The sequence below is a fragment of the Kogia breviceps genome, chromosome 13 (genome assembly GCF_026419965.1).
Source record: "Kogia breviceps isolate mKogBre1 chromosome 13, mKogBre1 haplotype 1, whole genome shotgun sequence".
Classification (NCBI taxonomy): domain Eukaryota; kingdom Metazoa; phylum Chordata; class Mammalia; order Artiodactyla; family Physeteridae; genus Kogia; species Kogia breviceps.
This window is the reverse complement of record NC_081322.1, coordinates 90242667-90531024: the sequence shown is the minus strand read 5'-3', so window position 1 is coordinate 90531024 and position 288358 is coordinate 90242667. Positions and strand designations below refer to the sequence as shown.

The window sequence follows — 288358 nt, the reverse complement described above, 5'->3', positions numbered from 1 at the left end:
TTCTGATTAGTTCTTGTGTCTGTTGACTGACAAAAAAATGCACAAGATAAGTTGAGAGTTATGTTTTATTTGGCAGACTTTCTTAGGACTTCAAGCCCAGAAGACAGCATCTTAAATAGCTCTGAGGGATGGCTGAGAAGAGGCAACGGGGTGGGGGTGGGGGAGCCAGGATATAGAGGAGATTTTACAACAAAGACCAGGGAGTCGGAACATCAAAGGATTACTGTTAATTAGAGATAAACCAGATATCTCAAGTAAAGGAATTTAGCGCTTTTCTATATATGGTCAGATGCAAGAGTTTGGGCTCATTGAAACCGTTCCTTTGATGTGCACCTCAGCTACCTGGGGCCAATATCCTGTGCTTTCTCATCCCGAGTTTCCTCAGGGGCACTGTCTGGGTGCTATAATGTGATGGCTTGATGGCTGCGACGTCCTTTGTTTACTGATATGGCAGGTGACATTTTAGTCCTCAGGTCCATCCCCAAACGGTTTCTGCTTACTGTCTTCTGTGTATGTCTCCCCTGTGCTGCTGACTCTTGATAGGTTCTTTCACTCAAAAGTCCTGAAAAAGGAGGATGGGTGAACCTCCCCACCGTGCAGATTGAACACCGCTGCGTGTACAGTTCTGTCATCAGGACGTTGCACGGACCACTGGTCAAACCCGACCCCAGGCGAAGCAGCTGTGGTCAGGTGAGGGATCAGGGGAGAGGCATGTGGATAGATTGATCAGGATCGCCTAGAGAAGTGTTTTAGTCCCAGTGGCTGTTCTGAGGCAGAAATCTTGCCTGTACGTGGCAGAAATCCTGATAATACATCTAGGACGGAAACGGGTTGGGTGTGGGATAGGTCGCACACACTACTGGGAAACACCACGGTCTCACCAAGTCTCATGTTCTCCATCTACCAGCACAGTAAAATCTATTGGTCTGGGTGAAGCGCCTTGTGAGGTTCCAAACGCATTTGATTAGCTTGTGTTTCCTTTCCTTCCTGCCCTTCTGGACGCCATCAGTGAGTGAACTAGAAGCAGAGGATGTCAACAGCTCAGCCTCTTGCCATTCACATCTTATCTAGAAACAGAAACTACTAGAAGTCTTATAAAATATCCTCCAGATTTCTAATTTTCTGCATTTTCATAGGAGATTTGGACAACAGCCAATATTTAGAATGCTTACATGGCCAAATATCTGTTAATGTTCATCCCAGATTTGACATGAAGAGGATGTCCAAGCTAGCGTAATAGCTGAGGTCAAATATCAGTGCTTTAAAAATATAGCCAGATATTCATATAAACCATGTCTTCAGTGTATTATTTAGATTTGATTTATAATAATATATCCTCTAATTTATATATGCTTAATCATATTAATTTGTTAAGAACTATTTTGATGTGTCATGTTGTATTTCTTTCACTTTCACACTTATTCTAACAAAAGACCTGAAGTCTAAAGTCAGTGGCCAACCGTTACGATTGATGCTTACAGAAGAAACTTCAAGAAGTAGATTCAAAGAAAATATCGTATGAACATTTTCTCAAGTCTTTTCTCTACATGTGAATGTTGAATATCAGTTTGCCTTCTTCCTCTGGGAGTAGGATCCAAGCATCTTTCAAAATAAAACACCACAGTGGGACATCCTCACACAGTATCATAGCTGCATCGTATGCGAAGCAGCATCAGGAAGAAGACCAGTGCTTCTCAAATGTTAACGTGTGACGAGTTTTGAAACCCAGAGTTTCATGAAGTAGTCTGGAGTGGGTGCTCAGATTCTGTATCTAACAAGCTCCCAGGAGCCACCGGTCCCCCTGTCGTACTTCGAGTAGCAAGATGTTAGATGACAAGTTGGTTTCTGGTCTGCGGTTGGTACTGATTCTGCAGCAGGACACCCACTGGCGCTGGTGGCCCAAGTTCTGCCATCTTAGGGAATACTATTTTAGGGCTTTATCTCATGGAGAAAAACACACCTACGTGTAGCAAAGCTTGTTTGGATTATGGACACCATACTCACCGTTGGCCAGACAACTGGAACATTCAAGATCGTCCAGTCATTAGGGCTTTGTGCCCCTAGAAAACTCTAAACCATTCCCATAAAGACTGGTTCTTAAAGTGATTCTCTACAAGCCATGGTGACAATGATCAGTTCCTGAGAGGTGGGGAAGGAAACCATCACACACACAGGGAAGCATCTAGCCAGTAAGAACGAATAAAAATCAATTATTGGAAAAACAGAGAGCTGAGAGCCAGCTTTCTGCTCATGATGTGAACTGTGGTGTGCCCTGCCTTCTTGCTCTCCTGGTGGCATCTCTCCACTTCAGCCGTCAAAAGCAGCGATGGTTCTGGCTTGTGTTCTGGGAACAACGCTGTGAAGGCAGACTCATGCCTTTGCTGCCAGATGTGAGACTGGTTGGCTTTAAAAAACTATTACAGTTCTGCAGAGTCTCATATCTATCTCACTAGACCCAACTGTTCACGCACGGAAATACATACAACACATTCTCAGAACCTCTGTTAACCACTTGTCTACCAGATAATCCCATTAAAAGTGGAATTTTCTGGAGGCACACAGCTGGTAATATTAGGACCGTGATCTAAATCCTTTTTGAAATAGGTGAAAGTATACATACACTCATAAATTCGGGGGTAACTAGCTTTCACCATAAAATGCTTTTACTCTACCTATATTTTAAAGATTTCATCCCTTTAAAAAACTCAACAGGGCTTCCCTGGTGGCGCAGTGGTTGAGAATCTGTCTGCCAATGCAGGAAACACTGGTTTGAGCCCTGGTCTGGGAAGATCCCACATGCCGCGGGGCGGCTGGGCCCGTGAGCCACAACAACTGAGCCTGCGCGTCTGCAACCTGTGCTCCGCAACAAGAGAGGCCACGATAGTGAGAGGCCCGCGCACCGCGATGAGGAGCGGACCCCACTGGCCACAACTAGAGAAAGCCCTGGCACAGAAACAAAGACCCAACACAGCCATAAATAAAGAAATAAATAAAAATTTAAAAAACGTTGGTAGATACTAACCAAACTTTAAAAAAAAAAAAAAACTCAACAGGTACCAGTAATTGAGGGCAGAATCTGTCCATTTTTAACTATAGGATTATCTTTGTCTTCTTCTTTTACATAAAAGCGTAAGAGTCTAATGGGATAGCAGAGCACACACACACACACGTGAGCTGGGCTTTCACCACATAAATAAAAGTCATTATAATTATAAAAATGTGGTGAATGTATTTACTCCATCTGTCAAGGAACCTGTAAGTATTACTTTGTTCTCACTGAGTGGGCAGTCAGCTCCTTTCCTCAGAAATCACCAAAATGCAGCTCAAGGCTGGCGTTCCGCTAACACTAATCACTGAAACAAAGAATTGCATAGGTAAGAATTCTGTTTGCTCCAATAATTCATAGATACCTGCAATTACATAAATGTGCAGTCTCATCTCATCAAGCCTCTGACGAGAAAGAACAGGCTTTCAGGCCAACTACACCTGGGCTAAGACGGCCGAGAAGGAAAGCCCCTCGGTTACTTTCCACCATGCAGTACACCGATCTACTCCTTATTCTCTGACAGATCAGGTCCTACACTCGCTCACATTTTTCTTAGATGTACTGACTTTGCATCTTCATATAACTCGTCAGTTCCCGCGGATGTCGGATAAGTACCAGCAGAGAGGGGCGTTCGTATCTCAGCTCGGTGAACCTGGGCCCAATTGCATCTTATTAAGTCTCCCAGCCCTTCAAACATTTTGTACTCACTCAGACCCTGGCCGAGCATTCTCCCCTGACGAGTGAGCCCCTGTGTGTTCTACAGAAAATGCAATCCATGTGCTTCCCACGCATTTACACTGGGCTCATCAAATTGTTTTCTTAGGGCTCTTTGACATCTAAGAAGTCACTTCGGCCTTTCTTCTTAGCCCTCCGGTCCCCACCGACAGCAGTAACAAAAGGCTCTGAGTCTGATTTTCATCTCAGAAACCACATGGTCTTAAGGAGCTTCAAATCCAAAAGGGGAAAAGAAACCTCTCCCCTTAATATTGGAAATTCTTCTATCCAGTTTTAGGAAAGGGTGTGGAAACCATGTGAAAAAAAAATGCTGTATATTCAAGTATTTTGTTTGATCAAGTGCTCCTTCACACTGGATGGTTTATTCAGACTAAATATCAAATGGTATTAAGTAATGTTGTAAAGTGAAAAAACACAAAGTATTAAAAGTTTTCAGAAACAAAATGAACACGAGGAGTATCTTGGTGGATGTTAAGAGAGATGAAATTATAAAAACATACCCCAAAGAAAGTGGCCAACTCTGAGTCACATAAACAGAGCAAGTCCTGTTGCACCCTCTCCAGCTCAACCCTGCCCAGGGCTTTGTGTCCACCCATGGGTGTTAGGTGAGAAGCGCTTTCCAAACCTACAACGAAAGCACTGACATTCATCTAAGGCCAAGGCAAGCACTTGACAAATTCAGCCAAGTTCAACCTCATTTCTGCGCTGGGCGTTCGGGTAGTTTCATTGTCAAGTTCAAGATGTTTTAGCTGCTTCCAGCATCCTTCTGGAAATGGAACAGTAAGCTGGGCGATGGACACAGAGACGGCAGGATCCCTGAGGGACCCGACCCCGCCATTCCCCAGGCCCCTGCGTGAGCATGATGGCGGGACATGGGCCCTGAATCCCCTTCTCCTCCCAGGAACACTCCAGACACAGTGCAGCAGCAGAGGGATACTTCCAAATAAGCTTTGCAGTGTGGTCTCAGCTCCGCAAGGACCTGGTGTGGCCTCCCCAGGCCAGAGGCTTTTAACTTTTAAATGTCCTAGGAGAATGCATAACAGGTTCAAAAGACCACATTTCACTTTTTTCCTGAATAACCATCTTGTCGCTTGAAGGGATTTAAATTTAATTCATTGAAGAACTGTGGAGGCAAGAAGACAGATTATTGTCTTCTTTCATTGCTAATTATTCCCCTAAAATGTGTCTCTATAGCTGCTACATTTCTTCTGAGTTTTGATGGTCAAGAGAAATGACCTTTGTCTTGAAAAATGTTTTCTCGTTAGTGAATCATACTAAGTCATGCACCATCCTGTGAAACACTTCAAAACGCAGTCTGGAATAAATATTCTGACATCCCGGTGTTGCAGAGACGGGGAGCCTTTCAAAAGGGACGCTATAGCGGCATTCGGTTTAAACTCTGCATTTAAAAAGAGTCAGATTTTGCGCTTGTTGTTAAGAGCTTTTATAATCTGTCCCAAACGTGACCTGTGTGTAAACTGTGTTTCTAGTGCAGTCAGAGTCGTTGAGATCAGGACCATGTCCTCCGAGACTGAAGGGCAGGAGTGGATGCCGGCAATTCCCCTGCCAGAAAACACCTCCACCAGAAGCGTGTCCCCGCAGGCGGAACTGGCCCAGAGGGACCTTCCCCAGAGACCCTCCCTCCCCAGCAGTCCCCAGCCTGTCCCACCACCCTCCAGATGCCCTGGCATCTCGGGCCACCTGCACTAGGCCTCTGGCCGTTGGATCAGTGTCCCTGCACTTGCCACAAAGCCTCCTGCGTTTCCTCTGCAATGAGTCAGAGGCAAACCTGGTCTTGAGAATAGCCTGTGGCCGTTGCTCAGGTGGCCTACGTGCTCCGGGATACTTCTTCTAGGAGCATTTACAGCTCAACAGAGGAATTCTAGCATTTATTTTTTTTCTGATTATGAAATAGATACATATTTACCATACAAATTAGTCCATTAAGTTTGAGGAGAAAATTTCCTTCCATCTCAGCCCCCTGTGATCCCGGCTGTCAGTGCCATGTGTGTATTACATATGCATTTATAGAAAATGTACGTTTACATTTTACAGGCACACCGCTCTGCCTTCTTTCTGCGGCTCAAAGGGTGCTAGAGCGGAAGGAGCTCCCGGCCAGGGCCCTGGCTTGTCAGCTCGTCACTCCCCATCGCCCCGTCTGCCGTTGGCCTTGACGCGGAGGCTGGAATCAAGAAGGAGACCAGGGCGGGAAGTGAGGCCTGGGACTGTCCTTCCCACACCGAGTCCTCTCAGTACCCAGGATGAAGGGATCGAAGGGAAGGAAAAGCCCCCCTACCAACAGAGGCTGCGGGACAGAGAAGCGGCAGCCTGCCCTCCTTCAAGCTAGAGGAATCCTCATTAGACTTGGGGCACCGTGCTAGGCGGAAGGCCCGGATTCATTCATATGTTTTCTATTCTCTTGCGAGAATAGATATATATATATATACACCAAGGAGAGAAATTGTTGCGTCATATGGTAAACCTATGCTTAATTTCTGAGCAACTGTCCAACTATCTTAAATAGAGACCACATCACTTTGCATTCCCATCAGCAATGTATGAGTTCCAATTTCTCCACATCCTTGCCAACCCTTGTTATTTTTCTTCTTTAATTATAGCCATCCTAGTGGTGTAAGTAATATCTTAGAGTGCTTTTGATTTGCATTTAATGACTAATGATGCTGAGCTTCTTTTCATGAGCTTATTGGCCATTTGTATATGTTTTCTGAAGCAATATCTATTCAAGTCCTTTGAACTATTTTCATTGGATCTCTTTATTTTTATTGTTGAGTTGAAAGAGTTTTTCTCATATATTCTGGATACTAGACCCTCATCAGATAGTGAATAGCAAATATTTTCTCCCACTGTGTGGGTTATCTTTTCATTTTTCTTGATATTGTCCTTTGAAGCACAAAATTTTTAATTTTGATGGAGTCCAATTTATTTTTTTCTTTGTTGCTTGTGCTTTTGATATCATATCTAAGAAACTGTTGCCTAATCCAAGATTTTTAAAATATATCTCCAAGTTTTCTTCCAAGAGTTTTATAATTTTAGTTCTTACATTGAGGTCTTGGATCAATTTTGAGTTAACTTTATATATGGTGTGAAAAGCAGCACAACTTCATTTGTACATGGATATTCAATTATCTCAGCACAAGTTGTTGAAAAGACTATTTTCTGCCAATGAACAGTCTTGACATTGTTGTTGAAAATCAATTTGCCTTAGATATATGGGTTTATTTCTGGACTCTTGATCTATTCTATTGATCTATATGTCTAAGTTTATGCAGGTACCACACTGTCTTGATCATTGTAGCTTTATAATAAGTTTTGGAATTGGGAAGTATGAGTACTCTGAGTTTGTTCTTTTTTAATATTGTTTTGGCTATTCTGGGTCTCTTTAATTTCCACATTAAATTTATAATTGACTTGTACACTTCTGGAAAAAAAAAAGCAGTTAGAATTTTGATAGGTATTGCATTGAATCTGTAGATCAGTTTGGGGATTGTTATCTTCTTAAAAAGATTAAGCCTTCCAATCCATGAACATGGGATGTCTTTTCATTTAACTTTTAAACTTTTCTTTCAAAAATGTTTTGTAGAATTCAATATACAAGTCTTGCACTTCTTTGGTTAAATATTTTCCTAAGTATTTTATTCTTTTTAATGCTATTTTAAATATAACTGTTCTCTTAATTTCACAATTCTGGTTTATCATTTCTAGTGTATACAAATACAACCAACATATATATTTATCTTTTATCCTGTCACTTTGCTGAACTTATTTATTAGCTCTCATAGTTTGTGTATGTGTGTGTGTGTGTGTGTGTGTGTGTGTGCGTGTGTGGGGGGTTTTCCATATACAAACTGATGTCATCTGCAAGTAGAGACAGGTTTACGTCTTCCCTTCCAATCTGGATGCCTTTTTACCCTGCGTAATTATCCTGGCTACAACCTCGAGTATGATGTTTAACAGAGGTGACAAGGGTAGACAGCTTTGTCTTGTTTCTAATCTTAGGAAGAAAACATCCAGTTTTTCACCATTAACTATGATGAAAGCTGTGGGTGTTTCATAGATGCTCTTTATCAGGTTGAGGAAGTTTGTTTTATTCCTAGTTATTTGAGTTCTTTTATCATGAAAATGTGTAGCATTTTGTTAAATACGTTTTCTGCATGCATTGAGGTAATTATGTAGCTTTATTTCTTTATTCTATTAATATAATGTGTAATACTGATACATTTTTAGATGTCAAGCTCGCATTCCTGGGATGAGTCCCACTTGGTCATGGTGTTAAATCCTTTCTTGCGTATTGCTGGATTTGGTTTGCCAGTATTTTATTGAGGATTTCCTATTCATAATTGTTATTGGTCTGTAGATTTCTTTTCTTGTTATATCTTTGCCTCATTTGGGATCTAGGTAATACTGGGCTCATAGAATGAGACCTCTTCTATTTTTTTGAAGAATTTATAAAAGATTTCTGTTTATTCTTCTAAAACATTTTGTAACCCTCACCATTAGAGCCATTTGGCTCTAATGAGATCTAATATCTAATTGAGATTTTCTTTGTGGGAAATTTTCTGATTATAAAATTAATCTCTTACTTTTAAAAAATCTATTCAGATTTTCTATTTCTTCTTGAGTGACTTATGGTAGTTTGGAACTGCTCTAATCTTTATTATTTCCTTCATGAAGCTTGCTTTGGGTTTTTCTAGTTTCTTAAGGTAGGTGTTAGGTTATTTATTTGTGATCTTTCTGCTTTGTAACAAAATTAGTTTATCTTCTTGCATGTGTTAATGTTTTTAATCAAATTAATCAAGTTTAACTTAACAAATTAATGTTTTTCATCAAATTTGGGAGATTTTTAGCCATCATTTCTTCAAATATTGTTCCTGGTGAGAAATTTGTTTTCATCCTTGTCTCACTCCCCTGCACATATTCTTTCTCTGCTATTAAGACTTTCTCTTTTTAACTGGTCTTGAGAAATGTGATTATGATGTACCTCAGTGTAGTTTTCTTCATATATTTTGTGCTTGGGATTTGTTGAAATTCTTTGATCTGTGGGTGCATAGTTTCCATTAAATTTGGAAAATTTTCAGACATTATTTACTTAAATACTTTTTCTGCCCCCAAGCCATCTTCTTTTTTGATGACTCCAATTACATTTATGTTAGTGTGCTTACAGATGTCTCACAGTTCACTTATGTTCTTTCCATTTTTATTTATTATTATTTTTTTCTCTGTGTGTGTGTTTATTTTTTGGAGGGGGAAAGCAGTTTCTAACTCTTCGAGCTTACTAAATCGTTTACATTTCGATGTCTAATCTGCCATTAATCTGATCTAGTGCATTTTTCACTTCAGACATTGTATTTGCCAATTCTTAAAATTTGACTTTTGTCTTTTTTATATCTTTTATGTTTCTTATTAGATTCTTGAATATTTGAATTTTATTACAGTAATTGTTCCAATGTCCTTCTCTGATAATTCTACCATCTGTGTCCATTACTGGTTAGTTTTAATTGATTAATAATTTCATTCATCATAAATCTTGTCTTTCTGTTTCTCTGCAGGCTCGGTAATCTTTGACTCGATATCAAACAGTGTTTTTTACCTGATCGGGAGTTAGATTTATTTTAATTCTTGTAAATATTCTTGAGCTGTGTTCTGGGTTGCAGTTAATTTACTTGCAAGCAGTTTGAGCCTTTCTACCCTCACTTTCATGATTCATTAAGTGAGTCTGAGGCAGTGTTTATTCTAAGAATAATTATTACCCACTATTGAAACAAGACTTCCCTGACTATTTTAACAAATGTCCCATGAATTATGAGTTTTTCCAGTGTGGCTGGTGGGAATAGGCACAATTTCTAGCCATGTGTGTCTTTCAACCAACTGTTTCCTCTAATCCCTTTGGATGGTTCACTTTTAACCTTGTGCATATGTACTAACTAGTCCTCTGAGGAATGCTCAAGCAGAGCCTCTGCAGATGTCTGAATTCTCTCTGCATATGTTGACTGCATGTGTCTCCAACACTGAGTCTTGTGCACTCTGGTTGCCTTGGTCTCACCAAACTGTCAACCTTTTCTCCTCAACTCAGGGGTCTTTCGGGTTTGGCCTGGTTTTTTGTTCCTGTGACATAGCTTAGAAACTCTCCAAGGCAGAGTTGCCTTGTTTTCAAAACATTGCCCATTGTTTTGAAAATCATTTTTTATGTAGTTTTTCTGTCTGAATTTTTAATGGCTGTTTCAGGCAAAAGGGTAAATCCTGATCCTGTTACTCAATTTTGGCTGAAATCAGTCTAGTGATACCAATCTTAAAAAAAAAAAAAAAAAAAAAAAATTCAGGAAATAGAGTAGGAGAGAATACTTCTCAATTTGTTTTATGAGGTTAGCCTTATCCTGATAGCAAAACTAGGTGAAGATAATACAGAGAGAGAGATAGAGGAAATTACAGACCAATTGTATTCAGGAACATAAACATGAAAAATTTTAACAAAATATCAGACAGTTAAATCCCATAATATCTAAAATAGATAATACATCATGACCAAGTAGAGTTCATCCCAGTGAAATGTATACAAGTATACACACTCGTGTAATCATCGCCAAGATCAACGTATACATTTCTATTAAACCAGAACATTTCCTTGTGTCCATTTCCAGTCAAGTCCACCTCCAGTGTAAACAAGTTTTATGATTTCTGTACCACAGATAAGTTAAGTCTGCTCTTGAGCTTCATATTAGCTCAGTAGTTACCCTTTTATGTCTGGATTCTTTTTAATTAAATATATGGTTATCTCAATAGATTCAGAGAGTGCATTTGACAAAATTCAATCTATTCATGACAAAAATCCCTCAATGAAATAAAAATCATCTATGAGAAACCTACAATCTAACATTTTTTATTATGATTATTGTTAAAGAATAGCTTTTATACAGTAACATTTACTCTGTGTACCATTCTGTGTTTTGGCAAATGATTACTGTCATCCTGCCACTATCAGAATCAAAACATCTAACAACTCCAGCACCAATGATTTATTATTAAATTATAAGTTCAATAATATAAATGTATTGCTTATAAAAATCTCAGCACACACAAACTTGAAATACAGGAAAACAATGCCAATATTATATATAAAGTCAACAGGAAACCTACAACTCTCATTACGTATATTTTGTAATGGATACATTACACCATTGCATGTAATGATGAGATATTGAGTGTCTTCCTCTTAGGATCTGGGAGACAAGGATATCCTTTCTCGTCATTTTTATTCAACATTGTTCTGAAAACTCTTCCTATTGAAATAAGGCAGTGAAAAAAAGATAAAAGCACAAAAATTCAAAAGGAAGAAGAAAAATTTTTTATTTGAAGAAGATAACACTTTAATGTAGAAAATGCTAAGAATAAAATACTTAATAAAATAATAAAATACTAAGAAATCAGCAAAACAGTTACTAGAATGAAGCAACTTCTAGGGGGCAAAATACAATTATATTTTTTATATGTTAACAGTGAAACTTTTGAAATATAAAATGAAATTAATCCCATTTACAATATCATAAAACAAAAATAATTAGGTGTACTTGTAATAAAATACATGCAAATCATTTACATTGAGAATCTTTAAACATTGCTGAAAGAAATTAGAAGAGAACTAAATAAGTGGACAGACATACCACATTCATGGATGTTCAGACTCAATATTTTTAAGATCTCAACTGTCTACAAATTGATCCATAGATTTAACACAATCCCCAGAAAATTCTAATAGACTTTTTCAGAAATTTATAAGTTGATTCTCAATCTTATTTAGCAATTCAAAGGACATAAAATAGCCAAAGCAAACTTCAAAAAGAACAAAGTTGGGAGAATCACACTATGTGATTTCATGACTTACTACAAAGGTGCTATATTTGAGACAATGACCATTAAAGTAGCTCAAAGAAGAAGGGGATCCATTCAACAAATTGTGTTTCACCATCTGGATGAACATTAAAAAATTAACCACAATGCCATCTTTAGATCCCTACAAACATGAATTCAAGATGAGTCATAAAAGCTGAAACTAAAGTTTCCAGAAGAAAAGAGAGAAATATATTTTTATCCCTCAAACTAGTGAAGGTTCCTTAGAGCAAACTCAAAAAGCACTGCACATAAAAGTAAAAGTTGGTAGAATGGACTTCATCGAAACAAAAAACTCCTGTGCATTGAATGGCATAATTAAGAAAATGAAAAAGCAAATCAAAGACTGGGAGAAAATATTTGCAAGACATGTATCTGACAAATGTTTCCTATTTAGAACATATATTGAGCTTCCAAAATAAATAATAAAAAGACCATGAACCTTAAAAAAAACGGGAAAAGGACTTGGACACTTCTCAAAGGAAGATGCAGAATTTGCCAATAAACACTTGAAAAGGGGTTCAACATCACTCATCATCAGAGAAAAACCAATTAAAATTACCATGAGATACCATTCTACTAACCTCAGTATGGCTAAAATTTAAAAGACTGGCAATACCAAATGCTGACAAGGCTGTGGGGCACCTGGAATTCTTACACACTGCTGGTGGATGTCTATAATGGTTATACCACTTTGGAAAACTGGCAGAAATTTCACCCTTATCTTTTTTACCCAAATGAAATAAAAACATCCATCTGCAAATAAAACTTACACAAAATGAGATTCATAATATCCCCAAACTAGAAACAACCCTAACATCCATGAAATAGATAAGCAAGTTGTGGTATATTACACAATGGAACATGACTCAGCAATAAAAAAATGAACTGATTCCCATAACTTCTTCTTTGAACATTATATTGAGTGGAAAAAGGCAGACACAGAAGAGTTCATACTGGATGCTTCCATTTATATGAAGTTCAAGAGCAAGGAAACCTAATCTACAATGACAGCAGTCTGGATTGTGGATGACCATGGAGGATGGAGATGGATTTAAATTTAGGAATAAGGAATTTTCTGGGGTGATTGACAGGTTCTATATGTCGATGATTGGAGTAGAGTGGTTACACTGGTGTATTTGTTTATCAAGTCATCACTTCCCTGTATGCAAGTTTTATCTCAAAAGATAAGCTGAAGAATACAACTAAAATTGACAGAACATTACTACTTAAATTGAAGAAACACTCCTATAGTGATCTGAAGTTGAAAATGAAATGGAAAAACACCACACAAAGAAATATGACCTAGTAAAAGAGGAAGAAAAACGTTCAAGATTTTTCAGAACAACTTGGGAAACTTATTTTGTAGGAAAAAATCATACTGCAGTGATTCATGACTTCATTTTTAGAAATTTAGATGTTACTGCCACGTTGAGCATTACAGGAAGAATAACATCTTAATGGAGACAAAATGTCCACTGTATGCAGCTGACCCCACGGAATGGCCACAAACCATTGGGGTGGTTTGACTTTGGATGGTTTAGTTGACATGAAGTGCCCGTCAGGGTTTATGAACAAGCCCATAGGTATGAGGTTTTCCACTCCCTCAGTTCTGTAATTTAATTGTCCTATTCAATTGTATCTGCCTCTTTCCACACTCCAGAAAGGAGTTTATGGTGTCTGTCTGATGATATTTAAACCCCACTGGTTCCTGAGTGTTTTTTGCGCGAAACAAGGGGCTCATCAGTCACTAAATGGGATGATTTAAACTTATACATTTATTGTTAATTTGTGCCCTCATTGCAAAGCATTTTCTTAACATTGATTTCCACCCAGCATCGTGTTGGCTCAGTCCCTTTGGAGTCTGGAACCTAACGTTAAGACTTCGCCCAAATGATGCGGATTTTACCTGCTGCCCACCCGTCCAGACAGGGAGACAACTGAGTTCTGCTCCTTATATTCCCCAGTGATTGACCTCTAATCCTCAGCCTCAGGCCCCTGACCTGAACTATTACCTGAACCCTCCCACTTAGATCATGTTTGATGCCATGTCCTGATGTGTCTGGGCCTTGACTCTCTCCCTGCGGATGATATTCATAGCTACTCTTTTCCTCCCTTCTAACTCTTTCCATGCTTGGGCCACAGCGAGTTGAAATTTCCACTTCTGGTTTCTTCCCAGGTGTGGTTTTCCCTCTTCCGCATAAAACTGGGAAACTAAAGTCCATGACCTTATTAGGCCTGAGGCTGCCTGAACCATAAATGTGCCACCCACATCCCAGTAGGTGACTCAGAGGAGCCGTAGGAGAAGGGGAAGCAGAGAGAGGAGTCTGGTTTTTCCATCCACTGTCAAAAATATCCTCAGGTTCTCATCCATACCATCAACCCCAAAAGATCCTTAATATGGGAAAAAATGGATGCGACCGACCTTCCGCCACCTCACTGTCTGCCTTTTGTGATTCTTTTCAAGTCTGACTTGAATTTTCTTGAAGACAAGAGAAGAGGGACAACCAGACTACTTTGCAAATCTTCATGACAGAAGACGTTGGAGAATTCCTTAAACCTTTAAGATGCTGTGGCGGGTAACTGAGATTTTGTTTACCTACTTTTAAACACAATCCCATCTGTAGACACCATTCTGTGATCAACGGCACAATATTTATTTCCCTGATAAAGCGACATTTATAAGACATCTATTCCTGGGTAACTTTAAAAGTCCAGCTAGGGACTTCCCTGGTGGTCCAGTGGTAAAGAATCTGCCTGTAATGCAAGGGACACGGGTTCAATCCCTGGTCAGGGAACTAGGATCCCACATGCCCCAGGGCAACTAAGCTCGCACACCACAACTACTGAGCTCCTGCACCTCAGCTAAAGCCCGTGTGCTGCAAACTACAGAGCCCACACACCCTAGAACCCGTGCTCCACGACTACAAAGCCCACACGCCCTGGAGCCTCACGCCACAGCAGAGAGCCTGCACGCCGCAACGGAAGATCCTGCATGTCGCCACTAAGACCCGACACAGCCAAAAACAAATTAAATGAATGAATAAAAAATAAATCTTAAAAAAAAGTCCAGCTACTAACAAAAAAGCTTTCTTGACTTTTTTAGAAGTCAAGAAAAAATTGTAACTAATCAAGTGTACTTTTGGCTAACAAATGGATTTTAACTAATGATTTTATGAGTATGTGATGGCATAGACTTATCTTTTCATTTTCTATTGCATTAGTGACTAATGTACAATGAAGATGCATAGTGCAATTATGCCAGTCAAAATTTTGTGGTGTGATAGTTGTACAACTCATAATTTGTGTGTAACTGTAGCCACATCATGGTATTGTGCAAGATTTACTTGAGTTTCTGGTGAGGACAAGGTCCCAAATGCATCATTATTCTTATGGAGCAGAATAATTGTCTGTCCACCAGTTTCTGAATGGTACCGCGGTGAAAATCAGAACTGCCTATGATTCTTTTCAACCGTAGATGTTGGCTATGAAATAATACAAATGCACACTTTATTCGAACATGTGATATGTCACCGTCCCCAGAGCCTCATCTCCTAACCCTCTTCAGAACATTTCAGATATGCTTGGCAAAGGTCGCCAACAAGCTAATCCAGGAATCAGTTCTCCGTGGTCATCCTGCTCGGCTCCTCTGGATAAAGGTGGTCAAGCTCCTTCATTAAAAAGTCCACATCTCCTTTCTCTTTTCCTCTTTACTTTCCAGGCTTCTTTATGGATTTACCCTCTAAGTACTGAGCAGGGCAGTCTCCCTTCCTGGCACTCGGTTCTTCCCTGCACCTACTCCATCAGTGACTGAGGCAGCGTGGGCTTTGAACACCCCCTAGAGGCTCCTGTCTTCTGAATTATCTCCAGCCCGCCTGGTACAATTACCCCATAAGTGATGCCAATGCAAGGTTCCTACCAGAGGCTCTTGATTCCACCCAAACCCTGTCCCATCCCTAGTCTCCACGTCAATGGATGGTACCACCATTCTTTTAGTCACACAAGACCCCAGATTAGGTTTTATTCTTGAATGCTCTCTCCTCCTTATGGCCCCACATCTCATAATCAACTCAATGGTATGTCCTACTGGCTCCACCTCCAAGAGAGGGGCCAAATTCCACCCCTGCTCATCTCTGCTGCCCTCGTGGGCTGTCACCACCTCTGAGCAGCCGCCTGACCTTGGGCAGCCCCTCCCACCCCCACAGTCAGCTCTGTACAGTGGCCCCCGAAAAGCATAAACAATCGAAATCTACCTCAGATGCCTCACCTCAGCCACTGGCTGCTTCTGTGACTGTGTCTCCCAGGGGGGCACCTTGGCCCCCACCCCGTTCTCATCTCGCTCCCCCGGCTCGGATCCTGACCAAAGCAGGCACACCACTCTTACCATCCTCTCAACCTTGTTCTTGGGGTTCCCTCTGCTGGGAATACTGTTTCTCCTACTTGTGTACCCACTGCACATAAGATTAGGTCACGAGCTCTTCTGGAATGTACTGGCTCTGTATGGTCCTCTAAGCGCCTCATAACTCAACGTCGGGTACCTGATCAGTGCTGACTTCATCAATGCTTGTCAGAGATGAAGAGGAAAAGCCATTCTTTACGCGGGCGTGGCCCGAGCACAGAGACCTTCGGCTGGTCTCGGAAACATCTGGCGTTCCCTGTGAGAGATGACGCCCTGGTGAGGGGAAGGGTTGCGGAGCCGGTGTGCAAATGCTTCCTGTCCTTTCTAGCCGCAGCCCGGAAGCATTCCCAGGCCATTGCAAGCGTCCCGTGGGTGCTAATGGCGGCGTGTCCGTGTTTTACGGGTGATTGGAAATGAGCAGCAGCTGAGGTTGCAGTGGGACCCTCCCCACAGCAAATGGCCTTATCGGGGTTTGAAGAGGGGGAGACAAGACCTCCTGGGACGTGGGTGCAGGAGATAGGCTACCCCTGCATCCCCGACACCCACCAGCAGGAACGGAAACTGATTCAAAAGGCACAAGTGATGTGAAGGTAGATTTTAGGAGATTTTAACATGCAATTGTAGATATGTAGGGTTCTTGCTATCTTTATAGAAAAAGAAGAGGGAGGATATTTAACCTTTGACAAAAGAGGAGAACTTTCAAAAACAAATGTAGGATTCTTTTTAAAAAATGCAACTTACAAATGGAACAAAATTGAGATTATTTTATTTAGAAAAATGTCTGAGGTGGTGGTTACAAAAACAAATGAAGTGATAAGTTCTTATCTGCAGACACAGCCAGACAGGTAACTTCATAAACATGAAAAATCAAGTGCCAGATAGAGGGTTTTTTTAAATTTATATTACATAGAATCAATTTTCTATTGAATATTTCTAAATTGATTGAATTATTAAGATAAATCTTAACAAAGCTGCAATTCTCAGATTGCATGCAGAGTCCAAGACAACAAATATTGCTTAAATTAGTAGATTCCAACTTTGACATATGAGGAGTCAATGAATGAATTTTATATATTTGATTTAGAAAACACACATAACTTGGATATTCAAACTGTCTATCTGTAGAATTTTTAAAGATGCTTGATAATCTTCAGTAACAATCCTTATCTTTTTCATCTCAAGATATTAAATTTTGAATTTGGGTTTAAAATAGCTCTTACGAATTATCAAAAGAAATGTGTATGTTGACCTCTGAGAGACTAAAAGAAAGAATTACTTTCAGCTAAGAGTAGCTGAAAGATTCAACGGATAGTGGTATTTAAGCTGATTCTTTAAAATGGGTAATTGAGGCAATAGTTATAGAGTAGAAGGCAATTTGGGGAGGATGCAATAGCACAGCCATAAGAGGGTGTTTTAAGTGAGGATGTGTATGTCTAGGTGACAGAAATGTAGAGTGGATAAACAAGGGTAATCTGGCCAGATTGAAATATCTTTATCTTGGAAAACCTTGAATTTTAAGTTTATGAGTTTAAACTTTATATGGTAGATCAATATCTTAAGGAGCAGGTAAGTCATCTCCAGGCTCTTCTCACCTGTCTGCTGGCCATGTGCAAAGACCGCGGAGGCCCTGGGGCTGGAGAAACCACAGAGCAGAAGAAGTCAGGATGCCAAGCACCATATCAAGAAAAGCTCTCAGCAGAGTGAGAACAGCCTTCACTGAACTTCCAGTACACTGTTACTAACTTTTTTTAATACTGAAATTTTATTACCACAGCTGCCATTACCCCAACTAACTAATACAACACAGTGTTGCCTCATGCTCATAAGATGGCTGCCTCAGCTCCAGGCTTCTACATATGTTACCTGTACGGAGATGGAGAGTGGGACAAAAGGCTGAAATGGATCTGCCACCTGAGTCTCTCCTGCTTAAAGAGCTTCCTCGGAGGGACAAGATCACACATCCTTGACAAAACTGGGTTACATGGGTAACACAGGCTGCAAGAAATATTTTAACCTGGACACACTACCTCCCCAAATTCAAAGTTTTGTTGGACATAGACCAGAAAACTAACAGTGTCTGCAACCAGTCTCTTCCAACCGGAAAAAGCTCAGCAGGGTGTCTGATCAGACATGTTTAGCATTGTTCTCCTATCACCCCCTCTAGACCCATGAAGGAAATAATTTGAAGAAATCGCAAGGTTATGTTGAAGTCATTGGGCTGGTAGGTAATGAAAGACAGGTAATCAGAGAACATCTGTCTCGTCCAGCATAATACAGTGGCGATTTGGTGTATTTCTCTCTTTCCCTGATTAGATCAAGAGCAACAGGAGGTCAGGGGCCACGTTTGGTTTTGCTCATCACCTTTCCTCCTGGCCAACAGCTAGCAAGTTCATGACAAATCAAGAATGAACACGTAATGAGCAAATAACTGGTGAACGGAGAGGAAATACATAGATTCCAAAGACACTGCGCATCGCGGCTGCGTGAATAGGCTCCGGGAACAAGAGCAATGACCACGATGTAAGTACCCAGCCCGTGTCACTATCTTGACATTTTCAGCTACACAAGACCAAGCAGCTCAGAAGGAGAAGTAGGCCTCCAGGACGCCGCGGACAAGACATCACCACCCCGGTCACTGCAATTCTGTCTCGCGCTTGGCTTTCCCTCTGCAGCTCTGCTCAGCCTCATGTCTTGGAGCCCGGCCCAGCCCCAGAGATATCTACACCACAGCGCTCAGGCCTCGATCCGCACCCGCCCAGGTCTCCGGACTTCCTACTGGGATCAGCCCGGCAAGCCACTGACGTGCAGACGTGACGGATCCAGCAGGAAGACGGAGACAGTGACCTGACGTCCTTCACATCAACCTGACCGTGAAGATGAAGGAGAACTAGATTACCAAGGAAAGAAAGGGACGCAGTCACAAGCTCAGCCAGGTCCAGGATTGACGGATAAGAACCCAGTCCTGTGCCGAGCCGTCCAATACGGTGGGTATGCACCACATGTGTATTTCACTTACGTAAAATTAAATACAATTTAAAGCTCAGCTTCTCAGGTGCACCGGACCCGTTTCAGGTGCTCAGGGTGTCAGGAGAGGGGCACCGCTACCGTCCGCAAACGGCTGCCGTGCAACCCTGCCTCGGGGCTTCACAGAAACCAGAGGCGACCATTTCTGCCACACGTGGCTAACGTCCTAGCCAAGAAGGATGAACTCAGGATTTCTGGAGGGTTTCCTCGTTCCTGCAACAGGAGACGTGTTGAGAATGCTTCCTCTCTTTTCTGGTTGACCCTGCGTACAAAAAACAAGCCCCTGTCGAATGCTCCACGCGGGGAAGGCCACAGAACATGACGTGTATTCCCGTGAGCTACAACCTCAGGTTTGTTTTTGAAAAAGGAACTTTATTTTCTTTCAAATCTGAGTGTGATTTTCAACTGGGTCACAGAATCTCCTGTGGCAGAAAATCTAACCTACTCACTTCCAAGTAAAAACTACCAAGTCATTGAACCCCGAGTCATTTCCAATTTGAACTTAGCCGATTCAGAGACTGGCTCCCATTTTTCCTCCCAGGGTGTGGTCTGTATGTTCCAAAGGGGCTCGTATATCTTCTGCGTGTCTTCAGTGGGGAGAGATGTCTGCTTTGCTGCCATCCTGGGCACCACTGAGAGGAGTCCTCGGCGTCTCGTTTTGGTCATCAGTCTCCAGTTCTGCCAAAGCTGTGAACTGTCCTGGGGCCACCATCGTCACAGACACAAGGAGGGATTCTCCGTTGTCTCCCAGGCTCCTCTCTCCCTCTGAGGGCCTGAGGAGGTTTGGGACTCGGGGCCGCTGCAGTAGGACTATCTCAGCTCTCCTGCCTCGACCCCTGTGTGGCCACTTCTTTGCTGTGGCCACCACACCAAGGGGGCAGAGGCGTCTCTTCTAAGGCTCGCTCCCCGCTGCCCTGTGCTAGACGGTTTCCACACCCCCCCAAGCCAGGGCTCCTCTATCTAGAGTGCCATGGGGCTGGAGGTTAGACAGGGCAGGCAGGGCCACCGCTCAGGGACTCACCTGGCCCGAGCCCTCCTCCTGTCCCCAGGTCCCTCCTTCTCCGCTCTGGGAAGACATCTGTCCAGTGTGTGACAGCAGGATAGCCTGGCTTTGCAACCTTCACAACCTACGCTCTGTGCTGAGTTTTATTCCTGGATTCACTGATGGAGCCTCAGAATGTAAAGCTCTTGCAGATTCAAGCTTGGGAGTTCAGAGTCCTTGCCCCACCACAGTTTCCAGAAGCTTCTGTTGGCGCTCAGAAGGAAGAGTTTGAATTCACAACAGCCAAGACGTGGAAACGACCTAAATGTCCATCAACAGATGAATGGATAAAGAAAATGTGTTACATATGTGTGATGGAATGTTATTCAGCCATAAAACAAAATGAAATAATGCCATTGGCAGCAACAGGGACGGACCTGGAGATTATCATACTAAGTGAAGTAATTCAGACAGAGAAAGACAAATATCATATGATATTGCTTATGTGTGGACTCTAAAATATGACATAAATGAACCTATCTATGAGACAGAAATAGATACGCAGACATAGAGATCAGACTGGTGGTTGCTGAGGGGGAAGGTGGGTGAGGGAGGGATGGACCAGGAGTTTGGGATTAGCAGGTGCAAGCTATTACATATACGATGGATAAGCAACAAGGTCCTACTGTACAGCACAGGGAGCTCTATTCCATATCCTGTGATAAACCGTAACGGAAAAGAATATAGAAAAGAATGTATGTGTGTGTGTATATATATATATATATATATATATATATATATATATATATATATATATATATGAATCACCTTGCTGTACAGCAGAAATTAACAACATTGTAAATCAACTACACTTCAGAAAAAAAAAGTAAGAATTCGACTCTTAATTTTATAGTTGAGTTATACTGTGCCTTCAGTGGATGCTTCCTGAGACCCTCAGTGAAGCCCAGGGACCCATTAAGAGAAAAGGCAATAGATGGAGAAGAGAATTCTAGGGAGTGAATCGCAGTTGGAATGTGAACTTTACCAACCTTCGTGCTGCTCCCTCTTGGGCACAGATGCCAGCTTTTGTGATTGATCTCTTTGGAAGCAGATTTGTACAATAATCCTTTGCCTTGTGGCCTATGGAATAAGCTGCACATTTTGCAATTCTCCTAGATTAAGGGGTCTCTGATGGCCCTCTGTCCTGGCCTGGAAATTCTCCTAACAGCTGAGTGATCAACTCTGCTTTTCTTTGGGTAGTTCTGCAATTTAGGCTAGAAAAGAAATTTCAGTTGAGATTCAAGATATAAGGTAATTATGGGTTGAAGAGATTTAACAAGGTGACTTATCATTAACACCTTAATATGGGTTTCAAATTCATACGTAACAGCATTATTTTATACTCTACACATTCTCCTCGATTTCACCAGTCGTTTTCTCTACTGAAAGTCTAGTTTAGCAACTTTAAAAATGCTGACAGATCAATTTGAGTTCAAGAACTGAAAATATATAGATTCATATATATCCAGGTCTACAAAAATAGAAATATTCTGATTTCTTTCACGAGGAACTGTTACCAAAGTCATAATCAATGCCTATCAAATGTCAAGCTTGTTTTTGCTAATATATCTCTTTCCAACTTGACTTTATTCAATATAAACAAGAATTATTGCTCAGAGGACTTCTCAGAAATTTCAGACTTGGTAGAAATGACAACATGACTAAAATATTAGAAATGTATTTGCACAGAGTGAGAAAACTCTTTTTGAGTAAAGACTGTCACTTGTTCCTTGTGTGAGCAGCATAGAAAGGTGAATTATTGTACACATTTTGGTTCTGGGCTGTGGGAAAAGAGGGAAAAAAAGTAAAGTGAGCTTTCTTTAATAACTAACTGGCATAAACTTCACAGTTTCCAAAAGCAATATAACTGATGCATAAATATTTTCAAAATAGGGCTTTTTGTGTTTGTTTCCAGCAGCGTAATGCAAAACACTGGACAAGGACCATGCCATCCTCTCCTACACAGCCGAGTGAAGTGAAGACACCTTTAAGGCAGACTTACTACTCATTCTTGCTTTCCTCAAAATCAACATGGAGGACTTCCCTGGTGGCGCAGTGGTTGAGAGTCCGCCTGCCGATGCCGGGGACACGGGTTCGTGCCCCAGTCCGGGAGGATCCCACGTGCCGTGGAGCGGCTGGGCCCGTGAGCCGTGGCCGCTGAGCCTGCGCGTCCAGAGCCTGTGCTCCGCAATTGGTGAGGCCACAACAGTGAGAGGCCCGGGTACCGCAAAAAAAAAAAAAAAAAAAAAAAATCAACATGGAATTCTTGGTTTTATCTTCTCACTTCAGTGTTAATCACTATGTCCTTGCTCAGATGCTCTCCTTTATAAGAATTAAAACGGAAAAATATGATAAAAAACATGTAAAGATTCTTGAGTATACCCATTTACTATTTTTATTCTTAAAATACCACTAAAAGCAGGAAAAGTGGATATAAAATCATCAAATGCTCTTACCATCTCCAAAGCTATGAACAAATGCTTTTTCAAGTTGATGTAATTAGGACGTATATTAACTGTATTTTGATGACAGAGATAGTTTTCTTTCTCTTTTCAGCCTGTATTTAGTGGATCATAAATTACCTGTTCTTTCTTCTTTGAATGAGAGTAAACCATTGTTATAACTTGCTTCATTTCTTTTGGATTTACATATGTTAGAGGTCAAACCATGACCTTCTAAAACATGACCTAAGGTGCTAAGGGGGCCTGTGGAGATTTTAAATGGACTCCAGTATAAATGAAGATACAATTAAATTCCATTTTACCCACGTATCAACAAATAAAGGCTCTCATCTATGTTCTCTTTAAATTTCTATGCGCATTTCACCTTTATAGTACTTTAGTCTTTTGTGCTAAGTTTTAGGAATTTGGAAACTGGCATTTCAAAAAGACATAAAGAATATGTGCTAATAAAATGCCTTCAGTCAACAAGGGGAACCTCATTTCTTATAGTCAGTAGTTTTATTCTACACACCTAGCAGATTTGTTCTGATTTCAGGTACATAATGGACCATTCTGCTAAATCTCTGTGAATTTCACCATCACTATTTGTGATACATGAAGCAACAATGTCCTCTAGGACATGTAGGGCAGTTCGTACAATAGCAGAAGATTGCATTCGGGACCACACAAATCCTAAGTATTATAGACATCTTTTTCAGTCTAGTTCAATGTTAAGCCTTGATTTCATCCCAGGATGTTAATAGGTTTCAATTGAGAAACGCCATGATTATCACATAAGTTAGAGAATGAAGCATTTGGTGCCATGATCATTTTTGAATAAGCTTCCAAGTCCCCCTGGCTTTCAGAAGTATAACAGGCAATGTCTTCAGCCATCCCGATTATATTTCATCACTCACCTTACAATGTTTTCATTGGTTGGTCATCGCCACAGAGGATGAGCCAGAGGGGATAAAAAAAGAAGCAACCGAGTCGTTTATTTGCCTCGAAATCAAACCAAATATTTGTTTGAGGTTCCAAATATTTAAATAATTTACCCACTAATTTTTATTTTGCTTCATGTTTTGCACATCCTTTTCCCGAGCCAAAATGCCCTTTCTTCCACTTTATTTGTTGATTTAAATGTCTTATGCAAAAGTAGATAGTAACAGATGATTTTTTTTAAATGAGAACACTTTGGTTCATATGTGTCTAATGAAAAGCTTTATTTTTCCTACTTTTCAAATATTTTCCTGTATGTTTAATTTTCAGCATCCCAAGTAGGTTGCATCTGGGCATGGTTTTCTTTGAGTTTATTCTGTTTGTGGTTCACCGAATTTTTGAATATATAAATTTTTGTCTTGAACCATATTTGGGAAGGTTTTAGTCATTATTCTTTCAAATAATTTTTCTCCAAGCGTCACTCTTTCTGTCCCCACTCTGGCACTCCAGTGTTGTGAGTGTGAGACTTGATATTATTCCACAGCTTCCTAAAGCTGTGTTCATTTTTTCAATTGTTTTTTCCTTTGTGTCATTCAGATTGAATGATTTCTATTGATCGATATTTAAGTTCTCTGACTTTTCCATCTACCATCTACATTTTACTAGCAAGCCCATCCAGGCATTTTTCAATTTTATTATATTGCATTTCTTAGTTCTAAAATTTCCATTTGGTTCTTTTTCATAGTTTCTTGTTTTCTCCTGAGAACTTCACTTTTATTCATTTCAAGAGTGTTTACCTTGATCTCAAAGGGCATAGTTGTGGTAGCTGACCTGAAGTCTTTGTCTGATAATTCCAACATATGGGTCATATTGAGATGGGCATCTGTTGATTGTCTTTTCCTTTGAGTATTGGTCTTAATTTTCTGGTTTCTTGTATGTCAAATATTCTTGGATTGTTTCCTGGACATTTAAAAATATATGTTATGAAATTCTGGTTCCCATTAAAATCTTCTGGAAAATACTAAATTTTGTTGTTGTTGTCGTCACTTTTAACAAGCAATCAACTCGGTTATGTTGAAAGTGTCTTCCCTTAATGGGCAGTATTCCAGTTTCACTATCATGCCAACTTGCTACCCGGGACATGGGCTGTGGTTTACGTCATGATTCGAGGTCCAAAGTCTGGTGCTTTGTTAAGATGCTTTGGGTCTCTTCTGCACATGTGCAGAGTCTAGAGATAAGCCTAGGATTTGTGTCACTTCACACACAGAATTGGAGGGCTCCCTTCTCTGAGGTCCTTCCCAGTTCCCAGGGCCCCACTGTGTTTTCCCTCGGGGTTGGAGATGCCTTTGAAGGAACACTTGGTGTGCCAGAGGCAAGAGAAGGAAAAATAATAATGAGTACTTTTCGTACTCTTAAACTACTAAGTCCTTTTTATCAAGTTTATTTCCTTTGGCCAGAAAGACAAGTTTTCTCTTAAGTTTTTAGGTTCTCACGGAGCCCTGGGACTTCAACTACCAAAAGAACAGGGTCAGGAGAGAGAAGAGATAACCAAAAAAAAGAAAAGAAAAAGAAAACAGATTTTCTCCCACACTCTTAGTCTTGCAGGAGATCCTCTTCCTGGTCCTCGGACGGATAGATGGAGTTTGTCTAAAATTGCACTGTTTATGTCTGCTGGGCAGTTCCTAACCTGGGCAGCCTTCAGGTCAAAGCCAGGAGCTAAAAGAGGAAACTCAGTCAGCAGGGGGCTTCTTAAACTATGACTTCCCTCCTTAATGCAGCAGCTCCCGCTAAGTTCAGAGTCCTTTGTTTTAGCTGGTGTTTTTACGGTAATTGGTAGGAGAGGTTACTCCCTGGACAGCAGCAGAGGCAGTTTTCTCACATTTCAAATCTCTCATATAAAGACTGTGTCGTGATTATAAACTACAGTTAGGCTATGGGGTGCAGGGGGAGGGAGAGACACAGAGAGAGAGGAGGGGAAGGGAGGAAAGAAGAAGAAGGAGAAGAAGGAGAGGGAGAAGAAGAAGTGGAGGAAGAAAGGGAGAAGCAAGGGAAGGAGAGACAGAAAGGAAGGAAGAGAGAGAGGAAGGAAGGAAGGAAGGAACGGAGGGAGGGAGGGAGGGAAAGGAAAGAGGCCAGGAGGGAGGGAAGACGGCGTGTGCAGTTCCGGGGTAGAGGACATGTGCCCTGTCTATTCCTCTGGGCACAGGAAAGCGGGCACAGAGTCCTGTCACCCTGAAGGGAGAAGTAAAACCAAGCAAAATTGTAGTTTCTTATTCTCGTATAAAAATAAAGGGGGAAAAACCCATCCGTGTGTATGAGATGCCTTCTCTGACGCTCAGTCTGTGCTGGCCTGAATCCGGAGCCTGGCCGCGGGATTGGCCAGTTCCCACCAGAGGCCTGGGGCACCACCTGTCCCCTCAGCAGGTCCGTTTGCTCCTTGGTAGGATAATGATGATAGAACAACCCTCCTTCTGACAGCCTGGTGGTGAGATTCGCTCAAGATGCTCTTTGCCCTGCAACCTGGGATACAGAGAAGTGAGGTGAGGAGTCGTGAGGACGTGCCCCGCACAGCGGAGGGCGTGTAAATAGATGGGGTACCTCATCGCCAAGTCCACGGACAGCTTCGTGAAGAAGCCTTCGCCTGCGCAGGCTGGGCGACAAAGTTTCCTCCTGCTACAATTATTAAGGGGCCTCACAGCAACATTTCCAAGGACTGAGCCCCCCGCAGAGCCCTCAGCCGGTGCCAAGAAGGGTTATTTCCTGTCTTCCTTCCATTTACAGTTACAAGGAAGCTAACTGGAGAGTGCCTACAGAGCTGCACGGTTAGAGAGTGCAGCTTGCGTTCCAGAAACATGCACGCTCAGAGCGACCGCAGCGCCTTGCTGACGGGATCGTCCCCGCAAGTCTAAGCACCAGGAGAGACAGAGAAAGGCCAAGCTCAGTCACCTAATGACGATCCGAACAGGCAGTTCTTAAACGCCTTTCTGGGAAGATAATATTGCCCAGCACAAAACTAATAGTCACAACAGCTGCCTAGCCCGCTCGAGTGCGCTGATCCGGGCACCTCACCTGCTTCGTGTTTGCTGCGGCTTCTGTGTGTCCAGTGGGCGCATTGGGCAGCTCTCCTGGCACCGTGGAGCTGGGAGGTGATGAACCACAGACAGTCGAGTGGTAAAACGCGTTTTACTTCACTGGTCACGTTGGGAGGCCACACAGATGTGCCTCTGCTGCTTCTGATATGACACCATGACTTCTGTTTTCACAGACGATCTGCCTTTCTGAAAAACCAGAGTTAATGATATTTACCAGACGCGCCTCCCCTCGCCCCGCCATGTTCTTTGCATATAGTGAAACAGAACATCTGCCCCATGTCAATTTGGTTTCTGGAAAGAATACTGCTTTGTTTTATTTTTATTTTATTTTATTTGCTGGTGAATTTTAAATGTTCCTGTTCCCAGAAGATTAAAAGTGTTTGCATAATTAAGTAGAAAATCTAGAGACACTCTACTGCCCAAGTGAAACAGTATGTTTAATTCTGATATCAGGAAGCATATACCATCCTTCCTTTTCGATGGACTATTGACATTTATGATTAAATAATTTGTTTATTATTATACTGATTATCATTCTGTGAGTCTGCTTAAGATCGATACATGTCTTAGATGTGGCACATATATACGATGGAATATTACTCAGCCATAAAAAGGAATGAAACTGAGTTATTTGTAGTGAGGTGGATAGACCTGGAGTCTGTCATACAGAGTGAAGTAAGTCAGAGGAGAAAAACAAATACCGTATGCTAACACATATATATGGAATCTAAGAAAAAAAAATGTCATGAAGAGATTAGTGGTAGGACGGGAATAAAACACAGACCTACTAGAGCATGGCCTTGAGGACATGGGGAGGGGGAAGGGTAAGCTGGGACGAAGTGAGAGAGTGGCATGGACATATATACACCACCAAACGTAGGGTGGATAGCTAGTGGGAAGCAGTCGCATGGCACAGGGAGATCAGCTCCGTGCTTTGTGACCACCTAGAGGGGTGGGATAGGGAGGGTGGGAGGGAGGGAGACGCAAGAGGGAAGAGATATGGGAACACATGTATATGTATAACTGATTCACTTTGTTGTAAAGGAAACACTAACACACTGTTGTAAAACAGTTATACTCCAATAAAGATGTTTTAAAAAAAAGATTGATACATGTCTTAATTAAATAAATATCCATTCCATTTAACTAAAATTCAAACTCAAAGCAGCTATTCTACCTCATTTAAAGAGTATCTATGAAACCTGAATTCAATTCCCAGATGTAGATAACAGTACCTCTGTTTTTATGAAACAATCACTCAAAAATCTGAGGAAAGAAGCAGATCATTTGATTTAGGGTTGAATAAAAAGCCAGAGAAAAGTACAAGAGGCTTCAAAACTATGGGCCGATGAGAAAATTGCACTTCTCTTCAGATCATATAAAAATGAAAAGCTTCTAACAAATTTTGTAAACATTTGTTATAACAGAACAATACCAACAAGAATTTTTCTTTTTTCACAATGTAAAACGATTGCCTTTTATAATAGGAGAGAAAGATTAAACAGATCACTACTTAAAATTATACATTCTATTTTGATTCCTAACGCAGGAGGGGCACCTACCGTTCTGTCTCACAGCTGGTTTGGGGAAGAGCAGGTATTACGTAATCCTGCAGTGAACAGCGCCGCGGTGTTGGTTATGAGGGCCGTGCTCCATGGCACACAGCCCACCCTGAGAGACAAGAGCGAGAGAGGAGGGAAATGACATTTTCTGAAGACCTACCACGTGCTGATAACACACACATACATTTCTTCAATTCGTTTTCAAACCAAATCTGTGAGGCAAAATAAAACGCAGAGACATTCGTGTCACGTGGTAACGTGGCTTAGTTCATACTGGGTGCTAAACGGTGGAGCCAGGATATACAATCAACATCCCAAGTTCCAATTCACTGACTTGAAGAAATAGGTGCTATTTTACTTGGTCTGTGACAAAATGAAAGCAAGAAATGCTAAATCTATTCAATGTAAAAGATTACCATTAATGTTTAGAATCTATTCCTTTTGATTTTGCCTTTAAAAAAAAATGAGACAAAGATGATAGTAGATTGTAGTAAAAATTTCTTTATAAAGTCTACTTGGCAAATACATAACAACGTGGAATCAGCAACCGTATGTTGCCAATTTCAAATTTATTAGGAAATTCTGAGTCCGTGAAATCTCTGTATTCTAACGGTATAACCTATTTCAAACTAAGGTCTATCTCAGTTGACAATATATCTTTTTAGTTAGCAAAATGCAAATGTTATAATTATTATTTCCACTGCATTCTGTGAACTAAAAAAAAAAAAAAAATGACTATATGCATTCATGCTTTTATACTATGAGTCGGACATTTAAAATTGCAGCCCGATTCCTACATTCCGGGGGCGATCTTCAAACTCTCCAGAGGACGAGCTCCAAATCACTGCACTGGCTTTGAATCACGACCATGTTTTCCAGAAAAGTATTTTTAGCTTCCTCCAAAAGATAATCACAACTTTCTTGGTAGAAGTAACTTCTCCACTTACAAGAACACCACGTAACCACTAAAATTCCTAATCAGAAGACCAAAATCTTAAATCCATTTACCCATTTCTGACGGGATTACAGATTCATTAAAAAATCCTTACAATGACCTAGTTTGTTTCTAAAAGGCAATTTTGATAAGTCCCTGAGTCGGCATGTTATTGGATTTGTAATCTTGGCTTTTCCCCTATTTCCTTAAAGTATGAAGAAACTGCAGAGTCTTTCTTCACAGTGACAAAGCCTCATTTTACGGGGTCACCTGCGGCAGGACAGACTCCTGACCTGGCCTGGGCGCCGGTGCCATGGCCCCGAGCTGGGCCGTGCACGTGGCACCCAGACGTACCGGTGAGACCGGTCTGGGTCCCATGATTGCCTGGCTCCACGTAGACTTTGCGTTAGTCATGTTGTTACTTTTTAAATCCATAGAAAAACTAATAAAGGCACTGAGAAACTTTGGGGACTCTAAATGAAAGGGAAATTTTAGAATGACTCACAGTATATTTTGACTTCAGGTGGTGTCTGTAAACGCTGATCGCAAGCCTGCTGCTTGTGAGAACTGCACAGCTGACAAAGTGACCCCTGGCGGGGGGGGCGGGGGGCGCTGGTATTTCTGAGGGCCGTGGTGGTGGTTCTGGGAAGCCTGCTCACTCTGGAGGCTGTTTCTGGGACCACTAGGCTGGACTTCGATCTATGTAACTTGCCCAAAATTGTATCTCCCTCATATTTCGAGGCCTTCGAGTTTTCAAAGGATGCACTCATGGAACTTTCTGGTGTAAAACTGGAGAGATAAATATAAATTTTTTTGTTTTTTTCCAAAACTTGCTCATCTTCATTCAGCGACATCAGTTTTGTTTTTGGTCTTCCATGGAATGTAAGTTGAACTGGAAAATATTTGTGGTTAAGACAAATATGATTTTATTGGCATAATAAACAAGCAGTCCTTCAGGAATGCTTTGGAATCATAAATCTTTAAACTGTTCTTCACTTGGCTTTTACCTCCTTGAAGTTTTATCTTCCTCCTCACCCCCCTCCTCACCCCCGTTGTGCTGGAAGCCCTAGACTCCCTTCCATATGGTGCGATTGCTCTATTCTTTGCAATAGGTGTTTTTGCTCATTTTAGCTCAGCCAGCTGGATGGCGAGCTGGATGTACGTATCATCTTAAGGAACATATTAGCTGAATGACCTTCCTGTGCAGGGTGTCTTTCCACTGCAGTGCGAAGTGTGCAGAATCTTTGCCTCTTCTCACAGATGGCAGTGGACCCCCAGCACCCCTTCGTGGACGAGAGCCGTGTTCCGGTGCATATGCAGATCTGGATGGTGTTCTGGTGGAGAAGGTGGGTCTGGAAGGGGTTCTGAGTGTGTGTGGACATTCCCGTGGGAGAAGAAGGTGAGAATGCATTGCCCTCGGGGGCTGGGGGGTGAGGTGAGAATGAAGCCAAGGAAAGGAGGAATTTGCATAGTTCTTGATACAACTACTTCCTGCCCCCTGCTTGAACCTGACAACGATTCGTAACCTGCACCAGGTTTGACAGGAAGATTTATTAATCGGGTGCAAAGCAGGAGGACGGCCCAGCTTCACACCGGGGCTCGATAGACGGGGTGGCTGGAGAGAGAACGTGGGTGCCCAGGGCTCCGGGCCACCGCAGCCTGTGAAACTGGTGGTCGGAGGCAATTTCCCTCTGGTTCTGAGGGGCTGAAAGGGTGCGGTGCAGCTGCGGTTGTTGACCGACGGGACTCCCGCGAGGCCGGATCTTTCCGCCAAGGTGGTCCTCTCATCAGGAGGCTGCAGTCCTTCCTGCGTTTGGGCTGCTCTAGGGCCAACAGCCCCTCCAGGGCAGCCGATGGGCCCTCGGGGTCCAGGAGGCACTTTGCTTTTCTCATTCAGCCGACTCCCTGGGTTGGCGGTAGAAGCTGTTGGGGGTCAGTGAACTAGCGCACCAAGAGCTCTGACATGTTGGGGGTTGAATTATGCCCCCCAAAGACGTGTTCAGGCTCTCACCCCCAGGACCGGTGACTGCGGCCTTCCCTGCAAGTAGGCTCTTTGCACATGCAAGATGAAGTCACTGGGGTGAACAAGCAACTGGTCCAACCGGTGTCTTCGTAGGAAGAGGAGATTAGGACACAGGCAGGCAAAGAGGGACGACGGCCGTGTGAAGACGCAGCAGATGCTGGAGTGATGGGGCCCCTGGCCGAGGGTTGCCTGCGGCCACCAGAAGCTGGAAGAGGCAGGAAGTAGCTTTCCCTGGAGCCTTCGGAGGTAACGTGACACCTTAACTTCCCGCCTCTCACCTCCCCATCTGCAAGGAACAAATTTCTGTGGCTCTAAACCACCCAGTTTATGGTATTTTGTTATGGCAGCCGCAGCAAACTAGTACAGGATGTAAACATTATGTAGAAGATTTGTAGGGACCAGAACTGCTCTGTGTTTTCCTCTTCACTAACCCGCAGAACAGAACTTCCATGTTCCATACACAGACTCATCGTATTCATCCTGAATAATTTTCAAATACTGAAATTATTGGTAGTTTGCTCTACATATATTCACTTTTTATTCTAAATGTGCATTAAAAAGTAGGAGGAGGGCTTCCCTGGTGGCGCAGCGGTTGAGAGTCCGCCTGCCGATGCGGGGGACGCGGGTTCGTGCCCCGGTCCGGGAGGATCCCACGTGCCGCGGAGCGGCTGGGCCCGTGAGCCATGGCCGCTGAGCCTGCGCGTCCGGAGCCTGTGCTCCGCAACGGGAGAGGCCACAACAGTGAGAGGCCCGCGTACCACAAAAAAAAAAAAAAAAAAAAGAAAAAGTAGGTGGATTTTTTTCTCACTTGATTGAATAAAATATGTTGTTCTAAGAGCATTCCAGATGGCTGAAAGAAATTCTTCTTATCACTCTTTATGATGTGTCATGTAATGGTCAACCAAGGGATTTTTTTGAGAACAAATTACTAGAAATGTTTATTGAACTTGTAGAGGTTGGGGTTCTTTTCGTTCACACGTGGAGTACTTTTTAATAGGATTGGCAATTTAAACCCACCCTCCACCCTCCACCCTCCACCCCTGCCCCAGTGGAGTCAATGAAACTGAGGATTTCTTGACTGACAGCCTCTGGGCTCCAGTGTCCATGTGAGCTAAAGGATTAGGAAATTGTTTTCCCCTTAGTGTTAACACTGAAGCCTAAATAAGCGTTTCTCATTGATGAACATTTATTTTAGGTTATACAAGGCATATTTCTCTTCTGAGTACATGTATTTGATGGAGATTTTCAGAATACCGGGGTGTGTCGGTAGATCAGCAGGGGCTGAGTTAGGATGATGTCCGGTTTCCAGTTCTGACAGCGGGAAAAGGTTAACTTCTCCGCCTCTTCTTTAAATCAGTAAAATAGTTACCATGAAATCTCTCCGCTTTCCCATCTCAGGACATCTCTGTAAAATAAATATAGCAAGTTCCCATCTCCATTAAACTCCTAAAACGCCCAGAAATGATAGAGGAGTCCTGGGTTCCCACCACAGAGACAGATGAGAATTGAGCTGTCACGCAGGCCCAGCAAAGGCTGCACCAGTGCGGGCTCTGGGCCAGGCGCCCCGAGACCCACATGCGGACAAAGCTCAGCGAAGGTCCAGCCTGAGCCGCGGGCGGGCGAGGGATGGACGGAGCTGGCTCTGAGCCCAGCAGGCCCGGTGAGGACCAGTCGCCAAGGGGAAGTGGTGAGCTCAGGACTTCTTCTTGGCAACGGAGTGTGACTGAAACGCCCCTCCAGCTGGAGCTCCGGGTGGGGCAGCCGCTGTGCTCCTGCACCTGCAGCGCGGCCGCGCAGGGAGCTGGGTGGGAGCAGCCGACTCACAGCCAGACGCCGCGCCCCAGCCCTCCAGCTGGGAAACTCCTCGGCACCGTGAAGACACGTGGGTCCTGTCTCCCGAGAGACCTGTGCTGTGGCTTCTGTCTGAAGAGAGGCGTCTCTGCCCCAACCGAGAGTCTGGGTCTCCCTCCTCCTCCTCCCGCCAGATTCTCTTCTCTTTCCATTTCCTACCAGCGTGGAGGCACGCGATGGCCTTTCGCTTCTAAGAATTGGGGAAATTTTTATAACCTTTGAGATAATTGTCAAATTATCTTGTCAGACCTAGCCAATTCCAGAGGTTATTTCAAAATATTCTACCGTATTTCATCTCAGGTTTACCTAAGACTGACGAGAGACCAAAGTAGCTATGCTCATGCAGACACCCTGGGAAGTAGTTCATTTCCTTGAGTTTCTAGGCACCTAGTTTGCTCTCTGTGAGCGTTTTAAGCACCCCTCCCCCCTTTCTCTCCCTGCTTTTCAGCACATCTTTCTGATCATTGTCCGCTGCGTCACAACGGACAGAGTTAAGACCCGGTGTCACAACAGGTGTACTCATAAAGGATGGTCCAGGGCAGAGCTCCAAAGGGGCTCCTAATTTTTCAGGCAGAGATTCTCAAAGGATAAGGTGCCTAAATGCATCTGAAGGTTTGTAAAATGCCTCGCGATCTGAGGCAGGAGGAGGGACCTCACGGGTCCTGCCCCCAGATGGCCTCTCAGAGCGGCAGCCAGACCAGACTGGTTGCCCCATCACCTCACCTCGGGGGCCGACACGCCCCGCTGACTCGGAACAGACGGCGCGGGCGCGGTGACCACAGGTCATCCGTAGTTACTGCTTCCAGGAGTAGACAGGCCTCAATACAAGCACCTGGGTGCTGGGAGGGTGTGGTCAGCCCCTGCTGGGAGCTCAGCACCGTTTGATCCTTTCTGGAAATGCAGGATGACGGGAACTGCTACCTCTCTCCACCCCTCCTACAGTAACTCACCATTCTTCACACACGCCTGGGGGAAAGAAATGTCCTCGTGGCTGGAGAGAGAGACAGAGACAGAGAGACAGGTAGAGATAAAGGGCAAAGCAAATTACAGGAGCTAGAATTAGCCCCGCTTTTGTAAATTGATAAACATCACTACACAACGGTGTTTAGACCTGTGAGGCTCGATAGCCGCTTCTGGCCGAGCCTCATCAACTGTGTTTCCGAAGAACGGCCAGCGCATGCCCTTCTCTCCCCGCCTGGACGGGCGTGAGGACGTGCTGACCTGGCTCCCCGCCTGGCTCCCTTCCAGGCGGCGCCAGGGCCTCGGAGCGCCCAGCGGGCTCTTCCTGGCTCGGCAGGTGCGGTACCCCCAGGCGTCCTCAGGGGCGGCCCTGACCGCCCACCGCCCTTCCCCTTGGCGGCCACACCCCCTCCCCCCCCACCTCTTCTATTTCACACAAGCTCACCCTGTAGCCCCGGCTCCGGGTCAGCCCCTGGGAAGCCTTTGAGTGCACGCAGGGTGTGTGGGCTCCTGGACCCCATTTCAGGTGCCTGGCACACCTATTCTTGGGTGAAATGAGAAAATGCACTTTCTCGGCACACCCTGTGACTCTCTTCTCAGCGTGACTCTGCCCTAGAGATACCGCTTCCACCCCAGGCCTTCACTCTCTGAGAGGCGCGAGTGGCCATCCCTCAGAGACAAAGCTGGTGACCTTCGCAAGGTCCCCCAGCCTCACCAAGGCCAGGGTCTCCCTTGGTGAGCCGGGAAGGGGCCGGGCCATCCACCCAAGATGAGACCAGGCGCCGGAGTCTGTCTGATGTTTATTTTTTCACAAGTTGCAGTGACCCTATTTGATGGGCTAATTCTGTTTAGATGACAGATACTTGCTACTTGCAGTGTTGATTTAAAGGCAGTAGAGCCAGGAATCTGCTCCCCACGGAGCATCCATGTGGTGCACCCACTTCTCAGTTCAGAGCCGTTCCCTCCGGGAACGGACCCCCCAGGGCCCCCGCCCCCTGCCCACCCAGCCTCTCCCAGGACCCCAGGTGCACTGGACCTGAACTCCCACTCACAGGCCACAGCCGGCCTTCACGGACTGTCAACGAAAGAAGAAATATTAAAGGAGAGGAGAAAAAAAAGCGCTGACCACAATGGATGTGTTTGCTTTTTTCCCATTTAAATCACGTTGGGTTGAGAAAGGGCAATTATGGAAAAGAGCAGGGAAAGGAGCTGTTCCTGTAGCTGTTCCCGTGATTCTCTGAAAGCCCCTACAGGAAGCAGTGGTCCCCATGGAGGCACAGAAGCTGCTAAAATCCCGGGTGGTCTGAGCCCGGCCTCGTGGCCCCCAGCATTCTGAGAACGACTGCATGTGTGGCTGGTACCAGCACAATTTGGGGTTTCTGTAGAGTGTGGTTTAATTCACAAAAGGAAATTCCTTTAATCAGGCAACAGGAATGCTGCCCTGCGCTGGGCGCCCCCGGGACCCACTCCGATGAGCCTGGCCGCGTCTGGGAGGGGGCCTGGGGGCCCTGCCCAGGGCCGGACTGCGCGGGCAGGGGGGCCGCCGTGGCCACCACCCTGCCATGCCTCCGCCGCAGACCAGCCGCCGAGGGTGCACCCGAGCTTCCTGCGGGGAGCGCGCCTGTAAGGGGTCCCCCGGCAGGCCAAGGGGCCAGCCCCCTTCACGTGGGATTTCAGGTGGCGCCGCAGCATCCTCGCCCGAGGTGCCAGGATGCAAGGGGGGTCCGCCCCGGGCCAGCACAGCGTGGGGTTCCAGCCCTAACCCCCCGGGGTGCCCGGTGAGGGCAGACCCCGGGCCGCAGGGGCAGCGGTCACCGTCAGGTGTCCCCCGAGAACTGTGTCAGGTCGCTGGTGCCAGTTATAAACACGCCCAGGTGGAGAAAGACTGCCCTGGCATCTGGGCCCTGACACTACGATTTATCAGCATTTCCACCAGCCGGCTCTGAAACAGGACACCCGATTAATTTGGTCGCAGGCGATGGTGTCAAGTAGGCGCTGCGCCCTTGCGCGCTCTCAGAGGGGCCGACCTCGTGCCCTCCGGAGGGAAGGCTGCCCGCACGGTCCTGGAAAGTCACTCCGGTCCGCAGGGGGCGGGCAACGCATGGCTCCTGACAATTCTCTGTCCTTCTGACTTCTCCCAAACTCTTCATTGGCAGAATAGAGGCAATGACCTAGTCTCCTGGTAGGAAAATAATAGTGACAATAGTACAATAGCAGAAAAAGGAGGAAGAGCGGTTTCAGAACTGGAATTCACAGAGTTTATCTGAATGCAACGTTGGTGAACAGCGGGGTGCCGGGGAGAGCGTCTGGTCGCTTGGCGGCCGACAGGCCACGTCTGCTCTTCACATCCCACGTGGCTGAGGGCTCCGAGGCTTGTGGACAGCGGACTGCTGGCCCCGCGGTTCACGGGAGGCGTTCCCGGCTTGTCAACGCCGCGGCGATGTTGTTTAACCTCCCAAAGACGGGTTTAGGAAAAGACATTAGGAATCGGCACTGTTTTGTTTAAGAAGCTGAATTTGTAATCGAAAAAAAGAACAACCCAGCTTTTTAGACTCATTCCTTTCGGATCTCCCTGGGCGCTCACAGCAAGTGGCAGGAGGCTGCGGAGATGCTCAGAAAGCGGACCTGAGCCTGGGCGCCCGGCGTCCCGGCCCCAGGCGGCACCCGCCCCGCAGGGGGTGCTCGGCGCTCTCGACGGGCTCCCTGGTCGGAACCCTTTGGGCCAAAACAAGCATCCCGTGGACGCGGCACGTGGCCCTTTGGTTCCCACTCCCTGCGGCCCCAGCGCTCGCCGTGCCGAGCGTCCACCCAGAAGGGCATGAGCCCGTGCGCCGTCTCTGCTGTCAGTGCCCTTTGCCTGCCCAGCGGGGGCCGGGGACCGGGAGGTGTTTTTGTTTTCAGCTTGTCTCTCGGCCGTGGACCCTTGGAAACGGATCGCACACCCAGCAGGGTCTCGGATGGGTATTTGTGAAAGGAGGGTTTTCAAAGGTGTGCCGGTGGCGGGCAAGGCTGGTGTGTGCCTATGGGGGTGAGCCAGCAGCTGCGGACACCCCGGAGGGGTAAGGCCGAGACAGCAGAGCGGGCCGCGGCCAGGACCTGTCCCCCTCCCTCGGGTCTCGGCGCCCGACAGCCAGGCCGGCGCGGGGAGGGCCCGGGGCGCCCCGTGCCGCCCTCGGAGAGCTCAGGCGGTGCGGAGCCAGCTGGCGGGCAGCCCCGTCTCCAAACACACCCGCGTTCTGAGGTTCCGGGGGTGAGGGCTCTGCCGCGATGGGACACACAGCCCACGGAGCAGGCGCCGTTCCACGGCCCAGGCGAGGCCTCCGCGCTCAGGGCGTTCAGGTGGCGTCCCCGGCCGACGCAGCGTGAGTAACGAACACCCCGGTGCCAGCGTTGCTGCAGGACCTGCCGCTTCGGGAAGCTACGGGCTGAGTGGCGTTTCCCGTGTGCACGGAGCCAGCTCCATCCGACCCGAGCGCATCCAGCCCCGGGGTCTGCGTTGTGTTCTCTACGACAGGCAGCTGCCTCCCTCCCAGGCTGCCCCGGGGGAGGGATTTCGGTGCTCCAGCCAAGGAAGGGCGGATGGACGAGCGCAGGGGGCACTTGGACAGCCGGGCCTCTGCAGCGGAGGCGGCCGTCCGCGAGGGGCGGAGACCCTCCCCGGGGGCCCAGTTTCGTCGGGGGGCGCGCGGCGGGGCCTGAAGTCGCCTCTGCTTGTGCTGCCGGCGTGCCCTGACGACACCCTGCACGCCTGCAGACGCCCACGGCCGTGTGAGGCCGCGCCGGACCCGGGGCTGGGCCGGGCCGCACGCGCCCGTCCGTCTCAGGGCCGCCGGCTGGGGGGCTGCCAGCGATAACAGCGGCAACAGCAGCAATGATAGTAATTGCGGGTGGAGAGGTGCTTCCCCCTCCTTGAGAAAAAGTTGAAGAGGAAAGGAAGTGCCCGGTAAAGCCGCTTCTTCGGGGACCTCCCACCCAGCCTGGAGGGCCCGTGTCGCAGGCCAAGTGCGGGCCTGGGGGTCGAACCGGCGGCCGGAAGGGCAGCGGGAGAGTCCTCGGGCTGAGTTCTGGGCGCGGACTGGACGCCGGAGGCTGCGGGGTTGGGGGTGGCGGGGGGAGCCTTACCCCTGCTGCAGGGACGGGGCGTCGCGGCCCGAGCCGTGAGCCCGGTGAGCCCGGTGAGCCCGTGGCCCCGAGACAGCTGGCCTGTCCGCACCTTGAGCCCCGTGCCAGTCCGGCTGCAGGGCACGGGCCTCCGGGAGGGGCTCCACCCCAAGCCGCAGAGGGACCCCAGCAGGGCGGCAGTGGCTGACGACCGGACCGTGGAGCCGGTGGCCCCGGCAGGTGGACCTGTCAGCGTGAGCGGCTCAGCGACGGGGACAGACGGGTGCTGCATCGCCCTTCTCAGCAGAGGGCGTGAGATCAGCGGAGGCCTCGACCTTTGACTGGGGTGCAGACAGGCCGGTCTCCCGGTCCCCGAGGCGGGACAGGAGGACCCGGAACAAAATGGCAGGGAGATGAACACACGTGCCCGAGCGGCCCTCCCCGCCCGCCACCGCGGGATCCGCAGCGGGATGGACGGCCGCCGGGTCTGCGGGGCTGATGTTTGTTTCGCCGGGGGCCGTGGACCCTCACTTCTCTGTCTTCGCGGTGTTTGTCACTGAGCAGAACCGGATTTTATCGGAGTAAAGAACCGCGTGATTCTAGCCGAGGTGGCTCCCCTGGGTAACTACAGGAAGACGTTTCCATCTCTCTGGGTCACTCCTTTTTCAGCCGACAGCCCGGAGGTCTCCACAGCGCCCCGCACGTGGCGGGGACACTTCCTTCCCATGAGCCGAGGTGTGTGCGCTCCTGCCGGACACGCTCTGGTGGGGAGCACCCCCTGGGGACGCTCCGGTGCCCTCTCTCAGCCCGTGTAACCCTGGAGGGCCAGCGTCGAGCCTCGTCTGTCTGTGTCGAAGGGGTCTGAGGACTCTTCTGGAAACATAACTGGATGCATTTTCCCCTGAAGCTTCTGAGTGATGTTGCTGCCCAGAGAAGGACCAGGCCTCGCAGCTCAGCTGCTGCCTCGGAGCCTCCACAGTTCCAGGAAGGGATGCTGGAGCAGGTCGTGCTAAAGGTCGGAGGATAAATGCCCCCTCCCTCGGGGATTGGGGCCCAGGAGGTGACAGGGCTTTGCAGCACCAGGGTTTGGGGCGGTGAGCAGGGACCGTAAACCGGAGGCCCGAGGCCGAGGTGGCGACCCTGTAGTTTCCGCCCTCGCCTCCTCCGCTCGGGGTGTGCTGCCAGCAGCCCCGGTGCCCGCAGTGGATGCCTGACCCCAGTCGCCGCCTCTGTCTTCTTCACGTGGCTTCTCCCTGGGCCTGTGTCCAAATCTCCCCGGTTTCTAACGACACCAGTCATTTGGGATTAGGGCCGCTCTAACAGCCTCACCTGGACTTGATTCTCTCTGCAAAGGCCCCATTTCCAAACAAGGCCGGGTTCCCAGGCTCCGAGGTTCCCACCTCAACACACCTTTCTGGGGGACGCCCAGCAGATGCCCTAGTGGTCCTGCCTTCCAGCCACGATCTTAGCAAGCCTCCCGAGTCCTGGCCACGGCTCTCCCAGAGACGCCTGAACTTAAATTAAAAACAAGGAAAAAATAGCACAGAAGAAAGCAGATTTTTTTTCTGTAACGTTTTACCTCTAATAAACTACAAAATTGTGCAAAGTAGCTGAAATGTTCACTTTATCAGCAATTTGTTTGAGATGTTGCCATGAGTCCAAACTTTTGTGCAAGAGCCTCCTATTGGTGACCTTTGACCCCGTAACACTTTTAGGATTCAAAAAATTAACCATCAAGTCAGGCAGAGGCACACGAGACTTTGCCACAGCATTCCTCGTAGTATGAAAAAATTAGGAACTTACAAGTTCAGCAGAGGAGTGGGCCGCTTTATTATGGGGTGACCACAGATTGGACTATATTGCTACAGTGTAATACTGAGTGAAAAACAAGCGTCTCAAAGTGTATATACAGAATTATCTCCAGTGTATAAATATATACGTTTAAAGCCTGAAAGAAAATACATCAAGATGTTAACAGGAGTTCTCTCTGGGTGGCAGAAATATAAGTCATCTAAATTTCTTCTGTATACTCTCCTGTATTTTCTTAATTTTCTACAGTAAACAGAAATTATATTTATGTAGAACAAAAAGGCAGGAACATTATTTCAAAATAAATGCAGGATATTTTCTGACGGCCGCCAAAAAATGGGGAACCAGCCAGAAGAATTTTGGCTTTTGAGGGCTCTTCACGACACGCATATTCCGTGCCTGCACAGGGACTCTGCAGGGCTCCGAACCCACGCAACGTGAGAAAAACCCGTGGAAAAAAAAAAGGACTCTGGGGCCACCTTGAAACACTTCTATCTGTTACGTTTCAAATGTTGCTTGAGCGCTGTGAGGCTTGGGGACGTGAGTGACAACGATGCCTCCTACAGAAGACGTGACAGTGCCGGGCAAGGGGTCCTCTCCGCCTCTCCGTGCGTTTCGGGAACGCACATCCCGAGGCCAGCACTGCAGCCCAGCCTGCGGGTGCTACGACGCGTGAGAGCTTACCGCGTGCACACAGAGAAGGCAGGGCGACGTGGGGGTGTGGGGCCCGCGAAGGGTCACGGGAGGTGCCTGAGCGGCAGGTGTGGGCAGGCCGAGGGGACGTGCACACGCCTCTGTCACACTGGCTCTCCTCCCCCTGTGACCCTGTCCGACTCCCGGATGACACAGCTGCTTCACGCGAAGCCAGAACTGCCCCGGGAGCTCAGAGCCCGACGTCTGCCTCGGAGCATCCCCGGGGAGCATCGGTCCGCAAGGGACCCCATTTACTTCTCCAGCCTTGATGTCTGTGGGGTTTGGTCATATTCCCTTTGAAGGGCTCTCACCTCTGAACCTTTCCCTCCTATTAAAACCCTTTGGGGCTTCCCTGGTGGCGCAGTGGTTGAGAGTCCGCCTGCCGATGTGGGGGACGCGGGTTCGTGCCCCGGTCCGGGAAGATCCCACGTGCCGCGGAGCGGCTGGGCCCGTGAGCCTTGGCCGCTGCGCCTGCGCGTCCGGAGCCTGTGCTCCACGACGGGAGGGGCCACAGCAGTGAGAGGCCCGCGTACCGCAAAAAAAAAAAAAAAAAAAAACCTTTGTCACAGGAAAATGTTGCTGCTCCTGCTTTTATGAGCTCGTCACCCCTTTACCTCTGCGGGTATGAGACGTCTTCTCCTGTAAACGTGAACAATGAACAGGTTGGGGTTTTTTTAGAGACATTGTTCCATCTGTGCAAAGGGCCCGATGGTCATAACACACCCGTCAGCAGAGCCCCGGGTCGCTCCTTACAGCACGCGTGGGCCTCGGAAACCCAGGACGCCGAGGCCAGAGCCGGCTGCGTCTGGGGGAGCTGGAGGGGTACGTTGAAAAGGGAAGCTTTTGTCAGTGGCTCGACATCTACGTGATGGCGACACCCTCACCGCATCACTCCATAAAGAAGAAAAATCCAAACTCGGAGCCCCTTCGTGCTGGCCACTTACCGCTACAGAAAAGGATTATAGATACAGAGAGACAACTGAACTATTTTTAAAATGTGAACCAATAAATCTCAGTTGTTTCGAATTGTGGACTTGTTCTTAGGCTTCAGTAAGAGATTTCCTGAGATCTGAGGACCGGGAGTTGTGTGTCTAGGGCCAGGGGACAGGGGCTTTTTCTTCGGGAGAAACCTGTCTTTGGTCTTTTTCTACCAAAATGTATTCTCCGTTCACATTTTTTGTTCGTGTGTTTGCTCGGCCCATTACTATTTAGAAGCATTCTCGAACACCTCTACACCAACAGACTTAAACAATCAAAACCTCCAAGTGGAACCTAGGGTCCTCAGCTTTAAAAATAGAATTTTATGTGCCGTCTTCATTTTTCACATCTGATTTAAAATAGTGATCTCATACAAGGGCGTTACAAAGTCTGAAACCGCAGGCAGCTCGTGCTTAGCTTCTCCAGGCCCCGCTCTCGGGCGCAGCTCTCTGCGGCTCTTCGGCAGCTGGCGTCGGGGACGCCGTCCTGGGGCTCCCCCGAGCGTCCTGCGTTCGCGGCCTCCTCCTTGCCGTCCTCGTCCCCGGCATCACCAGCACCATCATCGCAGCACACGCGGCTGCCTAACAAGTGCCACCACTTCTTAACTAAGCCCCGCAAGGTTCTGTACAAGCACGGAAGCTTAAGAAATGTGCTGAGGTCCTGTGGCTACTAAGACCTGGCCCGGCCCCTCTGTAACCTAGAACCGAACCGCCCCATGCCCGGCCATCCTGCAGAACGTGGCCCACAGTTGCAGGAGGAAGCCCCCTCTTTCCTTCCCGCCCAGCTGTGTTTTGTGAGCACAAAGACGGGTCCACGGAAGCAAAGCCCTCCTCGCGGCGGTGATTCCGTGTGGTCACACGGTCACTGGGCAAGGCCGCAGATGTAGAGACGGCCTGGCGCTGGCTTGAACGTTAGACTGAGTGGTGCTCGCAAACCTTGCTCCTCCAAATCCCGGGGCCTCCCTGCGGCCACGGCGGGGCTGGGGCGCTCGGGTTGGGGGGCACCCAGACCCACTCCCCCCTTCGGGTAGTGCAGCCCCAGGGTGACAGGTGTCTTGGCTCTGGGCTTTCTCACTAAACTGACTTTGGAGAAGGGATAGCGTGGCTAGGGTGTTTGAAAAACACTGGGACTGATGGTTTTTAAGGTCGTTTTTTATTTGGGGATTTGATAATTTTGTAGTCTGTTTCTTAGCTATTCACGGCAAGAATTTATCATTTTGCCAACCACGAATATTTATGCCATTTTTCCGTTGGCTAAGTGGCTGTGAAGGGGCAGCCAGGGGCATGGCTCTGACCTTCGAGACACGGCGAGAGCACTCGGCGGCTCTCGTACGAGTGGACATACCTGGCGGGTGACCTCACAGGTGACCAGGTGAGGACAGTGGCTGAGGTTTTAGTCATCTGGAGTAAACCTAGAGGGAAGAAATAAACATTTGCCTCTAGAGAAACTGTGCAGAGAGAAAATGTAAAGCTGCAGACGGTCTTTGAAATAAAAAGGTGTACTTTGCGGTGAAATGAGAACGAGAAGTGCACATTTCAGAGGGAGACTAGAAACCGGCGGGAAACCACGACTCTGCAGACACGGGCTCTTCGCTGCGCCTGGGACGGGGGACCGCTCTCCTGCAGCAGCTTGGTCGGTGAGCTCAGAGCGTTCGTCTTCCTGCTTCAAAAGGAGAGCTATTCGCTAAGGGTTCCTGGGCTCTGCGGTCTCTTTCACCCCGAATCTCTCCCCTCCTGTCTGTACACCTCCCTCTACTGACGTGACCGCTTCTACAGCGAGCGGGGGTCTGTGTTCCTCGCCTCCCTGAATGCACCCGGTGGATGCTACGAGCTGAGCTTGGCAACAGCCGAACGTAAATGAGGAAGGAGGTCTGTCCTCCCTACCAGGCGCTGACTGGAAAGCCTTCAGGATGTCAAGTCCCCCGAAGGCCCTGAGGCCGTCTGTGACAGCTGCCTCTGGGGGTGGCTTTCCTCCCGAGGTCACACCTGTGTCTGTCTGCATATGCGTGTCCCACAGGAAAATGGCGTTTTGCTCTCAGACTCTTACCTGGAAAGACAGATGCACGGAGCAGGAGTCCAGGCGTCCACTCGGCCAGATCGGAATCCCACTCGGCCTCGACCTCGGTCGGGTCACCTTGCCTCTGCGACTCACTGGCCCCGGGTGTGCTGCCCCACCTCCCGTCCCCGTCCCCGCCGAGGCCGCCGGGAGCGCAGCTGCCCACGCGGGGAAGCAGCTGCCAGAGGGTGAGGCACGTACCCCCGGTCCCTTCGTAGCTCCGACCCCTCGGGGTGCTGCTGACAACATCACACGGCTCCACGAAGACTTGCTATTTGCAAACATTGGAGGGGCATTTGGAATGTAGATCTTTACCTCTACTGACACTTCAGAACACATTTGTCCAAAATCTGGTGTTTTCAGGATCTCATTTCCGCAAGAAGATGAAAGCGCAGTGGCCCTCACCCCCCGCTCTCTCCCAGCACACCGCATGCCCACGTGCTGCTCCGCACGGAGAGGCGGACGGGCACCGCAGGCCTGAGGTATCCAGGGGACCAGGCAGGTAGGAAGGGTGAGCAGCTCTGACCGATGTCCTGGGGGGACCAGTTCCTCCCCCGCAGAAAACCACCACTGTCCGGTCGCTAAGGCCAGAACCTTCCCGAGCTTCACCTTCGCCAGAGGCCCCAAGGCCCGGGTCCCGTTCTGGGTCAGCGCCTCCTTTCTGACCCCTGCTGCTGCCTCAGCCAGTCCTCCCGCAGGCAAGGCCCTGCTTGCAAACCCGTCCCTCTGCTTAAGCACTTCTCACCACCGCTCGCTGACAGAGACCCCGAGGTCCCCCCGAGGCACCACCTTGGGGCTCCGTCCCCTCCCTCACCGCTTGTCAGCCACGCGGGGCTGCTTGCTGCTTCCCGACGGAGCCAGGCTTGCCCTGCCCCAGGGCCTTTGCATGGGCGGTCCCTGTGCCTGGTGCATGTCTCCCCCAAGAGCTGCAGGAAGTCGGATGTCGCCGCCTGGGGCAGGGATGCCGCCCTGGGCTTGTATAAAATAGCACCCCGCCCCCCATTTCCCTGACTTCTCCCTGTGGTTCTTACCAGCACTGATGTATTTTGTATGCGTTGGTTGATTGTCCTTTATTACTAGCATCCAAGGTCCCGAGGGGAGGGGAGACGAGCTCTGTCCGCCCCCCACACACACACCGGGCAGGCATGGCAAGTGCAGGCGAGGAATAAGTCAACTCAGCGACTCAGCAGACCGCTCATGCCCTCATTTTGGTTTCCTGTCGAGCAGAAGCATTTCTTCCCACTGCATATTAACTTACAGAACAGGGGCAGGGAGAGAAGGAGTTCCTAGAACTTAAAGGCACTTGATATTTTTATTATCAATAACGAGGCTGAAGTTTTCACTGTAAGAGTAAAATGTTTAAAAATGAAAGAATCCGTGTTGCAGACGGAGGGACGGCCAGCAGCAGAGGCTCAAGGCAGGCGGGAGGTGCAGACACCGGTGTCCGAGCCTCACAGTCTTTGAGGAAAGGGGTGATTTATTTTTTTAATGTCAAATGATCCCATGGATCTTGGTCAAAGCTGTAATTCAACGTCTGACCTTTGGAGGGTCTGGAATATTCAGAAGGACACTGTTTTCTGTACCAGCCCTCTTTTCCAAGTTTATTTTTATTTCAAAATTTTAAACTATTAAAAACAATTTAATTGCTAGATTTAATGTCTCATCTAAGCAAGTTTACTAAATTGGAGACTAACCTTTTCCAGCCTCCCCAACCGTTTAGCTTTAAAGCACATTTGGCGCCTCTGGAGAGACATGAATTTTTCCTAGACAAGGTTTTTATGGTTTCATTTTGTAACATTTAACTACACGCTTGGTGAAGAAACCACAAAACCTCATGAACCGACGCGCAATATACTGTCAGATGAAATCGCTGATTTTGCTCCGGGCTGCAATATTGCCACATGACTTCAGTCAAAACCATGCAAATTAAGACAAAAACTAACCCGGGGACCAAATGAAGGGTTTGGAGACCCCACCAGCCGGTGGGTCATCCGGGTGCGGCCCGGGACCCCAGGGTGGCATGGCTGCTGCTGGCACTGCCCTCTCTAGAGAGGGGCCCATCCCCAGGCCGCCCTGTGGTCCATCAGGGTGGCAGGCTGTGCTGTGAGACTAACGAAAATCATGGTTTCGTAAATATTCCGAGAAGCAGGAAAACCCAGCAGGCAGCATTCCCAGGCCCAGCCAGAGTCTCCCACCCGACGCGTCCCCTCCGAGACTCGCCCAGATCCCCGGGGCTTGAGGGACGCCAGCCCCACGAGCTACAGCGGAGAAGACGCCGCGACATTGTCCTCAGATACTTGGTGGACACTTTCCAAACGCCGCAGCTTCCTTGGAGAGGTCACCTTTGATTCTTAAAGCTTAGTTTACCCATTCTTGTGAGGAAATGGAACTTGGATCAAAACGTGGTCTCCAAACATTTCAGCCAGACGGATTTCTGTGCGCAAAACCTCAGACACTCAGCTCAGGGGCTGTTATTAAAGCAGTAACCCTGAAAGGACTCCTGTCCCAGAGCAAGAAGGGTGAGTGCGGACACGTATCACCTGGTTGAACAGGGCGTGGACGGTCCCAGGCGGGGACGCGGTCGGGCTACGGGAGGAGGGGGCTCCCACCTGTGTGCTGGGGCTCTGGCCTCGATGCCCCCCATGCCCGCCCTCAGCTCCTCCCCACTCCGACCCCGCCGAAGCCCTCGGGAGATTTCCCGAGGCCTCACTTTCCCGCAAGATTCACCGTGAGAATCATCGTCTGTCAGCTTTGCTCTCTGTCCCTGAGCTCAAAACCAAGCTCCTTAATGCCTGGACCCTTCCCAGAGCTCCCCAAAGGCGCCCCCCACCCCGGCTGGCCGTCCTGCCTTCCCGTCTGTGATCTGGGGGTCTTCTCACACCCGGGAAGGAGGCGGGGGGGAGAGGCCAGGGGAGTGAGACAGCTGGACGGGGAGTCGCGCGCTGTGTCCTCCTTTGCATACGGGGTGCTCGGCTGTTTGTCCCTCAGCTTCGCGGGGCTTGGGGGGCACCGTCAACCCTCCGCCTGTGCTGGGACCTGGGCCTTCAACACACGAACAATCAGGACACGAGCGTCAGGCCAAATGCACAGTCTACGGCCAGCTGAGCCCCGGCTGGAGAAGAAGGCAGGCTGTGGGCGACATCACGTAGTGGGGACAGGGAAGCCGGAACTCGGGGGGACCCCAGAGGGCACCACAGGGGGAGAGCCCTCCTGGAGGTCGGGCCGGACGACGGTGAGCAGAGGTCGGCGCGTGAGGGAGGGACGGTGGCTTATCCGCCCGCTGACCGACGGCGGAGGCCTGAGTGCTGGTCACAACGCGGGGCTCCCCTCCCCCCCTGGAGGCCTCTTCGCCTCCGGTCAGCACTGTCGGCTTCCAGCTCATCCGTCACATCTTCTCAGCCCCCCGGAGCACCCGGGCGGTGTCCAGCCATCCTGACAGTTCCTTGCGGAGCCGTGGTGGCCGTGGCCTGAGCTCACACTCAGCGTCCCACGGGGTGAGGACCTCCTACTGTCCTTCCGGAAGCGCTGGGAGCCGCATTCAGTGATGGGAAAGCTGTCCGGCGTCGCGCGCACGCGCACGTGCACACGCACACGCACGCGCACGCAGACCCCGTGCTCCGCAGAGCAGCCCCGACGCCGCCCACGCCCGCCTCTCTGCGCAGTGCTGCGCGGCCCCTGCCTCAGCCTCTGTTTTCCAGGAAAACACCCGGTCCCAACAGTTCGCCGCGGGCCCACCAGCCCCTCCCCGCTCGCCTCCTGTCGCCGTCCGCTCGCCGCCAGAGCAGGATGCCACACGCTGGGGGGCTCGTCTGCAGCAGACACTGGTTTCTCACAGTCCTGCAGGCTGGACGGGAGATCAGGGTCTGGTGAGGAAGTGTGGGAGCCCACCTCCTGGTTCACAGACCCACATCATCCGTGTCCTCGGGTGGTGGAAGGGGCCGGGGCTGTGTGGGGTCCCCGTGAAAGGGCACTGATCTCATTCTCGGGGGCTTCACCCTCTTGACCTCATCACCTCCCGCATTATCCGTCACCTTGGGGTTAGGGCTTCAGCACAGAGGTCGTGGGGAGGGGCACAAACACCGAGAGCCCAGCACCTCCTTCCCTTATTCTGCACCTACGTGTTCCCCCTAGGATTTCAGCCTGCAGTTTAGTCATTACAGAGACTCATCGCTCTTGGCAGTGCCAACCTTTTTCTCCAAACTTTACATCGTCACAACATTTCAGCTTTTCTCCGTGGAGCCACGATTTGCTTTCTGATTTTGAATGGATTGTGCTTTGTTTTCTTGAAATAGCAGTTGTATTTATTTATGACACGAAATGATAAGCCTAGACTTTCAAAATAATGATGTCAAACGCGTGTCCACCGTCCTAATAAATGTGAAAAAAGAAAATGCAAAGAACAAAACACACAGTAATTTCATTTCATAATTGCGAAAGTGCTGCCGAGGTTCTGGTCCGAAAGTAATGTAACAGTCTGCCTCCCTGACCTGTGTTTATCATAAACACTGGTTTGTAGAGCTCCTCTCATGGCCCTCAAGTGACCAGCATGACTTCTTTCCCATAACAGAAATATCAAATCATAAACATAATTCCAGAGAGACTTGTGATAGACTTAAAAAAAGGTCATAGCAAGTGAAAGTAGAGGATGATTTAATGAACTGATATTATGATGAATTTTTAAATGATGGGTGTAGTTAAGGAATTGTTCTTGCTAAATTTATAACTAGATTATGTTATTATTCTAGACATTGTCAATAAAAAATTGAAAAAATATTGAATGTGTACTTTAATTTTTTTCCAATTCAGATTTCCTTATTTTTTATATTGAAGTATAGTTGACATACAATATTATATAACTTACAGGTGTACAATATAGTGATTCACATTTTTTCAAGGTTATGCTCCATTTATACCTACCATAAAATATTGGCTGTATTCCCTGTGTTGTACAATATATCTTTGTAGCTTATTTTACACATAATAGTTTGTACCTCTTAATCCCCAAACCCTCTGTTGACCCTCCTCCCTTGCCTCTCCCCACTGGTGACCATTAGTTTGTTCTCTATATGCAAGAGTCTGTTTCTTTTTTGTTATATTCACTAGTTTGTTGTATTTTTTAGATTCCACATGTAAGTGATATCATACAGTATTTGTCTTTCTCTCTGACTTATTTCACTTAGCATAATACCCTTCACATCCAGCCATGTTGTTGAAAATGGCATTATTTCACTCTTTTTTATGCCTGAGTGATATTCCATTATATATATATATATATATATATATATATACCACATCTTCATCCATTCATCTGTTGATGGACACTTAGGTTGCTTCCATATCTTGGCTATTGTAAATAGTGCTGCTATGAATATTGGGGTGCGTGTGTCTTTCTGAATTAGTGTTTTTGTTTCTTTCAGGTATGTATCCAAGAGTGGAATTCCTGGATCATATGGTAGTTCTATTTTTAGTTTTTTGAGAGACCTCCATACTCTTTTCCACAGTGGCTGCACCAATTTACATTCCCACCAGCAGTGCACGAGGGTTCCCTTTTCTCCACATCCAGGCCGACATTTGTTACTTATTGTCTTTTTGATAATAGTCATTCTCACAGGTGTGAGGTGATATCTCAGTGTGATTTTGATCTGCGTTTCCCTGATGATTAGCGATGTGGAGCATCTTTTCACGTGCCCGTTGGCCATTTGTAAGTCTTCTTTGGAAAAATGCCTATTCAGGTCTTCTGTCCATTTTTTTTTTTTTTTTTTTAATGTTGAGTTGTACGTGCTGTTTATCCATTTTGGATATTAGCCCCTTATTTGTCATATCATTTGCAAATATTTTCTATGTATACTCTAATTTTTATAAATCGATATTTTAAACTACAACCATAATAACTAACATTGACTGATACACTTAAACTGTGTCAGATATTCTTCTGAGTTTTACGAACGATTCAGTCTTTATTAAAATTTTAATATTACATTCTTAATTTTTAGTTGTATTTATTAACAATTTAATCTTTACGTAAGTTTATGAAGCAGTCTCTGTTCTGTGAAATGAACTCAGTTTCACTGGAGATATAAATTTGCCAGTGAGTTTTTTTTGGCGGAATCACTGTTGTGTCCTTGTACTCCGTACCTAACAGCAAATAGTCTCCAATTCCCACTTTTTCCTCACAGTCCCCCGAGACCATTCCAGCATTTAGTTACTGAGTCACAATGTGACAAACAAAAAGGAAATTTCCAGAAAAGCTCATAGCATAAAATGTGTTTATTTTAATTATTTCCTTAATTTTGTTTAAATCATGACGCCACTGTAGTCATTTTACTACAGAAAAGTACCCTCCCCCAAATTCATTCCCGACAGAGAAGCTCTACATATACTTTATTATCCAGCAAGCTTCATCATGAAAGGAACCTTGTCCTGGAAACAGGCAGGGCCTTTGAAACCACTCTCATGGTTCTGTGCCTCGGTTCCTTTTGATCTCCTCCCATCATATTTTGCAATGACTTGAGGGTGAGCTTAGAAACAAATTTCCTGCAACAAAGGACGGTGTTTAAATGTCTTCTTGCACCTGTCTGCCTTACTTCTAGTTAAGTCATCTTCTGAGAATCAAGATGGGATCCTATCCAGAGAGATGTCGAAGCAACAGCTTCCTGTAGGCACGTGTGCTCAGACACACAGGCCGGCGGGGAAATCTCACTTCTCCCCCAGAGCACAAGCATATTTTTGTTTCTAAAACGGTTGCCTTGGAGGGTAAGAAAGGGTTAAAATCTGCATCCTACTTCCAGGAATTCAAGGTGGAGGAGGTTTTATTTCATCTGAGTAAAGACAAATGAGAAGGCTCTAAACACAATCTTGCAAGTCCCTGACCCTCTGAGGGACACTCGCATTCCACGGTAATCTCACATCGCCCCCACTCACCTGTTTGAAGATCATGGATAAGCTTGCGAGATCATCAAAACCAGTTACATCACGACTAAGGAACACGGACTCTTCCCATGGAAACTTTAACAAACACCTTTGCGACAAGATGCACATATATAAAAACAATGTTATCCATCTCAATTCTGCAATTTTGGATCTTTTTCTAAATGACAAATACAGAATTCCCTTTATATTTATAAAGTTCCGTATGCAAATGAAACTGGAGAAAATTTGCAAGTTACCAAGATCTAATAAAAGCCCTTAATGAAATTACCACTTCATGTCTCAGAAAGTAAAACAGCAGCTTCTAATATAAACTCTGTTCATAATAAGCCATCAGAAAATTCTTGCCCACAGCAAGCAGCGAAACATAGGAATGTAAGTTCAAACAGACGCATAAATCACTCTAGACATATTCACTTTCACTGTGTCTGCAAAGAGTTATTCCAGATTTGGGCTTGAAGGTCCCAGGATGCAAGGACAGACTTGGCAGGAGAAGGGCCCTCTTGAAGGAAAAGCTGCCCGAGCTGTTTCCATCGAGGGTAATTGGGGGCCCTGACATCCAGGGGACAGAGGTGGGGTGTGCACAGGACTGGGGCCCCCATCCTGGCCTGGAGAGATGATTCCAGACCCTGAACATTGGTGACAAGCCAACTCTGTGCCGTGATCTGAAGAACGTGGATCCTTGGACCTGCTGATGCTCAGGAAGGAGAACACTCTTGGCCTCATGGAAGTGCCCAGAACATGCAGACAGGGAACTTTTCTGAACTATCGTCCTGGGTGTCTTTGTTCTCAACACGCTGGTCAGGATGGAAGGAGGGTACAGGCCATTCAACGGGACTGAGAGCATATTTTGGGAGGAATAAGACCAAGAGTTTGATAAATTTCTCCCTGCAGGACACACCCCTCCATGTCTCCAGGAGCGTCCCTGCTGGGTCACCTTGGCTGAGATCTCAAGACCCACCCTGACCTTTGCATCCAAAGCGACTGAGAATTTACAAAACAACAAGACTGAGCTTTAGCTCTTAACTCGTTGTTTACTGCTAGGGTCAGTCTTTGCCGAGGCTCTAGGACAGATTAGATGAGTCATTATCCTCCACACAATAATCAGAGGCATAGAGAGCGTTTTATGAAATCCCAAATACCCACGAGCCCCAGAACACTGACTGTTCATCACGCAGGGAAAGCCTCCCCAGAACAAGCACCTAAAAATACAAACCCTGGTTCTCATTCCCCAGCCCCTGTGCTATAGGCTCCATGCCCTTTTGTCCTGTCATCCTCCTAACAGCTCTGTGATGTTCACACTTTATGGATCCGGAACTCCAGGTCTAGAAATGCTGAGTAACCGTCCCAGGGCTCAGGTTCTTGGCGACGGCACAGAGCTAGCTGCCTGCTCTGGTGACACGTCTTCAACGGGCCGTGAGAATCCCCGCGACCATTTGGTGATGCTATTTTTTGTTTGTTAAGCTGCACCTTTTCAAAACTAACCATGGTCAGAGTAAATCAGTCCTTTTCTCAGTGGCATTATGCTGGTAGCATTTTGTGTCACTTACCATAATATAGGAGCAGCCCGATTACGCTTAAAATGTCAAGTTCGCAATGAGGGCAAGGGCCTGAAGCAGGTCCTCCGGAGGCAAAGGGGTGCAAAGGAGAAGTGGCTTTGAGGTGGGGCCACTTGCATTTGGTTATTGGGACCATTTACCTGCCTTGGGGCGTGATATACATCTGCATTTCTTATAGATTCTTACAGTTTTCTCATCCGCGAAACACAGACGATCATATTCTCTTCTGCCCCCTCTTCACAGTCCTCAGAGGCCCTCCCCGAGCTGGGGTTCCAGTGGCTGTCCTCAGCTGCCCTCGGGGATTTCTGCAGCAGTAAAGAATCTGTCATCCTTGCTTTTTTCTTTGTTCTTACCCCGGGTGATGGCTATTTGTAGACGTTCTGAAATGGAGTTGAGTGGGGAGACAGGAGGTCATAATGCCGGGGTGCAGTTCGACAGTTTGGACAAGTTCGTGTTACTTTGGACCAAGAAATCCCAGGGGACAATGGGCGGAGCGGGGCCTGGAGTCCAGATTTCTGAGGACGGACGCCGGCCCTACTTCTCCTCCAGACACAAGAACAAAGTGCGCTTCCTCTTTCCTGCCCAACCTCGCCGCCACCCCCAGGGTCACCACCAGGGTGAGGAGTGGGCTGGGTCCCCAGCTTGGCGTCCACCTGGCTGTCCCTCCAGTGGCCACGGGGTCCCCAGCTACCCCTCCCCCTAAACAGAAAAGAGTGCGTGTCCGTCGTGGGTCTCGGAGAGCGCTGGGCGAAGTGCTCTGCGGGCCGCGTGCTGCGTGGGGGGCGGGGGGAGGGGCAGGCGCCTTAACAGAGGAGCCCAGCAGGGGGTCTGGAGGGGGGCCCTGAGGGGCCTTCAGCAAAAGAATGACCGACTGAGGGAGTACGTGACACCTCTTTCCTCCCTTCTAAATATCACTGCTGTGCTCAAGGGCATCATGGTATGTCGGCCACAGGGCAGCTTTGCGGGCTCTTGCGCTGAGACCTACAAAGAGCTGTGGCCCAGCACAGAGGCCCCCTAACGCCGCTCTCTGGAGGTGCGTCCTCCCTGCCGCCTCCCCAGCACCCGGGGGCCCAGCTCCTGACACCGCGGACCGCGGGGTCTCCGGAGGGCCTGGCCAGAGGGTGCCAGGTGGTCCCTCGCAGTGCAAAGCATCCTGTCCCTGGGGCCAAGCCAGCTGCCCGGCCCGAGAGCAGGGCCCAGGCACGCACACGCCCAGGTGCTCCGGATCCGGCCACACCTGAACGGACAGCTGGGCGGGGATGCCCTTACCTGCAGACGTGCCTAGTGATGGCTCTAAAAATATACTGACAGTGAGGAAGACCCAGAGGGCCCGGTCCCCGACCGGCTCAGACCAGCCAACAGGGAGCGCTTCAGAAATGCGAGACTCAGCTGGAGCCCTGCTGGTGCCTGGGTGCCGACCGCGGAGGGACGATTTACAGACTTCGGTAGATGCTGAAACCTGTTGTGCGGTGGGTGCCCCAGTGCTCCTGGCCCAGGTCGCGGCCGCCTGGAAGTCACGACCGCCGTTGCGCGCCGTCGCGGACGGCCCCGTGCCCGCCCTGGGCTCCGGCACCTTCGGGGCTCAGAGGGGGTGTTGAGCTACAGGTTTGCAGGCTGGAGCCTACTGCCTCGTGCTTTATCACCCAAGTACTTTAGAAATAAAACGGTATCCCAAATCACTCTACCCTAGAGCCAGACATCCAGGCTCACCGTGGACGGACGGGGGCGCGGGGAGCGGGCCTGTTGGCGGGTCCGGCCCCAGCGCACGCGCTCAGCAGCGTGGGTCCCGGTCGGTGGGCTGAGTCCCCCCCGCGGTGCTCCTCCTTCGCCACGCACCTTGCGGGTGCCCCGCCTCGGGAGCGAAGACGTCCTCCGTGGCTGGCGCCGGGCTCCACAGCCGCCTCTGCAGCCAAGGCCGTGTTAGCAGATGCAACACAGCGGAGGTTTGAGGTGCACCTGCTGGCGCGTCTGTCCTCCTCCTGTCCGGATGGGGACACGACCCGTGGCGCCCGCTCCCCTGCCGGAGCCGCGAGCCCACGCTCTGCTCGTCCTGGCAGGGGACGCCCTCCTTCATCGCATAGCCCGACACCCCGATGGTGAGCACGTCCCGCCGGCTACCCCACGGGCCTGGGCGCTCATTCCCGTGGTCCAGTGTCACCGAGTCGTGGTTGGTATTTCTATGGGCCGGGGACGGCTTACACTGTGGGCCTTTGCACAGCCCTTCAGTGCTGATTAAAGCCCACCCAGTGCTTTGACCATTTTTAAAGATGATGCTGACATTTTAAAAATAGCTGCGTAAATTGCGTTATCTCATGCTCATTCCCACGATGCCTTGGCTTCCCATACTGGAGCCATCCTAAAAATAACCGCTTCACTTCCCATCTGCTTCTCTCCTCCCTGCATTACAATGTGTCTCTTTCTTACTCTCTTTGCTCTCATTCCGTTGACTTTCGAGTTATTTTTGCTTCTTTGTTTTACCTTTCCCCCAGGGTGGACCGGGTAGCCCCGTAACCTGCTTCTCGGTCCCTCGCCCACATCCCAGGAACACCCACTCTCCGTCTCCTCCGTGTCTGGCCCCTGCGAAGGCCGCAGGCCCCCTCTCTGCACGGAGCCCCAGAGCCAGCATCTGTCCCCTCTGATTTCTATTCTCAGGAAGCAAAACCTCCATAAATCTCATCCCATGCCCGAGCCCGCCTCTTCGGTGAGAAAAATAACACTCGCGCTAAAATGCCGTTTGCAGCCGACACCAATCACACCGGGGAACCTGCAGGAGGGACCCAGGGTCTCATCCGATCACTCAATCCACAGTCACTTCAGATCGGAGCCAAAGGGATGAGAGATTAAGTGCCGTATGGAAGTTGCTCCTACCTCATAAATGAGAGCAAAGCTCTGCCGTCTGTGCAGCCCCATTGCAGAGGCGCAAAGGCAGACGCCAGCATCCAACGCGAAGCACGACTCCAGGTGAAGGTGGCTCCCAGGCCAAACAGACGAAGAAGAGGCCTTGGGAAGGGGTGACACGCTCAGGCCTCCTTTGGCGACTTCATGTGCACCATAAGCCTGTTTTGTATGTGAGAGCCGAGAATAAAAACCTAAAAAGGAGAAGCAACGGACCAGTGTGAGAGCTAGTTTGCCACCGGACTCCTCATCGAAAGCCCGTAGGTTCTCAAATAATCGTGTGAGTTTTAATCTTTTAATTTTCTTTCTCTAAAAAAAATTTAGGTAGAATTCTCTCAGTTGGTTATCAGTGGTACATGCTGAGGAATGTTTATTTGGGGGCGGGGGATGATGAATGGTTTAATCAACACAAAAATATATTCAAGAAGAAAAAGTCCTTGCAAAAATCAGAGATTGCAAAGCCCCGTGGAGTTGGCATTGCACCCACATAGGGGATCAATGCACATGCGCTTTCCCACGTCACAGGTGTGCGCGTACACACAGTCACACTTAGAGAGGTCAGGGGGTCTTCTAGTGTGTTGCAGGGTCTTAAATATTCACTGCTGTCCCTCAATGCTTCAAAACTCGAACATTTTCAAATATTTTTACCGGTTGACATACTAAGCTTGTTCACTTGGCAACTACAACAATATAAAAATAGATGAGAATTTCTAGTGAGTAACTTGACCAACTCTGGTGAAGAACTGCAATGATTCTCAATCGACAAATCCCTTGATTTTCCAAGGCAGGCCCTCCACCTTCACTTCCCAGACTCTCATTCTCTAAAAGCAAATAAAGACGCAAACCTCAGCCTCAGAAGTTTTGACGCTAGAGCAAGTCACTCGGCCTAGATTTTCACGAGCTCTCTGCTGCCCCCAAGCTCAGGAGCTGCCAGCTCTCCCCCCGTGTGCAGAGAATGTTCTGGGATCCAAGGAGCAATGCACAGTCTGCTAAGAAATATTACGGTTTTACCACGTCTGGAAACAGATGGTGAAAAGTGGTGGATTCCGCTGGACGCGGCGGGGCTGACGGGAGGCAGGGAGCAGGCCCCTCGGGCCAAGGCAGCGTGTTCGTGGGCTACACAGCAGCACAGAACTCGTGCTTCCGTGTCCAGAGCAGAGACATTCAGGTCACGTTCAAAACGCAGGTCCCTCCGTGAAGTGAGGCACCAATGTCTGCGTTTGTGTGTCGCAGAAGTTCGTGGAGTTTGTCTTATTTACTCATCCAGTGATGAGCCGCCCTTGGTGAGTGACCGTAAGCTGGGTAATTGCGTCAGGTAACAGGATTCATTGAAAAGGTGAACGAGTTATGTTGTTGAGGTTTATTGCGTCCTAAAAATATTTTTTCAGCAATCTCTTTTATCTTTTGAAACTTCTTAAATGGAATCGTATCTTAAAAAAGAAGTTGAGAATCCATAAAACAAAGTATTTTACCCATAAGTAAAACATATTGTTTTCAGAAAGATGATCTGTGTTTTGATTTCTCATCATCAGGTCATGCAAGTCAGCTGTGAACCATCTCAGGAAACTCACACCAAGATCAAGAAATAACTACGCTCGGGCTTCCCTGGTGGCGCAGTGGTTGAGAGTCCGCCTGCGGATGCAGGGGACGCGGGTTCGTGCCCCGGTCCAGGAAGATCCCACGTGCCGCGGAGCGGCTGGGCCCGTGAGCCATGGCCGCTGGGCCTGCGCGTCCAGAGCCTGTGCTCCGCAAAGGGAGAGGCCACAACAGTGAGAGGCCCGCGTACCACCAAAAAAAAAAAGAAATAACTACGCTCAACGTTAAAGAAACGAATCTAGAACAAGGACTGAGAGCACGTGTAAATGTGTCTGCTCAGCTCACAAACTCACAGCTTTGGAATTTGAAGGAAAGGAAGGAACTTTTGTTTGCCGAGGAGAAAACAAAGGAGAAAAGTAGTTTTTAAGTTCCAAAATGCAATGAAACATGTTTTGCTTTAGGAGTTTAGAACCTATCAATTCGCAGAGCATAGAAAATCTAAGAAAATGTGCTAACATAAAGTTCAAGAAAGGATGTGTAAAACCTTAAAAGATGGCTTGAGAGTTTTGGATCCCTGGTCCTATGAAGAGCCATACTTGAAATCAGACCAAAGAGTGACCGATTCCCTTTGTCTTTTATTCCTATTATTATTATTTTATTAGGGTCTAGTTGCTCTACAATGTTGTGTCAGTGTCCACGGCACGGTGACGTATATCAGCCATATGTACACATATATCGGCTCTTTTCTGGATTTCCTGCCCATTCAGGTCACCACAAGTGGTCTATTTCCAGACCATCTCATGACTAAACTCAACAAGGTTCATGAGAATCCGCAGGGAGGAGGCCCCACCTGGCCCCAAGCTGAGGGCAGACGGGTCCTCGCTGCTCGCGGAGCAGGTGACCGGCCAGCTAGCCGCCCGTCCCCCGCGCTTGTCAGCCGACGGAGAAGCTGCTTCCCCTCGAGCCGCCGGCCTCCGCCCCTGCGACGCTGCGTGGACTCTTTGCTGCTTCGCCGGCCACGCTATCCCTGCCGTCCCGGGACCTCGACTGTCACGGTGGACAAGGTGCCCGGAGGGACCTGCCTTCCCCTCCCCTCTCCTGCCTTTATTATCCTGCCTCCTCGTCTCACTGGCCCTGCCCGCCTTCCCTTTGCCTTTTGCTCAAAACGCACTTTTCTGGCGCGTTCCTCTGGGTCCGACATCTTCTGAGGGATGGTGCCCATTGCAGGAGTGGAAAAACTAACAGTGTGCCCACAAAGGCACCCTGGGAAGACAAAAGTATTCACACACACACACACACACACACACACACACACACACACCAAAACATGAGGCGGGCATTTTCATTCAGCCACACAGGAGTTGAAATAAAATCATAACTAACTTGTAAATGTAAAACATACCCCGTGTGAGTATAGATTTGAACTACACTGAACTCACTTTCCTGGCCCGCGCCTACCAGGGAGGGACCCCTCTCACCAGGGGGGCTGCTCGGCTCAGAGGCAGATGCCCGCGACCCGTCTCCTCCGCTGCCAGGCGTGGACCCTGACCGTGGCCTCTCCCGGACCACGGCCTGGACGGGACATCGCCTCTCGTTCTACAGCAGGGCCGTATCATGGTTTTCGTGGATTCTGAGGCTGTCTATTTGATTTCTCCATTTTGAAGTCTGGCTTGAAGACGCAGCTGAATTGACCTGAAGCCCTTAAAATTCTGTTAAAACGGATCTGGACCCTCTGTCGGTGGTGGCCCGAGCTGGACCACTTCATCAGTTATGTACCTATTTATTAGTAACTTGACTGATTACTGGGAATACACATTTGAAAAAGACACAGGCCCTGCCTTCAAGGAATTTGTCTTCCAGGGGAGACAGATCTCTACCGGACCGCCAAGAGCAGCAAAGCGCCCTCACCCAGACCTGCAAAGCAGGTATAGCAGCACCGAGGTGGGTACAATTCATTATTTTTAACACATCGGAGGATAGATTTATAGTTCCCATTAGAAACGGAAAATAGATGGCATTTAAACTTCTCATTTTATATGAATTTTTAAAATACTAAATGTTGTTTTAATCGTGATGAAAAGAACGAGCGAAATGTTCTGCCGTAGCCCCGAATAAACCCTCTCCTCGAAAACCAAGGGCCACGGTGAGGGCAAGGTCCCCAGGGCCTCCGAAAGCCAAGAGCGGAACAAAAAGATGCATTTATTCGAGCTCAGCTCCTGCTGCAAGTCCAAGGAGGCCAGCTGGAGCGGAGCCCCCAGAGCCTGATAAATAGATGTTGAGTGTCCGTCAAGTGCATTCGCCTTCTCGGGAAATTGTCAAGGGCTGACTGAGCTGCTAGTCCCCCAATTTCGAACCCGAGAGAAACACTGAGCCTGTATTCACCTCCTGTGTGCAAACGCACAGCCGAGGCAAATCACACCTACTGAGGGTGTGGGAATTATTTTCCCGAATAAAAAGAAAAGAGGGGACCAAAACTTAACGTGAACGGGCCATCCGTTGAACATTTGGTGCCCTCTGCTATTTTTATAAAGTAGTAACTGCCTTTGTGAATACTCCCTTTGAATAGAAAAGAAACATAGCTTTCTTTATGATTTCGTTTGCTTCCATCAGTCAGTCTGCTGGGCGAATGTGTGGCTTAAATGCGTCATCTTCCTGTGGGGGAGGCGCAGAGGCTCCGGGCGGTTTGCTCTGTGGCTGCCTCTGGAGAAGCACGGGGGACCTTCCAGGGTAGCCCCAGCCAGCAGCGCGAGGTCTGCGTCCCCTCCTGGGCGCTCTGACCCCACGTCTCCTTCAGGTCAGGGCTCCGATTCCCTGGACGGAGAAGGATGACGGGTTAGGCTGCCAAATATCACTGAAAACAGGTTTGAGAAGTGTGATAACCTCTCCGCAAAAGGTCCTTATTCTGCAAGGGTTGTAGCCTTGATCCTGCATTGATGCTGGAGTTCGGAGTCTGAGCCGCTGCTGGCTCCCTGTGCGGCTACAGGAACCAGCCTCTGATGCAAGGGAACTCTTCGTTACTCTGCCGCCTCCTGTGTGACGCTACCTGCGGGGTCATCTCTCGGTCGTGTTCTCTAGAGAAGAGTCCGATGCCATCAGTAACACACGGATAAGTGATGCTGGACGGCGGGTGGAGAGTGTCTTTGGAGAATTGAGGCTAGGAAGTGCTCTGTGTGAACTAGAGGGAAGACACTCTAGTTCCCAGCTGACTCCTACGAAGAGGCATCGCTCTAGGAGCGTCCATATTCCTCCTCTGTTTTCAGTACGATAATGCTGACTGTGGCGTTGTGATTTGTGAAAATGCCACTTTACTGCGAGATCTTGGCTTAAAGAGGATAAATCACTTGCTCAAAATCGCAAAAATGGCAAGTGACGGACCTCAGGTTTCCACCTGGGTGGTGACGTTAAAAATAAACATGGAAGTTTTTATCTGAAAATTGTAACGCCGGACTTACCAACTAAATCATCTTAGGTCTCTTCACCCTGCCGCTATCATGTCTCTGGCGAGTATCTACCTGGGTCAACAAGGCAAGCTGACTCCTTTGAGAGACACAGATTTCCTCTGAAGAAGCAGGTTATATTTTAGGGAATGTCATCAGGAAGAAAAGTGATTTAGATGGGGGCCCCTAAGAAGCTTCTGTGGACAGTGATTTCCTACAAGATGCACAAATCCAGTCTGCTGGCTCAGGGCCCTTTTAGCCACATTTGACCCAGACTGACCCCCGAAAGAGAGGACTGGAGAGTTAGGCCTGCTAAGTACATCGAACTAACGCTACTTGGGGTAACATACCCATCGATGGCCCTTCCCCCTTTTCTCATTAGTTGTGAAGTGTTTTACAGCCCACCCTATAATTCTATGAATTGGCATAGAGCACAGAAGTCTTAAGCAAAACAAACAAAAGCAAATGCGAACAAAGATCTTTGGAGCAAAAGACTAAGTGAGTTAGTAGCGTTAATGGTTAATGCGTCTATTGAATCACTCATTCTTTTGAACTAAGCTTTTTTGAAACAATGAGAAAGGAAATATCTTTATTGCGATGCAATGAAGGACAGACGGGAAACCCTTCCTCATCGTGAAGCCAACCTCGCGCTCCTGCTCGCACCTCCAGCAGGTTTCAGTATTGTTTTAATTAATGAAAACATGTAATATTAATAGTTATTATTTTTTGGTGCCGAAGGTTGGCAGTTATTCTGTATTCCCCTCACTTAATGGAAGGGTTAAGGAAAGAACATTTCTAAAACCAGAGGACAAAAGGGGTTAATGTTACTGTAAAATTACTTTATGGTTGTGTGTGTGTATATATGTACACACACACACACACATTATATATATATATATATATATATATATATATATAAAACATATATTAATACATATACCATTATCCCCTTCTGAGTGCAAAGATGTTCATTCTCTAAAAATGTAAAAAAAAAAAAAAAAAATCCCCTTCCTTCCCCTCAAGTCCACTTTTGTGCTCCAGAAAATTTTCTATTAATAAGCGCAAATACTCCCCTGCATTTTCCCTCTGGTGAAGTGATCGGTTCCATCCTGGGAGAGGAAGGCATCACGCTCTGTGCCCAGGAGACAGCAGGTTATGGGGCTTCTATTTTTGTAGATGTGACTTTCAGAGAACCTACCCAGACGTGTTTCCAGTACTTAGGAATTTTAGATGACACAGAAAAATATACTGAACGCAGTTGCACTCAAGACCAACATGCATATTCCCCCATGGACTGGCCAAGTTCTCCGCCCCCCACGGGCTGTGGGACCGGGAGCTGCGGGGACTCAGGGGTCCGGCAAGGCGACGATCTGAAACAGGGCCTCAGGAAGGGGGCTCCACCTGAAGGCTGAGAGAAGCAGCACCTGGGGAGGGAAGCAAAGGGTCTCCAGAGACAGCAGCACAGCTCTGCAACCAGAAGGCAGCACAGACCCCAAGGAGGCTGACACGGCAACATCCCTCGGGGATGACGGTGCTCCGACCGCGATACTAGCCTGTGGACCGAGGAGCTGAGCTCAGGAGGGGAGGGAGGGAGGGAGGGAGGGAGGGACTCCGGACAGGTGAGACGTGACAGAATCTCAAAACGCAGACCCTCAGTAACACCATGAAGGTCAACTTGAAGAAAAACTAAATATTCACTAGGAAGTTTATAAACAAAACATTTTGTAAACAATCTGAAGAAGATTTAAAACTATGTACATTTAAGATCTTCAAAGAGGCCTGGTAGGAAGGGCGTAGCCTAGAACACACAGGAGGTCCCCAGACGAGGGGACACATTCGTGTCTGAGTGTCTGTCCCTCACTTGAAGAAGTAAATGTCGGCAGGAGGCTGGGGAGCCATGTTTGCACCAGAAGGAGGCGTCCAGCCTAGAATTTTATACCCACCTAAAGGTCCACGCATCCCCATGTCATAGGACACCGGTCACACTTCATTTTAACCCGATTACCTCTGTTAAACACTTATGTCCAAATTATAAGATATTTGAAAATAATAAAAAGAAAATATTTCCACTTTCTGAGGTATTGGGGTTAGGATTTCAACACCTCATTTGGGGGAGGACACAATTCAACCCATCGTACCCTCTTCATCTACTTCTTGATTTTGCCTTATATTTTACTTTAACATTATTATTGCTGTATCACAGTTCTGTTATAGTTTTCCTTCCTCTTTGTTTCAAATTTTTTTGTGTTTCTTTATTTTATTAATGTCCCGTGTCCCTCATGAGCCACATAAAGCTGCAATTTTCATTCAAATTTTATAAAAACATAATTCAATTTTTCAAAACACTTCTCTGTGTTGTATGAGGTAAGACAGCTCCGTTTATATTTGTTGGGATTACTGGCGCAATTAGAGAAATTTTGTTTTACATTTTACACTTGCCTCCTTTCTCCTCCTTCTGGCCTGTGCTGGGATGGAACGTTCCTTTCTCCAGACACTATTGACAAAGTACCACGTCTCCCTCTCTGCCTTGGTTGCTAGAAAGACCACATTTACAGCTGTTTTCCCACCAGGATGGTCCACTCTTTGTGTGTTTGGTTCAACAACTTCATCTGAAGCTTTAATTTTATTTCTTTTAAAAGTATATTATATTTGCACTGATATTCTAATGTAGTCATTTTTTCCTAATATAATAGATGTATTTTGTAAGCTGTGAAACAGTTTTATATTGGACTGCCTTTACTGAGGAAAAAATAAGCCTTTGACAGAAGGAAAAGTACCCCATAAATATTTATTAAATCTAAATTAGCCACACTAATTTGTCAGGGAATAATAAAGGAGCCTGCCACATTATTTTTCATTCTTTAGCTATCAGCACCTTTAATCACTAACTCTGAGAATCTGAATATAACTTTTCTAACTGGAAATCTGAAAAGTCGTGTAAAGGTAGCACAAATCAAATTTTCATGGTTCATTTTGACCCGAGTTAAGTAACACTGAGTCATGAATAATTTTTAAGAACTCTCTAAACACTGCTTTATTTGCATGGCCTAAATGGCGTTGAGTAAATGCAGTAACTATTTTCCTCCCTAAATGTCTTCATTATGTTTTAAATATTCTGGATTTATTAAGTACTTGAACACATTTGGTTAATCAGTATCTCTCTGCCCCTTAATCTTTAAATGAAAGTGGGGTTTAAAGGAAATTATGACTCATATGTTTCTAATTCCTTTAGTCTTACTGAAACTTATCTAAACGTTGCTTTGTAATACTTATCTGATGTTCAAGAGTTTTTGAACTTTTAACTGTTTTCCCAAAGTCAAGATCTTATGTTTGTAAAAGCAATTAGCTCGAAACCCTACATATTTCAAATCTGAACTCATAAGGTTTGAAATGACTTTTATACATGAGCAAGTGCTATTCTCGACAAATAGCTGGGGATTAAATCACAGAATTCCATTTTCCCTTGAGGCAGTAGGTAAGGACCAAGGGGATTTGGTGGGAGCAGAGCAGTGGCAGCTTCGTGCTAAGACCTTGGGACAGCATTGGAGGAGACGTGGCTGTGAAGCTGGCTCTCCTCCATCCGGCCTCCCCGGGCCCTGCACTGGTGGCCGGTGGGGTCCAGGCGGTGCTGGGCCCGGGAGCGGCCTGGACTGGCGTTTGGACTGAATCTCTGCAGGGTGACGGCCCTTCCAAATGTCTTCATGTTGGGTTTGGAGGAGAGATGCTGTTTTTCTGGAAGTGAGAGGTCAGGGTCGACAAAGGCTTGCGGAGAATTACGAAGACTGAGGGTTTTTCCTCCCCTTACAGGAGAGGGCATGTTACTAGTTTCTTCCCAAATGTGAAGAAGGAAAGCAAGCTCAGGGGCTGGAAGTACTTCAAAGGCTTTCTCGTCAGTTGCCCTTAAGCTAGAATTCCTCAGGGATACCTGGGTTTACAAGCAGACAATTAATGTAATAAATCATGTAAATAAAGGTGACCCACATGGAGAGAGAAGCTTTTTCTCTTCCTCTTTATCTCTTTCACAAAAAAGAACCTTTTACTTCGAATAAAGAATCAGGCCAGCTTATTTCTCCGACCCCCGCACGGGGCCTCGCTAGTCCTCTGTGTCTCTTCCACGGCAAACTGTCCTTAATGATACCTCCTTCCAGGTGAGCTGCCGAGGAGCTCCGTCTACACAGGTGGAGACGGCTGATGGAGACCCAGCCTCCCAGGCTGCTGTGTCCGTGTCACCCTGGACACCCAGAGGCGGAGGGTGTCAGGAAAGACGACTTGGGTTTGAGTCCTAGATCCCACAGTGTGAAACTCTGTGACCTTGGGCAAATAAATGAAACTTACAAGCCCTGCCTCTCCTCGTCTGAAATATGCAAACAATAATACTTACCCGGTCTGTTTCAGGATGGAACTTGATGAGTATTTGCAAAAGGAAGTCATAGACTCAAGGGCTCTGCGGGTGCCAAGTGGTGCCTAGTTTTCCTCATCTGCGTGCACCACTCCCACGGCCCCGCTCCCGCCCACCTGCCCCCACCCCCATAATCCCATTGGTCTGGATGGGGGTAGAGGTCATCTGTGTGCCTCCAAAGGGCGCCTTGAGTCAGAGCGGCCGTGAGGGCACGTGGTCCCACGTCTGTAGGTGGAGCGTCCACTCATCCATTGATCCATTTAAACGCACCGAGTTTTGAAAACGTACTGGTCAGAGGCAGTGTTGAGTCTTCCCCACCAGAATAATACGACTGGGCTGCTTCGAAGCTGAAGTGCGAGTGCAGCTTTAGACAAAGGCCGTGTGCACGCGGCCCCGACCGCCCCCGTCGCTGAGCCACAACCGCTGCTCTCCTTCCCGCACAGCACACACTCTCCTGGACCCCAAGGACAAGGGCAGCTGGACGCCCCTCCCCCAGCAGAGTCACGAGTGCAAACGCCACACGGCACGTGCTCTGTGCTTCCTTAAGATGCAGCCTTGGGACCTGTGAGGTGATCGCGAGAGACCAGCTCAGGGAGGTCAACCAGAAGCTTCAATGAAGATCGCGTCACAGCCCAGCCAGCGCTCCGAGAAGTGATACCGAATTTGATGCGGCGCTACACGTTGATGTTTCAGATACGATCGAATTTCCAAGGCATAATTAAAATGCTCTGAATGAACGAGCACGGCCAGCCAGCTTCACACCTGGACCTGGGGGGCAAGGAACCACCCGCACTTCTCTTCGCGGAGCAGAGGACGCGCTGCCCGCCGCACCGAGCTCATAAAGCCTTTTCAAGTGTTGACTTCAATTCCCCCCAAGCCCCACCCAGCCATAAACTCTGGGCAGCCTTCAGTGCCTTTTTTTTTTTTTTTTTGCGGTATGCGGGCCTCTCACTGTTGTGGCCTCTCCCATTGCGGAGCACAGGCTCCGGACGCGCAGGCCTAGCGGCCATGGCTCACGGGCTTAGTTGCTCCGCGGCATGTGGGATCTTCCCGGACCAGGGCACGAACCCGTGTCTCCTGCATCGGCAGGCGGATTCTCAACCACTGCGCCACCAGGGAAGCCCCCTTCAGTGCCTTTAAGGAAGTTCTGAAGCTGCCCCAGCATCAGAGCGGGACACGCCCAGAGCAATGTGAGTGAAGGGCTCACTTTGGAGGAGGCTGTGTGAGCGGACACGTAGGCTTAGCAACCTGAGCTACCCGAGCGCGGTGGGCGGCGACGTCACCGGGAGCAGCCGCGTGACGCCCACGACCAACCAGACACCCAAAGCACGGCGGCCGCCGTCCAGAAGCTTCCAGCTACGAAGCTCACATGTGAGCCCCCGACGCGGGCGTGAACGATGGTGCACTTTAGGGTCATCACGTGTTTTCTTCTTTTTCCTTAAGTTTCTCCACCGGCTGGAAATAAATCCCTCGCGCAGCGCTCCTCACGTGCTGCTGCCTCGCCCACAGCGCCGTCGTGTGTGACTCTGCAAAACGCTGCAAGTGCCTTTGGGTTAAAAGTCCTTTCTCCCTACAATGGCCGTAAAGGGCGTTTGCAGGAGAAAAGGGCAAGAGGGAGAGAGTTTGGACTTGTTTCCCTGGAGCCTGCATCTCCTTCCTGCTGCGCCCCGAGCCGTGCGGAGGCCGCCCCTCCCTGTGAAGCTGAGCCCGGAGACGGCAGGGACGTGATGGGCCGATCAGCGCAGCGCGGCCCCCGAGCTCTGAGTGTCACTCGCGTTGGCCGGGAGCCCCAGCTCCCCACTTCAAGGCACAGGAAGCCACAGGTGCCACCCGGGCCCCAAATGGCCCACCTTGGATTTCCTCAGTGACCCGGGGCTCTGAGAGGCGTGTGAGCTGCGAGTTTGAACACGGGGACCAGGTCCGGGTGCCCAGGCCCACTGAGGGCGCAGCTGATGGATCACAGACTCACCCCCGGGAGGCGGTAAGTGTGAACCGCACCCTGCCGGGGTCCCCTTACAGCCGCCTCCCGGTGGAAGAGTCCAGAACAGTGGTGCAAGTGCGAAAGGCCTGAAAGCCATCTTCCTCTTTGGACGCTGGACGCCTGGGCTTCCAGCAGATTACGAGCGTGCAGCTCGGGCGGGACACGCACCCCGGCTGGATGGACACAAAGCCGCTCTTTTCTCTGGCTCTCAGCTCCGTGGTCCCATCGTCACTGGTGACATCAGTGCAGTGGGCGCCTTTAGCTGGGAGAAGCCGGACGGGATGATAGAAAGATCACGTGCTTTTTGGCAAAGCCAGTCTCTCTGTTCCCTGACGGAGCCTCGATGTGGCGAGGGCTCCGGGCCTGGCCAGCGGGTAAAAGGGTGTGAGATGAATTTTATGTGTCAGGTTGGCCAGGCCACGTTACCCGGTTTTGAGTCAAACAGGAGCCGAGATGTCGATGTGAAGGTAGTTTTAGACGAGATTAGCACTTAAGTCCGTCGACTTTGATCCAGCAGGCGCGACCCTCGTAAGATGGGTGGCCCTCATCCAAGCAGCCGGAGACACGAAGAGAAGAGACGGAGGGTCCCTAAAGGGGAAGGAGTTCTGCCAGCAGACGGCCTTCGGGCTCCCAGTTCTTCCCCGAGTCTCCAGCTACACACACACACACACACACGCACACACACGCACACACACGCACACTGGGTCTGTTTCCCTGGAGAACGGTGACTGATACAATGAGTAAGAAACCAATTAAAACCACCCCTGAGGGGAAGATGGCTCCAGTTCTCGGCCTGACCAGCAACAGGCCCGCTCGCTGGTGTCAGTCGTGACCTGTACCCAGCAGAGACTTGACGTGCATTTGTTGACTGAACGAGAGGACACAGTGCAGATCCCACAGCCTTCACCTGTGGTCCTCGGAGCCGACCAAGGAGCAAGGACGTGGCGCAGGTAATCAGCTTGAGGAGGGAGCATTTCATCCCAAGGGCCCTCCGAGGGACCTTGTAAAATGTTCCCCAAAATCACCACGCTGTGAGTTGTGCAACTTGGGCGTCTGTCCAGCCACCTCTGCCCTTCCCGGCTTCGGGATTACCCCACGGCAGCCTCGGTCTGCCTCTCGAGCGGCTGGGCATTACCACGGACCGTGAGGCCAGCCTATGGCAGAGAAGCAGGAGGCCCCACACTGGTGGGAAGCTGTGAGCTCGAGGGGTCCCAGCCCTGCTCGGATGAGCTCAGCTGTGGGCCAGGGCTCCGGGGACACAGGACACGATCAACAGCAGCTGCTTCACTGACCCCCGTGAGCCCGGTGTCCACAGAAACCCCCTGCTTTGAAATGTGGGAGAACATGACACAAAAGTGTAGAAATATAGAGGCGTCCCAAGCAGCAGGACCTGGATCAACTGGAAATTTCGGGCCAGCAGTGGACCTTACCTGAGGATACCTGACACTCCCTGTAAATGAAGGTCCCCTGGTGAGAGGGCTGGTGAGGAAAAAGTTGCTCCTCTGACCCTCCTCCTCCTCTCTGACCAAGCTTCCATCCTCGGGGGCAGAAAGCAGACCCCTGCCCTTCCAGGCAAGGCAGCTGGCCCAGCCCAGCCACGACGGAGGAGGCCGGAGCCTCTCCCAGCTCAGGGACGCAGGTGTTGCCCTCCTTCCTACACTCACGAAGACCTTCAAGAGTTATTCCATCGCTTCATTTCTGAGCACAGTTTTCTGATGAATACGTAATTTAGCTCTACGTAGCTGTACACAGCATTTAACCGCATACATCCTAAGCCCGGCTTAATTACGTGACAGGTCCAGACAGTCTTTATGGGTAAATAGCACAACAGAAGAATGGGCAAAATTACCTAAAAGGCCCTTTCCGTCGCCAATTCCTTTCATCTCTTTAAAAGAAACTAATTGCAACCTTGACTCTTGCCATCTGATGGGAAATCCGTATCCCAAGCGTGCGGACTGTGTCCGAGAAACCAGTTAAAAAGTGAAAGCTTTTAGCTTTGTTTGCCATCAGCCTAGCTCACGCGTCTGGCCCCAAGATTTTTGCAAGACTTGTCATGCCTTCCACGTAAGTGTTTCAATAAAATGTCAAGGCAACGGAGAGGCCATTATTATTATTTCACCTCTAGATCTATAGCAAGGCATGAGAGCATTTGAACATGAAAACAGACCTAAGAAAAATATACATTAACGCTCATCTGATAATTTAAGCCGTGTGCTTCATGTTTTACATACGTGATTGATGCTAACCCAAAGCAAAGTTCCGTTTAAAACGGTCACAGCTGTCAATGAGCACTCATTTCACATTTGCATGTTTTAAAGAATTCCAGGGCAGCGAAATATGGAACTCATTGTCTTGCAACCATTTTCTCTTGTGATCCCAGAATGCTGCTTAGCTTTTGAAATAACCCACAAGAGTGAGTGTGCCTTGGGATGACTCACCCTGGCCTTCAGGCTTGCATTCAACTGGTTGTTTTTCCTTGGAGGTATTTCTGAGTCACAATGGAATTACATGAATTGTATCTGGGGAAGTCTCCCGGGACCATGAGAAAGTCAAAGCCCAAGACTGATTATTATCTGCAGAGCGGAGAGGAGGAAAGACCGTTACAAATCTGCGATGAGCTGATACTCTTGATGGAGCCCCTCGTTTAACCAGAGACAGACGGCTTCACTCGAGTCAATTCAGGATGAGGGGCTCCGTCCACGCGAGATGCTGGGGCCTCGCAGATCCTGGGGGCCTTGCGGATCCTGGGCCAGCTGAGGGCTTCTGGCCTCGCCGCGTGGCCTCGGAGCCTCAGGGACGCAGAGGGCCATGTCCCCAGGCACAGGACCCAGGCACAGAGGGGACCCGGACACACATCCCCAGGGACCCACGGCTCCTGCATTGACCAGAGATACGTGCCTCTCTGATGGTCTCCTTGGAAACCGGGCCAAACTCAGCCGGGAAAAGTCGTGCCTGTCTTTTCGTATATTTCCCTATGATGATACAGGGATGCACGAGAAAGGACGGGCCAGAGTGGAGAAGGGGAACAGCCAGGTGCTGAAAACGGGGTGGAGGTGATCAGACTGCCCCAGACCGGATACAGAAAGAGAGGCACCCGTGGGTAAGTAGTGGGGCGAGGGGGGGCGGGTATGGATTTTCTTTGTAAGGACAAAGAGATGCTCATCTCAGGATGAGAGCACCAAGTGGACGAGGAAATAGCGTTGTGTGATAAGGATGATTTTTTTCACGGGAACGTTTGGGCTGCACAAGGCACCGTGCTCACCCACTCAACCAGTCAAGCGAGGGAACAGGTCCCAGACACCCCAAAACATTCACCGAGTGCCCACCACACACCAGCCTCAGCGTCTGGAGCTGGACGTTCACGAGCGAGACGGGGGAAGCCCGGCCCTCCTTGGCTTCTGGACGGGCGTCGGAGGAGGACAAAAGGAAGGAGCAGATGGGGTGTGGCACGGGTACGCCCCGTCCCGAGGAGCGCGCAGCTCCAGCGCCCGCGATGCTGCGAGTGGGAGGGTCACTGGGTCAAGGGGTTAAAAATACCAGCTCCTGGAGGAGATGGCCGTTCACAACACCTGATGCCTCCGAAGGACCCGAGGTGACTCCAGGGGGACGATGTGAATGGCAGGAGAAGTGGCCACAGGGAAGTCCCCGCCCAGAGTCGGGGTGACGGCAGGACCGGAGTGGCTTCACCCAGGACGGGAGTCTCTGCACGGGGCGTTTGGGTTTGGAATCGAAGCCGCGGGACCTGCCGGCAGAGTGTGCGAGGGCTTGTTTCTCAGGCCTGGTCTGAGGCGCTGTGGCCTGTGCTCAGGGCTGCTGGAAATGAAGCTCACAGACACAGGCAGGCCAGTCCCGGGCCTCACACACGGAGCCGACGCTGAGAAAGTGGTGCTCCCCGGGTTCCGTTCTGATTCTCCCGTGGAGGCCCAGGGAGAGAGAAAGGGACCCCCACGGGGGCTGGGAGGGCAGAAAGCACCCCGGCCACCAGCTGGGGCCCCAGGCCAGAGAGACCCGCCGGACACACCGCCCTCCTCCCCCGGGCCCCCTGTCCTGCCGGGGCATGACAGACAGCACCCCTGCCTCTGAGCCGAGAGCTCTGTCCACAGGACTTGCCCAGGGCAGGACCTGGGCAGCACGAGGAGGACGATGGCTCAAGAGCGGCCTTTCAGGCTTCCCTGGTGGCGCAGTAGTTGAGAGTCCGCCTGCCGATGCAGGGGACACGGGTTCGAGCCCCGGTCCGGGAGGATCCCACGTGCCGCGGAGCGGCTGGGCCCGTGAGCCGTGGCCGCTGAGCCTGCGCGTCCGGAGCCTGTGCTCCGCGACGGGAGAGGCCACAGCAGTGAGAGGCCCGCCTAGCACACACACACACACACACACACAAAAGAGCGACCTTTCTCAGCTGGGAGGCCGGCAAGCAGAGGCCCGCCACGAGGGCGGGAAAAGCCAGGCGGCCGGCGTGGAGGAAGGGGCGGCCCCAGAGCAGGCGCCACCCACCGGGGGGAGGGGGGTGGGGGGCATCAGCCAGAGAGCTGAGGCGAGGCGGACAGGAAGTCTCCCGGCCACAGCCTTGAAGGGAGGAGGTGCCCGGCCCGAGGTCCACAGGGAACGCTGGGGGTCGGGGAAGGAGCGGGGAAGGCGGACTCAGAAAAAGGCGTAAGGTCATCCTGGAGGAGATGCGGCGCAGAGCCGAGGCAGAACAGTCCAGTGTCATCAGAGGCTGCTGCCGAGTGGAGTGGGTAGAAAACATCTTCTCCAGCCGTGCCTCGCCGCCGGGCACGGGCGCCGGTAAAGCGCAACTGGCCTTTGCTCAGCCCTGGGGCCCTGCCCGGCGGGTGCTCAGAGGGTGCTGCGAAGGGTGAGGACATTTGCAAAGGGGCAGTTCTGAGGACAAGCCAGAGACTCTGCCCTGAGCAGAGAGGAAAGCTAAGGTCCAAGTGGGGACAAACCGAATGAGTCTGGCCAGGCTGGGCAGGGCTGGTGCGTGGGATTGGAAGGTTTATTTCCCGGCTTCCCTCGATCTGGAAGCGGCGGAAGCTGTGAGAGCAGACGCGTGGATGTAGGGACATGGAAGCGAGCCATCTGCGGGGACAGCAGGTCTAGGACGAGCAGAAACATCCGCAGCCGAAAACACCCACCGAGAACCAGGCGTGGAGGGAGCCGGCTGGACGGGACACGGCGAGCGGGGCCGGCCGGAGGGGACACGGCGAGCCGATGCTCAGACGGTCAAGGGAGGCGAGGGGTGACCAGGAAGAGGCCGGGGCCCGCCGGGGGGTGCCAAGGGGCCAGATGCCAGAACCCTCAGGGCTTCCCTACAAGGAGGACTGAGTGGAAGGCTGTGGACATGTCGAGAAGGACAGCACTGGCCTTCCATGGGAAAGGGTCGTCTGTAACGCCGGGGGACAGACATTAGAGGGAGGAGACTGAAATTCAAAGAAGCTAGAAATTCCGCCCAAGATCACAAACTACTAGAGCAAATGCAGGTTCCAGAGCCCCCTCCCAAGCCAACGGTCCGCCTTCAGGAAGGGCTCAGGCTTCCACGGCCTTCTTTTAGAAAAGGGCATTATTCACTCAGCAGCACTGGACACACGCGAACACAGTCTTCTGTGCCATCTCGCGGTACTAGAAACGCTTCAAAGCAGAAAATGTTATGACTGATGCGAGAAAGGCAGGCCGGGGCACACCCAGTACTGGGGTGCTCACAGGAGCCCGGGGAGCGGCCCTGGGATCCGAAACCTGCAGAGGTGCCCCGAGGCCGTATGACTGGGGTCCCCCTCGCTCTCAGCATGTGTGGATCTGTCTCAGAAGAGAAAGTGTCCAAACCGAACACATTGTAATTGATTGAAAACGCATCCAATCTATCATCAAATAAGGGCCCTTTGGGCCCACTGCCCTAGGAGAGCCATCTATGGGGCTTTTCAGCACCCTAGAGGTAACCAGCTGGGATTGGTAAAAGGTCTCCTTTCCAAGTTTTATTTACACATGAACGTTGTTTTTGTTTGTTTGTTTGTTTTGTTTTGTTCGCGGTACCTGGGCCTCTCCCGTTGCGGAGCACAGGCTCCGGACGCGCAGGCGCAGCGGCCACGGCTCACGGGCCCAGCCGTTCCGCGGCACGTGGGATCCTCCCGGACCGGGGCACGAACCCGCGTCCCCTGCATCGGTAGGCGGACTCTCAACCACTGCACCACCAGGGAAGCCCGAAAGATTTTCTTTTTAGTAGTCAATGTGCGTTTCATCAACAAGATGGAATACAGCCCCCAAGCCTCACTCTCCAAAGAGGAAACTCTGGAAAATTTGTATGTTTATCATTTAACAAACAGTTAAGTTGTTGTACATTTTTTTTTAGGCAGGAAATACTAAATAACATGAAAAATAGCAAGCCCACTGCAAATGTATTAAATAGCACTTTTGTGCCTCAGGAAGAATATGAAAAATAGAAAAATCAAAAGAAAACAATTGCTGTTAACTAAGAGAAGGTAATGTGAAGAGGATAAGTGAAGATAGTGGAAACAAACTTATTGAGAAGAAAATATTTATTTAATCATGAAGCAGGTCTTGACTTGATGTGAACTGCGACCTACAGACAATTCTTTGCTGAATCTGAGGTTTTCAAAACAGTGGGCATCGTGACCTGATTTAATGACATAACTGATGTTATTACAAACATGATCTATGGTATCTAGAACTATATTCTTTAGTTGGCACGTGGATTTTCAAACTTAAAAGGAGAAATAACAGATGGATGTATTCATCTCAAAATTTGCAGGTAAAGGAATTCTCGACAGCCCTTAGGGAGCTACAGTGAATTACAGCTCAGCCCCCCCCCAATACAAAAACAGGACGTTTTGGAGTGAATGGTTTCGGGTCTGGGGGAAAAAGTGAAATTGTTCGCATTTGGGTGACAGAACAGTCAAACTGACTGACCAATGTGGAGAACCGCCTCCGAGACCAGACGTGATGCCACAACCTGTAGAACCTGTGACAGAGGTGGCTGGTCTGAGTTTCAGAGGCTGGAGTTACAGCAACAAGCACTTCTCGCCGTGCTGGGGGTCCGCCAATCTCCGAAAAGCTTCACCACCAAAGTTGCCAACTACCTTCTGCTATGACTTGCCTTTCTCTTGCCTTTCTCTGTCTTGATGAAATAATGAATGACAGGATATAACTCATTTCTCAAGATTTCTTTGGATACACATATCTTCCAGGCAAATATATTAGGAAAAGTAAAAAAAAAAAAAATAACAGTAACGAAAGCTAGTTTAGTAACTAAAGCTAGAACGGGATAAAATGGAAGACAGAATCTTACTATAAAATCTATTTATTATTTAAAATGTTCATGGCATAATGGGACCATTTTCATCCACCCAAAAAGTAGTTTTTGAGCCTTTCATGTGCTTCCTACATGCTGTGGGGAATAGAAATATCTTAAGTCAGAGGCTCTGCTTCAGGGACCTGACAACATACAAGTGCACATTTCGAGAGGATTCTATCACCTGGGTGCAGCGTTTCTGGTTTGTTCCAAACTGGGAAATGGTTAAGTGCTGCGCGACCACCAGAAAGAGCAGCCTTGCGTTACAGGTTTGAACATCAGAACTGATAGGTTCCGCTTTTATTTTATTCCTCTCTCCCAAGCCAGGGGCGGACTTGAATTTAAGGCTCAGCAAGTGTAGAGTCAGTGTCAGAAAGTCTAGAAGTTGTCTGCAGAAACCTCTCAGGACCACCAACCAAACCAACATCCTAAACTTATTTCAAAACACATTTAAATTATTTACTTTATCTTACTTCTAGAAATATGTTTATTTTATTATAACAGGGCTCAGTTAATAAAATTGCTTACCAAATTAGAAAGACCATTTTCTTGGATGAAAAAGCAAAGAGTTTGACATAGTCTGCGTAATAAAACTTAGCTCCTCTGTTCTAATACTCAGAGCGTCATGAATATGTAAATTTACACGGAAACATTCAAGGTGGTTCCCCCAGGCACACTTACAAGATCTTAGGAAGCGATAAAAAGGCACCCTTCCTCTGAACTACAGCAGCCACGGAAGACTGGGAACGCAACACGTGGGCAGGCTGGTCAGGAGGATAAAAATCCATCTTTTATTAACCAAGAAGCCATCTATTGACTGAGCATAATTTCAGCTTTAACTGAAAGAAACCAAATGTTTGCTCTAAAGGTAAAATATTAATAACAAGGTGTATGAAACCTTTCCGCTATGAAACACACATGGATTGAGTTAACTGGTCAGCTTTATCAGAAAAGAGCAAGCATTCAGATGTCCAGGAAAACTAGGCAGAAAGAAGGCATTTATTTCACATAAAATGTAGAAGACGGAGTAAACACCACGTGTCCTGAATGTAGTTAAGTGTCAGAGAGTAGGCGTGGCTCGTGGCGAGGGCCCCTCCTGCTCCTTGGGCAGCCAGCCCTCTGTCTCACCCTGTCCTGGGCAGCAAGTGTACAGTTAAAACTCTGAGGCTGGAGATGCAAAGAAGAGATGTCGGTGGCCAAGGAAATTCAGCAGACGCCTGCTCAATGGGGCTCAGGGCAAATAAAACATAACATGTGCCATGTGCAGCTGGCCTCTTGTCTTGGCCCGAGGCCGTCCACCACGCCCGGTCCCTGGTGAAGACACTTGCCCCTCCGGCCAGTGCCCGGGACAAGGCCTCGCCCTAAAGATGGCAGAACAAAGCCAAGGGGCCTGGGAGGCCAAGGCCCGGGACGCTGGCTGCCTCCACCCTGAGCTGACTGACTTCTGCCTGTCTGCTTCCTGAGCGAGAAAAATGGCTCTTTTGCCACCGTGACGTGGCTTTCTATTTTCTATTTCTTATAAATGAAGTCAGTTCCCCACGATAGAGGAGTCCAAATAAACTTCCATCCCTGCCATGTTTAAAGAGTCTCCTCCTTTAGCGAAAGACCTGCAGTCGTTATCCTGATGTGCAGGGTCCAGGGTTTTGGATTCAAGCTTTCCCATCCTTCGGACTCTCTGAAGAGGAAGATTCAGAACCATGTGATACAGAACTGTGCTGACACACGTCTGACTCCACAGTGCCCCTTGGGGAGTGCCTGTTTATACAGTGGGCTGTGGGCATGATCTGTGCTGGTTGCACGGCCTAGAGGCAGGGGGGCAAGCCTCCTTCTGTGGGTGGGAGGCCCAGTTCCATCCGCTTCCCCGCATGACTCCCGCGTCCTCCCCGTCCGAGGCGGCGTGCCGATGTGCGCCCCTTCCTTCCAGCTGCACCACCACGCGTGGAGCTTTGCCGCCCCCAGGCTCAGGATGCACTTGTGTGCTTGACTGCAGCCGGGCACAATCTCCGACACTCAATAGCGTCTACGTCCACGAGTTACCAGGGCCTCTGGGTGGGCGGTGTGTGCCTCCCTGCCCATGACCTGCTCGGAGCCCCATGATGGTCCACAGACGTGAGCAGACAGGTTACAAGCTGAGGCTTGAAACGCGCTCGTGCAGTTGGGCGCACCACCCTGCACTTTAGCCACAACGACAGAGACACGCCTCAAAGGCCCACTCGTCCAGGGCCCGGTGTGAGGCACGGGGGCAGCTCCAGCCAAGCCCAGATAACCCAGCCAACATGCACAGGGTGACAAGAATAAACAAGGGTGGTTTTAGGCCGTGGAGCTTTGGGGTGGCTTGTTCACAGCTTTATAGTAAATGAAGAATGAAGCCTTTTAGAATGAAGAAATATCAAAAATGTCTAAATATCTAATTAGTCAAAAGTCTTTACAAATTTTGGCCCATGTAGTAGTATATGGTATTAGGGAGAAAATCATCACCACCATCACCATCACCACCATCACCATCACCACCATCCTCACCATCACCATCATCACCATCACCATCACCACCATCCTCACCATCACCATCATCACCATCACCATCATCACTATCATCACCACCACCATCACCACCACCATCACCATCACCATCATCCCCATCACCACCATCAGCAGCATCATCATCACCATCATCATCACCATCACTATCATCACCATCATCACCACCATCATCACCATCACCATCACCACCATCACCATCATCACCATCACCACCATCATCACCATCATCACCACCATCATCACCATCATCACCATCATCACCATCATCACCACCATCACCATCACTATCATCACCACCATCACCACCATCACCATCATCCCCATCCCCATCACCACCATCAGCAGCATCGTCATCATTATCATCACGATTACCACCATTTCAACTACCACCATCACCATCACCAAAGACCACTGAGCTTAGTGCTATCTACATTCTTATTTTCTCTCTGGAGTCGGTGTCCACTTGGCCGTGTATGATTATGTCAGTCATTTCTGCACATAGATTACAAAAGTTGACACCTTTCATCTAGATACCTTTAAAAAATTCTGGATGTGACATTCACGGGCATGATTTATGAATTGTTCAGTGCACTTCTAAATAATCTCCCACTTGGAGATTTTTGACAAGGATGCAGGAGGGCATTTTTAAACATGAGAAGGAGGCGAGGGGAGGTTTGGTGGGGAGGCAACTGTGCCTAAAAAGGGAAACAATTTCTGTTTCGGCTTTGAAATCTTAATACTTTGCAGTAAGAGCCATGTGCTTCAGCCCCGGCGCACTGGCCCGCTGCTTCCGCGGCTCCACCTCCTCCCTACCTTTGTTCAGGCTCTCAGCCTCCGTGGGCTCCGTGTCCTCTCCCGCCTGCTCCAGAAGCAGTCCAACCTCCGCGCACCCCCCCCCCCCACCAAGGAGCGTTCCCTCTTCATTCCTTTCCAGCAACATCTTGACTGCACAATTGAAATGCTAAGGTTTTACAAAGATCACACTTTTCTGAGTAGAGAAAAAAATAGTGTGGGGCACAGGGAGATTTACCAGGAAGGAGGAGAGAGTCCTGGAGGAAGCAAGACCAGCTAAGAAGCTGCTGCAGTGGCCACACCATGACTGACCACAGTTAACACTGCTGTTTGGTGTATTTGAAAACTACTAAGAAAGTAGATCCTAAAAGTTCTCATCACCAGGAAAAAAAAACACAATTTTTTTTTTTGTATCTATGTGAGATGCTGGATGTTATCTACACTTATTGTGACAACAATTTCACAGTATATGGAAGTCAAATCACTACGCCGTGCACTTTACCCTGACACAGTGGTGCATGTCAATTACATCTCAACAAAACTGGGAGAAGCAGCAGCTACTGCAATGGTCCAGGTGAGATATAATGAGAGTTTCACCAAGGGCGGACACTGGGGCTGGGGACCAAGAGACGTGGCCTGACGGGGTCTCTGGCGGTGTGACTTGCGAACAGCGTCCGCTTTAACCACAACAAGAACCCTTTCTGTCTCTTCCGTGGTCCACACGGCTGCCGGCAGGACGGCAGGTCCTCCCAGCCTTCGGTACCTAGTGAGTGGTCGGCTGCTTCCCATCACGAGGGCAAACACTCGCACCCTTGTGCCGGGCCCTCACCCTTTACACACGTGGATACACGTGACCTTCACCCGGGGGTGCATGCCGCTGTCGTCCCTGTCGATAGAGCAGGAGACCGAAGCCCCCAAAGGCTAAGTAACTTGTCCCAAGTCCCATGGCCAGAGGGGCAGAGCCAGGGTTCACCTTCACTCCAGCCCAGGGTCCCTGCCTCGCTTCCCAATGGTAAATAAACATCCTCAGAATGAAGCAAGAGGCCAAGCACGGTTTTGATAGCATATTTTATTTTAATCTAAGAAAAATGATTAAATTCAAAGTTCAGAAATATAAAAGATCATCCAATAAATTTAGGATCCTGTTTCTTAAACAACGGTGACACACACTGGAGCTGGTTTTGTGTTTCCCAAGTTTCCGTTTTGACTTGCGCGGTTTAAATGAGACGTCTTCAGGCACATTCAAGATCGTTTGACAGAACGTGTGTTGGGGGGTGTGGGGCCGTGAAGATTTTTTCCCCAAACCAAAAGCTAGAGCCGAGACAGCATCACAGCGTGTCACCCCAGCTCCGGGGCCATCACCGAAATGCTTCATGGAGCCCGTGGGCACATCTGCGGAGGCCGGCGTCCAGCTCCGAGACGGGTAGCCGGCTGTCCCGAGGGCCCTCTCTGCTGCTCAAAGGGGGGCGTTCAGCTCCCCACCCGCCCCTCTCAAGTCCCGTTTGGATGAATTTCCCATCGGCAAACCCTTGAGCCCTTGAGGCCTCCAGGAAAGAAGAAGGGAAGGTGGGGGACCCGCAGGCCTTTGTCTCCGGCTGCCAAGATCAAGACCCAGGAGCAGCTTCGCCTGGTTGTGCCGTCTTTAAGGGGACTTTTCGTAATTTGTTCAGGGGACAGTTTTACCTTCCGGGGGGCCCCAGGGTGGGCCACGGTCGGACGGGTAGGGGCCAGGTGTTAAGAGAAAAAGCAGGCTGGCAAGCGTGTTTGGCTGGCTTGGTCAGGTCATGGTGAAATGTACTTTTCTGAACGATGGACCCCTTCGTGCTGCCTCAGAAAGGCAGGAAGAATTCTCTAGCATTTACTGCATGAATAATCTGAGCCCAAAGGCAAAACTCAAACAGACACTTGCAATGGAGAAAGCAGGCACATCAAAAAGAGCTTGAAAAACATTCTTTTCTACCAGGGCACTACGTGCAGAGATTGCTTTAGTGGTTGGGTAACTCATTGCGTGAGCGAGAACTCTGGACGGAAAACCAGCGAACTAACACAAAATCCCAAGAAACAAAAAGACCCACGCACTCGTTAACTGCATGACGAAGACAGCAGTTGATTACAAACTTCTATGGCGCCACGAAGCTTCCAACAGGGATTCAGCGATGCTGCCGGGGCAGTAGATTTCCAACGATGCCGACCTGGCGAGACTATTAGTAACGGCCCTGGTAAGGAGATACAGGCCTGGAGCCAGAGCGCCTCAGGCCGAGGCGTCTGCCAAGTTAACCTGCATAGGAGGAAGAAATTAAGCTTAAATCCATTCAAAATACATCTCCACCAACTACAGATTCTGAAGGTCAAAGAAGGACACATACATTGTATGTGATTACTTTTCTGAAGCCAGCCTTTCCATTTTCACAGATTAAAGCCATCTGTTTAAATATCTCATTTCTACAAAGTGAATTTACAGTTAAAGTACAAAGTGCAATACTATGTGTTTGTTTTGGTTTTTTTAATTGCTTTTTGGTGAGGGAGTCGGCCACGTGTCTAGGACCCGCCGTGGATGTGTCAGTCGTTTATCCTTGCTTCCTTGGCTGGAAAAGAGACAAAAGAGAGATGTATTAAGACATTTACATCACTCATCTCCGAAGACGAGGACTTGCCTTTTAGGAATAAAATAAACCCAGCTGGTAACAACAAGGGAAAGAAGCAATATTTTTAAATAGATGTGAAAAGAAAGAGTGCTTGATTTGGGGTGTAAGAATTTTAAAAAATAATGAAAACATTGTGGACACTTCTCAACTTCTAGCACTTTCCTCCCACTCAGTGATCAGAAATATCAGGAAAAATATATCCGTTGAGAAAGCATTTATTTCAAGGATTGTAAGTGTGTTCAATATATTAAACATTGGGCAGAATCTCCAATCACCATGGATTTGTCATATAAAAATACTTTTTAATACTCATTTATGCTTCAAATTTGATAAAGCCATGTTTTTGTTTTGGTTTTTTTGTGGTTTTTTTGCGGTACGCGGGCCCTCTCACTGCTGTGGCCTCTCCCGTTGCGGAGGACAGGCTCCGGATGCGCAGGCGCAGTGGCCACGGCTCACGGGCCCAACCGCTCCGCGGCACGTGGGATCCTCCCGGACCGGGGCACGAACCCGCGTCCCCTGCATCGGCAGGCGGACTCTCAACCACTGCGCCACCAGGGAAGCCTGGCATGGTTTTTTTTAACATTTTTCTTTTCATCCTTTCCATTCACTATTTGACCTCTCTACGAAATACAACTTGAAAAGTTTTGTTTACTAAATTACTGGAATTCTGCACTGTGCCAATTAAAAATAATATAGAATGAAAAGGAGAAGCAAAGTACAATCTTCCACGTTTATTTCTCCACGTAGACCCATTCCGACCAGTAAAAGTTGGTCTATTTAAAATAATTACACTTGAACATTCAGGAGGCGTCTGTGTTGCCTTTTATTCCCCAGATACATATATGAACAGGGGACAAGAAGAGAGACTATATCTCCTGCATTAAGTGAATAAGAAGTTTTGTTTTAATTAGCTGAGGATAAAGATAAGCCATCAGTGTATTTTACCAGCAACTAAAGCTGGTCAGATTTGCTGGAGGAGGGGTGGCGCTAACGTGTTAAGCTATGTCAGCAGTGGCTGAGAGCGCTGTTCTATCACTGCTGAACTGTGATGGAAACGGGAGACGATACCAACAAAGACGGCTCACGTTTCGATTAAATATAAGCTTCATGCATCCTGCTTTGCTGCCCTTCACTTCATAGCTCCTGTGTCTGGTCGTTCGTACGGTGGAAGATTTCGGTGGTTCATCTCATAGCTCCTGTGTCTGGTCGTTCGTACGGTGGAAGATTTCGGTGGTTCATCTCATAGCTCCTGTGTCTGGTCGTTCGTACGGTGGAAGATTTCGGTGGTTCATCTCATAGCTCCTGTGTCTGGTCGTTCGTACGGTGGAAGATTTCGGTGGTTCATCTCATAGCTCCTGTGTCTGGTCGTTCGTACGGTGGAAGATGTTGGTGGTTCATTTCATAGTTCCTGTGTCTGGTCGTTCGTACGGTGGAAGATTTCGGTGGTTCATCTCATAGCTCCTGTGTCTGGTCGTTCGTACGGTGGAGGATTTTGGTGGTTCACTTCATAGCTCCTGTGTCTGGTCGTTCGTACGGTGGAGGATTTTGGTGGTTCACTTCATAGCTCCTGTGTCTGGTCGTTCGTACGGTGGAGGATTTCGGTGGTTCATTTCATAGCTCCTGTGTCTGGTCGTTCGTACAGTGGAAGATTTTGGTGGTTGGGACTCTGATTCTTCAAAGAAATCTGTATGGTCTTCAATCACTTTATCACGCGCCAGCCACTGCAGGACATCATCCCAGGGTCACAGTTTGCAGCGATAAACACCATAAAAAGAGCTGGGGAAACCGCTCTGGATTCCATTTCTGGGTAAAAGCTGAGTGAGTCTTGTGTTTGGAACAGAGTTTATTTCAGGCCGAGGCAGCACCCGTGTGCCCGTCATTGGCATTATCTTAGGAAAACAACCGTTTGAAAGTCTTCGGAGCTCAGCCCGGGTCTTTGCTTTCAGACCAGCCCTGTTCTAAAGCACAAGTAATTTGCAGTGGGATTTTAAAAGTTGAAAAACCATAAACACTTGCTAAACAAAGAAGACCGACCGTATGGCACATCTTTCCTAATGAAATGGTTTTAAACTGCATCCAAGGTGCGCGTGGGAGGTCTCCGCTTCAAGCCCACCACAAATACGGGGGCCTGCCTTAGGGACCAGAGACCTGGAATCAAGCAGGTGAAGACAAAATACATAACAAATTGACAAGTGGTCTTAAAAAGGAGGATGTGGCCCTGAGAGAGGGAGAAATGAATCGCTCGTGTTCATCTTCTGGAAAATATTCTAGACTTTAGAGAGCTTGTGGCCTGGGACGCTGAGGAGAGACACCACAGTTATCTCCTTTGATTGCACAGGCAGAAATGCAGATGCAGAAGCATAGAAGTATGTTTACGAGCACACATGGCAGGAAGTGAAAACTCCCTTCTGGAGCTGCCACTGGTCTCACTCGGATGCCTAGATGAAAAAAGAAGACTCCCCGTCCCTGCAATCTCCTTAACCAAACGTAAGGAATAAATTACAAATCCACATCCTGGAGAACTATTTAAAAATAAATATTTCCAAAAATAAGGGGACTCCGAAATTTTTCTAAAAATAATAAAATAATTGAAATTTCAAGTAGCAAGAAAATAATAATTAGGGCAAAATGTTTCAGCAAGTTGGTCATTTCTGACAGAATCTTGCATGGCTATTTGGGGCCTCACAGGGGTGTAGACATGGTAAGTTGTTTCTTTTCTTGGAAGGAACTTTACTTTACACATTGACAGAACCTCAATTTTTATTGCCTATAACTAAAGCAGGAAATTATTAAGGCTACAATGTAAACATACTCACCTGCCTATTAGAAGTGCTTTCAGCATTACCTCTAGGGGCTAACAGGGAAAGAAAAAGAAAGATTAAAAACCAAATATTCTTTATTTAGTAAAAGGTTAAATAGAATGTTTCAGGAAGAAACATTCACCATATCACTGTAGGAAAGTGTCGTCCACTGGCAGACTTGTTTACATGAGAAAATATGCATCTACACATACGCTGAGCATAGACTATAAATAGTGGATCCTAAAAGTCATTATGTAAACAATTCCCAACCATACAAATGCTCTGGCCCAACTTTAGAAGACTGTTCCATTTTACCCCAAACTCCAAAGGCGTGTCCACTAGCCGTGGAGACCTCCTTCCCCGAGTGTTCAAACTCTCCCACTGGTGAGAGAGGACCCAGGCCACTGGAAGTCTAGGAACCAGCACCGGGGTCTTTGAAATCTTTTGGTTTTATAGTTAAATCACGAGAATCATTTAACTTGTTTGGCTCAAAATAACTTTTCCCAAATCATGCTTGGTTCCGCCTGTGCCTCCTTCAACACTGGGACAGGGGACATCACTTGTGCAGGCACTTTTCCTGCCCCAAACCTCCACCTGAAATCCCAGCCCCCCCCCTCCCCTCCCCTCCATCACCGCCTTAGCTAGCTAGCGTCACCCATCACACAGTGGATTTTTCTTATTGATCTCATTTCTTGCATCCACACTAAAACGTAAGCTCTAGAAGGATGTGAACTTTTGTCTGTTTTATTTACTGCGATTTTGCCAATGTTTAGAGCAGGGAGCACCTGTAAATATCTTTCGAATGAATCAGTAGACGGAGGGCAGCATCCCTCATGCCAAATGCCTTAATTGCTGACGTCTATCCATTCAATTAAAAAAATAAAGAGCAAAATTATTCTGTGTTCAAACGTCTTCTCTTGCTATATTCAAGCAAACAGAAATACAGCATGAAAAGTTGAAACACAAACATATTAAGTAAATTGCAAAAATATTAAATAAATGGTAGCTAAATGGACTCTCTCTTTCCATTGTAGTTTGAATGATCCAAGGATCGGGATAATTTCTGTTGCCACCCTCCACTTTGCTTTGCCTGAAATGACCACTTTACAGAGAAAGCAGGCTTTCATGCCATTGGTTCAAATTTAAAGAATTTTAAACGGATACTTTGAATCTAATCTAAACCAACTGCGCTATCAACAACTGCCAGATTTTTCTTGGTTTCTTTTATGGCAAATATGAGTCTACTGGTCATTGGAGGTAGCTACAGATTAAAGTTAGGTTACAGCAAGAAACGTTAACATTTTTTGGTGTTTCGAACTTTGCTATGTAGATGAAAAGAATATAAATTTCATTAATGCCACTGGATGGAATATTCCACTCAAGAAGGAGTAGGGGAAAGCTCCATTTAAAATACATGAAGGGCAGAAAAATAATAAACTGTTAATTAATTTGAATGAAACAGAATGTACAGCATCAAAATAAATATGAAGCCATGCCACATCAATAAAAATACTTTTCGGTGAGAAAATGAGTATGTAGCTCCTACCACAGAGTTCAGCGATGGATGTGTGTGCGTGGCGGGAAGGGTGGCTTCATCGGTATCGAATGATAGTGATTGTTTCCAGGTGACACGGCAAAATGGCAATTTGGCTGTAAGGGAATATGCCTGAGAGAATGTAGCTGGCGTGGCAGTCTGGCTGAAAAAGATAATTTGGTCAAAAATGAATATTTCCTAATTGCTGATTTTCTGCACAATGGTCATTTTGGAGAATCATGAGGGCATGATATCATGTTTTGTGAATTTGTTTTCTGAATTCTTCAGAAATGTTTTTTTCTAGGCTCTATCAGTTCTCAATAGTTTTCAGGATTTTTTTTCATTTTTGCATTTTTTGTAATGGTGCAAATGGAGATCAAGCTCCCAATAATATGTCTTAGCTGCAAATATTTAAATGCAAAATCTCGTGTACTTGCTTAAAATAAGTGTGATTAATGAAGTATGTATATTATGACAACATTTTGTAGTGAAAATCATAGTACATAAATACGTATGTATATGTGCATAGAAATATTTTTTGGAAAGCTATAGATCTGGTCTGATTTTGTCTCAGAATAAAAGGTCATGTGTTATTTATGTTCTTTAATTTCTCATACTTTTTAGAAGAAAAAAATGTATTGTTAACTAGTGAGCAAAAATAAAACAAAAGAAACTGGTAACCACTTGGATATTTAGACTGTCCCAACTAACCCCTTCCTGAATATTTAGGTTTTCCTGACTTTTCACTATTTCAAATTACACAGGGTAGGAAAAAATAAATGATAATAAAGTTGAAAAAAAAAAAAAAGAGTTGAAAAACTCTTAGAGAAGTTCTGCAAGATTAAAAAAAAAGGGTTGCAAGATCAGCTAGGTAATAATGTATCCAAATCTCCAATGCTCATTTTTGACCAAATTGCCACTTTTACCAAATGTAGCTTATCTAGGGGAAGAGAGGGGATTATCCGTGCTTTCTTCCTGGTTCCTAATGAGACGATAATATTCACACACATCGGTTTAGTCAGAGGCACACGAAGAAGAGAACTCGAGATTCTGCAGTAATTTAAACATTTCTAATAGACGATGATGACCTCAAGGTGTTACACTCCGTCATCCGCTCCCCCGGTAGCAGGGTTACACACCCACCCTCTCTGTGTCCCCTCGCAGGGCTGTGCGCAGACCCTGCACCCCTCTCGGCAAGAGCACGTGGCCGGCACCCCTTCTGCGCATTCGCTCTGCCCGCGAACGTGTTCTCTGTTCGCCTTGCGCGCTCTGTCCTCTGTGAGGACGCAGCCCCGGCCCCGAGGGCAGGTGCCGAGACGCCCCCGCTCCGCCGCCCACCCAGGGACGGAGGGCGGCATCGTGCAGCCCGAGAGCAGCTGGGGCCGGGGCAGTGCACCTCCTCCGTGGGCACCATCTTCTCCGCAGCATGTTGGACCGGCCACACCTCAAGTTTCCTACTTTTTAAGCAGGTTGTAAAACACCAGGGCGTGTGGTCGGCTGCGGCCCTGGAGCCGACTGGGACGTGCGACGCTGGTGTTGACGGGGGGGCGGGGTTTTGAGACGGCTTTCTTTACCACGAAGGGTAGGTGTCCCGGATCGGGAGCCTGCGGGTGCTGGATCCACGTCCGCTTCCTGGGGCCTCGGCGTGCGGGCTGCGAGCTGCCGGGCTGCCGGGCCGTCCCCGGGGCGAGCACGACCGGCCGACCTTCAGCGTTTCCGGGAAGAGCAGCTGCGGCCCCGCGTCTCCCACGAGGGCAGCCTGGGCAGCCTTGGCCGCCAGGCGCCTGACCCGGAGCTCGTGCTCGCGGCCGCTGGGCTCTCCCACGAGGCTGTCCTCCGGGGGTCGCGCCGTTTCGCCCCACGCCTCGGGCTCTGCCTCCGAGATGCTCCGGGGGAGGCACCAGCGTCCCAGTGCTCGGCGCGGGGGCTGGGCCGTCCCGTCCATCCCGCTGGCCGCTGGGCTGGCACTCAGGTACCGGCCCAGGGACGCCCTCCCGGGTCCCCGAGCTGGAGGCTGCCTCCTCGGGCCCAGGCGGCGGCCTGCTCACACACCCACGCCCCCCGCGCGGGCCGCTCTAGGGCTTCCCTCTCTGCCCTACAAACCGGGGGCTCTGAGACTCAGCCCCCCCAGCCCCGCGCCGCGATGCACGGCAGGTCCTCGACGTCCGCGTTGAGCGAATGAATGACTATGAGAACTGAGCACCTCGTTAGCCACCAAGTCCGAAGTCCTGCACCTGACCGAGGGGTGGGATCTGCACGCCCTTCTCAGCACCACGGTACCTTCTGCAGAAGCTCGGGGCTCACCCACGAGCGCAGGGGTTCCTGATGCCCCGGAACCCGCGGGCTCAACGCACGCTACGTGGCACCAAGTCACACCGAGTGCTGGTGTTTAAACAACACACCCACTCGTGGTTAGCGCTTCTGGAAATGACCCATCCGCACTGTGGACTGAGCCACGAAGAGCGGGGGCGGGTGGAGAGCGTGGCCTTCTCTGTGGAACCAAAGGGCTGGGCAGGCGGTGGCTTCCGGGAGAGTAATTTCTCCGCTGCTCAGAATTCATCTTGAAACTGTTGGAGGGATCCCGCTCCATCTCAAAATGCCTCACACTCGCCGCGGCTCTGAGGCCACTCATGCTCCTGGCAAAGCCGCCGTGCGCTGGGCCGGCCCCGCCCACTCTCCCGCCAAGCATCTCCATCTGCTGACTTCATTGTATTTAAGAAACACGCAGAGACCGTGCCCCTGGGAGGGGCGTCCCTCGGGCACGCGGACGGGCTCAGGGGTTTCGCTGCTCATCAGGAGGCGGGGTCTTTGCAAACAACGGACGGGCCTGGGCCCTTCAGAAAGGGGTGATGGTTAAAGATTAAAAGGGCAGATTCTACACACCGTTGAGCCTGCACTTAATTTGCTCATTGAAACCACAAAACTGGACTCTTTCAGAAGTTCGAGACTGGGTTCCGGAACAGAGGAAGGGCCATCGCGGCCCCAAGCCAACCCGGCCACAGCTGAAACGAGTGGCTGGGTCAGCGTTCAGCCGCCTCCCCGGCATCAGCAGAGCCCCAGGGCGGGGGCAGCCACAGTCCCCCGGCCTCCAGCTAGCCGGCCGCGGGCGCCCCCTCGGCTCCCACGGTGATCCCCTGGGCCTCCGAGACGCCTGGCTGCCAGGATTTCTGCTTAAAACTGCAATAGGTCACTTGTCTCTTGGGACCCTATGGGGGCCCAGAATCGAAAAAAAAAAGCATAGGATGAGTGAGAACGTGTGTCCAGGTCCAAGAATCACAGGCAGTGTCAGACGGCAGCAGGCAGCGACCCTAAGCCCCAGCGAAGGAGAGCAAGGGTGGGGGCGGCTGCCTGGCCTGGAAGCGTCCGAGGGCCCCCGGGGGCCGCACGGGGTGGAGGAAACCCCGACAGAAGCTGCAGCCCGGCAGGCGCCCGTTTCCTGCGGGCGGACCCGTGCGCTTGGGCCGCCGTTCAGGGTGGACCCGTCGCACGCCTCGGGTGGCAGTAGGGCTTGGAAGCCGCACGGCGCTCTTGGGTTTCTCACCTGCACGTGAGAATGGGGGCAGCCTCACCCCCATCCCCGGCCCGGGTGGGAGAAAAGCAGGAGCCACGGGGACCTTGAGGCAGGATGGTGATGGGGGCCGGTCACCCCCTGACCCGCTCAGGTGGAAGCCCCCCCCCCCACCTGCAGACACACGGCAGCGTGTGGCGAATGCGGCACACACTGTTTCCACGACCAGAGCCTTCTGAGCCTGAACCCCATCGGAGGGCAGCAAGGACCCACGTCCTGCCGCGAAATGGCATCATCACCCCCACAAGGTCAGCAAAGTGGGCGGCCGCGTGTTTTTACCACTGTTTGCAGTCTGGACACGTTCGGGGCAACATGAAGGGCCCTGAGCTTCCGAGACCCCATCCAGAGGTCTTCAAAATAAAACTCAACTCTTCCAGGAGTAACTTCTCACAGGACAATTAGCAAGAGTCCTTTCGCAATTGCAGGTATCTAGCCCGGAACCAAGTTCGGCTGAATCACGCAGAACGGCTATTATGACGAGTGCTCGGGACACAGAAAGTGATAAGACAGATGCAGTCCTTTCCCGAAGCCCACAGTCGAGGTCAGCGGCCAGGACTTCGGCGTCCCAGCTGCGCTGCGACTACAAGGGGGCGTGGTAAAGACCACCGTCTACGATGCTCCAGAACCTACCCTCAAACTTGTTTCATGTTTCAAATATGCTACAAGTTTGGTAACAGAATAACAGAATCATAAATTAGCAGAGATGGGAGAGGTCTCTGCAAACCATCAAGTCTGCACATGGCCCCTGGGCTGCTGACAGCGTTCGGGTTCCGGGAAGAGATACGCACATCTGGTCGTGCAGCTGAAACACTGTTTCAACCATTGAAATAACTGGTTTGGAAACAGGAATTATTGAGCTGCTAATAAACCCGGCTGAATGCTCGGTCGGGGTCGCGCAGTGGGGCCCCGAGTCACTCCCAGGGGTGCCCACTTTGCTGTTCAGCATCAGGAGGCGCCCCTGGAGACGGGCACCCCCTACCCCGCGCCCTCCCGATGGAACAGTAAGAGGCACCACTCAGCTCCCACCTTCCCGCCCCCCCAGCTTCCCCTTGACCGCTCACGACGGTCTGTGAGTGCTTCCACGGACGGCTGACCTACAGTCATTTGGCACATCAGACTTCCCTCCACCCTCAGACTGCAAGGACAGTCTCTACATCTTAAGACTCAACAGACGCCGTCGAGAGTGGACACGCGCGCGAGCTAAATAAGGAGCAAGGCTCTTACTGTGCCGTTTCCTCGTGTTAGTTTCACCTTCTTCTCTGGTCACGCCCAGGCAGCCCATCAACTCTTGCAGGGAAATGGCCTTGTCGTTATTCACATCACAGTATTCAACAAACTTCTTCACGCATTTTTTGGGTTTGGACTTCTTCCGAAGGAATCTCTTGAAGGGCTTGATTTCCTTCTTGCCGATGTCCCCACTGGAGTTTTTATCCAGCAGTTTGAAATACCAGTGGACCACTCTCTCCTCCAGCGTGTGGCTGGGGTCAGGTTCCGAGAGCCTGGAAGACACGTGGGTGGTCAGGGCCCCCCGGCAGCCTGGCTGCCGCCCCACCCGGCCCTGGTCCCTCCAGCGAGGGCCCCCGTGCTCTGACTTTCCTGGAAGGAGGGCCTAAGGCTGTGTGGCTTTGCCATTCGATGTAATGATTTTTTTAAATAACTTAGAAATAGAAATTTGGCAAAAAATTTTCAAGTTGGTTTCCAAATGGCAAATGGCACAGTCAGCTTCTGCAGGCCAGTCACTCGCTGGGCGCTGGCAAGTCGTGAGGACAGAGCCCCGTGGGGATGGCCCCTCGGCTCACACATCGCACACCTGCTCCATCTGGGACCCAGAGGTTCTCTGCTCCTTTAATTGTGACTCACGGGCAGGTTGTTTACGCCACGGCTAAACTAAAAGGTGCAAAACAACGTATATCTTAAAGTGGTAACCAGACATCTTTCCCTGGATTTAAAAAAAAAAAAAAGGTTGATACTTTAAGATATGAGTAAAACACTCTTCCAGAAGGCCCGGCCTTGAGGCTGATCTTGGAGGCCACCCCAGATGTTACGCCGGGCCACCTCACCAAGTGGAAAGTGCAGGAGGTGCTCACATAATCCCTGGTCCTTCCTTCCTTGTCTGGCTGCTGGTCTCTGTGTTTCCACGGGTGTAAAGAGTGAGTCAGACACCCCAAGTTCCCAGGTATTAAGGCTTTCTGATGCTATTAGTTATTTCCCAAACGTTCAGAGGACCTTCTAGGATGGAAATTCATTTACTGCTCTCAATTTTAGTGTTACAGAGAAGATCTATCTTTCCAAAACTATAAGAGGTCAGTTTGAAAATTGGGTGATTTTTTTGTTTGTTTCATCATTTAATTTACTACTGGATTCATCAGCACTGCCTTTTTTTCTTCTGCCATCTTAACTCTTAAACAGAGACAGAGAGAGGCAGGCTTTGAGCTGAAGAAGACCAGGAAGCTTTAGATCACCTAGAATAGATGAAATAATCAAGGTTTGGGGCAGGAAGGGAAGGCGGCCAGTGCTCTAAGGACATACAGACAGTGAGATTCCCAATCAGAAAATGTGCTTTAAAATAAGAGAGATTAATTATTAATCATTAACAGGGGAGACCCAACGCTGGAAACACTATATCCATTAAACACTGCAAACTACCGCCCTAGGGACACCAGCTGTGGGGGGTTAACATTCTCCCCGGAAGCAAAGCCCAGAGTCTCAGCCCCAGAACTGCAGGATTTCCACCAGGCACACGGAGCAAGTTTCCAGAGTTTCAGAAGTCGGATTCTGAACATTCTGTTAATGTGATTAACGCCACTGACTTGCAGCCTTGAACACGGTTGTGATGCTAAATTTTAGGTCATATACATCTTACTGTAAAGAAATCCTATTGTGAGAATTTTAATCTGAACATTTTAATTCAAAGTATTTAAAATCCAGTCAATAGCTCTAAAATGCGATTCCAAAGCGGGAAGCCCTCTGGACCAGGGTCCCCCCCTCCCCTCCCCTCCCCTCCCCCTGCCCCCGCCCCTGCCTGATGGAACCTGGGAAAATCCCAAGGTCTGGGCCTTGTCCCTGATGGCAACATCCTCCCAGGGTGGACTGCATTACAAGAGAATGTCCTCCAGTCAAAGGAAGTGACCTCAGGTTGGGGGAGGGGACTTCTTTCCTGCAGGCCCCGCCTGCCGTGTCCGCTAGGCTGAGGAGGCCTCAGATGCCAGTGTCTGGACTCTGCCCTCCAGCTTCTGAGAGCTCCCTGAAGGCCGGGCTTCCTGCCAGCCCCCTGCTCTGCGGTCGAGCGCACGCACCTGCCCGGGGAGGAGGGGTCGGAGACGGCGTGGACCATGTCTGTGGACAGCGCGTCCAGCACACTCGTCAGAAACTCGTTCTTTTTGGCACCAGGACAGCCTGAAAAAGATCAAGCGTGGACGCCTTTTCATATTTCCCAGAACTCAAAGAGTACAACAGATCTTCCTCTGTAATGGGAAGAAAGGCTTATGTAGGATTCAGAAACCAGTGTGCTGCTGCTGAGAAAACCATAATTCAAAAAGAGACACGCACCCCAGTGTTCACTGCAGCACTGTTTACAATAGCCGGGTCGTGGAAGCACCCTAGATGTCCACTGACAGACGAGTGGATAAAGAAGACGTGGTACGTACATACAATGAATATACTCGGCCATAAAGAGGAATGAACTCGTGCCCTCTGCAGCAACATGGAAGGACCCAGAGATGATCATACTAAGTGAAGTCAGACAGAGAAAGACAAGTATCATAAGTGATATCACTTATATGTGGAATCTAAAATATGACCGAAATGAACTTATCTATGAAACAGGAACAGACTCACAGACATAGAGAACAGACTTAGGATTACCAAAGGGGAAAGGTGGGGTGGGGGGAATAAATTAAAGAGTTCGGGATTAACACATACACACTACTAACTATAAAATAGATAAGCAACAAGAATCTACTGTAGAGCACAGGGAACTCTACTCAATATTCTGTGATAAGCTATATGAGAAAAGAATCTGAAAAAGAACAGATACATGGATACGTATAACGGAATCACTTTGCTGTACACCTGAAACTAACACAACATTGTAAATCAACTCTACTCCAATATAAAATAAAAATTAAAAAACAAATCAGTGTGTCGGGCGTGCTATATCAATGAGCTCATTTGAACACTTGTAAGCGCGCTGCAATCCATATACGTCGATTTTAAAACAGTTTCTGTAAATTACAATCTCTAAGATTTATTGAATTATTACTATGTGAGACTGAGAGATTCCCAGGCATTAGCATCTCATTGGTCCTCAAGCTGCAAGCCAGTAGGTAGCATCACTGCCCCACATTACGCAGGAGGCCCCGGAGGCTGGGAGACACCCCAAGCTCACATGGCCGGAGAAGACACGGCCCCAGAGCCCTGTCACGGGAACCTGGGTCCGAAGGCAGTGGAGGGCCTTCGAGTAATTCTGCAATTGGGTTTACTTGAGGCGTAACGTTCTACAGTATACTTTACCTTGACAACTTAACTGTCCCTAAACTCCGCTGCACCCTCCTTGCCGTTTCGGGATAAAGAGATGCAGCTTGGCATGTCTTTCCTGGAGTCTGGGAAGCAGGCGGAACACTCCACATGGATCGGAGGGTGGTGCTGTGTTATGACGGCCAGGTCGTTCAAAGACCAACGTGTTTATACGGTTAGAGAACTCTGGGTTTCATAAATTCCCTTTTGACACAAGTTTTTGTTATTATTATTCAAGCGCATGTTAATTGCCTAGAGCAGGAATCCATGTACACCAGTTTCCACTTCATTAAACACACATATCAGAAAACAGATGCGAATCCCTAAGGGTCGGGGAAGAGTGAAAATAGAGCTGTGTTATTCCCTTTTTCCCTTTGAATGCAACTGGAAAGGTAGATTATAATCTATAGGGAAACCCCCAGGACCATTGCAAGAATGTTACTTTTCAAGAAAAAAATTATTATCTCATTGACTATTCCCTGGGGAGGCAATGGCAGACTTGAGGCTGCAGGCGTGTCTGGGACGGTTGGGGACCTCGGGGACCTCCTGCAGCCCTGTCAGCGCCAGCTCTGAGACAGGGCAGCGCCCTTTGCCCTTTGTCACCGTAACGGATGCTCCTGAGAGCAGCTCACCTGACCACCGAGAGGAACAGAGAACAGCAAGCAGGCAGGCAGGGATGTGTCGGGGGGTATGCGTAACCCGCCCCGGTCCCGGCTGCCCCCGTGAAGTCCCACAGCCCGGCTGGCATCAAGATAACCCGGGAGGGACGTGGTGCTGGTGGGAAACACGCAGGTGTCTCTGGGAAAAAGGCTGAGCTCATGAGACACCGCTCGGGGCTGAACAGCTGTAAAAAGGCATTGTGCTTGTGTTCTGTGCGGTGAGTATGACTTCATGGGGACTCACCCCGGTTCCTTTTTGCTGTTAATTTTATCATATCCCCCCAAAGGAGGTAAAGCAACACAAGATTTTAAATTAGAAGGTGATATGTATGCATCGGGAAACATAAGGCTGACAGCACCTAAACGCTTTAGAAGGCTTTAACACAACAAGCAGTCAAGTTTAATCTACTTCTAACCCAAGAAATATGAAATCAATCCTGCTATAGCATGTTCTTAACGTGGTATAAATTACAGACTGCGAAGTGCACAGATCTTTCTGCTAAGGATTATATTTCGCAGTTGAGAGCTAGTTTAGTCCAACAAAAGAATACTTTTCATATTTCTTTGCAAAGACACTGAACTTTACTTCAGTAAAGAAAAGGGAAACACGGTTTAGGCTCAGAGAGACAGAGCTGCCGCATCCTGAGACCAGCCTGCAGGTGATTTCCACCCCCCGCTTTGTGCACACACCAGGTAGACCTGCAGATGGGAAAGCCCGCTCGGAGCGAACGCTTGTTGGGACCCAGGCGGAGGTCTGGGGTCCGGGGGCGAGCGATCTTCCCAGACCCGTCAGATCACGGTTCTCGGGGCCGAGGCCCTCACCTCGCTTGACGGGGAGGCACAGACGGAGGGGGACCTCGCAGTGTGAGAAGCGTGGCTCCGGATTTTCAGGACAACCACGCATGAAATAGTAACAGCAGCGCCATTTCCAAACAAGCGCGTGGATAAGCAGGGACGGGGTAGCGCCCACAGAGATGCACGCTCCGGGCAGACAGTGCCTGCGTGTCCGGGGTCGGGAGGGGTCGAAGGCCGGCCAGACTGAGGACGAGGAGGTGAAAGGACCTCGGCCTTCGCTTTACTCTCTGCACTTCAGCTCACGTGCCTTTAGTCACATATCCTGAGAGGACGCTTCCTCACGGGCACACGAGAGCCCCAGGCATATGCTCATGTTGGTACAGTGTTTGTAAAAGTAAGAAATCAGAATGAAAAATTAGCACATTATTAAGGAGTGAATTTTCATTATATGAGAAATGACATAAGTACCATGACATCAAAATGTCACCACCGTGAAATGGACCGGGCCTCGAAAAGGAGCGATGGGGCTGGCGGGGACAGGGACGCACCCCCCAGACCGCGGGGCTCCCTGCAAAGCACAGAGCAGCGCTGAGCTCCTCCACAGTCGCTCCCTCGGGCCACGGTGACGACCGCGGAGATCTGAGTCCTGCCCGCAGCCCACGCTTGTGGCCACGCAGCCTCCCGTGTCCTGGGCTCAGCTCATCGAGTTGTCCCCCCGGGGACATCGAGTGCCCGGGGACCCCCCCACCTCCTCCCAGCAGCTCGCCTCCCCTTCCGCCTGCACGGCCTCCATGCGGCCAGAAGCGCCCATCAATCTTGTGTCCTTGAAACCACAGCCTGCAGGCTCCGTGACGGGACACCTAGTCACTGTTTATTTGTGTCCACCCACAAGCTTGTTCCCTGCTGCACGTGGAGCAGAGCTCAGAAGGCTTGGGTCAGGGGAGGCCCAGGGCAGGGACGGCCCCATGCCAGGAACTTCCATGCAGAACGGACAGCCAGTTGAAGAAACATTTGTAGAGAGAGGAAACCAGACTGTCCTTTCAAAGCTGGAAGCAGAAGGACTACAGCCATTTACTTACAAATCTGAGGCAAAATAAAAACAGCCAACTTGTGCTGAAGATGCTTAGCTGATTCCATTTACCTGTGGAATCCAAGGAAAATACTCGGCATCCTGTTGCATTTCTGTGCAGACGCTTGGGTTCTGATCCTGGTTTGTCCCCCAGTGAGCTGGCGGCCCCATCCCAGGGCAGCCCCTCCCCCCGCCTGTCCCCATCCTCAACCCCGGCTGCTTGTGTGCAATGAGCCGACCGGCTGCTGCTTCCCAAGATGCGAGGCGCCACTCGGCCCCAGGGAAACTGGTTCGTATGTGATGCCTTAAAAAATTATCCTACTTGATATCTCTTAAAATGAATGTGTTCTACACTGTCTACAAAACATCCTTATTTTATTTTATTTTTTATTTTATTTTTATTTATTTATTTATTTTTTTTTTGCGGTGAGCGGGCCTCTCACTGCCGTGGCCTCTCCCGTCGCGGAGCACAGGCTCCGGACGCGCAGGCTCAGCGGCCACGGCTCACGGGCCCAGCCGCTCCGCGGCACGTGGGATCCTCCCGGACCGGGGCTCGAACCCGCGTCCCCTGCATCGGCAGGCGGACTCCCAACCACTGCGCCACCAGGGAAGCCCCAAACATCCTTATTTTAAAAAACAAAAGTTTTTGGTATAGAAATGACTGATTTCAGCAAATTTACTTATACAGTTTCGTCTTTTCCCTTTTTCTTTAAAGTACAGATGGAAACATTTTCAGGACTGCTTCCTGGACCACATCATGAAACCCTACTCCATATGGTAACTAGGGTCGCTTTCTTCCCACCAGCTGCAGCACTCAGGATCCCCCGCTAAAGGAAACCCGACACCAGAGGAGGGGAGGTCGGAGGGTGGCGATGTCCTCCTGCAAGTACCAAGAGAAGGCATGGGATGGTGACAGTCCGTAGTTCTGCACCCACGTTAGCCAACATCAGTCCCTACCTGTAGTCGGAGCATCACCCAGCAGGCGAGGTCTGTGGGCTGCTGGGCAGGGAAACCGGGAGGGGGGCGATCCCACTAGATGACCAGGTGACCTGATGGGATGAAAAGTGTCACAGGACAATGACACGAACTAATCTAGCTTTCAAGCATCTCACAGAGCAGCTTAAACTCTTCATCTGGCTGGTTTATTATTTCAAATGTCTAGAAAACTAATGTAGGTGAGAAATAAAATGAAATGGAAACAAAAATAACACCTTTCTCTGATTTTTTTTCAGATCTCTCTGAGGAGCTGTGTGTCTGTGCGTGTGTGTGTCTGTGTCTGTGTGTGTCTGTATTACACCTGCACACTTATTAACTCCATTATAATTACCTACTTTTCTGTTTATAGGTTTAACTCCTCAAATTTGGAAGTCAACCAATGGGAAACAAATTTCTCTAAATTTTTATCAGGCATGTGTCACGTCTGTCAAAGAACTCTGGCATATGGCATCTTAGGATTCCCTGTGAGGAGGCAGCAGGGAGACACATGGGTGCAGGAGGTGAGATGCAGGAGGTGAAGTGAAAGAGGTGAGATGCAGGAGGGGAGGTGAAAGAGGTGAGATGCAGGAGGTGAGATGCAGGAGGGGAGATGCAGGCATCCCTCCTCCCTTGGCCCATGGCTGCCACAACAGGGCTGAGCAGAAGCCTGGAAGTGTTGTTATTTTTCTGGACTTGGTCAGAACTTTAATGGAGGAACTGAACATTCCCAAAGGCCTGTATAGTGTCTTTAGTGAAAAAAAACAGAGAGAAGAACTTGGGCAGATAGAAAATTCTCCTTGCAACACAAAATCCCTGAAGATCAAAGTTTTATGGTAATAAAGCCAGGATTTAAAACACACACATAAGACTAGTCCTTCTCCCAAAGTTTTAAGAATGTATCACAGAAATTTTCAGGGAAGTCTAGTTTTGTGCAATTTCCCCCAGAGTAACGTGAATGCATTTTCCCTGTAGGGTGTGGGTCAGAATTGAGACCCACCGTTCGCCGCCCTCAAGGGTTCTGAGAAACGGGAACCCAGTTACAGCCGCTCCTCTAGGAGCGTGAAGAAAAGCACTGGTAACTGTCTCTTCGCAGCGGAGTAGAGACCCACTCTTGCCTGAAGAGTACCGCAGTCTTCAGGCTGCTGACTCCGCGTGAACTTTAGGCGCCAGATTTTAAATCCCTTTATTTAACGAGCAATAGTTTGCACTACATCAAAGCAGCTGAGTGGTGTGTAATTTCTTTCTCAATTACCTTGACCTGAAAGCAAGTGTAGACGCAGGATGAACTGCGCTGCGCACTTTCCCTGCGTGTAACCGGCGGGCCGCAAAGCGCTCCAGGTGCGAACCGCGTACCTCCCGGACCCTGAATGTTGCGCCTGGATCTGCGCGTGCAGACACAGGGGCTTTGTCTCCTGGTGGAAGACTGTCCTCGTGCAGCTGAGGAGGGGAAAGTGAGGCATCAAATAAAACTATCCACGGGGTCGATCATCTGCAGAAACGGGAAATAAGCTGCTGTGACACTCGTCCTCACCGTTTAAAACACAACAATCCAGTGGAGAAGAGAAAGAGAAGCTCTACGGAATCTGCCACTAAGTCAAGGGCGTCTGAGACCCAGAGACAAAGGTGCAGAGGGGCCCTCTGGCCCAGGAGCCCGTGCAACACCCGCTCTGCTCCGCGGCGGCTCTGACGGCTCGACTGCGGAAGCCGGCTCTTGACACCCCCCCCGCCAACAGTCCCCAAGCACGGCAGCCCTGCGTTTGCCCTCGGCCGAAACGCCGGCCTCCTTCTAAGTCCACGTTCTCCTCAATTCAACACTGAGCTCTCACGGGTTGTCTCCCAAGCACTGCCTTCCCTTAAACACGTACGACACGCCCATCTTGGGCCACGGGCTCCACGGAGGGGGGTCCCCGCACCTGGGGTCTGCGCTATTCCACTGACTTGCACCTTCCAGCCCCCATGCTTCCGCCTCAGGACAACCTGCCAAACGGGTGATCGTGGCGAGGTTCTGCCAAGGGAGAAGGATGAGGGGAGGGAGAGGAGGAGAAGGAGGGGGGAGGGGGAAGGGAGGGAAGGAGGCGATACGTGGAAGGTTGAGGTTCCGGCTGACCTGGAGAGGTGTAACCCCCGGTGGGAAGGGCCCTGCATCGCCCCCACTGATCAGGAGTTCAGAGACTGCCGGGCTGTAGTCACTGCGCTGGGGCAGAGGGGCACAAACAGGCCAGGGCCCTGCCCCCTCCTGCGGGTGGACGGCGACAGCAGACAAGTCCACATCTCCCTGCTGAGGACCCGGGCCCCGAAGGGTGGCGCGAGCCCTTTGGAATAGGCAGGAGGAGAAGCTCGTGCAAAGGCCCTGGGGCTGGGGGCGAGCACAGGCTCGCTTCCTTCGTGAGGAAGCCAGGGCGCATGGAACAGACCAGGAAGGACAGCTGGAGTGAGAAACGGGGTGCAGCCACCGCGGGGTCCCAGGAGCCACAGAAGGGAGTCAGGGCTTGACCTGGAGGGAAACCGCAGCCCTTGGAAGATTCGGAAGAGCCGCACCATGTGACTAGTGAGTGTCACGGAGCCCACTCTGTGGGTGTTCGATGGACAGTGGGGTCCCCGGCAGCCCGGGATGAGGCTGTGGCCTGTGGTCCAGGGACAAGATTGCTGAGACCAAGATCAGAGTGCAGCCCAGAGACCTGAGAAGTAGGTTCAGGGGAAATCGGGTTGGAGGGGGCAGCGCTCCAGGGCTGGGGCTACGGCCAGGTCACACAGCCCCCCAAACATGGCAAGGACAGAGGACATTCCCGGCAGAGGGTGCACTTGGATTCAGTCCCCAGATCGGTTCTTGTAAAGTTGCTCCCACCGTATTTCCTACAGGCGCAGAAGGAGTGAAGGATGACGTGTCCCGATACTTCCTCCATGAAACATTTTATGTCCCTCCCTTAATTTAATAAGTGCCTTTTTCTTAATTTTTAACTTTATATGCAGTTTAAATGTTTAAAAACGTTAAACAGAGATGATTAGAAAAGTTTCATTGGTCACGCTTATTGTAAGATCCATAAAATATCTGTGGCTAATGAAAGGTACATAAAGTGTATCTTCATAAATCCTCCCTCCAACTTGGAATTGTTTGAGTGTCATGGTCAAGATGACGGTGTTAGAACCAGGTGGCCCCTGCACGGCAGGAAAGCACACAGTCAGGATGCCTATTCATCCTTTAAAACGTCTACGTGGGAGACAGTGAGTAAAATTCATCCTCAGAAAACGCCCTGAAGAAACAGCACAAAACTTTCCACTCCTAAGATAAAATCAAAATCACTACTCTTATGTATTAACTCTAATTTTTTAAATCTCTTCTATATTTACATGTTTTATATACTGTATTTATTTTTTCATATTTTCAACACAGTTTTTCATTATTCTAAACAAAGAGGTTTGGAGGCTTGAGGTTGTGCTTTGATTACTCAACATTTAGTAATATCGGAGTTGCGTTAAAGTCGCTGCCTAAAGGGACCCCAGAAATCATTCTCGTGGAGATGTGGTCAGAGTCGGGGCTCAGAGAATCCGCCTTTTCATTCACTAAATGCCCTGAGGTTCCCTCAGCTGTGATGTTCGAGACACTCTTTGCCTTTGATTTAATTCTCTCTTGGGTGGGTCATCTGGGTCCAGCATGTGCACTAGGAATTTGTAATAGCTGATAAGTTAACTGTGAATATTTGTCTCAGAGACAGTGTTTATGTTTCCTGAGTCTCCCTACATTTCGCAAGGACAATATTATGTCCTTCAAACATTCGTTTGATAGCTACTTATTAACCACATGCTAGGTGGAAAGCACCGTTTTTACCCTTAAGGAGCTTATAAAGTAAAATAGTGGTGGGTGACGAGAGAGGAGGCTTTATGGCGATAAAGTAAGACAGATGTCAGTTTTGTGGGAAGCACAGACTTTCTGGAGGTCTCCTGTCGGCCGAGGAACAGGAAGCCTTTGAGGACACGGGTCCACGTCATAGTGGGGTGTTTTGACCAACAGATACCGTTGGCAGTATTAGGGGTACTTCCGATCATCCCTTCGAGGCTTTCCGGAGTCAGGGGGCTTCAGCAACAAAACAACGACTTCTGCTTGGATTTTCTCGCGAGCACAATAGTTTGAACGTTACCAGGCTGACGGTGAAATGCTTAGGTGGCGCATCTTTAAGACCACGGAGAAGGGATAAGAGTGGACTGCCTTCTCTCGGACGGCTGGGACACCCCGGCCCTTCGGGAAGCCATCCTCACTCTGGGAGATGTGACCTGAGGTTGTGCAGGCACCGCCCTCAACACAACTCCGCAAAGCAGAGGACGGAGCCGCGAAGGGGACAGAGCGCATCCTTATCCGGGGACGAGGCTCCTGGGAGACGCGGCCGGGTGCACGTGGCGCCGAGGACCCGCGAGAGGAGCTCTGGATGTGCGCGGCGTCCCAGCAGCCCTCGGAAAACCGAGGTCGCTGTGCCCAAGAATCGCGTGTGTGCGTGTGACACTCGAGAGAGAGCTGTGAGGCTGCGCTGTGTATGGAAGCATCGCTTCCCGTTTTTGCACAAACACGTTTGTTTCTGCTCCGCCCTGCCCTCCACCAATGGACGCAGCAGTGCGGGCGCGTGTTTCTGAGAGGATTTCTGAAATATTTCCCGAGACGATGGGCCACCTTCCTGTAGGCGCTGAGCCGGGCCGTCCCTGTAAAAGGACAGCTGCTAATTACCACGCGTTCCAGGCCTGGGGAAACAGAGACAGCCACCCGGTTCCCACTCCAGCCCCGGGGGGGTGAGAGCCACGCGGCCGGGAGGCACGCGCGCCTGCCCCGCCCGCAGCGGAGGCAGGGGCCCCGCCTGCGCCCCGACCAGCGGGGTCTGACCTGGTGTCCGATGGGCGGATGAGGAACGTCGGGTGGAAGCTCGCGCGGCATAACCAGACGGAGGCCAGGCCGGGTCCAGGTGAGCCGGGTCCGGGCGGCGCGGGGAGCTCTCCGCTCTTCCAGGGGCTCTCGGCGTGGGTACCCTGGCGGGCGCAGTGCCCCCCGGCCCCCAGCCCAGCGTCTGCCTGGCCCGGCCACGAGGGAGGAACCAGCAGGCGGTCTGGGCCCAGCGACGGGGCCGGACGTGTCCCCCCAGCATACAGGCCGGGAGAACCGGACTCGGGCCCGGCGTTCAGACACAGGCTGGGTGCTTTCTCTCTGCAATCCGCTTCAGTGGAGGAACCTTTCCTTCCAAACTCCTAGTTCATTTACTTTTACTTTTGATAGTTTGCTCTACAGTACAGGCTCTTTCGTATCCTTTACGAGGAATCCAGGAAAGAACGCGGGCTTAACAAGCAGATAGATGGCTCAAACCACACACCTGTAAAATGTCATCCGCCTCTGTCCGAAGACGATAAGCCTCTGCTCTTCGATGTGCTTGTAAATTACACTCTATAGCACCCGTGACCTTGACTGGATTTCAAGTGAGGGTGCACTTCACTAAACTTTAAAATATTCCGAGTGAGCAAGTGTTTTCGTGGCCTTCCCATAACGGGACGGGTGACTTCCGCTGCCTCCGTAAGGGCCGGTCAGCACGTGGGTCACCGCAGCCCCGAGACGGAGGCCTGGGCTCAGCCGCCGGCGCCCCCGGCGTCAGGGGAGGCCCCGCGCCTGCCCTGCCTTCGCTCTCTTCCCCCCCCCCACCGGCCCCACTGAGCTGGCCGCTCAGATGCCCCATCCCCAGCAAACCGTACCATGGACACGACAGCAGCAACAAAACTACGTGACGGTCCCTGATGAACCAGAGAAAACAGGAGGCGAGGGACAGCGCCGTTGACGGCCAGTGACCAGCAGCCAATCTCTGGGGCCATCTGGGGTTTTAATCACCCAAACGCATGCCACAGTCACCTCCTCAGAGTCCCAGACACAGAAACAAAGCCAAGGTGATGACAGAGGGGGATTCTGGTGCCGCCGCCGGTGAGGGAACTGGGCCCCGTGAGCCTAGGGCTCTCCACGCGGGCTGGGGCCGCCCCCGCTCACGTTTCCAGGGACCCCACCCCCCGCATCAAATAGAGCAGGGACCTGGGCCATCTCTGCAAGCTCTGTAATCTCATGATCCAGGGGGAATTTTAAACCGACGTGAGGGACAAGAGGTGGAAACGACACCACCTCCGAGGAAATGCCCTCCTCAGCCTCCGTGCCGGCTAATGGCCCTGCAGACTCTCTGCTCAGCCCAGCCGGAGAGTGGACTCATCCCAGGAATTTGCTAGAATGTCTGCATCTTAGGAACAAGTCCCAATTTGGGTCAATTTTCAATGCAAAGGTTACTGTAAACCTTCACAGATAAATACAGTAAGAAATGGCTGCCCCCAAGCGTGTTTCTTTTTCTTCCCTGTGGAATGGAAGCAGTTACACACTTGGTAGAATTCGGGCAAATCGCCTAAGGTGGGGCCTTGCGGAAGCAGAAGGTCTGGCCACATTTTGGAAGAAACAAGTTTTTTGTGTTTTTTCTTTCCTCTACGTCTAGACCAGCCACGCAGAGCCAAAAATGGCGAATTCAGTCGACAATTTGATGAATGAGACGAGAAACTACGGCTGAATCTAAACAAAGAATACTCTATCCTGAAAGTGTCGACTTCTGAAACGTTTCTAGGGCAATGGAGCCAAGCCCTCACGGCCGCAAGGTCTGCCGGGTCCAACTCAAAGTCAATGTATACGAACAAAAGCACACAGGAGTCATTTTCCCTTCTTCAAAAAAAAGTTTGTTTCTTCCTCCTATCACTTAATCTTTGCCTACGTTTCGAATTCTTCTCTTTGAGTCACAAAGAGAATGATAACAGAACAACACTGCAGACTTCGATGTTGTGACCTAAACTACCACAGACCTACGCGTCCCAACAGACTCATTCTCTCGGCCAGTCATGCACCGTCTTCCCGGCAGCGTGCGGCTCGGGTCCACGTGGATTGCAACGTGCCCTCCTGATGGAAATGCTCCACTTTCATCACCAGCCCTGCAGCTCCACGGCCGACCTCTCCTTCATTCCTTTGCACACAGGGTCCTCTGTGCCCACCTACACCCCCCACCCCCGCCCACCGAAGCCCCCTTCAGGGCTCTCCTCCCACCATGGCTGCCCAGGACCCTCCAAGCTCCCAACAAAAACAAAGGAAGACTGTTACTGTAAAATAGAGCTACTTGAGTACCCCTGCCACAAGAAACACTGAAAACACATATTTAATTCAGGTCGAACTTGGTGACAGGCACTTTTTAAAGCTATGGGCCGACAATATGGGGTTTTCTGGGGTTGACAAGGCGTGATAGAGCTGGCTTGGGGGAGTGAACACAAAGTCAAAAGAGGTCTGTGCTTATACTTTGTTTTTGTCATCCAATGCATAATAATGTCATTCAAAGGCAGCATCATTTCTCTTGGGACTAAAGTCTGCTGGCCCGTAAGTGTCCACACGGAAGGTCCCAAAGGGTCCAGCGGTCCTGGTCGGGTGGAATGTGGTGGAGCCGCAAGCTCCTGTCCGGGCAGCGGGGGTAGGGGTGCGGCTGCGAGCAGGACACCCACGCTGGGCCCTGAAACTCTCCCGCAACTGAACAGAGCCTCTGGGGTCTGGACACGTTACGTGGACGAATTCAGCTGAGGTTTCCGGCAAGAGGCAGGCGCCCCGGCTCAGACATCGTCCCCGGATCTGTGTGTCCGCGCAGAGCCCACGCCCAGGGCTCGTTGCCAGATGTCCATTCTATGTAACACTGCTTTCAAATTAGGATACGCATTAATTAGCGAGCAAATGTTTGTATTTATTCTCCCGTACCTCCTGGAATGACTTGCAGCAAAAGCCCTGGGCCTATCTCACCAACAACTGTCTGTTAAACCAGTGAACAGTGTATGTAGAAGATTTGTGCTTTCAAAGCTGCCTTAAAACAGATGAACTCACACCATAACTACCTCCAAAAATAGAGAGAGAGAGAGAGTTTTAACACAGAACACTGATGAAAATGAAGGCTTACAAAATGAAATGCGGACCGGGAGGGCTGGATGGCCACACGAGGACCAAAGCACCACTGAGAGGGCGGTCCAGGGGATGCAGCGAGCTGAGGGGCTCTTCGCCCTGGAACCCCACCCGGCCCAGAACTCCACATCCCCACAGGCTCTGCCTCAGCACCACGCCTGTTGGCTCTGCCCAGCTTGGCGACGTGTCTTCTGAGTGACCTTCTTCACCACCCAGGGCCCGGACGCCGTCGGAAGAGCAGGGTAACGTCCTTCACGGAGTCTGAGCACCACCGACATCCCAGGGAAACAGCTCTGAAGGCTGCGGCCTAAAGGCCTGCACGCGGCTTCTTCCCGGGGCATCGAGGGACCCCACCTCCCACAGCAGCTCTCTGGGGGCCGCCGTCTTGCGCTGGGACAACTGCTCTGCCCTCCTCCACTCAGGACCTTCACTTCCCAGCCCTTGGAGGGAGCCGTGCCTCTAGGTCACTCTCGAGTGAGCATCTGAAAAGCAGCTCAGGACGGTAGTGGACCCGAGTCACACATCACATAAAGTCACGTGGGACTAAATGCTCACAGACTGACCAAGAGCCACACACGTTTTCTAACGAGAGCAGGAAACCAGGAGGGGAGCCGACAGCGTTGATGTCTCTGCTGTGCCTGGAATTCAGGCAGGGGCCACAAACTAAGGCCCAAGACGGCCCCCATCCCTGATGCTGTGTAAAGGGCACGACGGCCCCAAGGAAAGTCCCCGAACGATGGGGTGCTCGGAGGAGCCTAACCCTTGAGAACCAGCTGCACATGCCCACTTCCCACTTCAGTTACAGGCCTCTCTGAGAACCGTATGTTCTGAAGACTTGCAAAATGATGATTCCTTGTAGATCTCGGCGCAGCCGCCATGGAAACAGTACGGAGGTTCCTCAAAAAATTAAGAATAGAACTACCATATCATCCAGCAATCCTACTTCTGGGTATTTAGCCAAAGCAAATGAAGACTCTAATTCGAAAAGATACCTGCACCCCAGTGTTCACAGCCGCACTATTTACAACAGCCAGGACATGGAAACAACCTAAACGTCCATCGATACATGAATGGATAAAGATGCAGTGTACACACACACACACACACACACACACACACACACACACTGGAATATTACGCAGCCGTAAAAAAGAATGGAATGTTGCCATTTGCAGCAACATGAATGGAATAGGAAGGTATTGTGCTTAGTGAAATAAGTCAGAAAGAGAAAGTCAAATAGCATATAATTTCACTCATATGTGGAATCTAAAAAACAAACAAAAACCGAACAAAATAAATGAACAAACTAAACAAAACAAAAACCAACACCCAGATACATAGAACAGGTTACCAGAGGTGAAAGGCAGGAAGGAGGGGAGAAACAGGTAAAGGGGTCAACTGTGTGGTGACAGGTGGGAACTCACTTTTGGTGGGAGCACGAGGGCGTGTAGACAGAGTAGAAATATAATGTTGAACACGTGACTCTTATATAACGTTATCATCCAATGGGACCCCCAAATCTGTTTCTTTAATGAAAAAAAATAAAACCAGGGGGTTTTTGGTGAGAGCTAAGTATTGGAGACGTCCATTACAGCCTGGGCAGGAAGTGGCGGGGTCCCGGGGCCTCCTGCCCACTCGTCAGCCTACGGGGTCCCTGAGGGAAAAGTCCCCGTGAAGGTGGCCAGCAGCTCGTTTCAGCCAACGTGCAGTGTTACAGGCACTGAGCGGTGCTGAGCAAACCTACGACACGGGCTCAGCTCCGCCTGCAGGAGCCCTGGGGGAGCGGGTGTGCGTCACCCCCTCTTCTCTGAGGAGCAGACAGAGACTCAGAAGGGAGAGATTACAGGACACGCCACTGGACAGTGGCCGCACCAGGCTCCCCAAATCCACACAGACGAGGGCAGTGTGTCTATGTCCTCTTACCCCCGGTCTACGTCACGGCACGCCTGCACCCATCACTTAACCGAGGACACCGTCCTGGGCTCACCTCCCCGTCATTTCTGAGATGGGGGCGTTTGTCCCAGAAACGAAGGGATAGGGAAAACGTATTTCAAACCTCTGGGGAGGAAGCAAGTCTGATATGGTTTCTGAAGGTTTCAAATATCAGAAGATTTCATACATATGCATTTCTCAATGTTCAAATGATTATCTGAATATAGCAAATTTCCCAAAGTTTATTTTCCAGATCATCCACACCCCTGCTTATTCTGGGCAGAAGAAGCACAAAGGAAACTCTCCACAGAAGACGGATAAGGTACTTTAGTTCACATTCTGAAAAGAGAAGTGGGAACTGGATTGGTCTGGTTTCTCACCGACACTTGTAATGTAAGAGAGAGGGAGTGAACTCCTTGTGGTTTGGAGCGGACGCTGTTCCAAGGGGACCTGCATCCAAATGCACGGGACCGCCCAGGCTTCACCTCTGACCACCTGTGACGTCTCCTCGGAGACAGAGGTGCGCGGACTGGCCTCTGGCTCAAAGGCTTCGGGAACAAGCTGTTAAGAAGAGCACTAACATCCAGGGAGCTTGCTGAGCAAAAGGGCCGCAAGGTCTTGTCTTTGGTTTTTCTCATTTTCAAAACACCTATGCAATGTCGTGGGTGCGGAAGACTTTAACGCTCTCAAATCAAGCTTGGAACGAGCACATAAAGGAGCACAGACTGCAACAGGCTGGAGAGCAGAAGTTTAAAAATCATGATTCAAGACGATCATGGCGGCTGGGCACTGAGCCGATACCAAGATGAAATATAACCAAGAAAGCTGAAGCCCCGCCCTTCAGTTGTGCAAGCTCAGGGTGTACAGGGTTTTACACAACAGATAACCACTGGTTTTTAACATCCAGCAAGAGACAAGTGCCTGGACAATCTGATCTGCTGTGCAGCACGGAAGAACCTTCGGATCTAGCAAGAAACAAAGGGAAAGGGTAAGGAATGAACGATCATTTCCATGCTTGGTTTTGGCTTTGTACCTTTAAAAACAATATCTCGGGCATCCCTGGTGGCGCAGTGGTTGAGAGTCCGCCTGCCGATGCGGGGGACGCGGGTTCGTGCCCTGGTCCGGGAGGATCCCACGTGCCGCGGAGCGGCTGGGCCCGTGAGCCATGGCTGCTGCGCCTGCGCGTCCGGAGCCTGTGCTCCGCAACGGGAGAGGCCACGACGGTGAGAGGCCCGCGTAACGCAAAAAATAAATAAATAAATAAAAATTTAAAAATAAAAACAATCTCTCACAAATAAATTGTCAAGAAATAGAAAAGTTATTGACGTCTGGCGTAAGTATATTGTGAAAAATCTGTCCTAGTACTGCGTAAGGCTGAAAACAGATTTTGGAAATTGAAATGTAACATGGTGTGGAAAACCCTGAACGAACTTTTTGGCCAGCCCAATAATTAAGGAAGCACTGGCTATTGGTGTGGGGTATTAATATGGGATGTTACTTCTTTTGTTCCTGAGTTAAGTCATTAACTATTAACCAACCAACCCAGTTAACATTAATCAACTAGGTGTTAAATAGCCTCCTGTCATTTGAAAGATTCAAATGAAGATGCTTTTAAGATTCTGGAATTATTCTATTTCATGCTTATAAAGCATCAAGTCTGGAAGTGCTGGATGAGAGGAACGGGGGTCGTTCATGATCGTTATGATGGGCATTGATCTCTTACAACTACATTTGCAGCCCAGATTCTGTTTTGCTGACTGGTTAAACAGACAGCAGCTCTCTCCTTCTCCTGTTCTGTCAGCATCGCCCAAACAGTAAACAGGTATGAGCCTGGTCCAGGAAGCCATGGCTCCAGTGTAGGGTTTCAGGTAAAGGGCAGGATCCTTGAAGAAAAGATGACATATTTGCTTTTCACTTGGATCTACAGTCCATGACTATAGCTGGAGATCCTACCCTCATTAGAAAAATATAACAATATGATTCGATGTGAAAACAAAACCAAAGAAACAACATCCACCTCCTCCTGGAGTATAAGCTCCTCCAAACATGCTCTTAGGTTTATTAACCACATAGTTCTTACTTCTGCTTTATGTCCAAGTGTCTATTACACCTCAAGGATCATCCATTCTCTGCCCACTTGTATCTTTCTCATTCTTAATAAATTAGCTCAAAGCCCACTTTCTCCGGGACCACCCACTGCCTAGCCCAGCGGGCAGGGACCCTCTTCTCCTCTGATGTCCTGGCACCACCAGCAACCTCATACTTCCTGGAACCGAGCTCAGTGCCAGATGCTTTCCACGGGTCGTCTCCTAGGCTACAGAGGTCAGTTTTGTTAGCACAGGTTTCTGTAGAGTTTAGGGAATCAGACCAAGCTGCGTATATTTCGTCTTTCTAGCCTACAAATCTTTGACAAGGACGGCGATTGAAGGTAAGAGAGCCCCGAGCTGGCGAGGAATAAGACAGTGCAGCTGGCGAGGGATTTACCCGGCTCCCTGACCCAGGGAGCCCTGAGCAGGGAGCTTTCACTGCAGAACAAGCACAGGAGTCCCACCTTCTCACAGCATGATTATTGTCTCCCAAAAGTCGACCTCTGCTGGGTCACTCGCCGTCTCAAGCAAACGGCTAAGCTCTGAAAGGATCAGCCAGTCAGCTGCATAAGCACTGGGATCCCCTGCTCTTCAGCAGCGCTTTAAACATTACTCACCTCAGACCAGGGGGGCGACACTGGACACGCAAGCACATGACACTGCACGCACTAAAGGAAGCTTCTGGACCTAATTTGTCCGCCACGGCCCCGCCTACTCACCCGCTCACAGGCCCAGCTGCCCACCTGGCAGTGCATCTGTTTCACAAAAGCTCTGAACAATCGACTGACCCTGATGACACTCAGGTGCCCAGGGTGGAAACACAGAGCAGCGCCCTTAACCCTAAACGGGGGCGTGTAGGTAAAGGCGTTCCTCCTTGCGGGACGTCCGGCCGAAGGATTTGTGTACCATAAGCCAGGCTGGATGAAAGCTCCCCAGATAACGAAGCACCAGTTTAATTATGTCCTCAGAAAGCAGAGCGCAGGTAGCGCACGCCTCCCCGATCAGCCCAAACCCCGTGAGGACGCGACGCGCAGCATCCCAGAGCCGCTGAGCCCGCGGGCGCTGAGAGCAAGGGGTGCTCGGAAGAAAGCGATCCGGGGCGCCTCCAGGTGTCCGGTTCCGGCTTGGTGTTTTTGTTTTTGTTTTTGTTTTTGTTTTTTCCGGTACACGGGCCTCTCACTGCTGTGGCCTCTCCCGTTGCGGAGCACAGGCTCCGGATGCGCAGGCACAGCAGCCATGGCTCACGGGCCCAGCCGCTCCGCGGCACGTGGGATCCTCCCGGACCGGGGCACGAACCCGTGTCTCCTGCATCGGCAGGCGGACTCTCAACCACTGCGCCGCCAGGGAAGCCCTCGGCTTGGTTTTTACAGGGAAGAGCCAAGAGGGAGCATGCGCGGGAGAGCAGAGGGATTTCAGAAAAGAGGCGCTGGGGGCTTAAGCTAAGCGTGGGTGAGAGGCTCCCCGCACTGTGTCTGTCCCCAGAGTACGAACGAGATCAGACGCTGAGCACACGAAGCCCGAGGGGACAGCCCGGCGACACGCACGCTGCTCTAGGAACCGAGGACACTCCCTTCGAGGCAGCGAGCTGGGCTGTGAGAGGACGTTTACCGTGGAAAAGGGGGAACTGAGATGGTGCAACGCCCTTCCCCGTCCACTGGCCCAGGCTGGGGCAGACGTCTCTGCACGGGGCTTGTCCTGGGCCCTCGCTGATCTCCACCTCGGTGATGGACCTGCTTCCCTCCCACACCCGCCGATCAGCCACAGCAGGCCAGGAGGCGGCCCTCCTCCAGGAGCTGCGCAGCCGTGCGGCCCTGGATGGACCAGCCACAGTGGGGAAGCAGCGCCCGTGAGCCCTGACGCAGGCTCCAGGGGCGTCTGTGACACGCGGGTGACCCCAGTCGGCCTGACCCCGTTCACAGCTCTGCTCGTAGCTCAGTGATCTGTCTGCAGACCCTCTGGGAACGCCACCAAGCAAACACCCAGGGGTGAGGAAGCCCAGATGACGCGCAGGGACGTGGCTCGCCGGACTGGGTGCGCCGCTGGTCTCACGTGCTCAGACGCAGACCTCTTCTCCAAATGATGCACTCGACTGCCTTCTGAATAGTGAATCTGGGTTTATTATCTCCTACAGATGTTCTGCAGGCCCAGCCCGCTCCTGAGACCGTTGAAACAGATTGTCACCAACTGTCACTGACACGCAGAAACAGACATCCAGTGTCACTTTGGAATGGGATGCTCTGACTCGACGTTTCGATGTCTATTTATATTTTTTCAGGTTCTACGAAGGCAGAAACAGTTTCTGCAAGCCAATGTTTTTACTGGGGAGACGGCCGCAGAACAGCTAACTGTCCTCCAGGGGGGTCACAGGCTCGTGTTGTTCTCTCTCTAAGAACTTCTGTGTCCTCAGCATGACGGTGCCACGGCCGGAACAGGCCCCGCAACACGCCCCCTCTGGCGTTGGGCTACTCACACCCCGTTCTCCACTCGGGGTACGACGGAGCCTGCTGTGCCCCCCACCTCGCTAGAACACAGGCTCTTAGCGGCTGGAGGGTCTTTGAACCTGGACAGGACCAAGAAATTTAAATCTCCTGGTTCTTTGGATTTGATCACGTACAGCAACCATCAGCATCACTGGCTTCTGTGCCAGTCACCTTGCCAGGGAGACACACGTGTTTCCTTCTCAATGTCCTGCCCACAAGTTGTGACACAACCAGCCACCCTTGGTGAAGCCTGTCTTCCTTGTGACTTCGCTGCGGCCTCAGCCTACACTCTGCACGTCTCCACTTGCAAACGTGCAGAGTCAGCAGAGAGCAGTTGTGCTCTGTATGAGCCGTGCAGACTCGAGGATCAACTCCAGGAGGATGGCACAATACGTGCACTGCTTGCGAATAAAATTAAACTTAATAAATGGGAAGGATACCGACATGGAGACAAAATAAGGGTAAAGGAGACAGTGAAGCGGGAGAGTGAGGTTAATCTCAACACGCCTTTGGTGCAGACGGCCCTCGTGTTTGCGGGGAGGGGAAGCCCGTCAAAAGAAAAAGCACCGAGTGGACTGAACTGGACAGAGGTAAGGGCCACTTCTTGATCCTGAAACAAGAAAGAACCTGTCCTCGTGGCCCTAGCCACAGCTGTGCAGGTGGGCTGACAGTACGCGCACCTGTATCTTGACAAACAACAGTCTGCAGGGGGCTATTTTTATAAGCTACATCCAGTGCAGGCCTGGGGCACAGCCCTGAAGTGGACGGAATCACTCAGTGGAAGAGAGGCCGGTGGTCTGTATACACTCACCGCCAGCTAACCCAAAGAGAAGGCGCTAGAAGACCAAGAGTGGGGGGCAATTCTTTCATGCAAATCGTCTACACTTTTCTCAGATTTTGATAAAAATTGAGCTCCTCCCAGACTTTGGGGGCCTGGAGTGTATCTCTTTCTCTGAAGCTGGTGACACGTGGGGCTGTTGGCCTTGAGAATCACATGAAGTAAGAAGCCTGATCATAAGACACCAGATAGAAGGATGTCCCCTTTCTACAGAGACGGCGGGACGGGGCTCTCCTCGAGAAGCAGTTGGGCTCCGCTCAAGCACACAGAGAACTGGGCAAGAAGGTCCTGAGTTTCCACACCCATATTTTCAGCCTAACAGATTTTAAGCAGGTGTAGCCAAATGTCTCCTTCGGCCATCGCCTCCAATGCCAGGAAAGATCCCTGATTCCAAGTGACGTGGCCTCTCCGTGGACCCTCCAAGGTAAGCAGGTCGGAAAACATATGCTTAGGTACCAGATGGAGGTTAAGTTTCTCTGTAGGTTTGCTAACTATACACCAGTAAGTGATCATGTTTAGTTGTAGGAGGACTGACCCAGAGTCCGTCCTTGGAGGCAATATTCAGAGAGCAGGGACATTGTCTTCTATGGCCCAAGAGATGCAAGACGTGGTAGAACGTCGCGGCCAACAGAGGTGAGACCCGAGTGGCCGCAGGCAGGCCTGTGGGGATATCGTGGCTAAGCTCCCCTGCTAACTGTGCCAACACTGACTCTTCACCAGAATACGCATAAAAGGGCGCCTGCATCCAAGACTTTTCCTGGCCACCTCAAGTAATCTGAGCTTTGTCTGCGGAATTCTCGCACACACGGCCAATTCCTTCCAAAGAGGAAACACCGCAGGGGCCAGGAGAAAGATGCAGATGGCTCTGTCTCCAGCACCCCGAGCTGCAGTGGCCTTGCCTCCACACCTGAGGCAGAAATGGCGCGTCCGGTCCAGGCCCCTGAGCAGAGCGTCGGCGTGCCGGGCGGCCGCGACCGAGCTGGCGGTAGGCTCGTATCACCTACGCTTGAGGAGGATAACTGCTTACGGGATTCAGATTCCTTTCTAACCAGTGGAAGGACCTCACTTCTTTAATGCATCAGGATCTCTCCATGTCACATGCACAGAACTTGCCCCTGGTCGGGCTGAGAGACTTCTGCAACCACCAAAGCTGCAGATGCTGATTTTTCGTTTTCTTCGTAAGGCAACTCTGATCTCAGCAGTTACCTGGCTCACGCGGACTATGAAAGCCAGGTCGGTGTCTTCACCGTGGAGTCTGGGAAGGTGTGTGACAGGCTGTAAACACAGACTCCCTTCCGCCTTCAGTGGTGAGAAAGCCCAAAGACCTGTGTTCGTCCTCTCTGGGCCACGAGCTGCTTCCCTGATGGCGGGGCTGCATCGGGAGCTCTGCACGGGCAGGCAGACACGCAAGGTCACGTCCATCTGCCAGGCCCAGGAGTCCTAGACGACCCGCCCCTCGCCCGCCTTTGCTGCGAAGACACCGTCGCAGAGTCCAGCATGAAAATCACACTTTCCAAAAGAGGGTGCACAAAAGCTAATGGCAAACTTAGAACAAGGTAACTGCTTCCTAGATTTGAACCTATCCTACTCATTCCTGATAAGAGGAAAGCGCAGGAAAAATAGAACCCCCAAAGCCCAAGGCCGAGATGGAGGAAACAAAGCCTAAGAACACCGGCGTGAGAGCAGGACCGACTTTTAGTCCAAAATCCCACACTGGCTGTGGCCTCGTGCAGACCCTCCCTTCAGAGTGCAGGGTGGGGTCTGCTCCCAGCTCACCCTCAGCTCCAGCCGCTCAAGTTCTAGTTCCTGTCTCTGTCGGTCTGGTGAGGCCTCCTGGAGAATCCCCTTCTAGTACCACCCCTCCCTACGCATCCTCATGCTACGCGCCATCCCAGACACCTGAGCCAGACTGAGGGGAACCAGGTCAGACCCCTTTGCGTCGCCCATGGCCAGCGGCCCAGGCATCCGGGAGCCTGCAGCAGCAAACCCTGTACAGGGGCCTCTGGAAGAAAAGCAGGAGCCCTGCTCCACAGATATAAGGAACGAGGAGGGGTGGAGAGAGATTCCACTCATTTCTATTAACTTTGGTACATTGAGCCTCATTCAGACTGGACACAGAGGCTGTCTGTGGCGGATGTGTGTGTGTCTGTGTGCATACGTGTGTGTCTCTGTCTGAGTTCCATGATGAAGGATGACAGCTTTATAGCAATTTTCTTCTGGTTCCTTTAACACTAATTCACAGAGGTGTTCAATATCGCCCATCTTATCATGAGAGCCATACTATAAAGAATTTTGATCCAATAAGATTCGTGTAAACATATGTGTGTGTGTGTGTGTGTGTGTGTGTGTGTGTGTGTGTGTGTGTGTAACTCTAACTGGCTTCAACATGACTTCTCTAGCTTAAATAGGTGTCACCTATGTAATTTAGGTATCACCGTGGTGATACCTAAATGATATAGACCTGGTCTGTTTAATATCAACATGCTCATCTATAAAGCCCAGAGAAAATAACCCTTCCTCAGAGCCGTAGTGAAGATTAACTGTATTACTGTGTGTAAAGGTTCAAGACCAATACCTTGTAAGTTCTCGATAAATCCTTTGCCAGTACGAACGCTGCTGTGGTTCTCGGTGCTACCGCAGGTTTGTCTTGGGCACTTCTGACCCGTCAACCACAAACCTGTCAGTGGCTTTTTAAAATAAAAAATGAATTCTCCACATCTCAGGCAACATTGCTGCAGGATATAGTCCACACTCTTTAATGGGTATGGTCTCAATCTCACCGAGCCTCCAGCCTGTCTTCGTTTATTGTACGACAACCTCGGTTTGCAGCATGAGTCTCTACTGGCCTCTTTGGTTTCATATATTTAAAGAATTTCTAGAGCAATGCTCTGGATGGCAGAGCCAGAAGATAATCAAAGAGATCATTTCATCCATATTCACTTATGTGAAAATAGAGCGAAGCCACCGCCAGATGGATGCACGATGAATTTAAACCTTCTCCCTGGAGAGGGGCTTCCGAAAAAGACGGCTCTTTCCAGCGTTTGCGAAGGTGACTGCCAGGAAGGTCAGGCACACCCCTCGGCTCGGTCAGAGGTGAACGGGGCACGTCATGGGCGCTTCCCACGTCACATCCTCAGCACTTCCTCGGCCCGGGTATAAAAGCAACCCACTTCTGCCCTAAGGCACTTTGTATCTCAGCTTCTCCTTAGCGGAGGAGACTCTCTGCAGAGTGGCTGACATGAGAAACAGCGTCACGCGGTGGGGAAAGGGCTTTGGATTCGTGGTGGGAAGACAAGCGTAGCAGCCGCTCAGGGAAACGGGGCAACCTCCTCACCTCCACTGAGTTAGGTGTTAAGTGGTCAATCCGACATCATGCAGAAGTGGACTCTAGTCCACTGGTGCATTCTGGGGAAATAGGATGGGCAAAAAGAGTTGGTTCCCTCAACAATAAAGAGTGAGGTCAACAAATGATGTGGCACGACTAGGAAAAAGGGAGGGTTACCGGGAATGGGGATGTGCACCGCTTATCCCTTTGTATTTCTGGTACCTATTTTGCTCCTTTCTTTTCTTCAAAACTTTATTTTCCATTAGAGAAATTACAAAGATAAAATTCCTACTCTGCTGCATTTGAATAAGCAAATTTCTCCCTCTGTAAGATAACAAGTGGGGCTCATTTAACAGGGCAGAGTATTAAACAAAACCTTGACTTCAACCACGCTTTACAGAGCCTGTCAAAGGGTGCGCCCAAAAGTGCTGTTTCATGACAGACGATGCATGTGACTCAGGAGATTTTTTTAAAAATCAGAAAGCTAACACTTCCTGAATTTAAGGAATCTCGGATGACAATACCATCCTGCATCGATTGTCAGATTCTGAGATGTCTGACTTTGAACAGAGGGAGGTGCCTCAGGTTCTCTGTAAATAAGGACAATATGCATTTTAAATACGTTAATTAATTCAATAAGCAAAAGCACAGAGAAAAGACGGATAAGTGGGGTGAGAACTCATAACCCAAAAATCTTCTGCTGGAAATCACGCTTGAACAATTTGTCTTAGGAATTTCTGAAAGTTAATTAACAGCCAAAGAGCAGTCAATTTATCTTTTTCCCTCAGAGGGAGAAACCCTTGATTTTTTCTGAAAAATTGTTCTCGATTTGACAAGTCAGAAGAGAGTGAAGAAAAAAATTAAATCATCCTGTCAGTGAAAACATTCTAGAAGTTTCCATGGACTGCTGGTATTCATTATAAACCAGGTTTTGAGAAGTTTCCACCACCATTGGTCACTGGGGAGTGTCCAGGCAGCCCAACACACAGCGTATGTATTCGAGCCCTGTGGTCTTGGTTGGTCCAATTAAATTCACAGGGAATTAAGTTATCAGGAAGAATAGAACTCAATTTCTACCATCACTGGGCCATTTTCTTTCATTAGTCCTGCCTCTATTCTAAGAGTAAGAACCCCCGTGCTCTGGCCAATATCCACCCTGGATAATGGGATTTTGCCTGTCTCCGCCCCCTTCAGAATTTCTGCAGGAGTGAGTTTTAACTCTCACGGCCCAGGACTGTGCAGCGCTGGGGTGACCGCAGACCGCCAAGAGAGTCCTAACCCAAACAGCACTATCTAGGGGGTGGGCAAATAGTCCTGATGTTGGCTCAAAATCTGGAAAAGAGCTCTTAAGAATGATAACATGACATTTTCAGATAGAATGGGAAACTTCCGTTAGGCACCAGTCTCCACTTCCCTGATTTGTGTAATTGTTACAGCGTTGCTGTCTTGTTAAGAGCATCAGTCCTGGGATCGTAAAACTGCGATCTTCTCCCCTGGAGGACTGGCACTTGGTTTTAAGGAGCACTGCGTTCCCCAAAGCATCTGGCCTTGGGCCAGCTGCTCCATAGGCTTGAGTTTATGAAGAAGGAATCCCAAGTTACAACAGGACGATAAAACAGAGAAGGTAAGTGCGGTTGCCGGGTTCGGAGCAGTTCTGGATTTAAAACACGGGAGAACCAGGAGAATGATTCGGTAAAGGGGTGGCGTGCAGACAGCACGAGGGCGACAGAGGGGGTCTGAACCGCTTCCTTCGGTGATGAGGAGGGACCGGGGGACACTTTCTTTCGGGCCTGTGTGCCCACCAGCCCCGGGGGATCTGCAGATCGCAGGCTGTAACCTCGGAGCCCACAGCCTATCCAAGATCAAGGCCAAGTCAGGGATCGTTACGTGAGCTGAGAAAAGACTGGGGAAACAGCGCATTTACAACGAAGGGAACAAAGATGTAGAAAATGTAGAATTACAGCCGCAGCTCTGATGTAAAGAACTCGGCAACAAGGCCGACGGTTATGAAGGGCCAGTCACCGAGAGAGAACTGGACTCCTAGACGCACGCGTCCCTCTTCTGGAGCAGAGGAGTCGCCGGGCTGAGACGGGGGTTTCACGGCAGGGAGGAGGGGCAAGAGGGGTGAGGGTGACGCGCCACGGCCGTTCCCATCAGGACGGAGGCCTGGCCGGCCCGGGGCGCCCGAGAGGCTCCTGCTGCTGATGTGGACGGAGGATGAAGAATCTGCTCGGGGCCCGTCTGGGCACTTGGCTGGAGGCGATGGAGAGAGAGAAAGTGAAGTCGAAAACAGCAGGCTGCCCACCTGCTGTGGGTAAACTGTTTTCAGGGAATTCGAGTTGTAGGTTTCACTTGAAAGACCGTGAAGGCAGCAGATGGCCCCTCCCTTCTCCTGCCCCTTTTCAATCGCATTTCTGCCGAATACTGAAGACTTTTGTGAGTTTAGAGCTCTCAGCTCCCCATGCGGGGTACCTCCTAACGGGTAAGCGCGCTCCTCTCAGGTTCATTCAGAACAATCAAGAAATAACCTCAACACCCGCTTTTCTCCATTCAGCTAAGTCTTAATAAATGGAAGAAGCGCCAGCGCCTTTCTGTAAGTCGCTTAACATTTTCAGTTGACCTTTATTTTTCTTTCCTCTTCGTGTTAAGAAAAAAAAAATAGCCTTTGCTTCCTCAACTTGCCTTTATCTGTTCTTACTTTGTTGCGAGTGAGTAGTTCCCATAATCTCCTCCCAGCCTTCTCCGATTTCTCCTACTCTCTTAAAAATGGAGAAAAATGTCAACTGAACCAAATATTCTAATAAAAATCTGAGACTCCTGCCAAGTACAACGTACAATGGTTACATTTTAGTTCTCATCTTCTGGATGTCTCTGCACATCCTAGCATCTTATCGCCTTTTTTTTTTTTTTTAAAGAAACAGTGAGTACCAAATAAAGGATTTGTTTCACACACGTTCTCTCGTGTCTGATCAGGCTTTTCCCGGTTCCTTGTGAGTGATTCTCTGTGACATCTGAGACAGAGCCTGCGTCTCAGGACACCCCTGCAGGATATCGCATATTCCCAAACCCTGGACTCTCCTGGCTTCCCTTGTTCCTGGATTCCTGTCCTATGAATCTTGAGGATGGAAATTACACATGTGCTTTTAACCGAGTTTCTACTTGTAACATCCTGTCCTCAAGGAAACTGGATTTAATGGTCCATTTCTTTGTCGCGCTTTCTACAAAATGCGGTTTTCTTCTAAAGGATTAGTCATCTTATTCAGCTACAGATTTAATATTTTAAATTTCATATTTAATCATCAAGTTCACCAGTCGAAAAATAAAATAACGGAGCTCAGTCCCTGTCCCAAGCACTGCTACTTAGAGAACAGTCCCTTCCACGTCGGAATCCAACCCAAACTTGGACACCGAGTGAACCAGCAATGAGGTTTAGCTACATAAAGTCATCAGACAGCTCTTGAGAGCAAAACGCTGTTTAAAACCCTCTCCTACACACGGCACACCTGTCCTCACCTCCACGAGGCTCCGTGCTGGGAGACAGGTACCAGGAAGCCTCTCCGAGCTGGGGGTGAGGAGCTCACTGCGGGTTCAGAGCACATGCGGGTGTGCTCCCAGCTCAGCTAAAATCATGACTGTCTGTGAAGTCAGTACTTGATCTGACACGGAACCACAGAGGCTGACATTTCTAATGGGTGAAATACTGACATCTTCTATTGTCTTTGAAAGAGCCTCAAAGGCCCCAGGCCACTTTGGAGGAGAGTCAACACGGGTCCCTAAGTGCCATGCAGTCCTCGGCACAGATGCCAGTTTCAGGGTCTAATTACCTCTGCGAAAGTATCTTAGGGCAAGGTAAGGACCATTTTATGCTGCCTCAGGAAATCATAATTAATTTTGAAAACATTTAGAGTTGTGCTAAAATATTGCTTGGAAAATCCGGGTGGTGCTTTGAGGGCTTCTCATTGAATCAAAGATCCTATTGCGTCTGCAATCACGAAGGCCCTGCTAAAAGAGATTTTCACGGCTGTGGACTTCAAAAGGCTCTGTGTGGCGGCTTAACTCTCCCTCAGAGGGGCTTTTAGGTTAGGGAGGGGGCTCTGACCGCTGCTGAGTGCTGTGAGGTCCACAGGGCTGCCGCCGCCCTGTGGACCTCACAGCAGTCAGCAGCGGTGGTCGGAGATGCTATGGGCGGGGCTCTTTAATCAAAATAAATCCACGTGGCAGGTCTGGGTGCCAGCATGGAGGAGGTTTGTGGGGCAGTGGACAATTGAAGGCTCTGGTTTGGGGGATGAAGAAGTAAAGTAAAGAGGCCATTTTCAGGTACCAGAAAACCTCAGACACTTTTCAGCACCCTCTTGTTGGTTCTGGCGCTATACCACTAACACTCTGAAGCCCCAGAAGGACATCAGAGCTTCCCCCAAAATTGATGGAGGAAAGAAAGGCTAGGAGTAGGGAACGAGGTTTCTCCCCGTGGACTCACCTGCTCTCAGAACTCTCTCTACCTGCCCTCCTATCTTTAGGTTCTTCCTTATCGAATGCCTACAAATATCTGATTGTGTTGCACCGTAACTGGTAACTAACAAAACCAGTGACTGCTCCATCAGAAGAGATTAAATGAAGCAAAAGGCCAGAGGAGAGTGAAAGCCTGTTGATCCTGTTAAAATTGCACCTCACAATGACAATCAGCCAAAAAAGTGTATTTAAGTGCAAAGGACACAAATCATCTGATCGCTGCAAGTTAGAGGAGGTCATAAACTCTAAGCCATAAAGCTTACTTATCTTGACTTTACTTGTAATAAACTCTCCCTCATCAACCTTTCCCACCAGCTCCCTCCAGAATCAGTTCCTCTACTGGGATGGGGGAGCCAGGTCTGTGGATGGGCTGCTCTCCGGGCGCCAAGTGCAGGCGCGCCTCCATCCGCCGCGGCCTCTGCCTCCATCTCATCTCTGTAACGGTCACGTGTGTGGCCTCCCCTGGCCTTTAGCGGCCACACGTGGGTGTGCAAGTCTCTCCACCAAGGAGAGAGGACAGGGTGGGCTCTCCCTCCTTCTCCTGGTCAGAGAGTACCCACCCTGACATCGAATCAGAACAATGGACTCTGTCTATCAGGTCACCCTCGTCCCACATAGACATCCCACTTATTGAAGACTCATGCTCTGCGCCCTCTAAGTCACGAAAACCACTAGGTAAATCCAAGTCTACCAGTTATCACTCAATACAGAAGCGTCAGAAAGGCTCGGAATAGGAAAAGAGACCCTGCCTAGTGCCCTTAAGTTGCAAACTCTTTTCCAGGCGCCCAGGGCCTCCTGTGTGCTCCTCGCTGGGCTGGCTGGTGGCCAGGGGTCAGCCCATCTCTCAGGAGGACCACGTGGCACACAGGGTGCAGCTTGAAACTCAACACCTGCAAAGCAGCATCAGGTACCCCGGACGCAGCGGGAGCACACGCGGTGGGCGTCAGCCAGGGCTTAGCCTGCCCAAGCAGCCGGGTCCTGCGGGATGCACGGAGGACCGCGGAAGGTGCAGAAGGGGCTGATGGGAGAGATCCTGGCGACGGAGACCCCCCTACAGCCGTGAGGAGCCCTTCAGCAGAGACCAGAGAAGGCGGAAGGGGATGAAAGAAGTGTCGGGCAGGCCAGGGCGGATAGGCTGGCTCAAAAGCCACTGAGATCAAGAGATGCCAGAGCCAAAGGAGGCAGGGCAGGTGTGTAGAGGGAGCAAGGTGTGGTCTAATGCCTTTTTTTAAAACTTCCCTCACGCTGGTTTTTGACTTCTCTCAAGATGGTATGGCAGTTGTATGAGGAAAGTTACAGAAGAAAAGAAGAATCTTCGAGAGCCAAAATCATGACCCGTTTCTCAGGAAGTGGCCCCTCAGGCTGGAGCTTGATCTCTCCATAGGGTAAAACACTGGCCTCCGAAGATTAAATGATCATTTTCCCTCAGTTAGTGTGAGCCGGGAAGTCTGCGTACTCTCCTACACAGTATGTAAATAAACATTTGGCAGAGTCAACAAAGCCCCTAAAAAGTGAATTGCGTGTGAGGATATTATCAGCCTGGCTTGAAAAATAAAAGACCCTTATTGGCCGAAACTTAGAAAAACTGCTTAAAATGAAAACCATCCCTTTTTAGAAGAAAATGCATTGGCATGTGACTTAACAAGTGTCTGCCTACCCACCGTGGTGCTGTATTATTCTGGAAATTGTTTTCTCCTCTCCACAAGAACAGCCTTGATCCAGGAGTTATTTTAAGACCTACTCGTTTTTCCCTAATAAGGATACTTATCTCCCAAAAGGCAAAATGATTAAGTAGTCATGAACGGTACACTCCCAAACATCTACAGTTGCAAAATAAGCTGATCTTTACCGAGTTTGTGTAAAATAGTTTCCGTGCTTGGGGCCTTGGGCTTCACTGAAGGTGGGGGAAGGAAAGGGCTCCTTTGTGCTCACAGCCTAACCGACCTTCTCTCCTACGGGGTGTGGTTTCTGTAGCTCTGATGTGCACCTCTTCACGTGGTTTTCCCTGAAGTGCTAGATGCTCGTTCTCTAAATGGCCCATCTGACTCCCAGACAGCCAGGAATGATGTCACGTGGTACTTCTCAATATCCAGGATCAGCACTTCCCAGAAGATGAATGGCCACTCCAGCCTTTAAATCCAGAGTCCCAGCCCAGGGTCCCATGGACTGGATTCCCCGTGAACACAGCTTCCTTCCTAGCCAAGCACACCCACCAAGAGGAGATGGGAGGGGTTGTACTCTGTCGTAGCATCTCTAACGCGTGAAGAGCAGAGCTTGACCGCACATTCATTAATGACATTCATATTACATGTGCAAAAACCACAGGCAGCTCAATTTAGAAGTAATGCAGTTTTGGATTATCAAAAATAAAAAGAATTGAGGGAACAGTGGTTGACTTCGCCTTCCAAAGCGGGGGGTGCGGGTTTGATCCCTGGTCAGGGAGCTAAGATCCCACATGCCTCGTGGCCAAAACACCAAAACATAAAAAAGAAGCAATAGTGTAACAAATTCAATAAAGACTTTAAAAATGGTCCTCGTCAAAAACATCTTAAAAAAAAAAAATCGAGAGTCTTGGAACCTCAGAGACAAAGAACAGATTGCCTGAAGTTCCTGCGCCACGGTTAAGACTAGCTAAAAGGAGCAAACATTCACCGGGGTCTTTCCGTGGACCAAGCATATGCTAAATTCATCATTTCCCGTTAAGAAAACTCTTGTCCACCGGTGTTGAAACCTGACTGCAGAGGCAAGAGATTGTACCAGACAAGGGAGTGAGAGAGCGCCCTTCTGACTGGAGGACACCATTCGGGGGGCTCCAGGACCCAGAAAGCAGCCTGATTCACAAACATAAACCCCACTGACCACGCACGCAGAGAGACATCGTGCGACGATAATAATAATGTCAGAGATTCCTCCACCTGCACCGAAAGGAAGGCGTGGAGAGGGGCAACAGCGGAAGACCCTCGACAAGTGTCTCAGAATAAGCGTGGGACAGCCGAGTGGTTTGGGCATGGCTGTGCTTTGCTCCCCCCGCCCCCAGACCAGGTCCTGCCTTCTCTGTTCCCTCTGTGTCCGGGGCCTTCGTGCCGGGTATGGCTGGAGGGATACGGAGGTGGATGGGTGACCCTCTAGTCTTCTCTACCTCTGCTCACAGCAGAGAAACATCTTTACCTTTCGGACTGTAAATCCCTCTTTATCATTGACAGGACAAATCACGCAAGGACCACAGAATTTTTCTCAACAGGAAATTATCCAGACTCTGCGTAAGACCAAGATCCAACACTCGCGCTAGAAGAAAGACGTTAGAGAATGGTTTTCATGGTCTCTGAGCCTGTGGCCACACGCACACAATCTGGAGGCGTTTAAAGGAAACAAAGAGGGTGGAAATGAAGCAAAATAGCAACCAGCTTTGCAGCATGTCCCACCGAAGCCGTTGAAACGGCCACGGTGCAGGGGTCATGTCTCTAACTCTGCGACCTCATCAGAGAACTGCAACCCGGCGGGGGTCGGCCGGCGCGGGGCTCACGCCACAGGACCAAGTCCAGTCTCACGTAAATTCCTGGAAGACGCTCGGCCCAGGCGGGGCTCGAGGTCTAACTGCTGAAATCATCATCTGTGGTGTGTCTCAAACACTTATGGGCTTTCTGATGAAAAAGAACATCCATAAAACACTTCTGGGGATGTATTTTTAATAATCATAAGGTTCAACTCACCGCCTCTGTTAATTTGAAATCATTCTTTGCAACTAAATTCGCTTGAGATCCTTCCTCATCCTAAATCCGCAAGGAAACTCAAAGTGGCAGCCGGCGCGTCCGACCGGGCCCGTCGTTCTACTCACCTTGGAGCTGGCGGCCCTTGTACAAATCCCTTGTTTTGGTCGGATGAGCCCTGGCCGTGTTGTCACATTTCGGCTGTTCGTACCTACGAGGAGGGGAAGGAAAGAGGAAAGAGCGAGCTTGAGACACTGAGATGCGGGCTGCCCTCCACACCCGTGTGTTCACACCGCAGGCTTCCTCGGTCCCCGGGACACTTTGGGCGTCTCATCCTCACGTTACAGTGCTCGGGATGTATGACCTCTGGGGACCTTTGTGGCAATTTAGTACATTCTTCACAGCCAGTAGGAAGAAGCGGGGCGCACAGGGCTCCGTCCCTGCACCCAGCGTCTGAAACACAGGCTGTCGAGTGGCTGCCGAACGGCCCTGCCTACGACGGGATTCTGACACGGTTCAGGGTGGGGAGGGGCTGAGGAGGGGGAAATGCGAGAGCACAAGCACTTAAAGCACTAAGTGAGGGCAGGGTCACAGCCCCCCGCCCCCCCGGGGAAGAGTGCAAAGTCTCCGAGAGGAGCTCAGAGTTCTAGACGGACGCATCACTCCAAGACCAACGAATGCAAAATCTCACTCCCGAAGCTACAAAAGGTCGTCTCGGGGTTCAAAGAACACAGAGTGTGTTCCGGGCCCACGGAGCCAACGGGAACAGGGTGGCCCTCGGTGCCTGAGCAGGCGGGACGCGGGGTGCCTGCCGGCTCCTTCACTTCGGGGATACCAGTATTGACAGTGATTCTGGATGATCTGCCGGCTGGGCTCCAGATCCAGGCCCAGGCGGACAGCTTGCCCGGCGGAGCCTCCTTCAAGGCTCTTTACAAAGCCCCTCGGGTGGGACACTGGGGAGACTCCCAGCACCTGCCCCTTTGGTGGGAGGCCCATCACCAGGGGAACCGCCCGTCTTATGGGGGCACAGGCCGTTCCGTAGCGTGCCTGGCAGCTGTGAGGAGCTGCCCTTAGGGCTCTTCATGCGGCCTCGGGGGTCAGGAAAGATTCCTGGAAAATGTGAACGACAGTCAGAGGCGGTCAGGGTGGGCGCAGGAGGGGTGGTCGGGTCCAGGGGCTGCTGATTTTCAGGATGTGAACAAAGTCCCCTTGAGGCCTCACCCTCTCTTGCCGCCCGCTTCCTTTTCACTCTCTCAGAAAGAGATGTGAGATCATGTTTACTTCATAGGGATCATTTCTGATTCTTATTTTTCATCATTTCTTGTTTTCCCACCCTAGGAAATAAAAGAATGACATTTCTCGCTGAAGGGATCCTTTCTCGGCCTCCCTCCCTGGCGCCCGGAGAGCCGGGGCCGGTCTTGGAGGGTCGGGTCCGGCGCGGCTGAAACACCGCCAGGGCACCACAAGCTCCTCCAGCCCCTCACGCCCTGAATAGCCTCTTTGATACCAGAAAACTCAACACCCCACTCACACAAACTTAATATGCCTTTGTGAAACGTTGTGTTTGAAATTAAAGAGTCCCCGACACACTCCGGCTAACAGCAAAGCTATCACGTTTTCGCCAAAAGCCATTAGCTCGTATCCTTTTGAAATGCAGTGGGGTTCGGTGCAGATGGCATTGGAAGCACGGTCACAGGAATGAACGGGGGTGAAGGGACCTCTTACCCACCTGGTGTCTCCTCTCCCACCTGGGACTGAGACAGGTAGGTAAGGAGCCAGAAATTCCGTAGGGGAACATTCGGGAAAGAAGCCAGGTAACGGAGAGATGGCTAAGAGCTCGCTGTCGCTCACGCTTGTTAAATCTGGGGAAACTGAGAACATGCTCAAGACCGAAAACTCCTCGCTTCAGACTCTAGGTCAGCGTCCGTGGGGCTGGGGAGGTTGGAAATGGTGCCCACGCTGGCGCTGACACCTTCACAGCCAGCAGCCCGTGAAATGTGAGCTGTGAAAGAACAAGCAAAGTCCCAGCTCCTAACCAAGCAGGTACAACCAGGGATGGGGCCCCCGCGGAGGCCGAACGGCCCAGCCACCGCCTGGGATGTTTCATCTGTGAGCACGTCAGCCACCGGCTGTTCTGTCACGTTAAGAAGTTGGAACGTTAGTATGAACTCTGTGTACAGCCTGTCAAAGGCGTGGGCTCAACGCCGGCATCCCCCCCACGTGGTGATAAGAAATCACAAAACCGCCGACCCCACTCGGAATCTTTAACTTCGAAGCCGCCTGGAAATTCACCTGACTGTGTGATCACCCGGGTTCTGCTCCGTATTTGGGCTGCAGGTGTCTCAAGAACCCCAGCACTGACGCTGATATGAAAACCTGCGTTTAAATGACAGCATCCTGCTCCTCGTAAAGAATACTGTGACTTGCGGAAATGACCCCCTCGAGAAACAGAATCAGTGCCTTTGAAGATAAAGCCATTTAAATTGTGCTGACCTCTGTCAGCAGCCTTTTCAAAGTGTTTATTTTAACCTATTTGCATAAGATAAGAAAGCACATCTCTTAATCGTCTGGTTGCCCGTCAGATACCAGGCTCTCTGCCAGGGAGAAATTCGATTTCACGCTCACACGGCCAGCAAGCCGCGTGGGCTCCACAGGCTGGGAACGGGGTCCTTGTGCCAGGTCAGAGCAGCCTGCAGCCTGATGGCAGGTGGACAGACCCTCACTGGCCATCAAGAAAGTGAAAGAGAAATGCCCCCGTTCTGGGCGCTAATGTAGTAGCTGGCGGTCAGCCTGAGCCACGCTTAACCCGAGAGCTCACACCAGCTCTCCCCTCTATCAATCAGCGACCAGGCTGGAACCTGCCCCCCTCCTCCCAGGTCCCGTCCCACCACGCGTGGCCTGGGCTCTGGCCTGCAGGGGCTCTGAACACCTCGGCCAAGATGTCAGTTTTGACTCAAAAAGGCAGGGAGACCAGCAGATGCATCAGCACCCGGTCCAACTCATGTTTCTACCTGATGACCAACCCACCGAGAAATTCTGCCCTGTAGCTGCTCTCTGCCTCTGTGTTTATTGTCTTTGGCACAAAGCCTGTAACAAAACGTGTGCTTTGTAATTACCTTTCATGACGACACAAGGAAAGGAGGACTAGCTTATAAGGAGGATGCATTTTATATTTATGTCATCTTGCTGTTCTTGGATTTTTAAATTATTCTCCCCCATCAGAAAACATAGAGAACGATTGGGGGGCGGGACTTGAACTGTCTACCCAAATATAAATCAAAACTATAAAGTATCTCCCTGGAACGGCTTATTTCAGAAAAATCGCAAGAAAGTAGCATTTATGCACCAGAAAGTATTTAAACAATAACACAGAAGACTTTCTGTGACATTGCTACTCAATCACAGTAGAAGCAGGGGTAAGTGAGGGCTGGGGAAGCTGGCCAGCATCTCATAAGATATGCCTTAAACTTGATGATTTTGACTGATTTCCCAGTATCCATGTAGAAATCTGTTTAAACCAATTCCATTTTTCTTGCCAGTGATGGGTTTAGCTGTAGTCATATGATCCAATTACGGCCAATAATCCATGACTTAAGTCGGCTAGGGGACTTTTAGGAAAGGCTGTTTGGTTGCTAAGAAAGAGAGAGATGAGCTGTACGTCCTCTGAGCGTGTGGTGTCTGAATGAGATGCCCGGATCCCTGAAGCCATCTTGTGACCATGAGGGGAGTCTGTCCGAGGGCAAAGGCAACACACTGAGGGTGTCAGAGGAAAGACTTGGGAGACTCTATGTCCTCAGTGACATCACCAAGTCATCGCACCCACTGAAAGGGAAATTCTTCCATCTCTGCACCTCTTCTTTAGAGTACATAGTCCCTCCCTGTTTATGCCTATTTGTCAGATTAATCACTAACAGAAGTGAAGAGCTTCCTAATCGATACATCCTCCCTTTTGACCAAAACGTAATTAGATTCTAGCTCTGGGACCTACGCTGTCGGGGGGCCACACTGCCCCCCCCCCCGTCTGGAATGCCCCCCGCAGACATCGTCGGCTGGCTCCCCGGATTCTCGTGGACCGGAATCCAACCTCAGCATTTTGGGAGCCCCCGGCCGTCCCGCTGAAGTTGGCCCCCTCCGTTCCCTACTTCCTGTATCTTGTCCTCCGGTGCAGCTATCACAAGCCGGCGTATTAACTCACATCCAGCTTATCTGCTTACGTGTCCGCTTTGTTCCCGGAACACCCCCAGCCCCTGGAGCGGTGGTGCCTGCAACACTGAGGCATTTCAGACGTTGAGTGAATGAAAAGTGAACCTCTGGGGGACAGGGAGGGGAGTGTTTCTCGGAGCTTTGAGAGAGCGTATCCTTTCTGTGCTAAACTCTGTCACACGTAGAACCTGCTCTGCGTGGCCTCGGGGGCCCAGGGGGTGGCCCCGTCCGTGCCTGGGTGCTGAACGATGGGGTCCAGGGCCCTCCCTGATGGGCGGCAGCCTGGTCGGAGGGTGACATTCTGGCCAGTTAGAGTGAGGGGAGGCCCACTCTTCCCCCTTCCACGGGGAAGGCCTTTCTTGCTGTCAGAAAAGCCACATTATGTTGTCACGGCTGCGTGATGCTTCTAGAAGCCAGGACAGGAATCAGGCCAGAGGAAGCTGGAGCCCTGAAGATGCAGAGCAGAGAGAACATAAGTGGCTCACAGACACCGCGTCCTTTAACTGCAGAAATAAGCGGAGCCTCTGTCCCCGAGAGCATCGGGAGCAGTCACATTTAAGACTGGTGGGCCGTAAGGACGGCTCGGCCCCGATGGACGGAGCCCTGCGGGAAACGTGCGGGTTCTGACGCCCCCCTCGCTACCGGCCTCAGTTCTGATGGTGTCGGGGTCCTGACAGCCAGCATCGGAGAGGATGAACAGAGGAATGGAAGAATGAGAGAAACGGACAGCTCGAGTCTGAGGGGTCTCCTTCCCTGGGTCTAATTTAAGTCTGTTTCTTGAAACGCAGAGAAGAGGGAGTCCCTCCGTCCTATACAAAAAATAGGGAAAATGAGAACTTGGTACTCTGTTCCAAGAAAGTCTGGGCAGAATGAAATCAGGACAGACGGTGGGGAGGAGGGCTTCTTGTGTTTCTCGTCTGACTGTAAGATAAAAATGTTTATAGGTTCTACAGGGACAACGTGATAAAGCTGACCTCAGCATCCGAGCCAGCCTGCGGAGGCCTGGCTCTGACCGCGTCAGGACTTTTGCTGGCCGGAGCTACGAGATCGTTCTTAGCGCCCGTGCAGCTGGGCCTGGGGAACAAACAGCCCAACTTAAAGTCACAGTCCACGAGCCTGAGTTTGAAGTCATGGAAATGTCATTTCCCAAGAAAGGTTTCTTAGGAAAGGGCACCCCTCCGTACAGGTGCGTTCAGGAACGAGAAAAGCCATTTCTCACACAAAACCTTGGGAAGACTCACGTGCTCTTTTATGTTGGAAACAATCTCCTACGGCCACCCGCAGAGGGAACCTCAGTCTCTGGCCCGGACACCCCATCGGGGCCATCGGCGTGCAGGGCAGGCCACCTGTCCGGGGCGGCTGGGGCCTGGGGTTCCCATCCTCGAGGGGCCTGGTCTCCCGAATGAGCCAGATGGGGCTCCAGGTGCGGCTGGACGTTCCCGTGAGGAAAAGTCCGCTGGCTGCCTGTCCTTCGAGCCCCCGGAATCTACATGGGCGCGTCTCCCCTTCGACACGCGCCATGGTCACCCTTGAGAAATTGGGGGAAGTATCTTCGGAGGCGTCAAGGTGCTTCACGCCTCAGTGCTGCGGGGGGAACCAGGACTTAAACTGCGTCTCACGTGCGAGGTAATAGTGTCCTTTACCTGTAAACTACTTTTATACCAATCTGTGAAAAACCAAAGGTCAGTTCATATGGCCAAGAGCCGCAAAAACACCCTGGCTTGTTCACACTATTTCCAGGAACAAATACCAGGTCTTCTCCTGGTGCTACTATAAAATGACTTGCTTTGCTCGGACTCACGCAAAACATGAACGAACGGGTCGGTGTGTGTTTCAGACCCTGGGCAACTACTGTTGCCCCTGACCTCAGCACCCTCTTTCAGTGGTAATTTCAGGAGACAGGTGCCTCTGGACCACAGAGAGCTGTCCTGTGAAACGCGAGGTTCCCTTTGCCAACACCGGGGACAAAAGCAGCTGAGGTGATAGATGATACATTCTAGGTGCCCACCCGAGCCTGGATACCAGAGCCATTTTTCAAACTTCCAGCCTCTGCATGAATACAGAGAGGAGCAAAACAGCCTAAAAGGTCTGTCTTCTCTACCCTCGCGCCATCGCTGGCGTCGCCAGCTCCTGGTGACGGCAGGGAGGTGGGCTCCCGCGGGCACAGGCGTTCGTGCCGCACTGAGAAGCGGGCTGAGGTCCGGGGCATGGGCATCGCATCCGCGGCGGGCGAGCCGCGGGGGCTCTGCGTTCCGGGGTCTCCCGGCCGCACGGAGCCTTACCTGGTGGACGTGCCCGGGATGGGGCGGCCGGTGTCCACCAGGACGCACCAGCAGTAGCCCGTGGACGGGTGGCACTGCACCGGCTTGTAGAGGCCGCCGTGGGCGCACTCGGGGATGACCACGTTGTCGTTCTTGGGGTGCCTGGCCTCCTCCAGGGCCGACTGCTGTTCCTGGTCACACGAGGACACTGCGGCGAGAAGGAGACACGGGTGAGGCCGCGGCTGGCCACCCGGGGAGCCCACGGGGGCAGAGGCTGAACGGGAGGCACAGGGGCCGGCGAGGAGGGGTCAGGGCGGGCGGTCAGCGTCCACGGGTGGATCTGGCGCCCCGCGGACGCCCGGAGGCCACAGGCGGGAGCCAGGCCCCAGGCCCGGCCACGGTCCTCGGCTCTGGGTCGCCGTCAGGGGCCCGGGCCAGCAGGCACGTGGTCCAGTCCCGGCGAGGCCTCGCGGCGCCTCCCGCTGCAGCCGGGTGTGCTGACGTCACTCTCCACACCCCCCGGAGGGTCCTGGAAGGGCAGCCCCCCACCCGCCCTGAGGGCTGACTGAGGCTGCGTCTGGACATCCCGGATGCAGTATCTCCAAACGGGCTGCGTTTCTGGAAATTAGTCAAGAGGAAGAAGATGAGGGACCTTGTTTTAAAGCTGTGTCCGGGGGTTGTAGCTCTGAAGCTCATCCACATGAAAACTAAGCGATCACTTAAAACAATTCCAGGACCGGGTATTTCCACGTATAAAGGCTTATGTCTTTTTATGTTAATACATTCAGTTTCTTTTTTGCGTCTGGACACGAGCTAACTTAGATCCACCTTCCGCCCCAAACAGACCGAGAACGCCTTCGAACCATGTCAACGAGTCCCTGCTACTCAGTGATCCTCAGGCGGTAATGAATTTGAGTCAAATAAAGGTGAGGAACACTGGATGCCTCACTAGAGAGCCACACGAGCTTTAAAACATAACCCAGAGAACACTGGGCACAGAATATTCCAACTGTTCCCGTTCTGCATCCTTCCAGCCCAAATACATGGCATTCGAAATTCACAGCAGCGAACTAAACCTCCTCGTCACTCGTGTTAAAGGATTCCAAATGTGGGCGCTTGTTTCCAGTTTCCGCCCTCGGAGTGGGGTTTCTCCGGGCTTGGCCTCCGCCCCGAATCAGAGCCATCGCGAACGAACAGGCCACCGCAAGACCTCTCACCCTCGGACCCAGGGCTGTCTCAGAACAGGCTCTCCCTCACCTCAGCTGTCTTGGGGGATCGAAAGACTCTTTGGTTTCCAGGCTCCTCCGTAAAAGGGAAAAGAAAACAGACAACGTATTGGACGAACATATTTTAAATAAAATCTTTAGAGCGATTTCCTGCTTAGAAAGTCATTTTCCACAAATTATGTTTTAGCCTGCTTTGAAACGAACTGACTGCAGTTTGCAGGGGGGGTTATGACTAGATGTAGCGCCACACAGGTGGCGAACCCCCGGACGCTGGGAAGGAGCGTGCTTCTGTGTCAGCGCTGCCGTGGCTGGTGATGGTACCTAGGGGTTAGGCACCTGACTCAGGTGACAACTCAGGTTACCAGGCCGAAGGGGGTTCCATATGCAGTGTGTCACAGAAACCCTGTTTCATAAAGCTTAGCTCTCACTTTCATTATGTTGCCAGCACTGAAAAGATGCCTGAAAATAATTCTTTTTAACTGCCTGGCGTATCACAGGCACTCAATAAATCGGTTTTGAGATAACTCACAGTCATGACATTAACAGTTACAAAACCACCTAGATTTTCTTTCCCTAGTAATTCCATCTACAGTCTGAGGATAGTCACATGTACGTTTAATGCTGTGACTAGTTCATCTACTGCCCGTGTTGTCGGATGCTGCTATTGTGTGAGCATGGCATCTCTGCACACGTCCCGGAGGGACACAAAGGGACGGGGCACCTGGGATTCTCCCCTCACTCTGACTCAGAGGACACTCACAGCGCTTCCTCCTTGGCCGACCTCAGCCTCCTGAAAATGGACGAGGAGGGTGGAAGCTGCATTGCTGTGTGTCCAGACTGACGTCCTGTAGGATAATCTCAAAGCCCAGGGTGGTTCAGATCTCACAGTCATTCTACGTTGTTTAATGAACACGAGAGAAGAAGGAAGAAATGGCCCTCGAACCACGCCATGCGGTTCTGTTCCTACCAGCGAGGGCCCTGGTCCCTGCTACGGAGACAGCCCTGCACCCTCAGCTCGCGCCCCCTTTAGGCAGGGATGCGGTCTGTGAGCGCGCGGGCCAGGGACCAGGGCCCGAGCCCACTGCGGGGCGCTGAGCTGTCTTGAGCTGCCCTCTGCTCTCCGAGGCACCCATGTAATTCCACTAAATTCCCTGTGGCTTTCATTTCCAGAAGTGGATCTTTTTGGGGGGGGGTCGGGGCAGGCTGCAAATTAAAAGAGTTTTAAATAGCAAAGTTATGATTCTAAATCAGTCCAACATCAGGATCGGGCATTTGGTTTCCGTCGGCGGTCATGCTGTATTGACTGGTGCACTCAACAAACATCGCGCCAGGCGCTGCTCTGGGTGCTAACAGGGTACCCGTGTAGGGGATTTCTAATACACAGTTCATCTCTAACACGCACAGAAAATGAATGGTGCTGCATTTCTTATAACAGCACCACCCAGTTTTTTAAAAATTTCATACTGATTGTTTCCTATAAGTTCTGTACTTTTCTATGCACTCTGGATTTTGCTCAGCAAATAGGTAGATACATAAATCAAACCGCCCCCTGTGTTACAGGGTTAATTTAACGAGGCTTTCGCTCCAACTGTGACTAGGAAACTGGCTTGGAATCAAAATGACAATGACTCACATTTCCTTCTGAAGTGACCGATTCGTTACTTTAGATCGTGGGGGCAACCTAAGGAGGATAGAGGCTGAGCTACACGTTTTCAGAGGCAACTGGTTCCTGTCTTTTGAAACCCTCAAAGTAGCAGGTCCGTCCCTAGCTGGAGTTCCACATGCAGGCGGCTCAGCTGATGGCGGGGCCGCCCCAGGAAGCTCTCCTGGGGACACACTGCTTCCTTTCCTGAGCACTTGGCCCTTTTTCAGAAGCTTTACTAGGGAACAGAATTTATGGTGTGACTATCTGGGCACAAAATGCTTTCCATGCTCTATCCAAGAACATACTGTATCTATAGAAATAGTTCTGGAAAATTCTTGAAATGGCCCTTTTGAGGATTTTACATCATATTTGAAGGCTCATCATAAGCAAGGTCGTACTGATTGAGTCAACCACCTCTTAAAATGTGCTGAGAATGTTGTAAAATACGGCAGACATCGTTGCCAAGTCAGAAGAGATTCTGTGTCTGTTTATATAAACATCCTGGCTGAAGTCAGAACCGTTCACTTATGCAATTTTATTTGGTAAACCTGGCTCCGTGTGGGGAATTCAGTTTCTCTTATGGGAGAAATTCAATTACATTTTACATTTTAGGGCCATATGGAAGGAAGTAGATCTTCTTTAAACAAATTCATGATGGTCCAAGGGAGCAGAGGCTAAAGGGCTGTCCCGTCTATCTGTTTAAAAGTCACCCTCCTCGGGCTTCCCTGGTGGCGCAGTGGTTGAGAGTCCGCCTGCCGATGCAGGGGACGCGGGTTCGTGCCCCGGTCCGGGAAGATCCCACGTGCCGCGGAGCGGCTGGGCCCGTGAGCCATGGCCGCTGAGCCTGTGCGTCCAGAGTCTGTGCTTCACAACAGTGAGAGGCCCACATATCACAAAAAAAAAAAAGTAAAGAAGTAGGGCTTCCCTGGTGGCACAGCGATTGAGAGTCCGCCCGCCGATGCAGGGGACGCGGGTTTGTGCCCCGGTCCGGGAAGATCCCACGTGCCGCGGAGCGGCTGGGCCCGTGAGCCGTGGCCGCTGAGCCTGCGCGTCCGGAGCCTGTGCTGCGCGTCCGGAGCCTGTGCTCCGCAACCGGAGAGGCCACGACAGTGAGAGGCCCGCGTACCACAGAAAAAAAAAAAAAAAAGTCACCCTCCTGAGACAGCTGAGCTCTGCCCCATCCCGCTGGGGCCAAAACGAGATGGCTGAGGGGAAAAGCTCCTGGAGCGAGATTCTCTCCGGCAAAGATGGCCCTGTTCTGTGCAGGATGTTAATCGCGCCTGGAAATGGAGATGAACGGCCAACAAGCCGTATTTCATCGCACTGGAAGCTCACCCAATCACTGAGACACACGGGAACAGGACTCCAAAAAGACAAGTACCAACCATGTTTTAGAAAATTGTCAGTGAGATCTCATCACATGGTAGGAAAAAGCACAGAAAAGGAGACCCTTCAGAGGAAGTAAAAATGGAGAGGACCAAACAACGATGGTGGAAATAGGAGAGAGGGAAGGAGGGGCGGTTGAAAGGCGCATGTGAAGTTCTAGTCACGACTGGCTGAGGACCCGGTGAAAGCGTGTGTGCCGGTGGAGAGGTCTGCAGCTGGCTGATGGGTCAGGGTCGCAAAGGGCACCAAAGCTGGAGTTTTACAGTAATTATCTCATGAAAAGTTAGGTTTGAATCCATTCCAAAAGGATGTCCTCCAATGGATAAAAATAAAGTTTGGGATTCTGGAAATACTTCAGCAAGAAAATAAAATAACTAATACTCACAAAATTCAAATTATACCATCCACTTTAACAGGTCAGAGGAAAATATTTACGTTTTCTTTCCTATTCAGACGAGATCAGGCACGTTCGGGGTGGTATGACCAACCGTGACTTCTTTGCTATTGGGCAGGGCTTTAACTACATAATTTTCTCTTATACTGAATGTTGAGGAGTTAATGTGTGAAAGAAGAAGAACTGAAAAACTGAACAGAAGGAACTTTAATGTGGGCATCCAAAGGAAGGTGAGCTGTGTCGAAAGAAGCCACTGCATTTGTCCAAGAAAAACCACCCGAGGAGAGTCCCCACCTGAGGGATATGTTGCGGGCAAAGGGAGAGTCGAGAGAGTTACTTAGAATTGATGATCGCGTTGAATAAAGATTGTTTTCCTAAGGAAAGAGCCCTGAACATAATTTGAGGTGAAAGAAAAAGAAAAACAAAGCCTCTGCAACAGATGAGGCTCGTGTTCCTAGAGAATCAGGAAGTGAATACAAAACTCCTGGCGCAGTTATGGGACGCGGGTGGCTTTTCTGAGCCAGCTTCATGTCGTAGGGGCACAGGTCAAGTTCTGGACTAGGAGCCAGACTCTGGTGGTTCTCCAGCCTTGCATTACTGGTCTCACAAACTTTAGCAAAACTCTCATCTCACAGAGTCGATACCCTCTTCTGTCCTGCCTCACGGGTCACTGTGGTTGGTGGAATCACAGGTGCAAAGTGGAAAGGATTTGGGCGAATTTATTATTATTAACACTGAGCAGAAGTTTAACATAACCCATTAGACACAGAAACACAGAGAGCAAAAGGTCCTATGAAGAGCAACCAGAGTCATAACCCCAAAGAAAACTTTACGTGTATTCAGCATCCCAGATGTAGACTTCTTAAACCACATCTTCAGCACCAGAATTGGGGAAATACTGGGTTGAACTTCTGGATTCATTAACACCCACGCTTATGCTGCACTGTCCTAGTTAATTACCTGACCCATCCAGTCACGGTACACAACCGAGTCTCAAGTAATAGACGGGAATTAAAATGGATCAGATTGCAGCTACAAGTTCTGCAGTTTGTGTCTGGTAAGAGAGATGTCTGCTCACTTTCAAAATGATATATGTAATTTGTCACGCTCTCCACTCTCCACATTCTTTACCAAAGAACCACCTTCCATTCGGTGTATTAAATCCATTCTCACCCAGGGCACTGGCTTTGCCGCAATCTGGACGGTTCTTTTCTTGCCTCAGCTTAACTAACTCTCCTGCTGGTACTGTGACCCTTGACCCTACACGGAAATGCGTTAACTCTTCAACATGATTATGGTGGTTGCATTGAGCTTTCTTCTATGATGGATTTTGTTTCAGCTTTTCTAGTTCCAAGCAGTTGTGTTTGTGCCTTCTCTGATGCTATGCGCTTGTCAAGGTTTCTGGCCTGGATATTAGTCTCCTGGGCTACACACCCCATTTTAAACAGAATCCTGAGAAGTAATTAGCACTTTCGTGGTATCCGCCTCGGTGTTTTTTCATTATCGTATTAGACTAGAAACATGAGTACAATTCCAATCTGCTTCTGTCAATTTTAAGCTCTGCAATTATATAACAATTCTGTATTTTTAGTAAAGCTACCTCTGTAAATTTGGTACAAGTTCCATTAAAAAATTAGTTTATTTCCCAAACTAGCAGATTTTAGTGACTTAAAAGGTGTCTGACGGTCTGTTCAAGTAATCTGACAACCGAAGGGAATTAGATTATAGATGATAACAAATGGCTGCCAGACATTTACAAACTCAAAGGAAAAAAGACACTCTTAAATGAAGAGCTCTTTAAACGGAGGACACTTGATTTTAGTGGGATGAAGCCTGAAGCCTTTTTATAGGCAGCGATAACAAATTGTGTCCGTTCTAAAAACGTGGTCTTCAGATCTGGCCGTATTTCAGAAGGACGCCCACTGCAGCTGTCAGTTTTGTGGTCAGCTCTCCTTCTTAAGGGCTTCCCGTTAATATTGGGGGTTTTATGGCAGACACAGAAAACCCTACCCACAAAATGAAAAATCTGGTAACCTGGACGCTATTAATACATTTTATAACTTATACTCACCGAAAGACACTATTAAGAAAGTGAAAAGGCAAGCCCCAGACAGGGAGAAAACGGTCGTAACACACACATCTGACAAAGATTCAGGTTATGTCAATAACCCCTACAAATCAATAAGAATGACAAATAATCTAATTTAAATTGGGCGAAGACTGAACTGACAATTCCAAATGAAAGGTATGTGATTGAACGGTAAGCGGTGAGAAAACTGCCGGGCGTCCCCAGTCCCCAGGAAAATGCAAAGTAAACCCACGGGAGGTACCTCCGTGGGCCTGCGGGAGGGGCCCCGTTGACCCGCACCCGAGGCCCCCACGGCTGGCAAGGATGTGGACCAGCGGGGACCCTCCTGCGCTCCTCACACAAGTGTGAAGTCTACGCCAGGTGTTTACCCAAGAGTGCTTAGAACACACACCCACAGAGCGATGAATGCAGAATATGCACAGGGCAGCTTCACTCGTCACAGCCCCCAAACGGAAACAACTAAAATAGCCACTTACTGGAAAATGCACAGATCGTGGTACATGCATACAATACCCAATTGTGCATATAAACTAGAGAATAAATGGGTAACAAATAGGACCAACAAGAGTGAATCTAAAAACTATTATAACGAGTAAAGAAGGCAGAAACCAGGAGTCATATGGGGCCATCTTCCATTTATACAAAGCTCTAGCCCGGGTGAAAGGATCGTCGAGAGTGATGGAACCGAAAGTGGCGGTATAGCCTCCAAGGAGGCCTGGCCCCGGAGAGCCTGAGAGCGTGGGCGGCGGTGGAGACCTCCTGGCCCTGGGGGACACACACGCTGCAGCCCACCTCCCTGTGCAGACACGTTCCCGATGGACAATCGACGCCTGAACGACGCGTAACAAGTTCTCTTAATACAAATAAAACAGGGATCCTGAGGTATGAGAAAATATCGACCACGTGTTAATGGGCCATATATTTATTTTCCTTTTTGGTATTTCTGAAGACGGAGAGTATCTCGGATTCAGTGATAAACCAGATACCCGTGCGAGTCCATCGCGGGCTCCCAGGAATAGTACTTAACAAATGCGTAGTCTTTTCTTTCTTTTTGTCCAACAGGACGTGGCGTTCCATTGCCCGCTGAACAAACACAGCAAGCTTGACGTTACACCAGTGAGGCCAGCTTTGGTCATAATAAGGCTCTCGGTCAATTAGGAGACTGGGATTGACATATACACACCACTACATATAAGACAGATAAGCAGGAAGGACTTCCTGCAGAGCACAGGGAACTCTACTCAATGTTCTGTAATAACCTATACGGGAAAAGCAGCTGAAAACGAAGGGATACATGGATATGTTTAACTGATTCACCCTGCGGTACACTTGAAACTAACACAACGTCGTAAATCAACCGGACTCCAGTGATGATAATAATAAGGCTCTCGGGCCTCTACGTACCGACTCACCTGGGTAAGGACAGTGTCTGCTGTGAGAGGGAGGACGTGCAGGATCTGCTCGCCTCCCGCGTCCAATAGGCATGAGCCTGCTCCGCAGGCACGTCCCGGCTACGGGCGGTTTTCACATCCGGCCGAGTCGGCTGCAGAAATGACCAGGCGAGTCACCTGTCCCCCCGCTCTCCTCCCGGCTTCCCGGGCGCAGTCCCCACGTCCCGCCTCAGTGTCCTCTGCTGGCCGGGGTCCCGTTGCTCTGGCCGCCCTGCTGCACTGCCGGGACCTGCGTGGACTAGTTTGTTTGTCTTCGAAGGCCTTGACCAAGTCCAGCTGCCACGGCAGCCACCAGCTGGAGGGCTCGGAAGTGCCTCGTTTCCCCCTCCAACACTCACGGCCATCCGGACGGTGCTCCGCTGGGCCCTCGAGCTTCTCTCCCTCGGGACAATTATGTACTGATTTCCAGGAATAAAGCGATGACACGTTGGCCCAATCCGTCTTCTCTCCCCATCACCGGGGGTCGTGCGGCTCCTCCCCACACTGGCAGGGGGTCTCCCCTGTCCTGTGACATTGGGCTCGGACGTGGGAACTACATTGCTCGTGGGGTGTCTGCAGGCTGGGGCTGGACACCTGTATGTGTGGGGGCCACTCTCCTGCCCTTAGGTGTTGCCAGGAGCGGGGCATCCTCCGGTCTCCTCACTCAGGCCAGGAGGATGAGAGATGTATGGGACAGACCCAGACCCACATGCAGCCTGGAGCCTCCCAGCAGAGCCCGGCCATGATTAGCAGATGCATGAGAAATGAACCCTTGTCACCGATCACAGCTAACATCCCGGGGCTATCTGTTACAAACCAGTAGCTGTCAGATACAACAGGCATTCTGGTGTCAGCTTCAGAGGGCAAAAATCAGCATCTTCTATTTTCTTTGCATTCCCTTATAGTATTTTCAGAATTCTCTCAAAAACTACACCTAGTTAAACCACCAAATATCTTGCTTCTCCTGGCACTTTGCCACTTGCCCTCAGCAGTACACGGCCCCTGCCTTTCACACGCATGAGATCAGTGGCACATTAACATGTGCGCAGCAAATACGGTGGACGAGGGGCTGCCCTTCCCACAAGGAAGCTTCAGAGGGAGGGTCCAAGGCAAGCGGTGGGCTGCCGGGCAGCGGGGCCCAGGATCGTATCTGTGCTTTAAAACCCCGGTGGCAAAGCTTTCAGACAAAAGACCGGTTCAAGACTGTCTTTAGTCCCAAAAGGGGTAACAAGGGCTTAATCTGAGGCTACCAGACACACACGATAGAAAATAACAGATCCTGGAACGTTACTAAGCGCAGATAGAAATGCACAGGGAACTTGGCACAAGGCAATGACGAGGTACCAAATTAAAGGTGGGACCACCGTTCCCCCGCGGACCAAGGATGCCGTCACCTCCAGAGGCCCTCGCGTGGACACGCACGTACTAAGCTCGCCAGGACGCTGAACCAACAGGAAGTCTCGCACCTTTGCTCTGCTTGTCTTACAATGTATGTGACTGTTATTGCGGTTCATAAAATGGACATTATTTTCTCTAATACAGATATACCTAACTGCTGTGCGTGATTATACATTGCTTAGCTGGTGGATACTAAAAGCTTAACTGCTATGTAGAATGGAAGTCTGTGAAGGATTCTGAGGTTTACAAAGGACTTCACATATAAAAATATTTCAGGGATAAAATAACAAACAACCTGTCAAGTAGGATTCACTTATAAAAAGCATATGAGGGACTTCCCTGGTGGTCCAGTGGTTTGAGACTTCACCTTCCAATACAGGGGGTGCAGGTTCGATCCTTGGTCAGGGAGCTGGGATCCCGCATGCCTCGCAGCCAAAAGGCCAAAGCACGGAACGGGGCAGGGTGGTAATGAATTCAATAAAGACTTTAAAAATGGTCCACATCAAAAACATCTTTGAAAAGAAAAAGAAAGCACAGGAGTTTTACACACAGCAGAGATTGGAGATTGATACTCAATAACATTTAGTGGGTCCTTATGATTACCTGCTTTTCAGGTACTCATTTGCTTAACCACACCATACTAGAAAAGAATGTATGATACATATATGTATAACTGAATCACTTTGCTATAATTCTGTAAGGTGGGATTATTGTTATCATTTTGCAGGTTCCGTGATTGAATTGGAGAAGGTAAAGACAGAGTGTCAGAGACAGGGTTTAAAGTGAGCCATCCTGGCCCCAAAGTCCTGGTCTGAGGCCAGGCCCGCTCTCTTAGAACTGAATACTTAATTTTTACATATGTTGCCTTCATCAGTCATGGAACTGTCTGTGGTTTTCTTTTTAATTGCACAACACAGATGATCAAAGGAGGAAAAAAATAAAAAGAGTTGCCCCTTTAGAATGTGATTTTCTAGAAATGGCAGAGTGCGGGTGGGGGAGACCTTGAAACTTACAGTTCGGATGGAATATAATTATTCACATGTTCACTTTCAGTAAAATATCAAACAGGGATTCACGGTGCTAAGGCTTTGTGCATAAGTGACACATGTTTACGATCAACTGTGTAATTTAATTCCGAAGGAAGAGCTTTAAGATTAGCTTTTAAATCCAGGATTGTTGCCGTAACATTTACAGGCATGGTGGGTAGGGAACCCAGCTTTATGCGTATTCTCCTTTAACCCTGGTAATAACAGACCGAGGTCTACGTATTACCATGTGTACTTCACCAGTGAGGAAACGCGGGCTCTGAAAGGGTTTCTATCTTACTCAGGACGGCAGAGTCAAGCGAAGCTGGGTGAGAATTCACACCCACACCGAGGCAAACAGGGCACATCCCACACGCGGCACCCCTGCCCCTCTGCCCTTGGAAGCCACGTACCAGCCCTGTCTAGAAACATCCCCAAAATGGTATAAACAGGTAACACGGGAAGCGTATATTTCCAAAAAAGAAAAAAAGATTTGGATGTAATTCACAGACACAGTTTCTTTGGAAAGAAAAGAGTGACCCCGGGTGTCCATTCTAATTGCTTTCTTCCCACTTTATTCCTGTAGCAACGGACCTCAGTAACCCTTTCCAGCCTGAACCCGAGGCCCAGAAGGGGAGAGGAGAGACCCAGCGCCGTGAGCCCTGGCGAGGACCACCCACCCAGAAGGACCTCAGAGCCCCTGACAGAGAATGGCCCAGACCGCACCCCCTCCCCTCCTAACCTCTCTCTGGATCTGCTAGATTGTTTGGTCAGTGACAGTCTCACCAACATCACTCTTGAAAACCTGAATCCGGGTCCCTTCCTTCCCACTCCTTCCTCCGCATGGACCCTAATTCTCCAGGTGCTCCCTGCCCCCCTGCCCCGTCCCAGCCTCACTGCACTGGCCTCGCGAGACTCACCAAGGCCTCCACCGCGGCAGCCTCTCCTGCCGGTGCTCAAGGACCCCGAGACCTGGGTCAGCCCTGGCCCCGCACCCCTCTCTCTCCAGGACAACGGCTGCCGCGTCCTCTTCTCACTCACGGAGCCGTGAGCAGAGTCAGCGAGGGGTAAACACGCCATCGCACCGGAAATGTGCTCTAGAAATGCTACCTGTCTTCCCTTTAAGTTCCGTAGAGTTACGAGACATGACAAAAGGAAGTTAAGAAAAGCAGTGTGATTTTATACTGGGAGGCCTTACAAAAGAAATCAGAATATTTCCCATTGTCCAGAAAGTCTCCCGTTAAGACCAGTGGTTTAAGCTAATGCAGCTGATTACAACCTATTTTAAAATACACTGTGTCCGCTCAGGCTAACATCCAGAGGTGGCCAAATTTCTCCAAACTAGTTTTCTTTGCAAGTGGACAGACGAAAGTGGGTTTTACAAAACCGAGATGAGAAAAAGAAAGCACAAAGCAGCACTCTGACCCGAACGACACTGCCTCTGCCATATACTGGCCGCCCTGGTGTCCCGGACACTCTGGCCCGGGAAGGATGCCGACCCAGGCTCCAGTACCCACTCAGAGAGTGTTCTGGGGGGTCTCCGCGCCCACGGGGTGAGGAGGACGGGGCCCATATGCATCGCCCCCGGGAGTGCTGGGCTCAGCGAGGTGCACACAGCCCTGGCACACACTGCACCCACCCCCGAGCGTGGCACCCCTTTCTCCCCCGGGGGGCGGGATTGATAAGGAAGGGCCCAGACGACTAGGGCAGCAGCGATGCCTGCTCAGAGGAGGTGACCCTGCAGACAAGCGTCTTACTTCAGGATGAGACCCCGTACTGGAAGAGCTCGAACCCTCGTAACCGGGAAGAAATGGCAGGCCGGCTCTTGGGAGTCAGGGTGGACAATTAAGTGACTTTCCTAAGGCCTCGCGACAGTTACGGTAGAGACAGGACACAAGCCAGGTCTCCAGCCCTGAGTCGATGCTATGGAGCCCCAAACAGAGAAGAGACTGATGCAGTGGGGTCAGCCGTGACCATGGCAGGTCTCCCGGGGGCGACCTCCCAGTCCTGGCTCAGCTCCCAGGACACGCCGGAACCAACCCATCACGGGAGGCGCCGTGCCGTCACAGCCTCACCTTTGTCCGGGCTTCAGTCAACGCCCCGCCTGAAGGCGCCCGTACGTGACCCAGGTCTGAGGGTAAGCAAGACGCTCCTGGAGAGGAGCGGGGCTCCAGGCGCCACTGCTGGGGTGGCTGCCAGACAGCGATCCCTGACCTCCAGCAGCCACGGGGGATCTTGGCGAGGCCTGGCCCGCGGGTAAGGGTTTCCCCCTGGACGGCCCACAGCGGGGAACTCTGGTATTCTCCAGGTCCTCTCCATCTAGTCACTGGACCCGAGATACCCAGCCCGAAGGAAACCAGGACCATCAGCCATAATCGGGGTGGGAGGGAAAGAGAGAAGGTCAAGAGTCCAAGTTCCAGCAAACCCCGGAACCAGGAGCACAGAGACCTCACACGTGATAAGTGCCCCGACTGAACTTCGGCCTGAAGGTTTTTCCTTGATGAAATGTGGGCAAATTTCAATGGGCAAACAGCCCTTTGAAACCAACGAGTGTCTCCAAGGACAGAGCGGCGTGAATTCACCTTCCTGGGTTCTTTCTTCTAAGGAGACCTTCAGAAAGGATGCCCCGTGCCCCACACACAGAGTGAACTTCCACACTTGCTTTTGGAGAAAAGTCTGAATCACCTGGATGTACGTGTCTGGGGCTGAGGAGCAAAGAGGTCCGATTAGGGATGTACGTAAGTCCTTGTGTTGTTTGGATCCAAGATGGGTCTTGGGCTGGAGAGGCCTCGGAGAGGCCCCCATCTGCAGTGACACTTCCCCAGCTGTCCACCAGCAAGGGGTACATGCTGCTGTCGAATCTCCGCGGTGCTTCGTTTGCCCCTTTCCTTCTCAGCCGTCCCGAACAACTCTAGAGCTGAGGCTTCCCTCTTTGCTCTCGGGCGTCTGTCCTGTCCGCACTCTGACCGCCGGTCCTCAGAGCACGGCCCCGGGACCCCTTCCAGGAGGCCCACGAGGTCAGAGCTCTTTCTGTAAATACTGAGGTGCCCTCTGTCTTCTCAGGCTCACAAGTGACTCATGATGACACCGAAGGGAACGTGTATTAAAAAGTTCTCAGTTTGGGGGCTTCCCTGGTGGCGCAGTGGTTGAGAATCCGCCTGCCGATGCAGGGGACGCGGGTTCGTGCCGCGGTCCGGGAGGATCCCACGTGCCGCGGAGCGGCTGGGCCCGTGAGCCGTGGCCGCCGAGCCTGCGCGTCCGGAGCCTGTGCTCCGCAACGGGAGAGGCCACAATAGTGAGAGGCCCGCGTACCGCAAAAAAAAAAAAAAAAAAAAGTTCTCAGTTTTGATACTAAGCATAAATACTGATAAATATAAACCACGTTTACAAAGCTCTCGGGGGGCCTCAGTGAGTTCTAGGAGCATAAAGGGATTCTTAAACCAGAAGGTTTGAGAGCTGCCGACTTAGACCATAAACTTGAATTATTTGAGGCTAAGAACCTTGTACTATACATTCATTTTCTAGGGGAGCACGTAGTAGGCTCTCCTGATGACGGCAGATCCACATAAGGCCCAGTCTCCACGTCTCCTCTGTCCGCACACAGCTCTGCCCGTTGCACAGCTGAGGAAAGAAACGTCAGGAAGACAACACCCCGACCCCGCGCAGGCCGGGCGGGGAGGAGCCCGGTCTAGGGCCCGGAGGCCCGGCTGCCTCGGCTGTGTGGCCAGCAGATGTGGACAGCCCGACTGTGTGCTGGGCAGCTGTGAGGGCCTTGAAATCCGGGAAATCTCATGCTCAGGGAGGATCTGACCTCACAGATGAGTGACCGCAAAGAAGAGAGGCCGTCCACCCAGAGGGGTGGGGACACCTGGAGGGGGCATCCGAAGAGCCGCCCAACTGGCCGAGCTGAGTGTCCTCCAAGGAGAACCAGGCAGGGGGGCTGGTCCCAGGCCCGGGGCAGTTTCCTTCAGCTGCCGTGATGGCTTCACACTGTTTGGAGGAGTTTATTTGCAGATGTTTGCAGCTGGCTCAAACGGTTCTGCTGGCGTTTTCTTTCCCCCCGTCAAGCCAGACCCTTGGCGTACCGCGCCTCCTCCAAGAAGACGCCCACACCTGCGCGGGACTTTCCGTCTTCCGCCAAAAGACACAAAGAGCAAAGGGAGGCTTCCCTGCGTCCCCGAGCGCCTCGTCCCGGCTGCTGGCGGGACCCCCACGCCCCGGTCAGGAGGCTCTGTGCCCACCGCCGTGCAGTGAAGGACAGAGTGTTCGTCTCCCAGCAGGGTGCGAACAGGACGCTGGATGGAACTATGATGAGGGAAGGTCTTACTGAAGAGCGTCGTGCCCGCCTCGTAACCTGCGTTTTAAGTCACACGGTAACTGTATTTACACGTGCAGCCTCGAGAAGCAGCAGCTGAGTGGAGAGCGGCCCCTGTGACGACGGCCCCCGGGTTGCGGCCACCCATGCTGCCCGGAGCTGCTCTTCACCCCCGCTGGTGGCCCTGATGGTCCAACATTCCCTAGAAGCCCTTCCTCTTTCAGGGGAGGAAATCTGTTTTTGTTTTTTTTTTTGCGGTACGCGGGCCTCTCACTGCTGTGGCCTCTCCCGTTGCGGAGCACAGGCTCCGGATGCGCAGGCTCAGCGGCCATGGCTCACGGGCCCAGCCGCTCCGCGGCACGTGGGATCCTCCCGGACCGGAGCACGAACCCGCATCCACTGCATCGGCAGGCGGACTCTCAACCACTGCGCCACCAGGGAAGCCCGAGGGGAGGAAATCTGAAGACACACTGTGGCAGAAGTGTTCAGACAGGGCAGGTCACCAGCCGAGCCCCAGCCAACAGCGCGCCTGGGACCACGTTACCTACTAGGGCCACGTGTGGGCCCGGTGTACGCAGAGGGCCTCCTGCCATCCCACAGGCTGGCTGCGAGCCTGCAGTATCTGCAAGAGAAGGGCCCTCCGGCTGTCAGGGGCAAGTGGGGGACAGAGCGTGACCTCCACGGAGGTCGGCAAGGCCAGACCCAGGTCGGCAGTTGAAGAGAAAAGCCGCTCTGTCACGTGGCACACACGCCAGACGCTGGACCTCGGCCCAGGTGGCTGCCCGCAAGATTGAAGCAGAAAACCGAGATGCTTCAGATGCCGGCTGACTCTCCAGGGAAAGGTGTGCTCCCCTCCCCACCCCGTGCAGGCCCCGCTCCGAGCCACCCTTTCCTGGACCTCCTCCGGCCTGCGAGGCCCCGGGCTCCCAGGTTCACGGTGACCTCCGGTCTGCGATACAGGGTCCAGGCTCGGGGCACCTCGTCTTCACACCGCGAGGTCCCACGGACCGGCTCGTCTTCCCTCCCTGCCACGCCTTCCGTGTCGCTGGGGCCCGGACACCCCATGTAACCAACCTTCATCCCCCCACCGAGCCCATCACGGCCTCTCGCAGCCCCAGGCGGTCTCCCCAGCATCCTCCGCCCACACCCTGCCCTCCTCTGCTGCTCTGGGGGCCAGGCACGCTGGGCGCCCCCAAAGTGGGGTATTCAGCCACAGAAACCGTGTCCATGGAGAAGAGGGCCGTGGAGACACTGGCTACGGGTTGGCTTGGCTTTCTTTTCCGAGCGCTTGGAAAAGATGAAGGGACGAAAAGTGAAGAGAAGAAACCATTTCATAAAATATGCTGCCAAAAATAAATAAATAAAGCAGAAATAAATGCAAAGAAGGATTAGAGATGTTCCCACCAATAATGCCTGTCTTACACTTTCCATCCACAGCAGAGCATTTAAAATATACTTCTTAGTAACTAAAATTATGTTATCTTGAATGCTCCCCAATACCCAAGTTTTCTTTTCAAGTATCTCCCAAGTCCCAAGGAGCCTTTCTCCCAGGTTCGTAAATGCTCCAAACGTCTTGTCAGAAACAGATGTTATTTCAAGCTCTCGTCTCCCAGAACTTCCTTCAGCCCCTCTGTCCAAAGTGGCAGCAATATGGCCCGTGGGCAGCCTCGAGCATAGGGAGAGATGCTTCCTTCTGGCTGAGACTGGGGCTGAAGGTCCACGGCAAAGACCCGGATCACAGAGACGGGGAAGCAGCCCCCGAGCGAGACCAGCTCTGACAGCTGTCAAGACTCCCCTGGTGGTTCCCAGAAAGACTTGGCCAAGAACCTGCATCTTTTCCATATCTTCCTGTACAACATCTAAACTCTCATTTCCTTGCTTTTAGACCTTATTTCTGGTCTCTATTAATTCTGTTCCCAGTCATTGACCCAATCCACAGCCAATTACTGAATATTTTTAAGGTTAACACTATTCCAGAGCCATAAATAGACCCACAGAAATATAACTAACTGACCTTTGACCAAGGAGCAGAGACACTTCAATGGTATAAGGATAATCTTTTCAACAAACGGTGCTGGAACAACAGGACATCCAAGTGCCAAGAAATGAATCTAGATACAGACATCACACCCTTCACAAAAATTAACTCAAAATGGCTTATAGGCCTAAATGGTGAATGCAAAACTATAAAACTTCTAGAAGACAGTATAGGAGAAAATCTAGGTGAATTTGGGTTTCGTGATGACTTTTTAGATACAACACCGAAGGCATATGATCCATGAAAAAAATAACTGATAAGTTGGACTTTATCAAAATAGAAAACTTATATTCTGCAAAAGACACTGTTAATTGAATGAAAAGATAAGCCACTGACAGGAAGAGAATATCTGCAAAACACAAGTCTGAAAAAGACATATCAAAAATACACAAAAAAACATTTAGAATTCAAAAATAAGAAAACACTCCAAGGGAAAAATAGACAAAATATACTTCACCAAAAAAGACCCACAGATGTCAAGTAAGTATGTGAAAAGATACTCAGTATAATATGTCACTAGGGGATTTCAAATAATAGCAATAATGAGCTACCACTACACACCCATTAGGGTGGATAAAATTACAATAAAACACCCCGGGGCTTCCCTGGTGGCGCAGCGGTTGAGAGTCCGCCTGCCGATGCAGGGGACGCGGGTTCGTGCCCCGGTCCGGGAGGATCCCACGTGCCGCGGAGCGGCTGGGCCCGTGAGCCGTGGCCGCTGCGCCTGCGCGTCCGGAGCCTGTGCTCCGCAGCGGGAGGGGCCACAGCGGTGAGAGGCCCGCGTGCCGCAAAAAAATATAAATAAATAAATAAATAAAAAATAAAAATAAAACACCCCACAACGTACACCATCAAATGCTGGTGAGGATGTGGAGCAACAGGAACTCTCACACGTTGCTGTTGGGGGTGCAGACGGCATGGCCGCTCTGGAAGACAGAGTGGCAGTTTGTTACAAAACTAAACATACCCTCACCATGTGATCCAGCAATCGCACTCCTTGGTATTTTACCCAAGTGAGTCCCCTATGTTCGTGGGAACTCTGTGCTTTCGGTAAACCTGAAAGCACTGTAAAAATAAAGTGGGTTAAAAATAAAATAAATTAATTAAAATACTGTTCCACATCTGAAAAGACGTGAGTGTGAAATTCTAACAGCAGAAACTGACTCCCCAGCAGTCTTTGAGCGGCTTCTCACTTATGCCCACAGGACTGCTCCCCGACCTAATCAAGACCCCCGTCATTCTGGGTTCTCACTACCATCTTATTGGCTCAAAACTCCAAATCTCCACCTTATGTCACATCTAAAATGTTACAAGTCACCATAGGACATTCACAGCCATTCAGTACTGACTTAAGCATCTCTTAGACGTCCACTGTGGCTTCACAAATTATAAAAAGGCACAGCAAGGAAATAGCAGGCAGTAACTTTTAAACGGAGAGGCAAGACATGAAACACGGAGAAATATCTTCAGTAATTTATTAACATCTGCTTCAACGCATAAGTCCTCTTCTTCCTAGGCAGTTTGGTTGTAACATGGTGTTATTTCAAAAGTTAAAGCAATGGCTTTAGATAAAACAGTCCGGTGATCATGAGAACACATAAATGATTGAAAAACACTTACAATTTTTTTTTAACTCTTGAGCTAATGAAAACTCTCTTCCCAAGAGGAATTTTAGAGGAATTTTTCTTTCTTTTTTTCCTCTTTTAGTTTTAAAAACTGACTTCCAAAATGAAGAAAGTACCCATCTTTCTCTTGACGCAGAATCACACCAAAACAGAAAAACAAAGTATTTCCAAGTTTCCAACAAAAGAAAGCATGTGTTTCAGCTGAGGCTAATCTTGGAAAATATATTTCTCAAGTTAAGTTCAAAAAGTTATGAGCAATAGGAACAGGGGGTTAGAGAGAGGGCTTCTTGGCATTCTTAGTCAAGGGAGCAGTAGATAAAGATGCTGGACCTCCCCCCTTGGCTGGTGTGCTGTCCAGGCTTCTCTACACATCTTCCCAACTACTCATCTAATAGGCGTGTGTCTTCCAGCACAAGTGAATGTGCCACACACTATGATCTGCCAAATCTGCTATATAAAGTCCACAGGTGTACAAAGTAAAGGCAGACTGTCCATTACAAGAGTCTATAAAACCTTACATGTTGCATTTATACTATCCATTACTGCGTGAGAACCATGTCTTTCTTAAAAACCTGTACAGCTGTGTGAACACTCGGGGTGGTCTCAGAGGGCACAGGGAAAATATTGGAAACAAACATCCCTGCTGGCAGAAGTGCAGACACTGCGGGGGCTTCATTAAATACAGGCCATTTTTTCTCAGTTAATGTAAAAGCTGTACTTGGCTGGTTTTCAAAAAAATAGTAAAAAAGAATCACAATGAAGAATACCCGTTTTATGCAAATCAAAACTACAATGAGACATCACCTCACACCTGTCAGAATGGCCATCATTAAAAACTCTACAAATAACAAATGCTGGAGAGGGTGTGGAGAGAAGGGAGCCCTCCTGCACTGTTGGTGGGAATGTACATTGATACAGCCACTATGCAGAACAGTATGGAGGTTCCATAAAAAACTAAAAATAGAGTTGCCATATGATCCAGCAACCCCACTCCTAGGCATATATATCTGGAGAAAACCATAATTCAAAAAGATGAATGCACCTCTATGTTCACAGCAGCACTATTTGGGGACTTCCCGGTGGTCCGGTGGTTAAGACTCTGTGCTTCCATCACGGGGGGCATGGGTTTGATCCCTCATCGGGGAATTGAGATCCCACGTGCCACACGGTGAGACCAAAACAAAAAAAAAAAGTCACAGCAGTGCCATGCACAATAGCCAAGACATGGAAACAACCTAAACGTCTATCAACAGATGAACGGATAAAGAAGATGTGGTACATGTATACCATGGAATATTACTCAGCCATTAAAAAGAGTGCAATAATGCCATTTGCAGCAACGTGGGTGGACCTAGAGATGGTCAGACTAAGTGAAGTAAGTCAGACAGAGAAAGATAAATACCATACGATATCACTTATATGTGGACTCTAAAACACAACACTAGTGAACTTATCTACGAAACAGAAACAAACTCACAGACGTAGAGGACAGACTTGTGGGTGCCAAGCTGCGGGAGGCGGGTGGGGAAGGAAGGATTGGGAGTCTGGGATTAGCAGACGCAAATTATTACCTGTAGGAGGGATAAACAACAAGGTCCTACTGTACAGCACAGGGAACTCTATTCAGTATCCTGTGATAAACCATAATGGAAAAGAATATATATATATGTATCATATGTATAATCATATAATATATATACGTATAATATGTATTATACGTATATATATGTCTAATCACTTTGCTGTATAGCAGAAATTAAACACAACATTGCAAATGAACTATACCTCAATAAAATTTTTAAAACCGGAGAATATCCGCTTTATATAAGATCTTTGTGGCCACTGAAGCAATACTAAGTTTGGAGGCAATTCTCAAGTGTGTCTTCAGCCAACGTTCGATACACTGGAATACATTTCAATCTAGTGAAACATGGAAACTTTTATCAAAGGTTGATGAGAAATTACCCGGATAGCTTTCATGAGTATTACACTTCTTTAACCAAATACAAAACCATTCCTTTTGTAAGGGGACTTTTCAAGAGAAAGATTCCTGGGACCTAGGGTGGGTGCAGAAAAGCAGGGTGCAGAAGGGGGGCTGAAGATGTACATAAAGGGGGCGCGTCAACAGCCCGTTTGCCTCCACGGTGAGCCCTTTCCTGCTAGCTTTTGCTTTCAGTGCAAACATCCAAATCCAAGCACAGTAAAATCACCCTATTCTGTATGTTATGGACCGACCTGTGTTCCTCCAATATCCACAGGGTAAAGCCCTAACCCTCAATATGCCTGTATTTGGAGACAGGGCTTGTAAGAAGGTGATTAAGGTTAAACGTGGTCATAAAGGTCACGGGACCCGAGTCCTTACAAGAGGAAGCATAGACAGCAGGACCGCAAGGACGCATAGGAGAGGCCATGTGGGGACAGAGAGCAGATGTGGCTGTCTGCAGGCCAGGAAGAGCCTTCTCACCAGGACCCGTCCTGCCGGCACCTCTGTTCCAACCCCCAGCATTCAGAACCAGAAATAAACAGCTCCCCGCCCCCGGTCTCTGGTGTTTTGTTATGGCAGCCTTAGCAGACGAATACATTGTATGAAAACTTGATTTGTTTGAAGAAAGCCCAAGGAACCTTTCTCTGCTGAAGATTAGCCAAACAGAGGTTGAAAACAGGGAAGTGTGTTCATCGACAGGCAGGGTTGCCAGACAAAATACAGGATACCAGGTGAAATGAGAATTTCACATAAATGAAGAATCGCTTTAGTGTAAGTATATCCCAGGCAAGTTTTATATTTTTTTCTTTCGTAACATTTTCTCTTATCCTTTCCCCACTCAGACCTGCTGTTGATGTAACTTTTAGCCAACTTCAGCAGCTGAAAGAAGAAAATTCAAGTTAGAGGGAGGAAATTCTCCAGCAGGATTAACTCCAAATTCCACCCTCAAGGTTCAGGCTGGTCTATGGACGAGGACGGCATAAGGGCATGTTTTTGCAAAGCAGGAAGGCCACTGGCTTTGGGGGCACGAAGGCCTCTGTGAGGCTCTGCGGGCGGCGGCAGCGGCTCCCTGTCTTCCCCGAAAGGGGGTCTCAACTCTGGGTGAGAAAGGGAGACCTTGGTTAGGCAACAAAAGAGAAATAGATCAATTGGATTTCATCAAAATTAAAAACCCTTGTGATTCAAAGGGCATTATCAAAAAAGTGAAAAGGTAACACACAGGATGGAACAAAATATTTGCAAATCATATTTTGGATAAGGGATGTGTATCCAGAATGCATCAAGTCTAACAACTCCAGACCTAAAGGCAAATAACCAAACAATAAAATGTGCACAGGATGTGAACAGACATGTCTCCAAAGAAGACTTACAAGTAAGCACCTGAAAAGGTGCTAAGCATCCTTAGTCATCAGGGAAATGCAAGGCAAAACCACAAGGAGCCAGGACTCCACACTTCCCAGAAGGACTGTAATCAAACATATGGAAAATAACAAGTGCTGGAGAGGACGTGGAGAAATCGGTATCCTGTGCGCTGCCGATGAGGATACAAAATGGCCCATCCACGTTGGAAAACAGTTTGTCAGCCCCTAACGATGTTACATATCGAGTTACGGTGTGACCCAGCGATTCAACTGCTGGGTATATGCACCCAAGAGAAAACGTACGTCCACACGAACACCTGTGTGGGAACGATCAGAGCAGCACTATTCGTAACAGCTCACGAGCAGAAACAACGCAAATGCCCATCAGCCGATGAACAGATAAAGAAAATGTGGTCCATACATACAAGGGAAAGTTACTGAGGCATAAAAAGGGATGAGGTCCCGAAACGCACGCTGCCACGTGGACGATCCTTACGAAGATGATGGTGAGTGAAAGACACCAGAGTCAAAAAGACCCCATATTGTCAGAGTCTACACACTTGAAATGACAGAACAAGTCCCCCTGCAGAGCGTGAAGCAGATCTGTGGTTACCAAGCGTTGGGGGTGTCAGTGGAGACTGGTTGCTAATGAATCTGGGGTCTGGGGGTCTGGGGTGATGACATGTTCTAAAATTAGGCTGTGGTGATATCGCACAACTCTGTGACTTGACCAAAACTTCTGACTTGTACACCTCAAACTGGTCAACTGCACGGTATGTGAATCCCATCTCAATAAAGCTGCTTAAAGAAAACAGACAGCATGGAGCGTGGATGGGCAGAGGTGGGTTAAGAGGCTGCAGGACGGGCGGCCACCTGGAGGCCACCACTCGGCCTTATGACGAGGGGACCCGGGGAGCCGCTGCAGAGCTCTGAACATAGACGTGGCTCTTGCTTTGAAAGCTCAGTGTTGAGAAAGCTGCAGTGGGGAGAAAGACCGAAGCAGAAACACAGACGGGGAGGCCTGGAGAGCCTCAGAAGCCAAGCGGTGATCCAAGCCAGGCGAGGCTCAGACGCCCCGGTGAGGCTGGCGCTGCGGGCCTGGAGGGGAGTGGACGACGTGGACACACCTCAACGGCAGGGCACAGCGGAGGTGTGCAAGGAAGGGTCACAAGGCACGGAGGACAACTGATACTTGTGCGGCCTTGGCCTCGTACTCTGAGGCCTTCCAGAAACAGCGCTTTGTTCTACGTACACGTGTAATTACAAGAAAACGCTTAGAGATGGCCCAAACCGTGCTGATAAGAGTTAACACGTGTTTGCAGGGGGACTCAAATGTTCCCATGAACGAGAGTCACCAGAGAAGCTGCTTAAAATGCAGTTGCAGAAGCCCCACCCCAGAGACTCGAGTATTCTGATCGAGGGTGAGGTAAGGAATATGCATTTTAATCAGGATTATAGGTCTGGCGGCACAGGTTTTAACAGCCAGCCCCGGTGCTGCGGGAAGCACAGGGCACCAGCAAGTACAAGGCAGCACTGAGCTTCCCGGGGCGACAGCACAGGGCCGGCGAGACGGGACCCAAGCACACACGCATCTTCAGCAAAACGTAAACGTATGTATAAATAACATGAATACACACTCACAGGTGCGTGTGTGTGCGTGTGTGTGTGTGTGAGACCATACGAATGATGCAAAAGGAAACATAAACTAACCAGTGAGACATAATCACAGGACCTAATCACGCAGTGAAGCTATGATCACATTTGCTGTTTCCCTAGAGGCTGTATCCAGGGCTCAACCAGCGCCTGACACGCAGAGACCTTGGGCCAGGAGACCAGCTTCCGGCAGCAGGACGGAGGGAGAGGAGGCGGCAGGTCCAAGGCCAGGCCCGACCTTCAGGAGGGGTCTCTGCCGTCCGTGCGGTCACGCCCCCTCCTGAAACTGATCCGCGGAGTGAGGCCGCAGAGCCCAGGAGAGAAGGCACCTGGGTCCCCGCACGGCCTCAGAGAAACAGGGCTCCCCCGGGATGGTCCCCAGAGCAAGCGTGAACTTGTGAGCTTCTTGTCTAGACACGGAATTGCAGGTGCATTTCTTCCAACATTTACACCTACCCTTCCTGATGATAAACGCTGGTGTGGCATTTAGAAACCTATGCCCCCACGATAATCATACAAAGTAAACTGGAACGTTAAGCAAATCACGTGGATTTGCTGCTTACGTAAATTTCTGCACTCTTTTTGTATGTCTGGGATAGGATAGGCCGGTACAGAAGCAGTTTGAGAAACTACTAATATCTTCAGATCTACATCTAAGTACACAGAACCGTAATATTACTGAGATATTCTGTGTTTTGATGCAGATATTTTATTAAATATATAACTTAAATGAGATCTTTATTAACGGGCAGATCTTCGGTCTGCTTTCTCATCTGAAACACGATAGCCTGATGTATGCTGGCTTTAGCCACGTATGGGATTTTCAGGCAAAACCAGAGGAACACTTCCAGACCAGGGCTTATCTGAGACAGAGACTCAGGATGCAGGCAAAGAGGAGAAAGATGAACAACTATGAAGACGAATGAAGGTAAGGGAAAGGGTTGCATCTGTTAAAAAACAAAGGTAATTTTTTGATAGAAAATAATAAGTACTTAATACGTGCTTGATTGTATACAGACACCTGCACACACGCACACACCACCTCACTCCCGGGAGTGAATCAAAACCCTTGACAACTGATTAACGTTTTGCAAACCCGCCGGCCGCACAGCCAAGGTCACGCAGGTCATTGTAACTGGCCGCGCATCATGTCTGGGCAGGAGCCGGGCATCGGCCAGCAGTCCGAACGGCGAGGATGACAGCACAGGGCCCGTTGGGAAGAGGCGGCCGTTGGCGGAACAGCCTTCCACCGCCCTCGCGGGCGAGCCAGGAATTCTGGTCTGGGTCGCGCTGTGTGAGTCATTTCCAAAGAGACCCTCCGCTGTTTACGAGCCCCATCGATCCTGATTTAGCCTCTCATGCGACCGACGGGAAGACCACAGAAACAGGACCACAGCGATACCCGGTCTATTAACATTCCGTTCACACGCGTGAAGAGCAAGAAGGGAGGTTTCATTTGGTTCACGCAGCAAACCAGCCCGGAACGGGACACAGCACTACGCGCTTCACCGCCACAGAGGAACCTTTCCTCAGCGCTGCCAACCCCACCATGCACTTTCTAGAACCTGAATTCTCCGAAGCAGGTATCCAGCAACCTCTGCAGTGAACACACACACGCGTGAGTGTGAGAGGGATTCTCAAGAAATGTCCTCTTGTTATTTGCAAAGTCCAGGCCTGAGCTCGCACGTGATCAAATGGACATTAACCCCCGTCCTATTTACAGACTGGACCCCGACGGCCCCGCTGCACGCCCGGGCTCCCTGGGCCACGCCCCGATTCCCGTGAGGGCAGCTCACCGTTGCCGTGGAGATGAGGTGCAGAACTGGAGCTCGGAGAGGCTGATGGGATCGCGGAGGCGCGTGGGAACCCAGCTCAGCCCCCGCCCTTCCCGAGGCCCCGGGGGCTCCGAGCAGCCATAACCCTAGTCAGAAGGAAGCCTGCACTAGACCCAGGGGCCCGCAGCAGCTCAGCTCGCTGTGTCCCCGCGCCGTGAGCGGTCCCTCTGGCCCTGGCCCTGGTCCCCTGCGCTCCTCTCCACGTGAAGAGGGGCTCCGTGTGCGGCGCCCCTTCTGCCTGCCCGAGAGCGGTCTGCCCGGGGTCACCTGCCATCACGTCCCTTCTGGAGCCACCGCCCTCCCCAGAGGACAGCCTGGCCAGGCGAGGACCGCCAGCACCCGCCCAGGTGCTTCCGGGGCGAGGCAGAGGCTCCTAACCCACCGTCAACAACAGAGGCACCTCGGGACGCTGGGACCAAAGTCACGTCACAGCACGGCGGCTGGCTCCGAACGGGACACGTGTCTCACGTGCAGCCACAGACCTGGGCTAAACCCAGAGATTTTGGAGGTTTTGAAAGGTGTTCTTACCCACAGGACAGGGAGAAGTGGATTCTGTTAGGCGTGAAATCACAGCACTCTGCCTGATGCAAAATAAACTTTCCACAAACTGTAAGCTGTGGCTCTACAGAGGACACTGTTTAACATCAGACCTCATTAATTCAACGATGGATTAAATCTCATTTATACAGAGAGAAAAAATAAGTCGAACACCCTTTTTTTTTTTTTCACTCGGTGAGAGTACAGATGTCTGTGTGTATATAGGCTGGTGTGTGTTTTCAAGCAGCTCAGATGCAATTTGCTTACTTCCATTACTTTCTTCTGTACTTACGTTGAAATGCTGCATCCTGATTATTTAACCAGAATTTGAATACTGAAATCTAAGAATTAAATATGACTGGACTTAAAACTCCCTTTTATAGTTAGGAAACTTGGATAAATTGTCTTGTACATTTTTAGGTAGCTTACTTAATATCAGTAAACAACACACTTTTACAGCAGCCATTTAAAAGGAGCTATTTGGGGCTTCCCTGGTGGCGCAGTGGTTGAGAATCCGCCTGCCGATGTGGGGGACGCGGGTTCGTGCCCTGGTCCGGGAGGATCCCACATGCCGCGGAGCGGCTGGGCCTGTGAGCCGTGGCCGCCGAGCCTGCGTGTCCCGAGCCTGTGCTCCGCAATGGGAGAGGCCACAATAGTGAGAGGCCCGCATACCGCAAAAAAAATAAAATAAAATAAAATAAAAAGAGCTATTTGATTTATTTTAATATTTTAATCTCTTCAAATGACCAACACTTTATAAGAATATAGTTGGCATCTTGATGTTTTGTAATGTCATGTTTGAAGGATGGAATAGAAAGGGAAGTAACGAAGTAATGTTTTAAAGCTTAAAAAGGAAGAAAGAAAATATAATCGGTGTTCCTTTCCCCCAGAGAATGCAATTTACCATGATTTAAAGCAGAATCAAAAGATAATAATCTTTTGGCAATCATTTTAATATGCGCAATAAAACAAAAATTATCAACCCCGAATAAAATAGAAAAATGTTTCCACTGAGGGGGTCCCATAAAATTGTGGAACATCCTGAGCTACAGAACATCTCTTGGATATAAAACAGAGCTATTTTTAATGGTTTAGGGAGGAAAAAATATTTTTCTTCCAAGTGGGAGGAGGGTTTCAGAGATGGCAAAACCGGGGCCTCTCGGTTTTCTCCAGCTCACACGCAAAACTTAAAAAGACCGCGAAAGAGAAACCACTAAAACCAGGGGCTTATCAGGGCCGGCTGAGCGGCTCGCGTGCGCCCGGGGTCTGCAGCCGTCCGCAGCGCCTCGGAACTCAGGGCCCACCTCTGCAGGTCTCCGAGGGGCCGTCTCCTTGGCTCGAGCTCAGCTCTCGGAAGAGCCACAGGCAGAGAGAAAGCAGACATGCTCCCCTGCCAAGTTGGGATTTGAATAAGGAATGAGACGAGACGCCCGATGATGGCCCAGATTGGCGCTCTCGGTCTGCAGGAAGCATCACCCGCTCTGAAGCCGCTGGGAGCGGGCGCCAGTGCCCCCGGCCAGCGCCCACCTCCTAGCTGGCCAGGCTGGGCCTTGCGGAGGCACCGTGACCCCAGACGGTGACAGTGGCCTGAGTAGGGTGGGGAAGAACCTCAGCCTTCCCAAACCGCAGACTCCTAAAGCGAACAGACGAGGGGGTTCCCGTGCATCACGGCTGAGGCCAACAAGGGTGTTTCCAAGGGGGACTGTCACACAGCACATGTCAGAGGACAACCCACTCCGGGCCCTTCGAGCTCACGCTTCCGGGGGCAACCGCTGGAGGCGTGGGACAAAGCCGCAACGCATCTCTTTCCCCAGAGCAGGGCAGAGACGCCGACGCAGGACCCACCTTGCACGCTGCCCGCCCCTGTGGACCCCAGCGAAGCCCTGGGTCCCCGCAGAGCCCTGTACGCCTGGCGCACGGCAGTGTTCGCACAGGAGCACAGGGGCCCGCTCGGCGGCTAAATTATTTTTGTGGAATAAACAATGAGACAACAGAGAGCCCTCCGTGCTCTCCTGATGGAAAAGATCAACAGTCCACCTGCCCACGCCACGCCCCACGGGCCATCACGGGGCCCTCCTGCTGGGTGAGCGAGCCGCAGGGTGGAGGGAACCTCCTTTACTCTGTCACCCGTCTAAACGTCACTCTCTTCTACAAAATGCCTTCACAGGGCCATCTGTGCTTGACCGAGAGACTGAGGGCCGTGGCTCGGCCGGGCAGACGCGCAGTGAGCCATCACGCTGGCCGTCCGGACCTGCTGGATGGGCTATTGACCCGGCTGGTGAAGAGCCAGCGAGCCGGGAAAACGGGCTGCACGGGGCCTCCGTCCCATGTCTAGAAGGGATCGCTCCCTAGAACGCGGGCCCTCCACGCCCTGAAGGACTGAGGGAGGAGCCCCCCCGGCCCGCCCTGGGGACCTGGGGCCGTGGACTGCACGCTCCGGCTCTGTGTGCTGGGCCCCGTCACAAGCTCAGAGCTAAGCATGCCAAACGAGCCCGGAGCAGACGGGACCAGTGACGCTGAGCGTGCGCGCAGGTGGGGGGCGTCGGAGGGCGCGCGCGGGTGGGGGGCGCGCGCGGGTGGGGGGCGCGCGCAGGTCGGGGGCGCAGGGGGCCGAGGCGGGGCCGTCTGCGCACCGGGAGCCGGGGCCCCAGCAGACCCAGCAGTGACCGAGAGTTGAGAATATGTGAAAAGCCAAGTGCGCCTTCCCAGGAGCAGGGATAGGAAATAAGAACGTAGGTAAGACAGTGCGCGGATTGCTCGGGGAACAGTCTGAGGTCTGCAGACGAGGGCCAGGAAGAAGGATCTTGGGGGAAATGAGAAAGGGGACGAGCGGGGGGCGCGGGAGGTTCAGGCTGGAAGACACAAGAGGGTCCGTCCCCATCGCTCGTCCGCAGCCACCGTGGGAAACGCCCTTGTGTCCCCACTCCTCCAGCTTTCTCTGCGCCGTCCCCTCCGTGCGATGGAGGATTCGAGCTGAAGGTGTGACGGCTGACAGCGGCTGCAGGCGGCACAGGTGCATTTTAACAGGGGCCCCGCTGTGTCACCCAGGTGAGCCCAGACGGTGATGCCAGGAGCCCCCACGTCTCAGTGGGGCAGAGGAGGTGTCCCCTCCCTGAAGGGCAGTGGTGAGGGGCGCGGCCGGGGGCCGGGTGGTCAGCTGGCATTGCAGTTCCCCTCCTCGGAGACCCTGCCCATGCCGCCCGGGCTGGGCTGTAGCTGCCTCTGCTCCTCCTCTGAGATCCGGGGGTGGGAGGTGCAGCAGCCCCGCTGGCTCGCTGTGAGGCAGAGCAGGACAGAGGGGCGGGGACGAGGCTCGCGAGGTCCCAGCACGTCGTGAGCACAAGAAACGCCAGCTGCTCCTCCTATCATCGCCGCTGCTCCAACCAACAAAGAAAGTGCACTCTTCGATATTCCAGGTTGGTTTAAAGGAAATCAGGCAGAAACCTAGAATGTATTTAATGTACCGCAGGGCAAGAGTATCCGTGTAATAAATAGAGATATAAATGAATTTTATATAATTAAACAGTGTTGTCACAGAATCTCTCATCTGGGGCTTCCCCGGTGGCGCAGAGGTAGAGAATCGGCCTGCTAATGCAGGGGACGCGGGTTCGTGCCCCGGTCCGGGAGGATCCCACGTGCCGCGGAGCAACTGGACCCGTGAGCCACAACGACTGAGCCTGCGCGTCCGGAGCCTGTGCTCCGCCACAAGAGAGGCCGCGATAGCGAGAGGCCCGCGCACCGCGATGAAGAGCGGCCCCCGCTTGCCACAACTGGAGAAAGCCCTCGCACAGAACCGAAGACCCAACACAGCCAAAATAAATTAATTAATTTTTTAAAATCTCTTTTCTGGTAAAATCTCATAATCAATTTTTATAACTTCTATAAATAAAATGATAAAGTTGAATATAATAAGATGATTCAAGAACATAAAGAAACAGACACTGTCAATTATATATTAATAGAAAAAAACTGAGTCACGCATTCTTAAGTAAAATGCAATTTTAGGTTTTTGTCACTCAATGTATATTGAATCATATAATGAAAATGATGCTTTTCCTGCATAATGAACCAACAGAAGAATATTTCATTTTTATTTATATTGAATTTCAATTACCAAAAAGTCTAGCAGTGAAACTGTCATGGTATGTAGATTAGATCAAACTTCTAGCTATTTATGTATTTATTTTTTTGTTTCATTTAGTTTGCTTTAGATAAGAACACAATGATACCATCAAAGTGGCCGTGAACACGTGGAATAAATAAACATGTACTGAGTACCTATCACGTGTAAATTTTCACAGACTCGGATTACTTTGTTTCCTTTACAAGGAGGTCCCTTCTGAAAACGGCTATCACTTTATGCTCCAAAGTACATTTGCTCAGACCCACACGGCCTCCCTCACGACGCGTGGCAGTCATGCTCTCCACGTTTGGTAACGTAAGTAATATTATGTAATTTTAGTGCAAACTTGGGGGGGGGGGAATAGTACTTTTAACTGATATAAAGAAACACCAGAGAAAAAAAAAGCAATGCATTCTCAGTTTGGCTTCTTCTATAAAGGAACATGAAAGAGTACCAACAAACAAGGTAAATTTTTTAAAACACAGAATAACAGAAAGTCACAAATTAGTTACGTTTTGTTAAATAAATGTGTCTACTTCTACCAAAGAAGATTATTACTAAAAGTATCTTTTCAAAATAAAAATTAAGTACAAACGAAACTTTTCTGACTTTGAAATCTCAGTGACAATGGTGGTCATTACGTAAAATCTATGATCGTTTGCCATTTTATCACTAAACTTAATAAAGTAAATACTATATTTAACATCTTAAAATACTAACTAGGGCTGACTTTCTTTGGACCCTCAGAAAGAGCCCGTATCTGGACAAACGGCATTAGATACAGATATAACCTCAGAATTTCATGCCCCACGTCTACAAGACAACTCAAGGTCACCTTTTTGTGTTCTACACATTTAGGCTGACTTAAATCAAATTACAGTATAGGGTAACTTACGTAAACTGGAATTTCCTGAAGCATTATTTTCAGTCCCACTAAATACTGCAAGTCTGCACTGTTTTTATTAGTTAATTATAACTGACAGGTCAGGTAAGGCCTGAAAATCTGGTAATAGAAAGTAAAGGTGAAGTACAAACGTACTTGTTCTGTGAACTTATACGGAACTAACTCTGTCAAACCCTGAATAGCTTCCTACTGACAATTAAAACTGCTTTTTAAACAATGTACCTTTCCAATGACATTTTTACAGTAATTTTATATTTGTTCCTCAAATTAAGTTTAAGTACTACCACATTGATGCTCTCCTGAGCATCAGTGAAATCCCCTGAATTTCAAGGTCCACCAAGAAATCTGAAACATTCAATGTTTGAACTAATTTCCCATGTACTAGTCTATATGGTACAGAAGCAAACCAAGTTAGGTAACTTTTGGAAATACGGTGACAAGATTGAACAAAACTCACTCGGTTTCTAAAGTTCATAAGAGAAATGTACAGGTTAATGTCTTTATGCAATAGGAAAACTTATCCATAATGATAATTTCTGAGAAAAAATGTTAACTATTCTATAATATGTTCTGTAACTTACCACATTTAATAAAACACTCAAATTTCAACTATATTTTGGTGGGCAAGCCATGGCATTATTTGCATGACTCATTGGTGGCCAGGGAAAAAGATGTGCTCTGCATGTAACTTCCAGAAAACAAGACCACTTTCCAGGTCCATTAACTAAGTCACAGTGGGCTCCTTTTTACCTGAATTCTTATTGGTTTTGTTCTGTCGACTTTTAACTTGTTCAGTCCAAAGCGTGGGATATCGAGATGCAATATCTAATGAACAAAAATAAAATGAGGATTATTTTAATTCATCATGAAAATTCAAAGTCTCTCAATGAAAGATTTCAGCAGGCAGTCTAAAAGCCCCCAAAATCAATATAATCAGTAAACACACACTGTAGATATTTTTTAAAATTAATAAAATGATTATGTGCGTGAAACAAAAGGAATGAGAACATACATTTTTTAAAACCTTAGCCTGTGCCTTTTTCTTTCTTTCTTCGTCCAAAAGTATAAATAAGAGTGATGTGAGTCCAGACAGGCTCCACTGGAAAGAACAGGTTTTGGCAAAAAGTCCCAAAGTATAGAAACATATCCTTGTGTGGTAGAGATGGGTATTCATGTAACACACGGGGTCTTCACTCAGTTGAGAAATTCAATACGCAGTGCGGTGTGTAAAGCGTCATTTTGGCCCACAACACGCTGGGAACAGATCTTTGGTGTTAATATTAACAAACGTAACTGAATATTTACGGTGTGCTAAGTATACCACGTGCCCGAGAACCACACTGAAGCCGACCAGCTGGTCAGACGTGCCTTTGTCATCTATCGGCTTTGTGGCGTCGGACAAGTTCCCAGCTGTGATGTGGGGTTCTGAGGGCCCAACGGGCTCAAGCCACAGAGTCCATGGCATCTTCAGCGCCAAAAGCAAAAGGCAGTCATTATGATTATCCTTGTGATTACTATTTTCAAGGCAAGATGCCATCCTACCCTTTGATCTTTATTTATTATGTGCATTCCTTACACTTGGTCTTCAAACCCGACCCCTTTCGACCCGAGAATTGGTGAAACGGTGGCAAATACCTACGACGATGTATTAAAGGGTAAGAGGAGGCAATCCATCCTTCTCATAACCACAAAAGGCAGCAAGCCTCTGAAACATCTCTGTACGTGTGACCTCGCAGAACGGGTCTTTGTGAAGGTGGTGATCACACGACGTGAAGGATGAGCGGGGGAAATGGCGTACGTTAGCGCACCCTTCGGAAATACATATTTCATGTTATCCAGATAAAATTCCAACTCAGAGACTTGGACTTAAAGAAAGGCCTCTGCGTGTGCCGTGTGAAAGCACCACGGCAACGCGCAGGAGCCCTCAGGAGGGACGGCGGGGCGTCATAAAGGCGGAAAAGGCCAAGCCAGCCCGTCCTGAGCGCAGTCCTCGCACGAGGATGTGGCCGCACCCCCGGGCCCGCGCCCTAACCCCCAACACAAGTCCCCACCCACACTCACCTTCCTCATCTCCTTGAGGCTGAGTCTCCAGCGCTGGAGCTGAGGCATCATCTGAATTCAGAACGGAAAAGATTTGCAAGGAGACTACAATTATGAGAGTAAGTGAAGTAAGTGTGCATATACAGGATGGATCCTACGGACTGCATACACCCCACGAACCACCAAACCACAACCCAGCACGCAGTAAACCACACGGAGGCTCAAAGCTCCAAACAGACCTCGAGGGGAAGGGTTAGGTGTGATGTAAAGCTTCGGAGCCAACCGGACGGATGAGGGAGGGACGGCAGGAATGGGGGGGTTGGGGGGGTGGGTGTCTGGCATCCCTGCTGTGGCCCTGTTTTCCAGAGTGGAAGGCAGGGATGGAGACCCAGGCCCTGGGCTGTGCCCCGTGGGTCTCTCCACCCCTGGGGCCTCCTGTGTCGACCCATGAGAGGCTGGTGGGGAACCGGGTGAGCGTGTCAGAGGACAGAGGGACAGTGTCCCTCTGTCTGATTCAATAAACAGTCTTTATTGAATTAGTTGAAAAACACTCGTTGGGTTCCCTGGTAAGCAAGCCTCTAGAAGCCCCCCAGGCAAGGGGGCCCCAGCCAGGAACGCCGTTACAAGGCACACTGCCGGGGCTCTCGAGAACCATCCTAGTGTTTTTGTTCGTGCGATTTTCTTTTTTTTTTTTTTTTTTAACAATTTCAGGATCAAAATACAGCAAGCAGTGGTCGAGAGAAGGGGCAGCCACGTGGCTGATGTAGTTAACTGTGACTCATTACTACCCCAGCTATCTGAAGAACAAAAAATGCAGTTCTTTTCAGGGGAAAACCAAAAAGCACATTTTTTAAATTCTTTAACATTTAACCATCTCCAGAAAAAAAGCTTGTTATCTGTCAAAATACTGACAAAATCTAGCATCACTTATCTGAAATAGACAAGTCAAATAATGACAGTAGCAATAAACTAGAAGTATTCTGCTGTTGAATATTCTATAATCTTCTTCCAAGAATGAAATGGGGAACATATTTAAACATATTTAACATCTTTGGAAGTCTTAACAGAACACACTGAGAAAAGTCTTAGCGTATTTAAACACCCTCTGGAGTGACAACCGTAAAGTACATAGCCATCGTTGCACATTTGTGCTGAGCCCTAAGCAGGCCACCACTTTGGGGCCAGCAGCCCCAATCTGACCCCTGGGTCCAGGCCAGTCTGAGCTCTCCGCCGAGCTGACCACGGCGAGAGGTGACGGGTTGGGGGGGGTGTCCCTGAGGGTCAACAATGGGTGCCGGCCCCCACGCCTCTCCCTCTCCTGCCCCTAAAACCAGCACCAGAGGCCCCTACATTCCAGCCTTGGCCACAGGCCCCCGGGCAGCAGGATCTCCTCACCCACCGCCATGCTCTGGCCCCTTGAGAGTCTGTCCCGGCGCAGCTAGCCCACTGGCGCCTACTGGGCTCAGCCTTCAGAAAATGGGAAGGGGGAAGGCTGAGCTGTGACAAAGTGAGAGAGTGGCAGGGACATATACACACTACCAAATGTAAAATAGACAGCTAGTGGGAAGCAGCCACATAGCACAGGGAGATGAGCTCGGTGCTCTGTGACCACCTAGAGGGGTGGGATAGGGAGGGCGGGAGGGAGGGAGACGCAAGAGGGAAGAGATATGGGGACAGATGTATATGTGTAACTGATTCACTTTGTTATACAGCAGAAACTAACACACCATTGTAGAACAGTTATACTCCAATAAAGATGTTAAAAAATAATAAATAATAAAAGTCAAGGTAAATTTTCAACATTAAAAAAAAGAAAGTGAAGCACAGTCACCGACAGCTTGGTGGCTTTCACTTTCCCTCCAGGGGAGTTTGTTAAATGTCTCCTTTTAACCCCGATAAACCAGCTTCGTTACTTATTCTCAGGTATTTCCTCTGACAGGCACGTCTGGAGGTCAAGGGGCTCCGTGTTCTTCCCTTAAATCCACTTCTGAGCCCACGTGCCAATTCCCCGGGGAGTTAAAAACATCTTTTACAGTGGATTCGACCTGTATCGCCATGAACAGGACTGGGTGCGGCCGCCTGAAAGAGTATTTCCCTCCGTCTCCCTTTCAGCCTTTGACTCCTGTTTCTCGCCACGAACATGTATACTGCCTCTCCTCTAGAACTTACCAGAACGCTCGCCCCAACTTCATCTCCCCCTTCCCAGACGGAAAGCCTCGCCCGAGCCAGTGTCCTGACCTCACCGGCCGCTCCCTCTCTCCCCTACAAGCTGGGCTCTTCTCCCCACCTGTGAGGGTCTCTGCCCACGTGCCACCTGTCCCAGCGCCCACACGCCCCGCGCCCCGCTCAGGTCCCCCTGCGCTGTGAAAGCGCTCCGGTGCTGCCCTCGTCGGCGCCCGCCCTGCGCGCGCGCCGTCCACGCAGCTGGCATTTCCTCGTGTGCCAACCTGTGTGGATCTCAGGGATTTATCTTAACGATACAGAGACTCTACAGTCTTTCCAGGGCAAGGACGCTGGCCACCGTGCCTTCAGTACACACTTCGAAGACCTGGGTTGAATAAAACTGGGGCCTTTTGACTTCATATCACTCTCCTCTATTACTGGTTCATACACTATAACCTACCTCAGGAAAAAAAAGTACTTAAGATGTTGGTATATTAGTTTTATTTCATCTTAAAAATAAATTCGGACTTCACAGGTTGATATAAAGACAGAAAATGTATCATTGGGACTAACAGGGTGACGGCTAAGGAAAAAGGGCACAGAGGTCACGGCCGGGCGGCCGGCGGAGATGCTCCAGGAGCTGTGGGATGGTTTCCAGAGGAAATGCTCCCTGCTCCGTCTGGCTCTCGTGGGCACTGGTCCCAGAAGCAGTGACTGTCACAGATGGAAAGAGCCCCCCTCTTTCTTACGAAGAGCAGCAGACAGAGCCCCATGAGTGACCTCCGACAACTGCTGGGCTAGAGGCTCGCGCCAGCCCTGGGGTCCTCGGCACAGACATGGACCCGGGGTGATCCTAACACCGGCCGCGGGTGGTCCCAACACAAGCCACGTCTAAGAAGCCCTGACGCGGACACAAGTGGGTCACGTGCCCGGCACCTGCCGGGCCCCAACAACCCGAAGGGTCGAATAAATGTTTGCTGAATGAATAAGTAATTAACAAAGGGCTTCAGCTCTCACTACCATCACTGATATACATTGACATTTTAACTTGAGAAGTTATTTTAAGGCATAGATTGGATTCGCTGTAGTAATATATCAAGGAAGTTCATTTTAAGATAGTTACCTGTTTTTCCTGTGCCTTCCCGTTGTGGTAACTTTTCATTTATGGAGCCTAAAAGAGGAAAATAAGGGGTAAAATTAGTCTTGGCTCTCAAATGGTCATCACTAGTTGTTACACAAACATTTTATTCCATTTTGATTAATTCACAGGGCTTTGTCACTTTCTAGTTAAATTACACAAGCTACCTAGTGCTCTGTCATCTGAAATCACAAGCCCCAAACTAGGAAATACAAGATCAGCTCCTATTTCTCTGGCTACCCGGCTTGTGATGTACATAAGACCCTCTAGAGTACAAAATATAGCGGTTTATTCACATGAAAAATACGATACTAACCTTCTTAACATACATCACTATGTGGGGATAGTTGACTGAATTAGATTTTTTTTTAAACTTTTAAAAAGTAATAAGTTATTCAACTAAAGATAAATAAAAATCCTGGTTTCAGCTGAATTCTGATTTATGGAAAATTGAGGAACCATCTTTTTGTAAGGGGAGTACGGCAAATACGCTAAGGTTAACTGAGTAATTTATAACAGAATCTTAACAATTATGTCACACTGGAAGGTTTATATTACAAATAGGAGGCATTGCTCTGCCTTCCCCATAGAGACTGAAACCGTTACAGCACCAACATTTTCCTCACCGTTATTACACCTACTCAAAGGAATAAGCAAATTCTGTTCAGCATTAATTTGGAGTTTATCTGCCCGTCCAGTTCAGAATATTCCATCCAGGATTCATTTAGAATTCCCCTAGGCATATGCTAGCAACACTCTGCAGCTAAAACATCTCATGAAATAAAACTTGAAATTCATCGCTTGTTTTTTCAATTTCAAATACAACATTGAAATACAGACTTGTAATTATACTAAAGAGATAAACTTTAGGACATTTTGAGAATGATTATCTTGTCTTGGAAATACCACGGTTCTATAGCAGGAAATGTACGAGCAGCTCGTTGTAGACGCAATCCTGAACGACGGGGCAGACAGTATACAGTCAGGGGTGCTGTTCATCCTCTCCAAACGTTGACAGAAATGACATTGAGGGCGTGGGTTCCCCTACGCTCAGCCCAGGGGTTACAGGAAGGAGCAAGATACAACAGTAGACACTAGGTGGCCTGAGTGGGGTTCTGCAGGAGACACAGCCTGTCCTCCCCACCCCAGCTGCTTGTCTGAAATACCTGAATTATAGGCATCTGGAAATGCAGTTTGGGCAATAGATAAAAAGGACCAGATTTTCCTGGTGCGTCTATTTGCACAATATTGGAGGTGCTCCCCAAAGCAGCTGTTGGCTATTTCCCAGCTGTGGCCGGTACCATGCAGTGAAATGTTACATGCTTTCCAGGGTCAAAACACAAGGCTTCACTTCTGGTCAGAATTCCCAGGGATATAAAGTGAGTTCCTTGTGTGGCCTTCTGACAAAGCTTTCAGGATCCTACTTTGCTCATTTCTCCCTTTGTAGCATCTCCTTACAAATCCAGATTTTTTAAAGGGCTTAAGTTTCTTAGTCATTGGTTTATTTTTATCACGTGTTTCTGCAGTGAGTCAAAAAATGTTTTCTATTTTGACTGGGAAATGACAATATTTCAGTAGTATTTCTGAACATGACTATGTAGGTTTTAATCTTCTGAGCTAAATGCAAACATCCCAAATAATTAGAAGACACCCCCCCCAAGAGAGCTTCTCGACTGAATCAAGATAATATTTTGTAACCTAGGGCCTGAAGTCTCCAAGCTGCTGGTTCACGCTTTGATTCGCGGCTGAGGTCTGAAGACAGCATTTACAAAGTAACTACCTACTCCCTTGGCTCCCTTTCTGTCTCTGAACCAACCAGTGTCCTGGCCTGCTCGTCTGCCACACCCAATCCAATCAGTGTTCACTTAAATAAATCCACACGAAATTAATTCCATCTTGTTCCTAAGATGTAGAAATAACTTTAACATAGAACCAAGCGTCCCTGGATAACCTGCTCCAAATATTTTGCTGCACAGACCTGAGGGGGGCGAGGGGGGGGTAGGCAACCCCTACAGGACAGGTACTTCCTCACCCAACTGTCTCTGGACCAGAAGCCCCTCCACGCCTTCCCGCCCCAGCTTCCCCCAGCACCCTATCCTCAAGGATTCGGGAGACAGGAGAGCATCACCGTCCACACAGCAAAGCCGCTGGGCCAAGTAGAATCCAGGAACCCAGAACCACAACGCCACCCTTGTTCTTTCATTACATCTTTCTGGAGGTGAGAATTAGCTGAAGAACTCCCAAGAGTTGGAGAAGGTGAGATTCCAAGATGTACGTGCAGAAAGGGAGCCTAGAAATAGGAGAGTGGATGGCCGTAAACAGCTCTGCAGACCATGGGCTGGTTGGCTGAACCTTCAGACGGGAACACTCTGCCTCTCAGATTCCTATTTCAAAGGACACATTTGAATTCCTTCCATTTGGGAGGTCTCATCCCATTTAAACGCTATTTTTAAAGGGTGGCTTTTTTAGCAATTAAGGTATGCATTTCTGGTGGAGGAAACCACAGAAAGACAATGTGAGGAGACAGTCTACAGTCAAGGGGAAGAATAACGAGCCCTGTGGTCCTGAGTCCTTGGTTCAAATCCAGCTACACTCAGCAACGCCAGCTTGCTGCCAAAACAGCGCCAAGCAGGGTGCGGTGTTTGCTGAAAGGGTTGGTGGTCTAAGATGAGCCGTTTTCACAAGCACTCAATGCACTTTAGAAACGACTAAGGGGCAGAGGGGCTACCATGTGTGCGGCCAGAGGAGCCGTGAGAGCATTTAATGAGGTCAGCTCACTGCAGGCAGGCACTTGCTTAGCAAGTAGATAGATGGTCCTTCAGAGCCCAGGTAAACAAGCTGCAGTGATTTATTCCTTTCTGGAGTCTCATGTCCAGGAGCAGATTCGCAATGTCACATGGCTTTGCCTCAGCCAGAGGGAGAGTGAGACAAGAGGGAGAGAGAGAGAGAGAAGGGAGCAAGGAAGGAAGGAAGGGAGGAAGAAAGAAGGAAGGAACGAAGGAAGGAAGGAAGAAAGAAAGAAGGAAAGAAAGAGAGAGAGAGAGAGAAAGAAAGAAAGAAAGAAAGAAAGAAAGAAAGAAAGAAAGAAAGAAAGAAAGAAAGAAAGAAAGAAAGAAAGAAAGAGAGAGAGGGAAAAGAAAGAAAAAGAGAAAGAAAGAAAGGAAGGAAGAAAGAGAAAAAGTTTGAAAGAAAAAGAGAAAGAAAAGGAAAGAAAGAAAGAAAGAAAAGAAAAAGAGAAAGGAAGGAAGAAAAGAAGAAAGAAAGAAGGAAGGAAGGAAGGGACAAAGAAAGAAGGAAGAAGGAAAGAAAGGAAGGAAAGAAAGGAAGAAGAAAGAAGGAATGAAAGAAAGGAAGGAAGGAAGGAAGAAGGAAGGAACGGGAGTAGAAGAAGCAGAGAGGCTACAATCCTCGGTATCTTCCGGACGAGCATTCCTCTTCCTCCTCCTTTGAGCTAGGTCGCTAGACTGTTGACCCTGGGCTCTGAAGGCAGAGGTCCCACAAAGCTCTGTACCTAAACCAGGTCTCACCGTCCTTCCAGGCTCGTCCTCCAGGGTGAGGACTTGTGGCTTTTCTCGGGAGCTGTCTGGCTGCTCTGCCTCGTACTTTCTGGTCAGGACCACGTGTGGATGGCGTGGGTAACCGTGGCGACTGTGTGTTGTGGGAAGAGGGCAGAGCGCGGGCGACGGAACAAACACCACTCCCTGCCAGCTCTGTGCCCCGGCCGGGTGCCCTCACCTGCCCAAAGCTCAGCTCCCTCATCCGTAACACGGCCGTGCGGGCACCTCCTCACAGGCTGCAAGACGCCGGCAGAGAAATCAACACGTGAGAGGCCCCAGTGAATTTTCACTTAAAATATTTCAGGACACTCAGGTATTTGCCTGTTGTTTACTCCTCCTGTAGCCTCTCTCTTCACGAATGTATATTTTATAGGTCAAGAGGGTAACAGCCGTTTGCAACAAAGAACAATGCTGTCTCCACTCAAGAGCAAATGGTTAAAAGGTACAGCCACTGGCAGGATACCTGCGTGACACAGGTCTCTCTGTGGCCACTTGCTTTCATCCATTCATTCATTCAACGTGTTCACGGGATACAGCAGGGAAAAGTTCCATCTACTTTGGAGCGATAGGCATTAAACAGAAATGACTCAAATAATTCATATTACAACTGGGCACAGTCTATACAGTTCCCTCTGCGTGCTGGTCATCATTCTACGCACGTCACCCACGTTAGGTCATCTAACGATGGCAGCAACCCTGAAGTAGGTGCCGCTGTTATACCCATTAGACAGATGAGGAGGCTGAGGCCCAGAGAGAGCTGTAGCAGCCCAAGGTCACCTGGCCAGGAGGTGGCAGACCCAGGGTCCGTGCCTGTGCTCTTAGCCCGCAGGGGAACTAACCTGGTCTGAGCAGTCAGGGATGGCCTCCCCAAGGAGGGTGGAAGGAGAACACCCAGGAGGCAGAAAGGACAGCAGAGGGGAGCCCAGAGCACAGGCCGGCAGTGAGAGGCGCACAGCAGGTCTTAGAGCACAGCCAGCGTGCAGGCTCCAGGTGTCTCTCGGTAAACACCATGTCCGTGTCCGTCTACACACACCCTCTGTCTGCAAGGACACAGGCAGGCGCTCCTCTCACCTCAGCCTCTGCAGAGGCCAGTGCGTGGAGCCCGCGTGTGGAAGGCCTGGGCCCTTCTGTCGGTGCCGGGGGCAGTGCTACGGCTGAACCGGCACGTACAGTGGGAGCCGCTGGGGTGACTCTGAATAAATCAGGGCGGCGTTACGCCCCACAGTTTACTTCCCGAAGCTGATCGGGACGTGACTCAGTTAACGTGTGGCTCAAAGCAGCTGAAGCCCTGGGAAGTCCGAGCACCGCGTGGACCATCCCGTCTGCCTTGAGAACGGCGGCCCCTGCCCAGCTGGCCCGGCGACGTGAGATGCCGCTCCGCGACCCTGGGCGCCTCGGCCACTTCTCCGCCACCTTCGTTCTTCCCTCCCCCCCTCACCAGCTTTGCCCCTCGGCAGAAACCACCCACAGAGCCAAGGCTTTATACCCAGTGCTTCTGACACAGGAAAGAGCCTGCCCTCTGCAGTCAAAACCCTTGAGGATGCACTCCGGTGACCAGGCTGTAACCAGGGCCCTCCCTGAGCCGCCCTGCGAGGCCAGAGGCCGGGGGATGGGCTCCAGGAAGCTGGGCCCAGCCGGGCAGTGGGTGAGGCAGCCTGACCTACAGGGCAGCAAAGACAGGATCGTCTGGAGGGGCGCCGGGGCGCCTGGTCCTCTGCCTAGAGTGAAGCAAGCGGCCCGGGGGCCGGGCAGTGGTCCCTCTGAGCTGGACGGGCATCCTCTGGAGCACAGCCGGCCGGCCCAGGTGCAAAGGCACGTGCCTCTCCGGAGCCGACGCTGGGGCTCTCAGGCCAGGTCCCCTCCAGACTGCCCACCCAGCCCTGTGCCGGGGAGGCCTCGGGCATCCTTCCGAGACCCGGGTGCCCCGGGGGGAAGCTCTGCCCGCAGCCCCTGGGGAACCCCTGCAGCCACACCCACCTTCTCAGCACCCAGGCACACCTGCGGAAGCTCATCTTCCTCTGCCAGACGCCCGAGGGGCTCGGACCAAACACTCCTATTCAGCTCAGGTGACGTCCGGGTGGTGTGACCGAGCTAGGACCCCCGCAGGCTGGTCAGCCCGTTGGAGGACAGACGGAGTCAGGCCCTGTGTCCCTCGCCCAGGGATGGCCAGGGGCTGACACTGGAGACAGGCCACTGCAGGTAGGGGCTCTCGGTCGCCGTCAAAAAAGTGAGACCTCAGGCCTCCCTGCAGACCCATGGAATCAGAAATTCTGGGGTGGGGAGCAGGAATCTGTGCTCTCAAGCCCCTTTGTGGACCAAAATCTGGGCACCAGAGCTCTAAGGAAAAGGGCTTGGCCTGTGCTGTCTGCAGTGATGATGATTATTATTACTGTATTCTTTTTGTTATTACGAACTTCTCTATGTCTTGTCTGTCAAGCCCCAGCGGCTCCCTCAGACCCACCACGACGTCTCCTGTTTTCCTACTTTTGTATTTCTGTGGACCCAGAAACCAAACAAAATCAGCTCGTCTCCCCGCTGTGAGCCTCTGCAAACTTGATGGGCTGGAAGAAGGCCCGCCCCGTCCAGAAGGACAAGGGGGTGTCACCTTGGGTTTACTCTCCGTGCGTCTTCTTTCTTTCCTAGTGATTCTGCCTTTGAATAGCTAGGATTCCTGGCTAGACGGAGGCATCAACCAAAGGGATGTTCAGACTTCGTTGGCTCTGAGCTGAGCACCCTGCCTGTCCCACATCCCAGAATCCCCTTCTCAGGATGGTAAGAGAAGAAATAAGTAAATCACAAATTTTGCTTTAAAACATTGAGAGATTATTTCTGGATTTACTTTCCATCGGTGTCCACTTTAATGTCCTCATTTTATATTTTTTACTTTAATGTCTGAATGTCAACGTATTTCAACGGCCGGAGAAAACAAGCATCACTGTCATTCTTGCAACAAGGTCGTTCACAGTCAATAGTTTCGTGAATCTTCCCAACGTTTGACCATGGCAGTAGTGCATTTAAAAAGGCGTCATAAAAAATGGTTCTGTTTGTTTAAAAAAAAAATAAGGAAAATGCATATACTTGTTTTTTAATGCGGAGATATGGGATACCTCTGGAAGAGATTAGCCGTTGTTATTTATGTAGAGCTATATGTTCTGGGACCATTTACTTCTAAAAGACCTTCTAACTTATTTTATGAAGTTTTGTTAAACATTAGAAAATATGAGAAAAAAAGCTATTTATGGCTTAAGTGTGGAAGAGGACAGTTTATAGAGTACCCTTTTAAAGTAATGAAAGATGAGGTCATAAAGGAGCCACCAAATTAAATGTATAATGGAGTACAATAATAGAGCAGATTATAATATAAATCAACTGTTACACACCAGAAAGTACTTTTTTCCAGAAAGGAAAACTAACACCACCAAAATGTTGCCCATCAGGTAAATAAATAATTCAAAAGAAGTTCAAACTGAAAAGGAAAAGACAGACAGACAGACAGCTGTGGCTCTGGGCACAGACATGCCTCAGCACCACGGCCAGGCAAGGGCCGAGGGAAAATCTGGCTCCTGGCTGGTGCTGGTCAGACGGGGTCATCAGAGGTTCTTAATGCTGATACTCAAAACAGGCTTCTAAGTCTTGTTTAGCACAATAACCGCCTCTCGTGGTCTTTTACTTGAATATTTGACTTAATTTTTAAAAAATCTTTCAGTGTCAATTAAACATCTTCTGAAATTTCCATAATCTGGAACTTTTATCAGAAGTTTTACATATCCCATGTTGGCTGTTATCAAATTACTATTTTTTCTCATCATGGAAGTGAAATGAATTTCCTCTATACTTCAAAAATCGTTGTAACAGTAGGTGTTAGACAGTAATATAATGTATATTTTTCTCTAAAAAATCACTTCGTTAGAGAAGTTTGCACTGAAGCCTGGCAGGAAAGCCAACTCCTCCCCCGGGGCTCACCTCCATCTGAAACGCGCCGCTCCACTCAGTGCATTTTCTACGTCTTGTTACAGTTGTTTTTTTTCACATTTCCTCGCCAATAGGTATTCAAATGTTTTAACAAATAGCGTTTTCAGGAAGAGAATTGTTAAGCCTGAAGAAAAAGCCATTTTGATGGGGAAAAAATGTTCCCACTGATCTGTAACCTTTCCCATCAAGCAAAGGACTCTGAATGTGCATTTGAATAATTCTCATAAAGAGATACTTCAGAGGCACAGCTGTGTTGTTGATTTCAATATTTGGGAATTCAGTTGTTCTGGATGTTTCTTTCAAGTTCCTCAGCTCTGGAGGGCCCTTAACTTATGACCAGGGAAATTCAGCTGAAAAAAACAGCTTCTCTTTATAAAGTGAAAATTTTCAGAAATGATAAGGATATTCATACAAACATGGAGTTCTACCATTTCAGGTAGAGGCCAAAACTTTAGGCATGGTAGGAAAATGCAAAGATCATAGTTCAATTAATGTAAATAACATATAGAAAAGTTATTCAGTCTAATCCAAGGTTCTCTGTCATTTATAACCAGCTCTTCCAAAACCCAAATTTAGAAGTTGGTCCGAGAAGCTGTCACCAGAATGCATGTGAGCTGAGTAAACTCCCAGAAACGACCACTGACTTGCTCATTCCTGCAAAGCTTTCCATCATTAAAATCAAAGAGTAGATCGTATCCTACACTTTGAGAAGGAACTCCTCAAACACCTGATGTGGCCATGGCCGGTTGAACAAGATTTCCACTCCTTCCCCGGAAACACTGTCCCTACAACTGGCCTTGGTTTAAAGAGGGGGGCATGGCAGTGCGGGAAGAATCTCAAGCCACGGTTATGGGTGTTTCTCGTCTCTTCTATAACCCGAGGTCTGTAGCTTCCTACAAACGCATACCTCAAGCTGAGTTACATACGAGGATTCTTCGGATATCGTAATATTAAGAGTTCCTGCACGTAGGCTCGGCTTACAGTGTCTTCGACGGCTTTGTACTCGTGCCAGGAATAAACTCTTGGCTAGGGCGCGCGGTAACAGAGGGAGATGAGATTAAAACCCCGAGCTCTTTCCAATTAATCGAGAATGGGACAGCTACAGAAATCCTCCCTGGGAAAAAAGTCCTTTGTTTTTAAGCTCTCCTCCTGCCCCCAGCAATGTCAGTCTTCAAATCTTTAGAAAGAAGAACAAGAGAAAACCCTACAGAATAAACATAAATCAGCTGTGCGCGGACGGAGACCTGCGGACCTGGCCCCTCAGCAGCAAGTGGGCTGCCTGGCGCTGCCCTGAGCATCCCTGGCGCACGTGAAGCCCCCTCCCCGCAGCAGACCCGGGGTCTAGAGCAGCAGGGCTGGGGGTGTCATCTCCGGGAACGCCTGCTGTCAGGCAGGGCAGGGCTGGGAGTGCGTTTGGATTTAGCTCCAAGAGCAGCTGTTTGGTCCTGAATACACCTCAGGGCAACGTGCTGCTGCTTCCCCAGAAGAGGGAAAGCCCTGCCCGGCCCTGCTCACCTCCCCACCTGACTTGGTCAGGGGAAGAGCAGACCCAGGGCCCCCCGAGACGAAGCAGTGGAAGCAGACAGTTCTGCCCCTCTTCTTTGGGAACTGTCTCCTCCAGACACCCCCCTGCCTTCTCTGGACAGCGAGTCGCCCCTCCCTGGGGGCCCGCGGCCTCTGCCCGGAACTCCCAGGTCCTCGACCCAGGTCCTCGACGTGTGGAGAAGGTGCGGCAAGTGCTGCTGGTGGAGACGGTCGTTAACGAGAAACGACGGGTGGGTTTCTCGGGAGGGAAGGCGGAGCAGCCACGAGGACGAGCGTCACGGGGCCTGTGGCCGCTACCGCTCACTAAAGGGACGGCTTTGACCCCGATCTCAGGGTCCTCACCGCGTGCAACTGACCCCGGCACCAGGAAGCAGGCGCCAACAGGGGCCAAAGGGGCCGATTTCCGCCCCCTCCCCGAAGCTCCCTGCCCCCTGAGGCTTGAGCTGCACTGAGGGTCACGAGTCCGAGGCCGGAAGGAGAGACAAGGCAGGGCCTCCCCTCGTTGTGAGAATCTGTGCAATTACCTGTCAGCCCCCCGCGCAACAGTGCTCCAGGAAGTGCGCTGACTTGGTGAAAGCTGGTTAAAGCAGGTGGTGGGTTCTAGGGTCACCGAGGAGTCACCGCAGTGGGTGGGGAGTGGCCCTCCTTGTCCTTCAAGCACCTCGCTGGGGCCTGGACAACACGGCCCCCTGGTCACGGAGCTCAGAGCTGGGAGTTACACACATCCGAACTCATGATTTCTTATAAATAAGGAATGCAAGGCCCATGAAGTCACATTATGGTATCTGGCAGAAAATGTGGGCAACGGAGACAAAGGCGTAGATTTCAACCCCAGCCCCTTCACTTAATGCACAGGGGCCTCGGGTCAGGCTCTCGCCTGTAAATAGAAGGTCAAACCACTTCTACCTCGGGGCGTGACACTGACACAGACAGCCCCGTGAGTGTGAGCCCGCCCGTGGGCACTGATGGGGGCTCCCAGCCCGCTCTCCCCACTCGTCCTGCGTATCCCCTGGCGGACGCTGACCCTGACACTGGTCTTCCCCAAACCCTCCTACAGTCTCTTTCCGGCCACCCCTCCCTGCAGGGAAGGGACCCTCCTGACCCCACCTCCCCTTCTGCCGCTTCCTAGACACCCACACCTTGCCTCTGTCAAAATCCTCGGGAAAGGATGTCCGACGACTTATAAGCTCGGGGAGAATTGAGATCAGTGTGTTACCCCTTCCGTGGGCTTTGCATCTTTAACTTCCTGAATCTGTGAAACATCACACTCACACGTGAAGTGCATCAGCACAAACGCACAGCCCAGTGACTTATCGCCCTAGGTCCAGGGAAACAGTGTCCGGGCAGGGGGCAGAGCCCCCAGACCCAGCCCGCTATCCCATCACAAAGTTCTCCCCCTCCCACACCTCACCGCTGGCCTTAGAGTCTGACCACTGAAGCTGAGTTTTGTCTGGTTGTTTTTCTTTTTTTTTTTTTTTTTTTTTTGTGGTACGCGGGCCTCTCACTGTTGCGGCCTCTCCTGTTGCGGAGCACAGGCTCCGGACGCGCAGGCTCAGCGGCCACGGCTCACGGGCCCAGCCGCTCCGCGGCACGTGGGATCCTCCCGGACCGGGGCACGAACCCGCGTCCCCTGCATCGGCAGGCAGACTCTCAACCGCTGCGCCACCAGGGAAGCCCTGTCTGGTTTTTGAATTTTAAATGGTCTGCGGTGTTCCGGGCTCCGGCCCCCTCACGCAGACACACTCGCTGGAGCCGCGTTTCGCTGCGGCAGCTCCTCTGTGTTCTTGCCGTTCGTGTCCTACCCGTGGGCCAAGCAAGCACGTGATCTCTCCCTCAGACACCGTGGACGCTCGTTGGCGTCCAGGATCTGGTCATCAATACCGGCGTGCCTCGCACAGTCTCTCACACGCCTCCCGCTACAAAGCGGGCCCGTCTGCTCGTCCTGTGCCCCGTCTGCAGGGGCGAGCTGATGGCACGTCGGGGCGCCCCCCGGGGTTCACCGCTGCTGCCCTCCCCTGGGTGTCAGGGAGTCTCCCTGGGAGGCTGGTTCGCATTTCCCTGCTACCGATGACCACACGCACCTTTTCCCATGTGCACTGGTCCCTAGGATTTCCTCATTCATAAAATGCCGCCTGTTCAATACTTTTGTCTTTTTCTGCTAGATGGCCTCATTATCCCGTTCTTCGTATTGATCCATAGGAATTTGGTGCTTTGCGTTAATGGCTTAAAAATACGTGACTGTGAAATAAAAGAATCCTTCCCTTTGAAGGTCCTTCTGGGAGGAGTGGGCCGGGGGAAGTGGATGTGGGGGGGCCCCCCTCCGTTCCACTGAAATCAGCCGTGAGTGGATGTCCCCCGCCCTCCCCAGGGGCTGTTGCAACGTGTGTCTGCACCAGTTCATAATAAACGTACACATGCATTCTAAGTGACCGTTATTGTTTATTGCTAAGTTTTAATGTGTGTCTGCACCAGTTCATAATAAACACACACGTGCATTCTAAGTGACTGTTATTGTTTATTGCTAAGTTTTAATATCTTTTTCTGATTTTCAAATTTCTACAGAATGTGCTTATATGGTAAGCTCCGTGCGAACTCCAGGGCCAAAGACCACTGTTGCCTGCTGATGTTTACCCAGTTGTGATAAAATAGATGGAAATCACTCCCACGCTCTACAGAGAGTAGACAAAGCGAATCAGCCCCAGCAGGTGTCAGCCAGGGTCCCAGAGAAGGGAGGAGGACGCCCCTGGGGGTTTGCAGATGGAAACTGACCAGCTGACATGCACGTCATTAACCACAATCTCTGCCAAGCGATGCAGCGCTCTTGCCCGTGATTGGTGAGGGTGTGTCAATATCTGGGAAGAAGTTATGTTACATTGTGCAAAAGTCTATCATAAACTCTGTGTGTGCGAGCACGCTCCCGTAAATACCAAGATTCTCTCAACAACCCCCTGCAGCGCACAGTTTCCAAGCACAGGCACCTGCTTTCCCCCACCCATATCTCTGCAGAATAAAAGCATGAGTACAGCTGGGGATTCATAGAATTTTCCCATAACTCTGCCCAACTACAAAACCAAGCCATGGGGGTGAAAAGGGGGCACTCCTACAGGGAGCCCAGTCCAGGTCTCGGTCTGGGAGGCAGCCTGCCCTGCCCCTATCACCAGGGTCCTCAGAGACACGCCCGTCCCGCCCCCGCTGGCATTTTCCATGCAATAAACACCAGATTCTAAGCAAAAGGGAAGAATACTCTTTCGTCCATAACCCATCCCTTGAAACAAAAAAATCCACATGGGCAGTGAAAAAAATGGAGCATTTCTATACAGCAAAATATTGCTGCTACCTGGTTGGAAAAAATGTGAGTGAACCATACAGTGGTTTGATTCTAGAAACGAAGTGTTACAGGGAAGTTATAAGAAGTCCAGCCAACTTTGCTCATGGTTTTCTAAGAAAGTTCTTTCAGACACTACTTAATTTCTCAAAAGATGTCACTAAAATCACGGAAATAGGTATCTCCTCTGCTGTCTCCTTGGTAAAATAAGGCTCAGCTTGACTCAAAATGTTGTTACTTGGTTGAAATGAAATAAGCATTTGCAAGTAACTTTCAGAGTGAGGGACACACACAGAGGCCAACTCACTGTGCTTATTTTTTTCTCTTTCATTTACTCCATGAGTTTGTAACAGAATTATTAGGTGCAAATGTAAGCTCACTAAAAATATATTTACAGCAATTTTTAGATGTTGGATGACAAAACGGTTTTAAACATAAGTATATTTTAATTCCACATTATGCACACCCCCTGGCTCTTAAGTGACGACCAGTCATTTAAAATATTAGGTTTTGTGTTACTGCTAATTACGCATGTCATGATTCTGCAGCAGTTATGAGTTCTGACCTGTGCTTTGGCTCCTGGTATAAATGTCTGAATCATGAACAGAATTTCTAATTATAAGATGCCTGTTCTTGAAACAGAAAAGGAGTCTAAAAGTAAACTGTAAATACACGTTTCGATATTTTACGTGAAAATTCAGGAAGATGTTTTCTATTGTTACATAACAGTCTGTTTTGCCCTAGTAAGCTTAATCTAGTAATTGTGACACAAAGATCACGAAATTTCTTCATAAATGGTCTGATAGGTCACCCTCACCAATTACTCAAAACTCAAGCTGCAGACCATTTTCAAATAAAAATGATCTGAATCTTTTATAACATTTTTGGTAAAATATTAATGGAAAACAGACCATTTTATAGATTACTCATTCTCCTGCCAGTATTATTACCTTCAGTACATGAAGCCCTCTTATGAGTAATAAAATAACACACATAAACCATCTGGAGAGGGATCTGTGATGAATGATCCACTTTTTCTTTGCAAACGTATACATACAAATGCAGAAATGTTCGCTTTTCTCGGCCAATGAAAGCATTTGGTCATTTCCACTGATGACCACAGTCCTTCTGGTTATTTCTAAAACTTAAGAGTCCCGAACTGCCATAACCTACCGTGGTTCAGACCCAGATCCGACATTCCTAAGCTCTCTTAAAAACAACGTTTTCACAATACTTTGGGCTTTTGGTCCAGTGACTCAAATCCACTCCCAACATGCCTCATAATCCCACCTAAACTGAAGTTCTTTTCAGTTATGAGCAAACATTGGTAAGACGGTCAGCAAGCAGCCAACAGCGTCAGTAGCAGTTTCACCTCGTAAATTCGATTGCACCTACCGGGACACCTGGGCGTCTTGTGGGCCACGGCGGTGCCGCTGATGGGCCTCCCGTTGGGTGTGACGCACCAGCAGTAGCCCGTGTAGCTGTGGCACTGCACCTGCAGGAGGGACGGGACGGGGCGGGGCAGTCAGTGCGAGCGGTGCCCGCCCTCCGCGAGGCCCCCTCCACCACCTGCAGCCCAGCCTCATTTCCAACGCAGGTCCAGGAGGCCTGGTGCTCCCTGAGTCCTTGCGTTTGAACACCCGGCAAACAACCTGTGATGCTCTGGAACCTGGGATCTTAGGGACGAAAGGGACCAGTTACAGTTACGCCAGCCCGTAACACCAGCCCCCTGTTCGGTATCTAATCCTTCATCTTCGCGATGGGGCCCGAGCCCGCATCTTACAAGAGGGAAACCCAGGCACCGAGGAGTCAGGACAGACAGGAGAGCGCGGTCCGGCTGCCGGCGGGCTGTCCTGTCACGGCCCGGGCTGCCCACCACCACCAGCCAGCCAGCGTGGACACCACCCATGGCTCCAGCTTCTCTCTGTCTCTGTCTCTCTCTCTCTCTCTCCTTCCTGAGTCTTTCAAAGGTCAAATTGACTGTTGTAAATATACATAGAGTTCACATCATTATTGGATGGCTCACAGCAGATCCTGTCTTGGGGGGGGGGGGTTTCCTACCAAAAGCTATGTCAGTTAGCGTAGTATTTCAGGAATTTGTTTCCCTTAATCAGAAACCACAGTATTGACAACAGCAATACTGGCACACACTCGAGGTGGAGCACTGGGTGATGAGACGCCGCCACTGACTAACGAGGCGACCCCAGCCACTGGATGTGAGCTTGGCGTGTGCGCCTCCACAGCTAACGCTGAACTGGAGCCGGAGGCTCAGCCGTGCGCCGGCCTGGGGGAAGCTGTGCAGCCCGCTTCCCGGCGGTGAGGGTGGCCAGCACAGCCGTGGCAGGAGCGCCCGTGCCGGGGAAGGACTCGCCCTGTTTACGACAGCGACCCGCTCGGGAGGAAGCGCTCCGAGACAGAAAGGAAGGCCCCCGCCCCGTGAGGGGCCCACCGCGCCCTCCCCGGCTGCACACCTGGCTGTAGGTGCCGTCGTCCTTGCACTCAGGGATGAACACCTGCTGCAGCTCCTTCCGGGCCTGCTCCTGGGTGTACTTCCTCTCGGCCACGCACCTGGACGCGTCTGCAGGGAGGGCACAGGGCGGAGGCGGCCGTCAGGCCGCGGGGTGCACGGCGCGGGTGCCGCGCGAGGGGCCTGGCGCGGACGGCGGCCGCCCGCGGGCACCCGGCCGGCGGCCAGGACCCCTGTGGGGAGGCCAGGCCTCGGCAGGAGGGGCGGGAAGGGACGCTCTCCCGCGCCCCGCGAACGAGGAAGCCGAGGCTCCGAGAGGCCACTCGGCTTTTGTCCGTGGTGAAACGTGGACTCTGCTTCCCGGACAGCGCGAGACGGGCAGGAGCCCCGCCGGTCACAGGCGGACGCTCGGATCCTAGGAGGTCCATCGGAGCACAGGCGCCAGGCCACGTGCCAAGCGGGGACCGGGTCTAGGAACCACAGTGAAAGTCAGCCCAAAGGCACTGCCCCGGAGGGAGGGGGGCAGGCGGGCACCCTGGGGGCACGTGCCTTCCTGCCCGCGGCTGCGGCCCGTCTGTGGTCCACCCCTGTCCGCCCGGCAGCCTCTTCCCCCTGCATCTGAGTTTCTTAGGATGTCAGAGTGATAGCAGGGCCCCGCGCTTCTCACCTCAAGTGGAAAAGTCCAACAACAAATCAGCTTTAAAGGGTCAAATATCTTTATCAGCCCTCGCACCGAGCACAAATTTCCACATATTCACATGAAAATACTACAACGTGATGATTCGGTACAAAGCACGATGTTCCCACTGTTCCTTAGGAAGATGTCCCCTGGGACACCACAAACTAGTAGAAAAGGAAAAGACTGAAACTGTCGGGCACACCTAACCCAGCTCTGGATGGCAGCAATGAGGAAACAGACCCCAAGACCCGCCACGGGGACCCGCAATGGCGGGAAGGCAGGGCCTGCGCCATTTCTGAACCGGTACCGGAGCCTGTTCCCTGCGGGTGTCGTCTCAGGACCCGGTAGGAGTTACACGGGTGGGCCAACCCCCGACAGGGGCCCATCTTCTCACGACCACAGGCCAATAAAACATGCTGTGCAGAATCTGCGTCATGTCCCCAGGGCTGCCACCACCAGCCTCACGCCCTCAGGCAGCACCCCAGCCTCACGTCTTCTTTCTTTAGACCCTCATCTGCCGTAGCTCCTTTGAATTTTAGAAGTTGAAAAGAATGGCTTTCCCCATTTTCCTTAAGTGTTTCCGGATTTAAGTGACAAGCTGTCCACACCTGGAAGGCCCTCTGGACACTGAGATACGGCTTCCAACGTGTCCACTGACCATCATCTCTACACGGTGACTTTCTTGATTGCTTGGTAGTAAAATCTCTTGGCTACAACAAAATGCCATTTGGGCACGAGGTCCGGGCCTCGGGGCTGCCTGTCCTGCAGTGTCCATGTCTGAATACTGACTCTGCTGCCGGAAACCCTTATCTTGGACTCGGCGGAAGCCCCGTGGCAGCCGCCTCTAGCAAGATGGGCCCGCGCATCCGGTGGAACACGTCCAGGCAGGCTCCGGCCTCAGGTCTTGATCTGCATTTTTGCCGGCACTCGGCAACATGTGGTTTTAATGTAGCCTGTGTTTTAGCTGAGGAGAAATCACTGCTCTGCTGGACTTCTGTCCTCATTTTTTTAGCATAACCTGTGGTTTGACTGTCTAAAAGGAAAAGTGACATGAGTTCTCAGCTTGCAAGGTCTCCACGAGGGTACAGACGGGGTTACAAATTACTTCTAACATCTGAACTACCGTGGAACACGCCAAAAACGCGGACATTTCCCAAACCATCCACGGGCCCCGTCCCGGGCTCCAGTCTCCTGGAAAAGACTCCGCAGTTGCCACTGGCGGGAGGGCTCTCAAACCTCTCGCGCGGACGGCGCATCCAATTCCGGGTTTACGTCTGGCACGTGGCCGAGGACCAGCCACAGGAAGCCAGGAAGCCTTTGCAGCAGGAACTGCAGGGCCCGTGTCAAGCACCCCTGAGAGCACGTCTATAGCCGCCTACTAGACAGGAGTGCTCTTTGCCTCACACCGACTGCCTGTTACACGGGATCCCAGAAAGCGTCAGTCAGGGGCGGGGCCTTCACTCCTGAGAAGAGGCCCAAGAGCATCGCCACATCCGTCCTACGGAAATACAGAAACGCGCTCGGGGGTTCGCCCCAAACTGGTAACACCTCCCGAGTGTTCTTCCTACTTTGTTTTCTATTTTACTGTGGTTAGGACGCTGAACACGGGGCTGACCCTTCCAGAAAGTTTCCGCGTGTACAGCGCACTGTCGTCCACCCCCCGTGGGCTGTGTCCCCCGGCCGAGGTCCGGGACGGCTCATCCTGAGTGGCTGGAACGCTCCCCTGCGCCCGTAACATCTCTGTGAACCACATGTGGTTAACAGATACACCCTGGAGGCTAAATTAAACGCCCCTCTTTATAGAAATCAAAATATTAAGCACAGCCTCAGAATGATATTATTCTCGGTTTCTCCAATGTGTCCACCACTTTTAAGTGGAACAGGAAAGGTTCAACAGTCTTGGAGCTGCATTTACAAGGTGATACATTTCTTCCCTGATTCTATTTTCTCTCTTTACGCTTCCTGTGGTGAGATTAAAAATTAAGCTGGTGCTTAACTGTTCAGGGGCTTTGCTGAGATTTTACTCTGGACACTTTATTTTTAACTGTTTGAGAATTAAATCCTCAAAACATGAGCACGATAATTTTTCCTTACTGTGGGACCACTACACAAAACATAAAATTCGTCATTTTAACCATTTTAAAGTGTACAATCCAGTGGTGTTTAGTGCATCCGAAATGTGTAACCACCACTTCTATCTGGTTCCAGAACATTCTCATCTCCACAGGGCAGCCGACGCCCACTGAGGAGCCCTCCCTCCCGCACGACAGCACCCTGCTCTCCATCCCTATGGATTTGCCTATTTTGGACATTTCATATAAATGGAATCAAAGTGTGTGACAGTGTGTTTTCAATGTCCATCCACGGCGTTACCTGTGCCAGCATTTCATTCCTTCTTAGGGCTGAAGAATGTCCATCGTACGGTCACGCCGCAATGTGCGTATCTGCTCTAGTACTGATGGATATTTGGGCCATTTCCACCTTTTGAGGATTATGAGTAATGCTCTTCTGGGCACTCACGTACAAACTTTTGTTGAACCTCTGTTTTCAAGTCTTATGGATATATATATACCTGGAGGGGAATTTCTTGGTCCTATGATAATTCTGTGTTCAATTTATAGAGAAAACACCAAACTGTTTTTCACAGCGTATGAACCATTCTACATTCCTGCCCCAAAATGGACAAGCGTTCCAATGTATCCACATTCTCACCAATACTTATTTTCTGTGTTTTTCATTTTTAATTGTGATAGCCATCCTAGTGGGTTTGAAGTGGTATCACATAACGTTTTGGTTCATAGTAATTTTTAAACTATGATCCATTTTTACCTCATAGGAAAATCCAGCTTAACTGAAAATTATAATATTTTAATTAAATCAAAGCATTAAGCTCCTTCTAATCAAGGACTTCAATCACTTTTTTACTAGACCAAAGAAAAACTTTTGCTTTGATGCAAATTTGATCACATTTTTTAGAAAGGTTTTGTTATCTGAAAGGGCAGAGACTTTACAAAGAGTTTCTTCCCTGTGTTTAGCAAGGCATCGCTAACAACAGGTCTTTAATAAAAATTCTTGGATAAGTTCTTTGTTAGTAATAATGAGTTTTGTGAGCAATTTATTTACCCAGTTGTTCATTGTTTTCTCTCAACTGCAAAGTGAAAGAGATTCCTTTTCCAAGGGGGTCACAAAACACGTCTATGCATCAAGATACGTTAGTCGGGGAAACCATCAAGATGCACCGCTTGCTCTAAACTAGAAATAAATGGCCCTGTTTTACACTGGTTGTTTCTAATGATGGTTTCCATTTAAACAGGAAGCAAATCATTTCCTACTTTGCTAAAATCACTCAAAACAGGTTTAAGCAATTATTGGAAGAGACAGATTTGCTGCACATTTTATGCAGAAGAATTCTGGAGAAGAACAGTCAAAAAGACCCGAGGAGGCCCAGCCAGGACAAGGTCATGGAGCACTGATGTTCACAGGCGGTCCTGACCCTGGCCGCCCCTGAGCCTGGGAGCTCTTCTTGTGAGGTCCTCTGTCCATCAGGCACAGGATGATGACATGGAAACCTTACCCAGAAGAAAGTGGATTGCGTTTCCTTTAACTCTTCCTGTGTGACTCCTCACCCCAGAGACAGAGCCGCTGGGCAAGCTCCTTACTGAGGCAGAAACCCTTGGGGATATGGAATTATTTCAGAGTCCCATTTATGAAATGTACAATGAAAGGCTACACTGGGTATTTTTCGGGTCAATAGACCTACTGACCCTGGACCTAGCGGGGCAACTACACGGTGATGGTTTTGAGCACGGTGGTGTCGACTCTCTGGGGATACAGTTTCCACCACTGGGTCCCCGTGGCCAGCACGGGGGCTGCTCAGACAAGACTGGGGTCAGAACAAACAAAGCTGACGGGGAAGCCAGCTCTCCCTTGGTAGTGGCCGCAGAAACGAGAGCCCGAGGGTGACAGGCCTTTAGTTTTATTGGCATCGAACGAAGGCAGACCCTGTGTTTCAAAAGCTGGAATATTTTACCCACCCATAATTTTGAAGGCCAGCCTCCGAGGAAAGTGAAGAATTCTGTGCTGCAATGTTCTTTGGCATAAATGATACAGAAGGCTGTGCTGCGATAAAGGACCAGCAGGACTCCAAGGAAGGCTCCCCGTCCACCCACCTGCAGCCGCCCAGCTCGGGCAGAGCCACAGCAAGTGTCCAAACCGTCCCTTGACCCGAGAGAGCATCTTAGAGCCGAGGAGAAGGAAACTGAGTTTGCATCTTAAGTACTATCATTGTAAACGCATAAAGACGGAAACAAATTAGAATAGGAAAAGCCAGGGTACCTAATTGGGGTGGCCAAGTCCTAAAGGAAAGAGAGTAAGATAAAGTGCCAACGGCTGCAAGAATATACAAAAGTATTCCAATGTTTTTTACAACATTTATCCAGGAAACGACTGATCAGAAGCAGCTCTATGACGACAGATCACCACACTCACCAACGCATCACCCTAGGTCCCCGTGCAATTGATCCCGGGTCCTTTTGCGTGAAGTCTGGCTACAGACCTTCACAGGGCAGACTGACTGAGGCTGCGCTGTGCTGGCCCCGCTCCTCTGAGGAACTAACCTTGGAGGATACAGGGTTGCTGAAGCAAACGGAGAAAAGATGTTTTCCACGAGCATTTCAAAAAGTTCTGTTGTGTTCCTGCCCCTGGCTTGAACGTGAGAGCAATGGCGCTACCTCTCCTCGTGTCTGCTTCAGTCTATAACGAGGGCGCTTCTAACATCAGGCCTGTTAGAACAGCATGAAGGAGTTAAGGTCAACAAGACTGGGATGGGGTTTCTGCAAGGGACAAGCGCCAGCAAGATTAAAACGTCCGGGAACCACACCTGTAAAGTGCATTTCGGAGCCTGCTTGTGGGCGAACGGAGTCTGAAGAGACACAGCAGGAAGCAGGGACACAGACCCCCGAGAGGACCGGGCAGAAGACACACGTGCGCGTGCACGTGCACCTATGTACACGCACGAGACACACATACACACCCATACACGCAGGTGCGTGCCCACCCCCACACACATGCACGTGTACCTATGCACACGTGCCACGCACCCTGCATAGACTCCTCTCGTGGAAATACCTGTTTCACTGAAGCAAGGGATGGCAGGCTAACTGATTTCCAGCAACCAAACTGCACCCTGGTCCTCGGCGCCGTGGTGGGTTAACAAAGCCTCCAGGTGAAGCTACGTGGGAACATCCAGATGCTCTGCCTTCTTCCAAGGCAGTGTCATCCGAAGCCTGAGGAAAATGGCCAGCGATGAAGCTTCCAGCCCACTTCCTGGCTCTCCAAGGATGAGTAAAGGCTTGGGAGGAGCACACTTTTATGATCGGAAGAGTCTTCGGAGGGAAAGAATTCCTCGTGTTCATCTGACCCGACCGCCCTGTTCCAGAGGCGAGAAGGCAGGTGGCGCCCTCCCGGCTGCCTTAACCAGCCCTTAGCGCTGGTTCCGAGGTCCCCCGACCCCTGGGAGCTTGCGAGGTGCAGAGGCCAGGGCCTTGCCCTCCCGACCCCATCTCTGCCCCACGTGGAGATCCACAGCCAGCTGCCTGCCTGGCCACGCCAGTAGCATCAGAGGTACTGCTGCTGGGCTGCGGGCACCACCGCTGTTAGGCTTCACAACATGTGTTTTAATAAAATTAAAGTACACAGAGCACTTCAGAGAGGGCGGTACTGTACCGACTGGAGGTGACAAGCACCCTCGGGCCTCACAGAAATTCTGCTCGAAAACCTCGGTACTTTCAGGGGCGACAGCCCTGCTGCTGACCACTTGTGTGTGGTTGATGCCGTCCTCAGACTTTCCAAAACTGCAGTGCTCGGAGCCTGAGCTCTCTCCCTGCAGGACTCAGCGGAGTGCACTCCGAGCCCAGGCCAGCCGGACGCCCCCTGCAAGTGGCCTGGGCCACACACAGGCAAGAGCACGGTCCCGTGGTCCTGAGGGCCAGGCCTGCCCAGAGAGCGCTACGGTAACGCCTGGTCACAGCAGCCCAGCAGGGACAGAGGGCCTGTCGGTCACACTGAGGTCTCTAGGCCAGCGGTCACTATGTGGCCAGGGTGAAAGCCCAGGGTTTCCGCAGGGAGAGATCAAGGGTTCTGGAAACTCGCCATAACCGCGATATTAATAATAACCCCTGTCGTGGGGCAGGGGTCTGTCTCCTCGACATTGCAGACCCCTGCGCGCTCGTAAGCCGGCCATGCTGCGACCCCAACAGCGCCAGGGGGGCGCTCTGTGATGACGATCAGGACAGTGACCGTGAGACTCGAGCGCGGATGAGAAAGGGGACCACGGGTACCAGGAAGCACTTTGTACCGATGTCCTTTTCCTATTCACTGGCCACTGAAAAGCCCGGGGTCTCGGAAACCTCCAGGAAGTTGGTTCTATCAGATGTCCCTTATAATTCTGTTTGCAGAAATCTCAAAATAGTTCCAAGAACTACCGACATCTTGACTTTTCTTCTTCTTCTTCTCCTTTTTTTTTTTTTTTTTTGGCTTTTTTTATTCAATGCCAGAGATTTTTCTTGAAAAGAAAGACAGGCCCAATGGTCTCAGATCAGAAGAAAAATATTAATGTGTTTGCTGAGTTCTAAAAACACAAACTCCACAAATTTCTAAGAAAATATGAGAAAAATCCATCAGTGTAAACCAGTGCACTTCTGTTCAAGATCAATAGTTAAGAGCATAATATGAAATGCACAAAAAAATTTTAATCCAACTTAATTAAATACTGAAATATTTCAATCATTGTTTCCAAACTGGCACATCCCAAAGAGACCGGCCTGTGGAACTGTCACCAACCAAATATGTGGAAATGCCCTCAAAATATGCAGCTTCACACTTGCCAAGCTGATACTACGATACACCAGCCAATTTCAAAACTGGGAATAATTTAGAGCAAATGAGGATGGATATTCGTATTCCGTGCAGTGGAAGTGCCATTTCAATCTCCTTCTCCGGCTCTCACCTTCATAGCAGAAAGCTCTCGACCTGCGTGTGGTGCGGAATTGGCAGTGGCCGCGCCCCTGGGGACAGAGGGTTGCAACAGCAGCACCTGCCGGGGCAGCCAGGACACCTGTCTCTGGTCCGTCAGCATCGGGGTCCCCTCCCATTCACCGTGAGCCCTTCCTGCCACGTGGTGCCGGGGCGGGCTGGGGGGTGTTAAATGCTGGACACGGGGGGGAGGGGGGGACAGGGTGGGGAAACGACTAAGTAAATCAGCCCGAATGAAGGAGCCCATCCTGTCTGAGGAGGATCTGCTCTCGCTCAGAGCTCGGCTCCAGGGAAAGGCTGCGTCTGTGGGAAAAAACTGTCTGCAGACTGGGAAGCCCTTCTCAGGGCAGCCCCAGCACGGACCAGACTCAGATCACCCACAGGACGAGGGCCGAAAGCAGACGCTTCAGAGCTCCAACTCCCCCAAATCTACAGCATCAGAGGTACCTGATGCCCAGTTATTTCAAACTACGTTGTACAACTAACAATGTCTCTTTAAAGTAACTTTAATATTTGCTACCCTTGGCAACCGAAGCACCAGATAAACTTGACCTCGAAGTTTACAGGTACCTTTGCATTCTTTTTATTTTAATCCTTTTGATTTAAATTTAACTTGTTTTTTAGGAAATACGTTTTATTTTTACCTACTTCTTCCTTATCACATTTTTAAAGATTTATTTTTTGATGTGGACCATTTTTAAAGTCTTTTATTGAATTTGTTACAATATTGCTTCTGGACTATGCCTTGGTTTTTTGGCCCCGAGGCATGTGGGACCCCAGCTCCCCAACCAGGGATGGAACCTGCACCCCCTGCATTGGAAGGCGAAGTCCCAACCACGGGAACGCCAGGGAAGTCCTGTCCCTTATCACATTTTTTGTGTCACAAATTTATGGTATGAAATTTCTTCTGTGTGGTGTGAGAATCCCAACCAAGGGAATTATCCAGAAAAAAAATTAGGCTGGATCCAAACACAAATAAGCTAACAATGACATCCACCAAAAGGCCATCTGCGCTTAATTCCAATGTACCCTCCCTGTGCAAAAGCAACCCACCGTGGACTCTGCAGAGCTCGAAGTGGGAGGCTCGGGAAAGCGACCTCAACTGTGGGACACAGAGGCCTCCGGTGTCAATGTCCACCCAGACAGATGGACGGCCTCTGGCCTCTGACTCATGAATCCACCACAGACGCCCACGGAGACTATGGTCAACTCAGAGGCTTAATATGGCGGCTTCCTCATCGTCCTCCGGCAGAGCGTTTGATGGGAATTGTCGTCCTAAAGGACATTTGATGGGGGTTCTCTAAAGGAACAGGGCATCAAAGAGGATCGTAAAACTCAAACTTCACTGCCACCTCCACAGCACCTGTTCTCACAAGCAAAGTCAGCACAGGCCATTGTTGCTAGAAGGTTCTCTGAAAGGTAGATCACCTGATATTTGAATTTATTCTTAGGTCACTTCTCATTTCTCAGCACAAATACCCGAAGTGTGTAACAACAATCAAGGCATAAAGTTACAGCCAAACTTTTCTCCGAGGGACGTGTTTAGGGCACACAAATCAGACGCGCGTGGAAGCTGAGTGCTGGGCTGCCCCAACGCCTGTGGGCAGCGTCCTGCGGGGTGTCAGCAGGAGTGGTGCCCACGTCCAAGGACAGGCCTAACTCTGTCCTTGTCACGTAGAGCAGTGGCTCCAACCTGTTCACCTAGGATGTGTCGCGCATTATGAAAGGAAGAGCAAATGACTCAAAACCTGGCCAAGCACGGAGCTGAGACAGTAGCTCTTCTTTCTTTGGGCAGATTGTTGGCGCTAGCGGCTAAACACCCAGGACACTGACTGGCTCAAGGGTGTTTTAGCCTATGTGGCCTTCTTTCCTAGATAATAAGAAAAAGAAGGTTAAATCTCTTTCTGAAATTGACTCTATTTGTGCTTGAAACATCAGCGTGTTTTGCTGAGTCAAACCCTTCATTAACGTGGGAAGCATTTCAATGTTTTGCTCTAAGCATGCTTGTTAACTCCAAATCTGCTTCTTAGATCAGGAAAATTGAAAATTACAAGTGTGAAATCAGCACCCCCCAAAAAAGTCACTGAAAAGGGCACAGGTGCTATTATACACTCCCCACAGGCTAAAAAGTGAAATGAGAAAGAGTTGGAAGAACCAATCAAAATAACTTTGGTGAGAATAATTTTAGGAGACTTTGGAAACATTCTGTGAAACCCTTGGATAAATTTGTGTCATGATGTCATAAAACATTCTAAGAAAAGAGAGCATTCATTCAACAAGAAAAAAAAGTGATTCAGAAATGACTCTTTTCACTACGTGCTCTGAACATAAACCCTTGACATTGTACATAGAAAACCTTGGCCAAATGAAAAGAAAGCACATGGGTGTACATTTCAGTGACTGATTCTTGAACAAAGGATCGAAAGCAACTTACCTTTGCAGTTTCCGCGGTAAGCAATCTCTAGCCGGGGGTCTTTGCACTTGGCGCGCTGAAATTCACAGCGAGACAGGAAGGTCCTCCCGTCCGAGGCGCAGAGGGGTTTCTGCGTGGGACCCCCGCAGTCCAAGCTGCAGTCTTTGTCCTTGTCTTGGTCGACTCTCAAAAACTGGGAGGAGCAAAGAAAAAAGAAGCCAGACATCTCAAAGCGTGTTCGATGGAAAAGCATAAGGCTACCTAAGGCCACTTAGTCAGACACATGGTGGGAAGCTCTGAAAACTCCGACCTCCATTAGTTTCACACCTCTGGATAACTGGTAACTTCTCTGCACTGCTCGGCGTTCGGTGGCTGAACCCCTGAAGCCTCCACCACTGGCCTGGGACACCGTCCAGGTCTGCACATGTTCTGTGTACCTTGAACAGTCTGAACAGCAATGTTTCTCTTTGCGTTTGTGAATTCAGCGCCTGGTTGACTCCTGCATTCAGCACGTTTTGCCATCACCTTGGAAGTCGCGGGCATCAGGAGTGCCCTGTGGGCCTGGAGCTGGGGGGCAGTCTCTCCCTGTTGGACAGCTCCCCACAATCTCACCTTCCTCCCAGGACCCAGGGCTGCCGGGGTGGTGCAAGCACAGCCCCTGCCCCGGGGGACCCCTCCCCGCAGTCCCCGATGACCGCGCTGGGGTCCCCAGCCTCTCCTCGACCCCTCTGAGGACCCGGACGCGGGGCTTCAGCGCTCACGGCGTCTGCCAGTGGGGCTCCGATACGGCCCCCTGCGCCCACACCCGCCCTCCTTGGGCCACGGATGGCGCTCCCTGGCCACGCCCCGGGCTTCCCCGCCCCCCGTGTGCCGCAGCCTCTGCGTCGTGCTCCTCACCCCAGACGAAACAACAAGCACGAAGATGAATCCGATAAAGCTTCAAGCTCTGGGAAGTGGAGCCATCGTGAGCCTTTGGTCACTGGAATGTCACCTGCCCTTCACAGGCGTTTGCTCTGATTTATGGAGCCCCAGCGACTTATTAAAGGAAAGAGAGAAGACCCTGAGCTGTGGTTACTACTCAAGACTCCACAGCAGTGTGTAGAGGCCTGGGCGCTGTGTATACTTGAACTGGTTTATTTGGCATGTTTGCCCCGGTAATATTGACAGGGCTAGAGACAGCTCTACTCACAGCAACCCCTCCCCTGTCCCAGTCGGAGCTGGAGGGAGAGTGCGAATGGATTTTAGCAACGTGTTCCCTCATCAGGAAGAGAAAGAAAGGAAATTCTCAAACTCAGGGTGCTTCGTTCCTTAAAAAGATACCCAAACTCTCCGCTTGCGTCTCTGAGTGTCCTAGTTGGCGATGTGTGAAGAGCTACCGAAGCTGAAGCTGAGACGAAGCCACAGGGGAAGGAGGGCCCCATGGGGGGACGGCTGTCCAGGGAGCCACACTGCTCCCGGGGTCCAGGCGGGGTCCTCACGGCCCCACCTGGGGTCCTGGGGAGGGAGGGCTGCAAGAGCACTGTGGCAGGGAGACAATCCCTCGGCGTGTTTGGTTGGGAGCTGAGGTCCCTGGCCATGTCCCGGATTCCTGGAGAAAGACTCCAGCCACGAGGCAGGTGAAAACAGATCATTACCTTTCCAAGAGTTAGCAACAACAAAAAAAGTGTTCTTTTACATAAAAATGGGTAGAGCAAGCCCATAAGCACATTTGATTGAATTCTGTCACTGAGGGCTTTCAACCCCTTTTTTCTCTTTCCCGGAAACGGATTCATGAGAATTAACTCTCCAGCCGCGATGGCGACACCCCAGGCAGCGGCAGCTCCCAGGAGACAGGGGCGCCCAGCGCACCGCACCTGGGGAACTCCATCCGCGTGAAACGCTGCTCCTTTTACAAAGTCACTGCCTTACCTCGTTCCTCTCCTCACAAGCATTTGAGTTTTCGTAGACTTGTTCTTACGACTTGCAGCTGGCCTGGAACACAGCAGTTTTGTGCAAGAGAAAGAAAGAGAGACAGAGACAGAGGCCACCAGGGGAGCAAACGACCGTGAAACATCTCAGGACCTTCGCAGGCCCAGTGCACACAGGAGCCCGCCCAGAAGCAGCTCCCTTCTATTTTAGATGAAAACCTGAAATAACCTAGATCCTGCTAATTTTTGTGTTTAAGAGGTGGTCTATTTGTATTTCCTGAAACCCCAAGTGAGGAAATGCAGATGACTTAGGGAAAGATGTCGTAATTATCATTTTCTCTAAATGTAGAGAGGCAGCCTCTATTTTTTATTTTTTAAAAAAGCTGAGGGCTTCCCTGGTGGCGCAGTGGTTGGGAGTCCGCCTGCCGATGCAGGGGACACGGGTTCGTGCTCCGGTCCGGGAGGATCCCACATGCCGCGGAGCGGCTGGGCCCGTGAGCCGTGGCCGCTGAGCCTGCGCGTCCGGAGCCTGTGCTCCGCAACGGGAGAGGCCACAGCGGTGAGAGGCCCGCGTACCGCAAAAAAAAAAAAAGCTGAGCTTTCAGGCGCTTGGAATTTGACCATAATTCTCAATAATTTAATGGTGTAGAACAAACGATGGAACTATTTATTCTGTCTCAGAAATGAATTCACACTTTCTGCATGTTTCTCCCCCTCCCCGTTTTTAACAGCAATTACATTCCAGGGGAGACAGTGTACAGAGGAAAATGAGCTTTTAACAGAGCTGGATTCTTGGCTAAACAAAGCCCCGGAGGGAAAATAAAACAGTCCTATTCTGAAGAATTTAGTGTTCACTGAAGAACTTGGCGGAGGGTCTTCACACTAGCTCAGATGGAAGGCACAACTGTCAAATTTAGAAGGACGTCAATTACACTTTGAACAACACAACTAAAACGAGGCCTCCGGGTCCCAGGGCCACGTCTCCTTCGCTTTTTCCGAAGCAGGGCTGTCTGCACAGGTGCGCTGGTGGGGAGGGGGCCAGAAGGAAGCTAAGGGGGTACATGTGCCGTGCCTGCCTGGAGGTCAAGCGACTCCTGCAGTAGAAAAAGTAGGTCCAGTGCAAACGAATTAAAGATGTGATGCATCTTCTGCTTAATAAATGCATGGGTTTAAGCCGGAGGAAAAGCGGAAACAAAATGAAAACACGTAAGAAATGGGTTAAAACACTCAATACGGATGAATTTCCCCACTGTGATATTGATATCTGATTAGAATATGGAATAACACATGGTATGGGTTGACATTAAGCAAAACACCTCTGAATTACATAATCCGGCAGCTGTAAGATTCCCCAAAGCGAGAACCTTCTAATAATGAGCCACCGGAAGATGAATGTCGCTTCCAAGCAGGTGTGTTTGCGGGATGCGAGGACGAGGCCCATGCGCCGGGGGTGAGATGGGTAGAACCTCGAGGGCGTCTGGGGCACGGGTGGGTCTGGGGGGTTCGAGAGAGTGAGTGGTCCTGGACCACAGGGGGAGGTGGGGACACTGGGGGCACTATTATAAACACACCTGCTTCACAGGGCACCTTCTCCACTTGAGAGCCTGCGCTTCCTCAGATTTCAGGAAAGAGCTGCCTACTTTTCAGTGGAATAGAGAACCCGAACCTATGATGAACGTGGAGATGGGGTTTTTAGAGCCTCCAGCCTGAAGCTGAGACGTCTGAGTGAGACACAGCTGCTGCCTCGAGGTCTCCCCCAGAGACACAGCCGCTCACCCATTCATTCAGTCCCGCGCTCATTCATTCTCTCACTCATCAATTCATTCACTCATTCATTCGTTCGCCGGAACTAACAAAAGCCAATCGTGCACGTTGCACAAACACTCTCCCGCAGTATTTGAATTGTCTGCCTCTTCGTCACACTCTTGTAAGGACTTGGTATTTCTAAGGTAGATCAAACGTCAGGTCCAGCTTGAATTGAACTTCTTCAGTAAGTGTCGAGGGACAGCCCTGTGCCAGGCTTCTTCCTGGACTCCAGGAGGGGCGTGGGGCAGGGTTCAAAGGCGGTCCTGTCCTCACAGAGCTTAAGTTCCAGAGGGCAGCAAACACAGCGCCACGAAGCCTCACGACCGCATCTAGGCCAGCGAGTAACGATCGTATCGAGCAGGACGACGCACGATCACCAGGTCACACGAGGCCGAAGAGAGCGTCCGAGAGCCTTACAGGGGAGCCTGCCGGATCTGGTGCGGGGTGCGAAAACGCTCCTCAAAGAGACCATCCGAGAAGGCTGGAAACGCCAGGGATGAGACGGGACGCGGCCTGGAATCCCAGGGCACAGGTCGCCAGAAGCCGATCCAGAACAGTGACTTCATGCAGGTCTGCTGTGAGGTCAGTCTGGCGACTGGCCTACAGACCCACGAGCTGGGAGGCACCCCGAGGACCGGGGCGGCTCAGGGGTGCCAGGGGTCCGGGGAGCTGGCCCCCTTCCTGCCGCCAGAACACTCCGAACCCCGCGTTCCCCTTTGCACACACAGATGACGCCAGCGGACGGTCTTACAGAAAGCAACCCACTGAGCACGGTTCTCCAGTCCTTTGTAATGAACTCGACCCAGTTGCAGCGTTCACGGACGCTAACTGTCAACCAGTGAAAACGGGGTTCTGCCATTGCTCGGTGCTACTTAGGACCTTTAGCAAACGGTCCAAATTACAAGAGTGTGGTGTCGACGCCATTTGTGTGTCTGTAAAACGGGAGCAATGCTGCTTTCTCTGTCGACTTTGAGGGAGCTGTGAGAATAACTAAAATAACAAGCTTTGCAGTGTGGAGAATAGGAGGAAGACAAACCGTGGGTGGAAAGGGCATCTGTCCCCCAAGGGAGCTGCTCCTTTCCAAGGCGGGCGCGGCACCAGGAGGAACGGCCCCCGACAGAGACGGCGGCGGGATCGGCTCTCTCTTAGATGCCCGTCCCCACCCCCACTTTCCCCACTTGAAAAACAAGCCAGCAACGTGACGTGAAGACGGTAGACTGTGGGCCTGCAAAGGGGGCTCTGTCTTAGGAAGTTTAAGACCCTGAGTAAAATAACGCAGTGAGACAGCAACGTAGCGATGACGTGTGCCACCGTCATCATTTGGGGCCCCTTTGTGCCTTTTCGTTGTATTGATGGGGCATCTGTAGGAATTTAAAAACCAAGGGCAAACTATTGGGATGCATTTGTTTAGGTTTTATGACTAGATTAAAGCTATAAACCCAATAAAGAGACAAAGAGCGGCCAACAGTCTGTGCTGGAAAATGCCAGCCTGTGTGGCGGGTGGTCTGCACGGCAGGGCTCAGTGGTCAAAGAAATGGCCTTGACTTTGGAGACGGGCAGCTGGCTATGTGACCTGGGACGGTCGTCCTTTCAGCCCGGTAATCCTTGGCTTCTTCATCTGTGAAATGGAGGTGGTAACACTGTTGCCTGTTCCATGACCATTACTGGGAAAATGAAAGGAAATAGTGCCGGAGAACCGTGCTTGGAGGAGGCATACAGATGTCACTTGGAATAAGCCCTCCCAAGCAGGTATTCAAACACGGGGCGAATCTGCTCTGGTCAAACCTTTACGCGGTCATAAAGGTTTCAAGTCCACTGTAGGAGCATTAAGGGATCCTCCAATTTATGGTCATTTTCAAAACGAAACTTCGGAGCATGAAGTAGAAAGGGGGCTCAGTTAGGCGGTCAGAACAAGGAAGCAGGTTTTTGCAGGAAGATGCAGAGAGCAAGGGAGGTCGGCCCCACACGCAGGTCCCTGGGAAGGGGGTGCACGTGCCCGGAGAGGGGGCCCGGCAGACGGGCCGCAGCAAAGGCTGCAGGGACCCCACGGAGGACCGGAGACAGGAGCGTCGTCCCCCTCGTGTAGGGCACAGGGACAGCCCTCCCAGGACTGAGAAAACCCAGAGAAATGCAGCGCCAACAGCCTGGCTGAGAGGCGCGGGTGCCAGACGCTTCTCAAAAGCAGGAGTGACAGGGAGTGACCGACCCCCCGGCGCACGCAGGCCGTTGCGACGTTTTTCTTTATTTCTGGGCTGCCTTCGCGTTTTGTTCGGATGGACATAAGACTTTTTACAAGTGCTTTCACAGAGGCCTTGCTCGCTTCGGGTCCCAGACCCAGCCTCTCTCGGCTGCTCTGGCCTCGGCCTCCGCTCTCGCACGGCGGGCTTCGGTTCCTGACCCCACAACCAGGCACCGCAGATGTTCAGCTGCACCCACTGCTCTGCAATCCTTTCTTTTTTATTTACTTTCCTTCCCTGTCTCCACATCAATATTAATTTCAAAGATGAAAGCAGATATTTTTTCTTCCTGTTAGTACTTCTTGGAGATAATTCAAGAAACTCTTGGGTTTTGATTGCTCCAGACTTAAGTTTATTGGAGAGTCAGTAGGAACTTCGTTAGTCTAAAATTCTTCTTAATAAAATGTCATGTGGATAGTGGTACCTTAGTGCAAGAATTACCTCTGATCCTCGCTTGAAAATTACGTGCCAACATTCAACCGTTACTTTTATGGTTCAGAGGTGATCTGTCTGCAGGAAGTGGATTCTACAAATGCCTTAAAAACTCCGCAATGGAGCTGAACCTCTGCTCATACAAGCCCTGCCAGTTGTTCTGAAGGTGTCACCACCCTTTCGATGACTTGAAGATGTGGAAGGAAGCTTCACAGGACTCTGGGCAGAGACACTACCTTCATGAGTTTACCTACAATTAAGCACCAGTTCTCGCCCAGGACCCCAGTAAGAACAAAGGAATAGGCAACATGGCCGTTTCACAGCTACATGTCTTTCCCGGGCCACAGCTCTGGGAGACGATGCACATTTGGGACATGGGAGAACATCACAGAGGACCCTCGACCCGTCGCGTTAGAGCGCCTGGGACCACGGCGTGTGCTCATCCACGAGGCCTCGTGCCCCGGCGCCGCGTCCGGCCCACAGGTGGTGCTCCACAAACGTGCACTGTCTGAGGAGCTGTCGTAACATGACCAGGTGGGACCGCTGTGGAGTTACCAGGGCACGTGGCAGGGGCAAGAAGACGTTTGAACTCATAGGCTTAGGGATTCGGGACTAGTAAACAGCAGAGGCCACGACAGACCCTGAAAGTGCAGGACGGACATCGGAACCCTGGCACAGTCTCACTCTCAGTGCGTTGGGAGGACACACACCTGCCCTACAACCCGAAAGGCCCGTCCCCATCGCCACCCGCTGCGCGGGCGCCGCTCTCAAACACCCCCAGGCTGAGAGCACACAAAGATCATACAGGCGCCCCGTCTGGGTCCAAAGACAAAAGGGTAAATCAACCAGGAAAATAAGTATCCAGCCTGTGTCTGACCCCATTTTCCAAAGCCTCCACTCTACACCCAGCAGCTGGCCACGTCACTGTCGGCCGGGCGGCCGGTCAGCCCCAGGGTCCCGAGTCTCCACCCCAGATTGGGCGCCTGGGACATCTGTGCACACAGACAGGGCGTGGGCGTGCCTGGGGCCCCACCGCGCTCCGCGCCCCAGCCCTCGGAGCGGGGCCTGCAGGTGGCATCGCTGACACGTGGCCGGACGACAGGGAGAGAGACGGAGAAAGGCTGCCGCCTCTGTGTGCCCGGACGTGGCCAATCCTTTGTGCTCTGTCACGACATATCGCTCATACGTCCCCTGACAGCCTCCCCGTCTCTGGAGCTGCCCAGCACACCGCACGCGGCCCCCAGCTCCTGCCCGCTCTCCTTCCCTTGGAAGATCAACGCGCTCCTTGATGAAGCGACATTTCCAAAGGCATTCAGCCAGCGTGTCTTTTTTAAGGCTCCTGCTCATTTCAAAGCATTTAGAGCAAATTACACTAAAGTACATGTTAGAGAATATTAAAGAGATCTGCACAGCAGGGGGACTTCGTCCGAAAGCAGGGGCGCCGGAGAGTTTGCTTCTCAGCCAAACCTCAGGAGACGATGAGCTACAGGCGAGAAGCGTCTCCACTGAGGACAGAACGAAAGGAGTAAAGTGGGAGCCAGGAGGACACACCCCGCTGGAAACAACAGGTGAAAACGCCGCGGCGGGACGGTCTCGTCTGCTGGCGAAGCAGGTAGAGAGAAACCGCTCCGTGGGCGAGGAAGCGGGCCGTGCCGCCAAGTCTCCAGCGCGCTCACATCCTTTCTGCTTTTTAAAAGTGAGGATGGACACATCCCGTGAGGCCAGGGGCCTCTGATCTCCCAATAGAGACCAGGCAGAGTTCAGTTCCAAGTCTACATCCAAGCTCTGATGAGACCCGCACAGCCTCCGAAACATCGTCTGCATCCTTAACCACACCCCAACCTCACCTTTCTTCCTGCGTTCGTGATCTCGCCCTTTCTGGGGTGAAACGTATACCCAAGAACGGTGTCGAAAGTGAGGAGGTTTAGCTGCAGACCGGGGTCATGAGAATCAGGACGGTCACTGGTCTGGCTCCTGCAGGGCTCCCCGCGGGTCCAAGCACGATGCAGGTTCCTAAAAGGGCTGTGCTGCGTGAAGGAGCAGGACGAGGGAATGAGCCCCGAGAGCCTCTGCATCGGGAGGCTGGACGACCTCACCGTCCACCACTGAGGTACGTGCACGCTGCATGCTGGGCCAGGCAGAGAGGGGTCCCCGGGGAACAAGGAGGCACAGAGAAGACCCTCCCTCCCCCACATGCACCTCCACCCCGTCCACACAGCCACAACCCCAAGGAGAAACCCATGGCAGGAAGTCTGACTCCCTTTCTCTGTGTAAATAAGAGCCGGATGCCTTTGGCCCACACGCCCTGGGGGCAAAGGCAGAGGATGCGCCTTTAGCATGGAATGCCGTCAGGGCCTGGAGACCGGGTGGGAGAAGCTCGCAGGGGCACCGATGAAGACACCGAGGGTCCCAGAGGACACCAGCCCCGCTGCCTCATTTGACCCAAGAAGAGACGGAGGCTCCCAGTGGAGGTCACCCAGCTCGTCCAGGACAAACTAACACCAATCCAGGAGTTTGGGCCCGGGTCCCTGCCCTTCCCTGCAATCACGCACGGCTGTGAACACAGCCCGGGGATCGGGGCTGCGTCTTCCTGCCCCAGGGCACCCGCTCTAAAGGCCTCAACCTGCACCCACGCACGGGACCCCGTTTTGAAAAGCAGCCTCGGAAAGACGCGCGGAAGAGGGGCTGGGCGGGGTGCCATGGGCACGCCCCGCTTCTGCCCTCTCGTCTCTTCGCAGGTTTCCACCTTCTCCGGGCCTGCGGGTGATCCACGTCAGCATCTGCGCAAGTGGAAGAGGGCCTATGCCCCCATCACCTCGGTTTACACGTTCCAACAGATTCTTCACATTTTTAAGAGTCCCTGTTTACGTTAGGAGATAGCCGAGGCGTGGGGCCTTCGAGGGGAATCTCTTCCCAGGTTTCTGAAATGGACCAGCTGAATCCCCCGAGGCTGGCACATCACCGCTCAGACTCATCATCGTCCCCGAAGCGCACGAGCGCAGAGTCGGAGCCGGGCGGAAGCGGGCGGCTGGCGCTTCCGGGGTCCATCAGCCGACGCCCTCGGCCGGCGTCTGCATCGCCCTCTCCCAGGAGCTAACGCGGGGGGCCAGCTCTCCACCCTCACCTGTGTGCGTCACCCAGACACAAGGTATTTCGCTGGCAGGACTTGAAGTCCAGGGTCAGGTAGCTCACGACTTGCCCTACGTGCAGTTCAACCCAAACCTTGGAACACAGGGCACCACCCCCGCGAGACCCCCAGTCACACACAGCTGCTTGCACTGAAATTAATTCAAGCGAAATGAAATGTAAAATGCAGCAGCTAGGCCGCACTGGCTGCATATGCGCATTCGCAGCAGCCCCGGGCCGGAGCCCGGCGCGGGGCAATGAGAGCACACGCCTCTGTCATCACCGGCGGCTCTTTTAGACGCTGCTCTGCAAGCAATGAGGAAGGGTAATTCACTTCCTAAACCAGATTCCTAAACCCCACGTTTTAAAGGACCAGTGGCAAAAAGACAAGTCAATATCCATTCCCCGCTACCGTATTAATGAGGCAAATAGAAAATGCTAAGAATCATATTTTTGAAAAAGTCATCCTGAAATTCACACCTTTAATTAGAGAGGAAAGATAAACACTTTAAGGACAGGAAGAGGAGAAACTTGGCGGGAACAGCGAGGATTTTGAGGGACCCGAGAGGTACAAGAAGATGGTGATAAAGAGCAGGAGGGGGGCTTCCCTGGTGGCACAGTGGTTAAGAAGCCACCTGCTATTGCAGGTGACATGGGTTCGAGCCCTGGTCCGGGAAGATGCCACGCGCCGTGGAGCAACTAAGCCCGCGAGCCACAACTACTGAGCCTGCGCTCTAGAGCCCGCGAGCCACAACTACTGAGCCTGCGCTCTAGAGCCCGCGCCCTGCGACGAGAGGCCACTGCAACGAGAGGCCCGCACACCGCAACGAAGAGTGGCCCCCGCTTGCTGCATCTAGAGAAAGCACGCGTGCAGCGACGAACACCCAACACAGCCCAAAATACATAAAATAAATAAAATTAATTTATTTTTTTTAAAAAAAGAGCAGGAGGGGCAGCATAGGTGGGGAGGGACGGGCCAGCAGTCGCGGGGGGGGGGATGTGTGACCCTCACACAGGCCTGAGCTCCCCTCCCCCTGGGGGGACAAATTACTGCCCAGCGAGCCCAAACTGGGGAGGGGGTGAAGGAGGGGGAGGGGGAGGGGGAGGGGAGGGGGGAGGGGAGGGGGGACGTGAGAGGGGCCCTGTCCTCGGGGAGGCTGACCCCTGCCGTGAATAATGGGTGCGGGGACGCCAGGGTGAGGCAGGGGCTCAAGAGGGAAGAGACCACCCTCTGTCCCAGGAGGCCCCTCGGCCTTTTCCAGAGTTCCCAACGGGCACCTCAGCCCATCACCAACGTGTGCACCGCTTTCCACGAGGTGCTCAAAGCATCACATGCTTTCCAGAGAATTAAATGTTCCCAGGAGACAGGATGACAAACGGGGGGTTTTCAGAGGAGAACTCAGAGCCCTGGGAGAGACCCCAACCATGCTGCCTAGGGTCAGGTGAAGACGGCCCGGCAGGGTGAGGCCACCAGCAGACGCCAGACAGAGAAAAGGGCCTAAACAAGTGAGCTTGTTCTGGCTGCTTCCCCGAGGCCACTGCAGCCAAGGTCGCAGCCATGGCCTCCCATCAGGGGAGGGGAACCTGCAGAAAGAGGCGGCCAGGGAAACAGGGAGCAGTGCTGGTCCTGCCCTTCACTGCAGCATCCTGGACTCCGGGGTTCATTCAGAGGAACAGAAACCCTTGCCTGAAGGGAGCCGGAGTCACACACGCTGGGTCCCAGAACCAGTGCCCCCATTCTGGCTGAGCTGACCCCCCTCCTCCATCCCTGCAGGGCTCAGACCTCCAGGAAGGGCAAATCAACATCCCGCTCTCCCAAGTCCTCCTCCGCCCCTGCTGGCTCTGTCCTGGGATGGGCTGCTCCAGCCTGGAGCTCCACCGCCTTTGGGGGAGAGAATCACAGAACATCAGTGTCAGGAAACTACATTTGTCCACTTATGTCTTCCCCGGGCAAACCAGCTGAACTCTAAGCAGAACAAGTCAGAGGCACTGCTAATCTCCTGTGTACTTATAAGGTTTTCCCATCATTTTGACAGTGAGGACGTGTTCACTGACCAAAAGGATTCAGATGGGTTCTTTGACCCTTGTAAAGTGCTCCAAGGAAAATCCAGAGAAATGTTCTCTAGGTGTTAAATTCAGAAAGAGAGTAGAGGGAAGAAAAGAAGAGACCTACCCACTATTTTTATGTATTTCCTAAGTGAATTAGCATTTTGTACCCCTAAAATCTCCTAATTAGAACAAGAGACAGGATTACCCTGGTGCCTACTCCCTGGTGTCCAGTGCCCGGTTCCAGACCCTGAACTTGACCGTTTCATAAAGAATAAATTCACTCAAGAACGCTTAAGTGGAAAAACTACTCTTAATAACATCTGGTGTAACTATTGAACAAACTCGCCAAGATTTCAACCAACATGACTGGAATAAACTCAAACCAAGAAAACAGTGAGGTTTATAATGGAAACAGAAACAAAACTTTAATTTAGGATTGTTCCAAAGGCATGAGAATGATTCCACACTGCTAATACTCTGAAGTTACTGAGTCCACGGCTGTTGACAGGCAAAATTCCAGAAAGCAAAGCGGCTACTGCACAGAGTCAAATTCCTTCAGGAGTTCTCGTCAGAAAACACAGAGGGGCGAGAACCAGTGAGAACAGAAGCGACACAAAGACAGTTTAAAACCAGAAGACGCGTCTGAGGAAAGAGCCAGTTGAAAAAGATTCCCTTAGCTGCCTTTTAACCAGAAAAAGGAAACTGAGATTTATATATTTTTTGGAAAATAAATTATATCCACATTGGCAACTTGCTCATCTAAAGCTAACTTTAATGAGCCAGGATTTAATATACCTGGAAATTCGATATTCATATATCAAACTATTATCAGTTTAAATTGTAACACTATTACAGGACCAAATCTTATCACAATGGGGTCCACGCTACAGATACCTTGGCCTTTATATTCTGAATGCCACTTTCTGAACAGGAGTTTTCCTTTGCTTCTGGAAACCTGTCACTTACTTTCACGTTTGTACACCATTCACCAAACATTTCCCTCCATCACTGTGCAAAGCTACACCACTTCTTGCACAAGGTAAGATTACAAAGGGAACTGGATTTTTAACAAATCTATACCCATAAAGATGAAAGTTCAAGCCCGTTGTCCTTCAAAGAGGTCACTTCTGAGCACATCCAAATCTCCCACTGGTTTAGTTCTCGTTCAAATCTGTGAATTCTTCTTTCAAAACTATCTTCACGCAAAGTTATGAAGGACTCGGGAAGACGTCATGCCAAAAACACAGAGAATTTTCTCCTGAATAATCTCATTGGAACCTAACAAGCCCTCAACAAGCCTATCAAGAAACTTCCCCTCACTGTGCAGGCTGGCGACACTGAACCAGAGAAAGATGATGCCTTTAGGACACCGTTTCGTGTAGGGAGGACGGAAGGCCAGAACACACGGGTGCCTCTTGCACTGTCCACGTTTTGTTCTACGAGACAGCGTTATCCCTCAAAGTGTCACTGACCCCACAGCCACGGTCACCTTGTAACCAAGAGAGAAGTTCATTTAGATAAACCAACTTCGCCGTTTAGTAACATCATCCCACACTGCGGTGACAGTGAAACGTGTAACTGATGCCCAGGCTCGCACTTCGGCCATGTGGTTTCATCTCCATCAGTGGCCTGTGTCACGGGCTTGCCAACCCAGAAGGGGGAACGTGCCAGGTTCGGATTAAGCACATTTGATGGGCCAGTCGCTGGAGAACCTGACCACGGGCGCCACTGCTGGTCGTGGGGACGGGGGTCTCCCTTGACGCCTCTGATAGTTCTTGCCTCTAAAACATAAGGTGAACTAAAGGGGATGCAGAGTAGGGAAAATGAAAGTCTTGTGAATTAAAAGTAAACATCACGCATGCACCCTCTGACCTTCTCAGCCCCCAGCCCCAGCTGCCCGCCTGCTACCTGCTCCTATGTGGTACATAAAGGGTAAACCAAAAAGGAATGAGTGAGTGAGTGAGTGGGCCTAAACAGTAAAAAGACAAAAACTCACTCTCCAGTACCTGCACCTCCCTGGCCTGGTCACGGCCACATCCAAGGCTGGCCAGGACCTCAGGGCACAGAGCCGCCCTGGACGAGCGCCCCCCCCGGCCCCCCCGGCACACAGACGCACCCTGCGGGGTGGTGGGATCAATGCCCTGGTTTATGCTTCTTTTCCAGGAAAGGCAGCTCTGTGTAGGCTGAGGTCTCACCCTGGACCTTGACTCTGTAATGAAATGTTACAAGCTGTGGATTTGGATGGCAGAGAGTTGGAACCAGGACTATTTTTTTTGTAAAACGCTGTGGAACCACAATAGAATCTGAATGAACTCAACAGGGAATCAGATAGGTTTTCTGTATCAGCCTCCAAAACGCTGTTACTGATTCATGGTGAATCACGATGGGTTTGGATGTGCTCTCGCAGCCAATACCGCTCTGGGGAAGGAAGCCACGGGCGCAACTGGGGGTGAACTTGATAGAGAACAGCCCCTTAAGCCTAACAACATGCCAATCAGACTGTGATCTCGGCGACACTGCTCACTGCTAGTCTTTGAATAAGGAGCAAAGACACAATGCGTCTCTTTTCCTTAAGTTGTCTTTTTTTTCCCTCTCTTTTGCTCCATGGCACAGAGACTGGGGGACCGCAGGCCTCCCGTCACGCAGAACACAAACAGAAGGTGACGGGGTGCAAAATCTATGAATCCTGTCCCATGGGACTGAGAACCGAGACACCGGATGCTTGATTTCTGCCGTCTGGTTGGTTTCAGTGACTTTGGGAATGAAACCCTTTCACTCATTGGATCAGTCCAGTCAACCGTGAGTGAGCCGGAAACGGCTGGACCAGAGCTGCCAAAACAATAGCACCCACAGGAAGAAGTAAGATCAACGGGAAGGGATAGATTAGGAGGTTGGGATTAGCAGATACACACTACCGTATGTAAAAGAGATCATCAACAAGGACCTACTGTAGAGCACAGGGAACTCTACTCAGTGTTCTGTAATAACCTATAAGGGAAAAGAATCTGAAAAAGAAGAGATGTGTGTGTGTGTGTGTGTGTGTGTGTGTGTATACCTGAATCACTTCGCTGTACACCTGAAACTAACACAACATTGTAAATCAACCATACTTCAATTTAAAAGAAAAAAAAAAAAGAACTACAGGCACATACAGAAAGGAAGAAGTAAGAAGGTCAGTTACTATACGCCCTGGACAGGAGCCGCGTCCAGAACAATCAGGAAGGAGCTAGCTCACTCCTGCCCCGGCTGTGTACGCGTCTGGGGCTCAGCTGCTGTGGGCTTCGGATTGCTCAGAATATCAGACAATAAAAGTCACGCTGCCTTCTGAACGTTATTGCTGATACACGGACACCACGAGCACTTTTACTTTACTGACTCTTCACCCTACGGAGCAGAGGTGTCTTAGAATGTAGTCTATAAATACACTTTAATACGTTTATAAAGGATCAGCTGTACATAAGAGCATTGCCAGGACCCACAAATATAAACCAGGTATTGTATCTTAAACTGCAAATTAGCGGCAACACCATTTATAAACCGGGGCTGCTCAAAACCAGACCCTACACCTCCTCAGATGTTGCTGACACCCTTCTCTGGGCTCAGACGGGCAGAGGCGCACTCGACATGGCCGCACCTGAAACTCTGGTGGGCGGGGGGTCGACAAAAGCTCTCTGCCCCGGGTGAGCCCCCTTCCGCATCTGCCTTGCCAGTTGCAGCACTGGACTAGGAGACCCCAGTTAGCACGTGACCCTCACTCCCTCCTTCAGAAACACTCATCTGAAAACCACTCTCCCACCCATCTCACGATGCCATGCTGGCCACTTCTGCAAGGGAATATCCCGCACTTCTCTGGGGGCTCACTAAGACTCAGGCTACCCCAGCCACGGTCACGTCCCCAGCTATAATATCTTTATCCCCCACAAGCCATCTCTCCAATGCATCGGCACAGCTGGTGCTCTGGCCTCTCCTCCTGTCCCCGTGCTCCCAACTGGCCCGAAGCCCCAAGGCCGGGAACCATGGCGAGTGACTCTAGGACGTCACCCCCAATATCTGTCAATGGGTGGGCACACGGCAGCTGTCGAAGGCCCCACTTTGCTTCACGGGTCTTACAGGCCATCAGCGGTATGGCAGGCCTGAGATCCACTCAGCAAAGACTCACGCGTTCCCATGTGCTCAGTTATTCTGGGGGAGAAAATGGGAGAAGCTGGGGCAGTGACACATGGTCACCGCGTCCTGAGAAGACCCAAGTGGGGTGGGGTGCTCTGCAGAACATGCGATGCTGGAGAAGTGTCAGGTAGCTCTGGTGTGTGTTTTGGGTTTCATTGGGAGTAGATCCCCAAAAGACAAGTATATTTGGAGATAACTCTTTAGAACAACACAGGAAAGTACTTTCCCCGAGTTCCCTCCCAACACCTTCACACACACACACACACACACACACACACACACACACACACACACACTTCCACCAGCTGCCACCCAAACTCAAACAGCCAGGACTCACAGACAATACGCAAAACCACTCTTCATCATTTCTTGTCCCATCATCCTTTTCCTTTCGGGCCTCGAGGTATGACAAAAGAAAGCCCAAAGCTTCCAAACGCCCTTGTCCATTCTCGCAGCAGAACAAGGAAGTCAGAAAAATACCAACTGGTCAAACTTTCCAGGGGAGAGAAACAGATGACTAGAAGTCCATCTAAGCACACGTCTAATAATAAGGATCGTGTGACAAGCCCAAAGTATGCATTTCCAGGCTCCTCAAATTGAAAAGGTGAAGAGCAGTGATTTGGAGGCTTGGCGGGGGCAGGGTAGGGTGGGCTGTGGTCGGTGATCTCAGAGGTGGTCACACATGTGCTTGAGGTTTGGCCATCGATCCGAGCGACTCCGTTTCGTCTTGGAGCTGGAGAATCCACAGGAAAGACGGTTCTTCCAGGATCTGGGCTCATCTACTCCAAGTCCACACGAGGATTTGAAAAGTGCAGAACCGCAGGAAAATGAAACTGCCGAGCCTGGAGCTTTCAAAGTGAACCAACCTTAATTGAGACTCAAAAAGCATCTAATTTAATTCAACTTTGGTTAAAGATTTGGAGTCATCAGTATTACTGCAAACAAAAGTCTATAATGAACATAGATTCTTAGATCAAAAACCAAGGAAAATAAAGTTGCTGATTCTGAACTTTCAGGAGTGCTTTGCTTCAGCAGAGTCCGTCCCTTCGGTGCCACACGTTCCACCTCCCAGAAACCCTGGCTAGTTCTATACTATGTATTAGAGGCCTTTACAATCTTGAAGCCCAAGAATCCCACAGCCACGGTATATGTGATGAAAAACATCAGAAGAGCACATAACCACATATGCACAGTACTACTGTTCACTGCAATATCATTTTAATAGCGAGATAAATCTGAAGGAAATGAAATATCCAACCATAGAGGTTTGGATAAACAAATTACTCTAAATCCATACAACAGAAATGTGTCAATCCATTAAAAATCATATAAAAGAGGTAGAAAATATTTTTAAACAAAATTATTTAAAATGAAAATGTAGAACATGATCCCACGTTTACATACACACATATACATATATACCCATATCCAGCGCGCGCGCACACACACACACACACACACACACACACACACACACACACGGCCTAGACGAAAGATTGCAAAACGTCAGTACTGCCAAGTTGTATCACTGTTTAATCTCTAGGCAACAGTATTACAGGAAACCGGTACTTTCCTCATGTGCTCTTTTATTTTCAAATGTCTATAGTGGACCTGAGCTACTTTTTAAAAAAATCACGTTTTATATATTTTACTTTTAACTTATAAAACACTTAAAACCTACTGAAAATGTATAACTATACGCCCATCACCCAAATAGACGTGTCGATAGTAAAAAAAAGAAAAAAGAATGAATTATGAAAAGCAAGCAGAAAGTAAATACCCCAAACACCTAACAAGACACAGAAAACCTATGTTCTACGCCCCTCGAACAAGCTTAGATGTCACTTTCTGGTCTAATGGGTGACTGAGCACATACAACGAAAACTGTGGGTCGAAAACAAATTTCCAGCATGACTATCACCAGCATGTCTGTGTGGACTCCCCCAATTCTGAAACGTAGCCAAGACGCTCATGGACTGCCAGCTGCCCTCTGCACAGTTTAGGACAGCTAGAAACAAAATAAAACAGTTTGGATCAGAAATACTTAAATTCCTGGACTTTCCACCTGTGTGTCCTGCATCCATAAAACTGAAACAACAATCCCTTCCCCAGGGCACTGGTGGGAGGTTTAAGGACACAAAACACGTGACGGGTCGACGTGCACGGTAACTCAGCAGACAGCGGTCAATCGCGTCCTGACACCTCAAGGTCACCCTGTCCCAAACATCCCCTCCTCCAGCCTGTCCACTTGGTCAAGGGCACCAGCCCCACCATGGATGACCTCCACGTGCCCGGAGGGACCGACGCCCCGACCCCTTCCCCCCGACCCCTTCGCCCCCGACCCCTTCGCCCCCGCCCCCTTCGCCCCCACCCCCTTCGCCCCCTCTCTCTCCCGCCTGCGCCTCACCGCTCTGGTCGGTACAGGCAGACTGTTTTACGTGCCCTGCGGATACTGCGATTTTGATAAATCGAGGCTTTGAGGAAACCCTGCATCAAGCAAGCCTATCAGCGCCATTCTTCCAACACCATTTTCTCACTTTGTGTCTCTGCGTCACGGTGCGGTAGCTCTCGACATATTTCAAACTTTTTCGTTAGTGTTGTATTTGCTGTGTTTCTGTGATCAGTGATCTTCGACGCTGCTACTGCAACTCACTGAAGATCAGACGATGGTTCGTATTTTTTAGCAAGGACGTATTTTAATGAAAGTGCACACGTTGCCTTTCTAGATGTAAAACTATTGCACACTGAACAGACTACAGTGTCGGTAAACACCAGTCTTCTATGTGCCGGGAAACCAAAAACCTCACGTGCCTCACTTTATCGTGACATTCGCTTTATTGCGCTGGTCTGGACCCGAACTGCAGCATCTCTGAGGTGCGCCTTCACCTCCTCCCGGCCCGGCCACCGTCCTTCCCGCGCCGAGCCTCCCAGCCTCCTGGGGACCTCCCCCTCCCCCCACGTAACCTCGGCCTCCTGCGCGGCCCCTCGCCGGCGGGCTCCTGGTCTCCTCCTCTCCCCAAGGCTTCCATGGATCTTCTACAGGACCCGCCACTGGTCCGCACATCCGACCGGTGGGCGGGACGGCGGGCGCTCCCGGAGCAGCAGGACGAGCCGAGTCTACCCATCTGACGTCTCGGGGATAAACAAGTAAACGAGCGGCCTGCATCCGAGTCCGGAGGGGTGCAAGGGCTTTGCCGGGCGCCATCCCTGGAGCTTCCCCGGAACCTGCCCAGAGCAGCACCGCATTCACGGTGGGGACCAGGAGCTGAAGAGGTAAACTGGCCAGAGTCACCCAGCGACAGAGCCAGGACGTGATCTTTCTGACTCCAGCCTCTCCGGGGCTTCTCCCACGGGAAACTACCGGGTGAAATTCTGTACCATGAGGGTCGACTCAACATAAAGTAAGCGAATCTGAAATTATAGATACATCTATCCTACATTCTCTTTTCTTTAAAGATGGATCTGAATCCTTAGTCTTACGGCTCGAAGCTAGTTCTGTCGTTTAAAAGTAACACATTAACACATCCCAGCAACTTAAGAAACCGCACTCCACAGCCGGAGCCTCTTCAGACGCACCCATGTCCGAGTGCTGAGAGTTAAGATGCCCCAGGAGCTGAGCTGCGGAGCCGATACCCGGTCACTTGCTCCACGTTTTCTAAATCCAACAACGGCGCCAATAACTAATGCTTTCTGGGCCGTGACCCTCGGCTGGTCACATGCTTTATCACACATACGCGTGACGCCCGGACAGTTGTGCAGTACGCAGCCTGTGTGACTGTGCACGGCGGCCTCAGCCATACAGAGACCGGGGAGACGGTGGTGCTATGTCTGGAATTTGGCTGGACAGGGACACTTGGAAACGCTTGGAGAGCAGGTGGTATTAAAAGTCATGGGAGGAGCGGCTTTACCAGGAGGGAGGGTGTGGGGAGGCCAGAGGGCCCCGCCCAGCGCCAGGCGGAGAGGCAGAGAGAGCGAGCTCAGCACCGGAGGAGAGGACGGAAAAGACCAGGCAGCGCTGGGACACAGTCCAGGAGCAGGTGGCGGCCACCGCGCCCAACAGGATGTTTGGTGACGAGAAGCTGTGTGCTCGCCCAAGGTGCCCCAAAGCCCCCCTAACTCAGGACCAGGGCCCAGGGGGCCGTCAGCATCACCCTCCCCGGGGCACAAACGCACGGAGCCAACGCTCAGGAAGGGTGGCACGGGGGGCCCAGCCAGGCCACCCACCTTCCGGCCACGCCGCCCCTCCCCACGCTGCTACGTGCCCACGCGTGGGAAGGGGGCCTCAGCCAATCCGGGGGTGTGGACACGGTGCAGCGGGCACGCGGGGCCCCCCGATCCTGACACGGCCCGGGCTGTGTGTGTGTGTGGTGCCCGACACAGAGACGTGCTCAGACACAGACACACACACACACTCGCTGGGGCGCACTCAGCCCCGTTGCAGGACACCCCCTACCCACAACATGAACTGATGAAGGGCCACCAGCCGGGCTCAGGCCCCCGCCGTCCAGTCCCCAGGGGGCAGGGCTGCACACGCCACACCCTCTCCCCAGACGATCCGCTGTCCCCCGAGCGCCGGGGTCCTGGGCCCGTGCGTGGCCCCTACCTCACAGCTCTGCGAACTTCCAAAGGTTGCGCGACCCAGCCAGCCGGCGCCTGGGGTCCGCTTCAGGGAGCCTCGGGGTCTATGCAGCATCCTCCCTCGAGACAAGCACGAGGGGCCTGGGCCGTCCTCCCCACGTGGGCGAGGAGGCGGGAAGGGTTGCTGCTGAGCCCCCAGACTCACTAAAGGGACCCAAACAGCAGGAAGGGCCGTGAAGCAGGACAGGAGACCAGCCGGTCAGCAAGGAACCACATCGCTGTGACTGTTGCCCTGACCTCCGAACCCGCGATCTCACCGTCCAGGTGAGAGCGCAGGACTTCGCATCTCGGACACCCCCTCGCCGGCACCTGCTCAGCAGGCCGCCATCCTTGGCCCCCGCCCCGCCCCCCAGAACCTGGCAGCACCTGGACTGTAGTCACGCTAAGGTGTCGAGATTGGATTGACAACCCCACACGCCAAAGCACGTTTCCGCCAGAAGACAGAGGATCCTGCCGTCTTGGGCAACAGCCTGCGGGGAGTTGAAGCCTGTCTGGGTGCGTGAGTCACCGCCTGCCCAGGTGCCCTGAGAGCACCCGCCCGCCTGCCTGTGGCGCTCACAGGACAGAGGAGACCGTCTGGGGCAGAGCAGAGGTGAGGGAACCGCTTCCCAACACGCAACACACACTCCGGTCCTGGCCTCTTGAATAAGCTGTGAGGACTTCTCTGCTGACCCTACACAGCTGTGAAAAATGGAATGCGGGAAAATGGCTTTGTTCCTAGGACAGTGACCTCTTTCTGCAGCCTGGCCTCATTCAAGCCTCGGAGGGAAGGATGGCTGTATGTCTGCTGTCTCATGAGCGATGAAATCTATGATCTTTTTGGCAAAAGGCTTATACTATTAGTAGCAAATCAAGGTGCCCGAAGGCAATATCACCGTGATGTGGAAACTTCCTTGCACACAAACAGGAGGCAGGGTTACCCGGAACAGCCCACACCCAGAATCCAAGGTGGGAGTCTGTGGTCCGCCCCACAACGTGCGTCACGTATCGTCCAGGTTCTTAAGGACGATTTGTAAAGTGGAAATCACAGTATTATCATCAAATAAAATAGATACAGCAGAAAGTATATATGATGAACTCTCAGCATCTCACATTTGGTGTTTTTCTTTTTTGATATTTTGGTAAAAATTATCCCGGAAGTGCCTCAAATGGCAACAGAAGATAAAATTCAGACTTCTCGCTGATTTTCAGGGTCTTGGCATCTGTGGCCTTAGATGCAACAACTATGGCATCATTAAGAAATAAAAGGTCAGAGACACACTTTATCGAATACTGGGATAGAAGTATCTTTCCAAGTTTGGCCATCCCTGTTCAACGTAAAATAAAGTCACGTCACAGGTGGCCAAGTTTAAAAATTGGATTTTTTAAAAACAAAAAACTATACAGATGTGGCAAAACAGGTTAACTGGCAGATCATTTTTCTCGAAAAAGAAAAGATGCCATACATCTAGAAGAAGTTTCCACGGAACTCATATAAGTCGGTGATTCTCAGACTTTGGTGTCCTTAAGGACCATTGGAGATTCTGCTTCAAAAAGAGCATGTCTCTACCCTGCAGATCTTCACTCAGGGGACCAAGAGTGGGTGCAAACCCACATTTCTGTCGGCACGGTAGGTGGCCCTGAGGGACGTCAGCCTTGACTCACACCATGAGAGATTCTGCACTAAATCACACACACGGTCACTTAGAAAGGCCAATTTTGAGAAAATGAATATATTTAAAATTCCGTATGTATTTCCTATGAACAGATCAAGCTCGGAGAAAATTATTGTTTCTAATTTAGTCCTCCATCCCAAAGACAAGGAAAAAAGACATAAGCACGATTTCATTGAATGAACTGGAAATTTCCATTCAATTTTCTTGAAGAGATGAGAAAGCATTTCTAATGAGACTGCAAATTGGGAATCTTGGCAACATTCGTATGTGGTAAACGGTCTTTGTCTTTGAAACGTCATCTGCAGTGACCAGCTAAGCCAGTAGGGACCAAATGCTCTGCTTATTTTTACCACAAAGGCATGCGATTTGGCTGTTGGTACCGGTCTGAACTTGCATGACGCTCTGAATTGCTAGTTTATTGATTTCAGGACACCATTTACAAACAAAAAGGTTTAGAGAGTTGCTTCTGTATTCAAATGCTGACCCTTAGAATCCTCCTGGTCCTCTATGCTCAACCAAGCAAAGCTTCATGTTTATATAAACTAGTGCCCCAGGACCTGTGTACAAAGCATGCTCAGCTACCCCTCGCAAAGCCCGCCTACTGTCAGTTTTGCCAAATGTGCCTCCCTGGGGAAGGCAGTGCTCCGGGATTTATGACAGAATAAGGCAGGGAGTCAGCAGAGACAAACCCTGGAAGACACAGCTCTCATCCTGGGATAAGATCCTTCTAGCAGTCGGGCCGCAGAAGAGCCAGCCCACAGTTCGGGAAAGGAAGCCTGGCCCCTGGGAGGCCTGGGGGCTGCCCTGTTCCTGCTCTGGTCCTGGAGCAGCCGAAGCCCCAGCCCAGGGGCGAGCAGGCCCACCAGGGAACGGCAGCCAGACCCGACTTACGCAATGAGCACAACACGCTAACTTATGAGACTTGACTGTTACAGCTATTTATGACTACGGTTTCCTTCTGAGACACAGAAAAGCAGAATCATCAATAAAACTGCTTGACTTGTTACAATGTCAATATAGCACCTGGGAAGCATTTAGCCTGTGACGCAGAAATGGGTTTTGCCGTCGGGCAAGTTCACCATCAGCATCAACACTCAGCGCTTTCAGTGGCGGCCCTCCCTGCAGGCCCTTGGCTCCCAGAATCACGGCAGGACCCTCAGGGCCCTGACCTCACGCGTCAGCCCCTGGGGCGTGAAAGCCCTAGAGCTTCTCATTTATCTGCCTGGAGACAAACACGGGTCAGTATTCCAGGCATGTTGTTTCCAGCTCCTTATTTTGTTCCGTGTTGTTGATACCGGTTCACGGAGTGTCTTAGTTAAGCCAGGGAACGTCAAAGGCTGCAAACCCACCAGCTTCCTGGAGCGGTTTTCAGGAATAATTACTAATGAACCGCATCCACCAAACAACAAAAAACGCATCCTTAGTGGTGCTTCCTCAGAAACACAGACTAGTTTACAACTTTTTGCTGTAGTTTCATTACATACACAGTAAATCCTTTCACGTTAACAGGCGTCACGTTGAATTTAAGAAAAGTCTAAATAAGAATAATACCATGCTCAGCAGATCAAAAGGAAAAGCATCCCTGGTCCACAGGAAAGGTCCGAATAAACTCAGGAGAGGGGCATCTGAAAGTAAAACACAACTGTTCACAACGAGGTGTGCTGAGCCTAGTTCACCTGCCACGAGACGCACGCGGAAGAGACAGAAGTCCTATTCGGTTTGAAGCTTTGGCTCAGGATGGAAGGCTGCAGCCACAGGGGATTGTGGGAGCCTCACCCACACAGGGGTGAACAGGGCATGTGCGCCCGCATCCAGGGGTGAAGCGTCCATCCTCGGGACAAAGGCCGGAAGCGCACACAGGGCGTGTGCACAGGACCCGAAAACCATGCTTTCTCCTCCAGACTTTGGTTCCCTGGCTCTGAATGAGAAAAGTGGCCTCCTGGTCCACAGATCCAGCAGGTGGTGACCCGGTCACGGTCACGTCCACCCTTCCCTCCAACGCTGCCCAGAGGTCCTTTCAGCCACTGCCCACCGACACCACAGGCCCCGAATTCAGCCCAGGCCGCTGGCTTCGGGGGGCACCCCACTTTCCCAAGGACCCCAACTGCATCTCATTTCATATCAGGCTTCACAGAACATGTCCTCTGAACAAAGAACGTCGAGGTGAGCCACGAGTGCGGTTTTTAAAGCTCACAAAGCCATGAGGTCGCCGGCCCACCGGCAGCCGAGTGACCCTCTGCCCCCGGTGGCACTGACCAGAAACCCTCTTTCAGCTGACGGCCCAGCAGCACCTGAACCTCGACAACTGGAGCACATCTCTCCACGGGGAGCCCAGCACTTCTGGGGGGGACTCGGAAGCGTCCAGAAGTTAAGAGCAAGCTGGCCTTCGGTCAGGAACCAAAAGAATTTTTTTAAAAAGACTCCAGAAAGGGAGAGCTGCCGGACTTATGCCTGCTTTTTCCTGAGTAAAAAGTACATAAACCCAAGGGGAAAATCATTTTTATTAAAAAAAGAAAAGAATGAGCGTGTTGAAGCTCTGGCAAACAGCTTACTTCTCTGCAGAATAAATGAGGCGGCAAGACACTGGCAAGCTGGTAGGTCCCCTTCCTGTGCTGGGGGCGGCTAGTGCCGATAAATGCAGTGATGGGGAGGGCATCTTCCAGAGACAAGCAGCCCACCCTTTGGGCCGGGCTTTCCTGTGGGCTTTGGAGCCCTCGACCTCCTCGGGACAGCGGTCCTCAAGCCGTCTATGCAGACCACGGCACCCTTCAGGGTCTTGGTGACCTGACCGCAGGACGGCAGCTAACCCGTCTTGGGATTAGCCTGAAGAGACCTCAGGCTTCTGGGGAGCTTATCTGGAATTTCACTCTCTGGTGCTTTCACGCTCTTTATTCTTTTCCCAAACGATTCTCCTTAACACGCAATTATCCCAGAGGTACCTTTTCTACGATGGTAGAATACAGTTCACTAGTACGGTCCTGAGGGGAGTCTGGAGACCTGCAAACTATGACTCCTTACAAGTTCAACCATCAGTGTGTAAGAGTGTTACAGGGTGGATACAGGGTCTCTGCAGGTCCGTCTGCTTGTGGCTGCTGGGTACACCGTGCCAGTGATATCTGGCACTTGGGCTTCTGAACCCTACGTGGAATAGGCAGGTTAGAAAACAATGAGAACGGAGTATTCACAGAACTGATGGTGTCTGAGCCGGTCACGTGCTAACCGTCCCCCAGGTGTTGGTTTCCCTCTTGGAGAAACTGTCATTGCTCCACAATGACAATAAGACACCCAGACGGCCCTGGACGGCGGCCCTGTGGGGGGATTTTGGACATGTGACAGTTAATTGTCTAGGAAGGAATTGCCGCAGGGCCAGCCTCCGGGGCTGTCATCAACGTGGAAGCAGGTTTTAAACACCAGGGACAAACTGACGCACAGCAGAACCCAATCCCAGCTCTGTTTCGCCGCCGGCCCCACCACGGGGAGTCTCCTTCCCGAGCCCCACGCCACCCCCTCCGGTGACGCCAACCGAGCACAGCCCTGGAGCCCCGCCCGGCCCTCTGCCGTGTCCTGAGGTCGTCCGAGACGTGCTCAGAGAGACAACAGTTTTCGGGCTGGTGCTTTCCCGGGGTGCAGGATATTATCCAGAAGGACGTTAATCTTCCTCATCCCTGTCCAGACACCTCACTGCATTTCATCAAGTTTACCTCCTCCTGGGGCCACATTCCTTCCCCAGGTCCTCACGTTCCTTCGTATTCTCGCATCAAATGCCTTCACCCGTCTACACGCATCAAACGGAAAAACCAAACTACCGGATCTCAGTAACCTCTCAACCCCCCCGAAATCACGGCTTTCCCCTTTAGATCACTAGGGAACACTCGTCCCGTACGCTAGAACGCAGAAGGGTCAACAGAGCGCCACCTCAACCGCTGACCCTGTTCCATTCCGCCGAGAACCGCAAAGCATCCTCAGCTTCGGTGTCTTCACACGAACGTCTCCACGTGCTAAAATGAGATTGTCCTTACGGTAAATATACGGGGAGAAAAGGGGCACATTATTTAATATTATGCAGATCGCTTCCCCCTGCGTTTCGATATTTTCTGTTTTCTGGTTTGGGTCAGTGGAGTATTTTAAGGGCAGAGAACCTGAGGCCTGGGAGGACGGGGAGGGCGGTGGTGACCCCCTCAGGACACGAGGACTCAGAAGCACACGTCCCCGGGGACCCACGTCTGCCTTCCGCGGGAACGGGACTCAAAGAGCGCCCTCAAATGAGCATGGGGGCCTTTTTAGTATTACAGGTAACCTACCACGAGGTCTCTGAATCTGGCTCCTGCAGCAGTATCAGTTTCTCCTACTTCCCCATCACCCACCCGGCCCTTCTCCAAGGGTACCTGCTGCTCTCGGTCCCTCACAGTGTCAGGACACCACGGCCCGAGCGGACAAGACAACCGGAGAGCACCTGGGCTCGGGTCACGTCCCACACCGGCGCCTCTTCAGCCGAGCCTTTTCCTCCCACGTCCTCTGAGCCCACCATCCACGCCTCCGCCCTGCCGTCCCCGGTGGGCACCGCAGTCGGTCATCAGAGCCCCAGTGGGAGCCTCGTGTGTCTCCAGCAGCACGACTGGACGGGGCAGACGAGGCCGGGGCCACGAGGGACCCGCTGGGGGGGAGGACGGGGCCCACTGCCCTAGCGGAGAGCCGGAGGAGCCCCAAACCTCCAAAGCAAGGCCACCCGGGCAGGGCCTGGGACGGAGGGAGCCGCACCTCGCCCAGGAAGGGCCACTCAATCCACAGACGCCAGTGCGCTCGTGGCTCACGGCAGAGCCACGCTTCCCCGAGGACAGCCGATCACAGGTCGGTCAGCACCAGCTTCACTGCACTTCAGGGCACTGGATCCCTAGGTCACCCAAGAAGCAGGCTACCCTGATGGGCTCTGGGGACCCGTGTCACTCAGGCAACAGAGAAGTGCCTGCAGTGAAGGGGGAAACCAGAGGAGTAGTGGGTGTGGGCGGGGCCCAGCTCAGGCCTCTCGGTCAACTGGACCACAACTGCCACAGGATCGTCTGTAAGGGGAGCCGAGCCGAGGCGAGAGGAAGCAGGGGCGGGTGGCGGCTAGTAGGACCACCTTTCCGAGAAACCGACGTGTCATCTCAATGCCTATCACGTCCTGGACCTGGGACATCGCAGCTTCCAGTACCAGCAGCTGGCAAACAGGAGGACGGCCTGAGCACCGTATACACGCGAGGAGAGTCAATGTCACGGGACGGGGTGTGTTTCCAACACCTCTTGCCTAGCCTCCCACCGGCCGTGTCTGCTATTTGCTAATGTACCCAGTTTAACGATGAGAACGGTAGGTCTCCGGGTAAAGATGGATTCTGTGGAATTAAAGGTACAGATTCTACTGCATTAAAGGTGCTACTACAGCAAAGATTTTAGTTGACATCCAAAATGCTTGCAACTGCACTGAAACTCAACATCAGCTTCTTACTAAACATCGAAAGAAAGCATTAGACGTGTAGCACAACAGCCAAATGAAAAGCCACCAGATTGAACCTTACTTTGCTTCCAGTGAAGGGGAGGCACCTGAAAGCTATCCTGCATACCTTGTTTTGAGGTCTCCTCTAAAAAGTGCCTAAGATCCTAAAGGAATTCTTTGAAATTCACTGTGGGCTCAACGGCATCGGCGATGCAGTTAAGTTTTCCTTATCCTTTCAACCACTCACCGCGTAAGGCATCTTGGGGGCACGTGCAGGGCTCGTAGAGTCGGAACCAGGGTCCGAGGGGCTCCTCCAGCCCCTCCTCATGTCCACCAGGGCACACAGGTCACTACTTCGTCACATAACCAACGTTTCAGCCAAAGAAAAGCCACAATGACATTCACGATATTTTGCATCTTTTAATTTTAAACAGTAGTGTTGCTGTCTATCACCACGTTTCCACCAAAATCAGTTCTTTATAATAATGAATGTAAGACACGAGGAAGATTTAGATGCTGAGATCATTTTTGTTCAAATCTGGCATGAAATTTCACTTTAGATATGCAGCCAGCAGAGGCGGGTGTCAGAAATCGGGTGAAGCGGAGTCCAGACACCTGGGCTGCAGGGTTCTCAGAGTTCTCCTTATAAAATGAACAGACCCCCAAAAGCTCCCTCTGATTCCCCAGTCTCCTGAGAAGGAGATCCCATCATTTCCTCCTAAGAAACTGCTTGGGGCACTGGAGTTCAGGGGTTATTCCATTTGAGGAGTCCTGGGGCTTTTCACTGTACGCATCTCAAGCACGCATCGCACGGGTGTAGCCTTCTAAGTTTGAGGCAAGTTAAGTGCACCTGAGAAAATCTTCTGTGCTATCAGTAAATCAGAGTGAATTTTATCTTATTTGCAATTAATTAAAAGGTATCTTCAAAGGGTCTCTAAAGAGTTTAAAATCTCGGTGAGAGAAACATGGATCAATCAAGACAATAAAAGCCAAACACCTGCCATTTGAAAGCTACGTGTGACTCGGACACCAGGAGACGAGACGACAGGGAGGAACAGCCCGGGAGAGCCCCACCCTGACTCAGGGCTGCTCCCGCCAGGACACCCCCTAGGCAAACACCCTGACAGCAGACACCCCCGACCCAGGGCCCAGCCACAGGTCCACGGCGCCCACAGCCCTCCCGGGGTCGTCTGACATGTGACTAATTCCAAGAACTTATCTTCCAAGGATCCCTTTGGGGAATGTTCCCTGCAAACGCCGCAGCGAGCCTCCCACCCACGACCCAGAGTCCTCGCCCGAGGACCCAGTGGAATCAGCCACAGACACACAGACACTCTGGCCGTGGCGGCCAGGCTCGAGCCTCTGGCCTGAGTGCCTCACTCACACAGAACCTGAGCTGAGAGCACCTTCTTACATGAGCCCTCGTGCCGGGAGCTAACCCAGCCCACGCGGCACTTCTCTTAATCATCCGTGTCCCAACTCCCTCATCTGCAAAATGGAAAGAACTGAGCGCCCACTGCATGGGGAGCAGAGGGGCAGGAGTCAGCACGGGGGGGCGGGGGGGGGGTCACTGCGAACGAGGCCCTGGACGCAGGAAACGTCACCTCCACCCTGATCTCCACGCTACCAACCACGGCAGCGGAAGCCCTTCGCAAGCTCCCTAAGTGAAACGGCTGCCTCGTGCTGAGCCCCAAGCTGCACCCAACGAATCAGCTCTTAGTTGTAAGAGGAGAAGAGTAATAATAATACACATACCTGAATACCCCTGGCTTTCTGCCCCTCCACGTGGAGTTGGCCTGACCGACCACAGGGTCAGGAGGGCCTCCTGGAGAAAGAGCTGGTGTTTGTGGAGAGCGAGGGGCAAAAGCGAGCAAAGGCCCACAAAGCACAGGCTCGCTGTAGGCGTCGGGCGAGGCTGCAGCAGGAGGGACGGCACGTGGCACCTCCATGCCGAGAAGAGCCAGGCGTGGGGAGGGCTCCTGGGGGGGCTGGTCCAGCCCGGGGCCTTGCTTCCCTCCCGGGAACCGGACTCTCTGCCAGAGCCCCAGGGGGGACAAGGTGACCAGGGCAGCCTGGGTCTGCCTGGGTCTTCTGTGGTGACAGAAGAGGACAGCCTGCCTCCTGCAGCACAGGAGGCTGAGCCCGTGGCTCCCCCAATCCTCCGGGATGCGCAGATCCAGCCATCACAACCAGAGTGGTGGCCCCAGAGCCCCAGACCCCCGGGATGGGTGGGCGCCGTGAGACCACCGCCCCCCGGGGAGGCCGGAGAAGTCCTCGTGCTGTGACCGCTAGTCACCTCTGAGGACCAGAGACGGGGCCGCCGCGAGGCGTCCTCCTGCACCAGAGCCGCGACGTCCTTGTCTCTGGGACACACCTGCAGGACTTCATCATCACAAGGTTCCTCCAGTCTTTTCCAAACACGTCCTAGAGGCCCGAGTTGTCCTAAATCCCACATGCGAGTGTGTCCCATGACAGGACCTACAGTGTCTATCAGAGAAGGACAGCAAACCCGAGGCAAGGGAGCCAGGAACAGCTACAATGAGACGAAACAGATCAGGGATGCTCCTCTTAGACTATAGGGAAGCGGAGAGAGCTTCTGGAAAACCAAAGCTTCTGGAAAAGCCAGCGCCTTCCCTCCGCCAGGCTTACTGTCCAGACGGAGTCCCAGCAACACCCTGAGGGGATTCGGGCTCCGGGAGCAGAGGCCAGACTGCCACCCCACCCCCGTCCCACAGGGCTCTCCGAGGCGGCCGCGAGACGTGTCCCCGGCCACCGCAGTGCTGTGAGACGGTGATTTCAACCACATACGTGAGACTGGAATCCAGCACCCTGCGTCTCTACAAACGGTGTCTCCGGGTCACTTTATAATTCAGAGGCAAACACAGGGAATGAATCACTGTCATTTAGCGAGTCCCACGGGAGGGCCACTGTCACTGCCTGTCTCAGTCCCCAGGCCTCCAGGCTCACCCAGGACGCAGCTTCCCTGAAAGACTGGCCGTGGAGGCGGCGGGCACGCGGTGGCTGCGTTTGCTCTGAGGTTTGGGTTCCTGGGATGCGGTTAACTCAAAGCATCGCATGCTTTGGTTCAAAGTGTTTAAGCATCTACCCCACTCAACACCCCACGGGAGAGCACAGGTTACGACAGCTCGCAAGTGGGGCTGAGTGACGGGGGAAATCCCAGGAGACCGAGGCCGTCCAGGAGGGGCACCACTCTTACGAATTTTGTACCGTCTGCCCAGATGAAAAAGTTCCAGCATGACGTGGAAAAATAGCCACATTACGTTCACGTGTGTAATCGTGCCCCTGGTCGGGTCTTCTTACAATTCCTGTTGCCTTAGTTTCACTTTTATTTTCCTGAGCGCACGTCTCGCAGGCAGAACTCTGAAGACAATGCTCGTTAACTTGACTTCGTGATGACCTCCCTGCCTGGCCCCCACGTGGGCTGTTAAAGGCCCCTTGCTTGTCGCCAGCTCCTCCCCCGGGCCCAGCCGTTCCCACCGCGCTCAGGGCACCTAATCTCTGCTCTTCTCCCAGGAAGCCTCACCCTTCCTCTGATCCACTGTACCTGTCGCCCCAGATTCCAAGGCCCTGTTCTGAAAAAGTGATGAGGCTTCTCTCTCCCATCTCACCTTGATCTGGCACCAGGCTGCCTGGCTTTGCTGCCAATTCAAACGAGGCCAACCCGACGGAGGTCAGCACGAGGGAGGACATCACCGGAGGAAGCACGCCCACCGCCCTTGGTCCCTCCGCGTGGTGGGACGCCCATTGGACCTTCCAGCACCGACGGGCCCCCGGCACAGCTGCACCTTCTCAGGGGGAGACTGCCGCCTGTCACAAAGTTCGCCGTGTACTTCTTTCACGTTTTAAGGAAAACTCATATACCAGCCCCAAGTCAGCTGCCCGGTTCCCGTCCAGGGTGTGGGTGGAGGAGAGAACATGGCCTTGCAGTAAAGACGAGTCAACGGAACAGCTGGAAAGGCTGAGGGCCTCCTCGCCCAGCGTCACACCCGCCCCCCGCCCAGCGTGCGTCACACCCGCACCACCAGCCCGCCCCCCGCCCAGCGTGCGTCACACCCGCACCACCAGCCCGCCCCGCGTCCGGCGTGCGTCACACCGGCACCACCAGCCCGCGCCGCGTCCGGCATGCGTCACACCCGCACCACCAGCCCGCCCCGCGTCCGGCGTGCGTCACACCCGCACCACCAGCCCGCCCCGCGTCCGGCGTGCGTCACACCCGCACCACCAGCCCGCGCCGCGTCCGGCGTGCGTCACACCCGCACCACCAGCCCGCGCCGCGTCCGGCGTGCGTCACACCCGCACCACGTCCGGCGTGCGTCACACCCGCACCACCAGCCGGCCCCGCGTCTGGCGTGCGTCACACCGACACCACCTGCCCGCCCCCCGCGTCCGGCGTCAGGGCTGCTCCAGGAGTCTGCCTGCACTGACACCCTGGAAGGCTCCTCTTGGCTACCCAGCCCTCCTCCTCAGGGCCCTTCAGGCTCCGCTCACCCCCTGCATCCTTCCAGGGCCCCGAATGAGGCCCCCACCTGTCTGGTGGGTGGTCCTCTGCACAGGATGCTCTCAGCACCCTCCCACGCCCCTGGCTGCCTCCCAGACCTCAGGGCTCAGCTGAGAGCCACCTTCTGGGCCACATTTCTGACAGTGACATCTGGACACTGGCCCCAACCCTTGTCCATTGCTGCGTCTGCTGGACAAAAGGACGCATGACGCTGGACAGTGACCTGTTTGCCAGCGACGGGCACCCAGCTGAGAGGTCCGGTCCATCACTCCTCCGAGCACGTCCAGACAGTCCGAGTGCCGAACGATGATTTCACTTACACGTTTCACGGCGCTCTTGTTTACCTTTTCTCCATCAAAGCCCCTCCATTCCCCAGGATGTGCGTTAGGGAATCCCAAAAGCAAACTGGTGGAGCGCTGGGCTGACCGATGAGTCAGCTACCTGCGCCCGCCCTCAGGCACAGCTGGGCGCCCCACGGGCAGACCTCCAACCCCCGTCCGCTGCTCTCCCTTGGGAATTCCGAGACAGCGAGGGATGCTGCGTCCTGAGAGCTTGGATCTCAGGGCTGCAAAGGTACAGAGGGCTGTTTTGAGCGCTCAGTGAAACTGGAAAACCCAGAAAGTAGTATTAAAGGAGAAAAAGTGGAAAAAAACACCATTTGTAATTTTTTTTTTAAAGTTAGAATTTGGTTTTGAGTCAAGTTCTGGGTTAATTTACGTATTTTCTCAGACCCTTCACTTCACTGAGGCCCAGTCCTCGGGCCTCTCTGTCCTCCCTGCCCTGACTGGAGACCCGAGCTCCCTGGCGTGGGCGGGAGGCCGCCGGGCCGGGTCACAGCGCAGACGAAGGGTGAGGCCGGCTGAGAGCGACCAGCTGCACGCCGGGCAAGGCTGTAGGAAAGCCTGGGGAGCTGGAGAGAGACAGAGACAGAGACACACAGAGAAGGAGAGACAGAGAGGTTAACTAGCTCTCTGCCGTTTCCTGGCCAATGAAATTCTTGTACCCTTTGTTGTTAAATTCGGGGGTTGGATCAGAAGAGCACCAGAGCTGACATGGCAACAGCCCCCCAGGAAGAAAGGCCTGAGGGGGGCCCCTCCCCAGGCCTAAGCCCACAGCCCACTTCCTGACCTCAGCGCTCGGGGGACACTACACGTGCGCCCACACCGAGGATTCCACACTCGGGGACAGGACAGAGCGTCCAGGATGTGTCCACGCCACCGTGCTGCCATCTGGGGGCAGACGGGCGGTGCCAGGCGTCCAGGCCCCCCGGAGTCCCAGGAAGCCTCTGGGGCCCAGCGTCACCTGCCGGCTCCCCGAGTCCCCCTCATAGACACGGGGACCACGGCGAGGCCGGGCTGAGCCTGGAAATAAGCGCCAGGTTCTGAAGAGGTCACAGCGGCCAAGGGACCTCAGAACATGGGCGTGGCCCCTCCCCCCAACCTTTAGACATCAGTCCGCGGGGCGACCTGCAGCCACCGCTGCAGGCAGTGAGGCTGGCCTTCCTCTGTCATGTAAAAAAAGAACAAGGGAAGAAAACAGCGGCCGAAAGGAGGCAAGGAGAGGGAACGTTGGTGAGAATTTGAATGGGGTCAATTAGGATTTTTAAACCGCCTTCAGATCTTCGGATGCAAAGAAATGTAAATGGTTTCTGGCCAGAGGTCGGTAAGAAGGTGTCGGAGGGAAGCGGGGCCGGGGCGCACCTCCCCAGAGCCTTCCCCCAGAGTTTGCAGATTTTACTGGGAAAAGGCTCTGCTGGAAGTGAGGCTTTGAAAGCCTGAGCACAGACTGTTGATTTTCTGCAGTTAATGTTCTTTCGGGTTAAAATCCATCATAAAATGGACATGTCTGAGAACGTCCATCCCCGAAGAACGCTGAAATACAATATTAATTTAGCCTACAAGTAAGGGAAGCCACTGCCTTAAATAAAATCCTTTCACTAAGTGACCAGATCTTGCAGCAGAAAGGGAACTGCATCTGCCGGCAGCCGGGCCCAGCAGACAGCCCAATGGGACACCTCTCCTGGCTTCATTTATTAAAGCCAAAATCCTGCCCCGGGGACACAGCACTCTTACCTGGTGTTTGAGTAATCGCCCTGAATTTAACCTGCATCTCCCAGACTTCCAAAGAAAGTTGCTGGAAACCTCAAATAAAAAACGTCCCTTGGTTGTTAATTCCCTAATTTAGTGTCCCTGCATCATGAGTCAAACCTCTAACACTGGAAAGTTGAACGTGGCGCCTGAACCCAGGCTCAGTGGCGACGAAAGTCGTCCAGTGGCAGAAGCTTTGCGGGGGGTGGGGCCCGAGCCCACCCGCCGATCCCCGCCCGCCCGCCCGCCCGCCCGCCCCGGCGGAGCAGGCCGCTCTCGGGCGCCCCCGTGTGGCCTGCGAGGGAACAGTAGGAAGAGGCGCTTCCTCTGGAGCCACACCTGCGTCTCAAGCCGGGTGTAAACGGCGGAGAGATGCCACGGGCGCAAAGAAAGGGATTCGTGACTCCACCTGGATTATATCTCCGAATGAAAAGAAAGATCTCGCTTTGGCAACTCCCTCCGAAAGATAAACCTCTGAAGAATGAAGACCTGATGATCACGAGCCCATCATGTACGGATCCCTGCAAAGCTACAGCTTAGCCGACGTGTACGTTCAGGTCAGAGCGCTTACTCACTTTCCTTACCCGGAGGGGTTTGCAAAAATTTAAAACACACGCACCCACGAAAGGAACAGGGCGGCTTGGCAGGGCTGTTACCCGCACCGGAAACCGGCCCTCTCTACTTTACGAGAGAAAAGTGCAGGCTGTGAAGACCGTTTACTGCGTTACGCTGCAGTTTCGGTCCGCGTGCGGGATGTTCTCACGCCGGTGCTGGGAGAGCAAGTCCGTGTGCCCAGGAGACGGCAGCCTTGCGCGGTGCCGCACGGGAGGAGACCAGGGCTGCCTGAGTCCTCGCTGCTTGGACAGCGAGACCTTCCTTCACCAAGTGTCAGAGCCGGGACAGAGTAAGAGTGACAGGAGGCATACTTGGGAGTCCAAGGTAGTGTTCGATGATTTTTAAGTCACTGATTCTTCGAGGGGTGGGGCAGGGGCACGTACCCAAATCCCCTGGGGATATTTCCTGGTGCCGGGAATCGTGCAGCAGAGAGAAAAGGCCCTCGGTTTCATCTCCTGGGAGTGAGTCCCAGCCCATCCCTCAATGTCCCCAGGCCACAACCCATTTACAGGAAGTGGAGGAGCGCTTAGCAGATTTATGTGAGCCTGAGGGGCTAGTTCCAACCTGGTAATGGGGTCAGGATGCAAATCTAGTTTTAACAGGAAATCACGTACACACCACTTACGGGTTCAAAAGCTTCAAAGAAACAGTGAACCTCAGATTCAGAAAGTGACTTGGGCAAGCGGGCCAACCACACCGCAGTGTCATCAAGCAAGGTCACGCTCCCCTGCTGAGGTCTTGTGTCTGGTCCTGAGGGCTCATCAAAGGGTGTGGAGCAACCAGAGCTAAGAGGAGCCTGCTTCAGAAAGCAGAGGGGGAACCTGCGGGGGTGGGGAATTGGGATCAGGCAGACACGGGGGGGGGGGGGGGGGGGGGGACACGGGTGTCCGTAAGGCACCTCACTTTCAGAGTTGCTCCAACACGGGAAGACAGAACTGGGCCTGGGAGGAAAGGGTCGGGACAGGAGGATACAGAAGAGTCACGGAGGGCACGTGGGCTTCAAAGACATAGTGATCTTCCTTAAATACCTAAATGCGTGGCCCAAGGAAAGCAGATGATGTGAACTGTTGATTCATCAGTAGACGACAGTTTTAAAGATTATATGATTCTCGGCCTGCATTCAAAGCAAGGTCCTCCAGTGCACCCAGGTCCAAGGAGAACCCTCCTGATGACAGATTTTATTCCAGAGTCAACGGCATTAGTGCAGGGCACCAGAATTTCTCATTCTCTCTCTTTTTAATGTTTAAAACTTTCCACGTATCTGTTTGGCAAAGACAAAGGTCTCCCTGGCCTAGACTTTCCTTGGCGAGGGCCCTGATGTCACGGTCAGTTTGGTGCCACGGGAGAAAGGGACCTTCCTCTCCTCCTCCTCTGACACAAGCACGTGCAACGCAAGAGCCACAGTGGCTGGCCGACAGCTCCTGCCCCTCTGGCACAGACGGTCCTGGCCCTGAGAGCGGAGCCCTGACCGCTGGTGGACAGGACAGGGACTGGGCTCCGTCTGTCTGCCCCTGACTCGGACGCTTCCCTGTGAAGAAGGTAACAGTCCCTTAAAACAGGGGCAGTAAACACTTAAGTGGCTGATCTCTGAGAAGGAGTGAGCGAAACCTTCGCATGGATCTCCTGCCGTATAAAGCTGATGTCGCGTCACAGGAAGGCACCGGGCGCCATGCTGCCCAGAACCCTGACCTCAAAGCTGGCCATGAAATTCCCAAACGCCACTCACTTGGCCGTCTTAAAGCCTGCAGCCACCACAAAACCGCAGGACGGTCACTTCTGTCTTTCAAAGGTCAAGTTTTTAAATTAATTTTAAATGTACTTTTTTTTTTTTTTTTTAAATTCTTGATGACACAGACCCAAGTGCTCTGTGGAATGAATTAACAGACAACTGAAAACAGACAATGCGCTAGATTCTGCTAGATACCTTCATTCATATCTCTTGAATTGTTTTTAAAAATGATAAGCATAGACGGAATTGTTTTATTTTTATTTTGTACTCTCTGCTCCATACTTAAGACCGTTTCTTATCAATGGCGTGACTGTATCTTATGACGTCTCTTTTTTTTTTTTTTTTTTTTTTTTTTGCGGTACGCGGGCCTCTCACTGTTGTGGCCTCTCCCATTGCGGAGCACAGGCTCCGGACGCGCAGGCGCAGCGGCCACGGCTCACGGGCCCAGCCGCTCCGCGGCACGTGGGATCCTCCCGGACCGCGGCACGAACCCGTGTCCCCCGAATCGGCAGGCGGATTCTCAACCACTGCGCCACCAGGGAAGCCCTATGACGTCTCTTTGTGTGACTCTGACGTGTAATGTAGGGAAGGACCCCACAGTGGCGTCCGAAACTGAGCAAGGGACCCAGGGCGGCTCTGTGACGTGTCTTTGCATGTGGCTGTTTTTCTCAAGGTTACAAGAAAAATGATCGTAGGGCAAGGAAAGTGCAGTTATGTGGATTGAGTTCATGTGAAGAGAGACGAACCTGTGCCCGAGTTAGTTATGTGAGTAACCGGAAACAGTTAACCAGGTACAAGGAGGAAAAGGCAAGTCCACGCTAGGTTCTTCCGAAGATGAAGATGGGTCCCCAAAGCAGTTAGATAGGAGCAAAGAAAGGGAGAAGAGAGCAACTACACGTAAAAACCTCAACACTAGGGTTCAGTCGTGACCCACGCATCAGAGCGACGGCACCTAACACGCTCAGAGCTGTCCTGAGGCTGGTCAGCCACGCCAGAGGTAACCATAGTAACCGCACATCTCACCGCCCTCAGCTGAAAAGGTGCCCGAAGAAATTAACATCAACAGTCTTCCCACTGGGCAATGTACTTTTCACCACTCCTCAGAGTAATAAAAAAACATTTCGTATGCACTTTTCATTGAAACGGAGAAATGCGGCTCCCCGGCAGGAGTAAGGGGTCCACTACCCAGCAGTCAGCACTCACGTCTGGATCAGACAAGAGCCGGTGCCACCTTCTTCCGAGGCCCCGAGGCCCCACCTCACGAGCCACCATGGCCCGGGCTAGGGAAGGGTCTGTCTTTTTCAGTCCGCTGGGGGCTGGTATGGGATAGACCTGACCTGGGCAGGCAAAGCCACGGGAAATGGGACAGATTTTCTTAATCCCAAGAAGGAAATCTCGTGTCTGCCATGCTGTCATCTCGTAGGTAGGCTGGACCCATTTGCTCCTGGAGCCTTGATTATACTGAACAGAGTCAAAGATAAATACACAAAACACCCCACCTCGGGCAAGATCAACCTGTAGACGAGAGCGTTTGGGGGCCAACAAAGTGATGAACTTGTTCTTTCAGCAGTGACTAAAACCCAGCAGATGGGAGAACAGCCCAAACGAAATGGGCCTAACAGGTTCTGCCACGCACCCTGAAGTGTTCTGGACCAGGGATCAAACACACCACAGACGACCGTGTGCATCGAAACTCGTCATGCTTTCTGGGACTTCATTATTAGTGGAAGACTCTCTGCCAGCAACCTCAACTTTAAGAGCTGGCTTTACCCCCCACCCCCCCCCACGACAAAAACATTTTAAAATCTGCCCTCGGCGTGGGCTTGCTGATGGACGGGGCCGGTAACGTGATGCTGGGGCTAAAGTGACCGCAGTGGCCCACCCGCTGCCGCAAGCCGGCCGCCGGGACAGAGCGCGGCAGAGGCGCGACAGATGCTCTCAGGGGAAAGGGTGTGAGGGGAAGAGACTAGAAAGCCTCTGATGGATCTCACTAGTGCTAAACTAGAAAGAGTAACATTAGTGGTCATGGGAGGAGCAAAGGGGGTTCATTGTGATTTGGGCAGAGGCATAAAAGATAAAGGAAAAGATGACCAGGGGAAAGAAGGAAGTAAAGAGAGGGAAGATATGTGCTGAAGGAAGAAAAAGCTCACTTACTGACATTTCACCTTCCCTCCGCTGCCAGTTTAATTGGTTTACATCCCACATTACGCCATACATAGTAAAAATCTGAATATAATTATAGTGTTACTAGACATTCCGAGAGGGCCTCCATGCTGAAAATTCTGATTAAATCTGGACAGCTAGTACAAGTTCCCAGTTATAATTTCTTGTTTTTCAATCATGAACAGTATAAATGTGAATTACCCTTTTACTGGGTTCTATTTACTTGTGTCTTATTACAAATCTTTGCTCTTTGACATTCAGCCTGGGACTCGACAAAACCACCTAAGAATGCCTGTGATTGTTGCTTCTGGGATAATTTCTTCTTAGCCCATATGAAACTAAGACTTCATTTTCTGCAACCTTTCCTCTCCGGGGCTTCAGTTAAATATTCAATACATTAAGTGTTATTGAAGCTCTAGAGATGTACGAATATTAATAGGGGGATCCTGTGCCATGACCCACACCATCAACTGGGAAACATAAAGGTGACAGTGCTAGTTTCCTATAAGTGACCTCAGAAAATTATTAATTTTTCTTGTCCAATTCCAAAATCTACCTGCAAGTTCATCACTCTAAGTCTATGACTTGTATGTGTGGAATGGTGTACCTTTTAATTCAAAAATATGAAACGTGACCCTTGCCCTCTACGCCAGTGCTTCACTGCCAACCTTCATAACAGCCTCATTCTAAATTCCCAGACTCTCAGGAAGGCTTATTTTGATATAGAATTACTTAGAAATCTGCTCTGTTCTGAACCATCGCAAGCTGTGTTGGTTAGATCAATGCCCATTTACTGCACGATCTCGTTATAGCCTGAAGTTGCTTATCGTTTTATTTCTGGTCTTGATTTCAAATCAAAATTAAAGTCACTCCTCCAGATGTTTGGGTTTTTAGTCGCCATGTAAATGGGCTTCTAGGGTGGACAATTCTGATGATGTTCAGTTTCCTTTTCCTTAACCACCTCCGTGGTCCCTCTTCTGCTGATGAATGAAACGCAGCCTTCCCAGAGCAGCAGATGTACTCAGAGCATTTGCAGTGGGAGAAGAAAGAAACCATAATCGTTCCCTGAGAGCCTGGGCAGTGGGTGAGGACGGCACCGAGCGGGAGGCCCCAGTCGCCCTGGAGCTGGAGCGGTTTTGCACCAACATCGTCAACGTGAGACCCTCTGGTGCCCATAATGACACGTTGTCACACGTATATTTGAGCAAATCCTGCCTTCCCAACTCCTTCCTTCTCTTTCAAAGCAAACAAATACACACAGGGGTGGAAAACAGCCACTTCAACTCCGTGGGCACACGTCTCCCCGACCGACAAGTCCTTTGCCCTCACCGTGTGCTGGAGGCCAGCCAGGCTGGGAGGGAAGGGGAGGGTCGAGCTGGACCATTCTCAGAGGAGACCCAGCAAACAGTGCAGGGAAGCCCTCCGCCCTGCCTAGGGAAGAAAAACAACCTCGGGTTGAACTTCTAAGCATCTGGATCAGGGCAGCGTCTGGGGCTCCAACGGGGCCTCTGGAACATGGACACGGCAGAGCCTTGCTGGTTAGGCTGCTGGGAGATCAACGAGAAAACACACACAAAGTGCCCTTGGAGCAGAGAAAGCTCAGGTAGTGGACAGGAACCGGGGAAGCATCCTCTCGGGTAGCCAGAAGCCTCGTGAGAAGGAAAGCCGCTGGCCTCAGCGTTCTAAGTGTGGGCAGATTTCCCCTCGGGCAGCTCTCAAATCAACCCACTCGCTCCTCCCCAGCCCTCTGGGGAAGGGGTCACGGGGTGTATTGTGCCTCCGAGCCCGGAAGGAAAGGCCCAGGCCCGGGTTTACTGGCTGTCCGTCAAAATCGGTATAACTGCACCTATGACAGAGCAAGAATTGTGATCATCTTTGAAGAATATAATGACGAGTAACCAGGCGACTTATACTGGACGTTGTTCCCTAGTCTCAGCCGTGAGCAGAAAGCTTTTTAAAGTCAACCGTGCTCCTGAAAAATGGCCATGATCTGTGGCCTTAGAAGAAGAAGGAAGAAATAGAGGGGGACCCAAGATTCGGGAAGGGTCGATACACTTCACAACACCATCTGCTCACTGGAAACGACACGGGGCCCACGGGTGACCAGGCGATTATGCAAACCCTCCGAAAGTCCTAGGAGAACACACAAAGGTGCCATTTCTGAAGAATAACTTTGGTGAGGAAAAAAAAGGACAATTATCAAGCAAAGCAGATTCTCTTCGCCTTAAACAGCAAGCGGCAGAGGTGATCGAACCCACTGACACATTCCGGCGACGCTGTCCCCCAAACTAAGACGGTTCACTATAGGGAGAGGAAGACAAAGGTGTCATCCAGGGAAGCCAGCAACAAGCTTCTAACCCCGCAGAGGCACTGCGTCTTCCCGTCTCCACCTGAGAAGAAAGGGTGGAACAGGAGGGGGCAGACAGGCGCGTTTTCTCACTTGCCCGTCCACGCCGACACCATCCACCTCGGTAAAGCTCACACTCACCCAGGGCAAAGCCCTGGGCTCTACACACACATCCCTGACAGAACCACCGTGAGGCCAGTGTCCCCACACCTGAATGACACAGCCACCTAGAGCATCCGGACCAACGGCATGGCTGCCGTCAGAAATAAGGTGAATTACAGAACAGACACATGCCTGGTACGTACACTAAAAGCCTTATCTTTAATCCCGGCAACGTGCTAAACAGAGAGTATTGCTTTATCCCCACTTTACAGATAAGAACACTGAAGATTCAGAAAGCTAAGTCACTTGCCCGGGGGTCACACACCAGAAGACCCGCTAGTGATCACTGCTAGTCTTCCAGGGACGGGCGCTGTCTCTCTGATTTATTAAAGATCAGATGTAAATCTTGCAGAGAGAAAGCCATTGCTCTGGAAACAAGACATCCCCAAATACTGGGAAACGGTCTGAAAAGAGATGAGCACCACAGAAAAACCCAGCACCTCCGACATTCCCTCGCGGCCTGTCAGCAAAACTTCCTGATGTCTTAGATGCGGGGGAGGGGAGGGAGAGTTTGCCAAAATATGTTGTGGCTTTAAGCTTTTCTCCTGGGTGCAAAAGCAGCACAGCGCTTTATTTGCAAAAGCAGTTTTAAGGCAAAAAGCTTCCTCAGGAAGTACAGTCACAGGGGGCCACGTATGTACCATTTCCGCACCTGTAGCCGGCATCACTGCCACCCGGGAACTCCTGAGAGCGTCCTTGGGAAGTCAAAGGACTAGGGGCTTGAAGTAAATGTTTAACTAAGAAGAGTGGAGGGGAGAAAAGAGAAGAAAACCTGTAGAGATTTCAGTTATTCCAATAACTAACGCTCTATTCTGCTTTTCCAGCCCAGGAGGTTCCCTGAGGGGAGCAGCCAGCTGACGTGTACTCTGGGCGCTTTCAGAAAATCTGTGGCCGCCACAGACAACCTGCTGCTTCAGCTCTGGAAGAAACGTGCGGTCTCATTTTGAGACGTGGTCTCGGTTTCTCTGCGGCCTTGGATGCGCTATGGTGGGGGGAGGGCGTCCAGGCGCCTCTGTGTGTATAGATGGATAGACACAGGGATACATAGAGCAAGTCTTGTTCCACCGGCCCTCTGCGGAGATAAAGGCTCTACAGGGAAAGCTGAGCGTGTGAAAACCTCCTTCAAGCTCCAGTTAGCAGTTTCTAATCTACAAGTCATTTGTGAGACACAAGGCAGGGACCCCAGAAGAATTTTAGGTATGAACCGTGAACTCACTAACTCCCTCCTGGTAATGCTCGGAAGGAAAAAAAAAAAAAGAGAGGCTCCGGGGACTGCTTGAGCTTTGCTGAAAAGCAGAACCCGACTACAGCCCGTCTCACCCGTCGGTATTTTCGATACAATAAACGCCTTCAGGACGAGTCCCCGGCCACTTAAAACCACCTCCCCACCAGAGGTGTTCTCTCTCCCTTCGTGTTTTCTCAAGCACTTGTTCAAAAACACATTTAAGTGGAATGTTTTCGTTTCTGCAGATTGCATTAATTATGGGTTTGCAAACACCGCAAGCCCACGAGGTCTGTTTGAGCCGGGGGCTGGGACACCCGGGACCGGCCGGCGGCCGGCGGCTTGGCTCGGCCCCTGCGCGGAGCTCCGCGCTTGGCACTGCGCGCCGGGCGGCCGGGCCCCGCCGAGAAGTCGCAGCAAAGAAAGCAAAAGCCGCCGCGGTCGGCGCGGTGACCCTGGCGCTCGATACGCCCAGCGCGGGGGCCCCGGGGCGGGGCAGCGCGGGACGCGGAGCCCCCGGGGGCCCGCAATTTCTGCCTGCTCTAAGCGGGAAGGACGACGATGTTCACTTGTCGTGCCATCTGCTTCCTCCAAGCTCACGGAGGGAGGGTCTCCGGGAGGGTCAGGCGAAACTTGCGGGGCCCACGAGCAGGGCCCCCTCGCCAGGCGAGCGCCACGCGGTCCGCGCGGCCGCGTGCCGAGAGCCGAGCCCGGAACACACCGGGCCGGGTGGGCGCCGAGGCCCCGCCGGGGCCGCCCTCGTCCGCAGACCTGGTTTCCGCCCTGCCCAACCCCGTGGCTGGGGCGGCACGGGACCCCCGATCGCACCCCCGGCCCGTCCACCCGTGCCGGGGGGACCCCCGCGGCCCCGCGCGCGCACTCCGCCGACCCGCCCAGGCCCCACCTGTCTCGGCCGCGCGGGCGGAAGGAGGCGCCACCTCCCCGAGGGTCACCTGCTCCCCGTGTGCCTGGGCGCCTCGGCCAGAGGGCACCCCGGGGACCCCGCCGGACCCGGGCAGGAGGCGGCACGGCGCCACCGCCAGGTCCCCGCGGGCCGGGACTCACCGTGAGCGCTGAGAACTTCTGCGCGGTCGCCCGCGGGAGCAGCCCCGCGAGCAGCGGCAGCCAGCAGAGCCGGGGAAGCAGCATGGTGGCCGCGCGCGGGGCCGGCGGGGCTCTCGGCCCCGGACGGCGAGGGCGGCGCTCGGAGCGGCGGCCGCGGAGCCGGCGGCGGGGCTGCTCGGGGTCCTCCTCCCAGCGCTGCGGGCGGCCCGGACTCAACCAGCTGCCCTCCCGGCACCCGGTGGCCCTCCGTCCTCCGCGGCTTCCCTGGCTCCTGTCAAATAACTCCCGAGCTTCCCGGATCCTCCTCCCGCCCGCCTGCCCGCCCTCCGCCCGCCCGCGCGCCCTCCCCCCAGCCCCACCCCCCGCGCCCGCCGCCGCGCCCCGCTCGCTGGGCTCGGACGCCCGCTCTGCCGAGGGGCCGCCCCGACGCGGGTCTGCGGGAGCAGGAGATGGAGAGGGGGCCACCAGGGCTGCGCTGCATCCCGTGGGTGCTGCGTGTGCCTGCCTCCTTCCCTGCACGCCCGCGCACGCGTGCCCACGCGCACACAAATGCTCCCACGCGCACACAAATGCTCCCACGCGGACACGCACACGCGTGCCCACGCCAACGCGCGCGCGCCCTCGGAGAGCTCCCGGCACGACCGCAAGATGCGCTTCGCCCTCCTCCCATCCCAGGGCCCTGACCCGGTCCGCTCAAGACCGGCTGTAGTGGCCGGTTCATCCCACAGAGTTCACTCGAAGCCTAGGTCGGTCCCCAGCCACCCTTGGGTCTCCTGGAACTCTGGGCTCTAATGCTACCTCGTCCACCCCAGAATGTCGCCTCTCAAATTGGCTGATTGATTAGCTGGCTCTCCAGTAAGGGCAGCTGTCGGCACAACACGCAACAGCGTCCAGAAGGTTCAAGGAGTGGGGCGCACCTACAGCATTTTTTTGCTTGTGAATCCACCCGGGGGCGTTTAGGGGACCTACAGATCTCGGGTCTGACTTGCACGTAGCAGTGACCTGGGGCGAGTGTGGCCGGCGGGAACGTGGCTGCTTTAAAAGCGTTTCAGGTGTTGATGAAGCAAAAGCACGGGGGTGTGGAGGTTGCAGACCCGTCGGTGGAGGCTGGTGGGAAACCAAGAGAATTTTGCACTCTGGACAGTATCCATTGCAGGCAACATTGCTGAAATAGTTTCTCCTTGGCTTACAGCTTTACAGGAAAAAGCCCGAATTCTAGCTCACACAGAAAACCAAAGGAGTGAAGATTTTCAAGAACAATGCTTCGATTGACTTGTCAGGGCCACTGAGAAGAAGAACAAAACAGAAAATCCAAATCGGATTTTTTAACCCCATGTTTAATGCGAAGCTTTGGCAATGAGTTGCGGGGTGGTGGGGGGGGCGGCAGGGCTGTATCAGCAGATTTGGGGCCTGGCTGTTGAGACAAAGGCGGGGCTGTTCCAGCCACTGGGTCCCACACGGGGGAGGGCGGTAGAGATCTTGGTATTTTCAGCAGGAAAGCGACGCACATAGAGCCATGGAAAGATGGGGAAGAAAAGTATCTCCTCTTGAAAGAGGGCTGCTCTGTGAATTCTCCTTCAAATTCCAGAGCCCAGAAAATCTAGTAAGTACTTAAACACATTCCTCCTGGCTTGAGGGCTCAGAAGGAAATTATAATAAAACTGGGACTGCTCTTGGGGCTGAGAAACAGGTGAGCAGAGCAGCTGTAGATGGCGAAGTAACTAAGGAATGCTGGTAGGAAACGTTAATAAAAAACCCGAGGTTAAAAATACAAAGTAAATACTGCATACCGCTAGTTCTAAGATCATCCAAAGAGGAAAATTTGCCTATGAAACCTCTAAAAGCATTCGCTGCTAAAAATTTTGTTTTTACTTTCTACTTTATTGAGAGAACTACAGGCTGATAGCTGAAATACTTATTTGCTATTGTGCACTTTTCTATAGCAGTCAAAAGATTGAAAGCATGTTCATTCATTCACCCTCACAACTTCAAGATGAAGAACAAAGCAAAAGAGGGCAAATGTCGTAGCCAGAGCACAGGAGCAACAAAGGCAGGACCAGACCCCAGATGCCAAAACTTGCAATTCTGGCTTTTCTACTGCACCTCCTTCGAGGTAGGGAGAAGCAGGGGAGAGGGCAAAAGAAACCCCCGTGGCTCTCTAACTTTTTATTCAAGAATCTCAACACATCTCTCACGTATTAACCACAAAACCTCAGGGAGTCCAGAAAGATCAATGAAATGTATTGTCCAAAGACCGTCGGTTCAGGCCGGAGGTTCTCACAGGGTCCTGAATGCCAAGTGCTAGTTTCTGAGAGAAGCTGGAAGTAGAGTTGGGAGACAAGCAGTTTCCATTTTTCCGGAGAAAAATAATACATTTATTAAAAACACTGGGAAATAGTTATGTCTGTCTGTCATTCTTACGTCTCCAAGAAAGTTATTACTGGCATGGGTACCAGATGGGTGCAGTGTTCGAAAGAATACATTCACTTCGTTCAAAATTAGGGCAGGAAATAATCAGCTCAGTGTTTTCCAAACCGTCCCTACAGGACAGACAAGCATGTTGACGGCGCTCCCTTCTCTTGGAAATATGAAGCTAAGGGCCCGTTCTAAATTGTGGATTATGGATTCAGAATTTAAATTTTTGTCACTGATGAACCGTGTGATAAAGAGAAACTAATGACACGCCACTCCCGCCATGCTCCCATTTCTGAACTGACTTTCCCTCTTAGGCCGTTAGCAAAATGCTGTATAAGGCATACAGGCTTACTTTTTTATTTATGTTACTATGCTAAAATTGCAAAAGGATCTTTTTTCTTGCTGTAGGCATGATATAATGTAATTATTATTTCGGACTAAATCGCGTTTGGCCAGAAAATTTTTGTCAGCTCATTTTCCCACCTCAGTAGGCAAGGCATACGACCTTCAACCCAGTGTCCCTGCTGATTCGGTGTCTCACAGAACTCCCCTGGGAGTCATTCATCCCGAGGGCCGGCTGAGTGGGCATGAGTGAGCCCTGGCCAGTGTGTGTGCCCTGATGTCACCCCACCCGCCAATCACCGTCAATCACTTATTCATATGTTCTTCCAGTTTCGGCTTAACTCTGGCAAGAGGAGTCTTTGAAGTTCACTCTCCTTCCCTGGGTCAATTCTGGATAACTGTCCCCTCTGTGTCCCTGTGTGTCCTGTCAACTCTCAGAATTGCCCCCAGAGTTGACCTCTGTACGAGAAAATTGGCAGTTTCCGGTGACTTCTGGACTCTCCGGCCTCTTCTTTGCTTCTTCACCTGGGTGAGCTGTGTCTTCCCTTAAGTTTGTTCTCTTCAGCCCACGACCCTCACCCACATCAGTCCTGGGCTTTTAGCCCGAGCCCCCAACTCCAGAAACCCGAGTGCTAAGGAGGGGGTCACAGACCCCCACAGCCGGCTGTGGTCTGACACAGTTAGACAGTGCTCGGGGAGCTGGCCTTCACCGTGACCGTGAGACTAAGTCAGCAGGACGGGTTCTGTTAAGGCACAGACTGGGTGGACCCTTAGCCTGCCCCAAGCCTCTTGTCCCTATTTGTAGACATTTAAGTAACAGACAACTTGAATCTGTCTCTGTTCTCAATAAAATCATGTGGACAAATTTCTTCTGCTGTCTCACAATGCCTTATGATATGTATTACGACAACACGTCTCAGGCACTTTATGGAAACTTTTAATAGATTGGAATGTGCTGGGGGTTTGATACAAGTCATCTAATTAACTCGATGGAAAGTCAGCAAAGCCCACATACGACAGATGATAAAAATAAGGCCAAGGCGATTACAGGGCCAGCCCAGGTTTACAGGAGTAGTAAGTGGTAGGAGAAGGACCCTAGCCCAGCTTTGACCCCGCAGTGCCGGATCCTTCCTCCACACCATCCACACCTTCGAGCCACAGAGACGCCATCACCGCCTGGCGCTGCTTGGCATGTGGCTTCAGATCCACCAGCAAACAAGTAAAAAAAGCACTTTGCAGTTGTTTTTTATTCACTGGTGATGCTTCAATCCCACTGCAGTGTTTTCCAAGGTAAGGTTTAACGTTTTCAAAGGGAGTTCTGTTTCGCAAAAGCCAAACACAAAATTGCTGCTTTTACGGTGAGCATGTTCCCTCTAAAGTTAACAGGACACGACTGCATCATTCCGAAAGGATGCATTTCTGCTGCCAGAGACAAACCCAGTCTAAGGAACCAACCTTCCATCAGGTCAAACATGGCACAGCTGCCAGGAGCCAGCACAGGCTCCTTGAAATCTGTTTGTATCCAGAACATCCAGAAGCGATTTTTGCCTTCCCATTCATGAAATCACATTTATGAGTGTATGAAATATATAGAATATAACAGCTACAGAGCTAAAGTAATAATAATTTAAAGAGCCCATCACTACCAAGACTAATGATGGCGGGCGTGTGAGAGTGGAGAGATGCAGAGCTAGTCAAATGCATAGCAGCCAAACTCCTCCTAACTCAGATGACCTAAACTACCTTTGGAATCTCCCTCCTTATTAACCACAACGGAGGCATCTTTTCTTTTTGTGAGACCTGCCTTTAGGGGGAAGAAAAAAGTTTTTAAATGGCAACAGCAACAGAAATATGACTTGCCAGGAACACTCCATGGCCTGTGGACCACTCAGACGTGAGCTATACCAACAGAAAGCGGTGTAAGAAGATACTCCAATTAAGAAATCTTTCAATTACCTTCAGAAACCCCTCACCCTTCCTTAGCCTAGTGCACATGCCAGGATGGTATTCCATTAAAACCCTCCTCTCCCCCACTCTAAGCTGAATATTAAAATGCAGCCATCCAAAGTTAGTAGAAGGAAGGAAATAACAAAGATAGAGTAGAAATCAATGAAATAGAGACTAAAAAGACAATAGAAAAGGTCGACGAAACTGAGAGCTGGTTCCCTGAAAAGATAAACTAAATTGACAAACCTTTAGCTAGACCCACCAAGAGGAAAGAGAGAACACTCAAATAAATAAAAGCAGACATAAAAGAGAAGTTACAGCTGATACCATAGAAATGCAAAGTGTCATAATGACCAATTATATGCCAAGTTGGACAACCTAGAAGAAATGGATAAATTCCTAGAAACATACAACCTACAAAAGCTGAATCATGAAGAAATAGAATATCTTACTAGCAAGGGAATTTAATCAGTAAATAAAAACTTCCCAGCAAACAAAAGTCCAGGACCAGCTGGCTTCATTGGTGAATTCTACCAAACGTTCAGAGAAGAATTAATACCAATCCTCATCAAACTCTTCCAAAAATTAGAATAGGAGGGAACACTTCCAAACTCATTTTACCAGGCAAGCATCATCCTTATATGAAACCAGACAAGGACGCCACCAGGAAAGGAAATTACAGGCCAATATCCCTGATGAACATAGATGCAAAAATCCAAAACAAACTGTTAGCAAACCTAATTCAACCATACATTAAAAGGATCATACATCATGATCAAGTGGGATTTATTCCAGGGATGCTAGGATGGTTCAACATCCCTAAATCAATCAACACGATACACCATGTCAACAAAACGAAAGATAAAAATTATATGATCATCTCAATAGATGCAGAAAATGCTTTGACAAAATTCAACACCCATTTATGATAAAAACTCTCAACAAAGTAGGTATAGAGGGAACATACCTCAACATAATAAAGGTCCTATATGACAAGCCCACAGCTAACATCATACTCAATGGTGAAAAGTCAAAAGCTTTTCCTCTAAGATCAGGACCAAGACAAAGATGTCTACTCTCACCACTTTTATTCAACACAGTACTGGAAGTCTTAGCCACAGCAATTAGGCAAGAAAAAGAAATAAATTCATCCATATTGGAAAAGAAGAAGTAAGTTGCCACTATTTGCGGATGACATAATATTATATATAGAAAACCCTAAAGACTCCATCAAAAGCTATTAGAACTAATCAATGATTCAGTAAAGTTGCAGAATACAAAATCAATATGCAAACACCTGTTGCCTTTGTTTACACTAATACCAAACTATCAGAAAGAGAATTAAGAAAACATTCTCATTACAATTGTATCAAAAAGAGTAAAATACCTGGACATAGACTTAACCAAGGAGGTGAAAGATCTATATGTTGAAAACAAGACATTAATGAAAGAAATTGAAGAAAACACAAATAGGTGGAAAGATAGTTTATGTTTATTGATTGGAAGAATTCATATATTAAAAAGTCCATACTATCCAAAGCAATGTACAGATTCAATGCAATCCCTATCAAAATTCCAATGGTATTTTTCACAGAAATAGAACAATTCTAAAATCTGCACAGACCCATAAAAGACCCCAAATAGCCAAAGCAATATTGAGAAAGAAGAATGAAGCTGGAGGCATCATACTTCTTGATTCCAAATAATATTACATACCTATAGTAATTAAAACAGTATTGTATTGCATCAAAACAGACACATAGATTAATGGAACAGAATAAAGAACCCAGAAATAAACCTATGCATATATGGTCAATTAATTTATGACAAAGGATCTAAAAATATACAATGGGGAAAAGACAGTCTCTTCAACAAATGGTGTTGGGAAAGCTGGACAGCCACATGAAAAAGAATGACTTTGGCCCCCTATCTTACACCTTCCACAAAAATTAACTCCAAATGGATTAAAGACATGAAGATAAAACCTGAAACCCTAAAACTCCTAGAAGAAAACAGATGGTAAGCTGCTTGACATAGGTTCTTGGTTATGACATGGTCAACATAAGAAGATGTGCAACATAAGAAGATGTGCAACATAAGAAGATGTGCATCATTCAGTTTCACAGGAGACCTCTCTCTCTCTCTGTGTGTGTATATATATATATATATTTCCATGGAAACTATTTCCATGGAAACACATCTTGATTTACTAGGAGAGAATCTTGACTATTCAGATTGAATCTGTTATCTAGAAGGAGGTTCAAGGATACTAAAGAAATCTGCTTTAATCAGACAATGCAGCTAATACTACAATCTCTTAAACATCTGCTTAATGTTTAATTAAGGGAGAGTTTATAAGTGCTTGAGCTTCTGAAGAACATCATTTGGAATGCTGGTAAGCATGAAAGTATGCCTGAAAAGATTTAGCCAAAAAGGAATGTCCTCAAATTTTATTTTTTTGTTTATTATTTAGTGTTGGTGATGAGGACCATCAGGGGCTGTTTCTAGTCCTTTATTTATTTGTAGAATTGTTTTGTCATTTTAAGAATTTGTCAGGTTATTTCATAACTCTTCAGTGTTTCTTTACATTCCTAATTTATTTTCTGCCTATAAAATATCGGAACATAGAAAACACAGTAAATAGGAAGCATTCTGTTATTTTTTCTACCACTATGAAAGGAAAAAATGTTTCCCATTAAGTCATGACACAACACAGTCTTACAAATGGCTTAGATCCATCCCCATCAGAGATGCCCAAATGTATAAAATCAGGTGTCGGCTCTCTGCTGTTGGAACAGTGGCGATAGCTAATGATGGGTTTGTTTTATATTTAGGTTTATCAATTTTGGTCAAGATAAGAAATACATACCCATTAGAGCAAAGAGAAAAATAGAAACCAATGAAAGAGGAGCCCAATCGGCAGCCCAAGTTCACTCAGCGACCGTGGTCAGCGCTTCCTTGCTCGCTACAGAAATCCCTGCAAAGAGCAGGCAGTAGAGTTTCTGAAGCCACAAATCTACACGGGGAAAGAGAGCAGAAAAGGAGACGATGTGGGGGAAGATTGCAAAAGTGGGAAGGCATCCCTGGTGGCACAGTGGTTAAGAATCCGCCTGTCAATGCAGGGGACACGGGTTTGAGCCCTGGTCCGGGAAGATCCCTCATGCAGCGGAGCAACTAAGCCTGTGAGCCACAACTACTGAGCCTGCGCGTCTGGAGCCCGTGAGCCACAACTACTGAAGCCTGCACACCTAGAGCCCGTGCTCTGCAACAAGAGAAGCCACCACAGTGAGAAGCCTGCACACTGCAACAAAGAGTAGCCCCGGCTCACCACAACTAGAGAAAGCCCGCGCGCAGCAACGAAGATCCAACACAGCCAAAAATAAATTAATTAAATAAATAATTTTTTTTTTTTTTAAAAAGGGGAGGAGTGGAAGGTAGGTACCATTGTGGATTAAGTTAGATACAGTCACAGAGGGCGTGGAACTTGAACTAACTTTAAAGGGTACAGAGGATTTTTTTAACTTTTTTTTTTTGAAGTATAGTTGATTTACAATGTTGTGTTAGTTTCAGGGGTACAGCAAAGTGATTCAGTTATACATATATATATATATATATATACATATATATACACACACACACATATACTCTTTTTCAGATTCTTTTCCATTATAGGTTATTACAAGATAGCGAATATAGTTCCCTGTGCTGTACAGTAGGTCCTTGATGTGTATCTATTTTATATGCAGTGTGTGTGTGTCTGTTAATCCCAGACTCCAATTTATCCCCCTCACACATTCCTCTTTGGTAACTGTAAGTTTGTTTTCTGTGTCTGTGAGTCTAATTCTGTTTTGCAAATAAACCATTTGTATCATTTTTTTAAATTCCGCATATAAGTTATAGCATGGGATATTTGTCTTTGACTTACTTCACTTAGTATGATCATCTCTAGGTCCATCCATGTTGCTGCAAATGGCATGATTTCATTCTTTTTTATGGCCGAGTAGTATTCCATTGTATACATGTACCACATCTTCTTTATCCACTCGTCTGTCGATGGGCACTTAGGCTGCTTCCACATCCTGGCTATTGTGAATAGTGCTGCTATGAACACTGGGGTGCATGTCTCTTTTTGAATTAGAGATTTTGTCTTTTGGGGATATATGCCCAGGAGTGGGATTGCTGGATCATATGGTAGCTCTATTTTTAGTTTTTAGATAAGAAGAGAGAGGCATTCCCATCAGCAGGAAAACGGTTCATGAAAGTATGAGCTGATTGTGGTTCCATGACCAGATAGAAGAATTCATGCAAGGCTAGAGGTAAATCAAGTTCCTTGTCCAAGGTCAGACCCAATTGTGGTGAGCCTTATATCTCAGGGGAAAAAATCTGGTTTTTTGTAGCAAACAGTGGAGAGTCACTATGCGGGCAGACCTCGTTTTATCGTGCTTTTACTTTATGGTGCTTCACAGATGCTGCATTTTTACAAATTGGAGATTTGTGGCAACCCTGCCTCTAGCAAGTCTATCGGGGCCATTTTTCCAAACACATTTGCTAACTTTGTATCTCTGTGTCACATTTTGGTAATTCTCGCACTATTTCAAACATTTTCATTATCGTATTTGTTATGGTGATGCGCGGTGAGTGATACTTGATGTTCCGGTTGTAATCGCTTCGGGGCGCCACGCACCGCACCCGTGTAAGATGGTGAACATAATCGGTAATGCTGTGTGTGCTCTGACCGCTCCACGGACCAGCCGTTCCCCCATCTCTCCCTCTCCCCGGGCCTCCCTGTTCCCTGAGACATGACTATATTGACATGAGACCCAGTAACAACCCTACAGTACCCCCTAAGTGTTCTAGAAAGGGAGGGTCAATCTGTGCAGCAAACTTCACTCTTGTCCTACTTTACAAAATTGCCGCAGCTGCCCCAGCCTTCAGCAACCATGACCCTGACCAGGCAGCAGCCTCAACATCGAGGCCGGACCCTCCGCCAGCACAGAGATGCCGATTTTCTGAAGGCTCACATGACGGTTAGCATTTCTTAGCTATAAAGTATTTTTATATTGAGGTATAAGAATTGTTTTTTATACATAATGCTATTGTACACGTAGCAGACTACAGTATAGTGTAAACATAACTTTTATATGACCTGGGAAACCAGAAAGTTCCTGTGACCTGCTTTATTAACACAGTGGTCTGGAACTGAACCTGTCCTGTCTCTGAGCTCTGCCTGTATTAATTGGGACTCTGCAGAGAAACAGAACATATACATATGCTCATATATATATATATATATATGTATATATATATTTTTATATATATATATGGGGAGAGAGAGAGAAATTGATTGATTGATTTGAAGGAATTGGCTGCCATGTTCGTGGGCGTTGGCACATCTGAACTCTGCAGGCAGACCAGCAGGCAGAGACCCAGGAAGGGCAGATGCTGCAGCTGAGTCTGAAGGAGAATTCCTTCCTCCTTGGGGACCTCAGTCTTTTCTCTTAGTGTCTTCAGCTGCTTGGACACGGCCCACCCACGTTATGGCAGGTCCTCTGCTTTATTCGAAGGCGACTGATTTAAATGTTAATCTCATCTAGAAATAGCTTCACAACAATATCTAGATTGCTGTTTGCCCAAGCCCTGGGCTCCATGGCCCAGCCAAGTGGACCTGTAAAATTCACCATCCTGCTCACTGTATGTTCTTGAGGTAGAAGTGACATCAACAATAAAATTGTAGAACTGGCACATAGTGAAAGTGGTTCTTTCGGAAGAGGTCTCTGACAGAACAGAGTCTTATTAACAGCATCGTAAACAAACACAATAAAAGGACCACTATGTTTTTGGCACTGCACGAGGCCCTGGCCCCAAGGGAGATCCGCCTCCCAAGGAAAGATGGAGCAGAGAAGACAATCTAGTCCTTAGAGGTCAGAGTGGACAGCTCACTCCATGAATTGTCTGCATCCTCTGCTCTTTCCTCATTTTGATGTTTCCTGCTTCTTCGTAGGGTCAAGAGGGAGGACAGGGAATAAAAGGATTTCATCAAGGGAGGATCCCTATGGGTCCTGTCAGAGGTACAGGCAATGGAAGCCTTGACCAGATGAAAAAGAGGATTGAAGTTTCGACTAGCTCATTATTGACAGTAGCACCCACTCTGCATTACTTCTGCATTATTTTATAACTCATAAGTAGGTTTGGCTGTAGTAGCAAAGAACAGTCAGTCAATCTAAGTACTAACATCCATTGTTTTAAGTGTATAAAAGTGAAGGCCATGAAACTCAGCTGCGTGGCATAAGGTCATATTTAGAGAAGCACAGGGCACACTGTCCTCTCCCAGGGGGAGGGAAGGAGCAGGACGGGAGGGCTCGCTGGGGGCTGGGAGGATGTCTTTATCTGGATCTTGGTTGTGGACATGTTCATCACACTTTGAACTCTATGTATATGCTCATAATTTACCACTGCCCTTTCATTCAAGTTTCCCTTCAGGCTTTGGGTTTCTGGTCCCAGTGCAATCTCTCTCTGTGTCTTGTCTGAAAGCCCCGTGTTTACTGCAAAATCTGGGGAGCCAAGCCTTGTCTGAGAGCTGCTCAGCAGCCAGCATGAGGCTTTTCGTATCTGCACGCTACGTGAGAGACAATTTCAGCCAGCCACATGTTGTACGTGTGTGGTTCATACAGACTCTCAACCACTCATGTCCATTTATCAACTGAAATTAGGTGTAGTCTGTGAATGTTTGTTGAAATGTATAATGAATAGGATGTCGCGCTGGTGGTAATTCATCGTGGAGCAAAAGAGTTAACGCGATCCCCCCAAAATATTCACAAATCACATATCCAACAAAGGAAAAGACTTGTAACCAGAATATGCAAAGAACTGTCAAAAGAACCGTTTAAAAAAATCCAGTGAAAAGATAAGCAAAAGACATGAGCTGATATTTCACCGAAGAGGATATGATAGAGCAGTGCAAATAAGCACATGGAAAGACGTCCTATGCCATCCGCCAGCGAGGAAACGCCAGTGAAAACCAGCCGAGATGACAGTACACCATCCAGAGGGATAACAGATAAAGACAGGGTGCGTGCGGCGATTACGTGGAGGAGAGGGGCAGACGGTGGACACCTGGAAAACCGACTGAGGTGCAGGGGGGCTGTGACAGTTCTCCTGCCCCCAATTCTCCCCCCCACCCCCGGCTCTGTAGGGCACAGGATCGACTCTGAGATTCCTGCCTCCAGAACTTTAAAAATTTCCTTCATTGTCTCGACTGCTGACTCCTGATGCTCTAAAGACAGAGTCAGCTCAGAACCAGCCGTCTCTCCTGGACCCTCTCCAGGCCCCACGAATCAAGCTCACTGCCCCCGTATTTCCCCTGCCTTTTTTCACTTTAAGGTCACCGGCTGGGGCCCCACGCCACACCCTATGTCCAGCCGCTGTAGGGAACTTGAACCGTCCTGTCCGCCAGCTCCTCTGTCTGTCCCACCGCACAGACCGTGTCCCCCGCCTGGCACTTCTTCCTCTGAGTCGGTTCCCTCTCCATCAGCTGAGGCCCAGGTTGAAGGCCCCCCCTGGGGTGCACCGCGTGGAGAGAGGCCCGCGGGCACCATGCACAGTACTGCGTCTCCAAGGAGTTAAAGGAATGGCGGAGGCTGATTCTCCCTGTTTACCGTTGTGCCCCTGTCCTTTTTTTACGTTTCATTATTTTCTGGTTTCAGCTCCACGGTTTTATAGATTGCACGGTGCAAAATTCCGACTCCCAGTGTTTTGCATGACGGCCCGTCCTCAGCGACAGGTCACATTGTTCTCCCTCTGTCCCGTCTCCCAGTGGGTCAGCTTCCCCCCAGAGACTCGCCAGAGTTTTCAGCAGACGCTGGCGTCCAGTACACGTCGTCCTGGAAATGGCTTGGTTCACTCTGTGTCAACTTGGGGATGCTCTCAGAGGAAAGAGGAGTTTTAGTCAGGGTGGGGCGCGTTGCTTAGTAACCAGAAACCCCAGAAATCATTGGCTTCAAGAACAAAGGTGTCATTTCCACTGGGCCTCTTTAATATTTGTACTATGCATGTATGTTACCCATTCAAGACCCAAAAATAAGCGAACTGTGTATCAGATTTGGGGAGCAATCAGTGATGGCTCCTCTCGAGTGTTGCACGTGGCTGGAGACTCTGGGACTCAGGCTGGCTGCTTCCTCGGCTTGCATATGCCCCTGGCGCCTGCCACAGCCCCCCACACAGCGGTCTGCTCCTCCAGTCCTCAGCTACCCCTGTGCTGCTGTCCCACCTCTGCAAGAAGGTATTTTGTGAAAATGCATCTTTCCTTCGTATCCTTCCTTCCTCTGAGCCCATGGAGGAGCAGCTCCCAGCTTTCAGCCTGTGTCCGGTCCATCTGGACGGCTGGCCGGCGTTCCAGGGCCCTGGGAACCATGCGCGGAGTTGGCTCCGATCCAGTCGATCTGGGCTGAGCAAGGCATCTTCATCTGGAACAAGCATCCCGTGGGTACTGCGGTGCAGAACGCCCCCTGAGAAGCCCCGCCCACTCCGAGGGGCCCAGCGGATGCACAGGGAGGTCAGCTCTGGGCTGGGATGGGGCTCTGCCTGTGCGGGTCCCTGACGGTCCCAGCTCTTGGGACCATGTGCTGCAGACACTCAAAAAGTGTTTGTAAGATGGATTAGTAAAGTAGAAGTGGATCATTCACAAAGATATACAACCTCAACCTCCAAGTTTTAGGGAATTCCAGGACAGAAGATGTCCGGGACGGAAGATGTCCGGCTGGCGTGGGGGAGTAGATGCGTTTGTGTGTGTGCTTATAAGAGGGCATCCAAGCCCCTGTGGGTGTGGGGTGAACGCGGCCTGAGGGGACACCGAGCGGATACATCAGGACGAGCAGGAGTTTCCTGGTGGATAAAGTGAGGAAGGACGCTCCAGGCAGAGGGAGATGCGTGGACCAGGTGTGCATGAACAGATCTGACTTTTGCGCTGAAGTCACACACACCTAATGTGGCACTAGTCCAGTACTGCAGAGCCACTGGGCCCCTCTGGGAACGGGGTGCTCGGGGAACCCATGGTGCAGGTGAACCGACGCCCATGCCCGCAAGGTCACTGTGGAGAGGCCACGCCCTGTGCTGACGGCCTCCGCTCTTTTCTCCCCCCCCCCCCCGGAGCCCTGCAGTCCTTACAGACGCATTCCCGAGGTCTCATGAAGTCTCGCTGGGGACGTGAGGAAGGGCAGGTAGCCTGGGGGCCGGGCCCTCGTGCACTGAATCACCTGTGTCACTTGGAGAGGCGGGTCCTGGAGTCTGCAGGCTCACACCCTCTCCCTGGGCCCTCTGACTTGCCTACTTGCCCCCTCTCTCTTCCCAGGCCCTGCACTTTTAAGACTTTAAGGATGCCGGCCCTCCCCTGTCTTTTTCTGTTTGGAATCCTATTGCCTTGGGGTCTCCCGAGCTTTTGTGTCCCTCCTGCCACAGGAGGGGAGGGTCCCTCTGAGCCCCGATGTGGGCTTGAGGCTGTGGGGTTGGGAGGGACTTCACTCCGGGTCATCACTGTTCATCTTAAATTATGAAGCCAAGCACACCGTGTTACTCCAAGGATTCATTTCCCCAAAGGCCTCATGAGAAATGTGCCACCGTGAATATCACATCAGCCTCGTTATGGACTGAATGTCTGAGTCCCTCCAGAATTCCCATGTTGAACCCTAACCCCCAATGTGATGGTGTCAGGAGGTGGGGCCTCTGGGGGTTGATGAGGTCAGGAGGGTGGGGCCCCCATGAATGAGATTAGTGCCCTTATAAGAGCCTCCTCACCCCTTCCTTCATGTGAGGACACTGCAAGAGAACGGCTGTCCAGGACCCAGGAGGCAGGGAGGCCGCACCAGACATGGAGTCTGCTGGCACCTTCATCTTGGACGTCCAGCCTCCGGAACTGTGAGAAATAAATGTCTGTTGTTTGAGCCCCCTGTCTATGGTTATTTTTGTTTCATCAGCCTCAAACGACTAAGACAGCCTGGTTCTTAGAACCGAGGAGGTGTCTGACTCTTCCTTGTCCCGTGACTGTCTCATTGCATCACAGCCCCAGTGCTTTCCCCGGACATTGGGAGTTTGTTGTAAAGGGGAGAAAATGCAGGCAAAATTCATTCTCTTTGCCGTACCACAGAATTTGTGTCAGTCTGACCAGTTTTTTCCCACTTTTTTCTCTTTACAGCATCGGTCTTGCAGACACACTGGAATACAAATGCCAGGTGCCTGCAGGGTCTTTGCCCCTGAGCTCTGCTGCATCTCCTCCTCCTCCTCTAAAGGGGAGCCCATTCATGACTTGGATGCCAAGGAGCCGCCAGCTTGCAGAGCCAAGGGTTAAATTTCAGGAATCTTGTGAGCTGGTCCTTGGACGCAGTGGCGGGGCACTTTCACCTGGTCCCCGAGCTACATCAGACATCCCTGGGCAGCATCCAGGTGGGGCTACAGCTGAGCTCAGGCTAAGAGCCTGGCAATGAATGTCGCCTTCCCTGGGACCTGAGCCTGATGTTTCCTGCAGCTGCTCGGCTCTTCCTCTGGCCTCTCCTCCGCGTGGATGCCTTTCCTTCCTCTCACATCCTCTCGGAAGGCTCCCAGGCACGCCTTGGCTGTAGGTGACAAAAGACTTCAGAAGATGTTTATTCTCTCTAAAATATTAGCAATCTGGTCGGAGTCGGCAAGGGCTCCCCGGGACCGGATCGCCTGCAGCCCAGGCTCAGAGCACATCCAGAGAAAGTGGAAATGAGGTCTGCTCAGCCAGATGTGAATAGCATTTCTGTTCAAGCCCAGCACAGCAAATGTATTTAGAAAAGGCCAGAGAAAACCAGCTCCTTGCTGGCTCAGCTGCACAGCAAGAGCCAGGTGCGCAATCTTGCCTTTCATCAACAGATGAAAATTCTTGGCTCGTTTTATGCCAATTTTGCCTCTTCTTTGGCCCACCTGGGACGTGTACAGCTTTTGACATATCTTAAAGAAAGTTTGCTTTGCGAGATGGAGGGGAATTTAGGAGGAGAAAGACAGGATTCATGAGAGCTCATTGTACAGTGGGGGCTCCCCCCGTCCACAGAGCTGAGCTCGGGGGCAGAGCCGTGGGGCGCTGGCCCTCCGCCTGCCAGGCCTGCTGTCCACACTGCAGCCTGCTCCACGTGTGCACGAGGGTAACAGGACACCCTGAGGCCACCGTTTCTGCACCAGCCACGGTGCCTCTTGCTGCCTGAAATTCTAACACGGTCCCAAGGGAAAATCTGCGGAGTGTCTTTGGCAACACCGGGTCTCCGCGTTTCCATAGAACCTTTCCAGTCAGTGTTGAATTAATCCGCAGCAGAGGTCTAACATCTCTTCCTCTCAAGAGGTATTGGGTGGTGGGGGAGAGGAGAGGAAATGGAGAAATCTGCCCAAACTGCAACCGCCTGTTAGCATGTTTGACTCACGTGGGCACTTAGTTTTTCTTTCTGTTGATTTATTTCGCCTAAGGACACTTGATGTCCTCCTGGCCAGCTCAGCTTCCCCACGTGGAGAGAGCCCTGCCCTCCATCCTTCCAGCCAAGCATACTTCCTGACACTGGAGACAGGCCCGGGGCCTGCAGTCCACGCAGATTGCAGGGACCAGACCCCGGCGCCTTCCGAAGCTGAACAGACGTCACGGGGAGGATGCGTGAACCCAGACGTGGGCACGTGTGAGAGGCGAGCTCAGCCGCTCGCTTGCCAGCAACGTGGGCTGCGGGCAAAGTCATCTCAGCCCTGTGTCAGCAAGTTCTTCCTCTCCTCCGGCTGTAAGGAAGCCTCCCGGTAAATCACATGTTGCTTCAAGCCAACCTTTCACATACCTGATAAATATCTAAGGAAGAGGTTACGTGCCAGAAAACCATTCGTGCTTTTATTATAAAGATGTGTTTCTTCTTCACTAGGGCCTTGCCCTGTAACCCCAGACCTAGGTCTCTGAGTGGGTGCTGCTGAGCCATCCGATTACTGCTCACTCTTAGGCTTTTACGGCCCCCCGTCGAAGCCCCGGGACCCCCTGACCTTTGCCCGGGGACCCACACCCACAGCACTCTTCTCTGGGCGGCCACTCAGCGTCACCCAACCCGGCCCCGCCTGCAGAAGCCACCGCAGTCCCATCGCGCTGTCGCCTGGGCTCGCTGGCTGGGGCATCTCCTGGAAAAGCCCTGTTTTCCCTCTTGGGACGTTGTTGCCGCCACTGTCACTTGTTCTCACGTCGCGGGAGCTGCAGCGGTGCCTGCCCCCCGCCCTGGGGAGCTGGCGGCACATCGGGGCACCGCCAGCAGTTCGTTCAGGCAGCGAGAGCACTTGTGTTCAGAGCGGCGTCATCAGCACTGCGGGAAAGACGCGAGGGCCCCAGAGATGAGCCTGAGTCCGACTGAAGCTCGGAACGCCTGTGGACGTGGGACAGAACATTTACAAGACAGTGTGTCAGCAGCTGCAAGATGATTCGGTAAAGCACCGGCCTGTCGCTGAGGGTGTGCGGGTACGAGCGGACCGGGGCGAGGCTGATGAACGTGCAAAGGGTTCTGAAGGAGCTGGACTTGGAGCTGCGTCTTCAGGCCACAGGCAGGACCTGGCAAAGCCAGGAGCAGAAAGCCCCACTGGCCAAGATAAACACAGGCCCCGAGAGAGCGGCGGTTTCACAGAATCTCTATTCTCTGTGCACGCGTGACGCCACACACAAGACAGAATGCTGTGCTGCACTCAGGTTTACGCACAGACTCCCGTTATAACCCTATATACATGACTCATAACTTTCTGAAAACTTTTTGGCTGAAACCATTTAGTCCTGTTTTTTTTTCTCCCTCCGAAGAGGTGATTTTGTGTGAGTGCTTAAGACTGAACAAAAATTGTGTTTTATTTTTGAGTCATGAGAGAGAGCATTTAAAAAAAAAATCGTCTTCTTTGCCCTCGAGGCAACATAATTTCTAAATGGTGGAGACAAATTATTTAGATTTCATGTGCTTCTGGAGCAGGTCTGGGCTCTCCCAGAGACTGGGCTGGTTTATTTGCGGACACGGTCTTTATTTACATCTGCCAAAGGGCTACAGATTCGTTCTTCCTCTCCCCAAAATACTGGTTCTGTTCCTCAAATATCAGAGCCTCTTCGCTTTTCCGAGGAAGAAAATGCCAGAAGTAAGAGCTGAACGGGACATTGAAAGGCTCTCGTGTGCAAAGTCAGGTGGCACAGGCCTTCCCCTAAGGCAGCCCCATTAGCACAGCCGCCCACGGGTGGGGACAGAGGGCAGCCCGTCGGGCCACGCAACGGCTCGGGACGCTTCTGTGGGCCTCCCTTTGCCTGGCGGGGCCAGGCGGGGCCGGGGGGTGGCCAGCTGGACAGCTCGAGGAGGGTAACCCCCGTAGAGGACGGAGTCCTTGGCCCAGGTGGGGGAAGGAAGTCCAAGGAGACAGCTACAGGGTGGGACGCTGCACCACAGCAGGGCTCCTGCTCACGCTAGCGCCTTTGTTATGGACTGAACGGGGCCCCCCCGGAATCCACGCGTTGAAGCCCCGCCCCCATCGCGGCTGTATTTGGAGCTGGGTCTTCAGGAGGTGAGTAGGTTAAGTGAGGTCATGAGGGTGGGGCCCCAGTCCAATAGGACTGGTGTCCCTGGGAGAAGAGGGGAGACCACGAGCTCCCCCCAGCTGAGGCTCTCTCTCCGCACACAGAGGAGAGGCCACGTGAGGACACAGCCAGCAGAAGGCCTCTGCAAGCCGGAAGGAAGGGCCCCACCAGAAACCACCCCTGCGGACCTTAGTCTTGGACGTCTTGGACATCCCGCCTCCAGGATGTGGGGGGAGTATTGTCTGTCGCGGGAGCCGCCCATCTGTGGAATTCTGCTTTGGAGCCGAGCAGAGACGCCGTGTCGCCTTTAGAGGGCGGGTGGCCTTTGAGAGCAGTGACCCGGGAGTCACAGACAGCTCACCTCTCTGGCCACGTTTTTGCCCACTTGTCCAGCACCTGGCTTGGGATTAGCCCTGAAGATGCGTAGTTCTCGGCATTTTCCAGAATCCAGGCTGTTTCAAGTATCATTTATCTTTCTGCCAGAATCCAAGAAAACCATAAAATCTCTTCTCACTGCGCACATAGAAGGAATCATTCTGAAACAGACTTTTCATAAAGAGAAACTGCTCCCTATTTAATGCAGAGACAGAAGGACCGAGATAGAGAAATGCAGCATGTTGAACGGCGGGCACCTCCTGGTCTGAACTTTGCACGGTTGCTGCTGGAGAGCTGGAGAATCCTGTGAGCATCTTCCCAGACTTGTGAGGGGGTCAGGTCAGCACCCTGAGGATCCCTGGTCCCTCCCCCAGGAGACACAGAAGCGAGAGTTGGGGGGAGATTTCTCCGTTCGCTCTCCTGCCTGAATATCAGAACCACACAGCAGCTACCAGCATATTTTTAGCTTTTCTCATAAATATTTGAGTTAAGTCTGTATTAAATTGCATATGATTCATTCCGTAATTATGGTTCCGTTTTCTCAGTGAATCATTTAGTGTTTAATATTTTCTGGACGTAAAAGAGAACTTTCGGGTAAAATCAGGAGCAGTGCCTAAAATAGAGAGACCTGAGCCACCGTGAAATCGCAACGATCAGCCCCGGTGGGGCTGGCCGAGCACGATTCTCCCTCTGGGGTCTCTGGGATCCCTCTGTATCACCTCCTCCTCCTTCTTTACACAAAGATCATGACTCCCAGCCCTCTCTGTGGAAAAGGGGAAAGCAGTTTGCTGGAGAGATTAGGAAAGGCGGTCATATGTTTGTAATAACTAAAAAGAAAAACCAGGTGGATCCTGTTTTTCCCCAGTTTTAAAGTCTGATGATCCCCGGAGACCCCCATTTGGGAAGAGAAGGCCCAGCTCAAGCCCCGACGCAGCCAGGCCCGCCAGCCGGACGGATGCCTGGGAGGGAGCCCGGGTGCCCTTCCCCCAGCTTCCCAGTGCGAGGAAGGCCTCTCTGCCCACCTCAGCTCCCAGTGCCCACCTCAGCTCTCCAGCATCCGCCCCCATCCCCAGGCCTCCTGGTCTGAATGACGCTTCCCATGTGCACGGCCCTCCCCTGCAGCTCAGCAGAGGCCTGGCTGGGTCGTGTCTGTGACCAGGACCGGCTGTGACCCGAGGAGGATGGAGGTGGGGCGAGGGGAGAGAGGACGGACGCACGCAGCCCACGCCACGCACGCTCGGTGCTGCTGGATTATTGCTGCTGTTATCGGCGGCCTGTGGGCACTAGCAGTGGTTTTGAGCGTGCTTTCTGCATTGAAATTTACTTCGTCCTCAAAACAGAATCATGATGAGGTGAAAGACAGAGCTATCCTTTTATGGAGGAAACTTTGCCTGGTTCACACAGAGTCGAACCCAGGCCCTCGGGCTCCGGACGCTGCACCACAGCAGGGCTCCTGCTCACGCTAGCGCCTTTGTTATGGACTGAACGGGGCCCCCGGAATCCACGCGTTGAAGCCCCGCCCCCATCGCGGCTGTATTTGGAGCTGGGTCTTCAGGAGGTGAGTAGGTTAAGTGAGGTCATGAGGGTGGGGCCCCGGTCCAATAGGACTGGTGTCCCTGGGAGAAGAAGGGAGACTCTGAGCACCCCCCCCCCACCCCAGGCCCTCTCTGCGCACACAGAGGAGAGGCCACGTGAGGACACAGCCAGCAGGCGACCTCTGCAAGCCGGAAGGAGGGGCCCCACCAGAAACCACCCCTGCGGACCTTAGTCTGGGACGTCCAGCCTGATTCACTGTGAGCAAATGTACGTCCCCACACGGCCTCACCTCCAGGGAGCAGCGTGAGGGCCTCTCCCCTCCGAAGGGTCCAGGGGAGCAGCAAGAGGTCCTTCTGCCCCATCCTCCTGGGGTCCCCTCCCCGAGGTCTAGGTGCTCGCCAGGGCCCCCCACCCCGAGCCCCGCAGGCGTTCTCTGACTCGGAGGCTGCCTCCCAGCCCCAATCAACCTCGCTAGCCACTCTTAGTCTATAGTCACTACTTTACCTTTTCAGTTTCCTCTGAAATCAACCAGAGCTAAGGCATTCACACACAGTAGGTCTCGCAATGAAGTTCTCTGGGGGCCAGGAACTCATCGTACAACGGAGAAAACAAACAGTGGATTAGATAGCCCTGTTCTTTTGCAACTCTCAGTTTTTAAAATTATGCAAGTAATAATGAACACAGAATAAGAAAATTTCATCACGTGCAAAAGGCACCAGACGGGAAGCAAGCTTCCCTCCCTCTTTCTTGACACACCCAGTTGCCCAGGGATATTTCTCCTTGCCTGTCTATCGGTACCCCAGACCCAACCTGCGATCCCCCTCACCTCCCATGCTGCTCCTCCCATGGTTTAACCCACCTCATCCGGGGACAGCTCCATCATCGGGGACGGCTCCATCATCGGGGACGGCTCCATCATCGGGGACGGCTCCATCATCCGGGGACGGCTCCATCATCGGGGACGGCTCCATCATCGGGGACGGCTCCATCATCCATGGACAGCTCCATCATCCGGGACGGCTCCATCATCCATGGACAGCTCCATCATCCGGGGACGGCTCCATCATCGGGGACGGCTCCATCATCGGGGACAGCTCCACCATCCATGGACAGCACCATCATCTGCGGACGGCTCCATCCTTCCTGTTGTTTAAGTTAAGAATTTCAGAGTTACTCATGACTCCTTGCTTTGTCTTATATCCCACAGCCCATCAGTTAGGATGCTCTCTTGGCTCGGCCTTGAAACTTTATCCAGGCTTTAACCAGTACTCACACCGTCACTGCCACATGGCCCTGCGCCACAGGATGGTCTAGACTACATCTTAGCCAGCTGCTTCTACCTGTGCCCACGCTCTGTACCCATGACCCCAGTCTGTCCACACAGCAGGCACACAAGTCTCCTAATGTCAGCCCTGGTCAAACACTTCAGTGACTCCAGTACCATCAGAACAAAGCTCCAGATCTTTGCTGTGGCCTCAGGAGCCTGAGTGGTCTGCACCTGGCCACCAGTCACCACGGGTCCTGTCACTCACTGGCCCCTCTCTCTCTTTCTCTTCCTCCTCCCCTCCTCCCTCCCTCCCTGATTTTTGTAATTATACGGATAGAAATCCAGGGAACATGTGGATTATGGTGGAAAAAACACAAAGTTGGATCCAGCCGAGTTCATGGATAAGGGCCCACTGAGCAGAGCCGGCATTCCACGCCACAGCTCAGGGCGTTAGAAAGGACTCTGACCAAAAGGCGGGCCACCGTGAGCGAACTGGAAAGGCACACCTGCCTTGGCCTCACATAGAGAAAGGGATTCCAAGGCGGGGGGTGGGGGCCTCTGCTCCCTCTCTCTCTCTGGGGATACATAACATGGCACTCCACAGAAAGTCTGGGAGTCCGTTTCTAGGTTAAAGCATAAAGTGGACGATCAGTTGTTTTGCGTGGGCGAATCAGCATGTACTCATTTCCTGTAACATCTTGAATGCATCGCAGAAGGGCGATGGGTTCCCTCTGTTCCCCAGCTGACACCGCTGACCCCAGTCAGTCACCTGGAAAACGCATTTCATTGACCACAAGAGACATAAGATGTGAAAATGAAGATGGATTAACACGTCCATTTCTGCTCTTGGATAAAACTCGGGGAACTCATGCCCGTATGATGATGAATCTGCACCGGCCTAACTAGGACACATCTGTTTGCGACTTGCAAGGCTGCTGCGTTCATCCACGGGCGTAGTGAGAACATGTCTGCCCCTCTGCGTATCTGGTTGCCCAGGTTCCTGCCATCAGACAAGCTCAGAAGGCACCCGGCTTCGCTGGGAGGAGGCTGGGGAGACTGGAGAAGCAGATCACCGTCCATCGTGCAGCCTGTGCTCCTCTGGCAGCAGTGCGTCCTGGCTGGGCCTGCTCTTCCTCCATCCAAAATTCCATCCACTCGGAGACACGGCCCCCTGGGAATCAGTCATCAGCTTCATCAATGTCTTCTGTTTTCTCAACTAAATCTATTGCACATCCCAGGGTTTTTATTTAACAGGAAATATCCGGGGCCTGATCTCAACAGGACTGGAAAGATCACCGGGAAATTTTCCCACGCAGGCGGTCCGCAAGCTCTATTTGAAGGACCTTTAATGTGTCATTTATAAAACAAGGTCTATTTACATTCCTCGTCTCCTCGCAGGCCTCTCGTTTTTCAATAGACTCATTTCAGCGTGATGACACACGTGTTCCCGCCGATCTGTTTATCTTTATATACAAGTCCTAGCCCCTGATCGCATTTTTATTTCCACGAGTGTACTATCTGGGAATAACCGCGTTGTCAAGAGTTTCTTAAGCCCCCGAGGGGGAAATTGCAAGTCCAGCTATCGGACCTCAGATTAAAAAGGTTCCCTCGAGTTCCTTCCGCTCTCGGCTCAATCAGGCGTGTGGCCTAAAGCTTTGGATCTTCGCGGTAGAAACCCAGCCGTGTGGCCTCAGAGTCTCTGTGCCAATGACCACCTTCCAGACCTGAGTGCTTCTCTGAGAGAATCACTTACATTCCTGGGTTCAGAGCAGAATTAAGGAGTTTATATCCACTATCTCAAGAAATGCTTGGCACCGTCTTGCGCGCTACTTACCATTTATCTTTTCGGAGGAAGAAACTGAAGGCTGGGGGGCTTTGTGGGGTGAATTGTGTCCCGCCAGGTAAGAAGCACTGGAGTTCTGAGCCCAGCCTGCTCCCCTCACTGTGGGCCTACCTGGGCCCCGGGCCCGTCTGAGGGATCAGGTCAGAACAAGGCCATTAGGGCCCTAATCCGACACAACCGGGGCTCTTGTGCAGACACAGGGGGTGTGCCCCGTGCACGCTGGAGGGTGAGGCGGCAAACCCAGCAGGACGGAGCACGGCCCAGGGCGCCCTCCCGGGCCCACCCACTCCCGCATCTCAGACTCGAAGCCTCCAGATCCACGGGAGGGGACGCTTCTGTTGTTTCCTTTGCTGGTCATTTGAGGTGCGTCGACGGGCAGCCGGGCAAACTCACAGGGGAGGCGACTCGCCTGGGGTCTCAGGGGACCGAGACGACAGCGGTGCAAGTCCAGAGCCGGCCGCCCCCGCAGGGCTCGCGGTGAAGTCCCCCTGAGGGGTGACGGCCCTGGTCCGGGGGACTCGCCTCCAGGCCCATCCCAGACCCCCCGACGGCTGCTCTCTGGCTCTGGAGGCCCCGCCAGGCACACGGACGAGCAGCCCAGCTAGGCCATCGGAGCTGGACCGGGGGCGGCACCGGCGCACCCGCCAGCGCCTGGAAGGGCCGTGCGTTTGCGGGACGACAGGGCTGGAGCGAGGGGTGAGGACCCTCGTCACCCCAGCCTGCAGGCGAGAGGCCACGCCCCGGCGGGAGCCGAAGAAGAGATGCCCGCCTGCAGAGTTTGGACCACATTCACAGATGAGCAGACGAGGCTCTGAGGATGTAAGATGCTGGCAGGTGGGGAAGAAGAAAGAGATCTGGAATCGCCACGAGGGCAAGCCAGGGGCCACGTGCCGAAAGGTGTGGACAGCAGCTCAACGTGGAGCCGACGGAGGGGGTGTCAGGCTGCCCGGCTCCGCTTCAGCGGGGGGCCCTGCCCTTCCCAGTCCGAGAGCGGGTGCGGCAGCAGGGGCGGGGTCTGCCTCGCTCCGGGGCTGGGGCCGCCAGGCCCGCACCCCTGCCCTACCCCGCAGGCGTCCCCCTTCATCTCCTCAGGGCCCTGGTCGCCTTGGGTCAGGCCCCCCCACCCCAGCAGGGCCTGTGCAATCTAGTTACGTCTGAAACGGCCACATTGGGGGGACTGGGCCTCTGGAGTCAGGGCAGGGAAGGGAGTGATGGAGCCGGCCTGGCGCGTGCAGGTTAACCCCAGAGTTTAAAGCTTCTAACTGCTTCCGGCCAGGACATAGCGTGCGGCCGGCCCTTCACTTGCCTTTCTGCTGGTGGAGGAAATGGATCCCCCGATGCTAGGTCCCGTCCGAGGGCTGCGTGCCCACATGCCCAGCCAGCCCCGTGCGCCTCCCCCTGCAGGCCCCGAGGGACAGGCGCTCTGTCTGGGCCCCAGACTCCCTGCTTCTCAAGGGGATGCACAGGACCCCAGAAATGGAGGCCCAGGGCCCAGGCCTGGCCCAGGCAGCAGAGCTGGGACACCCTTGGGCAGCTGCAGGCGTCCTGGTGCCCATGGCTCGACCCGGCCCACGTCACTCTCTCCAGGTTCCCGGAGCCAAGACAGGAGGACAGGATGGCCTCAGGGACCCTCCGGGTCCACACCGTCCTTCAGGCGGGGATCCAAGGGACACACGTCCTCGCAGAGCAAGCAGGGCACCTGCCCTGGGGAAGTTTGGGGTCACCCTGGGCCCCTCCCTCTGGGCGGCCGTGCTCCTGGTTTGCAGGCGGCGCTCAAACCACGGCATCTGGGGAGAGCAAGGGGCCTTGGAACCTCTGAGACACCCCGTCTGACGGATGAGGAAACAGGCAAGGACGAGACAGGGAGAAACCCTCACGGCAACAGCCTGTATTTTTCCGCACAAACACCAGTCCCTTCTGAGCATTAAACGTGACAAACGCAGGCAAATTGTAAGTCACCACTCTTAGATGCTTAAAGCCCCAGGGCCAAGCGAGCCAGAGAGGTCGCAGCCTGCACGGCGGCCTCCTAGAGCCCGGGCCAGGGGCCAGCCTGCACTCCCACCACCACCCCCACGCCCCTGTCACGGCCCCGCCAGGCACGCTGCCCTCATCCTTGTGTCCCCACCAGATGTCACCATTCCAGACACTTTCTCATCTCCGAATGTCACATGGCCGCCTGCACCCCGGCTACTCCCTGTACTTTTACCTGAGTTTATTTTCTTCATAGCCATTTTAAAATCCACCATGGCATCTTTTCTGCTGTGTCTTCCCGCTAGATTGCAAGCCCTGTGAGGACGCAGGCTTTTCTCTCCTCACTGGAGCCTGAGCTCGGGTTACCTGCCCCGCGTAATGAACACGCCGGCAGCGTCTTGCGCTGTCTGTGATCAGGAGGCTGCTGAGGTCAGGTCCTGCATCCAGGTCTCACCAGGATGAGGTCAAGGGGTCGCTGGGCTCAGGTCTCCTAGGAGGATGGAGATTCTGGTCCACATCCCTCAGATGCTGGCGGAATCTGGGCCTTTTTCTGGCTGGTTCTCATGTCCTGGGGTTGCACGCTCCCTGTCACGGGGCCCCATTGGGGGTTCACACAGGCACCTGGCTTCCTTCCAGGCCAGTCGGGTGGGTCTTCCCAGCATCCTCCACTCTGACCTCCAGATCCTCCCTTAAGGGGCTGTCTGATCAGATCAGACCCCCACGAGATTGCCCTGTGCACTGAGTCTCCTGAGCGAGGACCTAATCACGGGAGTCGTGTCTGTCACGTGTCACGTCTGCAGGTTCTTCCCTCACCCAAGTGGAGCGGCTTATCCGAGAGGGAGACCCACCCAGGTCATCTTAGAATTCACCCACCAAAGTCTGGCACAGGAGTAAATATTTTTTGAATGAAAGAGTCTGTGATAATTCTCAAGGACTCAAAGATATTTTGGACCTCAGATTTCCTTCCTTCCTCAGGAAGAGTTAAACCTAGTAAAACACCCATTAGGGCAACGGTTCTTAAATGTTTCTGGGTCCATCACCCAGGAGACGTGTTAAAAATGCCATTTCTGGGGGCTTCCCTGGTGGCGCAGTGGTTGAGAGCCCGCCTGCCGATGCAGGGGACGCGGGTTCGTGCCCCGGTCCGGGAGGATCCTACGTGCCGCGGAGCGGCTGGGCCCGTGAGCCGTGGCCGCTGGGCCGGTGCGTCCGGAGCCTGTGCTCCGCAACGGGAGAGGCCACAGCAGTGAGAGGCCGGCGTGCCGCAAAACAAAACAAAAAAAAGCCATTTCTGGACCCCAGCCCCCGAGACTCGGACAGCAGGTGGGGAGTGGGCAGGCAGCTGAGATCCCATAGTCTGACCAAGACCCAGGTGTTCCGAGCGGGCCACCGTGAGGAGCCCTGACTGTGGCCATGAAGACTTGATGGGACATGAGCTACTTGTGGTCAGAGACACTCTCCTTCCCACCTAAAAATTTTTTAAATAATTTTTTAAAATTTATCTCTTTTATTTCTTTTTTTTTTTCTGTACGCGGGCCTCTCACTGTCGCGGCCTCTCCCGTCGAGGAGCACAGGCTCCGGACGTGCAGGCGCAGCGGCCACGGCTCACGGGCCCAGCCGCTCCGCGGCACGTGGGATCCTCCCGGACCGGGGCACAAACCCGCGTCCCCTGCATCGGCAGGCGGACTCTCAACCACTGCGCCACCAGGGAAGCCCCTCTTTTATTTCTTTATTTTTGGCTGCATTGGGTCTCCGTTGCTGCGCACGGGCTTTCTCTAGTTGCGGCGAGTGGGGGCTACGCTTTGTTGCAGTGCAGGGGCTTCTCATTGCGGTGGCTTCTCTTGTTGCAGAGCACGGGCTCTAGGCACATGGTCTTCAGTGGTTGTGACATGAGGGTTCAGTAGTTGTGGATCGCAGGCTCAGTAGTTGTGGCGCACGGGCTTAGCTGCTCCGCGGCATGTGGGATCTTCCCGGACCAGGGCTCGAACCCGTGTCCCCTGCACTGGCAGGCAGATTCTCAACCACTGCGCCACCAGGGAAGCCCCCCACCTAAGATTATTAACATATTTTTTTAATGACTGAACAATAATACTACAAAGTAGGTTCGCTCAAAGAAAAAATGTTCAGTGTGCACCAAAACTGAAAATTCGGTTTCCATGAGGAAGGGACAGCATCTCATCCTTTGGGATGGACTTCAGCTGGAAGAAGGTCCATCCTTCACGTGGCTGCTGCGGGTGCCACCAGGAGGGCTGTTCCGGGAGAGACGTGGTGTGGCTTTGCTGTCCCCAGAGTCACATGGAAAATCTGTGTGGACCTGTCGAGGACACGTATGTCCTCCTAATGACAGAGGACATACGGTGTAGATGCAGGGCTCACCCGGGGGGGCTCGGAACCTCGGCACGTTTTTGACCGCGTGCTCAGCCCTTGAATGATTCAGGTAGATCCGATGGAAGCCTCACGTCTGATTCCAATTTATTTGCATTTGCCTCCTTGAAATATTAAAGTTATTTAATGTTAAAGAAGCCTCTTAATGGCCTTTTAATCCTTTTCTCTTCAAAGCAGAACCTTGGGATTTGCCTAGAATGAACAAACACAAAACATCAAAAAAGTCCAAGTTTGGCCCCAAACCAAGTCTGCAGTGATGACGGGGGATTACGGATGTGGCGCGTGTGTTCCCTGTTCCGGTCTCCCAGCAGAGCCCGCGGGGTGCAGGGCGGAGACCGGCCCGACGTGGGCCTCTCCGAGAGTCACCTGGATGGTCCTTCGTGGAGAGGTCCCAGCTCAGAGGTGACGGACACACAACGCCCCGTGCACACGCACACACACCCACGTACCACACAGCCTCACACGTGCACATTGACGAGGAGGAGCCCTCCACACTCAGTCTCTGAAGCGGACCGGGGGCGGCGGCTGCTTTGTCCGTTTCGATCCCCACGAGGGCCTCGGGGGACACAAACTCACACGGCTGCTCTGCTCCAGGGCCCACGGCCGCATCCCAAAGCCCCCCCGCCCGAAGTCTCCGTGCGGCCGGCCACGCCCTCCTCTCCTTGTGGGACTGCAGCCCACGGGGCGGGGAAGGATGAGCAGCTGGAAGGAGCGGCTAGTGCGTCTGGGGGGTCCGGTTGGCGGGGGGGGGCCTAGTGTCCACCCCCCTGTGCGGCCCAGGGGTTAGGTGAGTCCTCACGGGGTGACCATTCCTGCTCTTCTCCCAGGGACAGGGCCGCTGCACTGGCGGCCGAGAAGGAGGAGGCGGCACGTGCAGAACTCGGGTTCCATCCGAGCGTGCGCCGCCCGGACCTCACGCCCGAGGGGCCCGGTCTGCTGACTCAGAGCCCCCCGAGCGCCCGGAGCAGCACGGCCGGCCGCGGCGCCCGGGAACCTCTCCCGCAGCCTGGCCGTCGGAGGGAGGCCCTCGCGCCGCCTGCGCGGGGCGCCAAGCCCAGCCTCGCCCTCGCCACCAGCACGGCCGGGCGTCGCAAGCCGGTGGCCCGTGCACACAGCGCTGTGGCTCTGCTGAGAAGGAGACGGGAGCGGGTGGACGGGGCCGAGGGAGTGAGGACGTGGCGCAGGCTGTCTTCCCCCCTGGACAGAGGAGGACCGGGTCTGTGCGCCCCCCGCCCCCCGGCTGAAGGCCCTGGTGTCGGAGCAAGACCACACCCTGAAGCCCGGCCTGAAGTCCACTTCCCGCTGAGGCCACTGGGCCGGCTGGACGGCCTCGGGTGTCCCCGCCCACGCTGTCCCTGAGGGGGCTTCCAGGGACGCCCCCAAGCTCCACTCACACAGAAGATTAGGAAGAGGTAGCTTCAGGGCAGCCGCGGGGGCGAACTTCTCACACAGCGTCGCGGCAGGCGGGCCCCGTGCTGCCCGGCGGGCGTGAGCGCCGCATTCACCGCGAAGGCGGGCAGCCCGGGGGCTCGCTTCCCGCTGCTTCTCTCCCCCACATTCTCGACAGCGCCCTGGAGTCGTTACCATTATGATCACCCCGTCTTCACGCTGCGGAACGGAGCGGAGAAAGCGCGCTCTCCTCTGAGGCTTGAATTCAGCCCATCTGGCCACAGGACACAAGTGTGCTCACGTGTGTGGGCCTGCCGTGTGCAAGGGCAGGCGTGCACGTGGTGTAGGAAGTGAGCTGAAATGTTAAGAATCGTCCGTGCCAGGATTACAGGAGTTTCCTCCTTCCTGCTGTACTCGCCACCCCTCGTTTCCCTAAGCGGACATGCTAGGTTTGTAATCGGACACAAGGCCGGTGCAGGGAGGGCCTGACGGCAGAGTCTCTCATCCCAGCCCCAGAGGCGGGGGAGGCTGGCGGACGGGGGCGGGGTGCGCGGAGCACTCCATCAGCTGGCCTCCCCCCCCCCAGAGGGTCAGCTCAGACCTCCGGCTCCGGAGGATCCCGCTGAAGTGACCAGTGAGATCGGAGGCCGACAGCTGCCCACTGAGCACCCCAGGGTCCCCCCGACTCGGCGTCCGTGGTCCCGACTACCGGGGGGGGGGAATAGGCTCTCAGGTCAGGAGAGGGCCCTGCGCCCGGATCGCTTGTCCCCCCGCCCACCGGGGCCTCAGCTCCCCGCGGGCCAGGGGATTCCAGGATTCTCATCCTGGAATCTCACACTGTGGACGGCGTCCGGCGGGGCATCCGGCGGGGCGTCCGGCGGGGCGTCCGGCTGAGGTGCCCTTGCAGGAGGAGCCGAGCCCGGCGGTGAGCCCGGCCCCCGCACAGCCCAGCCCCACACACCCAGGACCCCAGAGTCCCTCCGGTTACACTCCGAAGTGGGACGTGCAGTCCCCGGCCTCAGAGGGCGGGTGCAGTGCTGCCGGGTCCGGCCGTCGGGCAGGCCTGGGCCGGGGCTGTGCTGTCCGCACCCGCTCTGCCCCCTGCTGTGCGCTTGTGCCGACAGTGAGGGGCTCTGTGCCCCCGGCTCTCACGCCTGTGTGTCCTCCTGGCACCGGGGGTTCAGGGAGAGCCAAACGGGGGTGCGGGGCAGTAAGGGGGCCTCAAACCCCCGCCCACGGGAGCCAGGGCAGAAGATGCCCCGCGAGCTGCCCCAGCAGGGCGGCTGCTCACGGGCCGGGGGCCGCTTCCCAGCACTGCGGGCCCAGGCTAGCAGCCTCGGCCCGACGGGCGGCCCAGACTACGCGGCTGGGGGACAGGAGGCCAGGGAGTCGCCCACGCCCGCTACTAAATGCACAGCAGGGGGAAGGAAGCCCTCAGAGGGATCGTTATCGGAGGATAACTGCTGGCGAGAGCTCGCTTCTCGGATGCACCCAGGGCGTGCTGTTATCGCAGACGAGAACATTTTAAAGAATAGGCTATCATTCAATGCTTTTTCGAGGGCAGAGACCAACACTGTTTTCGAGTTGTGTTGCCTACAAAGCCCGCCTGTGATGGGTACCTTTAAAGAGGATGGTATGGTTGAACGTGTCCGGGTTTGTACTTCTCTGTCCTGGTCTACAGTGATGTTTTAGGTTGGTACGGCGCTTTCAAGTTTGGGGCTTTTCACTCAAAACTCAATTCTCGGGCACAGGGCCCCGAGGCCACGTCAATTCTCTGACAGCCCTGCAGCCTCGGGCTGGACACCCCCTCGAGGCCCACAGCTGTCACAGGACCAGCAGTCGCTTGCTGTGTGTGCAGTTGACATGCAGCGGACGCGTTTATTTTAGCACAGCAAGTCTACAGCAGTCGTCTAAAATCCAAGGTGGGTTCTCTGCACATCTTTAGCCTCAGAATCAGATTGTTTTCTCCAAAAGAATCCAGCCGAGAAGCGGAAGCAAATGGAACGGAGAAAGCGGGGCTGCGCCATCTGGAGTCTGGGCTCGCCCACACGCTCTCCTCGGGGACCTCGCGGCTGGCGAGCCCCTCCGGGACTGTGCAGAACCCACGTTCTGAGAGCCCTGCGGGGCGGCTGTGACGCCAGAGCGCCTCAGGGGAAAGCGCGGGCTCGGCCACCGTTAGGAAACGCACCACCGCGGCCCCGGGGTCCCCTGTCCGCCGTGGCCACCAGCTCCTCTCGCTGCCAAGGGCCCTGCGAGCCATGGAGAGCAGACGGGGAGGCGGCTGAAGTCTTCCTGACATCTTCCTGTCCCACTGGCCCTGGGGACAGGGTGGCATACCCCGATCTCCACCACAGTGGGACCTCCTTCCTGAGCGTTTGTCCAGGAAAGAAGAAACGCTCGGGAACCCAGCCGACCTCTAGACCATGTCACCCTGACAGAAGCTCTGAATCCGAACTCGGAACGGGAACCTTTAAAATGACACTTAAGTTCCAGCTGCCGTGGGTGGGACCCTCCGTGGGACCCTCCCCACCCAAACGTGCTGGTTGCGGGGATGGGACGGATGGTCAGGGAGAAGACCAGACGCAACCGGGCCTCGTGTGGCTCAGACCAAACTATGCCTGCACTTGTGCTGTTTTATCAACATAGGCTTCACAAGTTAAGACCGGACAAAAATCGCTTCAGGCTGCCCTGCTCCATAAAGCCTGCGAAGCGAGGCATGGAAGCCTCCCTTAGGTAAGCATAACAGGGCCGTCTCCACGGGCGCAGGAGCGAGGGACCCCATCTCTGTGCGCCCCTTGTTTCCTCCGGCCTGCGCTGAATTATGTGTTCGCATCCTCGGAACTGCTTTTAGATTCTGGGACTCCACGAAACGCAGAAGCAGAAAGTAGGTCTGCAGGAAGCTCGCCTGGTTTCCAATCACACCCGTCTTTTCTCCCAGCCTCACCCCTGCTCTTGATAAAAGAGACCAGAAGGCTGTGGAGTGTAGGGCTCCCCTCGGAGCCGGAATCAGCCCAGGGGTGCGCCCAGCAGACAGCGTTCTGGAAACACCGCCAGCCTGAGGCAGAGGGTCCCTGAAAGCCTCTGAGAGCGTCTGGTTGAGGTGAGGACTCTGCCGGCAAACCCGGCCGAATGCTGGCAGAGGACCGCACGGCTCCCACCAAGTTTGGGGTCTTTCGTAACCCGACGTCAAGAATCCTGCCAGTTTCAGAGAGGGCAGCCGTGAGCGGCTAGGCCACCTCCAGGGACGCACGTGCCCTGGGCCGCTCGCTCACACATGCGTGCAGCCGCGGGGCTCTCTCACCGCTCCCACGAGGATTACAGCTCCTCTGACCGCGAATGGGTGGCAGCTCCCAGTTTCGGAGCCTGGAGCTATTGGTCCCTGTGGGTTTCCAGCCGGGCGGGAGAACCGGCGTGAGGGCCGCACAGCTGGCCCGGCACACACGTCCTCCTCGCCACCTCGGCCAGAGGCCTCTGTGCGCCTGGCTGGCAGCTTCCCTGCTTCTTGGGTCTGAGGCTGACCTGGCAGAACCGCCTCCTGCTGGCTGGGGCCGGGGCTTTTGTTAAAGGATTTTTCCTCCCGGAGGTTCTTATCGCTCCGAACACGAATCGGGCGGTGCGCCGTCTTCCTGCAGGGAGTTCCAGGGGTGCAAACTACCTTTCCATGGTCATTTGATAGCAGTTCCACCTACTTTGATCACACACAGGACTATACCTGGACTCGAGGTGCTGGACTTACCCCCTGAAATAAGCCTCTGCCGGCCACTCGGCTCTGTCTTCCTCCTTAGCTCTCTCTAGGGACACCCGTGGCCACCCCCATGTCACAATAGGGTTATTTGGGGCCTCTCTGAAGAGGGGAAGTTGGGGGGGAAAACACCACTTTTATCAATGGGTATGTTTATTTCAGATTTGGATTTATAAACGTCTCCGTTGCTTCAAATAGACCTCTGTCTTGTCACTCACAAATGTCAAGAATGCCTCAGCTTTGGGGTCAGGGAAGAGGCCTCCACGAAGCGGGGAGCGCGGACGTGCGAGAGCCCTCGTTCCTCAACTCACCGCAGGCGCCCGTGCTGACGCAGACCGGCCGGGGCTCCTGGGCCTCTGTTACTTGAGTATTTCAGGCTGTTTTTCACACGACTTCGGCTTGATTAAAACCCCAGATGCATTTGTCCAACCACATATCCCTCTACTTTTTAGCATATATACATTCACTCACCGCCCATCTGCGCTGGCTGCTGGGGGGCGGGGGGGGGGGGGCTCTGGAAGCGCCCTGCGCTGGCCCCCGGCCCTGCAAGCAACACAGACGCCGTCCCCAAACCGGGCGTCCCTGTGCTCAGGGAGGCGTCCTTCCCGGGTCCACAGGGACCACGCGGGACCGTCCACAACGTGTGTGCACAGTGAGCACGGGACTGCGTCTCCGTTGCTGTTGTAGCTTGGAGCCCGTGACCTGCTGGTGGTTTCAGACTTGGGAGAGCAGGTCCCTTCCCCCCTTGATGGACAGAAAGCTCACCGGGGACGCCTGCGCCTCGACACCCCCAGACCCACCATCTGCCCCGTCTCTGTGTCCCGAGCACATCGGCGAAGTCTGCTGATGAAGAAGAAGAGAGACACGCCTTCATGAAAAAACGCTCCCGTTGGCGGAGCGCCTTCTAACTGCCCCAAACCGTCGGGGTTCTCGGAGGGAGCCCAAGCTGAAGCGGGGGTCGCATCACAACGGTGACGGCGCAGCCACCCGTCTAAGGCCGTGGGGTCTCGCGCGCCAGGCGGACGCCACCAGAGCCCCTTTTACTCGCCGGCTCCCCCCCCCCCCCGCCGGCACTGCATTCTTGGCTGCTCCTCCAGGCGAAGTTCAGGGAAAGGAAACCACAGGAGGCGCAGCGCCCCCAGTGGGCCCGTCTGTGGAGATCCCTCGGCAGGGAAGCCCCGGTGGCCCTGATTTCGGCCCGGAGCTCCCGCGCAGGGGGCCGCACGCCCAGGAAGCCGCCCGGGGCTCTTGCCCCCACCCGGGCTGAGAGCGCTGTGGCTCTGCCCCCTCCTGTGACCTGGCATTTTACTGCTTGAGCTGCTGGTCAAATCCCAGTGGGTGACATCCACCGGCACCTCGGGAGAATCTTCAGTTGCCTTAATTTCCGGACCGATTGGAATTTGTGCATTTTGTCAAAAAGGACGCCACATTTTCTTTTGTTTGGCCGCAGGGCGGATATTTTGCATCTTCTGTTCTGTCACGCCCCCGTGCAAAGCCTCTCACATGTACCATCAGTGCCAATGTTTTCGTGTCCGAACGCCACCCGCCCGCTTACCGCTTGTCCTTAGAGGCGGATATGAGACACTGGCGGGCGCCCTCGCTGGAGACCGCGCTCCAGGGCCACGTGCCGGGACCCCGCATCCTCTACCATACTGTCCTCCCATCGCGGACGGTGGCCATGCTCACACATCGGCAGGGCTGGGGCAGCGTTGCTGAAAAATGCACCATTTGTGAGGCCGCAGCGGGGGGTGGGGGGGGTGAGCCTTCCACCCTGTGTCCCCCCCGGCTGAGGTCCTGGGGGCTTTGGGACCAAAAGTCACGCCATTTGTATCTGTCATGACACCAGGTGTCCCTGCTGTCAGTTACCGTGTTGACATGAATTTTGCTCCAGGAGGGAGCAGTGTGCCTACGTGTACACACACACACGCGCGTCTCCCTGCACCTGCACGCGTGCGCGCGCACACACACACACGCGTCTCCCTGCACCTGCACGCGTGCACACACACACACACATGCGTCTCCCTGCACCTGCACGCGCGCGCACGCGCACACACACACACACACACACACACACACACACACACAGAGGGAGAGTGCAGCCTAAGCATCAAGTGAACTTACTTGACCTCTGGCGAAAACCCCACTCGTTTTGGGGCTCATCCTCCCCCTTCTGGCCCAGAAACGTCCACCAGCTGTTTGCTGTGACCCAAGGCTGCTCCAGGTCTGCGATGATGAGCAAATCGCGACATGCTTCTTGCTTCCGGAGGGGACGGGGCAGCAGGGATGTGTAAGGAAGTTCGTGGTGTAAGGTACTCTCTGCTTAGTCATGAGTGGCTCGCAAGCTTAGAGAAGGGGACTGTCTGCTGAAAAAGGAGGTTGGAAAATCACAGCACGGAGGAGAAGGTGGTGAACCGTACCTCCTCCCTTCACTGATCTGTTCACTCAGCCGTCACTGCCCTCCTCCTGGGAGCCAGGCCCTGGCCCCGGGGCTACAGGAGAAAGAAACTCCGCACCCACAGAGGCCACGGAGGGAGACAGTGACGGCACAGGGCAGGCGAGACCGAGAGGCCGGCCCACGGCCCAGCCAGGGCAAGGACGGCGCAGCCGAGCTGGTGCTCACGCGGAGCCTAAGGCGAGGTCGGGCGTCCAGGCACAGGCGGAGGTGTGGCGTCCGGGCGCCGCGTGGGGACCCACCCCGAGGACCCACGGTGCTGGTCGACCTCTGACCTCGTGGGAAGGAAGCTCTTGACGGCCTCTAAGGGGAGGGGCAGAGGCTGCTTGGAGAACGGACAGAACTGGACACAGTGCTGGGAGGAGGGGACAGCGTGATCGAACGTGACGAGGCAGCTCCCCTCCCATGGAGAGCTCAGAGCATCCTGCCCCAGCCCCACGGCCCTTTAAAGTTTACAGCAACCCCTGGAGATGTCAGCTGAGCATCTCAGAGCAGAAGCACCTGCAGCTGGGCCCAGGGCAGCAGAAGGGACCTGGGCCACTTCTGTTTTATCTATTCCTCAGTGGAGCCTCAACCCAACCCTGCAACCGACATCAGTTTCGGTCCATCTCCCAATTAAAAGTAAGAAGAAAAACGTAAAGGGCCATCCCTGTCCATCACAGGCGCCACCTACTCACACGCCGATCGGTCCAGTGACCAGTGTCAGTGGTCAGCGCGCCCGCGGAGATGCCAGAGAATACAGCGTGGGCCCCTGGCTGGCACCGTTATCGATGACCTCATGTCACGCCTACTGCTTATAGGAGGGAGGGCGTCTGGTGCAGACAGGACCCCAGCGAGGGACTCGTGGTTCCTTTATGTGACCCGAACCTCCTTGGAATGGATGTGGCTCCCTGCTGTGCTAAGTGCCCACAGTCTAAGCCTGGAAGTAGGTAACTTTCTAAACAAGGGTCCTCAGGCTTGACCCAGCAGCAGAGGCCAGGCACCCCTGGAATTCTGATGCCACGAGGAAGTCAACACGGAAGGTTTGTAGCAGGACATGCTCAGCTGTACCCGCCCCACCCCTGAACTTGAACGCTAAAGAAAGAGCTCTCCCTGTGTGGTGAGCGGAACAGCGGCCCCGCAAAGGTGCCCTCGCCTGGAAACTCTGAGGGTCACCTTAGACAGCCAAAGGGACTTTTGCAGATGGGATGGCGTTTGGGATCTTGAGGCAGGGCGATTGCCCTGGATTATGCAGGTGGGCCCCAAATGTCTTCCCAAGGGTCCTTGTAAGAAAAAGGCAGAGGGGGATGTGACCACAGAAGAGGGGGAGGCGGCCGTGCAATGAGGAGGACGAGGCAGAGGTTGAAGTGACACTCTTGGGGGACAGAGGAGGCGCCCCAGGCCAAGGGCTGCAGGCACCTCTGGAAGCAGGAAGAGGCAGGGACGCCCCTGGAGCTTCCCGAGGGGCCAGCCCGGCCCAGCGCTCCCTCCAGCCGAGCGAGACAGACTCCGGGCTGGCGACCTCCTGAACTGTAAGAGAATGAATTCGTCTGGTTGTAAGCCGCCACGTCTGTGCCGCTTTGTCACAGGGGCAGTTGTAAACGAACACACCTCACCTAATAAGACGTCCAAGGTAGGAGGGGCCCAGGTGAGCTCGGACTCTGCTTCCCTCCATTGGCTTGGCTTTGCCCAGTTCACGTGTCCTATCGGGACAGCAGCAAACAGCCTCCACGGGACATAGCCTCGCCCCGAATCAGACACAAAATTCAGCAGAAAGAGGGAACATTTCCTTGTACACCTTTTTTAAGAGCAAAACACCTTTCCCAGGAAGTCTCCAGAAAACTTTCCTCACGTCTCATTGTGCAGAATGGGTCAAGAACACCTTCAGAAGTGGTCTCGGGAGAGGAGATGGGGATCGTCCTCATTGGCTTAGACCAGGGCTCTCAGCGGAGGTCACCTCAGTCCCCAGAGGACACCGGCAGCGTCTGGAGGCTGAGGAGGGCGCTCCCAGCGTCCAGAGGGTAGAGGCTCCAGGGAGGCTGCTGAGCTCGTAACAGACCACAGGACGCCCCCAGACAGGGGCTCCCTGGCCCACAAGTCCATTCCTGAGCTCGAGAAACCCCGCCTGGGACAAGCTGGGCCCACCCCAAAGCTGGGGAGAGACCAGCTTCCTCTGAGACGCACTGTTTCATCTGGGGAGGGGGTCGGGGGAGTCTGAGCAAATCCTGCACTCTGCTGGGAGGGGGACGTGGTGTGGAGGGAGAGGACCGGTGCTGAGGAGGTGACTTCGGCATCTGCTACAGAACTAAGTCCCTCATCTCGGGGTGGGTTCTGATTCTGACGCTGATGTGTCCGGTGGTCAAGGAAGGCATCTGGAAGCAGACTCGGCTGAAAGCAGCCGCTCACGACGGCCCCCTCGGCTCTGTGAGAGGCCAGCAAGGATGCCCTCTGCTTCACCCACATGAAAATAGGGGCATCTGGGGCCGCTGACGGCCCCCAGACCGTGCGTCCGCTGGGGTCAGAGACGGCACGGGACGACCTCGCAAGAGAGGCTCAGCTCACCGCTTCCTGGCAGGATTTGGCAACGCTGGCTGGTGCGTGAAACGTGTACTCGTTTAATTCAAGGACGAGAGAAAATCTGAAAGATCTATTCACCAAACTGGACAGCAAGAAAGAGAATTCTCACACATCTCCCTCCACAAGCAAGTCCGCAGGCTGCCTGTGGGTGAGGGCCCACCTGAAAGGCCAGGTGAGCCGAAGGGACCCTTTTTACCCAGCTGACACTTTCTCGGTGTGTGGCCTGGTGGGCTGCAGGGGTGAACGCCATATAGACGTTGAGGTTCTGCTAAGCAAAGGGGCAGCGGGTGCTGGCCGAGGTGACGGGGATGTCAGAAGGGCAAAGGAGGGACACCTCACTCTCAACACCCAGCGCGTGAAAGCCAGCGTCAAGAGGAGATACAAACACTGCATTCGAGAACTCACCGATCTCTTCCTCTTGACTTTGCAGCTGAAGGTCGGTGGGGGGAACAGAAATGCTCCCCAGAAATGCCAGCGTGATTACGCGTTTAGGGCGGCCTTGGCTTGTCTGCCTCTGTCCCTTCTGGAACACGGGTCTTCCGCCCGCCCGGTTCAAGGGAACCTTCAGAGAAAGGCCAGCTGCGTCGGCGCGGTGCGGTGACCCCAGACGTTTCGGAAAGGGCACCACGTCCTCTGCACACACAGCCCCTTCTAAGGGGATGGGAGCCCTCAGGGCCTTGGCTCTGAACTGAGTCCTATGCCCGAACTGCTCTCTATTCTAACCCTTTCGGAGTTTTCTGTGAGGATTAAATACATACTTTACTGAATCAACAGATTACTTAGCATCCTGTGGTATGAAAACGCAAAACCGAAAACAACAACAACAAAAAAGCCCTGAGAAATGCCTTTATTTGAAAAATGCATTTAACCATCTGCACATGTGCCGGCCGCTCAGCGGTGCCGCCTTTCATTTTGAATTGTAACTACAGGGAGATTATAAATGTCAGATTTTATGAGGCCCTGGGAAAAAGATATATTAGCTTAGAGATCGTAAATTATCAATGTATGGACGCCATTACCTTGATAAGATGTTTACAAACAGACATATGGAGAGGAAGATTTTAAAAGAAGGGAAAAGTGCTTTTCTTAATTGTTCGATTGCATCGCCCACTTCTAGAAACAGATGGACCTAGAGTACGGGGCTGGCATCAGGCCTTTCATCGTAGGCGGCTCTGAAATGCAGGCGGGAACGTTCCTGTTGAGTCACTTCGTTAGGAGCCACGCCACCCGGCCACGGGGTGCAGTCACGTGTCAAGTGTCAAGGCCGAGCAAAGAGGCCAGGTGGGGAGGGTGACCACACCTGGATCTGGTCTGTGTCACGTCACCCCGAGACAACTCCTCATCTACAGTTTTAAAAGGAAACTTGAAATTAAAGGTGGTTAGCTCGGCTTTTAAGATATGAGACCAGATTAACAACTGAACTGTTACTGGGTATCCACAGGCCATTTTCAAACAAGAACGCCACCACGAGTAACCTGAGGACCCCCCTTAGCTTCTACAGCCTCCACACGTTCGAGCTCCCCGCTACGTGGTATCTCACCTGGGCGAGGGCTGATGTCCACGGCTGCCCTTCCAGAACACGCTTCTAACGTTTTCCGCCGCGAATATTCCTCCGACAGTTCCCCGTTGACTGCGCTCTTACAGAAAGAACAGGGCTGTGGATTCCGCGGCCCACGTTTCCCGTCCACACCAGCCTGGGGAGAAAGGGCTCAGGGGCCCCGAGAAGGGAAAGCAGGTGAGCCTGGGGATGGTCCAGCGGAGACCCCTCTGGGAAGGGCTGGTCTGGTCCCTTCCAGGGGCTCCTGCTCCAGGCTTCCTGGGGAGGGGGAGCTCGGGAGGCCCACCGCCAGCGGGGGCGACCCCTCCCATCCTCGGCCCCCCCACAAGGGGTTCAGGGAACATGTCCCTCTTTAACTGCAGCACCCCTGGGAAGCATGCTCGATTACGCTCAGCTTGCAGATGAGAAAACGGGTCCCTCCAGAGTCGCCCGAATGCCCGAGGCGACAGCAGGACAGCACGGAGACTCACACCCGCCCGGTCTGACCTGCGTCGCAACGCGGTCACCTGCACAGGGACAGGGCTCTGATCGAGCACCCCTGTCCCTCCCCCAGGGAACTGCGGGTCGTCTGCCTGGCCGGCCCAAGGTCAGCATGGGGCTTCCTTCAGGCCTGAGGCCTGCGATCGGCAACCAAGGCTTTCCCTTCAGCCGGCGGCGGTGTGGCTGGGGGAAGGCTGGAGGTGGGGCGGCCTTCGCCCGGGGACCGACCAGGAGGCCCCCGAGGGCCCCGAGGGCTCGGCGCGAGACCTCCGCCTGGAATCCCCAAACCGTAGCGTCCTGGCGTTTCAGCCGCTGCCAAAGGAGACCCAGGAGGCACGTGCTGGGTTTCGGCTTTCTCGCCCGGCCAAGGAGAGGTGTGCCCTGGGTCCCCTGAGGAAGAGGGAAGTGACCGGCGGTGATGGACAGAGGAGACCCGCCTGCTGCCTCAGCGACGGCCAGCATCACGGGGTCCCTCTGATCGGTGTCCGTCCCCCCTGGATAGAAGAGGGAGGGGAAGCCCACCCCACCGCCGGGGACGGGCAGGTCAGGGCTGGACCCCCGGGCGGCTCTGTCCTCGGGCCGCCGCGACCCGCGCCCACGCCCTTCCTGACCCCCCTTATGTGGTGCACACGTCCTCCCTCCTCGCGGTTGGCGTCCGGGTCTGTTTCCGCTTCGGGCGCACGTTCAAGCCGGCTATGGCGTCCCTTCTGGGCCGGCTCTCTGTCGGTTCAGGCCCAGCAGCCTCTGGGGGACAGGGAGCGTGTGTCCGGAGCTGGACCAGGGGAGGGTGCGGGTCCTCAGCATGGCGCTCTGCGTCACCTCCCCGCCTTTCCGCGGCTGGCGCCCCCCCCGGGACTGCTGGGGACGCCGGTGTCTCCCACGGCTGGTCCAGCCCTGGGCATCGCGGTTCCCTGACGTGTGGGCGTTGGTGGCCCGGCTCCTTCTCCTCCACCGGGAGCCCCTCGGACCGGCACCGGGGGGCCACGCACGTCCCACCCTCACCCTGAAGGAGCGCGTGAGAAAGCAGGGCTTGATTCGTCTCTACCACGAGACGGTCTGTGCTTTGACTGCCGGGAGGGCCGAAGGGCCTCACTGCCACCATGCCCGGTCTTTGAACCTGTTACCTTTACTTGGAGAGTATGTAACAAAAGTAAGGAGAAAGCCTTGATCTGCCAACTAGCTCTGCACCCTCACTCGTAGGAGAAGCTCAAGGGCTGTCCGAGGTTTAAGGTCCCCGGCAGATTCTGAGCCACAAAGAAAAGAAAGAGCCACCTGGAGGAAGGGCAGTGAAGGTGTCCAGAAGTGGCCGCTTCTGCACCGCGGCTCCTGCACCAAGCTGACAAGGAGGGGCGCCTGCACCCTTGCCACCCCCCCCCCCGGGGACCTGCCCACCGGAGCTCGGCCCGGAGCCCACGTCGCGGTTCTGGCCCCATCTCAGCCCCAGCATCGCCGTCTGAGCTGAACCACAGCTAAGACTGCCTCCCTTCATCCACATTCCCAAATTAAAAGGAAAAAAAGTCATCTTTGGGTGCTGTCGGCTCCTGATGAAACGGGGCGAGTGCAGATGCTGGCCTTTCCGGGTAAATAAGCATCGCACTGGCTGAGAAATGAGTTCCCCCCACAGGACAAGTCAACACAGGTGTCTCTAATTGAGGCACAGGTGAGCTGGCTTCCTGCCTTCACAATCAGCCTTTTCATGCTCTCCCGGTCCGGGTCCGGGTCCCGTCCAGCCGTGCCCCTTCCCAGCCCCTGCGGAACCTCCCCAGCCTTGTTAGGGATTGAATGTCCTTATCAATAACTGCTCTGTGCCCCATTTATCTGGCTGCAGGCACCTGTGAAGCAATAAAAGACCTGCTGGAATTGCTGCCAGGACGGGGAGTCAAGGAAGCTCAGCCCGTCGGGGATGGACCGTTGCTCAGATCAACGGTGTCTGATCCGCAGGAACAAACATCCACATCAAAGTGGCTGGATCCTCAAGGAAACCACATTGATCATAAAAGTGAATGTGGGGTGAATGGGGCTTTGTTACCTGGTCAGGTGGCATGTGTCAGTCCCGAGAGAGATGTGAGCCTGCCAGCAGGTCTGGGCTGGGAGAGAGATCTGGAACCACCCGCCGAGACAAGGCTCCAGACCACAGGTCAGGGCCCCAGGGCAGACCCCAGGCTCTGGCTGTCTCCCACCCTACATGTCCGATGGGCTGTACCCTGGGGTACAGTCCACCCTGCAGAGTGCCAAAGCCTGGGACGGTCCACCCTGCAGGGTGACAAGGGCCTGGCCGGTCCACACTGCAGGGTGACAAGGGCCTGGGACGGTCCACACTGCAGGGTGCCAAGGGCCTGGACGGTCCACACTGCAGGGTGACGAGGGCCGGGAAGGTCCACACTGCAGGGTGACGAGGGCCTGGACGGTCCACACTGCAGGGTGCCGAGGGCCTGGACGGTCCACACTGCAGGGTGACGAGGGCCTGGACGGTCCACACTGCAGGGTGACGAGGGCCTGGACGGTCCACACTGCAGGGTGACGAGGGCCTGGACGGTCCACACTGCAGGGTGACGAGGGCCGGGAGGGTCCACACTGCAGGGTGACGAGGGCCAGGCGGGTCCACACTGCAGGGTGACAAGGGCTGAAGTCTACCCCCAATGCCCTCGTGCACGTGTACCTGTCTGTGTGCACAAACCCTCGGGGCGCTGAGCAAACCTGGCACCTTGGCCCTGACGCCCTGCCGTCTTCCCCAGCCCCGCCCTCTGCTCTGCCCCTGGCCCTCCTGGGACCTCCTGCACCCAGGCTGCCTCCTTGCCCCCTTGGCAATGCGCGGCAGCCAGACCGACGCAGACAGGACAGGGAGACCAGCACTGAGGCCAAGGCCAGACCCGCTGTGCTCCTCACAGGATGGGGGCGAGCACAGCCTCCAGCCCGACAGGCAAATGGCTGCCCCGCGTCTCCACTCCCCTATCGGATCAGTGTCCCGAGGTTTCCTGGCTGAGGGCGGGGAGGGAACCTGGGCCCGGGACAAACCCTGTGCAGCAGTGCCCTCTGGTGGCAGCTCTTCCTGCGGTGCCTCCCTGCCGGTTCTGGGCCCCAAACCGAGTCCGAGCTGCAGCCCCCGCGTGGGACGGACACGCAGCCTGACCTCTCATAACGGGGTGAACTGTGTCCCCAGAAAGATGCGCCCAAGCCCAACCCCGGTACCTGTGAATGGTACCTTATTTGGAAATTCGGCCCTAAGAAACCCATGCACCCTCTGTAGGGAATTCCGCATCATAGTCAGAAGTTTGAGGTTGGCTTTGGGTGAAAATGGATGAATCCACAGCCACGACGGTGCAGGAACGATAAAGGGAGAGATGCGGGCTCGCCAGGCAGGAGTGACGTGTGCAGGTGTCTTTAGGTGACAAAGAGACAGAGGGGGCTCCGAGCCCACGGGGACTGGATGTGGCCAGCGGCTCTGCGGCCTCAGGCCCTGAGGTAGCTCCACCTCCCAGTGACAACAGGGCTCAGAGGTGGCCTTGAGCTGCCGGCACGGCCCAGGGCAGGAGAAAAGCCCTCGAGGTCCCAGGGCAGCCGCTGCAGAAGAGAAGTTGCAGGGGAATCGTGACCCATCCACAGCCAAGGAAGAGCCCCCCCCTTTCACAGGAAAGCTGAAAAAGTCTGGTTTTCTATCTTTTTGTGAGTTTCGTCGTCTTAAAGCGTGGATGCTGGGGGAAGATGGCAGGTCATCCTTTCAAAGAAAGAAATGTTTTTGAAGTCAAACCAGCCCCCCCCCCCCCAGGGCTGGGACTAAGGTGAGGACAGAGACGCAATGAGAAAATCAATCCTCAAGACAACTGACATTTAAAACAGTATTTTAAAAATTAAACTAATGCAACAATCCATGGTGACCAAATACCAGAAGTTTAAGTAAAGACAGGATCAGGGTTACTGGTTTTTCTTTTCGTCTCCAGCTACCGCGTGCCCCACCTGGCACCGGCCCAGTGAATTGAGGAACAAAGGGAAGCCACCTTTCTATGCCGGCAAGAAGCGACAACCTAAACGGGTGTGGAAGCCTGGCTTCTTGGTATTTGTGAGGCAGGAGCTCGCCTGTCTCACCTCCGCCGAGGCTCGCGGGGGGGGGCGGGGGGGGGCTACCCACAGCATCGGGGGGGCGGGGGGGGCTACCCACAGCATCGGGGCGGGGCTCTGCCCACGCGGCACCCGGCCGCGGCCTGCACGGGGCGGGGCCCCGGGTAAATGAGCTCGCTTCTGGGCTCTGTGCACGGCGGATGCGATGGGGTCTGTGCCCCGCTCCTCGGCTGGCTGCTGTGACCCTCACGGACACTGCTGAGCCCGGGGGAGGGGCCGGCCAGCCAGGAAATACTGACCACGTGCCCATCTCAGCGTCCCTGTGGCGCTTGCTGGGCCCGGGCGCACATTCTCCAAGCTCCTCCCAGGAAAGCCCGCGGCACCTCTGGGCGTTGGAGAAGCGGCTTCTGCTGTGACCCCTTAGAGCCACTTCAGATGAATTAAAGCGGACTTGGGGAACCAGAAGAAAGGGCGGACTGAACGCAAAACACTTACGCTCATCTTTTGGAAGGAAGTGCTATTGTCGTCAAGCCTTGTGAACAGTGAACGTCCTCACAGAACTCAGGTTATCGGTCGTCTCGGCAACAGGAGGCACACGGCTTTTCCTAAAGCAGAAACGCGGGTCCAGGTCAGCCTCAGGCTGAGCTCGTGATGCTCTCTGGGGACCTGGGTTGATCAATCATTGCAGCGGGTCCCCCGCGGCCTCAGACCTGACCTGCGGCGCTTGGTAATCAGGAGTGCGCGGTGGGCATTTTGCAAACGTTCGCTGCCCCATTTGTTTGCGTGGCTTTGGAAGAAACGACAGCGACACAGGTGGCCGACCGAGGGTGAGGGGACGTGGGGACATGGGGGACACCGGCCAGCCCACCCGCCGGGACTGGCCTGAGGCTCACGGCTGCCCCGGCATGTCCGCCGGACCCCTTCCCTCCGACTTTCCCGACGGGCGTCGCGCGGGGCCCGGTGAAACTTCTGCCCCTTCTCTGGGCCAAGGACAGAAAGGGGTCAGGCAGCCCGTGCTTTCTGACCAAAGTCTCCGTTCCAAGCCAGCTTTGCAGACTAACAGTTCATTTGCAGGGGTTTTTCCCAAATCAGGAAGTCTCCACATCCCAGGAGCACAGGCTGAGAAAGCGAAGGGATGACAAGACCCCCCGCCCCCGGCCCCCAGCCCCACTGCTGGCCAGGGCGGCTCGGAGGAGTCCAGCCCCTGAGCATCCTTGGGCAGCCACGGCGCGGGGGGTCCTTGCGGCCGGATCTTCCCGGGCTCCTGCTGCCTGAGGGGTCCTGGCTTTAGCTGGGCTGGGCTGAAGGAAAGGAGCCGGCAGGGCGAGCTCCAAACGGCCCTAGGACGGCCTTTCTGCACCCCAGGCCCTCCCCGACCAGTCCTCCGCCTCCAGGACCACGTCCAGCGTGAGCTGAGTCTGCCCACTGGTGGCCGGAGGTGACACTGCACAGAGGTCCGGCCCTTCAGCCTCTAGCCCCGCGTCTGGCCGGGATTTCCAGATCCACCATCCCAGCGCCTTCCCTGATGCGTTGCTGATGGGCACCCCCGGCTCCTCTGATGTTCCAGCTCAGCTCACGAGCCCCGCGGCACAGAACCTTTGCCCCCACTCTACTAAAGTAATGCAAAAGGAACGGCGTTCTTATTACCAGCTTATGCCAAGTAGTGAACAGATGCTTTATGGAAAGGTACTGCTTACACTTACGTTCATCTTCTCCTTACACTGAAAACAGGTTTACCACATAAATACACAAATGGCAGAATCAGATATGACATTATGTTAATGGCTCAGTTCTATATACTGTATAAAGTGAATGCTGGTTTTAATTTTATACTGTAGGAAAGCAAAATCAGCCACAACACAAAAGGTAAACCCGCACACATCTTTATACGAGGTCTGCACAGATGACGGGCTCATGGACGATGCCGTCCTCTGTGTTGTGTGCACAGACCACGCTGCAGGGTCAGGAACGGGGCCTTCTCTCCGGGACGGAGAGCCGCCCGCACCGGCTTCGGCGTCTGCCAAGGGCAAGGCCTGCTGCCTCTTCCAGACTCCTTCCTGCCTCAGTAGGGGAGGTGAGAGAGTGAAGAGCTATAGAAAGACTATGGGTCCGCCCAGGCTGTAAAAATGCGAACAAGGAGCCGCTCTAAATACTATTCTTAATTTAAATACCTGAGGAAGCCTTGGAAGCACAGGACTGGACAGCGGCTGGGTGGAGGCGCCTGAGTCTCCCCCGTGGGCCGGCCTGCTCCAGGTGCAGGTGGCAGGGAAGAGGGCACAGTGGAGGTCTCTCCCCTTGCACGGCGTGCGGAGCAGGGGGGCCATGGATGGACGGCACACAGATACAGAAACAGTAACCGCAGGGCATGGTGCTGGGCGGGTGGGCGGTGCCCCGGGGGCCTGGCAGGTGAAGGCACCTCCCCTGTGGAGGAGAGACCTGCAAGCCCGGAGGATGTGGCCGAGGAGTGCAGGTGAGCGACCGGGCGGAAGGGGCGTGGTGCTGAGCCCAGGGCAGCAGAGACGGGTGCCCTTGGAGACGCAGGGCAGAGCCAGGCGTGGGCATCACCGTGTGGACGGGAAGACGCCCCAGGGAGCCTGCTCTCGCCGCCCAGGAAGGACCCTCCCTCGTTCCCTCGCCTCCACAGCCGCGCAGGGAGAGCGGAGGGGGCAGCAGGAAATGATGGTGGTGGGCTTCTGGGGGTCTCATGGGAGACAAGAGGGGCAGGTGGGGTGGGCGTGCAGCACGGAGATGCAGAGCCAGGCTTAGGACGGCGGCAACGCCAGCAGGCAGAGGCCACAGACGATGGTGTTGGTTTCACAGCCGTCTGTCTCCGAGGGGGTTAAAACAGTGTCTAACGTGGTCCTGATGGCAGAATTTCACTTCGTCAGGTGGCTTCACTCCTTTTTCCTGTTGCCTTTGTCATCTTTTCCCCCAAGTTTTGGTTCTACCCCTGGAATCCAAGTGGATCGATAACAGGGAGAGGACCGCACCCTCAGCAAAGAGAGCGTGCGGCTCTGGTGGGCGCTCCTGCGGCCCGTCTGCTCCCTCCAGCACCAGGCATGCCCGGACCTGGGGAGGGGCTCTGGTTCTCCCGAGGCCACACTCACAGCTCATCCGAATCGAAGAAATGCAGCCCTCGATTTCCTCCGACACAGAGTCTGCAGCCCTGGGACCCGGAAAGCCAGGCGGGGGTCACCCCTTCCTTCTGGTGTTCACGCGAGGCCGGGTTTGGGAAGCCCCGGGCAGCTCCCAGACAGCCTTGCGCGCTCCTGCCTCCGGGAAAGCTATTCCCTTCCTCAAAGAAGAGGCACTTTGTGCGCTGAGAATAAAAATCCTCGAGTGATTCCTGTTCTTCCAATTCTCCTTTAAATGCAGAGAGGAGACAGAAAGGACACAGGGTGACAAATGCTTTCTGCCCTGGAGAGGATGAGAACAGGGCCAGTCACAGCCACCAGCAGATAACTGCGCCCTGCTCTCTCCATCCAGGCCTCAGAGCTCTCTTGGAAAACATTTGTGATTCCAACTCAACACTCTTCTCGTTTTGCATGGCAGTTGCCAGAACCTTGCAGAAATATGTGAAGCGGGGTTGCAAAATACTGGAAGGGTCACAGTGAGCCAGCAAGTCTGTAAATAATTTTCAAGACGAATAAGGAAAATAATAATACTTCTTTGCATAAGGGGGAGATGTGACAATTTTAGTGAGACCAGGTGTTCACCTAGAGGCTCCAACTAAGAAGAGAGCTATAATTGCCCAGTGTTGGGTTAATCTAGAATCCCAAATAGCGTAAGCCTGGTGAAGGGTTCTAGTGAAATTAAAGCGCTGTTCGGTTTCCCAGGGTCGCGTGTGCATGCGTCATCCTTGATGGCTCCCAGCTCCTGGATCCAAGACGCGGGAGAAAGAGTGTCCAGTTCCATCTTAGAGCTGGTCGAGCTGAAGGCTGTGAGGGAAGAAAGGGGTGGCGCAGACCCGAGCCAGAATCCTGGTCTGCCCTGAGCCACCACGCTTCTTGGGGTGGTGCCAGGACCCAGTTACACACAAGAAGCCAGGGGAGAGGACAGCATAGAGAACAGTGGTCCCAACCTGGGTGGCATATTTATAACAATTTGGGGCCCTTCGTGAGGTCCTGATGACCAAGCCACACTCCAGACCAAACAGAGGAGAACCTCGGCCGGGCCCCTGCACTAGCATTTGTGAAGTTCCCAGGGGGTTCCAGAGCAGCCAGGACTGAGAACGAGTTTGGCCGCCACACAGGGACTGTTTCCCCCAGCGGTCAGTGTCCAAGAGCCTCTCAGAGCCTCTTTTCTCTATGGCGTGAGAGTACCGGGCTCACGGCAGCTTCTGCACCTGCTGCTCTGAGAGGCCGCTGCTGAAACAGATGGGAGGGGAGGTAGCCTCGACGGCTCCGGCCTCACCTCCGCGCTGCTGCTGCTTCTCCGTGAATCTGGAGAAATGTGCCTTTCTTAAAATAATGTCCAGGGAGCAGTGCTCCAATATATTCTACATGTTAAGACAGCTGTACTTGTTTTGTCTCCATGCACAAGATATACATATATGTGTTTTGCAACAAATATATTCGGGACAGAAAATACAAAGAAAAAGGTGAAAACGACACCAAATCCCACTACTTGAGGACAGTACGTCCACCACCCGTTAACAGTCACTCTGGGATGAGCTTCCAAACGTTTTATCGTACATTTTTCTACCAAAACAAGATGATAGTCTATGTGTGTGTGTGTGTGTGCGCGCGCGCATGCGTGTGTGTGTCCAGCTTTATTCACCAAACTAGTGACTGCAGGCAAACCTATCATTCTCCTGCATGGCTACACGCAAGCTCTTGGAGGACACAGTGGTAAATTATGGAGCCGATCCCCACGTCCTAGTAAGTATTTTATGAGTGAGTGCGTGAGTGCTGGAGAGCGGAGGGGGAGGGACACCTAGATGTGGCCACCAGGGTGCCACCAGCCCTCTGTCCCTCCCGGGCCCGTCGGGGAGCCCTCAGGAGCTGCAAGGTCAGCAGATGGACCTTATTTCACAGTGGCCGCGAGCGACATGTGGAAACGTCAGCTACAAACCCCCGGTCCCCGCCCCGCGCCTCCCCCCCCCCCCCACGGTGTCATCTCCTTACCCGTCTTACCTCCCCGAGAAGTGGGGCGGGCGCGGGGTCTGCCTCGGTACATCCTGCCCCCGGTTTCCCGCGATGGGTCAACATTCTTTGGTGAAAGCAGAGAAGGAGATGAGCGGCCACGAGGATGACAAAACCCCTAACTCAGAGGCGAAATCACGTTCTCCTCACAGTATTTCTTCCCAGAACTGCCGTTCCTGTTCGGGGGCTTCAGAAGAAGATCCCGTTGTCAAATACAGAAGTCTGATACTTCCTTTTCGCAGGAGTCCCAGCCAAAGCGAAATAGAGCATCCGGGCGTTTCTTCCGAGGAGTTTTGCACAGGTGCATTGGCCCAGCCTCTTCGGCCAAAGGTTTACCTGGCGAGTCAGGGCCCTGGCGCAGGGGGCCAGGCAGGTCCCTGGAGGTCTGCAGCAGAGGCTCCAGGCGGAGGCCACCTGCTGTCCACGCAGATGTCTGGGCAGGAAGGGGATGGCGTGAGTCCTCTCTGCCGCTAGGGAGCCGGCGCTCGCGAGAACGCAGACGTCCTTCCCGTGTCAGTGTGTCCGTGTGTGTGGAGCCCTGGAGCCGCCATGGCCCCTGGGGTCTCCATCCCAACCCGCCCGCTGCCCGTCCGTGTCCACTCTTCCACCGCCCCACCCTCTCTGCGCGTCCTCACATCTGGAACCCCTGGGAAACTGCGACACGTCGAGTTCCCATTCCAGACTGTATGCCGACTTCTCCGCCTGCCCTACCTTCTCCGTCCCGTGGACACGCCTCCATCCTGGGGCCACCCTTCACTGGGGGTCCAGGCGGTTCTTTGCCAAAAAGGCATGACTGCGATTCTTTATTTGTGCCTCGGGGCACAGCCAACCCCAGTTACAGGGGTAAACAAAGGTCACGTAGCCTTGAGGACAAAAGAAACTGCAATCCACAAGGAGAAAGTGACATCTGGCCGTCAACTGGCTCTGCTCGGGGTCCCCAGGGGCGCCCCCGCTGACCTTGATCTTCCCGCCCAGGCCTGCGGTTCAGGCCTGGGGCTCCGGGCCCCCCTGGAAAAGAACGTCCTCTTCCCCATTCTCTCTACTGAGCCTACGCCTGTCTCCCTGTCTCTGGCCCAAAGCAGAGGAGACAACAGCAGTTCCCGAGGCAAGATCTCTCCCAGGACACAGCCCGCTCTTTGCTGCTATCCGACACATTGTCACCGTCTCAGGCTGAGGCGGCCCGCCGCATCGGGAACTCTTCAGGGGCTCCGGGCTCCCCGAGGAAGGAGCGGGGGCTCACCCACCGGCGGTGATTAAAGCAGACGCCACCGGAACGGTCCTCTGGGGGAGAGGAGTCTTCCGCAGGGCAGGCTCGGGCTTAGCCGGGACCGACAGCACCTTCCCGGACCCTCCCCGTGGTCCTCACCGCCAGGCCTGGCCTGGGTCAGCACCCCCCACACCGACGTCTCAGCACAGAGCAGCGGCGCCCATCCGATGCAGGGAGGGCGCACCCGCAGTGTGCAGCGCCGGCGGGCCGGGCCGTGGTCGCTTCCAGCCTGCAGGCGTCCTGTGCCGGCACCTCCTGCGAGCTCCGCCCCGGCCCCGTTCCAGCCCGCGAGCGCTCCGCCCCTAGATCTGCCTCACCTTGCAGGCGGGTGCATTGGGATCTGATGCCCAAGCCCCGGGAAGACCCCTGCTTCTGAAGGCCTGGGGGACTGTGGCCCGGGGAGACGTCCCGCAGGGAGCCCGCCGTGCGGGAGCAGACGGAAGGGGCCCCGGCTCTGACCTCCGCGGGCCAAAAACATCGAGGCCACGTCACCCATCGGCTGGTGTGCTGCACCAATGAAGGATTATGATGTGACCCCAAAGAGACCCTTCTCCCTCGACTGAATACGTGCAAAACCGCTCCAGTGTGAGCTCTTTACCTGTCAGTAAACTCCCTCCTGGCTCACCTGGCTCTACTTGCCGGGCCCCTGGAGGGAGAAGAGAGAGAGAGCCTTCTGCCCCTGGAGGCTTGGGAGGGAGGCTGCCCGGGGTCACCTCCAGGGGCCCCTCTACCATCACCACCTCCCAGCATCAGCACCCAGGACTCCCCTCCCGGGACCACCTCCCAGGAGCCCCTCTGGGAGTCCTTCCCCAGGTGTGACGACATTTCAAGGGGTGTTACTTTAGCAGTTAAGTACTCAGTGGTTCCGCTCTGGGAGGTTAGCGTGTGGTTTCTAATTGTTGTGATTATAAACAACCCTGCAGCAGACATCCTCCTTCATGCGGTGGAGGTGGCGATGGGATCGCCCCTCCTCCTCCCTGGGGAAGGACTTGAGTGTGTCTCCTGGGTCCCCCTGACCCACCAGTCACGTCGTGAAGACGACAGGCAGCGGCGATTCTGGAGAGAGACCCTCTTCTCAGCCCTGTGTGCCCTGGACGCTGATTCGACGGATCAGCTCTGCCGGGCCCTGGGCTTTCCCTCCATCCAAGCTGCGCAGACTCCAACTCCAGGGGGTGAGGGCCGGCCCCCCAGCTGCTAACCCTCCCCTCTTCCCAGTCTGGGCCCAGCGCTGCTCTGTCGGCCCACAACCAAGCACTTCTCATGGAAGCCAGACTATCCAACCCCACCGACCACCAGCTACCCTAAACAAAGCCTGACTTCACGTGCCAGAATTATGTTCGACAAACAAAACATCTTTTTATTACATAAATAGAGAGCATGTTCCAGAAAGTGTCAGGCTTGTCATCTCCAACACCTGGATCCCATCTCCAATGCCGGCCAAAATTGGAACCATCAACTTTGAGAATGAGAAAAAGCTTTATTTATTTATTATTTTTCACCCTGGGGAGCGGGGGAGGGGGGGCTCTGGATTGTCCTCAAAGAACGTCTTTTAACACTACGCACATTTAGAAAGATGCTTCTAAATGCTGGATCTTCAAAAATAAAGTACTTTTTGAAAACATATGAAAACCCATGGAACTCTCTCTCTCTCTCTACCCCCCCTGCCCACCCTATATATATAATTATTACTTGTTATATAGTAATTATTTGTGCATATTTTATACTTACAATGTTTATATAAGAGCATACTGACTCGACTCTACCACTGCTGTTTTGATGTGAGAGATAGGAACCGGTGGCCTTGTTTTTCTAACTGGCGATGTCTGCAATTTTCTTAAATGATCCTGAGACACAGAGGGCCGTTGTGGGGTGGACACAGTGTTCTTCGAGCTCCGGGACAAGAGTGTGCTGGTGTCAGCAACCCACCAGAAAACGCTGGGAGCGATGTTTTCCTTTAGAAAAGGGAACCGATTCCCCACACTTCGCACCCTCCCAGGCACTAAGAGTAGAAATGAGACACCCGCTCCCAGGCCTTGGGTCTCTGGAACTGAGCCCTGAACAAGGAGCTACGTGTTAGATATGAGCCTCAGGGTGCGCGCAGGTCCGGCTGGATCCAGGTGAAGGAGACAGCACTGGAGGACCAGTCATCAGGGACCGAGAGCCCTCCTGGAGCATCCACGGAGGACACACGGGGTCTCTGAGCAGGAACCACCAAGATAAGTGCTGGGACCTTGGACTCAGTGGAGTCCGAGCCCTGTTCCCAGCAGGGCCTTCATAGCCCCTGGGGCTGAGGCCATGCCCGGCCGCATGAGCAGCTCCTCCAGGTGCAGGGCGTCAATCTCCCTGTTCCACAACCACCTGACAGCCAGGCCCAGGGCCCCAGGGCAGGCCCTGACTTAACAGCACCTTATAAATCACCCGCTGGCTCCTCGACCCCTGAGCTTGACGAAGCGCCAGGACCAGATGTCCGGCCCCAGGAAGATAGCCCTGGCAGACCACTGCCTTGCTTGGGACGCAAGGAGGGGTGTGTGTGCGTGCGTGTATGTGAGTGCGTGTGTGTTTCTGTGAGTGTGTGTGTATGTGAGTGGGGGGGGCTTATGTGAGTGCACGTGTCTGCAAGTGTGTGTGTCTACACGCACTCACACACACATATTCCACGATATTTTCAAAAGAAATCAATGGAAAAATAAACCAAAACTTTAAGGAATAAAAAGCTTATCTTTATGTAGGGGGATATGAGAGAGATTTCTGTGAATGTTCGCTGTTTTACAGTTTAGAGTGGGAAGTTTATAAATTTTTACATATAAAAAAAAATCAAAAAGAAAACAGCAGACCCCAAAATTGAAAACAAATGAAACTGACTGTATTTCAAGTTGGTGTCATAAACATGGAAAAACATTACTACTGGTAACTTTAGTTGTTGTTTTTTTAACAATTTTATTGAGGTATAATTGACATACAGTAAGCTGCATATTTAAAGTATACAATTGGATGAGTTTCAACATATGGACACGTCCATGAAACTATCATTACAGTTAAGATACTGAACGTGTCACCCTCAAAAATTTCTCCTTGAGGGCTTCCCTGGTGGCGCAGTGGTTGAGAATCCGCCTGCCGATGCAGGAGACACGGGTTCGTGCCCTGGTCCGGGAAGATCCCACATGCCGCGGTGCGACTGAGCCCGTGAGCCATGGCCGTTGGGCCTGTGCGTCCGGAGCCTGTGCTCCGCAACGGGAGAGGCCACAACAGTGAGAGGCCCGCATACCGCAAAAAAAAAAAAAAAAAAAAAAAAAAAAATTTCTCCTTGATGTGGTACATATAGATGATGGAAAAGAATGAAATCAAAAGAGTGAAATCACGCCATTTGCAGCAACATGGATGGACCAAGAGATGATCATACTAGGTGAAGTCAGCCAGACAGAGAAAGACAAATACTGTATGATATTATTTATATGTGGAAGCTAAAAAAGTGATACAAAAGAACTTATTTACAAAACAGAAACAGACTCACAGACATAGAAAACAAACTTATGGTTACCAAAGGGGAAAGGCGGGAGGGGTAAATTAGGAGTTTGGGGTAGCAGATAGATGCTACTATATATAAAATAGATAAACAACAAAGACCTACTGTACAGCACAGGGCATTCTACTCAATACCTTGTAATAACCTATAAGGGAAAAGAATCTGAAAAAGAATAGATATATATACACATATATACATATGTAACTGAATCACTGTGCTGTACACCTGAAACTAACACAACATTGTAAATCAACTCTACTTTAATAAAAACTTTTTAAAATTTCTCCTGGCCCCTTTGTAATTGCCCGCAGACAGCTACTGATCTACTTCCTCTCGCCAGAGATTAGCTCCCATTTTCTAGGGTTTAATATAAATAGGATCATACAGTAAACACTCTTTCTGGTCTGGTTTCTTTCACTGACTGTAGTTTTGAGACTCATCCACGGTGTTTCATGTATCAGTAGCTAGTTCCCTTTATTTCTTAGTAGTGGCCCATTTTGTCCACACACCACAACTTGGTTTTTATCTGTTTACCTCGTGATGGGGGTTTTGGTTTTCTTCAGCTTTAAACTGATACAAATAAAGCTGCTGTGACCATCTGTGCCCAAGTCTTGGTAGAAGAATATGCTTCCTTTTCTTTAGACACAAAAATATCTAGGAGGGGAAGAGCGAAATCGGGTAGCAGGTGTTTGTTTAGCTCTTTCAGAAAATGCCTATCCGCTTTCTCCAGCCGCATCATTTTGCATTCCCACCACAGTGCATGAGAAGCTCCACTTCTTCCCCATCCTTGTCAGCACTTGATGTGGTCATTCTTTTTAATTTAATTTTATTTTTTTTTAACATCTTTATTTGAGTATAACTGTTTTACAACAGTGTGTTAGTTTCTCCTTTACAACAAAGTGAATCAGTTATACATATACATATGTTCCCATATCTCTTCCCTCTTGCGTCTCCCTCCCTCCCACCCTCCCTATCCCACCCCTCTAGGTGGTCACAAAGCACAGAGGTGAACTCCCT

General features: G+C 51.5%; 1 protein-coding gene and 1 long non-coding RNA gene across 7 annotated transcripts; both read right to left on the bottom strand.

Annotated features, from left to right (window-relative positions):
* Window positions 1–78007: 78007 nt before the first annotated feature.
* Window positions 78008–233839, bottom strand: SMOC2 (SPARC related modular calcium binding 2). Of its 6 annotated transcripts, XR_010836137.1 has the most exons (14): window positions 233533–233671; window positions 190158–190329; window positions 180017–180123; window positions 178941–179040; window positions 165132–165179; window positions 161867–161917; window positions 160556–160630; window positions 128859–129045; window positions 122502–122584; window positions 90798–90897; window positions 88726–89000; window positions 82415–82452; window positions 79320–79538; window positions 78008–79231 (listed from the first exon to the last, which is right to left on the bottom strand). XR_010836137.1 is itself a non-coding variant. In XM_059083330.2 (13 exons), exons 1-13 carry the CDS (start codon window positions 233614–233616, stop codon window positions 79521–79523), a joined length of 1371 nt encoding a protein of 456 aa, XP_058939313.1. In that variant the 5' UTR covers window positions 233617–233839; the 3' UTR covers window positions 78008–79520. The 6 variants fall into 6 exon arrangements, 5 of the variants coding, with proteins under 5 accessions (XP_058939313.1, XP_058939314.1, XP_066867264.1 ...); XM_059083330.2 differs by having other exon boundaries at window positions 78008–79538; window positions 161867–161950; window positions 233533–233839; XM_059083331.2 differs by having other exon boundaries at window positions 78008–79538; window positions 233533–233806.
* A 39570-nt stretch (window positions 233840–273409) lies between these two features.
* Window positions 273410–280892, bottom strand: LOC136792439 (uncharacterized). Its single transcript, XR_010836233.1, has 3 exons — window positions 279579–280892; window positions 277903–278012; window positions 273410–274095 (listed from the first exon to the last, which is right to left on the bottom strand). It is a non-coding gene; the product is annotated as an uncharacterized lncRNA (long non-coding RNA).
* Between the last annotated feature and the right edge of the window lie 7466 nt (window positions 280893–288358).

Excerpts from the sequence above, each read along its gene's own strand:
- SMOC2 (XM_059083330.2), bottom strand. The coding sequence starts at position 233,616 with ATGCTGCTTCCCCGGCTCTGCTGGCTGCCGCTGCTCGCGGGGCTGCTC. Across the intron at positions 180,124-190,157 it reads TTACCGCGGAAACTGCAAAG|ACGCGTCCAGGTGCGTGGCC; the intron begins GTAAGTTGCTTT and ends CCCTCCCTGCAG. Across the intron at positions 90,898-122,501 it reads CAAGGGCCGCCAGCTCCAAG|GCTGTCCTGGTGCCAAAAAG; the intron begins GTGAGTAGAACG and ends GATCTTTTTCAG.